This window comes from Drosophila nasuta, unplaced genomic scaffold, assembly GCF_023558535.2.
Source record: "Drosophila nasuta strain 15112-1781.00 unplaced genomic scaffold, ASM2355853v1 ctg16_pilon, whole genome shotgun sequence".
NCBI lineage: Eukaryota > Metazoa > Arthropoda > Insecta > Diptera > Drosophilidae > Drosophila > Drosophila nasuta.
Genome location: NW_026869398.1, coordinates 436,107 through 702,503, shown reverse-complemented (window position 1 = coordinate 702,503; position 266,397 = coordinate 436,107). Strand labels below are relative to the sequence as shown.

General features: G+C 41.0%; 11 protein-coding genes and 1 long non-coding RNA gene across 13 annotated transcripts; 4 read left to right on the top strand and 8 right to left on the bottom strand.

Annotated features, from left to right (window-relative positions):
* Window positions 1–47,715: 47,715 nt before the first annotated feature.
* On the bottom strand, window positions 47,716–169,497 carry LOC132797666 (synaptosomal-associated protein 25-like). The gene is given in 9 exon segments (XM_060809419.1): window positions 47,716–48,793; window positions 63,973–64,117; window positions 111,743–111,871; window positions 113,697–113,752; window positions 113,754–113,815; window positions 149,992–150,040; window positions 166,233–166,274; window positions 166,339–166,432; window positions 169,387–169,497. Coding segments are annotated over 8 exon segments (639 nt in total). The 5' UTR covers window position 166,432; window positions 169,387–169,497; the 3' UTR covers window positions 47,716–48,730.
* Window positions 158,647–164,498, top strand: LOC132797667 (uncharacterized). Of its 2 annotated transcripts, XR_009633759.1 has the most exons (5): window positions 158,647–158,814; window positions 158,897–159,222; window positions 159,285–159,606; window positions 163,216–163,273; window positions 163,340–164,496. It is a non-coding gene; the product is annotated as an uncharacterized LOC132797667 (long non-coding RNA). The 2 variants fall into 2 exon arrangements; XR_009633760.1 differs by having other exon boundaries at window positions 158,647–159,222; window positions 163,340–164,498.
* A 43,667-nt stretch (window positions 169,498–213,164) lies between the features above and the next one.
* LOC132797652 (uncharacterized) lies at window positions 213,165–215,585 on the top strand. Its single transcript, XM_060809409.1, has one exon. It carries the CDS (start codon window positions 213,165–213,167, stop codon window positions 215,583–215,585), a length of 2,421 nt encoding a protein of 806 aa, XP_060665392.1.
* A 24-nt stretch (window positions 215,586–215,609) lies between these two features.
* LOC132797651 (uncharacterized) lies at window positions 215,610–216,759 on the top strand. The gene is made up of 2 exons (XM_060809408.1): window positions 215,610–216,570; window positions 216,623–216,759. The coding sequence occupies exons 1-2, from the start codon at window positions 215,610–215,612 to the stop codon at window positions 216,757–216,759; spliced, it is 1,098 nt and encodes a 365-aa protein (XP_060665391.1).
* A 2,827-nt stretch (window positions 216,760–219,586) lies between these two features.
* LOC132797681 (uncharacterized) lies at window positions 219,587–220,879 on the bottom strand. Its single transcript, XM_060809430.1, has 2 exons — window positions 220,724–220,879; window positions 219,587–219,948 (listed from the first exon to the last, which is right to left on the bottom strand). Exons 1-2 carry the CDS (start codon window positions 220,728–220,730, stop codon window positions 219,602–219,604), a joined length of 354 nt encoding a protein of 117 aa, XP_060665413.1. The 5' UTR covers window positions 220,731–220,879; the 3' UTR covers window positions 219,587–219,601.
* A 2,842-nt stretch (window positions 220,880–223,721) lies between these two features.
* Window positions 223,722–225,085, bottom strand: LOC132797682 (uncharacterized). Its single transcript, XM_060809431.1, has 2 exons — window positions 224,930–225,085; window positions 223,722–224,072 (listed from the first exon to the last, which is right to left on the bottom strand). The coding sequence occupies exons 1-2, from the start codon at window positions 224,934–224,936 to the stop codon at window positions 223,726–223,728; spliced, it is 354 nt and encodes a 117-aa protein (XP_060665414.1). The 5' UTR covers window positions 224,937–225,085; the 3' UTR covers window positions 223,722–223,725.
* Window positions 225,086–230,591: 5,506 nt separating this feature from the next.
* LOC132797648 (uncharacterized) lies at window positions 230,592–232,009 on the bottom strand. Its single transcript, XM_060809406.1, has 2 exons — window positions 231,816–232,009; window positions 230,592–230,953 (listed from the first exon to the last, which is right to left on the bottom strand). Exons 1-2 carry the CDS (start codon window positions 231,820–231,822, stop codon window positions 230,607–230,609), a joined length of 354 nt encoding a protein of 117 aa, XP_060665389.1. The 5' UTR covers window positions 231,823–232,009; the 3' UTR covers window positions 230,592–230,606.
* A 3,731-nt stretch (window positions 232,010–235,740) lies between these two features.
* On the bottom strand, window positions 235,741–236,972 carry LOC132797679 (uncharacterized). The gene is made up of 2 exons (XM_060809428.1): window positions 236,780–236,972; window positions 235,741–236,109 (listed from the first exon to the last, which is right to left on the bottom strand). The coding sequence occupies exons 1-2, from the start codon at window positions 236,784–236,786 to the stop codon at window positions 235,763–235,765; spliced, it is 354 nt and encodes a 117-aa protein (XP_060665411.1). The 5' UTR covers window positions 236,787–236,972; the 3' UTR covers window positions 235,741–235,762.
* Window positions 236,973–240,528: 3,556 nt separating this feature from the next.
* LOC132797683 (uncharacterized) lies at window positions 240,529–241,736 on the bottom strand. Its single transcript, XM_060809432.1, has 2 exons — window positions 241,581–241,736; window positions 240,529–240,879 (listed from the first exon to the last, which is right to left on the bottom strand). The coding sequence occupies exons 1-2, from the start codon at window positions 241,585–241,587 to the stop codon at window positions 240,533–240,535; spliced, it is 354 nt and encodes a 117-aa protein (XP_060665415.1). The 5' UTR covers window positions 241,588–241,736; the 3' UTR covers window positions 240,529–240,532.
* Window positions 241,737–246,418: 4,682 nt separating this feature from the next.
* Window positions 246,419–252,547, bottom strand: LOC132797639 (uncharacterized). Its single transcript, XM_060809394.1, has 2 exons — window positions 252,513–252,547; window positions 246,419–246,757 (listed from the first exon to the last, which is right to left on the bottom strand). The coding sequence occupies exons 1-2, from the start codon at window positions 252,517–252,519 to the stop codon at window positions 246,441–246,443; spliced, it is 324 nt and encodes a 107-aa protein (XP_060665377.1). The 5' UTR covers window positions 252,520–252,547; the 3' UTR covers window positions 246,419–246,440.
* On the top strand, window positions 252,530–254,003 carry LOC132797650 (uncharacterized). Its single transcript, XM_060809407.1, has 2 exons — window positions 252,530–252,598; window positions 252,687–254,003. Exon 2 carries the CDS (start codon window positions 253,602–253,604, stop codon window positions 254,001–254,003), a length of 402 nt encoding a protein of 133 aa, XP_060665390.1. The 5' UTR covers window positions 252,530–252,598; window positions 252,687–253,601.
* Window positions 254,004–264,180: 10,177 nt separating this feature from the next.
* On the bottom strand, window positions 264,181–266,162 carry LOC132797668 (uncharacterized). The gene is made up of 2 exons (XM_060809420.1): window positions 265,811–266,162; window positions 264,181–264,700 (listed from the first exon to the last, which is right to left on the bottom strand). The coding sequence occupies exons 1-2, from the start codon at window positions 265,959–265,961 to the stop codon at window positions 264,198–264,200; spliced, it is 654 nt and encodes a 217-aa protein (XP_060665403.1). The 5' UTR covers window positions 265,962–266,162; the 3' UTR covers window positions 264,181–264,197.
* Window positions 266,163–266,397: the final 235 nt, after the last annotated feature.

Below are 266,397 nucleotides of genomic sequence, written 5' to 3'. Positions count from 1 at the left end.
ACTCCAACCGCTGCTGCATCTGTGATTGACACTACCCATGCTTCTGCGCCATATAAGAGCACGGGTAGAATAAGTGTCTTGTAGAGTGCTAATTTGGTTCGGCGAGAGAGGTCTCTATTGCACATTTGCCTACTCAGACCAAAGTAGCACATATTGGCAAGTGTGATTCTTCTCCAGGCTTACGTCATTTTTCGTGTTAATGGCAGTGCCAAGGTACGTGAACTCCTTGACCACTTCGAACGTATAGCTGTCTGCTACCACATGGGAGTCTAGGCGCCGCGCCTCCCTGCTTGTCGACAGCACATACTTCGTCTTGCCATCGTTTACCGCCAAACCCACTTTTGCTGACTCTTTTTCGATAGCGGAAAATGCAGCAGTGACATCACGCTTGCTGCGGCCAATGATGTCAATATCATCAGCGTAAGCAAGGAGCTGGACACTTTTATAAAAAATAGTGCCAGCTCGATGTACACCGGCTTTCCGCAAGACCCCTTCCATCACGAAGTTGAAGAGGTTGCACGACAGGGGGTCGCCTTGTCTGAAACCTCGAACGGTATTCAAAGGTTTGGAGAGGTTCGTTCCTACCTTGACAGAGCTGATGGTGCTGCTCAATGTCATCCTGCAAAGACGTATCAGCTTTGCAGGAATACCGAACTCAGACATGGTGGCATATAGGCGTTCTCTTGTCGGGCTATCGAATGCAGCTTTGTAATCGACAAAGAGATGGTGTGCGTCAATTCCATTTTCGTGGGTTTTCTCCAGGATTTGGCGCAATGTGAAGATCTGGTCTATGGTGGATTTACCAGGTCTGAAGCCGCACTGATAAGGTCCGATCAGTGTGCTGGTATACGGCTTCAGTCGTTCACATATTAAGCTCGATAGGACCTTATACGAGATGGCAATCAGGCTAATTCCCCGGTAGTTGGTGCATATCGTCGGGTCTCCCTTCTTCAGCACAGGACAAAGGACGCTGAGATTCCAATCGTTGGGCATGCTTTCTTCTAGCCATATTTTGCAGAAGAGCTGATGCATGCACCTTATCAGCTCTTCGCCGCCGGACTTAAACAACTCTGCAGGCAGTCCATCAGCACCGGCTGCTTTATTGTTTTTGAGTCGCATAATAGCAACTCGGACCTCGTCATGGCTAGGTAGTGGTATATCCACATTGTCGTCGATTGGTGGTATCGGGCTGCTTCCTTCAATGGCGGGATTGGTGCCGTCATCGCCTGCTAGCAGCTTGGAGAAATGCGCCCTCCATAACCTCAGCGTGAACTGCGTATCTGTAACTAGATTCCCATTTTCATCTCGACAGTTAGATGCTCCGGTCTTGAAACCTTGTGACTTGTTGACTTGTTGGTAAAATTTTCGAGCATCATTTCTGTCCTGCAACACCTCGAGTTCCTCGCACTCTCGCTTTTCTTGCTCCCGTTTTTTCCGTCTAAAAAGTCGCCTCTCTTCCTTCCTTTTCTCCCTGTAACGTTCACACGTAGCTCGCGTTGTCCCAGACGGCAGCGTTCTTCTGTAGGCGGCGTTTTTTGCCGCAGCTGCGACGCGACACTCCCCGTCATACCATTGGTTCCGTGTGGGTGGGCGCTTGAACCCAATGGCTGTTTCAGCGGCAGCTCGCATGGAGTGGGATATGTGCGCCTAGAGTCCGCGACAAGATAGTGGTCCGAGTCTATGTTGACTCCACGAAACGTACGCACGTCCATCACGCTTGAGGCATGCCTTCCGTCAATCACAACATGATCAATCTGGTTGCGCGTTTTTTGATCAGGGGACAGCCATGTGGCCTTGTGGATGTCGAGGTGCCGAAATCTGGTGCTACTCACTACCATGTTTCGCGCCGCGGCGAAGTCAATCAGCCTGAAACCGTTGTTCGAGGTGGTCTCATTGAGGCTGAATTGACCGACGGTGCGGTCAACCTTTGCGTTGAAGTCCCCGAGGATGATCTTCACGTCGTGGTTTGGGCAGCGGTCGTATGTGTCCTCGAGTCTCGCGTAGAATGCATCCTTAGCAGCATCGTCCTTTTCCTCCATCGGGGCGTGCGCGCAAATTAAGCTAAGATTGAGAAATCTAGATTTGACGTGGATTGTAGCCACCCGTTTACTCACTGGGGTGAAATTGAAGATGTGGTGGCGAAGTCTCCGGCTTACTACAAATCCGCATCCAAATTCGCGCCTCTCCGCATGGCAGCTGTAGTAAATATCGCAGTTTGCTCGCTTGAAGCAACTACTGGAGGCTTTTTGGTTTGCTTTTCTTCTTGTCTTTTTGAATGTGTACCACTCATATACACACAGCTCTAACGGTGCTTTTTGCCAGAATTACACAAACACTTGCAATTTACTTCTAGGCTTTTTAGTTATGTTGTTTTGGGGCTGGCAAAAATCCTCTACTGAACCCTCCTCGAGGGTGCTGGCTGGGTAGGATTTGTGTTACCTCATTGTCAACGGGTAGCAGATCTCTACTATACGTCGATGTTTCAGGTACTGCAGATCCTAGCTGAGGACTCTGCACCTTATCTTTCGGGCATTTGTCTGGAGATAAGTAGCAGAATCCATGGTACGAGGTGTATGGCGGTCAGACTGAAAACGCTATGGGGGGGCTCCCATGAATAAAATTAGCCAAATTATGTCTCAGAATAGAGCATATAACCAAATCAACTCGAGCTGGGATGTCAGCTCAAACGTCTGTGGAAGGCGTGACTGCTACCACCGGCGGGCACGGGGCGAGAGATCCTCTCTGCGTGTCGCCAGCGGTCACACCTCTGATGCGGTGGGAGCAGGCCGTATCAGTTGTAACAACACTGCCACCAACAAAAACTCGAGGTTGGTGCGCGCGGGTGCTGTGGTCTTAACCGACTCAGACCTAAAGAGCGCCGGCCAATCTCTACGGTGGAGGGGGAACGTCTTCCTCTTCAGTCACCTCGGCCTATCGCCAGCACCTCCAAGGTTGCGCAGCGGGGCACGGGGGGCTGAAGGAGAAGGCCCAAAAATAAGGCGGCCAACCCGTATTCACGCAACACGTGGATGCGTGAAAACTAAATTAGCCCCCTTCCAAAAGACATTAAAGTGCAGACCGGTTCTACTGGCTCTGCAATCAAGAAGGTGGAGTCCATGGCAAGCAAGCGCCAACTGTCCGCTGAGAGTCGCAAGCAAGGGGCCCCAGAGAGCAAGAAGCTGCGAGCATCTGGCTCCACCAACACGGACTCGAACAAGACGAGACAGAGAGTAAGCTGGTCGACGCACTGTTTGTCACGATGGAGAATGTCAGACAGTCCAATGCCTACTTTCGAAGGCACTGGCTGGATGAATGGTGTCAAGATCTTGACATGCAAGGGCGACCCCACATTGCTGTGGCTGCAAGCGACCGTACCCAAACTGGACGGACTGTGGGAGGGGGCCAAGCTGGACGTGGTGGACAAGAATAATATTCCGTCCATGCCGAAGGCGAAAGTCCTTTTCCCCTATAGTTGTGCAGGGCGAGCGGGCGCTGCAGCTGCTTAAAAAGCAGAAACCGTGCTGAAGGTTGATGAACCTTTAACCAGTGGTGGGCAGCACGTGATCATTCAGATCATTAAGGAGGCGTGGGGCTTAGGGAGCGTGTACCTTCGCCTTAAAAAACGTCATCCCAACGACCAGGACACACACACTATGTGGTCAGGGGAGGTTGAGGCAGATCTCGGTCTTGACAGCGTGACCGACGTCACCCAGCACCTCAGCTTGACTGATGAGACGGAGGAGGTGTCATGCTGACGGGCCCCCCCCCCCACCAGTTTGCTAACCTCTAATGAGTGTGCTGCAACTCAACCTCCATAAGTCCAAAACGGCTTCGGCGGAGCTACTCCTTGCTCTGGAGGAAGTGTCCGCCTACGCGGCTTTGGTCCAAGCGTCGGGCAACACGGTTGCTGAAGTCGCCTAACTACGATTTATACGTCCCGACATTGGTAAGTGGATCGAGAACTGCCATCCTTGTAAAAATGGGGCTAAGAGCTCATCTACTACCTAATTACAATGACGAGAACCGTGGTGGTGCTGGAGAGCCGTGAAGGATGTTTGCTGCTGGCATCCTGCTAAATGGCCCACGACATGCCGGTTCCACCTGACGAGCTGCGGAGGCTGGTGGACATGGTCTGCTCCTCCACCAAACATCTTATAATCGGAAGGGACGCCAACGCCCACCATAGCGTCTGGGGAAGTCCCGACATTAACGACAGGGGTGAGTCAGTTCTTGATTTTATCCTAAACTATAAGCTTAGATTAGCCAACAGAGGTGAGGAATCAACCTATGTAGGTCCCACCTCTAGTAATGTGTTGGACTTAACTATTGCGACTGAGTGTATCAATGTAGAAGAGTGGAGGTTCCATTCAATTTACCATTCCTTTAAACAGCAGTTCAGAAATCCCCGTAATACGAACTGGGCGAAATTCTCTAGCCTTGTTTCCAAGTCTCTTGGTCCGCCGTGTAACATCAACTCGGTACAGGACCTAGAAACAACAGTCAATGTCCTCTCAGCAGGACTACTTTCCGCGTTTCGCCAATCCTGTAGGCTCTCAAGACAGACGAAAAGATCGAAGCCACCCTGGTGGAACCCAGATCTCTCATCGCTACGTAGGGAGCTTACTAGCATGTTTCAACTTGCTAAGAAGGCAGACAACGAATATGTCTGGGACGAGTACAGGTCTCTCCTGAAGACCTACAAGAAGATGATCCGATCATCCAAAAGGTCTTCATGGAGAACATTTTGCTCAGACCTGGACAATATCAAAGACACCTCCAGACTGAGGAAGCTGCTGTCCAAGCAGGCTTCCAGTCCTAGTCTACTCAAGTCGGGCGATGGAGTGTGGACGGAAAGTAGTGCTGAAACTCTTGAAGCACTGCTCTCAACTCATTTCCCGGGATGTATTGGAATAGAGAACAGCGACTGGCAGCTCTTTCCTAGTCTCCCAGTTATGAGACCCCTTGCCGGTCTAATTACAGATAATAAAATAATTTGGGCTATGGACTCCTTCGCAAAGGTCAGGTCGCCCGGTCTCGATGGACTTTCGCCAGCAATGCTGCAAGCCGCAAGCCCACGATTGTTCCGTGGCTATGGGGTATCTATTCGGCGTGCCTTGCATGGGGTCATATCCCCACTCTTTGGAGGACCTCGAAAGTCATTTTCCTGCCCAAGGCGGGCAAATGCAGTCATGTGGTTCCAAATGACTTCCGGCCTATCAGCCTAACCTCTTTTCTGCTAAAAACATTGGAAAAGCTACTTGATTTGCACATCAGAAGCAACTCAATGCATCTGTTGTCCCCAAATCAGCATGCGTACACAAAGGGCAAGTCCATTGAGACAGCTCTCCATGCTCTAGTAGCCTCCATTGAAAAAGCAGACCATTATAAAGAATATGCCTTGGGTGCATTTCTTGACATTTCTGGCGCCTTCAACAACGTCACTACTGACGCTATTATGAAGGGCCTTACCTCAGTTAACACGGCTCCAGCGATCCACAGGTGGGTCAACCGCCTTCTTTGCGATAGGCGGGTGGTGGCTACGTGGATCGATGCGGCCATTACAAAGGAAGTGCGAGGGGGCACTCCTCAGGGTGGGGTTCTCTCGCCTCTCCTTTAAAATTTAGTCGTAAATAGCCTACTTCAAAAATTCACTAGACGGGCCCCCAAGTTAATTGCCTATGCCGATGACATAAGCATTTTGATGACTGGGAAATGCCCAACCACCCTTAGTTCCGTAATGGAACTTACTTTAGGGGAAGTTAAAGCATGGGCCGAATCAGCCGGGCTCAGCATTAACGCGGACAAAACGGACCTTATCTCCTTCACGAAGAGGTATAAGGTACCTGCGTGGTCCCCCCCCAAAAATAGGCTGAACTATGCTAAAGCCGAGCCTAGCAGCAAAATACCTAGGTATGGTCCTGGAAAGCAAACTGTCATGGAAGCTCAATGTGTTAGAAAGGGTGAAGAAGGCCACCGGAGCCTTGTACATTGCGAAAAATATACTTAGTTGCACTTGGGGCCTCTCTCCTAATCTAATGCGGTGGATATACATCTCAGTTGTTCGCCCTATCCTCACCTATGGTGTTCTAGTGTGGCAGGCCACGGAAAAAAGGACGTACCTATCCATCATGGATAGGGCACAGCGTCAAGCGCTATTGTGTATCACAGGCGCTATCAGGTCGACGCCTACTAAAGCCCTCGAGGTAATCCATTGCCGCAAAATCGTCCCTAAGGATTGCCGAAACAGGCAATCTGGGTCTGCTAGGCTATGGTTACAGCGCCATTGCACTGGTCGCTGACATAGGCCAACACTAAAAAAAATGATTTTGAGTTATTCTAGCGAAAACCAGTTTTACTATCAGCTGATTGTCCAAAGTTTACTATGCGAAATAGTCTACTTGGCATTTCTAACGGCACTTTCTAAAAATAGAATGACAAAAGCGAACTCATATTTATGCACTTTCAATTTGTCCGCAGTGAAGTGCACACACAAAATTAAAAATTCTTAAATATATTATAAAACACTGTTAAACCAAAAACGATTGGAATGGATATTGTAAATAATGGTATATAGTTTATTTGTACAGATAAATATATAAATAATTTGTGCTGTGTTTCGTGTAAATCTTTGTTAAAAAAGTGCGTCTTTTTAGTTCGTATATGTTGGACGTTACAAGGTTTATGTAAGGGTTTAAGTATTTCCCCCGATTGCCCCCAAATGAAATATATGTGACGTTATTTACTAATATTTAAAGATTATAAAAATGTTTACCTTAGCTGCGAAAGCCCGCGGATGCGCATTTGCCATTACAAAATGCAACCTAACCTCATTTTCCAGTAGCTCTATCTAGGAGGGAAGCACATTTTTGTTCTGTGTCTGTTATGTTGTTGTTGTTGTGATTTTATTTTTTTGTACTTTCGTTTTTGGTTTTTCGCTTTGTGTTTTATGTTTTAAGATTATTTTTTCGTTTAATTAGTTAATTCTTTTCCAAGGTACCCATTGTCAATGCGAGTATTCTCGAAAGCATATTTTTAACATTTGGTTTAAAGAATGCGGTACACTTGCCCAAAGATCTAGAAATATGTTGGATGCCTTAATTAAGGACATAAAAAATAAGGGATATGAGCCGGATTTGGAAAAATTCCAAAAACAAGTAAATTATGTTTGTAAAAAGCTTGCATCATTTTGCCAAATCGTCCAGCGGAAACAAGGATAATTTTTTTAAAAATATTCTAATTGGCTTAAGTGCAAAGAAGTTTTTATTTTAAAATGCTGTTCGCCACCAAAAGTTTCTAATTTACATCGTGGACGTCCAAAGAAGGATTTCACTGAGGTTTCAAATAGGACGAAACGCCGACGCATAGTAGAGGTTGCGATTCGAGATGAGTCTGCTGCATTTTTTTTACGGATGTCTGATTTCCAAGGGAATAAATCAATTTCCGAAATAATTATTGAAGAAGTTTTAGCTGTTTTCATGGAATGCCAACTAACGAAACACCAATACTTAGTGCTACGTACATACATTCATTAACTGAAAAATATCATTTCCATTGCTGCCCAGCTTTGATAAAGTTTTGTGTGCTAAAAGAAAAAGCTATCCGAATAATATTACTGTCAGCGATTCTCAAGCAGAAGTTGAACTTCAAAGCCTAATAAATCACACTGCTGAACGCATATTGGAACTTCAAAAAGAGGTTATCTATGATATCAATGATGACCATCTGATTTTATTTGGAAAATGGGGATTCGATGGCAGCACTGGTCATGCTGAATATAAACAGACGATGATGGATAGCGACTTAGCAGACAGCAATATGTTTGTTATATCATATGTGCCCCTCAGAATGGTTACAAAATCGGACCATTCCAAGATTATTTGGAAGAATTGAAGGTAATAAAGTTTGTAATGCATTAAGTGAAACAACATCCACAAAATGCTACATATGTAATGCCAAGCCAACAGAAATTAATAACCTAGAAGTTTGTTTAAAAAAAGAAGTTCATGAGGAGCGATTTGAGTTTGGACTGTCACCACTTCATGCGTATATTCGATATTTTGAATATTTTCTTCATTTATCGTACAGATTGGAAGAAAAAGTATGCCAAATTCGATCCCAAGAGGCTAAAGATAAGATTTCATTGAGAAAAAATGTATTTAAGATGAGTTCAGGGATAAAATGGGTCTATTAGTAGATCAACCTAGAACTGGAGGAAGCGGTACATCGAATGATGGCAACACAGCCAGAAAATTCTTCAGTAATCCTGAAATATCTGCCGAGATAACGGGAATTTATAAGAATTTAATAATTAGAGCCGCAACTTTGTTGCAAGCGCTATCTTCGGGATACAAAATAAATTCAGAAAAATTTGGCGACTATTCTCTAGAAACCGCAAAGCAGCTGATTGATAACTTTTTTTTTTGATAAAGTTTTACTTCATGTTCCTGATATTATAAACCAGTCTTTATTATCGATTGGAGAGCTTTCTGAAGAAGCCGCTGAGGCGAAAATTAAAGATATTAAAAAATTTCGATTGCAACATACGCGCAAAATTTCACGAGTCGCTTCAAATACAGATTTATTTAACAGATTACCTTTAAGCTCTGACCCATTTATTAGTGGGCAAAGAAAAATTACTTATATCCAATAATCACCGCTTCTAGAAACAACCATTTCTTTACTAAATGAAACAATTTAACAATTATGTATATGATTTTGTAATATTGTTCGTTTTCTACTTAAATATATTATTATTTTTTTGTTATCATAACTTTTTTGAGGAGGTTGGCGTGGGAGTGGAGTTGGGCAATCACTTCAATATTTTTGTATTATACTTCTATGTTTGTAAATAACTTACAGTAGAAATATAAGCTTGATCTGACCATTAGAAGTGCTTTTATGACTGCTCTCTCATGAAAGCGCCACCACTGATGCAATCGTTCCTATGGAAGCTATAGGATATAGTGGTAGGATTTGGTACATTTTTTTATAATAGATTTATAATACTTTTCTAGATTTGGGGTGAAAGTTTCATAGCGATAGCACACCTAAAAGTATTTATGGCCGCGGTTCCATAGAAGCCCGACCACTGTGCATTGGTAGGGAGGCTAGTAGAGACTTGGACTATACTATCCCCCTTACCAGTACTGATCATATAAAAACAATATTCTTGGAACCGGACTGCTGGCGGGAAGGGTTATGCATTCCCGAAGCCCTCAACCTCTTCACCGACGGGTCGAAGATGGATGATGGTGTCGGAGCGGCCGTATACTGCCCAGACCCGGTCTTCAAACACTTCTATAAACTCCCAGACCATTGCAGCATCTTCCAGGCGGAAGTTTTCGCCATTGGCAAGGCTGCCGAATTGGCTCGGGGTTTACAGCGTAATCACAACTCAATTAACATCTTTGTTGACAGCCAGGCTGCAATAAGATCAATGCACTCTGATGTGGTCAAGTCCAAAGTTGTCCTGGACAGCAGAAGACCAGTAGAGTCGCTGAACGCATCTGCGGTCGTGCGTATCTATTGGATCCCAAGCCACCAGGGCATCGATGGCAACGAGATCGCAGACACTCTCGCCAAAGAGGAAGTGGGGCTCGATGTCGGTAACATGTGCAATGTTCCGATATCCCTGCGAACTCTAGGCAGGGAAATTGAGGTGCGCTCTAGACTTCAATGGGACGCGAGCTGGCGCAATGCCAACTCGTGCAAAACTGCAAGGCTGATGTGTGCCTCTACTAACAAAATGTTAACCAAATGCGTCTTGCAGCTTTCAAGGAAAGACTGCAGGCTAATGCTAGGCATTTTAACTGGTCACTGTCACGAACAGTGATCAGTGCAGGAAATGCAACGAGCCCGGGGTTAAGGAAACACTTGAGCATCTTCTCTGTAGATGCCCAGCGTTATCCCGACTCCGGCTGAAATGCCTTAATTCGTCGTGCCACAACGATCTTCGGAACGTCTCACAGCTACCTCCTAGGATGCTGCTGGCTTTTGCCAAAAATGTATCCATACTGTGCGACTTCTGAGGCGAAGATACGCTCTACCGGTAAGCTACGGACCTCCACTGGTCTATGCTTTGCCCCGTACAAAGGCAGCCGGTCCCACCTAACCCAACCTATGTTGTTTTGGACGAGCCCCCAAATATAAGGCTAGCTGCCTTAGTTTTATTATAATATAGTTTTATATAAGATAAGTTTAAGATAATTGATAATTTTATACTGCTGAAAACGATGACACGCACGGCTGTTCTGCTTTTACTGCTGATCACGACTCTTCCGCTGATACTTTTTCTTCCTGCCGACTCCGATTTCTGCTCACGCCGGCTACTCGATACTTTCTCACGCCGACCAATCGATATCCGCTCACACTAATATATCGATGTCCGTTCACACCGACTAATCGCGCTTTCCATCTTACATATATATTATCAAAACATCACATCACCTCTAATATGAAAACAGTACAATTATGTTTCTCGCGTTACACGAAGGGTAAATAAAAAATAAAACAAACCATTTTATTTTAATTTACTTTTAGACGAACTTTATTGGAATTGCAAGAAAGTGGGCTACGCGTCTTGTCTGAGAAAAGTGTCTTTAAAAACTAACAATGTGGTGGCGCTGAAAATCCCGACAAAAGCTCTTCCCGTTAAGAAATAAAAACACTCGCGTTTATATCACAAATATATATTTAAACTTTCGGGATATTATTGTATAATGAAAAATGCACAGGGCGTTGATGAAGTGACCGTTATTCAACAAACGAAACTTGACACTGACCTAGCAAAATGCCGACGGCATTTCGCTGATCTAGTGCCGAGACGCGCTCTGCGGTGGAAAGTTGTGGGAGAGAGAGAAGTTGAGAGCACTGGAACTTAAGTGCTTTCAAAGCATTTAGCAAAAGCATTTAGTGCTTTAGTGCAATATGTTAAGTTTGAACAAAAACTTTTTATTGCGACTTAGAGCTAACATACATATGTGTAATGTTTTGTGTTTGTGCTAGTGTTTTAATCAGCGTTTAAAAAACTGCGGCAAGTTTCAGTTCATATGATTTTGCTTCTGCTACTGCTTCTGAAAAAATCAGAAGTCGCAGTCGAAGCATAGACAAAAACCAAACAGCTACGAAAATCAGAAAGCAGCATAAGTCGCCGTTTTCGTTTTTCTGCTTTCTGCTTTCCTGTTGCTTTCGATGGTATACATACATACATATGTACATAAGTTGCCGCAGCAGCTATCGATACAGCCGTCGGCAGTCACAGTCGCGAAAAGTAATGCATTCGGCTTTTTGCTACTTTTGATTTTTGTCAGTGTTGCTTTTGATCAGCAGCGTAGGTCGAAAAAAGCAAGAAGCGTTCGATTCGTGGAAGTCGGCCGTTGCGACCGTTTCTGATTAGCTACGACTTTAAAGATATGTTTGGCAATTACTTACATATAGTGTACTTGAATTTTTTTTATTTTTCTGTTCATTTTTAAATTTTTTAATTTTCTTAAGTTTACAAAAATAAAAAACTAAATCAAAATTCGTTGGAATAAAATAACATAAAAACATAACAGTAAATGAATTTTTCATTCCTTTCATTACATTCCATACTCATTTTTTGATTATTCATTACAAAGTTCCTCTTGTTCAAAAAGCGGCAACGTATCAATGGCCATGTCCAGAAAACTGGGATTTAATTTTACGAGCAATATGATTATTCGATTGTTTTAATTTGTGGGGCGGAAGTGGGCATGGCAAAAATTTGAAACAAACTTGATCTGCGTGCAAGCATAAAATTATAGCTCTATCTCTTATAGTCTCTGAGATCCAGATCATACGGACGGACAGACAGACTATCTTGGCTAGATCGTCTCGGCAGTAATCGCGACTGCGACATGTAGCGACTTGCAGAATGGAAAGCAGCAGCAAAGAAAAATCAAAAATTTTCAAACGGCGACTGCTGCTGCTGATTCGTTATTCGTCGGCGATCGTTTTCTACTTTTGCTTCGACTGCGACTTCTGATTTTTCCAGAAGCAGAAGCAACTGTTCATTTTAAGAAGTCACTCTCAGTCGAAGCAGTGAAAAGACGTTTATAGTTTGGACTTTAATTGGATTTTTATTGATTTTAAAATTGAAAATATTTTCTTTGATGAGATTTATAGATGAACCTGTATCAACGATACATTTTAAATTTTTTTTCGTTCATTTTATTTTTTATAAAAGGGGTATTTATTCTGCATTTGGGTCCGAGGCATTTTGATGAAAATTTTCACCTGTCTCCATTTTAAATTGACCACTTTGGCTTTCTCTTTGTCTTTTTACAGGTGGGTTTGGCCCACGACTATTTGAAGTATTTCCTGAATAATTATTAGGATTCTGGCTTTGAGCTTCTTTTAGCTTCTGTTTGAATTGCTGATGAAGGTTTCAAAATTTTTGAGTTTTGATTCGAAAAATAATTTTGAGGTTTAGAACTGGACTGATCATTCGAATAAGAATTGTTAGGTGCATAGTTTGCATAAGATCTGTTATTATTTCTTTTATTATTGTTTTCACTTTGGGAGTTATTATGATTTTCATAACATTCATAAATTCCCTCTTGTTGTGCAATTGCTTTTAGTCTACTTATTGTAGTAATGTCATGCCTTGCTAAGGTCATGAATATCCTATCAGGTAATTTTTTCGTTATAACATTTTTAACTGTTTTTTTTAAAGCAACTGAATACAATATTGTGTTATTAGGGTCGTTATCTAATGCTAATTTGTTAGTGACAATATAGGACTTGCGCTCAAGTTATTCTGTGAACTTACGTAGATTTCTATTCCAGTTGGTATTTGGACTTTGAATTCCTCGATTAGTGTTTTTCTTATTGCTGTCCAGTTGTTTGATTGCGTGACTTGGGCTGTCTTCAGAGCCTCTCCTTCCAGCTCTGAAATATTATACTGTTTTGTCTAACGCATCTCGTTTGGTATAATGATAGGATACAATTTATCCTTTCGATAAATGCTGATAGGTTTTCAGTTCCGTTATCAAAAGCAGGCACATGTTTGAGTTGATTAAGGCAATGATTTAAGTGCGCTTCGGAGAGTTCAACTGCCATGATTATTGTTATGTGTTTTTATTTACACACGTGGGTTTTTTTAGTACGGGTAATTGCGGTTTGTTATTCAGATACACAAATGTATTGGATTTTCCGATTTCTCACTGCACTTCAGTGCAGTTTTTTAGCGGATATGTATTTAATAAGACACAACGTTATACGCGTTGACCTTGAATAATGTTAGAATCCTTTAGCGGTCACGACTGTTTGTTGATTAATTCTTTTAGAACATATCCTACCGGCCGCGTCAATTATGTTTTTCGCGTTACACAAAGGGTAAATAAAGAATAAAACAAACGATTTTATTTTAATTTACTTTTGACGAACTTTATTGGAATTGCAAGAAAGTGGGCTACGCGTCTTGTCTGAGAAAAGTGTCTTTAAAAACTAACTTTACAATATGTTGAGTTTGAACAAGAAACTTCTTTGGTATTTAGAGCTGACATATACATATGAGCAATGTTTTGTGTTAGTGTTAGTGTGTTAGTGTTCTAATGCTGAGCCCTCAAATTGCCATTGAAAATTTGAATTGATCTTTAGACTTCGAAAGTGGCGTGAAGTGGATCTTTTTGTCTGTGACGATTGGTCGCCGTCGCGACGAGTTTATGTTGAGAACATGATCTGTATGTGAATGCAATAGGATCTTTTGGAAGATAGGGGAATAATTACAAGAAGTGTCACTCTATAGTGTATATGTATGTAGTGGATGTATGTAGTGTATATACTAGAGGTCTGCATGAATGCACACAACATTTTTGATTATTTGAATACAATAAGCTTAATTCGCAATTCAGCGTGCCAAAACGGTTTCAACAAAGTGAAGTGCGCATTGGTGAGCGTTGTTTTCGTTGTATGCGAAAGGAGTGAATTTTAAACCAAAGCGTAATGTATAGAGTGAGTGAATGCAGTAAATGTTTCGAGTACTCGGATGAAAATTTGGCATTCTCCCCGTTCATGGCTTGCAGAGCAGAAGCAGCAGAGCAGCAAATGATTTTAATTGCCTTGAATGGTGTCACATAAACAAAAATATTTTTCCTTTATTATATAAAACTAGCTGCACAATTTTTTGTATTCCTGCAAGCAGCTCGGCATCTGAAAGAGCATTTTCAGATGCTAGAAATTTAATTTTAGAAAAACGATGTATTATTGCTACTAACAATTCAGATACAATAAACAAAATTATGTTTCTGCATTCAGTCATTGAAAAATAAAATAAATAAATTACATACATATATTATTTATTATTAGGTGGCACTTCAACCCATTTCAATACCCAGTAGATTGAGGTCCTGCTCTACTTGGTCCTTCCATCGCAGATTTGGTCGTCCCCTTCATCGTCGCCCATAGTCGACTCTCGCGCATTTGCCCTAAATGGCTGTGCACTTGTTGTGAATTTGAGCCAACACCAACCTCACAACATGTTGTATCACACCAACTGTCGACACATGTTCGCCCTGAACCTGCGTCAGACCGTATCGGATCCAAACAAGAAGTTTGATTCGAACATTTGCACTAAATGATCAAACCAAATTGTTGGCACAACGTTCGTGTGGCGGCTAATGCTTCGGCTCACTCACAATTTTCTCGATTGACGTTACATACATACATATACAACTTTTGTTTCACTACTTTTTGTTTAGAGTTCACTGTTTGGCAATTATTACAACTTTGATATTCCCGTACTCACTGTCAAACATTTTTAATTCATTATTATGTTATGTATACATTTTTCTTTTTGCACATAGTTTCTTTTCTTTCTTTCTTTTTTTTTTTTACATACATTATGTTAACAACTATCTTACATTAGAAATAATATTGGTATCCTCATCCTCCGGGAGAAGTTCGAAATGCGGCTGCGCCAGTTATGGTATTTGAGTCCCAAGTTATGGTATTTGAGTCCCAATGTTGGTGAATTAATGATGAAATAAAAGCTTGAGTTTTCAAATAAGAATAAACCCTCTTGGTTGAGTTGCCTTTTTAGAATAATTCTTTATTATACAGTCGCTTAGCTTCTAGGGTACATGGGTACATGGAATAAATGGAATCGGAATCTGCATAGTCGGCAGATTTCGAAAGGCAGCTGGCTTGATCGCTGCCGTTGGGCTATTCCGCTTAGTCGGCAAAATAGTCCAGACGTGGATCAGCATATCCAGCGGATGTCAACAATGTTGCAATAATGTTAACATACCGAGTGACCCATATGGGTCGCTCGTGGCGGTTTGTTGGGCGGTGGAGAGACAGAAGTAGGGGAAGAAGCAGTGGTGGTAACTCGCGCAGCTGTTGATACCACCATACAATTTAAATTCAAATTGCAAATTAACGGACAATGCTCACCCCTACAAGTTGCGAGGAATTGTGCGCGTTTCTAAGTTATCCAGTCTTTCCACTATCCTTGTCTTAATAAAGTTATATACTAATATTCCTTCTTTCGTTATTAAAGTTGAATTTAATTTATTCATTGTATTATGAAACTCGGTAATAACAGGAATGATCAGCGACACAGAAACTTGTGTCGCTTCCTGAAAAGGTGACAGCAAATCTGACAGGTCACTTAAAATGTCGATTTCTTCAACTAAAAACAGTAAAGGGCATATCGCAATTTTACCAATGTAATTGTAACATATTCATGTATTTTTAACATTCTGATCCACATAGTAGTTACTTCTTTAATTAAAATAAACGGCTCATTTGTATCCTGTGCTTATTTTAGCTTTGCTGCACAGTGGGCGATTTGGTCTCGCTAGCGGCATTTAATTCAAATTTAAAAAACCGTTAATATTTTTTCACATATCGATAGCAGATGCTTTGATTAGATTTTAAAAAGCTTTATAAAAGCTCTACGATCAACTGAGCATTAGCTGTGAACGATCAAACACACAATATGATTTTGCAAAGAGCTCTAGAAAATTCTTTCTTTTTTCGCGCATTGATTTCGGATTCCTCGGAAATTTACAATTTTTATGGAATTTGTTAGAAGTTTGGTTTTTTATTATATTCAAGGTATGTATTTAAAAAAAATCAATGTTTGTGACCGGTCTATAAATGTGTAGCTCATAAAACGTAGTGGTAATTCAGTGTATTAACAACGAGTCCGAATTAGCGTACACCTGTCTTTCGTGGAGTCGAACTTACTTTATTCAAGTGGATTCAGTCTAACTCTTTTATTAGCCTAAAGTGTGAATCAGTGGCGTCCAAAATGTGTAATATTAACTGCTAGTACCTGCTAGCCTTCAAACTATGGTACTTTTTAGACACAGTGTTAGTACCAAAAAGGGATCTTTTTTTAGTATTGCACTCAGAAGTCATCCCATTTTTTTCCATCATCCCATCATTTTTTAGATAAAGTTTATATATGAAATATGTTAATTGAATTTCAAATAAAATAAAAGTACAACAAAATTTTAAATTTAAAAAAATAAATTTAAATAAAAAAAATAAAAAAAAAAATTTAAAAAAAATTTTTGTAACTTAAAAAATTCTATGATTTTTTTATGATCAGTGAAAAAAAACCGACTGAAGATATCTATTTTAGTTTAGAAGTTATTAATTAAATGCCGCTAGCGGGACCAAATCGCCCACTGTGAAATGGTTTGAGCTACTCGATGTCGTGTGTTGGAGTTGCTACTGCAGGTTCAGGGCGAACATGTATTACGCCGCTCTAACGCAATGACTGCGGAAAAGTTATTCAGTGCGAATATGCTAATTCTGTATGATGTTGCATGTTCAGTGCGAACATGAGGGAACACAAGGTTCAACACAAAAGATAGGAAAACACGATCGATGTGTAACACGTATGTAGATTTGTTCTAACCCGATACTCGACATGTTTGAAGCCAGATGGTCTGTAGGCAAATCAAACATGCCCGCAGGTCTATCGCTGGTACATGACAGCGTTGTTTGTATGCTGTGAATCATGTTTGATTAGCAATGTACACACATATGCACTTACGCGTTGGCGATAGATGAGCGGCTATAAAAAAAAATTTTTGTAAAACCAAATCAAAGACAATCCAACTACAAAATGTAAAAGACGAATCAATGTGCATCAAATGCGATCATTTAAATGCCGAAGAAGACTCTGCTCTAAGGAAGCTTTGCAAAAAATTTGCTAACCTCTTCCATATTGAAAACCAAAAACTTTCTTTTACAAACCACATTAAACACCAAATCAAAACCACAGACGACATTCCTATCTACAACAGACCGTTTAGATACAGTAGAGTCGAAAGTCAGAAAATCCAAACCCAACTAAACAAACTACTCGACCAAGACATAATTAAGCATAGCCATAGCCCCTGGAGCGCTCCTATATTTCTGGTGCCCAAAAAAATCAAATGACCCTACAAAGAAGAAATGGAGATTGGTCATAGACTATAGAAAACTTAAGAGAAGACCATAAAGGATAAATATCCAATGCCCAATATTAACGAAACGCTAGACAAGATTGGTCGAGCAAAATATTTCACGGCTCTTGATTTAGCAAGTGGTTATCACCAAATTGAAATGGAGCCAAAAGACTCACCTAAAACAGCCTTCACGGCAGAAGGAGGTCACTACGAGTTCATTAGAATGCCATTTGGGCTATCTTTCAACGAATTATGGATAATATTCTAGCCGATCTCAAGGGCAAATATTGTTTAGTATATTTAGACGATATAATTGGCCTCTCATCATCATTGCAAGAACACGTAAACGATTTACACAAAGTACTCTCGAAATTAGCTGAGGCAAGTCTTAAACTTCAACCGGACAAATCCGATTTTTTTCCGTAAGGAAATCGAATATTTGGGACACGTAGTCACGAATGAGGAGATAAAACCTAACCCAAAGAAAATTCACGCGATTAAAGCGTTTCCAATTCCCAAAACCAAGAAGGAAATTAAATCATTCTTAGGCCTCTTAGGTTATTATAGGAAATTCATTAGAGACTTTGCTTCAATCACCAAACCTTTGACACAGCAACTAAAAGAAAAGACAATGGTCAAGATAGATGAAGAATACATCTGACCCTTTGAAAAATGCAAAATCTTACTTCGCAATGACCCAATCTTACGATACCCTGATTTTACAAAACCATTTGTAATAACAACAGATGCCAGCAACGTGGCAATCGGGGCAGTACTATCGCAGGGCCAAACAGGAACAGAACGACCCGTATTATTTGCTAGTAGAACACTGCCCGACACAGAGAGAAATTACTCTACAGTGGAAAAAGAAATGTTAGCCATCATCTGGGCGACAAAATACTTCAGACCATACCTGTTCGGCAATAAATTCAAAATCAAGACGGACCACCGACCCTTGACATGGTTAATGAACTTTAAAGAACCATGTTCCAAGTTAGTTCGTTGGAAACTCCAACTTTTAGAATATGACTATGAAGTGGAATACAAAAAGGAAGCTGTAAACGTAGTGGCTGACGCGTTAAGTCGCATCGAAACTAACGTCCACGACGTGACGCCCACAAACAACCAGGACATTAAAAGCTCCAATTCCCCCTTGAACGAATTCAATTTCCAAATTATACTCAAAATTGGACCCAAACCAAACAAACTCACACAGGCATAAGACCTACGCTATCATGACGAATAACGACATATTCCACATTTTCAATCAAACATATACAAAATATTTTGCGAATTCAGGGTTATACAGAATAGTTAGGTGTAACGTACTACTAAACGATTTAACTACGACAGAGGAGCAAGACACTCTTATCAAAGAATATCACTCTCGCACAAACCACAGAGGTGTAGATGAAGCACATAACCAACTTAAACGACAAGCGTACTTCCCATATATGAAACAGAAAATTGCCAAAATTATAAATGACTGTGACATTTGCCAGTCACTTAAAATACGACAGACAGCTCCAGAAAAACAAATTCCAGGTGACCCAAACACCGGAACTACCATTATTCATTGTCCATATCGACTTGTATACCATAAACGGAAAGACAATTTTAACCATAATCGACAAATTCTTTAGACTCGCTAGTGGATATACAGTGCCAGCTAGGGGTTGTCTAAATATTGTAAAGGCTCTTACCAACTTTTTGAATACATTCGGTATACCCAAAAAAATAGTACACGACCAAGGAGCCGAATTTTCTGGGAAGATTTTTAAAGACTTCTGTTCTCAATACAACATAGATACACACATTACTTCTGTCCAACAGTCTTCAAGCAACGCTCCAGTCGAAAGACTCCATTCCACGTTAACAGAAATTTACCGAATTATATATGAGGGTAAAAAGAGGGAAAACCTAGAAATCAATCATGATGATATTTTGAACGAAACCTTTATAACTTATAACAACAGCATACACTCGGCTACGAAACTGACACCTCACTAGCTCTTTACTGGAAGAACACACACATTCCTAAGGGAAATATAATTCAACAACGAACATGACTTTTTAAAGGAATTAAACGAATTTAGGGCCAAACTATACCCAGAAATAGCACTAAAGGCCCAAGAAAGGGTCAACATTAGGACAGACAAACTCAACTTGGACAGGGAAGACCCTATTCCTGTAGAAAAAGATGACATAATATTTAGGAAAGAAAACAGAAGGAACAAACTAACACCTAGGTTTTCCCAACATAAAGTGTTAGAAGACAATGGGGCAACAATTACTACCACTAAAGGGTAAAAATTACACAAAGACAAGATTAAGAGAAAAACTAAGAAGAAACGTGACTAATTTAATCCCCCCATTTCCTCAAACTAACTTTTCAGGATGAGCCTGTTTTCGGCCCAAGAATCCAGATTCGACATCCTGCACCTTAATCCCCTTTCTTAAAAATCGATCTAGGAGAGGCAAAGGTAATACGTTCCTTCCGAACTATAGCGCACACAATAGATTTAAACAATTTCATCAAAAATATTAAAAAAAAATTGAAGAAAATATTAAGATTACAATGGATATGACTTTTCCAAAGAATTAATTGCATCCTTACAAATAAAAGTTAAACAATTATACGATAGGATTCATTCTATTCAACCGAATATCAGGAAGAAACGAGGAGCCATAAATGGTCTCGGTAGTTTAGTTAAGATCATTACGGGCAATATGGATGCCATGGATGAAATTAAAATCAACAACAAATTCCATGAAATTGAAGGAATAGAATATAATTTGAGTAATACCATTAAGAATCAACTTATTATTAATAACAATATAATCGATAGATTTAAGAATATTACTGAACATATAAACAATGAACAAAACACCATCAACACATTTGTAAACAATTTTAAAGATAACGTATATACTAAGTTAACACAAGAACACAGAGAAATACACATGTTACAATACTTTAATCGCATGGGCTATAGTATAGACGTTTTAAGTAATCATCTGAATAATATTGCCGAAAGTCTCCTCTTAGCTAAATAACAGATCGTTCCTAAATTTATTTTGAGTCCATTCGAAGTTCAAATAATTAAAGACATGAAAATGAGGAGCACATTTACAGGCTCATAAACTTGGAAACAACTAATGAAAACAATAAAATCATTTTTAAAATTAAAGTACCGATATTCGAAAAAGAAGTCTATACCCTAGCTCACATGGTCCCATTACCCTTAAATATTACACAATCTGTAATACTTCCTAAGTTTTTATTGTTCAATCCAAAATTTAAATTTATGTACTTAGAATCTAAATGTCCTAAAATTCATAATTTGTACTTTTGTAATAATGCGAAGTTTGGGCGCACGAGCAATGGAGACTGCATCAGGAAAATTTTGGAGGGGTGGCATGCTACCTGCGACATGAAAGAATCTGGAAACGACGAAAATATAATTGAGCGGAAATTGGACACATTATCATTATGAACGCCATGAACGTCAACATCAACTCTTCGTGCGGCCCTTATACCACTATCAACGGCACAGCGATTATTAGCTACAAAAACTGCACTGTAGAGATAAATAATATCACCTATGACGATTCCGAAGTTAATATCCTTGAGGATGTGAAGATCTCTTTACTCAACCCAAGCCTAATACTGGTTAAGAATAACACAAGAAAACTTAATCTACGTCACTTAGAGCTGCAAAATCTGAACAACATTCAAGAAATTTTAGAAGTCAAGGAGGCAACAACAAGTCATCTAATCGCTCTATACACATGGCTAGGAATAGCTAGTGTACTGCTAATCATCATATGTCTGCTAAAAAAGAAGAACCATAATTTTCACTCCAAGCGAGACACAACAACACGTCGTTCCGACCGTTCCTTCGTTCTGGCCGTCACTATATTCCAGGGGGGGAGGAGTTACCACCACTGCTTCTTCCCCTACTTCTGTCTTGCCTCCGCCCAACAAACCGCCACGAGCGACCCATATGGGTCACTCGGTATGTTAACATTATTGCAACATTGTTGACATCCGCTGGATATGCTGATGCTGATGATATGCTGGACTATTTTGCCGACTAAGCGGAATAGCCCAACGGCAGCGATCAAGCCAGCTGCCTTTCGAAATCTGCCGACGATGCAGATTCCGATTCCATTTATTCCATGTACCCATGTACCCTAGAAGCTAAGCGACTGTATAATAAAGAATTATTCTAAAAAAGGCAACTCAACCAAGAGGGTTTATTCTTATTTGAAAACTCAAGCTTTTATTTCATCATTAATTCACCAATATTGGGACTCAAATACCATAACTTGGGACTCAAATACCATAACTCGCGCGATAACATCTGCATTCGATGATAGATGCACTCGCCAACAGATGTTAGTATATTATTAATCTATTAATCGAATATTTGCGGTGAGTTGGCAGGATCACTTTTGCCATTCACATTGCTATCGTATTAAACAATATCGATACCAAACTTAGATTACTCAAACAATATCGATACCCACGCTTAATCTAGGCTAGTCCAAATAAATCTGACGACATCCGTCATAATATTATCTATACTTATTATTGGTGTTGTCGGGAGTGCGCACTATTCAAAGTGCATTTTTCTGACATTCTTTGGCCTTCTCGTTGGTTTTACAAGGCACATTGGGATGAAGTGCCCTCATTTTGGCCAAAACCTAAAAAGTTCATGTTAATATATCAACAATGTTACAATTATTTCAAGCTTAGAAAAGTCCCCTAGACTTCGAAAATATTTAATTGGTATTTTATTGTGCAGCCCTCGACTTGCACCAGCCGTTGAAAGTCAGCTGTTCTTGCCACGTGGTGCGCGCAAGCTTGCTGACTAGTCAAGTTTCTTAATTTTGGCGCTGTCGTATTTTTAAACAGTTTGACCAATTAGAATACCTTAAATTGGAAAATGTTCCGCATAGTATGTAGAAAATATTTGTATAAGTGTTTAATTATATGTGCTTTTGTGTTGTCATGTTTTTAATGAAATACGTAAGCAGTAGTTTTGTTGGTTCTAACCCTAAAATATTTGTGTTTCGTGGAGCATATCTGGCAAGATACAACAGGATTCAAATAACAACTTATGTGGTAGTATGAGTTATTATGTGTATATTCAGGTAGCATTTAAATAATTTGCGGGAATTTGAGGGGGGGGGTTAAATATTTCAATAGATACAAGCAAGGTTTCTCTTCGTCGGGGTGACTAACTTAAAATTTGGCTGGATACAAATCGCAATGTCAAGGCCTCTTTTGACTGGGTAATTCCAAATGATTTTCCGGAAAACGATTTAGAGGTGATTAAAAACAAAGAAAAACATAAACTAAAAAAAAATAAAAAATAAGAAAATCCGAAATTCACAAATAATATAAGCAGCAAATTCTCCAAGTTTCAACTTTCTACTTTCAACTTACGGTTATTGCCAAAATAAAGGCATTTCATCCCAATGTGCAAGGTATGTACATACATACATAGCGAGAAAACCAAATTTCTTAATTTTCATGAGTACCCTTTTCTTGATTTTCTTATGGAGTGTGTTAAATCACCTGGCGACGGCCACTGTTGTTTCTTTTTTTATGTAATTTTTCATTACCTTATAAATTGTTCAATAATATAACGTGAATTCAAATGAATAATCGTATTGAAATGTAATTTATATTTAAATTTAAATTTGAGCTTTATAGATAGCATTTTAAGTTAGATATAAATGAAGAGTAAGTCCTCATATTTGAAATGGATATGGTATGTACATATATAAAATTATATAAAAGCTGTTAATTCATTTGTAAATTGTATATGACAGCTATTATGATTATGATTATGATTCTGATTATGATTATGATTATGATTATGATTATGATTATGATTATGATTATGATTATGATTATGATTATGATTATGATTATGATTATGATTATGATTATGATTATGATTATGATTATGATTATGATTATGATTATGATTATGATTATGATTATGATTATGATTATGATTATGATTATGATTATGATTATGATTATGATTATGATTATGATTATGATTATGATTATGATTATGATTATGATTATGATTATGATTATGATTATGATTATGATTATGATTATGATTATGATTATGATTATGATTATGATTATTATTATTATTATTATTATTATTATTATTATTATTATTATTATTATTATTATTATTATTATTATTATTATGGGGTCGGAGGCATTGTTTTTATGGCAAAGCGTCTGATCGGCTTTAACTTGGCAAAGTCCAGCGTGATCCATACTAACGTGTCTCAAGCATCTCACCGTCTCCTCGCGGCGACCCTGGCAAATAAGCAGCTATCATCCGATAGCTTCTTAGCTAAGGTGAGAAGGCGTAAAAAATCCAGCGCGCGTCTGTTCCCGAGTCGGGCGGCACGCTGGTTAGCGTCTGCTCCACATTGGACGGCTATCAAACATGTCTTTCTCCGGATCGGGTGACACAAAAGAAGATTCGCTCGCTGATAACCAAGGCAATCCTTCACTTCAGTACCCAGCTTGAACCCCTGGCGAAATGGCTGATGGGCAAATGCCAAGGTTACCTCCGCCCTATTAAAACGTAGCGAGTCTTTAGGTACGTTCGACTCGTGATCATCGTTGATTTTATGGTACAGGTGCAGTTGAGTTTCACTCCTGCTTAATGCCGTCCTGGCTCTGAATACGAGTTCCATAAGAGCTCGCATCAACCCATCGCATGGACCTCACTGCTTGCAAAGGGACCCATGGGGACGAAACAAGGTAACTGTACATACGCGAGGAGATAGCGGCCTAAAGTTTGGACCCATATAGCATGAACATACAAACAACAAAAACCACACAAACAAAAGAGAAAGAGATGGAAGAAAATATCTTCAACAAAAACACGAAAACAGCGAGAACACCACCTAAGCAGGCTGACACCATGGAAGCAAACAAAGCTGACTCCCTGAGCACGAGCATGCCCAAACTACAACAAAACGATGATAGCACACCTAGAAATGTTCTACTCTCGAGGGTAGGTGACATAGAAACACCAAGGATTCCACACGATGTAGCATCACTCACAGCGCAAAAAGCAAACACAAATCCAGCGCAACAAACAAGGATCAACTCTTCCCCACGGCAAGAATTCATACAAAAGATGCGACGGGAAGAAGAAAATGCACTGCAAGAGTGCCGGCGGGTTTTGCGGAACATGAAAGCCGCAATGAAGATCCAAAAAAACATTTCTAGAGATGTTAAGCAAGGAGTCGGCGAACTCGATGAAATCCTCGACCAAGTGGAAACATACCGACGAAACTGGCTAAGCCAGGAGGCTGAACGTAAACGCATAAGTGACATAAGGAAAAACAATGTGGATGAATCGACTACACCGAAAACCTCTGCCGCTCCGCAGTCAAAACGGCTCCTCCCAAGCCCAGTGGACGTCGACACACCAAACACAAAGCACAGGCGCAAACTGGCAGGTTGTGCAGTCAAAGGCTGATAAAGCACAGAAGCAAAAATCCAGCGCTCCCAAACAAACAACTGGCGGCGAACAAAATAAACCCTCAGGAGTCAAGCCAAACTCAGAGAAAGGGGGCACTCAAAAAAGACGGCCAAAAAATGAAGCCCTTCTTGTGAAACCAAACGAAGGACACACCTATGCAGACATACTTAAAAGCCTTAAGGAAACTGTGGACCCAAACGACGCTGACATTAAAATTCATGCAGTTCGAAAAACAATGTCTGGAGCGCTACTACTAGAAATGAAAAAAGGCACCCAAGTGAGCACCGATTTCATTAACAAAATCAAAGGTGCCCTACAAAAAACAGCGGAAGTAAAGGAACTCAAACCGACGAGCACGCTGGAAATCTGGGATCTAGACGCACTCACTACAGCCAACGAAGTCGAGGAAGCCATACAGAAGATCCTCCCGGACATAGGGGACCGACTAAAAGTAGTGGTGACAAAACCAAATAGTCGGGAACAAGTGAGAGCATATGTCACACTCCAAACTGAAGCTGCAGAGACGCTTCTCAAAGCTGATAGAATAACTGTTGGCTGGATTCGCGCCAGAATGCGCATGCAAACAATTCCCACGCGCTGCTTTAGATGTTTCGAGTCGGGTCACACCCAAAGAGAGTGCAAAGGCCCAGACAGAAGAAACCTTTGCATCCGGTGCGGCGAAATTGGACACAAGCACAAGGAATGCAAAAATCCCCCAAAATGCTGCGTGTGCGTCACTGCCGGACTGAAACGAGTTGACCACATCCCTGCCTCCAGCAAATGTGCATCGGTAAGAGCCCAAACATGAAGATCCTCCAAGCAAACATGCACCGGAGCAAAACAGCCGACTCGCTTCTCTCTCAGCTCGTGCTAGAGAAGGCGGTTGATGTTGTCATCATCAGTGAGCAGTACAAGACTCCCAACAATGGTACATTCCTAACTGACAACACCGGGACGGCAGCCATCTGGCTGCCAAACATAAACAACTTCACCGTCACAAGAAGTGGTGCCGGACAAGGCTTCGTATGGGCACAAACTAAAATCTGTACAATCATGAGCTGCTACCTGACGCCTAGTGACAGTATAAATGAATTTAAGACGAAGCTAGACGCAATAGAAGACCAAGCACAGCAGCTTGGCGGAGACTTGATCATCGCGGGTGATTTCAACTCTAGAGCCATCGAGTGGGGCATGCCGACAACAAACCCCCGGGGCAGACGGGTACTTGACATGGCTGCCAGGCTCGGGCTAGTGGTCGCAAATGAAGGGTCCACACCCACTTTTTGCAGACCAGGATGCGAGGGCACAATCCCAGACATCACTCTGGCGGCAGAAAGAGCAGCGAACAGACTACAGGAGTGGGGTGTCTTGAAGGACTACACGGGCAGTGACCACCAGTGTATCTGCTTCTCCATAAACTCAAACCATAGACGTCGGCCCGATCATGATAAGAAAACCACCCGAAGGTGGAACGCGAAAAAACTGGACACCGAGAAACTCATCGAAGTACTCGACGCAAGGATGGAAACAGGCGTAGACCCTAGAGACGCAAGAAGCATAGTACGCCACACCATGCGCGCCATAGAGCATTCTTGCGCCGCAGCGATGCCCAAAACGACGAGCTTCCTTAAAAGGAAAGCTGCCTACTGGTGGAACGAGCAGATCGCGGAGCTCCGAAGAGCCTGCCTACGCGCGAGAAAGAAAATGACTAGAGCCAGATCTCGAAGCAGTGCTACGGCGGAAATCGAGGACCACAAAGAAGCTAGAAAGCGCCTTAAACTTGCCATTGTCCACAGCAAAAAGAGCAAATGGGAAGAGCTGCGAAACGACATAAATACCAACCCGTGGGGTCTCGGCTACAAAATCGTAACGCGCAAGCTAGGAGCGCAAAGGCCGACTCCGGAGCTCAACGAAAACGTCATGGCCAATATAGTCAACACGCTCTTCCCACAGCACGAACGACGCACCGACCCAGAGATGCCCGCCCTCGAAGAGCCTCCTTTCTTTACAGAGAACGAACTCAGATCGGCAGCAAAATCTTTGAAAAACAACAAGGCACCCGGACCCGTTGGGATTCCATCCGAAGCACTGAAAGCCATAGCAGACGCACGCCCGAAAATCCTGCTAAACATGTATAATGCTTGTTTGATGGAAGGAATTTTCCAGAGGTGTGGAAGCGACAGCACCTAATGCTAATAGATAAAGGGAAAGGAGACCCAGCTACCCCAAGTGCATATCGCCCGCTATGCATGCTCGACACAGCGGGGAAACTGCTAGAAAGATTATTAAAACCTCGGCTATCTACAGCCATAGAAAGAGCAGGTGGCCTATCAAATAGACAGCATGGCTTTCGACCAGGTAGATCGACAGCTGGAGCGCTGCAGTGCGTCATAGAAGCGGTAAACGATGCACAGAGAGGAACCGCCTACTCCAAGAAAATAGTGCTCCTGGCCGTTCTTGACGTTAGAAACGCCTTCAACAGTCTGCGATGGACTGACGTCATCGACGCGCTAGAAAATCGCTTCGGAACACCAGCCTACCTGATGCGCATGGTCCGCAGCTACCTAAGCAAACGAGAGCTGATATACCAGACGGAAAGTGGGACCAGGCGAAAGAGTGTCACTTCGGGTGCAGCACAGGGCTCTATCCTCGGCCCGGACCAGTGGAACGCTAGCTATGACAGCATCTTTTCAATAGAAATGCCAGACGACTGCAACCTGGTCGGGTTCGCCGACGACATCGCCGCCATCATTAAGGCACGCGACATGACGGAAGCGCAGCGGAAGCTAAACCAAGTCATGATGCGAGCAATGGCTTGGTTCGAAACCCATGGTCTAAAGCTCGCCACAGAGAAGACTGAACTAATAATTTTAACAAAACGGCACATCCCTCTCGAAGTGAACATGCACGTAAGCGACGACATAATAAAAACCAAATTATCACTCAACTACTTAGGCATCCGTATCGACCCAAGAATGACTTTCTGGACCCAAATACACCATACAGTGGAAAAAGCGTCAAGGGCAGTGGCATCACTCAGTAAGCTGATGGCAAACGTTGGTGGCCCAACTGAGGGTAAGCGTAAACTGCTGATGTCAACAGTAAACTCAATACTGCATTACGGGTCTGAAGCATGGGCAGACACCCTGACCATAAAACAAAAATGCAAAACACTGTTGGCCGTTCAGAGGACGGCGGCACTTAGAGTAACGTCCGCATACCGGACAGTGTCGACAGCAGCAGTCTTGGTGATTAGCAGCGAAATCCCTATAGATCTGAAGGCCAGAGAGCGACGGCGCACCTGGCTAAAGCGCCAAAGAGAGGAAACTATGCAACAGTGGCAAGATCGCTGGACAAACGAAGAAACCGGTAGGTGGACTGCCAAGCAAATACCTGACGTAAGAATATGGAGCAACCGAGACTTCGGCGAAGTAAACTACTATTTGACGCAGCTGCTTTCTGGGCACGGATACTTCGGAAAGTACCTGCACCAAAGAGGACTACGCCAACAGCCAAGCTGCGTGTATGGCGATGCCGATATAGATGACGCAGAACATACTTTTTTCTCATGCACTCAGTGGCAAACAGAAAGAGAGCTGCTTGAATCGCAGATCGATGGAATCTGGAGGCCACAAAATGTTGCCAAACTGCTCGTAAGTAACGAGCAAAACTGGAAAATAATAACGATATACGTCGAGAGAATCCTCCGACGCAAAAAGAGGCGCCTGGACGCAGGTGAAACGATGAGCTAAGAACACCAGAGCGCCCAGCCTGAAGTTATGCGCACTCAAATGCGGTTCCGGGCTGGGAAATTCCGCCCTGAAACAGCGAAAGGGGAGTTTTTAGCGGGTCAGCATGCATATGCGATCCCCGCACAGCCATAGTTTGAGACGTCGCTATGGTGGTGTGTAGACATTTTCTTCCCTACCTCAAAAAAAAAAAATTATTATTATTATTATTATTATTATTGTTATTATTATTATATTCATACTTATCCTATTAAGAAATACTAGGCAAAGTAGTAAATTATACAGTAATGGGCACCTGATATTACTTATAGTTGCTTAATTTGGTTAAAGGCATAGCGCCAGAAGCTTTTACAGGTTGGGAGGGTAAAGAAGAAGAACATAACCGTCTTCGTTCTTCAATGCATATTTTTCTTAGCAGGTCTATCGGTTGATAGCCTATCCTCTCTGTTCCCGTCTTAACTCTGTCTACCTTCTTCAAACTGTGTGGCACGGTGGCTTACTAGGTGGCAAAAGACCTACCCCACTTTCCCTGAGCTTTAGTTGACAATGTAGTCAGAGTATGCTTCCAGTTTGCTGCCCACTTAACGGGTCGTCACATAACAAAATGACGCCCAAAACGTGTTCGTCACAAACTTCCATCACTACTTTTATCGATCCTCGCTTCAAATAAGAGGGGTTTCTCAGATGCTCAAATACAGACCACGCAGCCAAAGCATTGGAGCAGGGATTGCTTTCGGTAAAGTCCGCAATTCCACGGCGTCATTAAACACCACCAGTACCAACGTCAAATAAGCCACAATCCAAATTTTAATTTTTGCAAAGCAAAAGAAGACATTCTCGATTACTGCGACCCCCTGAAGTATTGAGACGTATGATTTTAAAATAAAATTAAAGTTAAAACAAATATTTTTTACTGATGACAACACCCTAAAATTGGTTGTCAAAAAATATTTCTCTATACAAGCCTCATCTTGCGAATCGGAAAGAGTGTTCAGCAAAACTGTACAAACTATTTCTGATCTCAGGACGAGGCTTAAACCGGAAGTTGTTAATAAACTTCTTTTTATAAACCAAACTAGTCGACCCGGCGAACTTGTTCCGCTTTTATGACAATAAATAAGCAGATTGTGTTTTTTTTTTTATTATTTCGTTCATTACTATTTCTGTTTCTTAGTAGATTGGTTGCTCTTCACCTAAGTACCTTGTGATAGACCACATTTTTTGTTTTATTATCAGGCGCAAAAACAAACAACGCAGATGGTCTTCCGACCCATGAAAATGCCACGTATAATTGACCATAGGAAATTTTCTAGATTTAAACCACAAACTTTTAAGGATTGGCCTTGTGATTTGTTGATGGTCATGACAAATGCAAGACGTATCGGAAATTGAATTCTTTTAAATTCAAACGGCATATCGGTTGTGATTATCGGGATCCTCGGAATAAGAACTTCCTAACCTTTGAATTTTCCTATCATTGTTCATCAATTTTCTAACCACGAAACGCGTACCGTTGCACAGTTTTGGTTGGTTTAATTTTCGAAGCATGATTACTACGGAGCCAACCTATAGACATAAATTGTGTGGTGGTAAGCCAGGCACATCCAAAGAGTTTAAAAATTGAATTGGAAACAAAATTGCAGAAATTATTTGGAAATAATATTAATCCGCTCGATTCATTGACAGGTACTTGACCATTACCGATAGTTAGCAATTGCTCCGAAAAATCTTTAGCAGATGTATCAATAAGTAATGTAACTCTCATGTTTGTTGTCAGCTGTAGTTTCTTCACATAGCGCCATAGACTTGGCGATTTGAGGCAAGCGTTTATTTCGTCGGAATTACTGGCAGTATTTGGAATTACTGGCAGTATATGGCAGAAATCGCCAGACAGTAAAATCTGTGCTCCTCCAAAACATCTCGAGTCATTGCGTAAATCTTTTAATGTTCTAAAGCTCGTTTATGCGCCATTGTGCATTCGTCCCAGATGATGATTTTCCATGCTGTTAAAACTTTGGCCATTGCTGAGTGTTTTGCAATATTACACGTTGGTTCTACAATAGTGTGAAGTAATGTAATGTAATGTAGTAACGCTGAATGACAATGTGGCTGCTATTCCAGAAGAAACAACTGCAACTATGTTTGATCTCGCGAAAACTAATGACATGATAAATGTCTTGCCAGTACCAACAGGGGCATCTGGGAAATATAAACACCATTTTCATCATCGATTGCCTTCATTAAATTATCATAAACTTGCTTTTGTTGGTAATTTAACAGGGGTACATTCGCTTGAACTACTAAATCTAATGCTTGGTGATCATATTGACGTTCCCGTTCCAATTCTCAATTAAATGTCACTCATTTCACGATATGGCGCTGGCATTCCAAACCTGATCAATAAATTACCGCACACATATCTTCGATCAAGAGTAAAGCTCGATTATGTATCTCCTCACTCATCTCAATATATTGATTTCTGGAACTGACACGAATTCGATGTAAAATATCCTCTGACATATTATTCTTGTATTTGTGCCACAGGTTACATGGGTTTGTTGGAAAACATGTCGAAATTATGATAGCGAATATTGTGCGTATCTGACTTGGAAGATGCAGAGATAATGGCTTTAGCGATTGTCGTATCCCAACGGGTATCGTTTTCTAATAAGTTCAATTCTTCACATGCGATATGTTGAGAATATTACACCATTAACAGTTCGTAGTGTCTCAAATGACGTTGGCCCGCGCACATTTACCAACAACAACCGCAAATAGAAACATTCTTCATTTTTTTGGATGAATTGTATACATACGACCAAAAGCTTCTGTAGAACGAACACCTGCGTACTTAGGAACCTCATCGCCTTGCTTCCGTCTTTTAAAATTCTTCGATAAAGCATTCCAAGTATCTTTTTTGCAGATTGCAAAAAAATGGTCAATGTAGTAGAGGTGTTTCAGCACGTTGCATAGCATTCGAAGCCGTGAAATATACTCGTTGACCATTCTCCAGATGCACCGCCAAATGCATAACAGTAGGATGACGTTCGTGAACGGGAAATGCGAATATACGCCAAATCGCTTCATTACAGTTCACATAACGACCAACTTGATAGCGTGAAATTTCATCGTTGGTATTCGAGGATTGCAATCCAAAAACCGCCATATCACTGCCTTTCGTGACATATTTGAAAATATATTTTATTGACTTAACTGAATTGCAGTATTCAACGTTGCAATGTGTCTTCAACATTTCAGAAATAAGCGGCGAATATGGAACAATCCAACTGTTGTCGACAACGAAATCCATTCTTTTCACTTTCGTTGTGACAGTTCGACCGTTCATTTGTTGATCGACGCCGATACAGCGGATAACCATCGTTGCCAGTGATAGTCTCCACCGTTATATTCCGTGAATATCGTTTAGAGCACTTCCCATACCTACTGGAAGGCGTAAAAAGAGCATCGGCGTTGCCATATGCTGCTGTGGCACGATATTGAATATCAAAGGTGTATGCCATAAGAAGCCCAACGTTGCAAAGTTTTTACATTTTTTCAATTTTCAAAACAGACTCATATATGTATATAGATTTTTTTTTTATATTTATTTTTTTTCGATCGTCTTGCTCGCGGCATTGCTGACTGCAATATAAATGTAAATGTATAAATACATAATATCGTAATATCGTGTATGATACGTTACGCTCACGGCCTACTTACTGTTATTCATTACAATAAGTGCAGCCATGTCGGTGGAGCAAAATTCGCGCTGTCGAACGGGATAAAAATAGTATCCTATAGCAGTCTCCTGGCTACCTCCCTACCAATTTTCACTCAAATCTGTTCTGCCGTTCTTGATTTCTAAGTGGTGAAACTTTATAGACTTTCTATTATATATTAGATTAGTTATTTTAACGATCTTAAATAAACTTTATTGTTATTGTTTGAACTGATTCTGTTCTTTCTGCTGTTTCTTTCTTATTTTTTTTTTAAAATACCGATGTTTCATTCGTTTTTTTTTAACATCGATAACATCGATGGACACACACATCGATGTTTCTGAAAATGTACGCAAGGCTGTAGCAGTAGATTCATGTCAAACTGTTCGACGCACTGTTTCTCACGATGGAGAACGACCCAGACATACCAAGGCGTGGGTTGATTGTCTGTGGTCAAGGGGGGAGGAATTTTTCATGGAAACAAATTACAACACCGTCTCCGGACTGAAGTCGTCTAACTTCAATCGCTTCATCCTGACAATGGTAAGTAGATCGAGAATAGCTATTCTTTTCAGGAAGGAGTTAGAATCTCATATATGTACAACCTAATTTTAGCAAAACTCATCATAATCAACGTATATAGGTCCCACCTCATACTTATATTTAAAATTGAATTAAACTAGGATTCCATTGCTAAGCCTTCCGAAAACACTTACAATACCGACTGGGTGAAGTTCTCCTAAAGTCTTATAAGAATTCCTAATTGTGTTTCGTGTCATGCCTTACCCGTGACTGACAGACAGTACAGTACAGTCAACATGACAGGTATACGCGCACTCTTAACGCAACGCGTAATTCCTAACGCCTTTCTCAAATTTACGTAAACTTGACCAATTCCTGCTAGAAGTCTGGTCCTAAACTCGGGATTTGTACAGATTTTGTTTACTCGTGTCTGTCCGTAGGAAATTTTTTTCTCGAACATGCCCAATTTTGTGTATCAGGCGTCATTTGTTCTGTGAGTGTTGTACGAAAAAGTTGATTGTACCTGCTACCCATAGGGTCGTCAACAGCCGAGACGATCTAGCCATGTCCGTCTGTTTGTCCGTCCGTCCGTATGAACACCTAGATCTCAGAGACTATAAGAGATAGAGCTATAATTTTTTTCCGACAGCATTTGTTATGCTTACACGCAGATCAAATTTTTGCTACGCCCCCTTCCGCCCCCGCCAATCAAAAAAATCGAATAACAAGCGTAATTTTAAAGCTAGAGCCGAATTTTGGTATATATGTTACAATAATAACTATAGTATTTATCAGTCCTGAAAATTTGATTGCGATCAGATAAAAATTGTGGAAGGTTTTAAAGAAATACTTTTGTATGGCCAAAACGCCTACTTACTGGGGGTCTTAGTTGCTTTGACCGACAATCTGGTACATTGTGCCGTCTATGGTATATTTTGAATATGGTACTAAATCGATATACCAAATATATCATTTGACATATTTTTAGTATTTTGTAGTATTTTCGGTATATTTTGAAAATAATACCGCAATATTTTGATTTCATTCAAAATGAGTAGCGGGTATCTCACAGTCGAGCACACTAGACTGTAGCTTTCTAACTTGTTTTTTTTCTGCGCGTCTTTTATAAAACAATCAAAGGTAAGTTGTTAATATTTTAAAACTACTGTTAATATTTTAAAACGACTATTCTAATCTGATTTAAATTAAGAAATATGTTTGCATTTATATTTACAGTTTTGAGGACCACGAAAGAGCTGTGTGGAAAATAGAAAACGGCGAAATAAATTAATTTTTTATTTTACTTATTAGATTATTTAGATAAAACTGTTTAGGGTCTTGTAGAATATCAGTTCCGCGTATACTGCAAAACAAAGGGAAAATGTTCAATGAGTCCCTGTGTCTACACATGACATGACTGGTGGATAACCGCTATGTTGTCTGCTACTAAAACACAATTGGGAAGATGATTCGTTCATTCATGCCGAGCCTTCTCATTTCTGAACAACGCCGAAGACGCTCAAGACTCTTGGGACGCTGCTCAAATTTTATTTTCCAGGATGTTGCGGAACATAGAATAGGTTTTGAAACCTCTTTTCAAAACTTTCGGTTATGAAACCATCTTCAGGTCTAATAACTCACGGTAAAATAAATTGGCAATTGACTACGTTGCGAGTTCGCCCAGACTCAATGGTCTGTCGCCAACAATGCATTCAATCTACCAAATCTGCGCTAACTATGGCTTTCCATGATATACTCAGGGTTTCTCGATTGGTGCTATATCCCCACATTCTAGGGGAACTCCAAAATCATTTTTCCGTCGAAAACGGGAAAATACATTATTGTGGGTATCAAAGATATTAGGCCAATCTTACGTCCTTCCTCTTAAAAGCTTCTTGATCTACAATTCAAAAGCAAGGCAGTGCATGTGATTGCGCTTAACCAACATGCAAGTACAAAGGGCAAGCTATCGAAACTGGCTTTCATGCTTTCAGGCGCCTTTAATAATGTGTCTCCTGACGCCATTATGAAGGGACTTATCCATCGATAAGTCAACTGCTTTCTTAGCGACAGGCTAAGTGGGGTGATTCAACAATCACTAAGGTACCGGGAGTTGATATTTCACAGGGTGAGTTTCTCTTGCCCTTCCTTTTGAATCGTACTATGAATAACCTGCATTATTGCACTTAAGCATTTTGATAACAGGAAGGTGCGCAATAGGGTGTCCCAAGGTAAAAGGTAGGATTTTTTTTAAATTAAATCGCATACCCTCTATTTTCTTTCCAAATGACTTTATGAACATAGAACGCTTTACTTTTGACTGATACGAAGTAGTGAAACTTACCAAGCAATGAACCACAGAGTTCTTCTTTAGAAGGTATGTAGCGTTTCTCACGGGCTGATGGATTCTTATTGGTTAAATTTTCAACCATTTTTATTTTCATTTCTTGCTCCACATCGTCATCAAATAATGATAAGAAGGTGCATTGGAGCCATGGCTTAACATAGGATGTCACGATGAACAAGCAAACATCAAACAATGCCTCCTTATTCTTGTTTGTTTGAACAACGGACAACTTAGCCAGTGTTCGTAAGCCCTGAGTTGTTATCGCGATATTTGCTAAAATACTTAAATATCGATAATCAACACGAGTAGTTGTAAGCACGCACTCGAGCAAGAAGCAAGTTACCGGAAAATATTATAATTTTAAAATGTTAAAACACATCAACTCAAATATCCAAATAAACCTACAAATACACTCGAAGGCCTATTAATTCCTCTAAACCCCCTCTCACAGTTCAGAAGTGGGATTCTTGAGGTTGGATGTGTGACACGAAGGAGTGGTGCTGAAAACTCACAAAAAGCAGGAAGAATTGTCGGCGTGGAAAGTTTGTAATGGGATGTGTTCCCAAAGGTCTATGTGACAACGTATATTGCAAATTACGGATGTGTTCCTTTTCCACGTGGCGGACGAATTCAAAATAGAGAGATCAAGAATCTTAGTGAACCTGTGGAAGCAAGAGATGATTTCAGGATTCTGTGTGAACTTGAAGACATATGTATGTACATACAAAAGGCTTGTGTGTATACGAAAAGTTGTGGTGAAATTCGCAAACAGACACCAACGTTGTGAAATACTTAGCAGTTGTCTCGCTTGCACACATGCAACGGGAATTGCGCAAATAGTAAAGGCAAAGTCAGAGAGACGATCGAATTTGGAAAAATGACGAAAATAGATGGACTCAAAGTAGACGAGTTAAGGTACCTGCTACGAGCTAGAAATTTGTCATGCTTAGGCACCCGAGCTGGATTAATGCTAAGATTAATGGAATTTGAGCAGTCGGAAGAAGTAGAGATGCCAGTAACGGCTGGGCTTTCTACGCAGCAAGAAGAAGCGATGACGTCACAATCAGTGGCAATTTCACAATTGCAAAATGAAATGGAAGCATTGAAGCATATGATGGGTCAGCTAGTCGCAATGCAAAGGCAAAATGCAGAAGCATCAATGGCAAACAATCAACAGCAGCAAATCATTGCAGTGGAACCCGAAAATATCAACAATGATAACAGACATATTGGACAGGTCATGAGACAAGCATCGGTGAAAGAAATTGCAAACACATTACCGGAGTTTGATCCAAATGATGAGAACGCCATTTCCGTAAACCAGTTCATTGATCGAGTCAACAAAGTGATTGATGCTTATCAATGGGACGAGAAATTTGTGTTACTCGCAATATACACACGACTAAAGGGACCAGCCAAGATGTGGCTCGATTCCACACGACATGGAATAGTTTTGCGGAAGCTATACAGGATGAGTTCGGAGCAAACCCAGACGAAGCAGAAGTGCATTTTATGGCAAATGCAACCAGACGATCAAAGGAGACGGTCAAGGAGTACTGTTTCAGGATGTCCGCCCTTGGGGTGCGGTACCAGCTAAGCGAAGCCGCTATTATAAGATATGTAAGATCAGGATTACAGCACCGAGAACTTCAAAACAGTAGTGCAGCGATTGACTTCTCGTCAATGAACCAATTTCGTGATGCAGCTGAATCTTATTTTGTAAACAGAGGTCGACCGAGCACAAATAAAAAAGAATTCTTACCAAAAGGCAGCAACTTCCAGCAAAAGCAGGACAGCGATGTAAGGTCATCAAAATCAAGGGAAACCCTGAAGTGTTACAACTGCGGAGAGTTGGGACACTTCGCTAATTCGTGCACAAAGGAAAAGAAAAAGCTGCGCTGTAATAAATGTAACAAATTTCATGAGCCAAACGGAGCTTGTCAATCCGCGAATACAATGCGTTTAGGAGCCACCAACCATGACAAACTTTTCATCAGAAAAATCTTGATAAATTCACATGAGTATAGCGCCTTCATTGATACAGGTAGCCAGGCTAGTATCATCCGCCAATCTGTTGCCAAGAAAATGAACGCTGAACGCCACAAATGTTCTATGCAAATAAGATTAATTTGCGGGTTTTCATGTATCCTCACAGAAGCGATCATTGTGGATATGGACATCGAAGGAATAGTGGTCACAGCCAAAGTATATGTAGCAGACGACGACCTGTTACAGGAGGATTTCCTATTGGGACAAGATGTTATCATTAGCGCTCATCTCACGCTAAGCTTTGAGCCACATGTCACAGAAGTTAAACGAACAGTTCATCAGCAGTTAAGTCCAATCGACAATGCTATAGACAAACTTTTGGTCAATTTTCAGAATGATCAGGAGAGAGGCAAAATACGTAATTTGCTGGAAAGATTCCCCAACGTTTTCTCTACAGGATTGCAAGACATAGGCAAAACAAATTTAGTCCAAGCCCATATAATTGTTGAGAGCGGTCAGACAGTTTCTCAAGCGCCTTATCGAGTTTCCGAGCCAAAGAAGGAAGTTGTTTGCAAAATGGTCGACGAGTTGTTGGAGCAGGATATTCTAACGTTATCCACATCAGAGTACGCCAGCCCGATAGTGCTCATCAAAAAGCCGAATGGTAGTGATCGAATGTGTGTCGATTACAGACGTCTGAACAAGTTGATCAAGAAGGAAAATTTCCCAGTACCGAACATTGAAGAGCGCCTGCAGGAGGAAAAACGATATAAATACTTTTCATCCCTGGACCTTAACAGTGGCTATTACCAGATTGAAATAGCACCAGTGAGCAGAAAATTCACAGCATTTATCACCACCGATGGATTATATGAACTCAAGCGACTTCCATTTGGATTAAAAAACGCACCTGCTGTTTTTAATCGACTTATGGTAGAATTACAGAGGAGAGTGTACAAAGGCGATATGATACACTACATGGATGACATCCTTATTGGTAGCCATACTTTTAGCGAAATGTATGAGAAGCTAGAGCGAGTCCTTAAAGTTTTGCATGAGTGTGGATTGTCTTTAAATATGGATAAATGTGAACTATACAAGCAGTCAATCACATTCCTTGGTCACCAAATACACGCAGACGGCATTAGCCCTGGGGATATTAAGACGAATGCCATTAGAATGTTTCCGAAGCCCACCAATGTAACCGATGTGAGAAAGTTCCTGGATCTCACTGGTTATTTTCGCAAATTCGTAGCTGGATATGCTATCATCTCAGAGCCATTGCGTTTCCTATTGCGCAAGGAACAGCAATTCATGTGGAAGCCAGCCCAACAAGATGCATTTGACGAGTTGAAGAGATGCCTAATATCAAACCCAGTAATCACTAGTTACCGTTTAGATGCTGATTGTATTACCCCGGTAATTGTACCAATAATAAACAAATCACTAATCACTTTTCAATATATATTTCTGCGCGGTAGTCTATTCACTCCGGCTCAACGAATTAGACTAAATAGAGTACAAGAATACAAGAATACGAGAGAGAGTCAGAGTGTAGTAGTATTGAGAGTACTAATGACTCTCGCTCTCAGAGATCATTGGAGGTACAGGCTCCCACATCCCTCCCTTATTGACGAGCTTCAGCTTCAGTCCTCCGGGCGTCGATGTCGTCTCAGTCGTCGATTCCTCAGGTGTCCTGAAAGTAGAAGGCTGCCGAACGCCACCTGTGCTTTGGGAGTGTGAAGAGTGATCGCTGGTCTCAGGTGAAAATGGTGTTTGTGGAATCTTTTTTACATGGCTCACATTTCTTGTCAACGTCTTCCCTCCGCTTGTTATTTTTATGATGTCTCCCTCTCTCTCTTCTACTACGTTTTCGGTGGTGTCAAAGTTGGGTGTAAGTTTGTGAGGAAAAATTACATTTTTGAAAAAACCTTGTCTCCCACTTCCACATTGATTTCTTTCGCTCCTCTCCTCTTGTCTGCATGTTCCTTGCCTTTCTGTTTGTTTGCCAAATCACGATCTCTTTCTGTCGAATCACTGTATTCTCCCATTAAATCTTGAATACCCGGAATCTTGTCCCTTATTATTCGATTATACATTAATTCCGTTGGTGCAGATCCTGTGGTTCCATGGGGAGTGACATTATACATTATGACGAATGATTGAATTTCTTCTTTGAAGTTCTTTTTGTTCGTGTATGCAATTTTGAGCCTTTTCACTAACTACCTGTTCATATTCTCTACTTCCCCATTGGCTTGAGGCCAGTAGGGTGGCGATGTTACTTGCTCTATTCCGCATTGTTTGCAGTATTCCTTAAATTCCGTACTAATGTATTGCCTTCCGTTGTCCGTTTTCAGCTTTTTAGGATAGCCTACTCTGGTGAAAATCTCTTTCATGGCACTGATTATCGACATTGAAGATATAGATTTTAGAAACTTGTACTCCATGTACCTCGAATAGTAGTCGATGAGGACCAAGATGTGTTCGTTGTTCGGTAGCGGTCCCAATAGATCTGTAGCTACAAAAATCCATGGTCCTTCTGGAAATGTAGTTCGCTTCATAGGCGTGGGGTTTGATGCTTGCGATACCATTATGCAATCTCTGCATGATTTGACGAACTTCTCCGCGTCTCGATCTATTTGTGGCCACCATACCTTGGACCGCAATCGTCGCTTCATAGCCGACTCTCCTGGATGGCCCTCGTGTGCCAACGTTAGAATTTCCTGTCTTAGCGCCGATGGAATAACTATGCGGGTTCCTCGTAACAATATAGATCCAATAAGTGAGAGTTCATGTCTGAACGGGAACAGGCTGTTTGACGATGAAGTGTTCCACGATTCGTCCTGCAGACACGACATTGCATCGACGATCTCCTCGTCGTGAATGCTTTTCTCCGCAATTTCAGTGATCGTCATGGACGACGGTTTCGATTACGTGCAGGATGCTATGTTCGCCTTTCATGTCATAACAATATCCTGGGCTTAATCTGCACAGTCGAGAGAAGGTATCCGCAATGTTCTCCTTTCCGGTTTTGTATTTAACTACGAATTTGAAAGCTTGGAGACGGAGGAGCCATCTTTCGATTCTCGCTGGAGGCTTCGACGATGGTTTAAAAATGGTCTCAAGTGGCTTATGATCCGTTATTAGTTCGAATTCTAATCCAGCTAGATAGTAGAAGAATTTTTCCACTGTCCACACTAATGAAAGACTCTCCTTCTCGGTCTGTGAATAACGCTTTTCGACATCTGTCAGGCTTCGACTTGCAAAAGATATTATTTTCGGTTCATCGTCTCCATGAAATTGCAACAAAACAGCTCCTAATGCGGCCGGACTGGCGTCTGCATTGCAGACTCTGCAATTAACTGTGTTTTGTGCTTTGGATTGAAATACTGCAAGTTCGGAATTTTCGTCAGACAAGATTTGAGTTTATCAAACGCATCCTGTTCCTTAGCACCCCAGATAAACTTCTCATCCTTTCTGAGCAGCCGTCGCAATGGGTCTTTTTTATTTGCTAACTCTGGAATAAATTTTCCTACATAAGTTACAAGGCCCAGAAAACTCCGAGTCTCCTCCTTGTTCTTCGGAGATCGAAAAGATGTAATGGTGTTAATTTTCTCTGGATCTGCCTCGATGCCATGATTCGATAATATGTGACCTAAAAAATGTAATTTGGGGGCTTTGTAGACGCATTTCTTTTCATTTAATACTGCATTGTTTTCATTTAGAATGCCACGAACTCTTTTCAACGCTTCATCGTGCTCGTCCTCAGTTTTTCCAAAAACGATGATGTCATCTATGTAATTTAGAACATTTGAGGAACCCGACAATAATTGCTCAAGCCTCCTTTGGAATATTTCTGGTGCCGAGTTGACTCCAAACATCAATCGCTTATACCGAAATAATCCTAACGGAGTTATAAACGTTGTTATTTCTCGGCTTTGTTCATGTAGCTCGAGTTGGTGGTATGCATCCTTGAGGTCTAGTCTGGAGAAATATTTAGCATCTCTGAGTTGAGTCATGAACGCTTCAAATGTCGGTAAAAGGTGATTTTCCATCAAAATGTCTTGATTTGCTCGCCGCATATCCAGGCATAATCGAATCTCTCCATTTTCTTTGAAAACTAGAACCATTGGTGAAATCCAAGCACTCGGTCCATTTACCGGCTCAATAATATCTCGCCTTAGAGCATCCTGAATTTTTTCGCGCACCTTTTCTTCTAATTTATGTCTGGATTTATTGCCAATTTGACACTGTCCCCCTTCCACTTCGGAAAAACTGATACCTCCTCAATGTGATTCACCTGTAGTCCAAGCCGTAGCACATCCAATTTAATGGCAGTTTCTCGTCCCAGCAATGACTGTTTTCAATGACGAAAAAGGAGGCAATCATTTCAGCCTGTTCACCCACAGAAATTGGTGCTTCAAATACGCAAATTACATTCAAAATTTGGTCTGAAGCGTATCCTTTGAACTGGTTCTGTGAGTTGGGGCGAACATTGAACACTGTAGCCTTATTCCTTTTTTAGCGTGGATCAGTCGTCGTAACAGATGAGATTATAGCGAGACCCAGAATCGATGATCAGTGATGTATCTGTCCCCCCGATTTTGCATTTAATCCATTCTTCTTGCTCATCGCAATTAATTATGAAACAATCTTCCGTTTTTGGCTTTTTAGCATAAGAGCCCGTCTCATCTTGATTAGAAAATCTTGATTGGAAATGTTGTCTTTTTAACTTCGTCCTACATTTTCGTCCAAAATGGCCAAGGCGCCCGCACCGATTACATTTTGACTGTCGAGCTGGACATGTAGAACAGTCATCTTTGTGGCCAGTACGTCCGCATCTCCCGCATTCGAAATTTCGCCTATTTTCTTTCGGTTTACTCGCCATGACCCTGTTTACCGGCTCTTCTGTACCCTTTGTCATCATCTCTGATTGTTTTCTTATTTCCTCGTCCACTTGACAAGCCTCGAGTATCTCATCCAATGAATGTTCCTTTTCCAATAGTTTCCTTTTTAGATCTCCCGACGCCCATGCGTCGATTACTTTATCTTTGAGACAAATCTCTTCGATGTCAGCTTTCGTTGATCCAAAATCGCACCTTTTTATTTGTTGCCTTAGGCTCAAAACAAATTTGGCAAGCTTTCGTCGCCAGCTGGAATCAAACTCCGGAACATGTGTCTTTCAAATGACGAATTTTGTTTAGGTGAAAAGAACGCTGTTAACTTGTCCACCAATACCTGGAATACATCGTTTTGTTCATCTTCGTTGAAATCGACTATGGCATCGGGCAGTGAATACGCTACTGATTGCAGTTGTGTTCCACCTAAATGGAGTAATTTAGTCCTCTTTTGCTTGTTCGCAACGATCTCCTCTGACTCGGCATAGATCTGAAATGCTCTCAGCCATTTCTCCCACTCACAACGAAGTAGTGCCTTGTCAATGCTTTCGCACAAGAATGGTTTAATGGTTTCCGCGTTCATCTGTAATGAATTTGAATATCTCTATATATATGTGTACATATACATATATATCATTTATTTAGTGAAACTGAGTTTCACTTCACTGACAATTATGTCCCTGACTTTAGCCAGCTCGTATTCTGTACTATGTATGTATGTACATACTTTGCTAAACGTATGTACATACATACGTACGTACTTTTTTTCTTTTACTGTCTCTGACATTTGTCAGCTTAGTACATACATATATGGCTAACTGCCTCTGAAACTCCTTTTCAGATTACTTCTTTTCTTTTTTTTTTATTATTATTATTATTACTGTCTCTGATCTTTGTCAGCTTAGTTTTTCACTTTCACACCTTTTATATTTGCATACATATGTACATATATACATATCTCGTGTGTAATATGTCTATCTCCTTTTTTTTTACATATATATATGCGTGTATATGCATATATGCGTACATACGTACATACACATATGTATGTATGCCGGTGTGGCAACACCAGTTCTATGCCTACGGACAAACAGTGTGCGAAAAAGGATAGTGCAATTGAAAATTTGATGCTTGTTATACGTATTTATTTTTTTTTTTATATTATGCGCTTATTTATTATTATTTTTTTTTTTACTTTCACTATTTGGTTTTATTTACCTCGTCGCCAATGTATTGCCCTGGTAATTGTACCAATAATAAACAAATCACTAATCACTTTTCAATATATATTTCTGCGCGGTAGTCTATTCACTCCGGCTCAACGAATTAGACTAAATAGAGTACAAGAGAGAGAGTCAGAGATCATTGGAGGTACAGGCTCCCACACTGATTATGAACTTCATACAGATGCCAGTGCCATTGCACTATGGGGCATTTTCCATTTTAGCTGGCATTTAGGCGTTTTTCAAAAGTGTTCCAATTAGAAAAATGTTAAAGTCAATGCATTAACAGAACATCAGACTGTTATGGCTCATACTGAGAACATGTATATCTAACAGCTCTTTTGAGCATAACAGCTGTAAAGTCAGCTGTTGCCTACGAAAGCACGCGCGCTAAGTTTGCATATTTTTTTTCGGTGAACTTTGTTTTTCATTTATTCATGTTGAAAGTTATTAATAAAAAAAAGAAGTCATGGATAACAATTTCACAGGTTTGTACTATATGTTAAATGTAAAAAAATTAATCAAATTGTGTATGTTTCTACTAATATGTTGTAATTTTTTAAAAGCCTTTTAAGCTGGATTTTAAAGAACAATTTTCAACTTTGGAAAGGATTTTGAAAATGAAGCTAGCAAAAGTTAGCAAAAACTTCAAATGTATGTTGTAGTGTTGTCAATTCTTAATCCATCAATAGTTGTCTTATGCTGCACAATTCCGCACAATTGGCACAATTTGCTTTTTTCTCAGGGAACCTCACGTTTTCCAACACCGATTTGTGCTCTACAGAGCTCTGTAGGAAATAGAGAGAAGGGCCGTCTGAAGCAATGTTTTGTGAATAACTTCCTTGTTTTTGATCCGATCGGCACAAAATTTGCAGTGCACATCCGGGATAGGATTTACATTATGTCTACCAAGAATGGGGTCTTTTGCTCTAAAACTGCTCAAAATATTTAATTTTTTCAAAATTTTGTGGGCGGAAGAGGCGGAGAAAAATTTTAAGGGGCGTGTCGATTTCTGAAGGGTAAGTACATAGTGGTGTACAAATTTTATAATACTGACTCCATAGGTGTCCGTAATATTCAATTTTTTTCGATTTTTGTGGGCGGTAGAGGTGTTGCCTCGCCTACTTTTCTATGATACTTTCCTTGGGAATAAAGTAACATAATAACGAAAACTGCAGTAAAAAATCTTTAATGGTTTTCTCGTAATATTAAATGCCAGCTAAAATGGAAAATGTCCCATAGTGCATTGGTTTGGCCGGAGTATTGCTACAACATGAAGAGAACCAGTTAAAGCCAATTGCCCATTTTAGCCGAGCTTGAAGCTATAGCTGTTGTGGAATCGTTGGAGCGATTTAAATACTACGTATATGGTAAAAAAGCTGAAAGTTGTTACAGATTGTAATGCACTGAAAACGTCAATGGAGAAACGAGAGCTTATACCCCGGATTGCTAGATGGTGGTTGCGCATTCAAGAATTTGACATAGACATTGTTCATCGCGCTGGAACACAGATGAGCCATGTGGATGCACTAAGTCGAGCACCATTCGAAGATCATCATGAGATGGAAACAGCATGCTTAAAGATTTCAAAAGCCATAATTGACGAAGCTGATTGGTTATTTTCTATACAGCTGCAGGACGAGAAAATCAAAAAAATTTTTGCCGATATGAAATCAGAGAAGAAATCGGAGACGACGACGACGATGAGGATTTGGAGTATGAACCACCCCCCGAATCTTGCGAGGACGCGTCGATTTTTCAGGAGAGGCCGACTGTGAACAACGGACAACTTAGCCAGTGTTCGTAAGCCCTGAGTTATCGGTATCGATACTGCATGCAGTATTGGTATCGCGATATTTGCTAAAATACTTAAATATCGATAATCAACACGAGTATTTGTAAGCACGCACTCGAGCAAGAAGCAAGTTACCGAAAAATATTATAATTTTAAAATGTTAAAACACATCAACTCAAATATCCAAATAAACCTACAAATACACTCGAAGGCCTATTAAGTCCTCTCAACCCCCTCTCACATTTGTCATTTTCAGTTGAGCGCTAAAAAGTGATATTTTCAGTGCATAAATCGCCCTCGTCATCCATCGGGCTTGGTGCATGGCACCGGGAGGTCGAATTTTGGATTTTCGATTCTTATCTCCGCCTAAAAATATCACTGAGAGCTCAATTAGTTCTCGATAGTCATCTCGGACTGTATCTTTGGTCAATTCAGATTGGTAAAACTTGATCATGTTTTCTATTTCGGAAACAGCCAGATGCAGATCTAGTTTATCTTTATAGCACTGCATTTTATTCAGGTCGAGACTCTTCCAGTTGTGTCAGAACTTATGGAAAAGCGGAATATCTGGGCTTGTTGTCACTTGACTGATTTTTGCTTCAAAAACCCTTTTTAATATTAATTCATAGATATGATGGCGGCAGGCAAAAATTAGTAATTCTCTATCGAGTTTCTCTTCAAGGAGTACACAAGCGCCATTAATACGACCTGTGTTTGAAGCTGTAGTATCACAGCTAAGAATTTGTACCTTATCTTCTAGGTTCTAGTCTGCAAGGGCGTACTAAACGGCCTTTCCTGATGAGTTTTCTAATCTTGGCACAGCTATCAATTGTTCCTTATTTCCATATGAAATAACTACCGGAAGTCGTTCTTCTTTTGATTTATGAACATCTAAAGCAGGCAATAATTTCCCATCAAAATGAACAGTTATAAACTCTGGCATCTCGTTTTGAAAATCATTTTTAATGAATTCCGCGCGCTCTTTGCGTTTTACGGTGCGAATCTTTGAATTGAGGACTTGCTTATTGGAAACTCATCAGTATTATATCCAAGTGCCTTAATAGTAGCTTCAAGAATATATACATAATCTCTGATACTTAAGTGACACCTGTCTAGTGCCGCTACTAATTTTGGAGTGATAAAGTCTTTTTGCCCTGATATTTTTGTTTTTCTTGGGTTGCGCGCTCTCGATATGAGTTGCCCAATTTTTTGGAACGATATAATCTCTTCGTCCGAATAAGATAAGTCTTCTTGAAAAGGATCACATGATGATGTTGATGGGGTTGACTCTGCGATATATTTAGATCGCCGTTTCTCTTCCTCAATAATTCTCAGGCGCGCCCTTTCCTCTTTATCGGTCGCTTTTTTGTCTACTCCACCTAAGTGACCCGGACGACCTGGCTCCCGTTGTCGTTGCAAAAAGGACTTATCTTCATTTGTTTTCAACAATTGAAGCGCATCGGCGTGGGCAATATCAAATAAAATGTCCAAGTTACTGACAAATTCTTGTCGACGCTGTTTAAATACGTCTTGTGTTTTCTGTGCATCTTTTTGCAAGTCCCTCCAAACTTGATATAAACTCACAAGTTTTTTATCACAATTGGGAAAAGATTTCGAAGGTTTTCGAGATTTTTTCCAATATATAATGCACTCGCGAATACTGAGATTTGCACTTCTCAATTTCATTATGGAACATACTCTTCTAGGTACTGCTGATCTAACCTAACCTATATTTTAACACCTCTATATTTCACCTGGCTTTCCGATACTTAAATCAGTGGGGGTATTGAGTCCCCATTAAGATAGAATGGAATCAGTCCACAAACAATTATTGCTCTTCGCCCATCTCTCTTTCTCTTTGATCGTGGAGCTATGCTTGAAATAATGTTTTATTACAACTTGATTAATGAAGGAATCTATTCCTCATAATTGACTAGCCAAATTAGTTTTAAAATTACTAGAATACAGCGAAAATATGTGGAAATTCTTGCTCACTATGTAATATTTTTTTCAATTACAAGTAGTAACGCCTAGTCTATTTCATCCCTTCGTACTTGAATTTAATGTTATTTGCCTAGTGAATAGCTTCATAATACATCTAGATAAATATAGATAGATTTTAGATACATATACAGGTGTCTGTGATCTTCCGACACCGCACACTATGAGGTTCACCCCTCGGTCTGGTGGGCGGTAGATGTAAAGTACATCATCATAGGTCCGCGCGGTAATAAGGTGACGTTGTCAAAAGTCCAAGTAAAGTAAATAAATAAATAAATATAAAATTTAATAATAGTTGTTAGCATATCAAAAATACATAAGATCAATGTAATATAACATGTCCTGTAATCCTAATTTGACAATCAGGCGTGCGTTAGGTAAAGCAGAGAAATAGTAGTTAAGAGTATAAAAGTCAGTTGCTGACTGTCTGCTATTCCTCTTTATCGTTCAGGTATCGCTAGATGATCTTTGCGTAATAAAAATAAAAAAAATTTGTTTTGAACGATAATTTATTTTAATTTAGAAAATAACACGGAATGTATTTGTAATTGTTACCTATACATACTTGAGACTCTTTTAGTAACATTTTCAAGTGAGCAAAAAATATTACTTATATCGTCTCGTATTATTACTAATAATATTGTTAATTAAAATTAATTTAATTTAACTTATCTTACAAAAAAAAGAAATGTACTACAAATTTGTAGTATATTTTTAATAGAAACATGTGAGAGTAAATTATTTATTACATTCTTAAAAACATTTTTTTCTATTTTACAGCCTTAAATATTTTTTGTTAAATATGTATGGATAGACAATTTATTATTTTAATCTTCTGAATGATGTAGGATTTTGTTATTTTACATTAAAAATTTGTTCAGAAGTAAATTAATGAATTAAAAAAGTTTTTGAATATCTTCTGTCAACAAAGAATACGCGTATTTTTCGTAATAATGCATACAAGAAAAGCGTTGCTTACATATATATGGTAGATATCGTTTTAAAATAAAAAACATCATAAGCAATGTAGGTATGTGGCAACAAAACAAACATGGTTTTTAAAGATACATTTACTGTGTTGGAGGCATTGCGCAACTCATATTTATGTATTACAGACTAGTTTACTGTTTTTTTGTCATACCATTAAATATTTCAGATACCAAAATTGCTTAATAAGTTTAGAAATTGATCGATTATTGTAATTTCAGAAATAAGAAATGGAGTGAAGAAAAAAGTGGGTAAATAAACATTTACGTAATATTTTTGAGTATTGTATGTCGACAGTAGTGAGAGTCCTTATAAATTTGAGCATTGTATCGTGTATATATGTATACTGAATTAACTTTTGACATTGCCGTATTGTAATTTTACAAAAGTATTTTCGAAAAAGTTCTTGTGTAATTTATTTATTTGCTGGAGCACTAATCATTTACACAAAACCATGAAATTGAAAAAAGGTTAAATCGAAGATCATATACAAAAATCTGTTTATATGTACATTTCATCTCCCTGAGATCACTTTATTTTAAAAGCTGGTGTGCTCTTTGATTAGCGACTGCTATTCTTGCTTCGTTTGATTCGCCCTGAAATAAAGAAAATATATATTAGGGTAATTATGAAATCAGATTTTGGATCAATATTTATGTGCATGTATCATATAACGAATATAATACTATGCTACATTTGAAAAATACAATTACAATTTACATATTGTTACAGCTCTTTATATAGCCTGGTACTCGTCATACCATCTCCGTATAGAGATATCCACTTCGTATAACTTTAAATTAATTTTGAAAAATGTCCTGTATTTACCATTCGTACTCATAACAATATGAACCCTACATAGGTAGAAATATAAATAAAACCATGGTATGGTGTAAAAAGTACAAGCCATAAACCCAAGCCGCTATTATGCAATTAGCGATGTTGAGCCCTATTTCAACGTATTTTAACGTATTCTATTCGTGGAGAATCCGGCCAATAAGTTCATCTGCTGGTACCAGTCGAGTCCGCGACTCTAAGTTTATAAACTTAAGCTAGTATGTTTTCCACAAACCACATGGTCAGTCCTGTACCAAAGCTGGAGGAAGCAGCGAAGAGCATTTCCTCTGCATTCTAGCGATAGTAATTTTATCATTTTATCAATACCCTGATATGATTCCGTTTAAATAATTGCGAGAAATCATCTGCGTACGAACGAATTGCGTTATTTAACATGATGATAATCTTACCAAATATGACTAATGTCCCTTTTGTGACATTTAGGAAAACTGCTAATAATTTTTATCGTGCCTTTTCGAAAATTTCTTCTCACCCACCTAATTTTACGCCTGAAAATAAATCATAAAATTTCATCTCTTTAATTTTTATTTCGGGAGAAGCGTGGAAGTCTTGCGCAGGTCGAGCTATATCGAAATTATCCGAATAATTAATAATAAAATAATAACATCCACTACAATACAGCTATTCTTAGGTGCGCTTAAGATGCCCAGTCCATTTGGTCTTCGTCTGACCTGCTACCCATTTTGAATGAAAGCAAAATTGTGTGATATTAATTGCAAAATATACCAAATTAATATATACCACAAATACTAAACCGGCTATTTTAGGTATATTGATAAAGTACTAGATTCAAAGGAGCCCAGTTAAATTTTGGGAATTATCACTGGGGTATTGGAAACGAAATATACAGAAAGATCTTAATATTTAACCTGTAAGAGATGTAATAGCCGAACACAAGAAAATATCCAAAACCAAAACCATCTCGCGTGGAAACTCCGAAGGCTGCGCAGATACTCTGGTCTGCATCCCAATTAAAGTGCAAGAGTACTGTTAATTAATATTAAGTGTATGATTTAATTACTTATTGTTAGTCTTAGCCAAAAAGAAGATTCAATAAAAAAAAAATAAAGTTAAATAATAGGCATCTGCGCCATAATCTTAGAACCTCTATTAAAGTTCATTTAAATCGAGAAGTCGATAATCTGCTCTTGATGAGATCGGTTGTGTTGCGGATAAGCAAACACAAAGCAAAGCAAGTGTAATTCCCGTTTGTTTTTTTATACCCGCTACCACATGGGTAGAAGGGTATTATAACATTGTGCCGGCAGGAAATGTATGTAACAGGTAGGAGGCATCTCCGACCCTACATATAAAGTATATATATTCTTGATCAGCGTCAACAGCCGAGACGATATAGCCATGTCCGTCTGTGTGTCTGTCCGTCCGACCGTATGAAACACTGGATCTCAGAGACTATAAGAGATAGAGCTATAATTTTTTCTCGACAGCATTTATTTTTTTTTTCACGCAGATCAAGTTTGTTTCAAATTTTTGTCACGCCCACTTCCGCCCCCGCAAATCAAAAAAATCGAATAACAAGCGTAATTTTAAAGCTAGAATTTTTGTATATATACTAATTACTATAGTAGTAATGATTCCGGAAAATTTGGTTGCGAACAGATAAAAATTGTGGAAGTTATTAAAGAAATACTACGACTACTTACTAGGGGTCTTAGTTGCTTTGGATGACAATCTAGTATGTTGTGCCGTCTATAGTATATTTTGAGTGTAGTACTATATCGATATACTACATATACCATTTGGTATATTTTTAGTATTTTTCAGTATCTTCGGTATATTTTAAGAAAAATACCGCAAAATATATTTCTTTTATTCAAAATGGGTAACGGGTATCTCTCGAGTGTACTCCACTGTAGCTTTCTTATTTGTTTTTTTTTTTAGTTTCTCTTTTGCACACTCTTCGTATGACAATTGTAAAATTTCGGACGCTGGCTTCAGCAATCCCGGCAGCTGAACAACAACAAAAACATATGTAACTGTAGTGCGATAAGACTTGGGTAGTACCCCTCACTCTGTGCACAGCCGCACAAGAGGGGTAATATGTTAAAATCTGCGTTTATCTGTCCAGCGATCTGACTTTTGTTCTTGACAAAACTAAACTGAAACTTTTGCTGTTCGAAGCCAAACTGCAACTAATAAGTAATATTTACTTAGTTAAATATTTGGTAATGGAATATGAAATATTTTTTCTAACTCTCAGCTTTGCAATAAACAGTTTGAATATGAAAAAATGCACCAGGTTGCTGGTTAATCACATTTGGAGGTGCGGTCAGAAATCATTAGTGATTCTGTAACTCAGAACATTAGTACCATAACCACAACGCTTACATTTGCTAGTGCTACTAGGAATACAGTTTTCACTATGGCAACTGCAAAAATTTCGGCAATCAGCAGTGTTTGATCTACCGCGAGCATGGATAAGAATTATGCGCACTTCACGCAATGCGCACCTGGTATTGCTTCCAACGCGATACCCATATGTACCTAGACACACAGCTACTTGCATTGATTTCGCATTATATCATGGAATACTGGATTCTCAAATAGATATCTGCCAATGCTGTAACCTGGAATCTGATCACATAGCCCTTGTTGTTAATCTGCTAACATATGGTACTAATGTCAGACCAAGTCCTCGGTTAATCACAAGTCATACTGCTCTCACTTTTAAACAAATTCTTTATAACTCTTTTTTTTAACAAAATTCAATTCTGGACTCCAAAGAAGACATAGAGCATGTAGACGAAACTCTAACTGATAATATAAAGGGTGATCCATTAAGAACTTTTTTTTAATTGTAAATAAAACACACAAATTGAAATTGGATGGCCGAATCTTTATTATGTGCAGAAAGAACATCCATTGTCATTTACTTTTTGAAAATAATTTCATTCAAATGTTGGCCGCGACTGCGCCTTATGTACTCCATCCGGAAGGTCCAATTTTGGATCACTCTTTCCGGCATTTCGGCCGGAATCTCCCTAATTCCGCGAGTGATGTTGTCTTCCAAGTCCTGAATTGAAGCTGGTTTATCGGCAAAGACTTTTGACTTCACGTAGCCCCAAAGACAAAAGTCTAAAGGTGTGATATCACACGATCTAGGCGGCCAACCGACAGGTCCAAAACGTAAAATTAAGTGCTCGCCGAAATGATTCCGCAATAATCCCATTGTTTCGCGCACTGTGTGGGGAGTGGCTCCGTCGTGTTGAAACCAAATGTCGTCGAGACCATGGGCTGCAATTTCAGGCAGCAAAAATTCCGTTATCATGGCTAGATAGCGCGCAACATTGACGGTAACGTTCTGTCTGGCCTCATTTTTGATGAAGTACGGACCGATGATTCCACAACACCAAACGGTGTATTTTTGTGGATGTAACGAAAGTTGAAGAGTCTCTTCAGGTTGCTCATCAGTCCATATGCGGCAATTTTGCTTATTCACGTAACCATTGAGCCAGAAATGTGCCTCATCACTGAACAAAATTCGGCGTGAAAACTGAGTTTTCGTTAAGGTGATCCAGAGCCCATCGACTGAAATTAAATCGCAAATTCAAGTCTGCTGGCTTTAATTCTTGCACGAGTTGGATTTTGTAAGCCTGCAAACCAAGATCCTTGTGCAAAAGTTGTTCCGTACTATAAGCCCAAACGTTGAGATCGGGCCCGAATCGATTCTTCGCGGTCTTCAGCCACATTTTCGACTACAGCCGCAATATTTTCCTCACTTCGGTCTGAATGTGCTCTATTCGGTCGCCTATCATCCAATTACGTATGTATATTGCGAATTTGCGGATGGTATTGGCAGTGGTTCGGAAGGCTGATTGTGCGTACCATATGTTGCACAAATTACGCGAAAAACTTTTTTCGCAGAAAACTGATTTTCGTAATAATAATTGAATAATTTGGAGCCGTTGTTGCGGTGTGAGTCTTTCCATGATGATTTGCCAAACATTACTGAATAGAAATGTCATGATAGCTTGACACGAGTCACTCGTGAAACGCACGAAAAAGTCTATTGAAAAAAAGGTCTTAATGGATCACTCTTTATATGTTTTCTGATTATACTTTAGCTGTTTCTGATTATACACCACCTGATCTTAATTTTCGTCCTATAAGCTATGGCATTGTTCTCACAAGGGAAGGTAGAAAGTTACTAAAAAGTAAAAGGCGCCTTCGAACAAGAGCTATTCGTTACACTGGACAAGCGCCTTACCTTTGGGCCACATTCAAAAGCCACAGTTAAGAAATGTAACCTAAGGATACAAAACTGCACTGGATTATGCATAAGCGAAGCACTTTGGCGCTGAGATGCAAAACCAGTATATGCGCATTACATCCTACTAATTTGGCTTTATGGTATTCAGATCTGGGAGATCGCAGCCAAATCCAACTATAAACGGATTCAGGTGTTGCAGAATCGGTTACTACGAAACATAACAGACTGCCCTGGCTCGCGGACACACAAGCCGTTATAGTGATCAACTTCAAAGACATCGCAGCCTACTAGCTTGGAAGTTACTTTCAGCGAGACCATTGAGGTGTCTTAAAGGGCAAGGCTTGCCAAACCAATTAATTTGTATGTAATCCTCATATTTGTGTTGAGGATTGGTTTTTTTTTTTTTTTGTTATATTTGCTTCGCCTGTGTTGTTAAAGTACTTTAAATATGCTGTGCAGATTCTCCACTTAATAAAGAAATAAACAAAAAATTTAAACCGAGAACATCTGAGTTTCAAGTTTTTTTGAGTTTTCTCGAAGAATAGCTTGAGCAAATGCCTTTTACTAGAGTTCGTCGAGTTGTGTTGGGCTATCAAGTAAATTATCGTCATGCGGTCACTAGTAGTGTAGTGCTGATTTTCTGAATTAGTGGTTGAAGTTTATCTGAAGGACTCACTCATACACTTAACTATTGGCGCTTCAGACACATTTTGCTAGATTAGTTCCAGTTTTACCTATAGCAAAAACTTAATTGCTCACAAGTTGAATTGAATGCTAAATCTCTTGACCAAGTCATTCAGATCTCTGATGGACAATTGAGTAATCTGTTCATATTCAGATCTTGAAGCACCTCTTGAACTTTATTCTTCATGTCTTATCTGTACGACGCTTCTCCCTTTCCATATTCTTTCTGCGGGCCTCCGTCATGGTCCAGTCTTTGGAATTTGCTTGCTCAACTTAGCTGCACTTGGGTGGGGTTCGTCTCTCGACGGCATATTTGTCTTCCTTCTTACCCATAGGTTAGGAAAATATTATAACAGATCGTATAGATCGTATCGGCTGTTGACGCTGATCAAGAATAAATACACTTTATGGGGTTGGAAATGCCTCCTTCTACCTGTTGCATACATTTCCTGCCGGCACAAAGTTATAATACCCTTCTACTCTATGGGTAACGGGTATAAAAACGGTTTCGCTCTAAGCGCGAGCAAACTCATTCAAGAACCCATAAATCGGTTTCTCTCTGAAGCTTTTCGTAAAGAGTCAGAAAAGGTATTTTTATTGATCTTTTTATCAATATGTTTGTATGTCATAACAATAAATGCCGAGTGCTTGCTCTTGCCAAAATAGGATTCGTTTGTTTCTGTACGACATCGTACACCGGCGTGCAGCCGCGCTTGCTCTCGCTCTCTCACCACACACACACTCTTGTGCACCCGCTCTTGTCCGCAACGGCTGGCAGCCGCGCTTGCTCTCGCTCTCTTGTTTTACATACCAACATACGTGCACTTCGACTGCTTAGCCAGTGCACTATGTTGAATTTGACCCGTTTTTGTGGGCAAAATTAAAATTTTTGAAACTAACAAGATTTTTGAATGCAGGTTTCTTGTATAATGAAGGTTATTACTATAGAAAGGTATTTTAAAAAAGTGGGCGTGTCAACGCCCACAGAAATCGAAAAAAAGCGAATACCTAAAGCAAGTTTTCAAGTTAGAGACCCCAATTTTGGAACACAGCATGAATGTCCTATTTCAAATGCGTCCTGCAAATTTGGTCCAGATCGGACAAAAAATATGAAAGTTATTCAAGAAAAAAAAAATCGCAAAGGCTTGATCAAGGGCTTGTTTATCATTTTGCGAAAAGTGACGGTTTTTCAGGGTTTAACGCAAGTAATCTTAATAGGGCTGCAAGATCAACAAGTTATGAAGGTGTATATGGAATTTTGTTTCTCGCAAAAGTTCCTTGCTTACGCCACACTTCTAGCAGTTCTGCAATTCAGATCAAAATGTTGCTCCCTAATAATTAAAATTACACAAAAAACCGCAAAAAACGCAATGAGCTTACATATTATGAATTCAGAATTGACAAATCTACAACATGTATATGGACACTCACTGAACAAATTTGAACATTTTAGTTAAAACCTTTTGGAAAGTTCAACTTTCTTTCGAAAAGTGACAAGGGGACAACACTTGCTAAATATACAAATTGTTAGAAAAATACGAACAAAACACGCAACATATTAGTATCAACACATAGTAATAACCTGAAGAAGTAATATTCCTTTTGAATTTAAATATTTAATGATTTTTTGTGGGAGATATGCCAATTTGAAATTGCACCTCAAATTTAACATTTAACACAGCACGTGGTGTCTGCTTGCAACAGCTTACTTTAACAGCTGTTACTTTAACAGTAAACTGTTAAGTTAACATTTTATGTATTCAATATCGCGATTTGATCATTTCTCAACATGGTAACATTAAAAAAACGGAAATTTGAATACTTGCGAAAAATGAGTTTTGGCCACGTTTGTGCACTCTTTTTTTTTGTTCTTGCCTTTTTCGACGAACATTTGTTTTGATTGTCGCGGGAAATTTCCACCGCCGCATCCCTTTGCTTTCGTCGTCTGTGTCCGCAATCCGTACTCATTTGGGTGTAAAATACCTCAGCACTGCCTGTGGTATTTTCTAGTATTTTTTGGTATAATTTATTTACTAGTTGCTACATTCTTTCCGTCTCGTTTCTACCATCTGGGTCGTTTTCCTGCTAGAAAAAACCAAGTTCCATTTGGTATTTTTTTGGTATATTTTGTTGATTTTCTGGTTTTCAAAAGAATATAGTATACTGTCCGTGTCCTTGTTGGACTGTAAAAGCGCCCAGTTACTTTCACATCTTCCGTGCGTAGCATGTCATCGGGCAAACCCGATAAGACTAAAGCTAAATTGTCCGTGCCTTCTACTAGCGCCGCTAGAACTTGAATTAAACCCCCTTTGCCAAGATCCAAGAAGGAGTCGGCTCTTCGTGCATCCAGCACATCGCCGGTTCACACGAAAAGGGAGGTCCCCGCACGGTCAGCTAGTGTTTCGCCCACTTCCAGTACCAAGCCTCTGATCCTCGTTACGAAACCTCCGTCTGATCCAAAGACCAAGGTTGCTTCCGTCCCAATCCCTCGGCTGCCAATTGTTACTCGTTCGCAAAGAAAAATGGCACTCAATGTAGTAGACTCACCATTGACCAAGTTCATCGCCGCAACGGACCGTATCAGTCACTTTGCGACGAGTCAACAAGCCTTCTACTGACAGCCCGTCCCTGTACACGTGCCAGGTCCGGAGGGACCAGATGCGTGCCTTGTGGGACAAGGTCGAGAAGGAGTACGAGGCTTGCTCCTGCGTCATGTCGGATGAAATGACGACAGACGAGTTGCCTACTATTCAGGCAAAATATGATTACTGCTACTTTCTCTATGAGCTCAGTTCCGCTCAGTTAAGTGAGCAAATAGCTGATGCCACCCAGGCACTCACTCCCCGTACACCCGTACAACCGCAAGCCGTGCAGTTCATGTCCACATGGTGTCGCTTACCTCCGTGCGACACCGAAGTTTTCGGAGGCGATTACACTCGCTGGCCCACTATATATATATCCAAAACCCAAGACTGTCGGAAGTTCAGAAACTTTTCCATCTCAACTCCAAGATCAGCGGTGAAGCCCATGCCATTGTGTTAAAATCTCCTTTGACCAATGAAGGGTTTCAGTCGGCGTGGTCCAGCTTGACTGAGCGTTTCGAGAACAAACGGTTGCCGTAAACAGTCAGCTGCGGATCCTTTTCAATTTGCGCGCCATTGGGCAAGAGTCGGGTGCAGCCATTCAGGAGTTGCAGAGCACCATTCAAGGGTGCCTGACGGCCTTAGAGCACTCAAGGATCAACACGGAGAATTGGAATTGCATCCTGGTTTTCTTGTGTTCGTCGAGGCTCCCCAAATTGACCCTTTCTCTTTGGGAACAGTCCATACAAAATAAGAGCGACATTCCAACGTGGGTTGACATGAACGCTTTCCTTCTAGAGCGGTATCGCACCCTAGAAGCGATAGCGGAAGTGTCAGCCAGCACGAGCGCTCCGACGGTTTCACGGGCCTCACGCAAGGAGGCCCCCGTCGCCAAGCAGGTCAACTCCTTTGAGAGTCGCGTGACTTCAAAAACTCAGTCCTGCAAATTGTGTTCCCGGGAGAATCACCCGATTCGCTTGTGCCCTCGTTTCCTCCAGATGGGTATCAACGATAGGGTCAATTATATAAAGCAACAGAAGCTGTGTCTAAATTGTTTTGCAAGAGGCCATATCCTGGCCGAGTGCACAAGTGCGCACAGCTGTTTTACTTGCAAGGGTCGTCATCATACACTCTTGCATCGAGTGAACCCGGCTCCGACAGTCACAACCTCGATTCCATCTCCAATACAGTCCACTTCCACCCAGTCAGCTAACGTCCAATCATTCATGGCAGTTAACACGCAAGGTGTTCTGCTCAGCACAGCTGTCATTCACGTATGCCATCTCGGCGTCCGCTATACAGCTCGGGCTCTGATTGATTCCGGATCAGAAGCCACCTTCCTCTCAGAAAAGTTGTTCAAGCGCTTGAGGATGCCGTATACATCCGTGCAAGCCCGCGTCTCTGGGCTGAGTCAAGCTGTGGCAGCCCAGCCCCGAAAGTATTGCCAATTCTTAATTGGCTCCCCGGTCAGACCCGATTTGCAGATTAAGGCGTCGGCGTACGTCCTCCGCCAGTTAGCGGGGAATTTGCCCTCATGTACAGTCCCACAAACACTCCTCGAAAATCTGCCAAGCATCCAGTTGGCAGACCCCAAGTTCTTTGAGAGTTCGCAGATTGATGTGCTACTAGGCGCTGATATCCTGATATCCCATCCATTCTGCTCGGCGGCTCTCATCCTAACATTTGTGGGACACTCCTCGGTCAAGAGACCATTTTCGGTTGGATCCTGACTGGCCCTGTGTCGGGATCCACTTCTAAGTCCATTTCGTCCTTTTCGGCTCGACTGTCCGTCGAGCGAACTCCGCCATTGGAGGAACACCTCTCCAAATTTTGGGAGGTGGAGGACCTTCCGGCTAGCCAATCGAAAGAGTCTGACCTTGTCTGTGAAGCTAATTTCAACGCCACGACCATGCGAGCCTCAACTGGTGGTTATATAGACACGCTCCCATTCCGCAATCCTGGTCACGTTGACCTGGGTCACTCGAGGGCTACCGCTCTCGCTCAGTTCCTGAGAAACGAGTGCCGTTTAAAGAGAAGGAACAATATGACTCCGTTATTCAGGAGTATCTGGATTTGAGTCATATGACTCAAGTCCCCCCATCCAGTTCCGGCAACTATTATTTGCCGCATCACGCTGTTTTCAAGCCTGACAGCACCACCACAAAGCTTCGCGTTGTATTCAACGCCTCCAGCTCGACTTCAAACGGAAATAGTCTGAACGACATCCTCCACACTGGGCCAATCCTTCAATCTGACCTAACCATTCAAAACCTGAAATAGAGGTTTTTCCAATTTGTTTTCAACGCCGACATCACCAAGATGTATCGGCAAATCCTTGTGGACCCCAAACACACCCGGTTTCAAAGGTTGCTTTTCCGTACTCGAGACGAGAAGTTGTGCGACTTTGAACTCAACACAGTCATCTTTGGAGTGAACTGTGCTCCGCGTCCTGCATCAACTTGCGAGTGATGTTCGCGACCGGTACTCCCTAGCTAGTGACATCATCGCCAATTATATGTACTTTGATGACGTCCTAGCAGGAGCTCACACTAAGCAGGCTGCGGTGTCTGCTATAGATGAGCTTTGAACAGCGCTCGAGAGTGCTGGGTTCCCTTTGCGTAAGTGGACCTCGAACTCGAAAGTTGTGCTGCAAGGAATCCCTAAGGAACACTTGCTCTGTGCAGACTTCCTCGAGATCGACGAAGCTAGTGTCGCAAAGACGCTAGGTAATCGATGGCGGGCCACGTCCGACGAGTTCTTTTTCGTCACCGCCGAGATGGTGTCCAAACCATCTTTCACCAGCTGTCACAGATCGCCAAGTTGTTCAACCCAGCAGGTTGGGTTGCTGCCGTTGTTATTTGGGCCATGATTTTTTGCTGGAAATCTGGAAGCAAGAAATCGGCTGGGACGACTGCTTACCGGCGGATCTCACAGAGCAGTGGACCACTTTTTTGCAGAATTATTCGTCCTTGCAGGACATCCGCATTCCCAGATGGACCAAGTTCACTGCCGGCGCAAAAATCCAATTCCACAATCCAGCCGATCTGGCGAGCCGTGGTGTCTCGCCGCAAGAGCTATTGGCCTTTGGTGGCAGGGGCCTGAATGTCTGACGCACGCAGTGGCCTTCACCAGTCATTGGGCTCGATACTGAATTGGAGTGTCGAGCGGTGAAGGTCCATGCAGCGCAAGTCCTGTGTGAGGAATTCCTCGACCGTTTCTCCAGGTTCGATCGGGCGCTTAGAGGGTTTGCGTATGTGCGAAGGTTTGCCCAGCGTTGCCGCCATCCCAAGGTCTCGTTTCTAGAGACTCTCAGCTCTCAAGAGCTTGCAGAAGCTCAGGAGAAGCTTATAGTACAGGCTCGAAATCGGGTATACACGAAAGAGTGTGCTTCCCTCCGGTCCCATAACCGTTTAAACGGGTCAAGTGATATTCTAAGCATGAATCCGTTCTTGACAAGTAAGGGGTCCTGCGTTCCTGTGGACGCGTAAGAGCGTCCACCTCCTTATCTTACGACGAACGGCATCCAATCATACCCCCGTTCAACTGCGTGTTTTCACGCCTCCTGGTTTCGTTCACGCATCAAGTCTCCCTCCATGGAGGCAACCAATTGGCGATGCGGCTGGTCCGAACCAAGTTCTGGATTCCCAAGCTAAGGAACTTGGTAAAGACACTAATTGGGGCATGCAAGACCTGTGTGATACATCGCCGCAAGCTCCAGTCGCAGCTGATGGGCGATCTCCCAATCGCTCGGTCGACCTTTTCGCGACCATTCACTAACACCGGAGTAGACTTCGCCGGTCCCTTCGACGTCAAGAGATACGTCGGACGGGGCTGCAAGATTACGAAGGGTTATATATGTGTCTTTGTGTGCTTCAGCACGAAGGCAATTCATCTTGAGGCGACCACGGATCTGACAGCGGAGAAGTTCTTGGAAGCTTTTTCCCGATTCGTGGCACGGCGTGGGTGCCCTCTTCACATGTACTCTGACAACGAGAAAACGTACGTCGGAGCCTCCGAAATTCTGTCCAAAGGTCTTGTGGAGAGCACCCGCAACCTGATTCTCACCACTCACAGCCATCAAGGTCTTGCATGGCTTTTCAACCTATCTGGTGCCCCTTACATGGGGGGTCTCTGGGAAGCAGGCGTCAAGAGTTTCAAGACGCATTTCTACAAAACGGTTTCCTCCGTTAAACATACGTTCGAGGAACTTTCCACCCTCCTGTCGAAGATCGAAGCGTGCCTCAATTCGCGGCCTCTGTCTCCTATGTTGGAGGATCTGAGCGACTTGGTGGCCCTTACTCTCGGTCCTGATCGGGAGTCCGCTACTCTCCATGGCGGAGCCAGAGTCCAGACAGGATGTGGAGTCCATCCGCAATCGCTGGCAACGGCTCAAGGCTCTCAGCACTTCTGTGTGCGATGGAAAAATTAGTATTTGAAGGAGTTGCATAAGTGGAATAAGTGGCAGTCACCCTCACGCGACCTCCAGATCGGTGACATGGTGATTATCAGAGAGGAGAATATACCACCACAAGAATGGCGCCTTGGGCGTGTGCTGACCGCTTGCCCGGGTGCAGATGAAAGGGTCCGTGTGGTGGACGTCCAGACGAGTCGTGGTGTTTTCCGCCGACCAGTTGCAAAGCTGGTCCTCCTTCCAACGGGACCCACGCTCTGAATCTCCCATTCTTCTCTCTACTGCCATCCACTATCCTGTGGTTTTCTCTTCCGGCTTACGCAACTCATACCGCGCCATTTTTCATTTAATCCATAATTTCTTTTCTTTTTCTCTTCGATTTGTTTTTCTTTTTTCTGTTCTTCTTCTTCATCCCATTACAGTTCACCATGGCGTCCTCCAGAAGTTCATCGTGCTCCGTCTCCGACGAGGTGTGCCTGAGAAGGCTCTTCACACCAGCGCGCCCCATTTCGCTTCCGACAGCCGTCTCTCCGCCGAGACAAGTCGCCCCGATGGAGACGGAGCCCTCTCCTGTACCGGTGGCACCGGTTACTCCGCGTGGGGTTTCCGTGCCTCGCCGGGTCACCCCCCAGCGGGGTGGGTATGTGCCTCCCGGCACAAACTCGTTCCGCTGTAGGGTGTGCCGCGGTGTCCTCGCACTGCGCAAGTGTCCGAGTTTTGCCCAGCTGACGCCAGAGAAGCGGCTCCGGGCAGTACTTGTCAATAAGTACTGTCCCAACTGCTTGGCTCATCAGCACTCCGGGGGCACTTGCCGCAGCGGTGGACGGTGCAGGCATTGTGGTGAGGACCACCACACCATGCTGCACATGCGGGACCTCAGTTCCAAGCGGCTGTTGGCACGACAACCGAGGGGCCGACGCGACCAACCGGCACCCTCCCGAGGAGAACCATCAGGCTCATCCCGGATTAACCGGCCCACTGCCCCACACACCAGGCCCGTGCCTAGCCCCGCTATGACATTGACGGCACTACTCCAGTGCAAGGGAGTGAGCATTCTCCCCACCGCGGCGGTCTGGCTAGACACGGGGAAGACGGCCTTCGAAGCGCGAGTGCTCTTGCATCCGTGCTGTCCAGTAAGCCGCATCAGCGAGTCGATGGCAGTGGCCATGGGCCTCTCAGTCAATCGCCTGGGCGCAGAAGGCGTTTGCTCAGCGACGTTGCGCTCCAAGACGTCACCCTTGAGCAGGGAGGTCGTCTTCAAAACGGATCCGCAGCTCCAAACAACGACGCCCACCAGGACTGTCACACCAGCCGGGCCCAGTTTTTTCAGCAACCTTGTGTTGGCTGACAAGGACTGGTTCCGCTCGGCATCGGTCTCGGCAGTCTTGGGGGCTGATGTGTACCCGGACGTAGTGCTGTCGGGTATCCTCCCCAGCCAAGGCGGACTGCCTATGGCACAGAACTCCACCCTGGGCTGGATTCTGTCAGGCACGTGCTACTGACTGGTCTTTTGCAATCCCAATATTGCAATGGGGGGGGAGAATGTTGATGCGAGCGCATTGTTAAGTGAGTGGCACACCTCCGCTCCGCCGACCGAAAAGCACTCAAAGCTTTTCGCTCACTAGCAATGCGCTCACGCGTAAGAATGCACTCAAGCTCCAGTGCTCTCAGCTTCTCTCTCCCACAACTCTCCACCGCTGAGCGCGGCTCGGCGCAATAGATCGACGAAATGCCGTCGGCATTTTTTTTAAGTTCAGTTCAAAACCACGTCTCTTTAGCCACGGTTGAAAAACACCCCAAAATTTGTTCGTTTAATAACCCGAACAGTTTGCAAATATTCATATATACTATTAGTAAGAAAAAAACCGCGAGTGTTTTTATTTCAACGGGAACTTGGGACTTTTCAGCGCCCCCACATAAACACTAGCTAACTAAATGGCATTTGTAGAAAACTTACTAACCTATATTTAAAAAAGGATATATTTTCCATGCTTTCACTGAAACATGGATAAAGTGATACTGAAATTCTTTCTAGTCGATTTTCCTTAAACATACGTGATCGCTGCGTCGTGATTGTAGATGCTCAAATTCCATTAGAACTGATCGATATTGAGCTAGTGGCTGAAACATTATGCTTTGGTAGTTTTATAATTTTTCATTCTTCCTCATATATCCATCCTGTTTTTGATGACGCTTTGTATTTCGTTTATTTTTGTATAGCATTTCTAGCAAGCTTTCTGATCGTGATTACTTTATAGTTCTTGGTGATTTTAAAAATTGTGTTTGGCACTCCACCAAGAAATTTAATGAGCTAAGCCCCTCCACAACACATGTTTTTTATTGCTAGCCTTATCGTTCTATCATTGTCTGAGGTTAATGAAATTCCAAATTGTCTTAACAGGTATGTGCTTAAACTGCCATCAAATGTGCCAAAGTCTAGTATACGTTGAGGGATGAGCTGTCATTGATTTCGGAAATCCGATTTTGAGAAACTTGCCTTGCTTGTATCTCAGTCTGGTCGAAACTTTCATTGTGTACGAGCATGATTACAGCGGTTGAATTATATTTTCGAGAAAGTTATTCCCGCAAAAGTGGCATCAAATTTGCAGAGTCGATGTATACTGCGTTTGCGAAGAACAAAAAAACTTTTAAAGAAAATAGTGACATTACAATGTACACCGAAATAACGCAAAATTAATTGAGCCACAAGGTTATGGTTGTGATCTTGCGTCCGATAGTCATATGCTATAAGTAATCGCTTATAAGGCTACCTAATGTAGCCGTGTAATAGACAAAGATATGATTTTCTTCAGGATTAAGGAGTTGTCAAAGGCTTTAATTTTCCAGACATTACGAGATATACTCATTTCCTGAATAAGTTACAAAAATCATTTATATTAGTGATGAACGACATTAAATAAGCGGTTGTAAACTAAGTTTTATGCAATACACATTTGTAAAATGAATAAAATAAACTAATAAGCTCTAAATTAGTCTTAATGTACATACCTTGCGATTAATTCTATCTATTTGGCGATTCTGATTTTCAAGTTCTGAACCCATATCCAATGCCATATTGCGAAGATTACCAATCATGGTATTAACTTGCCCCATATTTTCCTCCATTTCGTCCTCCCTTGCATCATTTGTAATTCTAAAAATATTAAAAAAGGGTAATATTTATTTTAATTAGGTAATAATGATATACATAAAACTTATTATTAATATTTTATTAGCTCACAGCTATGGCCGCACTTTTTATTTTTATTTATTTATTTTTATCTTAATTTAGTTATCTTTAATAATAATACAGATCTGCTTTGTTGTTATTGAAAATTGACAGCGGGTATCTCACAGTCAGGGAAACACTTTAATGTAGATTTCTTGTTTTTAACTCTATGTAGATAGAAAGTATCAATAAATATTTTTGTTAAAAATGCAACCTTGCAATTTTTATAGATTTTTAAAGTCAGTTGATTGAACAGCTAATTTTTGTGACAAAATTGGTGGGAAGCGTTTGGTGACTTTGTGCGATTGGCAAGTCCAAACCAAAGAAAAATTTTATATTTTGTAAAATGGATATTGAAGTTTGAGGAATGTAAATTAAGAATAATAAACACAGTTTGTGTGATAATTTGTTAAGCGTTATTTACATATGTGTACTGTTTTTGTGTTGTCCAAAGAAAACAAAAAGCTAACAAAAGTGGTCGCCTTCTGTAGAGAAAAAAAGGTGTTCTGTGTATTTCTGCGGTGTGTAATGTATATTAATCAATAGTAGACACCTTATATTAAATTTTAATAGCAGTCCGGTTTGCGGCTTTTTCAATGCTTTAATTTTTTAGATGTGCTTGAGTTCTGTCATGCCACGTTGCTGGACGTGTGGATCGACAGCGGGCGCCACTCTTCCGCGCTGGCTAAATTTATATTTGGTCAAATAGATGAATGTACACTGAGCGACGAAAAAAGGAGTGCAATAAATAAAAAATAAAATGTTTCGAGTTTCGATTATCACGTATACGTCATGATGTCTATATGGGCAGTTGGAGTAGACGTGGTCAAACCTACTTGGAAGTTTGCTTAAATATTTAAAGTGGTTTATTATTGAAGTATGCCAAGTTTCAGCTCGATAAATGCAATACTCGATTTAATACCACCAAATCGGCAATCCGGCCCACAATGGATTGGTTAGAAATGTAAAAAATTCTCCCGGGACGTTAACAATAAATAAATAAGGAGCATTATATAAAAATTGTTATTAAAATATTTTGTAAACACATTTAAAATGTAAAATTTGCCGTGACTATAGTTGCATGCAATTCATTGAGTCTTGACAGATAGATATACATTTTCAACTAACACATAGAGACAAGGACTTCAGCCATGATTTAATTAAGTAAAAATAATAACCTCCAGCACTTCTAATATTGCGCAACGGTGCACTGCAGGCCTGAAGAAGTCCAAAAATAAGCCGCGGCACGGTAACGTAGCTAACCTGTCTACTCAAGAAAGGAGAAGTTCGTCTGTGACAACGCTTGACTGCATGACCACCACCTTAACCCACTCTTAATACGCTTCTAAGATGCAGTTCATTTCTACCGTTGTTGTCAACCCAAAACTTGGAGTACGTAGCACGCAAGCGACAGCGGTCCGCGGAGACTCCCAAGCAAGGGGCTCCACTTAGTAAGAGACACACCAAAAACACACAGAAAACGAACATTTATATTTATACCCGCTACCCATAGGGTAAAAGGGTATTATAACTTTGTGTCGGAAGGAAATGTATGTAACAGGTAGAAGGAGGCATCTACGACCCTATAAAGTATATAAACCTGGCCCTCGCTTAACTCGGACTCTTTTAGCACGAACTCGGTCTTACACGGTTACAAATTTGCTCCCATCCCCCTTTTAACACGCTAAAAACCTCTTTCTTACACGATTGCAAAATATCGATATACATTTTTTTGCTGTTAATTAACGCGATAGTGCCTTTCTGCTTGTGTCTTACGAATGGGGTGATTGTCGAAAAAGGGGAATCCCACGTTTGATCTGCTAGATGTAAGCGTGTTTTAGTAGGTGCGAATATCTTATACGCTGGATTTTGGATACAACTGAAACCAACTCCATCGATGTAATCAGTGCTTGGAAGATGTTTTCTATTAAAGATAGCCTTGAGTTGGTAAACTTATCTTTAAAAGAGATTAAGGTGTCAACATTAAATAGATGCTGGAGGTAGTTAAAAGTTCTGAAATAAATGTGGATTCCAGGATATATTGGACCTTGCTCACTTGATTGAAGTTGAAGATTTTGACGACATGGCAAATGAAGATTTGCAAGAATTGCTTGAAGATGAAAAAGTTGATGACGAATTATTGCTTGAGATTGTTATGAATGAAGCAAACAATTCGAAATCAGATGACAGCAGCTCTGATGAAACCGATCAGAGAAAAACTCCAAGAAGGATTCGCATATGCTAGCAGCTTGGAATCGTGCCTTTTAAATTCAGATCTGGTCATCGAACGACGACTTAAGTTTAAGAGAGCGTTGGAAAGAATACTTTTGCTTTATAAGGAGTGCTATAAAGAAGCTTTGAAAGCCACCAAACAATCGAAAATTACTGATTTTTTTTTATAAAGAGCCACTAAAAAAGAAAACATGTAAATAATAAATAAAACTGTAATAAAACATTAATAATAACATACCAAATTTGAACAATAAAAAAATTTGTTTGCTGCCAATTTTGAATTTTGCGAACGTAGCCCCTTATTTTGTACTGAGTCCATGTTTCGCTTAACACGAAGATTTCTATGAACGTAACCCCCATGTTAAGCGAGGGCCAGGTGTATATTATTGATCAGCGTCAACAGCCGAGACGATCTAGCCAAATTTTTGCCACGCCCACTCCCGCTCTTGCAATCAATAATAACAAGAGTAATATTAAAGCTAGACGTGTGAATTTTGGTATATACAATAATAACAATGGTGGTGGTGGTGATTCCTGAAAATTTGATTGCGATGAGATAAAAATTGTTTAAATTATTATAGAAATAGTTTTGTATGGGCAAAAACTTCTTCTATGTATGTATTGTATGTATGCGTATAGAGGCACTGCTATAGCTCTATTGGTAGAGTGCAATCATGTGTATGTTGTGGTACTCGGGGTATTCGGGGTCGAGCCCGCTCGGGGAACAAACTTTTGTTTTTGGTTTTTAATCGTATTTACAATAATAATAAATAACAATTGGGGATGTTATTAAAGAAATACTTTTGTATGTAGAAAAACTCCTGCTATGTATGTATTGTATGTATGCGTATACGTATATATCATATGTATGTACATGGTCGCCTATATTAGTATATTAGTATGCATAGAGGCTTCATAAGCAATGCGATAGCTCTGGTGGTAGAGTGCAAGCCGAGCACGTTGTGGTGCTCCGGCTCGAGTCCGCTCGGGGTACAAACTTTTTTTTTTAACCACCCTGTCGGTGGTGCTCGACTTTAAATCCCGATCGAGAATACACGCATATTTCTTTTTAATATTTTGAGAGTATTACCTCAATATTTGCTTTTATTCAAAAGGGGTAGCGGGTATCTCACAGTAGAGCACACTCGACTGTAGCTTTCTTACTTTTTTTTATACTAAAGGAGGACTGGTAAAATCCTCTACTGAACCCTCCCCGAGGGTGCTGGCTGGGTAGGATCTGTATTACCTCATTGTCAACGGGTAGCAGATCTCTACTATACGTCGATGTTTCAGGTACCGCAGATCCTAGCTGAGGACTCCGCTCCTTATCTTTCGGGCATCTGTCTGGAGATAAGTAGCAGAATCCATGGTGCGAGGTGTCTGGCGGTCAGACTGAAAACGCTATGGGGGCTCCCATGAAAAAAATTAACCAAATTATGTCTCAGAATGGAGCACGGGGGGGAGAGATCCTCTCTGCGTGCCGCCAGCGGTCACACCTCTGATGCGGTGGGAGCAGGCTGAATCAGTTGTAACAAAACTGCCACCAACAAAAACTCGAGGTTGGTGCGCGCGGGTGCTGTGGTCTTAACCGACTCAGACCAAAAGAGCGCTGCGCCAATCTCTACGGTGGAGGGAGAACGTCTTCCTCTTGAGTCACCTCGGCCTATCGCCGGCACCTCCAAGGTTGCGCAGTGGGGCACGGGGGGCTGAAGGAGAAGGCCAAAAATAAGGCGGCGACCCGTATTCACGCAAGACTCAGTGGCATAGCAAACCTGTCCGTCAAGGATCAGGAGAGGCTTGCCTGGGCCAACACGTGGATGCGGGAAAACCAACTTAGCCCCCTTCCAAAAGACACTAAAGTGCAGACCGTTTCTACCGGCCCTGCCAACAATAAGGTGGAGTCCATGGCAAGCAAGCGCCAACGGTCCGCTGAGAGTCCCAAGCAAGGGGCCCCAGTAAGCAAGAGGCTGCGAACACCTGGCTCCACCAACACGGACTCGAACAAGACGAGACAGAGAGCAACGGTTGCTGAAACTGCCAGGCGGCATCTCGCCGTTGCTCTCATAGACAGAGGGGACCCTAACGGGAAAATGCCTGCAGAGCGGTGTCGGTTGACCCATAGTAAGCTGGTCGACGCACTGTTTGTCAGGATGGAGACAGTCCAATGCCTACTTTCGAAGGCACTGGCTGGATGAATGGCGTCAGGATCCCAACATGCAAGGACGACCCAAGATTGCTTTGATTGAAGGCGACCGTCACCAAACTGGACGGCTTGTGGGAGGGTGCCAAGCTGAACGTGGTGGATAGGAACAACATTCCGTTCATACTGAAGGCTATGGTCCTGTTCCCTATAGCCGTGCAGGGCGAGCGAGCGCTTCAACTACTTAGGACGACGAGGTATTGGTCCGTGCTGAAGGTTGATGAACCTTTACCCAGTGGTGGACAGCATGTGATCATTCAGATCAATAACGAGGCCGACGATCTGCTTTATAAGCGCGACAGTAAGTCAAAAAACGCCATCCAAATGTCAACGACTCACACACATTGAGATCAGGGCAGGTTGAGGCGGAGTTTGCAATCCTCTAATGAGTGTGCTGCAACTCAACCTCCATAAGTCTAAAACGGCTTCAGCGGAGCTACTCCTTGCCCTGGAGGAAGAGTCCGCCTACGCGGCTTTGGTCCAAGATCCATGGATAGCGTCGGGCAACACGGTCGCTGGGCTGAAGTCGCCTAATTACAATTTATAAGTCCTGACATTGGAAAGTAGATTTAGAACTGCCATCCTTGTAAGTAAGAGGCTAAAAGCCCATCTACTACCTAATTTTAACAATGACGATCTAACCGTGGTGGTGCTGGAGAGCTGTGAAGGATGTATGCTGCTAGATGGCCCATGACGCACCGGCTCCACCTGAAGAGCTGAGGAGACTGGTGGACATAGTCTGCTCCTCCAATAAACAATTAATAATCGGAACGGACGCTAACGCCCACCATAGCGTTTGGGGAAGTCCCGACATAAACGAACGGGGTGAGTCAGTTCTTGATTTTATCTTAAATAATAAGCTGAAACTACCCAGGAATCTACCTTTGTAGGTCCCACCTCTCGTAATGTGCTGGACTTATACATTGAAACTGATTATACTGATGTAGGTGAGTGGAAAGTCCTGGATAGACCCTCCTTCTCTGATCATAAGTACATCCAGTTTAACATTCCATTAAACAGGGTAACTACGGCTTAGCCGTTCAGAAATCCCCGTAACACGAACTGGGTGAACTTCTCCAGTCGCGTTTCCAATTCTCTTGGACCGCCGAGCACTATCAACTCGGTACAGGACCTAGAAACATCTGTTAATGTCCGCTCAAAATGACTACTTTCCGCGTTTCGCCAATCCTGTACGCTCTCAAGACCGACGAGAAGATCGAAGCTACAATGGTGGAACCCAGATCTCTCATCGCTACGTGGGGAGCTTACTAGCATGTTTCAACTTGCTAAGAAGGCGGATAACGAATATGTCTGGGACGAGTACAGGTCTCTCCTGAAGTCCTACAAGAAGATGATCCGATCATCCAAAAGGTCTCCATGGAGAACCTTTGCTCGGACCTGGATAATATTAAAGACACCACCAGACTGAGGAAGCTGCTGTCCAAGCAGGCTTCCAGTCCTAGTCTGCTCAAGTCGGGCGATGGAGTGTGGACAGAGAGTAGTACTGAAACTCTTGAAGCACTGCTCTCAACTCATTTCCCGGGATGTATTGGAATAGAGAACAGTGACTGGCAGCTCTTTCCTAGTCTCCCAGTAAATAAATAATTTGGGCTATCGACTTCTTTGCGAAGGTCAGGTCGCCCGGTCTCGATGGACTCTCGCCAGCAATGCTGCAAGCCAGCAAGCCCACGATTGTTCCGTGGCTATCGGGTATCTATTCGGCATGCCTCGCATGGGGTCATATCCCCACTCTTTGGGAGGACCTCGAAAGTCATTTTCCTGCCCAAGGCGGGTAAATGCAGTCATGTGGTTCCAAATGACTTCCGGCCTATCAGCCTAACCTCTTTCCTGCTAAAACCATTGGAAAAGCTACTTGATTTGCACATCAGAAGCAACTCAATGCATCTGTTGTCCCCAAATCTGCATGCGTATACTAAGGGCAAGTCCATTAAGACAGCTCTTCATGATCTAGTAGCATCCATCGAAAAAGCAGACCATTACAAAGAATATGCTTTGGGTGCATTTCTTGATATTTCAGGCGCCTTCAATAACGTCACTACTGACGCTATTATGAAGGGCCTTACCTCAGTTAACACGGCTCCAGCGATCCACAGATGGGTCAACCGCCTTCTTAACGACAGGCGGGTGGTGGCTACGTGGGGCGATGCGGCCATTACAAGGAAGTGCGAGGTGGCACTCCCAGGGTGGGGTTCTCTCGCCTCTCCTTTGAAATTTGGTCGTAAATAGCCTACTTCAAAAATTTACTAGACGGGCCCCCAAGTTAATTGCCTATGCCGATGACATAAGCATTTTGATAACTGGGGCATGCCCAACCACCCTTAGTTCCGTAATGGAACTTACTTTGCGGGAAGTTAAAGCATGGGCCGAATCAGCCGGGCTCAGCATTAACGCGGACAAAACGGACCTTATCCTCTTCTCGAGGAGGTATAAGGTACCTGTGTAGTCCCCCCCCCAAAAATAGGCTGCACTATGCTAAAGCCGAGCCCAGCAGCAAAATACCTAGGTGTGGTCCTGGAAAGCAAACTGGCATGGAAGCTCAACGTGTTAGAAAGGGTGAAGAAGGCCACCGGAGCCTTGTACATGGCGAAAAAGATGCTTAGTTGAACTTGGGGCCTCTCTCTAATCTAATGCGGTGGATATACATCTCAGGCTAATGCTAGGCATTTTAACTGGTTACTGTATGTCAGCTGTCCATACTGTAAAGCTGGGTGTCACGAACAGTGATCAGTGCAGGAAATGCAATGAGCCCGGGGTTAAGGAAACACTTGAGCATCTTCTCTGTAGATGCCCAGCGTTATCCCGACTCCGGCTGAAATGCCTTAATTCGCCGTGCCACAACGATCTTCTGGACGTTTCACAACTACCTCCTAGGATCCTGCTGGCTTTTGCCAAAAATGCATCCATACTGTGTGACTTCTGAGACGAAGATACGCTACCGGTACAGCTACGGACCCCCGTACAGGGGCAGCCGGTTCCACCTAACCTAATCTATGCTAAAGGAGAAAAACAGAGAGCAGCGGTTGCTGAAGTCGCCAGCGATTTAACTGCTTAAGAAACAGAACGACGCCATTTCGACGAATGAAGTTCGATGAACCTTTGCCCAATTACGGTGCGTCTAACTATGCCTTAAAAATGTCATTAAGGTCAGGGTAGGTATAAGCTGATTTCGGTCTGGACAGTGTTACCGATGCCACCCTGCATCTCAATTTCACTGACAAGGTGGAGGCGAAACTGTCCATGTGAACAGACCCCTACGCAGGTCAGCCTGCATAATCTCAACCTACATGAGTCGAAAATGGCAACCACAGAGCTACTCCTTCGTGGTGCTCGAAAGCTGTGGATGTATGGATGGATGTGCTGCTAGCATCCTGCTACATTTCTCAAGACGAAACCGTCACTTTGATAAATCCCAGATCTGTCGTCACTCCGTAGTAAGCTTACTAGCATGTTTCAATTTGCTAAGCAGGCGGAAACCTAAGTCTTTGGAAAGATGATTCGCTGCTCATCCAAAAGGCCTTTATTTCCAGCTATCTGCTTGTGCCTAAACAACGATAAGAAATAAAGGAATTTTAGTCCTAGTCTACTTAGGACGAGTTATGGACTGTGGGACTATTGCAGTGCTGAAGCTTTTGAGCCGCAGATTATCGAATAACGATAATGAGGAATAACAATAAATAAATTAAAGTGAGATATTATTAGGTTATCCGGCCTCGATGGACTGTCGATAGCTAATGAAGATTTATTCGGCGTGTATTTCTTGGTGTCATATCTCTACTCTTTGGAGTACCTTTCATACCTTTTTATTGCCGAAGGCAGTTATCCAAACGACTTCTAGCCAATCAGCATAACGAATTTCTTGCTAAGAACTTTGGAGAAGCTACTTGCACATTGCACATTGCACATTAGAAGCAATGCAATACATCTGATGCCTCACAACTAGCATACGAAGAGCAAATCCATCGAGATGGCTTTCCATGCTCTCGTGGCTTTTTAAGGCTTTTCTTGACATTTTAGGTGCCTTCCATTATGTTTAATTCAGTCATCACGGCTGCGTCGTAAGGTCAACTGTCTTCTACGTGGGGTGACTTAACCATTAAAACCGAAGTTCGAGGTGGCTGTTGGCACCGTATCCATGCCGTGGTTGGTGAGCAGTCCACTACTCGAAAACAACAATTCGTAGTGGGTCAAAATCTGCAGCAATCTTTATTTCCTTCATTTAATTTTGTACATTTCATTGTTTATCATATTTTTACTTACATTACACACCTTCAAATCCCTATAATATTGTATACAATAATTTACCTCTACTAGGGCTAACATTCAAATCAAATGTAAATTACGCTTCGAAATTTGCAGATTCATTACTACGTTTAGCAGACATAACGGTAAAATTCCCTTGCATAAAAGAGAATCGCCGATTACAAACACCCAGTAGTAAATGCACTTGCAAAGCCACAGTAGTTTTAATTCGCCGCCAACAGTGGTACTTCCTAGGCTAGGGCTGTTCTCGCCTTTCAATGGAATCACTAGACAGGCTCCAAAGTTAATTTCCTGTGCCCATGACATAGGCATTCTGAAAACGAAAAAATGCACAACCACCCTCAGTTCCGTTTTGGAACATTGCCGGAAATAAAAGCATGGGCCTAAGCCGGGTTCAGCGTGAATGTGGACAAAACGGACCTTATCCCGCCGAAGATAGGCAGGACTACGTTAAAGCTGAGCTGTACGAGCTGTAAAATATCTGGGTGAGGTCCTGGACATCAAACTGTCATTTAAGCTCAACGTGTTAGAAAAAGTGAAGAAGGCCACGCGAGTTTTGTACATAACAAAAAATATGCTTAATTGCACTTGGGGGCTCTTACCCTCTCACATGCGGTGGGTATACACCTCTGCTGTACATCTAATCTTCACCTATGGTATTTTAGTGTGGCACGTGGCACGCCACGGAAAAAGAATAATTATACATCATGGAAAGGATATAACGGCAATGGTTACTGTGTATCACATGCGCTATCAGGTGGCTACCAACTAAAGCTCTGGAAGTAATAGTTGGCATCGAACTTTAGGACATATACGTGTAAACCATTACCATCAAATCGGCTTAAAGGATAGCCGCCAAAGACAACCTGACACTAATAGGTTATTGTCACATCACTATAGGTAAGGAGGCTGTACAGACACGGACAATACTATTCCCCTTAGCCCTACTGACCATATTAATGCGCTTTACGATGAGCTGCTGGCAAGAAGGGCTATACATTCTCGAAGACCTCAATAGCTCGAAGAAGGCTGAATGATAATAATATGCACACTGATGTGGTCAAGTTCAAGGTTGTCCTGGAGAGCAGAAGAGCAATAGAGTCGCTGAACGCATATACGGTCGTTTGTATCTGTTAAATCCCAACCCACCAGGGCATCGAAGACTATGAGATCACAGACGGTAGGGCTCGATATCAGCAACAAGCATATTGTTGCAATATCACTTAAATCTCTTGGCAGAGAAATTGAAGTAGACGGTAAGTTTTGGAGGGATGCGAGCTAGTGCTCTACTACACGTAAAACCGCAAGTCTAATGTGAGCTTCAATCAACATCAAGTTAACCAAGTATGTCATGCACCTGTCAAGAAAGACTGCAGGCTTATGCTCGGCATTTAACTATTTGTGGTGTAAGGGTAGTCAGAATCACCAACATTTTTGTTGGTGATCAAGGCAGGACTACGACTCCGTAGTTACGAAAACAGTGGAACAACTCTTCTGTGTATGCCCGGCGTTATCCCGAGTTCGGCTAAAACTCATTGAATGGTGCGACTTATGAGACGAAGCTAACATATACCGGTACAGCAATTGACCTCTACTGGTCTATGATCCGCCCTCCAAGGGACAGCCTGCTGTACCTACCTAACAGAGCTTGGAAAGTAACGATGTTGGTGACATCGATGTTTTCTATGTTCTGAGCAAAGAAAACATTGACACTTCTGAAGTCGTCAACTATTATTTTACTCTCGCTTTTAAGAGATATAGTTTTTTACTGTTCAAAGAAAAATTAATTAGTTATTAGATCGTAGTTACTGTGTGAAAATAATAATTTGTCAACCAAGGCCAGTTTCAGCGAGAATCGACTATCCGATAGGAGTTGTCCTGCTTTACATTGAAATTGCATTCTGAGTCACAAGATGTCGCGGAAAGACACATATATTTTTGGAATAAATATATGATACCGTTCCTTATTATTCTCAACAAAAAAAATAACACAAATGAAATCTTTTTAGATTTATATTTAGTAGTAGCGTTGCACTGACTTATTTGCCTCCTTTTTGGATAGTGCACGACACTGGGCAGACACATCGATTTCTTTTTTTTTTTTTTCGGAACATCGAATTATCGTCAAGGCCCTACCTACCTGCCTACCTTTTATTTGGTATTAGGATGGCCAAAACCATTTCTATCATTGAGATGTCGGTCCTCCGAAATGAATGTGAGAAATTGAAAGCGTTCACCATCTCAAGGCTGAACAGATAGAGTGACAAAATATAAAGAGAAGCAAACTACTTCATAAAGGCGGAGTACAATTTCAGAGTGTGTAGCCTAAGAAAATTTATATTGAGAAACTGAAAATATTGCCAGGAAATTTCGAAATGTAGTTTACTCTCTTAAAAATTATTATTATTATTATTATTATTATTATTATTATTATTATTATTATTATTATTATTATTATTATTATTATTATTATTATTATTATTATTATTATTATTATTATTATTATTATTATTATTATTATTATTATTATTATTATTATTATTATTATTATTATTATTATTATTATTATTATTATTATTATTATTATTATTATTATTATTATTATTATTATTATTATTATTATTATTATTATTATTATTATCATTATTATTATGGGGTCGGAGCCATTGTTTTTACGGCAAAGCGTCTGATCGGCTTTAACTTGGCAAAGTCCAGCGTGATCCATACTAACGTGTCTCAAGCATCTCACCGCCTCCTCGCGGCGACCCTGGCAAATAAGCAGCTATCATCCGATAGCTTCTTAGCTAAGGTGAGAAGGCGTAAAAAATCCAGCACGCGTCTGTTCCCGAGTCGGGCGGCACGCTGGTTAGCGTCTGCTCCACATTGGACGGCTATCAAACATGTCTTTCTCCGGATCGGGAGACACAAAAGAAGATTCGCTCGCTGATAACCAAGGCAATCCTTCACTTCAGTACCCAGCTTGAACCCCTGGCGAAATGGCTGATGGGCAAATGCCAAGGTTACCTCCGCCCTATTAAAACGTAGCGAGTCTTTAGGTACGTTCGACTCGTGATCATCGTTGATTTGATGGTACAGGTGCAGTTGAGTTTCACTCCTGCTTAACGCCGTCCTGGCTCTGAATACGAGTTCCATAAGAGCTCGTATCAACCCATCGCATGGACCTCACTGCTTGCAAAGGGACCCATGGGGACGAAACAAGGTAACTGTACATACGCGAGGAGATAGCGGCCTAAAGTTTGGACCCATATAGCATGAACATACAAACAACAAAAACCACACAAACAAAAGAGAAAGAGATGGAAGAAAATATCTTCAACAAAAACACGAAAACAGCGAGAACACCACCTAAGCAGGCTGACACCATGGAAGCAAACAAAGCTGACTCCCTGAGCACGAGCATGCCCAAACTACAACAAAACGATGATAGCACACCTAGAAATGATCTACTCTCGAGGGTAGGTGTCATAGAAACACCAAGGATTCCACACGATGTAGCACCACTCACAGCGCAAAAAACAAACACAAATCCAGCGCAACAAACAAGGATCAACTCTTCCCCACGGCAAGAATTCATACAAAAGATGCGACGGGAAGAAGAAAATGCACTGCAAGAGTGCCGGCGGGTTTTGCGGAACATGAAAGCCGCAATGAAGATCCAAAAAAACATTTCTAGAGATGTTAAGCAAGGAGTCGGCGAACTTGATGAAATCCTCGACCAAGTGGAAACATACCGACGAAACTGGCTAAGTCAGGAGGCTGAAGGTAAACGCATAAGTGACATTAAGAAAAACAATGTGGATGAATCGACTACACCGAAAACCTCTGCCGCTCCGCAGTCAAAACGGCCCCTCCCAAGCCCAGTGGACGTCGACACACCAAACACAAAGAAACCATGCGCCACAAGCACAGGCGCAAACTGGCAGGTTGTGCATTCAAAGACTGATAAAGCACACAAGCAAAAATCCATCGCTCCCAAACAAACAACTGGCGGCGAACAAAATAAACCCTCAGGAGTCAAGCCAAACTCAGAGAAAGGCAGCACTCAGAAAAGACGGCCAAAAAATGAAGCCCTTCTCGTGAAACCAAACGATGGACACACCTATGCAGACATACTTAAAAGCCTTAAGGAAACTGTGGACCCAAACGACGCTGACATTAAAATTCATGCAGTTCGGAAAACAATGTCTGGAGCGCTACTACTAGAAATGAAAAAGGCACTCAAGTGAGCACCGATTTCATTAACAAAATCAAAGGTGCCCTACAAAAAACAGCGGAAGTAAAGGAACTCATGCCGACGAGCACGCTGGAAATCCGGGATCTAGACGCACTCACTACAGCCAACGAAGTCGAGGAAGCCATACAGAAGATCCTCCCGGACATAGGGGACCGACTAAAAGTAGTGGTGACAAAACCAAATAGTCGGGAACAAGTGAGAGCATTTGTCACACTCCAAACTGAAGCTGCAGAGACGCTTCTCAAAGCAGAAAGAATAACTGTTGGCTGGATTCGCGCCAGAATGCGCATGCAAACAATTCCCACGCGCTGCTTTAGATGCTTCGAGTCGGGTCACACCCAAAGAGAGTGCAAAGGCCCAGACAGAAGAAACCTTTGCATCCGGTGCGGCGAAATTGGACACAAGCACAAGGAATGCAAAATCCCCAAAATGCTGCGTGTGCGTCACTGCCGGACTGAAACCAGTTGACCACATCCCTGCCTCCAGCAAATGTGCATCGGTAAGAGCCCAAACATGAAGATCCTCCAAGCAAACATGCACCGGAGCAAAACAGCCGACTCGCTTCTCTCTCAGCTCGTGCTAGAGAAGGCGGTTGATGTTGTCATCATCAGTGAGCAGTACAAGACTCCCAACAATGGTACATTCCTAACTGACAACACCGGGACGGCAGCCAGATGGCTGCCAAACATAAACAACTTCACCGTCACAAGAAGTGGTGCCGGACAAGGCTTCGTATGGGCACAAACTAAAATCTGTACAATCATGAGCTGCTACCTGACGCCTAGTGACAGTATAAATGAATTTAAGACGAAGCTAGACGCAATAGAAGACCAAGCACAGCAGCTTGGCGGAAACTTGATCATCGCGGGTGATTTCAACTCTAGAGCCATCGAGTGGGGCATGCCGACAACAAACCCCCGGGGCAGACGGGTACTTGACATGGCTGCCAGGCTCGGGCTAGTGGTCGCAAATGAAGGGTCCACACCCACTTTTTGCAGACCAGGATGCGAGGGCACAATCCCAGACATCACTCTGGCGACAGAAAGAGCAGCGAACAGACTACAGGAGTGGGGTGTCTTGGAGGACTACACGGGCAGTGACCACCAGTATATCTGCTTCTCCATAAACTCAAACCATAGACGTCGGCCAGATCATGATAAGAAAACCACCCGAAGGTGGAACGCGAAAAAACTGGACACCGAGAAACTCATCGAAGTACTCGACGCAAGGATGGAAACAGCCGTAGACCCTAGAGACGCAAGAAGCATAGTACGCCACACCATGCGCGCCATAGAGCATTCTTGCGCCGCAGCGATGCCCAAAACGACGAGCTTCCTTAAAAGGAAAGCTGCCTACTGGTGGAACGAGCAGATTGCGGAGCTCCGAAGAGCCTGCCTACGCGCGAGAAGGAAAATGACTAGAGCCAGATCTCGAAGCAGTGCTGCGGCGGAAATCGAGGAGCACAAAGAAGCTAGAAAGCGCCTTAAACTTGCCATTGTCCACAGCAAAAAAGAGCAAATGGGAAGAGCTGCGAAACGACATAAATACCAACCCGTGGGGTCTCGGCTACAAAATCGTAACGCGCAAGCTAGGAGCGCAAAGGCCGACTCCGGAGCTCAACGAAAACGTCATGGCCAATATAGTCAACACGCTCTTCCCACAGCACGATCGACGCACCGACCCAGAGATGCCCGCCCTCGAAGAGCCTCCTTTCTTTACAGAGGATGAACTCAGATCGGCAGCAACATCTTTAAAAAACAACAAGGCACCCGGACCCGATGGGATTCCATCCGAAGCACTAAAAGCCATAGCAGACGCACGCCCGAAAATCCTGCTAAACATGTATAATGCTTGCTTGATGGAAGGAATTTTTCCAGAGGTGTGGAAGCGACAGCACCTAATGCTAATAGATAAAGGGAAAGGAGACCCAGCTACCCCAAGTGCATATCGACCGCTATGCATGCTCGACACAGCGGGGAAACTGCTAGAAAGGTTATTAAAACCTCGGCTATCTACAGCCATAGAAATGGCAGGTGGCCTATCAAATAGACAGCATGGCTTTCGACCAGGTAGATCGACAGCTGGAGCACTGCAGTGCGTCATAGAAGCGGTAAGCGATGCACAGAGAGGAAATGCCTACTCCAAAAAAAATAGTGCTCCTGGCCGCCCTTGACGTTAGAAACGCCTTCAACAGTCTGCGATGGACTGACGTCATCGACGCGCTAGAAAATCGCTTCGGAACACCAGCCTACCTGATGCGCATGGTCCGCAGCTACCTAAGCAACCGAGAGCTGATATACCAGACGCAAAGTGGGACCAGGCGAAAGACCGTCACTTCGGGTGCAGCACAGGGCTCTATCCTCGGCCCGGACCTGTGGAACGCTAGCTATGACAGCATCTTCTCAATAGAAATGCCAGACGACTGCAACCTGGTCGGGTTCGCTGACGACATCGCCGCCATCATTAAGGCACGTGACATGTCGGAAGCGCAGCGGAAGCTAAACCAAGTCATGATGCGAGCAATGGCTTGGTTTGAAACCCATGGTCTAAAGCTCGCCACAGAGAAGACTGAACTAATAATTTTAACAAAACGGCACATCCCTCTCGAAGTGAACATGCACGTGAGCGACGACATAATAAAAACGAAACTATCACTAAACTACTTAAGCATCCGTATCGACCCCAGAATGACTTTCTGGACCCAAATACACCATACAGTGGAAAAAGCGTCAAGGGCAGTGGCATCACTCAGTAAGCTGATGGCAAACGTTGGTGGCCCAACTGAGGGTAAGCGTAAACTGTTGATGTCAACAGTAAACTCAATACTGCTTTACGGCTCTGAAGCATGGGCAGACACCCTGACCATAACACAAAAATGCAAAACACTGTTGGCCGTTCAGAGGACGGCGGCACTTAGAGTAACGTCCGCATACCGGACAGTGTCGACAGCAGCAGTCTTGGTGATTAGCAGCGAAATCCCCATAGATCTGAAGGCCAGAGAGCGACGGCGCACCTGGCTAAAGCGCCAAAATAACCAAGAATCTGACACCGACCCCAGAGAGGAAACTATGCAACAGTGGCAAGATCGCTGGACAAACGACGAAACCGGTAGGTGGACTGCCAAACAAATACCTGACGTAAAATATGGAGCAACCGAGATTTCGGTGAAGTAAACTACTATTTGACACAGCTGCTTTCTGGGCACGGATACTTCGGAAAGTACCTGCACCAAAGAGGACTACGCCAACAGCCAAGCTGCGTATATGGCGATGTAGATGACGCAGAGCATACTTTTTTCTCATGCACTCAGTGGCAAACAGAAAGAGAGCTACTTGAATCGCAGATCGATGGAATCTGGAGACCTCAAAACGTTGCCAATCTGCTCGTAAGTAACGAGCAAAACTGGAAATTAATAACGAGACACGTCGAGAGAATCCTCCGACGCAAAAGAGGCGCCTGGACGCAGGCGAAACGATGAGCTAAAAAACACCAGAGCGCCCAGCCTGAAGTTATGCGCATTCAATGCGGTTCCGGGCTGGGAAATTCCGCCCTGAAACAGCGAAAGGGGAGTTTTAGCGGGTCAGCATGCATATGCGATCCCCGCACAGCCATAGTTTGAGACGTCGCTATGGTGGTGTGTAGACATTTTCTTCCCTACCTCAAAAAAAAAATTATTATTATTATTATTATTATTATGGGGGTCGGAGGCATTGTTTTTATGGCAAAGCGTCTGATCGGCTTTAACTTGGCGAAGTCCAGCGTGATCCATACACACGTGTCTCAAGCATCTCACCGCCTCCTCGCGGCGACCCTGGCAAATAAGCAGCTATCATCCGATAGCTTCTTAGCTAAGGTGAGAAGGCGTAAAAAAATCCAGCATGCGTCTGTTCCCGAATCGGGCGGCAAACTGGTTAGCGTCTGTTCCACATTGGACGGCTATCAAACATGTCTTTCTCCGGATCGGGAGACACAAAAGAAGATTCGCTCGCTGATAACCAAGGCAATCCTTCACTTCAGTACCCAGCTTGAACCCCTGGCGAAATGGCTGATGGGCAAATGCCAAGGTTACCTCCGCCCTATTAAAACGTAGCGAGTCTTTAGGTACGTTCGACTCGTGATCATCGTTGATTTGATGGTACAGGTGCAGTTGAGTTTCACTCCTGCTTAACGCCGTCCTGGCTCTGAATACGAGTTCCATAAGAGCTCGTATCAACCCATCGCATGGACCTCACTGCTTGCAAAGGGACCCATGGAGACGAAACAAGGTAACAAGGTACATACGCGAGGAGATAGCGGCCTAAAGTTTGGACCCATATAGCATGAACATACAAACAACAAAAACCACACAAACAAAAGAGAAAGAGATGGAAGAAAATATCTTCAACAAAAACACGAAAACAGCGAGAACACCACCTAAGCAGGCTGACACCATGGAAGCAAACAAAGCTGACTCCCTGAGCACGAGCATGCCCAAACTACAACAAAACGATGATAGCACACCTAGAAATGTTCTACTCTCGAGGGTAGGTGTCATAGAAACACCAAGGATTCCACACGATATAGCACCACTCACAGCGCAAAAAACAAACACAAATCCAGCGCAACAAACAAGGATCAACTCTTCCCCACGGCAAGAATTCATACAAAAGATGCGACGGGAAGAAGAAAATGCACTGCAAGAGTGCCGGCGGGTTTTGCGGAACATGAAAGCCGCAATGAAGATCCAAAAAAACATTTCTAGAGATGTTAAGCAAGGAGTCGGCGAACTTGATGAAATCCTCGACCAAGTGGAAACATACCGACGAAACTGGCTAAGTCAGGAGGCTGAAGGTAAACGCATAAGTGACATTAAGAAAAACAATGTGGATGAATCGACTACACCGAAAACCTCTGCCGCTCCGCAGTCAAAACGGCCCCTCCCAAGCCCAGTGGACGTCGACACACCAAACACAAAGAAACCATGCGCCACAAGCACAGGCGCAAACTGGCAGTTTGTGCATTCAAAGACTGATAAAGCACACAAGCAAAAATCCATCGCTCCCAAACAAACAACTGGCGGCGAACAAAATAAACCCTCAGGAGTCAAGCCAAACTCAGAGAAAGGCAGCACTCAAAAAAGACGGCCAAAAAATGAAGCCCTTCTCGTGAAACCAAACGATGGACACACCTATGCAGACATACTTAAAAGCCTTAAGGAAACTGTGGACCCAAACGACGCTGACATTAAAATTCATGCAGTTCGGAAAACAATGTCTGGAGCGCTACTACTAGAAATGAAAAAAGGCACTCAAGTGAGCACCGATTTCATTAACAAAATCAAAGGTGCCCTACAAAAAACAGCGGAAGTAAAGGAACTCAAGCCGACGAGCACGCTGGAAGTCCGGGATCTAGACGCACTCACTACAGCCAACGAAGTCGAGGAAGCCATACAGAAGATCCTCCCGGACATAGGGACCGACTAAAAGTAGTGGTGACAAAACCAAATAGTCGGGAACAAGTGAGAGCATTTGTCACACTCCAAACTGAAGCTGCAGAGACGCTTCTCAAAGCAGAAAGAATAACTGTTGGCTGGATTCGCGCCAGAATGCGCATGCAAACAATTCCCACGCGCTGCTTTAGATGCTTCGAGTCGGGTCACACCCAAAGAGAGTGCAAAGGCCCAGACAGAAGAAACCTTTGCATCCGGTGCGGCGAAATTGGACACAAGCACAAGGAATGCAAAAATCCCCCAAAATGCTGCGTGTGCGTCACTGCCGGACTGAAACCAGTTGACCACATCCCTGCCTCCAGCAAATGTGCATCGGTAAGAGCCCAAACATGAAGATCCTCCAAGCAAACATGCACCGGAGCAAAACAGCCGACTCGCTTCTCTCTCAGCTCGTGCTAGAGAAGGCGGTTGATGTTGTCATCATCAGTGAGCAGTACAAGACTCCCAACAATGGTACATTCCTAACTGACAACACCGGGACGGCAGCCATCTGGCTGCCAAACATAAACAACTTCACCGTCACAAGAAGTGGTGCCGGACAAGGCTTCGTATGGGCACAAACTAAAATCTGTACAATCATGAGCTGCTACCTGACGCCTAGTGACAGTATAAATGAATTTAAGACGAAGCTAGACGCAATAGAAGACCAAGCACAGCAGCTTGGCGGAAACTTGATCATCGCGGGTGATTTCAACTCTAGAGCCATCGAGTGGGGCGTGCCGACAACAAACCCCCGGGGCAGACGGGTACTTGACATGGCTGCCAGGCTCGGGCTAGTGGTCGCAAATGAAGGGTCCACACCCACTTTTTGCAGACCAGGATGCGAGGGCACAATCCCAGACATCACTCTGGCGACAGAAAGAGCAGCGAACAGACTACAGGAGTGGGGTGTCTTGGAGGACTACACGGGCAGTGACCACCAGTATATCTGCTTCTCCATAAACTCAAACCATAGACGTCGGCCAGATCATGATAAGAAAACCACCCGAAGGTGGAACGCGAAAAAACTGGACACCGAGAAACTCATCGAAGTACTCGACGCAAGGATGGAAACAGCCGTAGACCCTAGAGACGCAAGAAGCATAGTACGCCACACCATGCGCGCCATAGAGCATTCTTGCGCCGCAGCGATGCCCAAAACGACGAGCTTCCTTAAAAGGAAAGCTGCCTACTGGTGGAACGAGCAGATCGCGGAGCTCCGAAGAGCCTGCCTACGCGAGTTATATATGTTTGACATATATATTTATATGAGTTGTATTTTCAATAAATGAGAATTTACACAGTACTGTAGTGCTGAACTGCTTTATTCAAAGAATTGATACAAACTGAAGTTAAGCTTTGCAAGAAGTGTTATTTTATACTGTGATGTTGGCGGCAGCCAAACCGTCTGAGTTGTTTATAATATTCTGACTTTGGAGTTGTGGTTAGTGTTTATATTGGGACTTGGGTTGAGATTCGTTATTAGTTTCAGTTGCAAGAGATTGTTTATGTTTACGTTAAAGAAGCTAGCAGTCCCAGTTTGGGTTATTAGTTTATAGTGGAAGCTTGAATGTTTATGTTTACATAATTGACGATCGCAATCCCGATCTAATGGAATGCTTTGTATGTGTTAGTGTTGGGTAAGTGGTAAGTGGTGACAAATGAGATGGGGAAGTGGTAAGTGGTGACAAATGTATAACTCCTCCATCGCCAGAATTTGAATTCTCCTGAATTCTTTTAAAATTAACATGAATATTATTAGGTCTTAATTTTATACACAAGTAAAATATTAATATTAATATAATAATTGCAAATGTAATTGAAATGCCATAACTTATTTTTTATGAAATTTTAACTCTGTGATTTCTTTTAAGTTTTCAAAGTTCTGTATTGAGAAGTGTTCAAAGTTTATTGTGTTTTTATAAGATTGGTTCAATAGGTTTGTTGGGTAAAAAAATCTATCATAAAATTCTATTTGTTCATTTGCAAAGTTTTCAGATAATATTTGAATTTTACAGTTAACAAATTGTATTAAGTAGTTTCCATTTAATGTAATATTTCTTTGATCGCAATTTTGTTTTAATTTTTCGTTTTTACTGTTTCTTACAATTATTGTTTCATCATCTATTTGTTCTATGCTGGATTTATTGTTGAATTTGAATTTACAATTGTTGTTTATTGTGCAGCTTTTACTTAATGTTAGTTCCCTTAAAATTACATTTTCTTTATAATCATATATTTTATTACCAATTTGAGTAATTAGTAAATTTTCTTGATCAATTTGAATATTGTTGCTGTTAGGTATTGCAGTTATGAGTTTGATGTCTGTTTTTACAAAGTTTTTGGGTAGCTTGATTGCCATGACAATTGCGTTGTTTTTGTATTTTAATATGCCCATTCTGATTAATTTAATTTTGTAAAAATCTATTTTAAATTTATTTATTTCGTCTTTTGATAATATTTCTGGTAAAAATATATTGTGTTTTGCTGATGCAATGGTTTCTTGAATATAATTTAATTTTTCTTCAATATTTTTTAAAGTTCTCATTTGATCATTGAATAATATGTTTTTTATTGTTTCTTTTGTTTGGTTATTCATTTTGGCTGAAAGAAGTTCTATCATATTTCTGTCTTGATGGATTATGCCTGCTAGTGTGTTAATAGTATTATTAAAATGGTTGTTAATGTGAATTTGTTGGTTTAAGTTAGTGATTGCATTGTGATTATTTTGATCTATTATATTTAAGTGTTCTATAATTTCTTCCCTGTCCTCATTGTTCATAACGCCAAATAGCCATTTATGTACGGTGCCTATTCCATTAAAAATACCTCTTTCTGTTCGTGTTGATGGAGTGATAGAACTTACTTTTGCCCTTAGTAATTCTATTTCATCAATTAATGTTTCCTTATTTGCTATTTCGATATTCTTTATATTGTCGTATATTTTATTGATTATTATAGTGATTTGATTAATGTCAATAATGTGCAAAATTATAATAGTTTCATTTACAATTTCTGTAGAATACATATGTATAGGGACATATCCTGCCTCCTCTTGAATTGGGACCACATGCAGTCTAGCATGTGTCATTGATAAAATCATTAAAGTGATTAATAAAATATTCTGAAAGTGCGAGTAAAAGAAAAAAATGTATATATATATATATATGTATTTATTACTAAAACTGTTAATGTATATGTGCATGTATTTAATTTAGTTCCATTTTTAATGGTCTTATGATATTACATGGATGAATATCTTCTAGTTTGGCGTATCTAAAATACGGCTCATCTTTATGTCTTAATCTTTTGTAATTTTTAATTGGTCCTTCCTCTCTTTTTTCTTCATACTGTTCTCTTTCTTCATTTAGTTTTGTTATGATTTTTTCTTTGTTAGCGCTTATTATTTCTTTAAGGTCTTGTGAGTTCTTTGTATTTTTAGCTTCGTTTGGGGAGCATTTTATGGTTGTGTGATACCTATTATTGTAAGTGTTAACAGCAATTTGAATTTTTGATTCTATCGAGATGTCTTCATCTATGCTATTGACAATTTCTATTAACGTGGAGTGAAGTCTTTCAATGTCTGCGTTACCTGTGTGCGAGTTTGGTTTTGTTAAATGTAACTCGACTTTTCTTTATTTAAGAAACTTTGAATCTGTTCTGATCTGAATTCATTATCCATAATAATTTTGTTGGGCTTGCCAAATTTTGTGAATTGCTCTATTATAATTTGCAATTTTGCCCTCCAATTCCTATCTTTTATATTGTATGCAGCTACGAATTTTGTAAGTTTATCTATGATTGTAACAAATGATCGGTGTTTGATATGGAAAATGTCTATATGAATTATTTCATTTTTCTCTTGAGGAGTTTCTGTGATATTGAATTTTGCTTTGATCGGTTTCCTGTCATACTTAATTTCTCTACATTTTGTGCAGTTGGATATAACTAAGTTAATGTGCTCTCTAAGTTTTGGATAATAAATTTTGTCTTTCAAACTATAAAATGTCTCATTCATGCCACTATGTAGGGATTCTTTTGTGTGATATAAAGCTATTTGTTTGTGGAGTTCCTGTTCGTCATTTATGTCTACTGCTCGTTTTGTACATTTTAAGAATTTTATATTTTTCGTGTCTTTAAAACTGTCTATTATAATACATTGTACTTTATAGTAAATGGAATCTGGTACTTCTGAATATATGCCAATAGTTCCCCTATTAATATTGTTTAAGAGTTTCTGTTCTATTTCTAAATTGTCGTCTGCTGGATTAATTTCAATAATTGTTCTGCCTTTATTTTTAATTATACTGTCTGTTGCTAAATATGTGATAATGATTTGAGTTTTGAATTTATTAACTATATCATCTGTTATATAAAAATCTATTGGTTCGTTCTCGTTTGCTGAGTGAATTGTGTCTGTCAATGCTAAATTTGATTCATTAATATTTTCTTTGTCTATAAGCGGGGCTGTTTCCTGCCTACTGAGGAAATCCGCCACTTTGTTATTTTTCCTTTTAAATATTTGATATCACAATCAAATTCTTGTAGTTTCAATATCCACCTTTGATGTTTGTCCTTGAGGTCTTTCCCTTTGTATTTTTTATTTAGATACATAATTGGTTGGTGATCAGTTATAATTTTAAACTGTGTGCCCCATAGGTAATGCCTAAAGTAGTCTACGGCATACACAATTGCCAGAAATTCTTTATCTGTCGCGCTGAATTGCTTTTCGTGTTTGTTTAGGGTCCTAGATACGAATGCTATTGGCTGAGTTTGCTGTGATAACACTGCTCCTATTGCAAAATCACTCGCATCTGTCGTTAATGTAAAAGGTTTATCGAATTCTGGGAATTTCAAAATTGGATGTGAGCTTATAAGTTCTTTTAAATTTTCAAAAGAATCTATAAATTCTGGGTCATTTTATTAATATTATTTCCTTTTTGTAAATATTTGATCATAGGGTATGCAATTTTTGAGTAATCTTTTATGAACTTTCTATAAAAACCAGTCATGCCTAAAAACCTTTTAGTTGTTTTCTGTTTTGGGATTGGAATAGCTAAAATATCTTGTATTTTTTTTGGATTTGGTCGAATTCCGTCTTTACTGAGTACATGTCCTAAAAATTCTGTATCTTGTTTCATAAATGAGCATTTATTTACTTGTATTTTTAATCTGTGTTCTTGGAGTTTTTAAAAATTTTTCTAAAGCATGTTTGTGTTCTTCGAGCGTTGTTGAGAATATTAAAATGTCGTCTAAGTAGACTACACATATTTTGTTTATGTAATCTCTTAAAACATCATTCATTAATCTTTGAAAAGTTGCTGGTGCGTTTTTAGTCCGAATGGCATTCTAACGTATTCATAAAGTCCTAATGGTGAAACAAATGCTGTCTTCTCTATGTCTTCTTCAGCCATCAAGATTTGATGATAGCCTTTTGCTAAGTCAATGTACTGAAATATTGAGCCCTACCTAGTTTGTCTAATATTGAGTCCATGAGAGGTAACGGATATTTGTCTGGTATTGTTACATGATTTAATCGACGATAGTCTACACATAATCTATATTTTTGTACTCCTGAATTATCTATTTTCTTTGGCACCATGCATATAGGTGAGCTGTATTTACTTCTGCTTTTTCTTATTATGCCGTTTCTTTCCATTTCTAAAATTTGTTTCGAATTTCTTCTTCATATTTTGGAGAACACCTGTAAATTTTCAATTGATCGGTTGGTCCGTTATTGTTCTTATATTGTGTACCACTGTATTTGTATTTGTCAATTGGTCGCCTTCTTTATAGTATAACTTGTTAAATCTTTTGTTTAGATTGGTAATAATTTCCTTTTCTTCTAAATTTAAATCTGTTAAATTAAAGCTTTCAATTTCACTTACTTCCAAAACACAAGCCTCTTCAGGATACTTGGAATGGAATGGAATTTCAGCATCATTTATCAGTTTAATTGTTTTCTTCTTGAAATCAATAAATTGAACGTTTCTTTGGATGAAGTCCATACCCAATAGAAAATCATATGATTTATCCAGGGGTAAAAGCCACCCATCTTGAACGAACTTGTGGAGAATATTGAAATTCTCTTGGTGCTTCTGTCATAACTAAGTAATTATTAGTTTCAAACTTTGCATTAATTGTATGAATTGTTTTTGAATATTATTTGAAAATTTTCCTGCACTCTATTTGTGTTTAATATACTAATTGTGGATCCAGTATCTAACAAAAAAGTAAATTTACAATCTTCAATTGTTCCTTCTATTAAAATTTTTCTTTCATCCGAGGCTACTGGGTAAAAAAATCTTTAGGGATTTCACTTGTTGTACTTTTATTATCGTCATCAATTATATTATCAACACTCATTGCCTCTGGGGGATTCTGTCTAACATTTTGACTTTCATTTTTATTGTAATTATTATTTGGATATTGATGTGGATTATTGTTAGTATTCTGATTTTGTTGATTATTGTTATAGTTATGATTGTATTGTGGATTAGTGTTGTTATTCCTATTTTGTTGTTGATTGTTATATTGTCTCCTAGTATTTTGACTTTTTGGAAAATTGCCATTATTATTGTTGTTTTTATTATTATTATTGTTGTTATTATTATTATTATTGTTGTTATTATTATTTCTTTGATCAATATTGTTACCTGAGTCATTCTCGGTATTTTTACGAATTAACAATCTTTTGATTTAAATTTCCAAAATTTAGACCGATATATTTAGCAATTTCATTTCTAACCATTTGCACTGTTGTTAATGGCATTAGCGAGACTGCCATGGAGCCTGCTGCTAATTCTTTTATTCGTTGAATCAATAGTGAACTTAATATATTTACTAAGCTTTCATTATTTTCAAATACAGCAAAGTCTGTTATTTCTTCCACTATGTACCTTACCTTAATATCTAAATCTTTAATAGATGTCACTCTGAGATTGTTGATCTTCCTAGTCAAACCCATTTGGTCCATTCTTGGCCGGTAATGATGTCGCAATTTCTCCTTACATTCTTCCCACGTTGTCGGTGTGTTGATGGTGAGAACTGTTCTTGCCTGTCCTTGAATCTTCGTGTTGAATATAACGCTGAAAACCTGATCCGCATCATCTGCATATTCCTGCATAATCTTTTCCACTGAAGCAATGAATCCATGGAGAGTACCATCTTGTCCAGTAAATGTTGGAAGATATCGAGTTTCCTTTTCAATCTGGTTTCTAGCTCTTGTTCTTGAGTTCGCATTTGGTAGTTGCATTTGTTGAACAACAATTTGAGTGAGAGCCTGAATGCAATTCTGCATTTCGTTTATATTTTCGTTTGCCATTTTAAAGTTTATATATTTTTTTTTATCTTTGATTGTTAAATTGCCACTGGATTGTTTAGTTTTTAGTTTAGTTGCACAATTATGACTTTGTCCTTTTTTATGCCACTATTGTTTTACACTTTTTCACTTTTGGTGATAATTGTTATGCCTTTTCAGCTAAGTTCAAATATCACTTCTTAGTGTGTGTTTTGTTTTAACTTTTTCACTTTCGATAACACTTGTTATGCCTTTTCAGCTAGTTCAAATGTTACTTCTTAGTGTGTTATTAATTTATCCGTCCGTTCAGACCGGCTGCGCCAGTTATATATGTTTGACATATATATACATGAGTTGTATTTCAATAAATAAGAATGTACACAGTGTCGTAGATTTGAACTGGTTTATTCAGAGAATTGATACAAACTGAAGTTAAGCTGTGCAAGAAGTGCTATTTTATACTTGGATGTTGGCGGCAGCCAAACCGTCTGAGTTGTTTATAATTACGTTAGCATATTCTGACTTTAGAGTGCAAGCTTGGTTGTTTATGTTTACGTTAAAGAAGCTAGCAGTCCCAGTTTGGGTTATTAGTTTATAGTGGAAGCTTGAATGTTTATGTTTACATAATTGACGATCGCAATCCCGATCTAATGGAATGCTTTGTATGTGTTAGTGTTGGGTAAGTGGTAAGTGGTGACAAAATGAGATGGGGAAGTGGTAAGTGGTGACAAATGTATAACCTCCATCGCCAGAATTTGAATTCTCCTGAATTCTTTTAAAATTAACATGAATATTATTAGGTCTTAATTTTATACACAAGTAAAATATTAATATTAATATAATAATTGCAAAATGTAATTGAAATGCCATAACTTATTTTTTATGAAATTTTAACTCTGTGATTTCTTGTAAGTTTTCAAAGTTCTGTATTGAGAAGTGTTCAAAGTTTATTGTGTTTTTATAAGATTGGTTCAACAAGTTTGTTGGGTAAAAAATCTATCATAAAATTCTATTTGTTCATTTGCAAAGTTTTCAGATAATATTTGAATTTTACAGTTAACAAATTGTATTAAGTAGTTTCCATTTAATGTAATATTTCTTTGATCGCAATTTTGTTTTAATTTTTCGTTTTACTACTTACAATTATTGTTTCATCACCTATTTGTTCTATACTGGATTTATTGTTGAATTTGAATTTACAATTGTTGTTTATTGTGCAGCTTTTACTTAATGTTAGTTCCCTTAAAATTACATTTTCTTTATAATCGTATATTTTATTACAAATTTGAGTAATTAGTAAATTTTCTTGATCAATTTGAATATTGTTGCTGTTAGGTATTGCAGTTATGAGTTTGATGTCTGTTTTTATAAAGTTTTTGGGTAGCTTGATTGCCATGACAATTGCGTTGTTTTTGTATTTTAATATGCCCATTCTGATTAATTTAATTTTATAAAAATCTATTTTAAATTTATTTATTTCGTCTTTTGATAATATTTCTGGTAAAAATATATTGTTTTTGCTGATGCAATGGTTTCTTGAATATAATTTAATTTTTTCTTCAATATTTTTAAAGTTCTCATTTGATCATTGAATAATATGTTTTTATTGTTTCTTTTGTTTGGTTATTCATTTTGGCTGAAAGAAGTTCTATCATATTTCTGTCTTGATGGATTATGCCTGCTAGTGTGTTAATAGTATTATTAAAATGGTTGTTAATGTGAATTTGTTGGTTTAAGTTAGTGATTGCATTGTGATTATTTTGATCTATTATATTTAAGTGTTCTATAATTTCTTCCCTGTCCTCATTGTTCATAATGCCAAATAGCCATTTATGTACGGTGCCTATTCCATTAAAAATACCTCTTTCTGTTCGTGTTGATGGAGTGATAGAACTTACTTTTGCCCTTAGTAATTCTATTTCATCAATTAATGTTTCCTTATTTGCTATTTCGATATTCTTTATATTGTCGTATATTTTATTGATTATTATTGTGATTTGATTAATGTCAATAATGTGCAAAATTATAATAGTTTCATTTACAATTTCTGTAGAATACATATGTATAGGGACATATCCTGCCTCCTCTTGAATTGGGACCACATGCAGTCTAGCATGTGTCATTGATAAAATCATTAAAGTGATTAATAAAATATTCTGAAAGTGCGAGTAAAAAGAAAAAATGTATATATATATATATGTATTTATTACTAAAACTGTTAATGTATATGTGCATGTATTTTAATTTTGTTCCATTTTTAATGGTCTTTTGATATTACATGGATGAATATCTTCTAGTTTGGCGTATCTAAAATACGGCTCATCTTTATGTCTTAATCTTTTGTAATTTTTAATTGGTCCTTCCTCTCTTTTTTTCTTCATACTGTTCTCTTTCTTCATTTAGTTTTGTTATGATTTTTTCTTTGTTAGCGCTTATTATTTCTTTAAGGTCTTGTGAGTTCTTTTGTATTTTTAGCTTCGTTTGGGGAGCATTTTATAGTTGTGTGATACCTATTATTGTAAGTGTTAACAGCAATTTGAATTTTTGATTCTATCGAGATGTCTTCATCTATGCTATTGACAATTTCTATTAACGTGGAGTGAAGTCTTTCAATGTCTGCGTTACCTGTGTGCGAGTTTGGTTTTGTTAAATGTAACTCGACTTTTTCTTTTATTTAAGAAACTTTGAATCTGTTCTGATCTAAATTCATTATCCATAATAATTTTGTTGGGCTTGCCAAATTTTGTGAATTGCTCTATTATAATTTGCAATTTTGCCCTCAATTCCTATCTTTTTATATTGCAGCTACAAATTTTGTAAGTTTATCTATGATTGTAACAAATGATCGGTGTTTGATATGGAAAATGTCTATATGAATTATTTCATTTTTTCTTGAGGAGTTTCTGTGATATTGAATTTTGCTTTGATCGGTTTCCTGTCATACTTAATTTCTCTACATTTTGTGCAGTTGGATATAACTAAGTTAATGTGCTCTCTAAGTTTTGGATAATAAATTTTGTCTTTCAAACTATAAAATGTCTCATTCATGCCACTATGTAGGGATTCTTTTGTGTGATATAAAGCTATTTGTTTGTGGAGTTCCTGTTCGTCATTTATGTCTACTGCTCGTTTTGTACATTTTAAGAATTTTATATTTTTCGTGTCTTTAAAACTGTCTATTATAATACATTGTACTTTATAGTAAATGGAATCTGGTACTTCTGAATATATGCCAATAGTTCCCCTATTAATATTGTTTAAGAGTTTCTGTTCTATTTCTAAATTGTCGTCTGCTGGATTAATTTCAATAATTTTTCTGCCTTTATTTTTAATTATACTGTCTGTTGCTAAATATGTGATAATGATTTGAGTTTTGAATTTATTAACTATATCATCTGTTATATAAAAATCTATTGGTTCGTTCTCGTTTGCTGAGTGAATTGTGTCTGTCAATGCTAAATTTGATTCATTAATATTTTCTTTGTCTATAAGCGGGCTGTTTCCTGCCTACTGAGGAAATCCGCCACTTCGTTATTTTTCCTTTTTAAATATTTGATATCACAATCAAATTCTTGTAGTTTCAATATCCATCTTTGATGTTTGTCCTTGAGGTCTTTCCTTTGTATTTTTATTTAGATACATAATTGGTTGGTGATCAGTTATAATTGTAAATTGTGTGCCATATAGGTAATGCCTAAAGTAGTCTACGGCATACACAATTGCCAGAAATTCTTTATCTGTCGCGCTGTATTGCTTTTCGTGTTTGTTTAGGGTCCTAGATACGAATGCTATTGGCTGAGTTTGCTGTGATAACACTGCTCCTATTGCAAAATCACTCGCATCTGTCGTTAATGTAAAAGGTTTATCGAATTCTGGGAATTTCAAAATTGGATGTGAGCTTATAAGTTCTTTTAAATTTTCAAAAGAATCTATAAATTCTGGGTCATTTTATTAATATTATTTCCTTTTTGTAAATATTTGATCATAGGGTATGCAATTTTGAGTAATCTTTTATGAACTTTCTATAAAAACCAGTCATGCCTAAAAAACCTTTTAGTTGTTTTTCTGTTTTGGGATTGGAATAGCTAAAATATCTTGTATCTTTTTGGATTTGGTCGAATTCCGTCTTTACTGAGTACATGTCCTAAAAATTCTGTATCTTGTTTCATAAATGAGCATTTATTTACTTGTATTTTTGATCTGTGTTCTTGGAGTTTTTAAAAATTTTTTCTAAAGCATGTTTGTGTTCTTCGAGCGTTGTTGAGAATATTAAAATGTCGTCTAAGTAGACTACACATATTTTGTTTATGTAATCTCTTAAAACATCATTCATTAATCTTTGAAAAGTTGCTGGTGCGTTTTTAGTCCGAATGGCATTCTAACGTATTCATAAAGTTCTAATGGTGAAACAAACGCTGTCTTCTCTATGTCTTCTTCAGCCATCAAGATTTGATGATAACCTTTTGCTAAGTCCAATGTACTGAAATATTGAGCCCTACCAAGTTTGTCTAATATTGAGTCCATGAGAGGTAACGGATATTTGTCTGGTATTGTTACATGATTTAATCGACGATAGTCTACACATAATCTATATTTTTGTACTCCTGAATTATCTATTTTCTTTTGGCACCATGCATATAGGTGAGCTGTATTTACTTCTGCTTTTTCTTATTATGCCGTTTCTTTCCATTTCTAAAATTTGTTTTCGAATTTCTTCTTCATATTTTGGAGAACACCTGTAAATTTTCGAATTGATCGGTTGGTCCGTTATTGTTCTTATATTGTGTACCACTGTATTTGTATTTGTCAATTGGTCGCCTTCTTTATAGTATAACTTGTTAAATCTTTTGTTTAGATTGGTAATAATTTCCTTTTCTTCTAAATTTAAATCTGTTAAATTAAAGCTTTCAATTTCACTTACTTCCAAAACACAAGCCTCTTCAGGATGCTTGGAATGGAATGGAATTTCAGCATCATTTATCAGTTTAATTGTTTTCTTCTTGAAATCAATAAATTGAACGTTTCTTTGGATGAAGTCCATACCCAATAGAAAATCGTATGATTTATCCAGGGTAAAGCCACCCATCTTGAACGAACTTGTGGAGAATATTGAAATTCTCTTGGTGCTTCTGTCATAACTAAGTAATTATTAGTTTCAAACTTTGCATTAATTGTATGAATTGTTTTTGAATATTTTTCAATTATTTTGTAAAAATTTTCCTGCACTCTATTTGTGTTTAATATACTAATTGTGGATCCAGTATCTAACAAAAAAGTAAATTTACAATCTTCAATTGTTCCTTCTATTAAAATTTTTCTTTCATCCGAGGCTACTGGGTAAAAAAATCTTTAGGGATTTCACTTGTTGTACTTTTATTATCCTCATCAATTATATTATCAACACTCATTGCCTCTGGGGATTCTGTCTAACATTTTGACTTTCATTTTTATTGTAATTATTATTTGGATATTGAGGTGGATTATTGTTAGTATTCTGATTTTGTTGATTATTGTTATAGTTATGATTGTATTGTGGATTAGTATTGTTATTCCTATTTTGTTGTTGATTGTTATATTGTCTCCTAGTATTTTGACTTTTTGGAAAATTGCCATTATTATTGTTGTTTTATTATTATTGTTGTTGTTATTATTATTATTATTGTTGTTATTATTATTATTTCTTTGATCAATATTGTTACCTGAGTCATTCTCGGTATTTTTACGAATTAACAATCTTTGATTTAAATTTCCAAAATTTAGACCGATATATTTAGCAATTTCATTTCTAACCATTTGCACTGTTGTTAATGGCATTAGCGAGACTGCCATGGAGCCTGCAGCTAATTCTTTTATTCGTTGAATCAATAGTGAACTTAATATATTTACTAAGCTTTCATTATTTTCAAATACAGCAAAGTCTGTTATTTCTTCCACTATGTACCTTACCTTAATATCTAAATCTTTAATAGATGTCACTCTGAGATTGTTGGTCTTCCTAGTCAAACCCATTTGGTCCATTCTTGGCCGGTAATGATGTCGCAATTTCTCCTTACATTCCTCCCACGTTGTCGGTGTATTGATGGTGAGAACTGTTCTTGCCTGTCCTTGAATCTTCGTGTTGAATATAACGCTGAAAACCTGATCCGCATCATCTGCATATTCCTGCATAATCTGGTCCACTGAAGCAATGAATCCATGGAGAGTACCATCTTGTCCAGTAAATGTTGGAAGATATCGAGTTTCCTTTTCAATCTGGTTTCTAGCTCTTGTTCTTGAGTTCGCATTTGGTAGTTGCATTTGTTGAACAACAATTTGAGTGAGAGCCTGAATGCAATTCTGCATTTCGTTTATATTTTCGTTTTCCATTTTAAAGTTTATATATTTTTTATCTTTGATTGTTAAATTGCCACTGGATTGTTTAGTTTTAGTTTAGTTGCACAATTATGACTTTGTCCCTTTTATGCCACTATTGTTTTACACTTTTTCACTTTTGGCGATAATTGTTATGCCTTTTCAGCTAAGTTCAAATATCACTTTAGTGTGTGTATTGTTTTTTGTTTTAACTTTTCACTTTCGATAACACTTGTTATGCCTTTTCAGCTAGTTCAAATGTTACTTAGTGTGTTATTAATTTATCCGTCCGTTCAGACTGGCTGCGCCAGTTATATATATGTTTGACATATATATACATGAGTTGTATTTCAATAAATAAGAATGTACACAGTGTCTTAGATTTGAACTGGTTTATTCAGAGAATTGATACAAACTGAAGTTAAGCTGTGCAAGAAGTGCTATTTTATACTTGGATGTTGGCGGCAGCCAAACCGTCTGAGTTGTTTATAATTACGTTAGCATATTCTGACTTTAGAGTGCAAGCTTGGTTGTTTATGTTTACGTTAAAGAAGCTAGCAGTCCCAGTTTGGGTTATTAGTTTATAGTGGAAGCTTGAATGTTTATGTTTACATAATTGACGATCGCAATCCCGATCTAATGGAATGCTTTGTATGTGTTAGTGTTGGGTAAGTGGTAAGTGGTGACAAATGAGATGGGGAAGTGGTAAGTGGTGACAAATGTATAACTCGCGCGAGAAGGAAAATGACTAGAGCCAGATCTCGAAGCAGTGCTACGGCGGAAATCGAGGAGCACAAAGAAGCTAGAAAGCGCCTTAAACTTGCCATTGTCCACAGCAAAAAGAGCAAATGGGAAGAGCTGCGAAACGACATAAATACCAACCCGTGGGTCTCGGCTACAAAATCGTAACGCGCAAGCTAGGAGCGCAAAGGCCGACTCCGGAGCTCAACGAAAACGTCATGGCCAATATAGTCAACACGCTTTCCCACAGCACGAACGACGCACCGACCCAGAGATGCCCGCCCTCGAAGAGCCTCCTTTCTTTACAGAGAACGAACTCAGATCGGCAGCAAAATCTTTGAAAACAACAAGGCACCCGGACCCGATGGGGAGCACCAGCCTACCTGATGCGCATGGTCCGCAGCTACCTAAGCAAACGAAAGCTGATATACCAGACGGAAAGTGGGACCAGGCGAAAAAGTGTCACCTCGGGTGCAGCACAGGGCCTCTATCCTCGGCCCGGACCTGTGGAACGCTAGCTATGACAGCATCTTTTCAATAGAAATGCCAGACGACTGCAACCTCGGATACTTCGGAAAGTACCCGCACCAAAGAGGACTACGCCAACAGCCAAGCTGCGTGTATGGCGATGCCGATATAGATGACGCAGAACATACTTTTTCTCATGCACTCAGTGGCAAACAGAAAGAGAGCTGCTTGAATCGCAGATCGATGGAACCTGGAGGCCACAAAAACGTTACCAAACTGCTCGTAAGTAACGAGCAAAACTGGAAACAAATAACGAGACACGTCGAGAGAATCCTCCGACGCAAAAAAAGAGGCGCCTGGACGCAGGTGAAACGATGAGCTAAGAACACCAGAGCGCCCAGCCTGAAGTTATGCGCATTCAATGCGGTTCCGGGCTGGGAAATTCCGCCCTGAAACAGAGAAAGGGGAGTTTTTAGCGGGTCAGCATGCATATGCGATCCCCGCACAGCCATAGTTTGAGGCGTCGCTATGGTGGTGTGTAGACATTTTCTTCCCTACCTATTATTATTATTATTATTATATATATATTATTATATATATTATTATTATTATTATTATATACATATTATTATTATTATTATTATTATTATTATTATTATTATTATTATTATTATTATTATTATTATTATTATTATATATTATTATTATTATTATTATTATTATTATTATTATTATTATTATTATTATCCCAGACATCACTCTGGCGTCAGAAAGAGCAGCGAACAGACTACAGGAGTGGGGTGTCTTGGAGGACTACACGGGCAGTGACCACCAGTATATCTGCTTCTCCATAAACTCAAACCATAGACGTCGGCCAGATCATGATAAGAAAACCACCCGAAGGTGGAACGCGAAAAAACTGGACACCGAGAAACTCATCGAAGTACTCGACGCAAGGATGGAAACAGCCGTAGACCCTAGAGACGCAAGAAGCATAGTACGCCACACCATGCGCGCCATAGAGCATTCTTGCGCCGCAGCGATGCCCAAAACGACGAGCTTCCTTAAAAGGAAAGCTGCCTACTGGTGGAACGAGCAGATCGCGGAGCTCCGAAGAGCCTGCCTACGCGCGAGAAGGAAAATGACTAGAGCCAGATCTCGGAGCAGTGCTACGGCGGAAATCGAGGAGCACAAAGAAGCTAGAAAGCGCCTTAAACTTGCCATTGTCCACAGCAAAAAGAGCAAATGGGAAGAGCTGCGAAACGACATAAATACCAACCCGTGGGTCTCGGCTACAAAATCGTAACGCGCAAGCTAGGAGCGCAAAGGCCGACCCGGAGCTCAACGAAAGCGTCATGGCCAATATAGTCAACACGCTCTTCCCACAGCACGAACGACGCACCGACCCAGAGATGCCCGCCCCTCGAAGAGCCTCCTTTCTTTACAGAGAACGAACTCAGATCGGCAGCAAAATCTTTGAAAACAACAAGGCACCCGGACCCGATGGGATTCCATCCGAAGCACTAAAGCCATAGTAGACGCACGCCCGAAAATCCTGCTAAACATGTATAATGCTTGCTTGATGGAAGGAATTTTTCCAGAGGTGTGGAAGCGACAGCACCTAATCCTAATAGATAAAGGAAAGGAGACCCAGCTACCCGGCTGCATATCGCCCGCTATGCATGCTCGACACAGCGGGAAACTGCTAGAAAGATTATTAAAACCTCGGCTATCTACAGCCATAGTAAGAGCAGGTGGCCTATCAAATAGACAGCATGGCTTTCGACCAGGTAGATCGACAGCTGGAGCGCTGCAGTGCATCATAGAAGCGGTAAGCGATGCACAGAGAGGAAACGCCTACTCCAAGAAAAATAGTGCTCCTGGCCGCTCTTGACGTTCGAAACGCCTTCAACAGTCTGCGATGGACTGACGTCATCGACGCGCTAGAAAATCGCTTCGGAACACCAGCCTACCTGATGCGCATGGTCCGCAGCTACCTAAGCAAACGAGAGCTGATATACCAGACGGAAAGTGGGACCAGGCGAAAGAGTGACACTTCGGGTGCAGCACAGGGCTCTATCCTCGGCCCGGACCTGTGGAACGCTAGCTATGACAGTATATTTTCAATAGAAATGCCAGACGACTGCAACCTCGGATACTTCGGAAAGTACCTGCACCAAAGAGGACTACGCCAACAGCCAAGCTGCGTGTATGGCGATGCCGATATAGATGACGCAGAACATACTTTTTCTCATGCACTCAGTGGCAAACGCTAGACAGCATGGCTTTCGACCAGGTAGATCGACAGCTGGAGCACTGCAGTGCGTCATAGAAGCGGTAAGCGATGCACAGAGAGGAAATGCCTACTCCAAAAAAATAGTGCTCCTGGCCGCCCTTGACGTTAGAAACGCCTTCAACAGTCTGCGATGGACTGACGTCATCGACGCGCTAGAAAATCGCTTCGGAACACCAGCCTACCTGATGCGCATGGTCCGCAGCTACCTAAGCAACCGAGAGCTGATATACCAGACGCAAAGTGGGACCAGGCGAAAGACCGTCACTTCGGGTGCAGCACAGGGCTCTATCCTCGGCCCGGACCTGTGGAACGCTAGCTATGACAGCATCTTCTCAATAGAAATGCCAGACGACTGCAACCTGGTCGGGTTCGCTGACGACATCGCCGCCATCATTAAGGCACGTGACATGTCGGAAGCGCAGCGGAAGCTAAACCAAGTCATGATGCGAGCAATGGCTTGGTTTGAAACCCATGGTCTAAAGCTCGCCACAGAGAAGACTGAACTAATAATTTTAACAAAACGGCACATCCCTCTCGAAGTGAACATGCACGTGAGCGACGACATAATAAAAACGAAACTATCACTAAACTACTTAGGCATCCGTATCGACCCCAGAATGACTTTCTGGACCCAAATACACCATACAGTGGAAAAAGCGTCAAGGGCAGTGGCATCACTCAGTAAGCTGATGGCAAACGTTGGTGGCCCAACTGAGGGTAAGCGTAAACTGTTGATGTCAACAGTAAACTCAATACTGCTTTACGGCTCTGAAGCATGGGCAGACACCCTGACCATAACACAAAAATGCAAAACACTGTTGGCCGTTCAGAGGACGGCGGCACTTAGAGTAACGTCCGCATACCGGACAGTGTCGACAGCAGCAGTCTTGGTGATTAGCAGCGAAATCCCCATAGATCTGAAGGCCAGAGAGCGACGGCGCACCTGGCTAAAGCGCCAAAATAACCAAGAATCTGACACCGACCCCAGAGAGGAAACTATGCAACAGTGGCAAGATCGCTGGACAAACGACGAAACCGGTAGGTGGACTGCCAAACAAATACCTGACGTAAAAATATGGAGCAACCGAGATTTCGGTGAAGTAAACTACTATTTGACACAGCTGCTTTCTGGGCACGGATACTTCGGAAAGTACCTGCACCAAAGAGGACTACGCCAACAGCCAAGCTGCGTGTATGGCGATGCCGATGTAGATGACGCAGAGCATACTTTTTTCTCATGCACTCAGTGGCAAACAGAAAGAGAGCTACTTGAATCGCAGATCGATGGAATCTGGAGACCTCAAAACGTTGCCAATCTGCTCGTAAGTAACGAGCAAAACTGGAAATTAATAACGAGACACGTCGAGAGAATCCTCCGACGCAAAAAGAGGCGCCTGGACGCAGGCGAAACGATGAGCTAAAAAACACCAGAGCGCCCAGCCTGAAGTTATGCGCATTCAATGCGGTTCCGGGCTGGGAAATTCCGCCCTGAAACAGCGAAAGGGGAGTTTTTAGCGGGTCAGCATGCATATGCGATCCCCGCACAGCCATAGTTTGAGACGTCGCTATGGTGGTGTGTAGACATTTTCTTCCCTACCTCAAAAAAAAAATTATTATTATTATTATTATTATTATGGGGGTCGGAGGCATTGTTTTTATGGCAAAGCGTCTGATCGGCTTTAACTTGGCGAAGTCCAGCGTGATCCATACACACGTGTCTCAAGCATCTCACCGCCTCCTCGCGGCGACCCTGGCAAATAAGCAGCTATCATCCGATAGCTTCTTAGCTAAGGTGAGAAGGCGTAAAAAAATCCAGCATGCGTCTGTTCCCGAATCGGGCGGCAAACTGGTTAGCGTCTGTTCCACATTGGACGGCTATCAAACATGTCTTTCTCCGGATCGGGAGACACAAAGAAGATTCGCTCGCTGATAACCAAGGCAATCCTTCACTTCAGTACCCAGCTTGAACCCCTGGCGAAATGGCTGATGGGCAAATGCCAAGGTTACCTCCGCCCTATTAAAACGTAGCGAGTCTTTAGGTACGTTCGACTCGTGATCATCGTTGATTTGATGGTACAGGTGCAGTTGAGTTTCACTCCTGCTTAACGCCGTCCTGGCTCTGAATACGAGTTCCATAAGAGCTCGTATCAACCCATCGCATGGACCTCACTGCTTGCAAAGGGACCCATGGGGACGAAACAAGGTAACAAGGTACATACGCGAGGAGATAGCGGCCTAAAGTTTGGACCCATATAGCATGAACATACAAACAACAAAACCACACAAACAAAAGAGAAAGAGATGGAAGAAAATATCTTCAACAAAAACACGAAAACAGCGAGAACACCACCTAAGCAGGCTGACACCATGGAAGCAAACAAAGCTGACTCCCTGAGCACGAGCATGCCCAAACTACAACAAAACGATGATAGCACACCTAGAAATGTTCTACTCTCGAGGCTAGGTGACATAGAAACACCAAGGATTCCACACGATGCAGCACCACTCACATCGCAAAAAACCAACGCAAATCCAGCGCAACAAACAAGGATCAACTCTTCCCCACGGCAAGAATTCATACAAAAGATGCGACGGGAAGAAGAAAATGCACTGCAAGAGTGCCGGCGGGTTTTGCGGAACATGAAAGCTGCAATGAAGATCCAAAAAAACATTTCTAGAGATGTTAAGCAAGGAGTCGGCGAACTTGATGAAATCCTCGACCAAGTGGAAACATACCGACGAAACTGGCTAAGTCAGGAGGCTGAAGGTAAACGCATAAGTGACATTAAGAAAAACAATGTGGATGAATCGACTACACCGAAAACCTCTGCCGCTCCGCAGTCAAAACGGCCCCTCCCAAGCCCAGTGGACGTCGACACACCAAACACAAAGAAACCATGCGCCACAAGCACAGGCGCAAACTGGCAGGTTGTGCATTCAAAGACTGATAAAGCACACAAGCAAAAATCCATCGCTCCCAAACAAACAACTGGCGGCGAACAAAATAAACCCTCAGGAGTCAAGCCAAACTCAGAGAAAGGCAGCACTCAAAAAGACGGCCAAAAATGAAGCCCTTCTCGTGAAACCAAACGATGGACACACCTATGCAGACATACTTAAAAGCCTTAAGGAAACTGTGGACCCAAACGACGCTGACATTAAAATTCATGCAGTTCGGAAAACAATGTCTGGAGCGCTACTACTAGAAATGAAAAAGGCACTCAAGTGAGCACCGATTTCATTAACAAAATCAAAGGTGCCCTACAAAAAACAGCGGAAGTAAAGGAACTCAAGCCGACGAGCACGCTGGAAATCCGGGATCTAGACGCACTCACTACAGCCAACGAAGTCGAGGAAGCCATACAGAAGATCCTCCCGGACATAGGGGACCGACTAAAAGTAGTCGTGACAAAACCAAATAGTCGGGAACAAGTGAGAGCATTTGTCACACTCCAAACTGAAGCTGCAGAGACGCTTCTCAAAGCAGAAAGAATAACTGTTGGCTGGATTCGCGCCAGAATGCGCATGCAAACAATTCCCACGCGCTGCTTTAGATGCTTCGAGTCGGGTCACACCCAAAGAGAGTGCAAAGGCCCAGACAGAAGAAACCTTTGCATCCGGTGCGGCGAAATTGGACACAAACACAAGGAATGCAAAAATCCCCCAAAATGCTGCGTGTGCGTCACTGCCGGACTGAAACCAGTTGACCACATCCCTGCCTCCAGCAAATGTGCATCGGTAAGAGCCCAAACATGAAGATCCTCCAAGCAAACATGCACCGGAGCAAAACAGCCGACTCGCTTCTCTCTCAGCTCGTGCTAGAGAAGGCGGTTGATGTTGTCATCATCAGTGAGCAGTACAAGACTCCCAACAATGGAGACTTGATCATCGCGGGTGATTTCAACTCTAGAGCCATCGAGTGGGGCATGCCGACAACAAACCCCCGGGGCAGACGGGTACTTGACATGGCTGCCAGGCTCGGGCTAGTGGTCGCAAATGAAGTGTCCACACCCACTTTTTGCAGACCAGGATGCGAGGATGCCTACGCGCGAGAAGGAAAATGACTAGAGCCAGATCTTGAAGCAGTGCTGCGGCGGAAATCGAGGAGCACAAAGAAGCTAGAAAGCGCCTTAAACTTGCCATTGTCCACAGCAAAAAGAGCAAATGGGAAGAGCTGCGAAACGACATAAATACCAACCCGTGGGGTCTCGGCTACAAAATCGTAACGCGCAAGCTAGGAGCGCAAAGGCCGACTCCGGAGCTCAACGAAAACGTCATGGCCAATATAGTCAACACGCTCTTCCCACAGCACGATCGACGCACCGACCCAGAGATGCCCGCCCTCGAAGAGCCTCCTTTCTTTACAGAGGATGAACTCAGATCGGCAGCAACATCTTTAAAAAAAACAACAAGGCACCCGGACCCGATGGGATTCCATCCGAAGCACTAAAAGCCATAGCAGACGCACGCCCGAAAATCCTGCTAAACATGTATAATGCTTGCTTGATGGAAGGAATTTTTCCAGAGGTGTGGAAGCGACAGCACCTAATGCTAATAGATAAAGGGAAAGGAGACCCAGCTACCCCAAGTGCATATCGACCGCTATGCATGCTCGACACAGCGGGAAACTGCTAGAAAGGTTATTAAAACCTCGGCTATCTACAGCCATAGAAATGGCAGGTGGCCTATCAAATAGACAGCATGGCTTTCGACCAGGTAGATCGACAGCTGGAGCACTGCAGTGCGTCATAGAAGCGGTAAGCGATGCACAGAGAGGAAATGCCTACTCCAAAAAAATAGTGCTCCTGGCCGCCCTTGACGTTAGAAACGCCTTCAACAGTCTGCGATGGACTGACGTCATCGACGCGCTAGAAAATCGCTTCGGAACACCAGCCTACCTGATGCGCATGGTCCGCAGCTACCTAAGCAACCGAGAGCTGATATACCAGACGCAAAGTGGGACCAGGCGAAAGACCGTCACTTCGGGTGCAGCACAGGGCTCTATCCTCGGCCCGGACCTGTGGAACGCTAGCTATGACAGCATCTTCTCAATAGAAATGCCAGACGACTGCAACCTGGTCGGGTTCGCTGACGACATCGCCGCCATCATTAAGGCACGTGACATGTCGGAAGCGCAGCGGAAGCTAAACCAAGTCATGATGCGAGCAATGGCTTGGTTTGAAACCCATGGTCTAAAGCTCGCCACAGAGAAGACTGAACTAATAATTTTAACAAAACGGCACATCCCTCTCGAAGTGAACATGCACGTGAGCGACGACATAATAAAAACGAAACTATCACTAAACTACTTAGGCATCCGTATCGACCCCAGAATGACTTTCTGGACCCAAATACACCATACAGTGGAAAAAGCGTCAAGGGCAGTGGCATCACTCAGTAAGCTGATGGCAAACGTTGGTGGCCCAACTGAGGGTAAGCGTAAACTGTTGATGTCAACAGTAAACTCAATACTGCTTTACGGCTCTGAAGCATGGGCAGACACCCTGACCATAACACAAAAATGCAAAACACTGTTGGCCGTTCAGAGGACGGCGGCACTTAGAGTAACGTCCGCATACCGGACAGTGTCGACAGCAGCAGTCTTGGTGATTAGCAGCGAAATCCCCATAGACCTGAAGGCCAGAGAGCGACGGCGCACCTGGCTAAAGCGCCAAAATAACCAAGAATCTGACACCGACCCCAGAGAGGAAACTATGCAACAGTGGCAAGATCGCTGGACAAACGACGAAACCGGTAGGTGGACTGCCAAACAAATACCTGACGTAAAATATGGAGCAACCGAGACTTCGGCGAAGTAAACTACTATTTGACGCAGCTGCTTTCTGGGCACGGATACTTCGGAAAGTACCTGCACCAAAGAGGACTACGCCAACAGCCAAGCTGCGTGTATGGCGATGCCGATATAGATGACGCAGAACATACTTTTTTCTCATGCACTCAGTGGCAAACAGAAAGAGAGCTGCTTGAATCGCAGATCGATGGAATCTGGAGGCCACAAAACGTTGCCAAACTGCTCGTAAGCAACGAGCAAAACTGGAAAATAATAACGATATACGTCGAGAGAATCCTCCGACGCAAAAAGAGGCGCCTGGACGCAGGTGAAACGATGAGCTAAGAACACCAGAGCGCCCAGCCTGAAGTTATGCGCATTCAATGCGGTTCCGGGCTGGGAAATTCCGCCCTGAAACAGCGAAAGGGGAGTTTTTAGCGGGTCAGCATGCATATGCGATCCCCGCACAGCCATAGTTTGAGACGTCGCTATGGTGGTGTGTAGACATTTTCTTCCCTACCTCAAAAAAAAAATTATTATTATTATTATTATTATTATGGGGGTCGGAGGCATTGTTTTTATGGCAAAGCGTCTGATCGGCTTTAACTTGGCGAAGTCCAGCGTGATCCATACACACGTGTCTCAAGCATCTCACCGCCTCCTCGCGGCGACCCTGGCAAATAAGCAGCTATCATCCGATAGCTTCTTAGCTAAGGTGAGAAGGCGTAAAAAAATCCAGCATGCGTCTGTTCCCGAATCGGGCGGCAAACTGGTTAGCGTCTGTTCCACATTGGACGGCTATCAAACATGTCTTTCTCCGGATCGGGAGACACAAAAGAAGATTCGCTCGCTGATAACCAAGGCAATCCTTCACTTCAGTACCCAGCTTGAACCCCTGGCGAAATGGCTGATGGGCAAATGCCAAGGTTACCTCCGCCCTATTAAAACGTAGCGAGTCTTTAGGTACGTTCGACTCGTGATCATCGTTGATTTGATGGTACAGGTGCAGTTGAGTTTCACTCCTGCTTAACGCCGTCCTGGCTCTGAATACGAGTTCCATAAGAGCTCGTATCAACCCATCGCATGGACCTCACTGCTTGCAAAGGGACCCATGGGGACGAAACAAGGTAACAAGGTACATACGCGAGGAGATAGCGGCCTAAAGTTTGGACCCATATAGCATGAACATACAAACAACAAAAACCACACAAACAAAAGAGAAAGAGATGGAAGAAAATATCTTCAACAAAAACACGAAAACAGCGAGAACACCACCTAAGCAGGCTGACACCATGGAAGCAAACAAAGCTGACTCCCTGAGCACGAGCATGCCCAAACTATAACAAAACGATGATAGCACACCTAGAAATGTTCTACTCTCGAGGCTAGGTGACATAGAAACACCAAGGATTCCACACGATGCAGCACCACTCACATCGCAAAAAAACCAACGCAAATCCAGCGCAACAAACAAGGATCAACTCTTCCCCACGGCAAGAATTCATACAAAAGATGCGACGGGAAGAAGAAAATGCACTGCAAGAGTGCCGGCGGATTTTGCGGAACATGAAAGCTGCAATGAAGATCCAAAAAAACATTTCTAGAGATGTTAAGCAAGGAGTCGGCGAACTTGATGAAATCCTCGACCAAGTGGAAACATACCGACGAAACTGGCTAAGTCAGGAGGCTGAAGGTAAACGCATAAGTGACATTAAGAAAAACAATGTGGATGAATCGACTACACCGAAAACCTCTGCCGCTCCGCAGTCAAAACGGCCCCTCCCAAGCCCAGTGGACGTCGACACACCAAACACAAAGAAACCATGCGCCACAAGCACAGGCGCAAACTGGCAGGTTGTGCATTCAAAGACTGATAAAGCACACAAGCAAAAATCCATCGCTCCCAAACAAACAACTGGCGGCGAACAAAATAAACCCTCAGGAGTCAAGCCAAACTCAGAGAAAGGCAGCACTCAAAAAAGACGGCCAAAAAATGAAGCCCTTCTCGTGAAACCAAACGATGGACACACCTATGCAGACATACTTAAAAGCCTTAAGGAAACTGTGGACCCAAACGACGCTGACATTAAAATTCATGCAGTTTGGAAAACAATGTCTGGAGCGCTACTACTAGAAATGAAAAAAGGCACTCAAGTGAGCACCGATTTCATTAACAAAATCAAAGGTGCCCTACAAAAAACAGCGGAAGTAAAGGAACTCAAGCCGACGAGCACGCTGGAAATCCGGGATCTAGACGCACTCACTACAGCCAACGAAGTCGAGGAAGCCATACAGAAGATCCTCCCGGACATAGGGGACCGACTAAAAGTAGTCGTGACAAAACCAAATAGTCGGGAACAAGTGAGAGCATTTGTCACACTCCAAACTGAAGCTGCAGAGACGCTTCTCAAAGCAGAAAGAATAACTGTTGGCTGGATTCGCGCCAGAATGCGCATGCAAACAATTCCCACGCGCTGCTTTAGATGCTTCGAGTCGGGTCACACCCAAAGAGAGTGCAAAGGCCCAGACAGAAGAAACCTTTGCATCCGGTGCGGCGAAATTGGACACAAACACAAGGAATGCAAAAATCCCCCCAAAATGCTGCGTGTGCGTCACTGCCGGACTGAAACCAGTTGACCACATCCCTGCCTCCAGCAAATGTGCATCGGTAAGAGCCCAAACATGAAGATCCTCCAAGCAAACATGCACCGGAGCAAAACAGCCGACTCGCTTCTCTCTCAGCTCGTGCTAGAGAAGGCGGTTGATGTTGTCATCATCAGTGAGCAGTACAAGACTCCCAACAATGGTACATTCCTAACTGACAACACCGGGACGGCGGCCATCTGGCTGCCAAACATAAACAACTTCACCGTCACAAGAAGTGGTGCCGGACAAGGCTTCGTATGGGCACAAACTAAAATCTGTACAATCATGAGCTGCTACCTGACGCCTAGTGACAGTATAAATGAATTTAAGACGAAGCTAGACGCAATAGAAGACCAAGCACAGCAGCTTGGCGGAGACTTGATCATCGCGGGTGATTTCAACTCTAGAGCCATCGAGTGGGGCATGCCGACAACAAACCCCCGGGGCAGACGGGTACTTGACATGGCTGCCAGGCTCGGGCTAGTGGTCGCAAATGAAGGGTCCACACCCACTTTTTGCAGACCAGGATGCGAGGGCACAATCCCAGACATCACTCTGGCGACAGAAAGAGCAGCGAACAGACTACAGGAGTGGGGTGTCTTGGAGGACTACACGGGCAGTGACCACCAGTATATCTGCTTCTCCATAAACTCAAACCATAGACGTCGGCCAGATCATGATAAGAAAACCACCCGAAGGTGGAACGCGAAAAAACTGGACACCGAGAAACTCATCGAAGTACTCGACGCAAGGATGGAAACAGCCGTAGACCCTAGAGACGCAAGAAGCATAGTACGCCACACCATGCGCGCCATAGAGCATTCTTGCGCCGCAGCGATGCCCAAAACGACGAGCTTCCTTAAAAGGAAAGCTGCCTACTGGTGGAACGAGCAGATCGCGGAGCTCCGAAGAGCCTGCCTACGCGCGAGAAGGAAAATGACTAGAGCCAGATCTCGAAGCAGTGCTGCGGCGGAAATCGAGGAGCACAAAGAAGCTAGAAAGCGCCTTAAACTTGCCATTGTCCACAGCAAAAAGAGCAAATGGGAAGAGCTGCGAAACGACATAAATACCAACCCGTGGGGTCTCGGCTACAAAATCGTAACGCGCAAGCTAGGAGCGCAAAGGCCGACTCCGGAGCTCAACGAAAACGTCATGGCCAATATAGTCAACACGCTCTTCCCACAGCACGAACGACGCACCGACCCAGAGATGCCCGCCCTCGAAGAGCCTCCTTTCTTTACAGAGGATGAACTCAGATCGGCAGCAACATCTTTAAAAAAAACAACAAGGCACCCGGACCCGATGGGATTCCATCCGAAGCACTAAAAGCCATAGCAGACGCACGCCCGAAAATCCTGCTAAACATGTATAATGCTTGCTTGATGGTAGGAATTTTTCCAGAGGTGTGGAAGCGACAGCACCTAATGCTAATAGATAAAGGGAAGGGAGACCCAGCTACCCCAAGTGCATATCGACCGCTATGCATGCTCGACACAGCGGGGAAACTGCTAGAAAGGTTATTAAAACCTCGGCTATCTACAGCCATAGAAATGGCAGGTGGCCTATCAAATAGACAGCATGGCTTTCGACCAGGTAGATCGACAGCTGGAGCACTGCAGTGCGTCATAGAAGCGGTAAGCGATGCACAGAGAGGAAATGCCTACTCCAAAAAAAATAGTGCTCCTGGCCGCCCTTGACGTTAGAAACGCCTTCAACAGTCTGCGATGGACTGACGTCATCGACGCGCTAGAAAATCGCTTCGGAACACCAGCCTACCTGATGCGCATGGTCCGCAGCTACCTAAGCAACCGAGAGCTGATATACCAGACGCAAAGTGGGACCAGGCGAAAGACCGTCACTTCGGGTGCAGCACAGGGCTCTATCCTCGGCCCGGACCTGTGGAACGCTAGCTATGACAGCATCTTCTCAATAGAAATGCCAGACGACTGCAACCTGGTCGGGTTCGCTGACGACATCGCCGCCATCATTAAGGCACGTGACATGTCGGAAGCGCAGCGGAAGCTAAACCAAGTCATGATGCGAGCAATGGCTTGGTTTGAAACCCATGGTCTAAAGCTCGCCACAGAGAAGACTGAACTAATAATTTTAACAAAACGGCACATCCCTCTCGAAGTGAACATGCACGTGAGCGACGACATAATAAAACGAAACTATCACTAAACTACTTAGGCATCCGTATCGACCCCAGAATGACTTTCTGGACCCAAATACACCATACAGTGGAAAAAGCGTCAAGGGCAGTGGCATCACTCAGTAAGCTGATGGCAAACGTTGGTGGCCCAACTGAGGGTAAGCGTAAACTGTTGATGTCAACAGTAAACTCAATACTGCTTTACGGCTCTGAAGCATGGGCAGACACCCTGACCATAACACAAAAATGCAAAACACTGTTGGCCGTTCAGAGGACGGCGGCACTTAGAGTAACGTCCGCATACCGGACAGTGTCGACAGCAGCAGTCTTGGTGATTAGCAGCGAAATCCCCATAGACCTGAAGGCCAGAGAGCGACGGCGCACCTGGCTAAAGCGCCAAAATAACCAAGAATCTGACACCGACCCCAGAGAGGAAACTATGCAACAGTGGCAAGATCGCTGGACAAACGACGAAACCGGTAGGTGGACTGCCAAGCAAATACCTGACGTAAAAATATGGAGCAACCGAGACTTCGGCGAAGTAAACTACTATTTGACGCAGCTGCTTTCTGGGCACGGATACTTCGGAAAGTACCTGCACCAAAGAGGACTACGCCAACAGCCAAGCTGCGTGTATGGCGATGCCGATATAGATGACGCAGAACATACTTTTTTTCTCATGCACTCAGTGGCAAACAGAAAGAGAGCTGCTTGAATCGCAGATCGATGGAATCTGGAAGCCACAAAACGTTGCCAAACTGCTCGTAAGCAACGAGCAAAACTGGAAAATAATAACGATATACGTCGAGAGAATCCTCCGACGCAAAAAGAGGCGCCTGGACGCAGGTGAAACGATGAGCTAAGAACACCAGAGCGCCCAGCCTGAAGTTATGCGCATTCAATGCGGTTCCGGGCTGGGAAATTCCGCCCTGAAACAGCGAAAGGGGAGTCTTTAGCGGGTCAGCATGCATATGCGATCCCCGCACAGCCATAGTTTGAGACGTCGCTATGGTGGTGTGTAGACATTTTCTTCCCTACCTCAAAAAAAAAAAAAATTATTATTATTACTATTAAATGAATTATATATTTGAGTTAAGCTACATCTCTTCGAAAAGACAATTATTGTTACCACGAGGTCAAACTTAGGATCGAAAGGGTTAAAGTAAAATTACTTTTTCTTTGTACATGGAGTGAGAAATTCTTAGCGAGGCGATTCCGTGCTCAACTTCTGCTAGCGATAGTTAATCGTGCATTGTTACAAAATTAAATTGCATAATATATCAATATAAAACGACCTATGGTAAGTTAATCAAATATGGTGATTACTCGTATTTTAATATTTCTATAATATGTATGTTTTTTTTAATTACCTGCCAATATATCCAGCTTGAGCCATCATTCCATTCCTATCATCCATTACTCGTTGGGGTTGATTATTGACAACCTTTCCATCATCATTTCCTTTCCACGTTCCATCATCTTCTTTAAACGACTGACTTCTATGAATATACAAAATTTATGTTTAATCACTATCAATGTTTTATGATTTTCTTACTAGATGTAGACAAATCTCACCACCAAGTTAAGAAATACATATATTGATAGTACCGACAAGACCATTTCAAGGGTGACAAGTTTCGGAAATTTGTTTGGCGGTGTTACTGACTACTTGCAAGCAAAGTAATCGATACACACACACAATCGTGTCTTTATTGAGAGTATAGCAAAAATTTGAAACAAACTTAATCTGCGTGCAAACATAATAAAAGCTGTGGAAAAATTATAAAATTATAGCTCTATAGTCTCTGAGATCCAGCGTTTCATACGCACAGACAGACAGACGGACATAGCTAGATCGTTTCAGCTGATCAACAATATATATACTTTATAGGATCGGATATGTCTCCTTCTGCCTGTTACATACATTTCCTACCTGCACAAAATTATAATACCCTTCTACACTATGTGTAGTGGGTATAAATAGTTTATTCCTATATTTTGAAACTTTAATGAGCTTTCTAGAACATTAATTTTATTTATACGAGGGTTGCTATTTATATTTCTGGCCTAATAATGAAAATGCAAATATTTATCATCAAATATGGATTTATTGTTTTTTACAGTATTCTCCAGCAAGACTTATACACTTTTGAATGCACTCAACCCAATTGTCGAAGCACTTTTTCCACTCATGGTTCAGAATGATCCATCTTTTCTTGTTTGTTTTTTCGAATTTCTACTTCAGGCAAACAAATTGTAGAGTACCACTCAGAATTGACCTCCTACATTGCTCAAGTGGAACAATCGTTACATGCCAGATTTACCAAAGAAACAGGCTCTTCCACGAATAACTTTCGTTATATTTGGCTCGTCGCAAACGACCCACATGGTCGATTGATGTTTTATTTCGGGCTCATTAGCATAAATCCTTGCTTCCTGTGACGATCTTATAAATGTCTTTTGAAGCACCGCGAATGTATTTTTATGTATTTTTTCAAAATTTCTTTGAACCAATCCACACAAGCCTTTTTTTTTTAGCAATTGTCAAATTGTGCGGGATCCAACGAGAACAAACCTTTTTTACGACCAGGTGCTAATGCAATATCGAATGTATTCTGGTGGAAAAAATCTCCAAGGATGTCTCTATCTCACGATAAGTCACATGACGATTTTGCATTATCAGTTCACGCACGTCATCAATGTTTTCTGGCACAATGACTGTTTTTGGATGACCTTCACTACCTTCGTCTTCGAGCGAGACCACGATAGAATTCATAAAACCAGTTTTTCACAGGGCTATAGGATGGCGTTTCAAGGCCATACAGAGATTTAAGTTCATCGATGCACTCCTGTCGTGATAATCCACGTCTAAAGTTGTGAAAAATTATTGCTCCAAATTGTTCACGAGTTAATTCCTTTTTCTGGTGAGTTTTTGATTAATCGCTTATCGATATCAAACATGAAAAAAGTTGTATGGAGCTTTTATCGATAAAAGTCCAAACCTATTTTTGGGAAATAGCCAATTGGTCCTAATATGGCTACAAGTGACCTAGGCCAGAAACTTAAATAGCAACTCTAGTATGCTTACATATATCAAAACAATTTGGTTGGTTTTGATTTCTTTTGTATCACCGATAAAAAAATGGAAGCAAACAAAGATTTTCATAATTATATTATATTATATTATATTATAATTTTGTTTTTTTTTGTTTTGTATTGTATTATTGTATGCGTTGTATAATTTATTAAAAACAAAAACCTCGTGCGCTTAGAAAAAACATAAGTGTAGTAAAATAAAGGATTTAAATAAATAGAAATATTTACTTATTGCAGGGTAAAACACAAATGCCGCAACATTTTTCCATCCCACTCAAGTTTTTTTTCAGCTTCTCGCATGTCTGCATTGATCTGATCCATTCCTTCCTCGATTCGGTCAAGTTGTTCTAAAAATATTCAAGAAAAATATAATTGTCAATCGTATTTGTCCGTTCACTGGCAGAATAAAAATCAACGCATAGCCTGAACGACCAATGCTAAAAAATTAATGTTTTCATTAAAAAATCAAAGTTATTCATACTTAAGTATAGAACAAACAAGTGAAATACGAGTATACAACGTTTTATTCGACCAACGTTTTATGCTATCCCGTTAGATATCTAATTAATTTGGTATACATTTCCATTTGAAATACCTCAATTACCAAAGATATTAACTCAAGTATGTCAGTGATAGTAAATCTAAATTTAATAAAACCACGTTAATATGGGAAGATAATAAATCAACAAAAATATTGTAATTTAACTGTTATTCATTTTTAAAAATGTTCACAGTGGGCGATTTGGTCCCGCTAGCGGCATTTAATTAATAACTTCTAAACTAAAATAGATATCTTCAGTCGGTTTTTTTCACTGATCAGAAAAAAATCATAGAATTTTTTAAGTTAAAAAATTTTTTTTTTAATTTAAAATTTTTTTTTTTTTTAATTTAAAATTTTGTTGTACTTTTATTTTATTTGAACTTCAATTAACATATTTCATATATAAACTTTATCTAAAAAATGATGGGATGATGGAAAAAAATGGGATGACTTCTGAGTGCAATACTAAAAAAAGATTTATTTTTGGTACTAACACTGTTTCTAAAAAGTACCATAGTTTCAAGGCTAGCAGATAATAGCAGTTGATATTACACATTTTGAACGCCACTGATTCACACTTTCGGCTAATAAAGGAGTTAGACTGAATTAAGTTGAATAAATTAAGTTCTACTCCACGAAAGACAGGTGTACGCTAATCCGGGCTAGTTGTTAATACACTGAATTACCACTACGTTTTATGAGCTACACATTTATAGACCGATCACAAATTCCATGCGCGCAAAGAGAAAAAATTTTGTAAAGCTCTTTGCGAAATCATATGGTGTGTTTGACCGATCACAGCTGATGATCAGCTGATCGTAGAGCTTTCAAAAAGCTTTTGAAAATCTAATCAAAGCATCTGCTATCGATATGTGAAAAAATATTAACGGATTTTTAAATTTGAAAATTTGAATTAAATGCCGCTAGCGGGACCAAATCGCCCACTGTGCTGCTGCGTGAAGTTGTGTTTTCGCAGCTAACCAGCTTCGACGGAATATCCTCCGCCTCCCAAACTTTGGAGCTTAATCTGTCGAGTTGATCGTCTGCTTGGATAGCGACTCTTGTCGAGAACGCAGAGACAGTTGTCGACACATTCTGGGAGACGGGGCCGGTGAGAATCCAACCAAACACGGTTTGTTGGCCAAGGAGTGAGCCACAAATGTTTGGCCGGGAACCGCTCAGAATGACTGACGGAAGGATATCCGCGCCAATTAAGATGTCCATCTGAGCACTTTTGTAGAAGTTTGGATCTGCCAGTTCAATCGCTGGTAGATCCTTTAGGAAGCCTTTCAGCACACGGAATGATGGCACCTTGTCTGCCAGTTGTGGAATAACGAACGCTGAGGTCTCGATATGGAGCCTCGGCTTCGTTGGACAACCAATGCTGAAGTTGCATAACTTCTGCGGTTGGGCCGCAATTGCATGATTCAGCCCAGATACTTGGGCTTGCACGGATTGGAATGGCAACTTTATGCGCTGGAATAAACGCTCAGAAATGAAAGTCGCTTCGGACCCCGAGTCGATTAGTGCTCGTGCGGTGTAGGTATTACCTAGATGGCATACATTGACAACCACCGTGCCGAGAAGGATGTTCTGAGCGTTAATGGCAAAGTAATTTTGCACATTTGATGCCGATTGATTCGGAGTGGACTGTATGTTGGAAAGTGTGGCTGAAGTGTAAGAGGAAGAGGCACCATTGTGGGCACTGTCGCCCCGATGAAGAAGAGTGTGGTGCCGCCCCTTGCATGTGAAGCAATTGTTCGCACTCGTACACTCTCGGAGTTGGTGATCTCTTGCAAAACAGTTTAAACAGAGACTTTTCTGTTTGATGTAGCTCATCCGATCATTGACCGACATTTCAAGGAAGCTTGGACAAACCCGGACAGGGTGATTCTCTTTTGAGCACAAGTCACACGATTTGCCTCTCTGAGCGACTCGAGCCTTGAAAGAGTTAATTCGCTTTGAACTCTGCTGTGGACGGGATGGTCCAGCGGTAGAGTTCTGCGAGTTGTTTTGCTTCACGTCCTCAACAGCCTCGAGCGTACGATAACGCTCGTTGAGGAATGTGCTCATGTCCTGCTATGCGGGAATCTTGGACTTGTCCACCAATGATTCTTCCGATAGTGAGAGTGTAAGTTTGGGGAGCTTGGATGAGCAAAGAAAGACCAGGATGCAGTCGGCGAAAGGACTAGAGACTGAAATGTCTGAGTGGTCAAGAGCGGTCAAGCACCGCTGAATTGTGCCATGCAGCTCCTTAATCGCTGCTCCAGACTCTTGCGAAACCGTGGACAGGTTGAAGAGAATTTTTAACTGGCTCGTTATTAACAAGCGCTTGTTTTCGAATCGCTCGCAGAGAGCACTCCAAGCCGACGCGAAACCATCGTTCGTCAGCGGAAATTTGGCTACGATCTCATTGGCCTCATCTGCGGTTTTTGAATTGAGATGGAATAGTTTCTCAACCGGAGTCAACCTCGGATTGTTGACGTAGATGGCCGTGAAAAGATCACGGAAGGTCGGCCACCGCACCGGAATACTTCGGTGTCGACTGGAGGGAGCCGGCAGCCACTGGAGTACACAGGAGGAGCGGATGCTTCTCTCCTGGTTGATTCGGAAACTTGTGTAATTTGCCCCTTTACATGGGCGAGACACCGCTCATACACTGCATAGCAGTGGTCAAATTTCGCCTCCATGGCCCGTATGCCTTCGTTGTCGCCGTCTCGATGCAGTGCATCAGCGCACGTGGCATAAGCGGTCTCTACACTGTACCAGAGGACTTGCAGGCGGTCACGACGGATCTCGTACGTGTGTACATTGTCGTCTTCGGCTGCAGGCTTTCTGACCCGACTCTCAAAGTGCACCAGTCTGACAGAGACGGCGACGAAGTTGCTGAGAGCCATCGCACGGGTGTTGCTAAGTTTAGCCTGGACGGATCGTGTAGTTGCAGAAGAAGCAGACGGCGACGGACGATCAACTTAGACTCGGAGTTGAGCGGCAGGAGTGGCGGATTTGAATCCCGAAGGAGCGGGCGAAGCGGACGACAGGCGACGAGCTGTGGTCGGAAGCTTTAAGGAAAGTTTAGAGTCCTTTTCACTCTTTTGGCTTCGGCAGCCGAGAGCAAGCACAAAAAATGGACAGGAACTTCGGCTATCACAGGATAGTGAACAAAGCCGACACAACTATATACGGAGTGTATATGTAATATACTTATACGGAGTGTATATGGAATGTATACGGAGTGTATATGGAATATATACGGAGTGTATATGTGTGTAAGTGTCGTGTATGGAAGCGTTCGTGTATGTATGTGTGTCGTATGTGGATGTATATGTGTCGTATGTATATGTATATATATATGTATATATATATATATATATATGGAGTGTAGTGGATCTACGCGCGTTTGTTTTTAATAGAGTGCAACTTCCTTGTTAATTAGAGTAAAATAACACGAAGAGGTTGCATACACTGGAGTGTGTCAAAAAAGCAGACAAACGCGAAGCGACAGAAATGTAACAAAGTACATACAACAGCGGCCAAATCGTAAAATATAAGCGAACTCTTTTAAACTGTATAGATACTTACACATACATATACATATAAGGACATACATATATATATATATACTGTGCAAAGTATACACAAAGTAGAAAAGATAGGGGAAAGAAAGCCGGTAGAACGCTTATGTACTTATATATGTGTATGTTGTGTCACATATATATGTATAAGGTACAAGGGAAAAGAATATGGCGCGAACACGACACTTGCACAAAATGTATGGAGAAAAAAATGTATTACTTATCTTGACAACCAATTGCTTGCTGGGGTCGAGCGATATCCAAATATCCGGCTCGAAGGACCAAAATGTGTAGGGGGGCGTCTTTAGATAAATAAACAACCCTTTAACTTTTGAAACTTTACAATTATTTTATTGCACTTGGAAATGCACTTGTTGTGCCGAGAATAGAAACATATGTTGTAGGAAAAAGCACTAAAAGAGGGCAGGGGGACCAACGTGAGGATAAACTAGATAAGTGTGTCAAGGTCACACGCACAGTATACTAGCTTTGTCACTATCGATATCAATTGATCGCGACCACACTGTCAGCTGTTTTGAGTGGTCACACCTGCCATCATCTGGCATCGACATACATGTAGATGGCGTTTGCAAACCTATGCTGAACAAGCCTGTTGAGCTATAGAGCTTTTTCTACAGCGATGAAATATAAACAAGTAAGAAAGCTACAGTCGAGTGTACTCGACTGTGAGATACCCGCTGCCCATTTCGAATAAAAGATATATATTTTGCGATATTTTTCTCAAAATTTACCAAATATACTGTAAAACAAGTAAGAAAGCTACAGTCGAGTGTAGTCGACTGTGAGATACCCGCTACCCATTTTGAATAAAAGAAATGTATTTTGCGGTAGTTTTCTCAAAATATACCGAATATACTGCAAAATACTGAAAATATACCAAATGGTATATTTGGTATATCGATATAGTACCGCATTCAAAATATACCATAGACGTCACAATATACCAGATTGTCAGCCAAAGCAACTAAGACCCCTAGTATGTAGGCGTCTTTGCCCATACAAAAGTATTTCTTTAATAACTTCGACAATTTTTATCTGATCGCAACCAAATTTTTCAGGGGTCATAACTACTGTAGTAATTATAGTATATACCAAAATAGCTTTAAATTTACGCTTGTTATTCGATTTTTTTGATTTGCAGAGGCGGAAGGGGGCGTGGCAAAAAATTGAAACAAACTTGATCTGCGTGCAAACATAACAAATGCTGTCGAAAAAAAATTATAGCTCTATCTCTTATAGTCTCTGAGATCTAGGTGTTCATACGGACGGACGGACAGACGGACATGGCTAGATCGTCTCGGCTGTTGACGCTGATCAAGAATATATATACTTTATAGGGTCGGAGATGCCTCGTTCTACCTGTTACATACATTTTCTGCCGTCACAAAGTTATAATACCCTTCTACCCTATGGGTAGCGGGTATAAAAATACCAAAAATATGTCAAATGGTATATTTATTTTTGGGCGTGGTAAAAATTTGAAACAATCTTGATTTGCGTGCAAACATGACAAATGCTGTCGAAAAAAAGTATAGCTCTATCTCTTATAGTCTCTGAGATCTAGTGTTTCATACTGACGGACGGACAGACGGACATGGCTAGATCGTCTCGGCTGTTGACGCTGATCAAGAATATATATACTTTATAGGGTCGGAGATGCCTCGTTCTACCTGTTACATACATTTTCTACCGTCACAAAGTTATAATACCCTTCTACCCTATGGGTAGCGGGTATAATAAAATAAAAACACCACGAATTTCTCTTCAAATAGTATTTTCTATATTGTTTAAAACGTTATAATCTTGCTAGTCACAACACAAGTTCTTATAGTTACAGCGGCACGACCGGTACGAACGAAAAATGGGCTGATAAATTAAAAGCGGCGTGAGCTTTACAATCTCTTTACATTTACGTTGTCTCATATTTGTTTTGTTTTTTTGCTACTGCTTAACCAAGGAAAGCCTTTTATTGACTTCATGGTCATAAGTCGATCGAAAAGAACATCCATTGCACTTCAAAACCTACATATATATGCATATTTAAAACAAATTGCTTTAACCCTAAATAAAAAAAAAAAAAAAACACAAGTGGGGCTTTTGCCTTTAACTCTGTAAGTCCTGTGGATTTGGATTACCTTTACATATTGCTTTGAATTTGGCTTAAAACATTCGGGATTTTATAATTTTAAGCTATTTTTTAATCAGTTACCCTAATGAAAGCAGGGGGAGAGGGGCATCATCAAATGAAAAACAGTTAGCTGGCAAAAGAAGGGGATCTTTTCACATAATGGTCGAAGCATCTTATAACTTCATCTCATGTAAAAAGAAAAGAAAGGTTAAAATACCTCGTCCAGCTTTGTAGATTGGTATAATAAAAACAAGAGTGGTGTTGATCTATCAGAATTATAAAGAATTGATACAGGGCGCACACATAGCCGCTAATAATAATAGCGCCACGTACTCGGCATCAGTTCTGCTTAGTGCGACTATACATAGCTTCTTTGATTCTTATGTGAGCGCAGCTCCCGTTGCAAAGAAAGCCCAACGGCTATACTTGCAGTCCCGTTTGTCGCCTGGAAACTTAATTCCGCAGTGCTCTTCAAGTATCGTAGTATTCACTTAGCTCCAGCTTCGTGCTCATGATATGGATTAACATTCCTTTGGGCTAATTTGGTGATAGAATGCATAATTTTAGTAGGTATTATAAATACCAAAGTACTTCAGCTTATACACAACAATTATGCTGAATAGTTGGTCATCTTGAAGAGTGAACACACAAGATTCCCTTGCTTATGAAATAAACCCAATCTCCTGTGGAATGGTATTAAGCGGCCACTTTGCTTAAAGCCATACCAAGCATTAAATAGTTTTAATCAGGATGGCCCTCATCGACGAATCCCTCCCTATCGCATACGTTAATTAAGTCGGCCAAGCTCGTTGACCGTTCCCACATTTCGACTCCACGTGCCACAAAGTCAGCGTTTCTCACGAAAGGTAAACACGGGCAAAAATTCGACCACTGCACTCAGACATAATCTGAGATAGTTGCACCGCATCGATAATTGGAAAATTGGCATAAGCCACGAGAAATTCCAACATTAGCACTGTGGGACTGCCAATCAGACAAAAGCCATGCAGCGTCGACTTAGATTTATTTAGATTATTTCAACATTGTAAATTTTATTTCTAATCAAGCCTTCGAGCATTAAGCTTTTGAGTTCTATTTTTTTTTTAAGACAATTTATTGAGGTTAATAAATTGTTTTTAAAAAAAATAGAACTTAAAAGCTTAATTCATATACATGTGAAGCATGATACAATTATAGAAGGTAGTCTCGTCGGAAAAAGCTTTCGTCAGTGCGTTTTCGTTTTTCGACGCAAGAGGTTGTCTGCGGACGAATTTTTTTCTGCAATTAACCCTTGTGCAAAATGACATTTTGCAATGTATGCCGTAGACACGGATAGAATTAAAACATTTAGAGAATTAGAGAATTCTCATATATATTATTAATATTGTTCATAAACAATTTACATTTAAAAAATAAGTCAAGGAGACATTAATATTAGCTTCAAAATATGTAAATATTAATATCATCGTCTAAGGGTTAATGCGCATTTCATTGTCGTCTCGCTCACACTGCTGTGCTGAGACTCTTTCACTCGCACTCATTGGTATGATTATGGAGGGAGTGCTTTTTCCGACGAGACTACCTTGTATAATTGTATCATGCATGTGAAGTATGGCACTACTGGTTGCTGGCAACGAGTGGCAACGCGAGCTTTGGGAAAAGATATTGCAGCGCTGATCACGAAAGCAAGATCGACGAGAAGTCAGTTGGTGTGTCGGCGTTGACAGGAACAGTTGTCCTCTAATTGTGCAGATCATTATTGTCTTTATTTCATCATTATTCTGTTTATATCATCATTACTTCATTATATATTCATATATTATACTTCATATCAATAAACTACTTTGTTACATTTGGGGGGCTCAACCGCCTGAAGTTCGGTATTATAAAACAGAATTAATTGTGTTGAAACGGCGTTGAAAACCAAATCGAGTGTACATATTGTCGAGTCGCGATGAATGTGTGTGTGCATGTGTGTGCATGTGAACAATGAGAAAAACAGCCGCAATAGAAAAAGCTAAAGTTGAAAGAGGACAGACTTATATGTTGCGAAGCAGAGAAACAGTGAAGACAGAAGAAGTGAAAATCAAATCGGTGGAACTAGCGAGAAATAGCGCAACAAACAGAGTGAAGAAAGAAGAAGGAAAAAAATGAATTATTGGAAGTTGCAAGCAATAGCACAAAGAAAAAAAGTGAAATTAAACTGGCGAAAATGGAGCAGAGATTGAATAAAATCAAGTGAATTTGCAACAAATAATGCAATTATTAAACTTAAAAATTCAAGCCGATGAGATAGACCGGCAAGAGCCAAAAGTGTCGGTAGAAGGTTTTTCCAAAGTTGTGCCAGATTTTGATGGAGAGTCAGTCAGTGCCAGTGGAATATTGGTTTAATAACTTCGAGCTAAACGCAGACGCATACGGGTTAAACGAGAAACAAAAATACGTAAATGCGCGATCGAAAATGACAAAAACGGCTCAGTTGTTTCTTGAATCTGAATTTGTATGTAATTACGGAGAACTAAAAAACAAGCTGTTAAAGGAGTTCAAAAGAGAAAATGAAAGTGCAGAGATACATACAAAACTGAACGAGAGGAAGAAACAAGATGTTGAAAGTTTCCAAGAAAATGTGCTGCAGATGAGAAAAATTGCTGCTTTGCGTAACGTCGAAGCAAAGTCAATTATTCACTACATAGTAAATGGCTTAAATATTGCAAAAGAGTTTAAATATAGCATGTACGGTTGCAAAACTTTTGAGGAGAAAGAAAAATACTGCGATTATGAGTGTGTAAAAGAAGTTGCAAGCCAAAGGGACGATAAGGAAGAAGGAAAGCATAACCAGATCTGCGAGAACTCTAAAAGAACATCTCATTGCTTTAATTGTGGTTCAGTCGATCATGTGCGTAAAGACTGTGTAGCTAAAACGAAGTGCTTCAAGTGTCAAGAAGATGGAAATATTTCGTTAAATTGTCCTAACGCAGACTAAAAACTAACTAAAAATTATAAAACTAAACAACGTTGAGGTATCATGCCTGGTTGATACAGGGGCTGATGTATCTATTATGAAATACTCAGTTTATAAACGCTTGCCTGCAGTGGAGCTCAATAAATGTATATCTGTTCTGCGTGGTATGGGAAAAGTCAGTACAATTCCATTGGGCGAATTCCCTTCGAACTGTAGAGGATGTTCAGTCGATTCAAAAGTTCGTTGTGGTACCAGACAGCAAAATTGAATTTGATGCGCTGGTTGGATACGATTTTGTGTCAAAGTTTCATTTTGCTCTGAATGAGAATGGATTTAACTTTTCATCGTCGTCAGCTCAGGAGGATCACGCTGACCTTAATCAGATGAGTATTTATAATATCGTTTAAACAAAAGTTGATATAAATGCTCCCCTGCAGTACAAGCCGAGCATTGAGTCGCTGAAGCAGGAGCGGAGCAGCGTACGTGGCGATGCGAGCAGCAAGGAACTCTTGCAGTTGGAGCGTGAGCTGCAGGAGGCGCGTCAACAGCTTCAAACAAGTAATGCAAACATGAGCGAGGCGCAAAGGCGTGAGAAAAAGTAGCAGAAAGACTTAGACAACTAGGTGGCCATGAAGGAGCTGAAAGAGCGACTGGAGATCACAAACACCGAGCTGCAGCACAAGGAGCAGTTGGCACGAGAATATACACAAAAGATCGCCGACTTGAAGACGCTAGTCGAGGCCATTGAGGTGGCCAATGCCAATTTATCGGCCAAAAATGCAGAGCTTTCGACAGTGCTGGAAGTGTTTTAGGCAGAGAAGAACAAAACGATGCAAAGCTTTGAGTTGTTCGAGATGGAGGCGGACATGAATGCCGGAAGACTTATTGAGAAGCTGCACGGCATGAAGCAGGAGCTGCAGCAAACGCACAGCGCACTTAAGTTGCAGAAGAGCAGCAACAAGCAATTGCAGGAGCAACTGCAGGAGTTGCAACAAACCGATCAGAACTTGCAAGGCACCGCTGTCGACAAAAAGCGTAAACAGGTGTATGGCTACAAAGAAGGTGACTTTGTTGCTGTGAAGCGGACACAATTCCTTGCTGGGAGGAAATTACACAATAATTACCTTGGTCCATATGAGGTAATAGAAGTGAAACGCAATGGGTGTTTTGAAGCTGCACAGATCGAGGGGCCCAATATTACTAACACAAGTTCTGACAATATGAAGCTGTGGCAGTACGTCGGGTACAACGATGATTGTTTGTCGTCTGGGACAGACGATGCTTATCAGGATGGCCGAATGTGAAGTATGGCACTACTGGTTGCTGGCAACGAGTGGCAACGCGAGCTTTGGGAAAAGATATGGCAGCGCTGATCACGAAAGCAAGATCGACGAGAAGTCAGTTGGCGTTGACAGGAACAGTTGTCCTCTAATCGTGCAGATCATTATTGTGTTTATTTCATCATTATTCTGTTTATATCATCATTACTTCATTATATATTCATATATTATATTTCATATCAATAAACTACTTTGTTACATACATGTCTTCATTGGATTCGCTGTTGAGGTAAGTTGTTGACACGTCCATCTGATACATGTACAATCCATGCTACACGACCACTAGTCGGATTGACGAGTATTTTGCTTCTGGTGAAAAAATCTCAAAATAATTAATCCCGTAACGCTGAATGCAGCTCTTGCAATCAGTCGAGACTTGAATCGCTTAATGTTGCCAAGGTTATTGGATTTTATAGCATAGTCCTATTTGCAGCCATTACAAATTTCACCCCTTGGTAATTCAACCAATAGCCAGAACTAATGAGTTCGCAAGCTATCAATGTAATTCTGCATTATAGATTTCCATTTTTTTTTTTTGCATAGTTCATCTCAAGATACGTAGATTACATAAACGTTTCGACTTCGCAGTTCCGCAAAGATCCTGTCAACACGCTCCGCCACGCTGTTTTGCTGCGGAGTGTACGGGACTGTCAGCTGCCTTATGATGCCGTTACGCTTCAGGTAGTTTTGAAACACTTCGCTTAAATATTCGTGTACATTGCCGCTCCTCAAAGTTTTTACCATCTATCAGCTTGACTTTCTGCATATGCCTTAAACTCCCACAATTTCTTATTTATTTTATCCTTATCTTCAGAAAGCAATCAAACACAAATCTAGTCTTATCGTCGATAAATGATAGCACATCAATTTTCTAAAACCTTTAAAAGCTTTTTCACACATATTTGGCACTTTGCACAGGCTATATAGGCACGATCTTTCATTTCACATAAACTAGTCTTCAATCCGTGTACCATATTGATCTTTATAATTTTCTGCAGAGTTCGCAAGACTATCAAATGGCTTGTTGCTTTATTTGTTGTATCGCTGACTTGTTGATATACGTAGCCTTTATGCATAGTCTATTATTTATTTTATTATTATTTAGACTAGTCTACTTAGTTCTATACTAAAAGATATTATATAAGATTCCACGATGGAACTACTTGAAAATTCACAATACAGTATAGTATTATAGTATATATTCTAATATGCAATGATTATGCTTCTCAAGATATTTGAATTTGGGATCTTTTGCATGATGTCTACTGAAGTCGAGAAAAGGAAGCCAAAGCCTCGGCCTATTTATATACGAGAAAAAAGTTCCAATGTTCTCGTCAACAAAATTATTGAGCTTATTGGCAAGGATAACTTCCACAAACAACATTCAAGGATAATATGCAGGAAACAAAAAGTCAAAAGAAGTCTGAAGACAATTACAGAATATTATCGAAATATCTTACCGATAATAAAAATAACTTTTACTCGTATCAGCTTAAAAGCAGCAAGGGCTTGCAAGTCGTACTTAAGGGTATAGAATCCGAAGTAATGCCTGCAGAGATAACAAAGGCACTACAAGAGAAGGGACTTAGCGCAAAGACAGTCTTCAATATTCTTAACAGGGATAGAAAGCAGCAACCACTCTTTAAGGTTGAGCTTGAGCCAGAAAATAAGCCCCTGAAGAAATACGAAGTGCATCCTATATACAGTCTTCAGTTTCTGCTGCATCGCCGAATTACAGTTGAGGAACCGCATAAACGCAATGGTCCGGTACAATGTGCGAACTGCTAAGAATATGGCCATACAAGGTCATACTGTAAACTGCGCCCGTTGTGTGTAGTTTGTGGAGAGCTTCATGACTCCGCACACTGCCCAGCCAGCAAAGATGACTGCAACTCGAAAAAGTGCGGCAACTGCGGTGGCAATCACACTGCTAACTATAGAGGTTGCCCAGTTTATAAGAATCTGAAAAGTCGCATCCATCAAAAAGGAATTACTGCCCGCACCCAAAATAAAACATTGAAAGTCTCCAGATCAAACCCTGAAGTCTTCTTCTCGACTGCAGCCAGATTCTCACTAGGACCCATAAACTCTGACAAAAGTGTGACATACGCAAGCGCTTTAAAATCAGGACCGGCTACCCCTGCCTCAAAAAGTTCATTTCTGCAATCAGCATACCCAGAACCGAACACGGCTCAGCAGCATCAATCGCCGGAGCATCCAAAAAACAACTTCGAAGCTATGATATGCAGTCTACAACAAAGCCTAACAGATTTTATGTCATTTATGCGCAAAACTATGCAAGATTTAATGCGAAACCAAAATCTATTGATTCAAATGCTGGTTTCACAGCAATCCAAATAATGATTCCCCTACGGATCTCTACGTGGAACGCTAACGGCGTTTCGCAGCATAAACTTGAGTTAGCTCAATTCCTACTCGACAATCAAATCGACGTAATGCTGCTTTCAGAAACACACCTTACAAACAAATACAATTTTTAACTACGAGGATATACTTTCTACGGAACAAATCATCCAGACGGTAAAGGATGATGGTGGGACTGGAATTCGAATCAGAAGCCGTATTAAGCACCACTATCATAACAAATTGGCTGAAAACTACCTATATATCTATATATACAAATACTGGCAATCAACTTTAACTAGCCGCTGTATACTGCCCCCCTCGCTTCACTATAGCTGAAGATGAGTTTATGCAGTTTTTCAACTCACTAGGAGACCACTTCATAGCAGCAGGAGACTACAATGCCAAGCACACACACTGGGGATCTCGTCTCGTGACTCCAAAAGGAAAGCAGCTCTACAATGCTATTATCAACGTCAAGAACAAGCTCGAGTATGTTTTTCCTGACACACCAACATTCTGGCCGGCAGACCCAAAGAATCTTCCCGATTTAATAGCCTTTGCGATTACCAAAAACATTCCAAAAAATCTGATAAGTGCCGAATGCCTTTCGGATCTTTCATCAGATCACTCGCCTATACTGTTTATTCTACTCCGTCCTCCAGGAACATTGGAACAATCACTAAAATTGACCTCACAGAAAACCAATTGGATTAAGTACAGAAAGTATATTAGCTCACACATTGAGTTCCCAACAATGAAGCCGACGTAGACAGCTTTGTTAATTCACTGGAGTCTGTACTTATCTCTGCAGCCCAAGCTTCACCACCTCAAACCATAAATACACAAAGCAATCGAAAGAAGACAAATCTACAAATCGAGCAGCTCGTCCTCGAAAAGCGACGCTTACGTCGAGAGTGGCAATTCCACAGATCGCCATCTGCTAAACAAAATTTAAGACATGCCTCACGTGAACTTACTAAAGCTCGACAGCAAGAAGAAGCATATGTCCACCGCCCCTACATAGAGTAATTGTGTACTTCTAGTACACTCACTATGGAGAGCTCACCCAACTCTGAGCTCACCGAAAGAAACCGTGACGCCTATTAGAAATTCCACAGGAGGCTGGTCGCCCAGCAATGCAGACAGAGCCAGCACGTTTGCCAACCACCTTAAAGATGTCTTCCAACCAAATCGTGCCACGAGTGCGTTTACTTTGCCGACTTTCCCATATGAGTCTCAGCTTCAACATGAGCCAATCGAATTTCGCCCAAATGAAATCGTTAGCATCATCAAAAATCAACTGAATCCGAAAAAATCTCCGGGCTGCGACCACATAACTCCCAAAATGATCATCGATCTCCCATATTGCGCCCTTTGCACTATCACCCAGCTTTTCAATGCCATCGCAAAACTTGGTTACTATCCAGTGACATGGAAAAAATCATAATAATGATAGCAAAGCCGGGAAAAGACCACACAATCCCCACGTCGCCTACTTTCATGCTTATCTAAACTCTTTGAAAAATGCGTTTTGACTCGGATAAAAACATACAGTATGTCAAGAAACTCTTTACACACTGAAAAAAAACATATTTTTTGACTTTGCATGCAAAAATAACGCCTTTGGTTATTATTTTTCAATATTTTTTTAATGCAGATCTATTATTTGGCAAATTTTAAATTAGTATGTACAAAAATAAAAACAATACAACGAAAGGGAACATTTTAAATCAACAAAATATGAGTTTACACATTTTTGACACTGTCAAGAAAGTGTTTACACACTTTAGTTTTCGATTCTGTTTTGTTCTATTTTTCGAAAAAAACTGTACTTTATTGTTATCTATGCTTCTGCACTATTCGCTATTTTTACATTCCTTTTCATTTCATTGCGAAATCTTGCTACGCACTTGTCAAAAAGCTGATTTTTAAATTATTTAACATGCTTGGAGCTAGATTGGCTTATGAAGTTACCCAATTGACTTATTATAGTCTCCAAATTGAAAAATCTGTAGCTTAGCTAGTGGAGCTAATTAGGGTATCGCGAAAAATAATTTATAATGCTCCAAATCGATCCGAAAATGAAGACAAACTGCAAGCAAAGTGTGGAAATGGTCGCCTTATTATGGGCAAGGTCCGTCAAAACCCCCAAATTTTAACCAGAACCCTTGCCAAGGAGTTGGAAGAAGGGTGTGACACGGTCAATTCACATGAAACCATCCGCCAACTGATTCTGCGGAATATTTATGCACTTTCAATTTGTACGCAGTGGAGTACATACACAAAATTAAAAACTCTTAAATATATTATAAAACGCTGTTAAACCAAAAACGATTATATTGTGAATAATGGTATATAGTTTATTTGTACAGGTAAATATATAAATAATTTGTGCTGTGTTTCGCGTAAATTTTTGTTAAAAAAGTGCGTCTTTTTAGTTCGTATATGTTGGACGTTACAAGGTTTGTGTAAGGGTTTAAGTATTTCCCCCCGGTTGCCCCCAAATGAAATATACGTGCCGTTATTTAAAGATTATAAAAATATTTATTTCAGCTGCGGAAGCCTGCGGATGGGCATTTGCCATTACAAAATGCAACCTAACCCCATTTTCCAGTAGGTCTATCTAGGAGGGAAGCACGTTTTTGTTCTGTGTCTGTTATATGTGTCTGTTAAATGTGTTGGATGCCTTAATTAAGGACATAAGAAAGAATTCCAAAAACAAGTAAACTATGTTTGTAAAAAGCTTGCATTATTTTGGCAAATCGTCCATCGGAAACAAGGAATATTTTTTAAAAAATATTCTGATTGGCTTGAGTGCAAAGAAATTATTATTTTAAAATGCTGTTCGCCACCAAAAGTTTCTAATTCACATTGTGAACGTCCAAAGAAGGATTTCACTAAGGTTTCAAATAGGACGAAACGCCGACGCATAGCAGAGGTTGCTATTCGAGATGAGTCTGCTGCATCTCTTTTATCTGTCTGATTTCCATGGGAATAAATCAATTTCCGAAATAAGCATTGAAGAAGTTTTAGCTGTTTTCATGAAAGTTTTGTGTGCTAAAAGAAAAAGCTATCCGAATAATATTACTGTCAGCGATTCTCAAACAGAAGTTCAACTTCAAAGTTTATTAAATCACACTGCTGAACGCATATTGGAACTTCAAAAAAAAGGTTATCTATGATATCAATGATGACCATCACACACAAAATCGGACCATTCCAAGATTATTTGAAAGAATCCAAGGCCATCATCGACTCGATATTGCAGACCAATCCGGTTCCAATTTAAAAAGGAGACGACTCAGCTTTGCCTAGATAAAGAAGCGTATTTCAAATACAAGATTGATAACCTTAAAACTAGCAAAGTTGAAATACAAAATCGAAAAATTAATGGTATATATATATATATATATATATTCATAAAGTTTTACTTCATGCTCCTGATATTATAAACCATTCTTTATTATCGAGAACTTTCTGAACAAGCCGCTGAGGCGAGAATTAAAGATATTAAAAAATTTCGATTGCAACATACGCGCAAAATTTCACGAGTCGCCTCAAATACAGATTTATTTAACAGATGGCTTTTAAGCGGTGACCCATTTATTAGTGGGCAAAGAAGAATTACTTATATCCAAAAATCACCGCTACTAGAAACAACAGTTTCTTTACTAAATGAAACAATTTAACGATTACGTATATGATTTTGTAATATTGTTCGTTTTCTACTTAAATATATTATTATTTTTTTGTTATCATAACCTTTTTGAGGAGGTTGGCGTGGGAGTGGACTTGAGCAATCACTCCAATATTTTTGTATTATAGTTCTATGTTATTAAATAACTTACAGTAGAAATATAAGCCTGATCTGACCATTAGAAGTGCTTTTATGACTGCTCTCTCATGAAAGCGCCATCACTAATGCAATCGTTCCTATAGAAGCTATAGGATATAGTGGTACGATCCGGTACATTTTTTTATAATAATTTTCTAAATTTGTGGTGAAAGTTTCATAGCGATAGCACAGCTAGAAGTATTTATGGCCGCGGTTCCATACAAGCCTGACCACTGTGCTATGTTATTGTGGTATGGTGCAGACCGTTAAAACACGAACGAACCTATTCATCATGGAAGGGACATAATGTCGATCGTTCATGTGCATTACAGGGTCTATGAGATCGACGCCAACTAAAGCTCTCGAAGTTATTGTTGGTATAGGCACGAAAATACCCAAAAAAATCGTTCGAAGGACTGCCGCTATGCACTCTATTAACACGATATATGTAGAACCGGGCTGTTGGCGGGAAGAACTTTGCATTCACAAACGCACAGTGGTCGATTTGCTCTCGCTAGCGGCATTTAATTCAAATTTTGAAATTTAAAAAGCTTTGATATTTTTTCACAAGTCGACAACAGATGCTTTGATTAGATTTATCAAAGCGTTTTAAAAGCTCTACGATCAACTGATCATCAGCTGTGAACGGACAAACACACCATATGATTTTGCGCGCATTCATTTCGAGTTCCTCGGAAATTTAAAATGTTTATTGAATTTATTAAAAGTTTGGCTTTTTATTTTCTTCAAGGTATGTCTTACAAAAAAAATTAAAGTTTGTGACCGGTCTATAAATGTGTAGCTCACAAAACGTAGTGGCAATTCAGTGCATTAACAACGAGCCCGGATTAGCGTACACCTATCTATCGTGAAGTCGAACTTAACGGATTCAAGTGGATTCAGTCTAATTCTTTTATTAGCCGAAAGTGTGAATCAGTGGCGTCCAAAATGTGTAATATGAACTGCTATTACCTGCTAGCCTTGAAACTATGGTACTCTTTAAGCACATTGTCAGTAGCAAAAATGTATCTTTTTTTAGTATGGCACTCAGAAGTCATCCCAATTTTTTCCATCATCCCATCATTTTTTAGATAATGTTTATATATGAAATTTGTTAATTTAGTTTTATTAGTTTAAAAAAATAAAAGTAAAACAAAATTTTATATTTAAACAATTTTTTTTTTAATTAAAAAAAATAATAAAAAATATTAAAAAAAAATTTGTTTATAACTTAAAAAATCTATGATTTTTCTCTAATCAGTGATAAAACCGACTGAAGACATCTATTTTAGTATAGAAGCTATTAATTAAATGCCGCTAACAACTTAACAACTTAACTGATACCTGGAGGAGTGGGTGCGGCTGCCCTGAGATCTTTTGACAGTGAAATTGAAGCACATTCTTATCTTCGGTCGGACTTGAGGATGATGACGTAATTAAGTATTTCATACATATATCAAGAAAAGACTGCAGGAAAATGCTTGGCATTTTAACTGACCAATGTTTGTTGAATCAATGATCAGTGAAGGAAATGCAACGAGTCCAGAGTCAAGGAAAGATTGGAACCTCTACTCTGCAAATGTCCTGTACTATCCAGTCTCCGGCTAAGATTTAGAACTCACGGCTATCCGCTAGGACGCTGTGGCCTAAAATGCATCCATACCGTGCGACTTCTGAGAAGAAATTATCAAATTGACCATAATTTCTGAATTATAATACTTCAAGAACACTAAAACCCATTTTTAAAAATTTTTGGTCTTCGTTGGTATTTTGTTGTCAATACTTAAAGTCTACAAGTATGACACTCAAAAAATACAATTGGCGCGAAAGCTTGTGATTTTTTCTGTGAGTTCTAGCTTAAAATAGTAAATCAAACAAAAAAGATTGAACATGGAATTTAATGGTCAAGGTATTTACAAATATATTATTAGCACTAAATGTTTAGTACATGTGATAAATTGTCCAATCGAACAATTCAACCTTTATTTTTTAAGTATATGAAAAAAGTTTCAGGTTTCTATCTTCAAAAGTCTCTTCTTCAATTAAGATTTGACGATAGCCTTTTGCAAGGCCTAACGTAGTGAATTATTGAGCTTTGCAAAACTTGTCTAATATAGAGTTCATTATAGGCAATGGATATTTGAGATGATTTTATAGTCTATAATCTACACACGATCTGTATATTTGTACTCCCGAATTATCTATTTTTTATACTCTTAACCCATATTTATACTCGTTATCCATCTGTCTGTCTATCCGTTATTATTAAACCTAAATCTCACAGACTCTTAGAGAACAAGATATATTATAATTATTTCGAAAGCACCTTTTTTTGCACGCATATCAAATTTGTTTCAAATATTTTCCACGCCCAGTTTCGTACCCGTTAATAGAAAAATTTAGAATTTCGTGATTTTTTGTATATACAATAATAACAGCAGTATTGATGATTCCTATATATTGTACTCAATGATTTTTTTATGTAATACTACATCGATTTAATATTGTGTTATTTGGTCGCCGTCTCTGTAATATAACTATTCAAATTTTTGGTTAAGCATTTTCAGAATATTATTTATTCTGAGTTTAATTCTGTTATATAAGAGTCTTTTTATAATCAATACATGACACTTTTCTTTGGATAAAGTCCATTCTCAACAAAATCATATGATTTATTTTAAACGTACTTTTTCGGAATATTTAAATTTAATTAGCTATTAAATATTTTGAATTAATATTTATATTATTTTTAAAATTCCTGACAATTATATTGATAGTACATATATATTGATATTGTTTAATATTATTTTCTTGATGAGTTTGTTGTTGATAGTTATTGTTATAATTATTACATTTTGATATCTCATTCCTAATTATTGGTACTGTAGTACTATATGTGCATTATTGCGACTGCCGTGGAACCATGACATAGTACGATTTAAAATACACAATACAGTGCAAAATATACCAGATTATCAGTCAAAGCACCTAAGACTTGTAGTAAGTAATCGTTTAGTGCCATACAAAAGCATTTCTTAAATAAATTCTACACTTTTAATTTAGCCAAACTTACAGTATGTTATTGTATGTACCAAATCGTGCCTCTAGCCTCAAAATTGCGCTTGTTCCTTGATTTGTTTATTGCTTTGCTGGGACAGAAGTAGGTGTGACACAATTTTGAAGCAAACTTGGTTTGCGAGCAAACAAAACAAGCGCTCTTGAAAAAAAATGATATTTTTAAATCTAAGCCTCCTTCTACCATTTACATACATTTCCTGGAGGCACATAGTTATAATACACTTCTTCAGTATAAGTTCGAAAATTCGAAATTCGAACGTCAACGAGTGCGGACGTGTTTTTTATTTCACTTTGTGCTCCGGAAGACAACCAATTATAAAAAAAAAACCCGATATCAATCAAGACAAACGGCGAAAAGACGCTTAGTGCGATGAAAAGTCGCAACTTACTTTTATTTTGTGTTTAAAACTAGTGCACTTTTGTAACTAATAATAATAAACATATAAAATCAACATAAAGTAAATAAGGTGATGAACCAAAGCGAGCTTCGGTCGCAGCGCCAACGTCAGCTAGACGAGCGTCGGCGCTCTCTTAGCAATGCATACTTCTCTTTCGTGTCGACAGATGCAGACGAATCAGCAAAAACAAAAGCTTCTGCCGATCAACCGCGAGCGTTAACCCCAACACCGAAAAACGAACTCAAGCCTACTCTCAACGAAAGGGCGCACTCTTTCTCTCCGTCTGCGTTACCGACAGCGCAAAGCGAGGTAAGCGATAAATGTGTTTCCCCCCTTCCTTGCTTTGCCTCGCCCCAACTGCACACATGTCTGGCCACGGTAACTAGCACAGTGACGTCAGTTGCAACTGTAAATGCAATGACGACAACAACAACATCAGTTTCGTCTGTATACCCGATACCGTCGATCGTTCCACCTGCTGTGTCAGCTGAGTTTGCACTGACAAACGCACCAAGTAAAAAGCAAGGTTCGACCATACAGACTGGCATGGATCGCTACGTAAACATTAAAAGAAAACAAAGTCCACAGGGCTCGAAAATGGGTAACGTTGCAAAAATCAATCGGGCTTCCTCCGATCAAGGAACTATGCAGAACCCTAATACAGCAAATAGATTTGAAATTTTGGCTGACATCTCCAACAAAATGCCTTCTACAGTCACGGATGCGGACAAAAGCAAAGCGAAGCCGCCTCCGCTATACATCCGAGAGAAAAATTCTAACAACCTTGTGAACACAATTATCGATCTTATTGGTAAAGATAGGTTAGGTTAGGTAGGACCGGCTGCCCCAGTACGGGGCAAAGCATAGACCAGTGGAGGTCCGTAGCTGAACCGGTAGCTTATCTACGTCTCAGAAATCGCGCAGTATGGATGCATTTTTGGCAAAAGCCAGCAGCATCCTAGGAGATAGCCGTGAGACGTCCCGAAGATCGTTGTGGCACGGCGAATTAAGGTATTTCAACCGGAGTCGGGATAACGCTGGGCATCTACAGAGAAGATGCTCAAGTGTTTCCTTAACCCCGGTTCGTTGCATTTCCTGCACTGATCACTGTTCGTGATGCCCATCTTTACAGCATGGACAGCTGACATACAGTGGCCAGTTAAAATGCCTAGCATTAGCCTGCAGTCTTTCCTTGAAAGCTGCATGACGAATTTGGTTAAGTTTTTGTTAGTAGAGGCACACATCAGCCTTGCAGTTTTGCACGAGTTGGCATTACGCCAGCTCGCGTCCCACTGAAGTCTAGAGCGCACCTCAATTTCACTGCCTAGAGTTCGCAGGGATATCGGAACATTGCACATGTTGCCAACATCGAGCCCCACTCCCTCTTTGGCGAGAGTGTCTGCGATCTCGTTGCCATCGATGCCCTGGTGGCTTGGGATCCAATAGATTCGCACGACCGCAGATGCGTTCAGCGACTCTATTGCTCTTCTGCTGTCCAGGACAACTTTGGACTTGACCACATCAGAGTGCATTGATCTTATTGCAGCCTGGCTGTCAACAAAGATGTTAATAGAGGTGTGATCACGCTGTAAACCCCGAGCCAATTCGGCAGCCTTGCCAATGGCAAAAACTTCCGCCTGGAAGATGCTGCAATGGTCTGGGAGTTTATAGGATTGCTTGGAGACCGGGTCCGGGCAGTATACGGCCGCTCCGACACCATCATCCATCTTCGAACCGTCGGTGAAGAGGTTGAGGGCTTCGGGAATGCATAACCCTTCCCGCCAGCACTCCGGTTCCAAGAATATAGTGTTAATATGGTCAGTACTGGTAAGGGGGATAGTATAGTCCAAGTCTCTACTAGTCTCCCTACCAATGGCGCTGTGACCATAGCCTAGCAGACCCAAATTGCCAGTTGCGGCAATCCGTAGGGACGATTTTGCGGCTATGGATTGCGCGTATAGGTGTAATGGTTCCACACCAGCTATTACCTCGAGGGCTTTAGTTGGCGTCGACCTGAGAGCGCCTGTGATACACAGTAGCGCTTGACGCTGTGTCCTTTCCATGATGGATAGGTACGTCCTTTTTTCAGTGGCCTGCCACCACACTAGAACACCGTAGGTGAGGATAGGGCGAACAACTGAGATGTATATCCACCGCATTAGATTAGAGAGAGGCCCCAAGTGCAACTAAGCATCTTTTTCGCCATGTACAAGGCTCCGGTGGCCTTCTTCCCCCTTTCTAACACATTGAGCTTCCATGTCAGTTTGCTGTCCAGGACCACACCAAGGTATTTTACTGCTAGGCTCGGCTTTAGCATAGTGCAGCCTATTTTTGGGGGGGACCACGCAGGTACCTTATACCTCTTCGTGAAGAGGATAAGGTCCGTTTTATCCGCGTTAATGCTGAGCCCGGCTGATTCGGCCCATGCTTTAACTTCCCGCAAAGTAAGTTCCATTACGGAACTAAGGGTGGTTGGGCATTTCCCAGTTATCAAAATGCTTATGTCGTCAGCATAGGCAATTAACTTGGGGGCCCGTCTAGTAAATTTTAGAAGTAGGCTATTTACGACCAAATTCCAAAGGAGAGGCGAGAGAACCCCACCCTGGGGAGTGCCACCTCGCACTTCCTTTGTAATGGCCGCATCGCCCCACGTAGCCACCACCCGCCTGTCGTTAAGAAGGCGGTTGACCCATCTGTGGATCGCTGGAGCCGTGTTAACTGAGGTAAGGCCCTTCATAATAGCGTCAGTAGTGACGTTATTGAAGGCGCCTGAAATATCAAGAAATGCACCCAAAGCATATTCTTTGTAATGGTCTGCTTTTTCGATGGATGCTACTAGATCATGAAGAGCTGTCTTAATGGACTTGCCCTTAGTATACGCATGCAGATTTGGGGACAACAGATGCATTGAGTTGCTTCTGATGTGCAAATCAAGTAGCTTTTCCAATGGTTTTAGCAGGAAAGAGGTTAGGGTGATAGGCCGGAAGTCATTTGGAACCACATGACTGCATTTGCCCGCCTTGGGCAGGAAAATGACTTTCGAGGTCCTCCAAAGAGTGGGGATATGACCCCATGCGAGGCACGCCGAATAGATACCCGATAGCCACGGAACAATCGTGGGCTTGCTGGCTTGCAGCATTGCTGGCGAAAGTCCATCGAGACCGGGCGACCTGACCTTCGCAAAGGAGTCGATAGCCCAAATTATTTTGTTATCTGTAATTAGACTGGCAGGGAGTCTCATAACTGGGAGACTAGGAAAGAGCTGCCAGTCACTATTCTCTATTCCAATACATCCCGGGAAATGAGTTGAGAGCAGTGCTTCAAGAGTTTCAGCACTGCTCTCCGTCCACGCTCCATCGCCCGACTTGAGCAGACTAGGACTGGAAGCCTGCTTGGACAGCAGCTTCCTCAGTCTGGAGGTGTCTTTGATGTTATCCAGGTCCGAGCAGAAGGTTCTCCATGAAGACCTTTTGGATGATCGGATCATCTTCTTGTACGACTTCAGGAGAGACCTATACTCGTCCCAGACATATTCGTTGTCCGCCTTCTTAGCAAGTTGAAACATGCTAGTAAGCTCTCCACGTAGCGATGAGAGATCTGGGTTCCACCAGGGTGGCTTCGATCTTCTCGTCGGTCTTGAGAGTCTACAAGATTGGCGAAACGCTGAAAGTAGTCCTGCAGAAAGGACATTGACATTAGTTTCTAGGTCCTGCACCGAGTTGATGTTACCCGGCGAACCAAGAGACTTGGAAACAAGGCTAGAGAATTTCGCCCAGTTCGTGTTACGGGGATTTCTGAACGGCTGAGCCGCAGGTACCCTGTTAAAAGGAATGGTGAATTGAATGTACTTATGGTCCGAGAAGGAGGGTCTGTCCAGGACCCTCCACTCTTCAACATTGGTACACTCAGTTGAAATCGTTAAGTCCAGCACATTACTGGAGGTGGGACCTACATAGGTAGATACCTCACCCCTGTTGGCTAGTCTAAGCTTATGGTTAAGGATAAAATCAAGAACTGACTCACCCCTGTCGTTGATGTCGGGACTTCCCCAGACGCTATGGTGGGCGTTGGCGTCCGTTCCGATAATAATATGCTTATTGGAGGAGCAGACCATGTCCACCAGCCTCCGCAGCTCGTCAGGTGGAGCCGGCTTGTCGTGGGCCATATAACAGGATGCCAGCAGCAAACATCCTTCACGGCTCTCCAGCACCACCACGGTTAGATCGTCGTTGCTGTAATTAGGTAGTAGATGAGCTTTTAGCCCCTTCTTTACAAGGATGGCAGTTCTCGATCTGCTTACCAATGTCGGGACGTATAAATCATAGTTGGGCGACTTCAGTCCAGCCACCGTGTTGCCCGACGCTATCCACGGTTCTTGGACCAAAGCCGCGTAGGCGGACACTTCCTCCAGGGCAAGGAGTAGCTCCGCCGAAGCCGTTTTGGATTTATGGAGGTTGAGTTGCAGCACACTCATTAGAGGTTAGCAAACTCGCGGGGGGGCCCGTCTCCATGGACAGTTCCTCCCCACCTCCTCCGTCTTGTCAGTCAGGCTGAGGTGCTGGGTGGCGTCGGTCACGCTCTCGAGACCGAGATCTGCCTCAACCTCCCCAGACCTCAGCGTGTGTGTGTCCTTGTCGTTCGGATGACGTTTCTTGAGGCGAAGGTACACGCTCCCTAAGCCCCACGCCATCTTCCCATTGCGTTTATATAGCAGATCCTCGGCCTCCTTGTTGATCTGAATGATCACGTGCTGCCCACCACTGGGTAAAGGTTCATCAACCTTCAGCACGGACCAATCACTCGTCGGTATGGCCGGGTTCTGCTTTTAAGCAGCTGAAGCGCCCGCTCTCCCTGGACGACTATTGGGAAAAGGACTTTCGCCTTCGGCATGGACGGAATATTATTCCTGTCCACCACGTCCAGCTTGGCCCCTCCCACAGCCCGTCCAGTTTGGGTACGGTCGCTTGCAGCCACTGCAATGTTGGGTCGTCCTTGCATGTCAGGATCTTGACACCATTCAGCCAGCCAGTGCCTTCGAATGTAGGCATTGGACTGTCTGGGACATTCTCCATCCTGACAAACAGTGCGTCGACCAGCTTACTATGGGTCAACCGCCACCGCTCTGCAGACATTTTCCCGTTAGGTCCCTCTGTCTATGAGAGCAACGGCGAGATGCCGCCTGGCAGTTTCAGCAACCGTTGCTCTCTGTTTCGTCCTGTTCGAGTCCGTGTTGGTGGAGCCAGGTGCTCGCAGCATCTTGCTCACTGGAGCCCCTTGCTTGGGACTCTCAGCGGACCGTTGGCGCTTGCTTGCCATGGACTCCACCTTGTTGTTGGCAGGGCCGGTAGAACCGGTCTGCACTTTATTGTCTTTGGAAGGGGGCTAAGTTGGTTTTCCCGCATCCACGTGTTGGCCCAGGCAAGCCTCTCCTGGTCCTTGACGGACAGGTTAGCTACGCCACTAAGCCTTGCGTGAATACGGGTCGCCGCCCTATTTTTGGCCTTCTCCTTCAGCCCCCCCGTGCCCCGCTGCGCAACCTTGGAGGTGCTGGCGATAGGCAGGGGTGACTGAAGAGGAAGACGTTCCCCTCCACCGTAGAAGTTGGCGCAGCGCTCTTTTGGTCCGTGTCGGTTAAGACCACAGCACCCGCGCGCACCAACCTCGAATTTTGGTGGCAGTGTTGTTACAACTGATACGGCCTGCTCCCGCCGCCTCAGAGGTGTGACCGCTGGCGACACGCAGAGAGGATCTCTCCCCCCCGTGCCCGCCGGTGGTAGCAGTCACGCCTTCCACCGACGTTTGGGCTGACATCCCAGCCCGAGTTGAATAGTTTAATGAGTCCATTCCGAGACCATAGTTGGCTAATTTTGTTCTTGGGAGCCCCCCATAGCGTTTTCAGTCTGACCGCCAGACACCTCGTACCATGGATTCTGCTACTTATCTTCAGGCAGATGCCCGAAAGATAAGGAACAGAGTCCTCAGCTAGGATCTGCAGTTCCTGAAATATCGACGTATAGTAGAGATCTGCTACCCGTTGACACTGAGGTAATACAGATCCTACCCAGCCAGCACCCTCGGGGAGGGTTCAGCAGAGGATTTTTGCCTGGTAAGGATAGCTTCCATGTAATCCCCTTGACTAAAGGAGACATTCATGAAACCAAGGTCCAAGTGAAAAGCGAAGAAAACTTCAGAAAATTGACGGAGCTCCTAAACGCCAAGAAAAAAAGTTACTACACTTATCAGCTAAAAAGTAGCAAAGGACAACAAGTGGTCATAAAAGGCATCGAACCAGATGTTAACACTACTGAAGTAGAACAGGCACTAAAAGATAAAGGTTTCAACGTAAAAACCGTTATAAATATCCGCAATAGAAACAAGCAACCGCAACCTCTCTTCAAAGTGGAACTCGTTCCTGACTCCAAGGCCCTCAAGAAAAACGAAGTACATCCCATCTACAAAATTCAGTTCTTACTGCATCGCAGAATTACAGTCGAAGAGCCGCACAAACGTAATGGCCCGGTCCAGTGCGCAAATTGCCAAGAATACGGACACACTAAATCTTACTGCACACTCCGCTCTGTATGCGTAGCTTGCGGAGGACTGCATACATCTGCTGAATGTAAAGCACAAAAGGACCCAACCACTAAAAAATGTAGTAACTGTGGAGGAAACCACACCGCAAACTATAGAGGCTGTCCAGTATACAAGGAGTTAAAAAGTCGTATCAACCATAAAGTCTTAACAACGCGATCCCACAACGCACCATTAATACCCTCCAAACTCACGCCTGAAGTTTTCTTTTCGTCAGCAGCCAGGTCATCACTCGGTAGTTCCAACGTAACAAAAAACGTAAGCTTTGCAAGCGTTATAAAATCGAATCAGGCGAGCCCCGCTTGCAATGACCAATCACCACCTACAGTCCCTTACCAACCCGTAGAGCACAAAGAATATAAAATGGAAACGATGATACTCAGACTGCAACAAAGCATGGAGGAATTCATTGCTTTTATGAGAACAACCATGCAAAGTCTGATGACAAATCAATATATTTTGATTCAGTTGCTCCAAAGCACTCTATCAAAATAATCAATGGCTCCCCTACGCATTGCACTGTGGAATGCCAACGGCGTTCCACGGCACAAAATTGAGTTAGCACAATTCATGAATGACAATGAAATCGACGTAATGCTACTAGCAGAAACCCACCTTACCAACAAATACAATTTCCAAATCCGAGGGTATTTGTTCTACAGTACAAATCATCCTGATGGAAAGGCCCATGGAGGCACTGGAATACTGATTAAAAACCGCATTAAGCACCACTTCCACAATGCGTTTGCAACTAGCTATCTGCAAGCCACATCTATCATTATACAGTTGGATTGTCACAATATAACACTAGCCGCGGTATACTGTCCTCCTCGCTTTACGATATCCGAATCCCAATTTATTGACTACTTCAACTCGCTAGGCAACTACTTTATAGCAGCAGGAGACTATAACGCTAAGCACACGCACTGGGGATCTCGCCTCGTGTCCCCGAAAGGAAGACAGCTGTATCAAGCAATTATAAAACCTAGCAACAAGCTTGACTACGTTTCCCCTGGTTCACCAACTCACTGGCCTAGTGATCCAAGAAAATTGCCAGACTTGATTGACTTCGCAGTTACAAAAAACATCCCACGTAATCTGATTAGCGCTTGTTCTCTACCGGATCTATCATCAGACCATTCGCCTGTACTCTTTGGCCTAAACCAACAGCCAGTTAGTAATGACAACCCCGTCATGCTAACCTCTAACAGCACAAACTGGCTCAAATTCAAGAAATACATAAGTTCACACATTGAACTTACACCACGGCTAACCGACGAAGATGACATCAACAGAACCGTAAACAATATCGAAACAGTTCTGGTTTCAGCGGCTCGAATCGCAACACCACGTAGGCAAAATATAACACATAACACCAAGCACACGAATGCAGAAATAGAGCAGTTAGTTCTGGCAAAGCGTCGCTCCCGGCGCGAATGGCAATTATCTCGATCGCCATCTGCAAAACAACAGTTAAAAGAAGCTTCACGTCGACTCACCCAGGCTCTACGACAAGAAGAAGACAGATCCATACAGCGCTATATAGAGCAACTATCTCCAACCAGCTCAAAATTTCCACTTTGAAAGCTCACTCAACACTGAGCGCACCAACAGCAACGGTTACGCCATTACGGACCCCTGCAGGTTGCTGGGCCCGAAGCGACAAAGACCGAGCCGACACATTCGCTGCCCACCTTCAAAATGTTTTCCAGCCAAATCCAGTAACAAACCTGCCTAATATACGTTTACAAACAGAAGTAGACTTCCCTATTGCCGAACCAATTGTATTTCGAGTATGCGAAGTCATAAAAATTATAAAAGAGCAGCTGCAACCGCGAAAATCTCCGGGCTGCGATCTAATAACACCAAAAATGCTTATTGAACTCCCACTATGTGCTGTTGGTACCATATGCCAACTCTTCAACGCGATGACAAGAATCGGCTGCTTCCCGAAGAGGTGGAAAAAGTCAATCATCATAATGATACCAAAGCCAGGAAAAGACCACACTCTCACCTCCTCATACAGACCAATAAGCCTACTTTCGTGTTTATCAAAACTCTTTGAGAAATGCCTTTTAACCCGTATCATACCATACTTAAGAAGACATAATAGTATCCCAGCACATCAATTCGGTTTTCGCGAAAAGCATGGAACTATCGAACAGGTGAACCGCATAACATCAGAAATTCGAACAGCATTCGAGAATAGGGAGTACTGCACTGCGGTATTTTTGGACGTCTCTCAAGCATTCGACAGAGTATGGCTTGACGGCCTATTGCACAAAATCAAAATAATGCTCCCTAATAGCACGCATAAACTCTTGAAGTCATATCTTTACAACAGGATATTTGTAGTGAGATGCAATACCGTCATGTCAGCTGAACATAATATCGAAGCTGGTGTTCCTCAAGGCAGCGTTCTCGGGCCGACTCTATATCTACTCTACACTTCTGATATCCCTACGAGTAGACAACTGACTATGTCTACGTTTGCCGACGACACCGCGATCCTTAGCCGATCTAAATTTCCACAACAAGCTTCAGCGCAACTTGCGACCCATCTAGACGCTGTAGAGAAATGGCTCTCAGACTGGCGTATAAAAGTAAATGAGCAAAAATGTAAACACGTAACTTTTACCTTAAATAGACGAAATTGCCCCAACCTTACACTAAACAACACCGTGCTTCCCCAATCAGATGAAGTAACGTATCTTGGCGTACATCTCGACAGACGGCTCACCTGGCGCACGCACATTGAAGCTAAAAGAACTCACCTAAGGCTGAAGGCAAACAGTCTGCATTGGCTTATAAACTCCCGCTCCCCCCTTAGTCTGGATTACAAGGTCCTGCTCTATAACTCCGTTCTGAAACCAATCTGGACTTATGGCTCTCAGTTGTGGGGGAGCGCCAGCAACAGCAACGTAGAGATCGTGCAGAGAGCCCAAGCAAAGATCCTTAGAACTATCACCGGGGCACCGTGGTACGTTCGGAGTGAAAACATTCAGAGAGACTTGAATATACTTCCCGTCCGAGATGAAATAGCACAACACATGGAAAATTACTACATCAAGCTGTCGAACCATCCAAATCACCTTGCTAGAGCACTAACATTAGTATGCAGCCGTTCCCGCCTTCGTCGTAACGACCGTCCCATCCAGCGACAATTACTAGGACCGCCTACCATAAATACAGTTTAAGAAACTGTTAGAATAATGTAGTATTTTTAAGATTTAAACACATTTTGTTAGTCTCGTAAGAGAAGATTCAAAATATAAACATACAGTAATAAAAAAAAAAAAAAAGTATAAGTAGCAGATATAAAAACAAATGTTCGCAATAGTGTGGTCTCTTCAAAATTTACGCAAAGTCTACCATAGTACCGCCATCCTACCATCAACCACTCACTCACCTTTGTATTGAAAAAGCTCAACTCTAGAAATCATTAAGATATACAAATTAATGGTACTTACTAATGAGACCCAGTTACATGTTTTGCTGCTGACTTTACAGTAATACAGTCATACTGGTTTACAGTCAAGTCAAATACAGTCAAGTACGTCAAAATTAAGTATGGAAAATCATAAGCAAACATGTTACCAACTGATTCCAACCATCTGGTTCCCATGAAGATATGGATTCCAATTGGGAGATTTCACCAGTACCACTAGCTAACCATTTCTTGTCCTGTTGGACAGCTAGCTTGAGTTAGCCAAATGGAATTACTACCTATCAAGGCTCCGAATTCGAGACCAGTTAGCTTGCAAGCATATACACAATAAATACACATAGACATACAATACATAAAAAACATACTAATTTTTCTATCAAAGAATCATTTAGAATTTATAATTTTTAAAATACAGTACTAATACCCTGATTTGAACCCGAAGGCATATATGAGAATATTTTTCGAACATTTTGATTTGGGACAACATTTTTGCTGCCGTTCCCCCAACCAATAACATTTTTCTCTATAGAAATTAACAAATATTGAAATCTGTGGATCTTAAATTATTTTGGCAGGTTTGCAAATTTCACTTAATTGAAATCACTAGACATTTCTATCTTCGAATTTTTGTAGTAGTACCTTGCAGCACCGGCGGCTGGGATAGCAGATCTCTACGACGTTTCAGGTACTGCCGATCCTAGCTAAGGGCTCTGTTCCTCATCTTTCGGGCATCTGTCTGTAGATAAGCAGCAGAATCCATGGTACGAGGTGTCTGGCGGTCAGACTGAAAACGCTATGTGGGGCTCCCAAGAACAAAATTAGCCAAAATGCCTCGGATGGAGCATTTTAACAAATTAACTCGGACTGGGATGTCAGCCTAAACGTCGGGGAAAGCGTGACTGCTACTACCGGCGGGCACGGGGGAAGAGATCCCCTCTGCGTATCGCCAGCGGTCATACCTCTGATGCGACGGGTGCAGGCCAAGTCAGTTGTAACAATACTGTTACAACCAACAACTCGAGGTTGATTCGCGCGGGTGCCCCTGTCTTAGCCGACTCGGACCAACCTCTGCGGTGGAGGAGAAACGTCGTCTTCTTCAGTCACCTCGGCCTTTCGGCAGCACCTCCAAGGTAGCGCAGCGTAGCACGGGGGCTGAAGGAGAAGGAAAAATAAGGCGGCAACCCGCATTCACATAGTGACGTAACAAACTTGTCTCTCCAAGACAAGGAGAAGCTTGACTGGGCCAATGCGTGGATGCGAGAAAACCAACTAAGCCCCCTCACAAAAGGCAATAAGGTGCAGACCGGTTCTGCCAACCCGAAGGTGGAGTCCACGGCAAGCAAGCGCCAACGGTCTGCTGAGAGTCCCAAGCAAGGGGCTCCAGTGAGCAAGAGGCTGTGAGTACCTGGCGGGGGAGGGGAGAGGGGACCCTAACGGGAAAATGTCTGCAAAGGGTGGCGGTTGACCCATAGCAAACTGGTCGATGCACTGTTTGTTAGGATGAAGAGTGCCCCAGCCAGCCGAATGCCTACTTTTGAAGGCACGGGCTGAATGAATGGCGTCAAGATCCTAACATGCAAGGACGGCCCAAGATTGCTTTGGTTGAAGACGACCGTCACCAAACTGAACGGCTTGTGGGAGGGTGCCAAGCTGAACGTGGTGGATAGGAACAACATTCCGTTCATACCGAAGGCTAAGGTCCTGTTCCCTATAGTCGTGCAGGGCGAGCGAGCGCTTCAACTGCTTAAGATTGATTGGTCCGTGCTGAAGGTTGATGAACCTTTACCCCCAATAGGCAGAGTGTACCTTCGCCTCAAAAAACACCATCCAACTGACAACGACTCACACAAATTGAGGACAGGGCAGGTTGAGGCGGATCTCGGTCTTGAGAGCATGACCGACGCCACCCTGCACTTCAGCCTGACTGACGAGACGGAGGAGGTGGGGCAGGAACATGTCCTCGCGAGTTTGCAACCCTCTAAGGAGTGTTTTGCAACTCAACCTCCATAAGTTTAAAACGGCTTCAGCGGAGCTACTCCTTGCCCTGGAGGATGAGTCCGCCTACGCGGCTTTGGTCCAAGAACCGTGGATAGCGTCGGGCAACACGGTCGCTGGGCTGAAGTCGCCTAATTACAATTTATAAGTCCTGACATTGGTAAGTAGATTGAGAACTGCCATCCTTGTAAGTAAGAGCCTAAAAGCTCATCTACTACCTAATGGTGCTGGAAAGCTGTGAAGGATGTAAGCTGCTAGCATCCTGCTAGATGGCCCACGACGTACCGGCTCCATCTGAAGAGCTGCGGAGTCTGGTGGACATGGTCTGCTCCTCCAACAAACAATTAATAATCGGAACGGACGCCAACGCCCACAATAGCGTTTGAGGATGTCCCGACATAAACGAAAGGGGTGAGTCAGCTCTTGATTTTATCCTAAATTATAAGCTGAGATTAGCCAACAGAGGTGAGGAATCTACCTATGTAGGTCCCACCTCTCGTAACGTGCTGGACTTAACTATTGCGACTGAGAGTACTAATGTAGGAGAGTGGAAAGTCCTGGATAGACCCTCATTCTCTGATCATAAGTACATCCAGTTTAACATTCCATTAAACAGGGTATCTACGGCTTAGCCGTTTAGAAATCCCCGTAACACGAACTGGGTGAACTTCTCCAGTCGCGTTTCCAATTCTCTTGGTCCGCCGAGCACTATCAACTCGGTACAGGACCTAGAAACATCTGTTAATGTCCGCTCAAATTGGCTACTTTCTGCGTTTCGCCAATTCTGTAGATTCTCAAGACCGACGAGAAGATCGAAGCCACCCTGGTGGAACCCAGATCTCTCATCGCTACGTGGTGAGCTTACTAGCATGTTTAAACTTGCTAAAAAGGCGGACAACGTCTATGTCTGAGGTGAGTACAGGTCTATCCTATTCTAGTCCTAGTCTCCTCAAGTCTGGCGATGGAGTGTGGACGGAGAGCAGTGCTGAAACTCTTAAGGCACTGCTCTCAACTCATTTCCCGGGATGTCTGGGAATAGAGAACAGGGACTGGTAGCGCTTTCCTAGTATCCCAGTTTTGACACCCTCTGCAGGTCTAATCATTGACAATAAAATAATTTGGGCTATCGACTCCTTTGCGAAGGTCAGGTCGCCCGGTCTCGATGGACTTTCGCCAGCAATGCTGCAAGCCAGCAAACCTACGATTGTTCCTTGGCTATCGGGAATCCTTTCGGCGTGTCCCGCATGGTGTTATATCCCCACTCTTTGGAGGACCTCATAGGTCATTTTCCTGCCCAAAGCGGGCAAATGCTGTCATGTGGTCTCATATGACTTCCGGCCAATCAGCCTAACCTCTTTCCTGCTAAAAACTTTGGAGAAGCTACTTGATTTGCACATCAGAAGCAACTTAATGCATCTGTTGTCCCCAAATCAGAATGCGTACACTAAGGACAAGTCCAATGAGACGGCTCTCCATGCTCTAGTAGCCTCCATTGGAAAAGCAGACCACTTTAAAGAATATGCCTTGGGTGCATTTCTAGATATTTCAGGTACCTTCAACAACGTCACCACTGACGCTATTATGAAGTGCCTTACCTCAGTAAAGACGGGTCCAGCGATCCACAGGTGGGTCAATCGCCTTCTTAGCGACAGGCGGGTAGTGGCTACGTGGGGCGATTCGGCCATTACAAAGGAAGAGCGAGTTGGCACTCTGGTTGTGAATTCATTAGACGGGCCCCAAGTAAATGACCTATGCCGATGACATAAGCATAAGCTCAGCATTAACGCGGACAAAACGGACCTTATCCTCTTCACGAAGAGATATAAGGTATCCTTATAGTCCCCCTCAAAATTGGTTGTACCACGCTAAGGTCATGCAGTAAAATACACGGGTGTGGTTCTGGACAGCAAATTGACATGAAAGCTCAACGCGTTAGAAAGGGTTGAGAAGGCCACCGGTGCCTTGTATATGGTGAAAACGATGCTTAGTTGCATTTGGGGACTCTCCCCTCATATCTCTCCATTATGGAAAGGACACAGCGTCAAGCGCTTATGTGCATTATAGCTAAAGCTCTCGAGGTAATAGCTGGTGTCGAACTCTTAAAACAATCCTTAGCATCAAAATCGGGCCTTAGGATTGCTGCAACAGGCAATCCTGGTCTATTGGGCTACGGCCACAGCGCCATTGGTAGGGAGACTAGCATAGACTTGGACTATACTATCCCCCTTACCTGTACTAACCATTTTAATACGATATACATGGAACCGGGCTGCTGGCGGGAAGGATTATGCATTCCCGAAGCTCTCAACTTCTTCACCGATGGGTCGAAGATCGACGACGGGGTAGGACTTGATGTCGTTAACATGTGCAATGTGCCGATATCCCTGAGATCTCTGGGCAGGGAAATTGAAGTACGTTCTAGACTTCAGTGGGACGCGAGCTGGAGCAATACCAACTCGTGCAAAACTGCAAGGCTCTTGTGTGCTTCAATTAATACCAATTTAACCAAATTCCTCATGCAGATTTCAAGGAAAGACTCCAGACTAATGCTCGGCATTTTAACTGGCCACTGTCTGTCGGCTGTCCAGGCTGTAAAGATAATCATGACGAACAGTGACCAGTGCAGGAAATGCAACGAGTCCGGAGTCAACGAAACACTTGAGCATCTTCTTTGTAGATGTCCAGCGTTCTCCCGGCTCCGGATGAAATACCTTGGTTCGCCGTGTCATAACGAACTTCGTGATGTTTCTCGGCTACCACCTAGGATGCTGCTGGCTTTTGTCAAAAATTCCTCCGTACTGCTCCACTTCTGAGACGAAGACACCCTCCACCGTTACAGCTACGGACCTCTACTGGTCTATGTTTCTCCCCAAGCAGGGGCGGCCGACCGAACCTATCCTAACCTAACCTCCCAGCACCAATGTTGTTTTTGAATATTTTGCTAAATATATTTAAATGGCGTTTTGATAAAAATTTTGTTTCACATATGCATTTTGTTAATTTATAATAGATGTTGTATGTATACACCCAGTCCTTTTTTTACGCGATTTCTTTTTACGCGATTTCACTTTAACGCGGTTATTTTTGCAGCGCAAATTTCTTTTTTTACGCGGACTTTTCACTTTAACGCGATTTAGCACGCACCGCGGGTGGAGAAATTTTTGCAGATATGACAAGAGAAGATATAGACGAGATTCTTCTAGACCGAGAGCTCGATGATGACGATTTGTTTGAAGTAGCTACGGAAGTAATCGAATCGGAAAATGGCAGCGACACTGAGATAGACGAGCATCCAATTAAAGCAGAGACGATTAAGCAAGGTCTTAAACTTGCAGCAGAATTGGAAAATTATTTTGTAGCAAATGATACTGATGCCGAACGTGTACGAATTTTTCAAAAAGAATTGCATGTTAAGATATAAAGAACTACATCGGAATTTATTGGGTCCAAAAAAAGCATTCGAACAAAATTAACTGAATTTATGGTGCAAACTAAGTCGGATCAATCAGAGCATCAATCCATAGTTCTTACTATTGATTCTGATACAAATTCTAATGATATCAGTGCCGGCCATCAAAATAAGCGGCAAAGAATAATTTCCACTTCGGATAATGACAGTGATTAAACGATTTCAACGATTTTTTCAATAAATCTACCTATGTTTTTTTTTGTTTTCTTCTCTTTTATATATGGTTTCTGTTTTGTATTTTTTATTTTGTTATGAATGAATAAATCATAAGTCTGAAATTTGAAACTTATTGTATTGTTTTTGATTTTTTTGCGCGTATATTTTGTTATACGCGATATTTTTTATATTCGGAACCAATTCGTTAGTTTATATTGGAAAACTAACCATTTTTTCGCGATTAGTGGCAGAACCAACAATCGCGTAAAAAAAAAGGACTGAGTGTATTACAAATTTTACTCCAAAGTGTTAATTAAGCAACTGTCTACGTTCAGAGTATGTATATTGCTTTAAAGTTAACGTATGTGGGAATTTGTGTTATAATTACAATTTACAATTCAATGGGTACAGAGCATCATGTATTTAAGCATTCTCCATTAAAGACTTTATTTCATTAACTTTAAATATGTTCAACTCAAAATATCCCTCATTAGATTTTTCTCAAAATGTGTAAAGTGAATGTTGAAACCTCATAAACTCACCGATTATTTAAGACGCGACCATACATTAATAACATATTGCTAGATTTTAAAAGCTTCCTTTACCATGAATGCCTTACCTCCTTGCTCGTCCAACATAACGATGCTTCGCATCCCAACTTCCGCGCTCTAAATAAAAATACATGTTCATTTATTAATTAGTACCAATATGGGAGATTTTCTACGATTTTTTTCAAACAATATTATTCGCAACATGTGTGTAATGCAATCGGGGTTACTTCATTAGGTTAAAATAATATCCACAATACAAGAAGTAATAATTGAATCATAAATTCATTCCTAGGTGTAGAAGCTATGTTAAACTCATTATCCTAATTTCCCTGAGTGTGCATTTATGATAATAGTAAGTAATAGTGAAATCATAACATTTTATTACCTAAGCACATCAAATCGATTTCAAAGTACTTGATCTTTTGAATGTTGTACAAAATTGTTTTTAATAAAGCTTTTTGTCCAATTGCATGTAGTGACTCCCTGATTAAGCATGAACGCACAGGTCAAATAGCAAATGTTCATTCCTTCACTTGGGTTGATCATCTCCAAACAGTCCTGCCAATCTTCAACTTCATGTTTTTTTTTGGGTCAAAAGTGATCAAGGAGTGGCCGCGAGCACAGTTTCTCATATGCAAATATGATATGATGTACATGTTCTGTTGAAGTTGTTGAGTGCCTGCCTATAAGTTACAAGGGTTTTACTTAAATATATACGATATACAATTTTTTAGACAGCAATTTTGATTGTTGCACGCAAATGTAAAACGCATGCGCAATTTTAAAAACACGATTTTCGAAATATACAAAAATAAAAAACAGATATGATTTTTTAAAATTTCTTTGTGATCAGATAAACAATGTAAGCTTTTCTTTTTGGAATAGAATTGAATTGAGAGCCGTTTGTTTCTGCTTCCAATTAATTTATTCGTTGATGCATGTGGTTTCCCTGCAACTAAAATATAGTAGAATGCGCAATTAAGTTTTGAATGAATGATGATTGATTTTCGGTCAAGATCTGACAGTACTGGATTGTACACTCATATCGAAAGTCCCAAAAAAAAAAAAAGAAACGTTCGATAGTGACGATGACTATCGATACATGGCTGCACATGCACGGAAAAGTCGTAAATTCGTTGTTGCAACTCGCAAGGGTCTTTCAAAGTTTTCTTTGCCAATGCTCATTAGCTTTTTGAGACTCTATATTGACCCTTAGATCTGTGGAAATGTAGCATCACATTGGATGCAAAAACAGTATATATATGTATATTATCGAAACATCTCATCATCACTAATATTAAAAAAGTATATTTTAAATATTTATGTATATCTAGATATCGTATATCGATTGTTCTTTGGCCTTATATGTAGTCCTCAAAGAATAAAGACGTGTCCGCTAGTTGCTGAGTAAAATATAACAGTATAACAGTGTTTTATTTCATAAACTACATTGAAATACATATATGAAACTGATAAAGCGATACAATATAAGGATTAATGAACGAGAAGTCGACGTGCTCAACTGAACATTATCTGTGCGGATTAACAAGGAATAATTGGATTTTCAACAAGATCATTTAATATCGTGTCTTTCTGCTGAAAGTTGCAGTAGCATGAGGAGAGAGTACGACAATGACTTTCTGATTTTTATTGAAAATATAAGAACTTTTGTCCATTTTACAAAAATTTCGCATCTTTCCCGTCTTATGAAATTTCAGTGAAACTTTAATAATATTATATGAACACTAACATGTGCAGTTGTTGGTTAAACGATGTCTAATCCACCTGACTATTGTCATTCGATTTTTATACCCGCTACCCATAGGGCATAAAAGTATTTATAATTTTGGGCAAAAACGCCTACTTACTGGGGGTCTTAGTTGCTTTGGCTGACAATCTGGAATAATTTGCACTTAAATCATATATCTTAAATGAAGTGTCATATCCATATACCAAATATGCCGTTTGACATATAGTTTTAGTATTTTTATGGTATATTTAATAATATCGCAATATTTTACTTTAATTGAAAGTGGGTAGCAGGTATCTCACAGTCGGGCACATTCGACGATTCTATACAAATCTACGATACAAAATATAGTGAAATGCACCTATGACCTAGGACCATACCATTGGAGTTAAAGTTCCATAAGGCAGCGTGCTTGAACCAACATTATATACTTACATATACACATGTATGTACACATGTTTTCTACTCAGCACACATAGTAACAAGTAGTCTTCTATTTTTTGCAATAGGCAATACTTGTATTCTCAGTCGGATGTCTAAAGCAACGCAATAAGCTCTCCATTTGTTCAAATTAGAAATATGTGACTAGTCAGCAAAATTGCTCACCTCTTACATTAAACAATAGCGCATACCCGGAAGTAAACAGAGTAATTTATCCTAAAAAATTACACAATTGTAAATACATCAACCAAAAGCAAAAATTACACGATCCTGCTCTACAATATTGAACATTGATCCCTAAGCTAGCAAAATAAATAATAATATCAAAGATCTTATGAACTAAATCAGGGGCACCGTATATTCGAAACGATAATAAAATGAGAGATTTTAATAATCGTCGATGTAAACGGCGAGCATTTATAAAGTTGTGCAGCCATTCTTCTTGTCCGTCATAATGAATAAGCGACGTAGCGCTTAATTAGCCCTTTCATGCCCAAATTAAAATGGGGACACATAGAAAATATTATTTCCATAAATGATTAAAAGGAGCCTTAAGTATGTTTCATTCCAATTTTCGATACTCTAAGACCCTTGCAATACTGCAATATTGCCTTTTAGGCAACATTTGTCCATTATGGATTATATTAAATATAAATAAATACGAAAATGTAAATGATAAATGTAAAGTCAATGTTGCATATATATATGCAACAGTGGCCAAAAAAGGATTGCTCAATCATATTTATATCAGTACAAGAGAAATGTCACGTAATGTTAATTAGTATTCCTATTTATTAAATTCAAAATTCACTTGGTTTTACGTTTAGCGTCAGGCTAGGTATGAATGTAGTTGTATTGATATACGAGATATATCTTTAGACATAATTTTGTTTTTTTTTTCGGTACATTAATTTGATATTTTTTAACAAAATACCATTTTTACACTGTCTTGCATTTGTTGAAAATGGTAAGCGGTATGCCTTAGTTAAACACACTGGTGTAGTTCTCTTGTTTTCCTCAAAGTGTTGAAAACGTTTTATTTATTTGAACAGTTTTTGTATTCTATGAAAGAAACCGTAATAGCATTAACAATTAACAAAAATTGATCCTCTCTGCCTGTCGCCAGCGGTCACACCTCTGATGCGGTGGGTGCAGGCCAAGTCAGTTGTAACAATACTGTTACAACCAACAACTCGAGGTTGATGCGCGCGGGTGCCGTTGTCTTAGCCGACTCGGACCAAGAGAGCGCTTCGTCAACCTCTACGGTGGAGAAGGTACGCCGTCCTCTTCAGTCACCTCGGCCTATCGCCAGCACCTCCAACGTTGCGCAGCGTAGCACGGGCGCTGAAGGAGAAGGCCAAAAATAATGCGGCGAACCGCATTCACGCTATGCTCAGTGGCGTAGCTAACTTGTCTGTCCAGGACAAGGAGAGGCTTGCCTGGGCTAATGCGTGGATGCGTGAAAACCAACTTAGCCCCCTCCCAAAGGCAATAAGGTGCAGACCGGTTCTGCCAACTCGAATGTGGAGCCCACGACAAGCAAGCGCCAACGGTCTGCTGAGAGTCCCAAGCAAGGGGCTCCAGTGAGCAAGAGGCTGCGAGTACCTGGCGGGGGAGGGGAGAGGGGACCCTAACGGGAAAATGTCTGCAAAGGGTGGCGGATGACCCTTAGCAAACTGGTCGACGCACTGTTTGTTAGGATGAAGAGTGCCCCAGCCAGCCGAATGCCTACTTTTGAAGACACGGGCTGAATGAATGGCGTCAAGATCCTAACATGCAAGGACGGCCCAAGATTGCCTTGGTTGAAGGCGACCGTCACCAAACTGAACGGCTTGTGGGAGGGTGCCAAGCAGAACGTGGTGGATAGGAACAACATTCCGTTCATACCGAAGGCTAAGGTCCTGTTCCCTATAGCCGTGCAGGGCGAGCGAGCGCTTCAACTACTTAGGACGACGAGTGATTGGTCCGTGCTGAAGGTTGATGAACCTTTACCCAGTGGTGGACAGCACGTGATCATTCAGATCAATAACGAGGCCGACGATCTGCTTTATAAGCGCAACAGTAAGTCAAAAAACGCCATCCAAATGTCAACGACTCACACACATTGAGATCAGGGCAGGTTGAGGCGGAGTTTGCAACCTTCCAATGAGTGTGCTGCAACTCAACCTCCATAAGTCTAAAACGGCTTCAGCGGAGCTACTCCTTGCCCTGGAGGAAGAGTCCGCCTACGCGGCTTTGGTCCAAGATCCATGGATAGCGTCGGGCAACACGGTCGCTGGGCTGAAGTCGCCTAATTACAATTTATAAGTCCTGACATTGGAAAGTAGATTTAGAACTGCCATCCTTGTAAGTAAGAGGCTAAAAGCTCATCTACTACCTAATTTTAACAATGACGATCTAACCGTGGTGGTGCTGGAGAGCTGTGAAGGATGTATGCTGCTAGATGGCCCATGACGCACCGGCTCCACCTGAAGAGCTGAGGAGACTGGTGGACATGGTCTGCTCCTCCAATAAACAATTAATAAGCGTTTGGGGAAGTCCCGACATAAACGAACGGGGTGAGTCAGTTCTTGATTTTATCTTAAATAATAAGCTGAAACTACCCAGGAATCTACCTTTGTAGGTCCCACCTCTCGTAATGTGCTGGACTTATACATTGAAACTGATTATACTGATGTAGGTGAGTTAAAAGTCCTGGATAGACCCTCCTTCTCTGATCATAAGTACATCCAGTTTAACATTCCATTAAACAGGGTAACTACGGCTTAGTCGTTCAGAAATTCCCGTAACACGAACTGGGTGAACTTCTCCAGTCGCGTTTCCAATTCTCTTGGTCCGCCGAGCACTATCAACTCGGTACAGGACCTAGAAACATCTGTTAATGTCCGCTCAAATTGGCTACTTTCCGCGTTTCGCCAATTCTGTAGACTCTCAAGACCGACGAGAAGATCGAAGCCACCCTGGTGGAACCCAGATCTCTCATCGCTGCAGGTCTAATCATTGACAATAAAATAATTTGGGCTATCGACTCCTTTGCGAAGGTCAGGTCGCCCGGTCTCGATGGACTTTCGCCAGCAATGCTGCAAGCCAGCAAACCTACGAATGATCCTTGGCTATCGGGAATCCTTTCGGCGTGTCTCGCATGGGGTTATATCTCCACTCTTTGGAGGACCTCAAAAGTCGTTTTCCTGCCCAAAGCGGGCAAATGCTGTCATGTGGTCTCAAATGACTTCCGGCCAATCAGCCTAACCTCTTTCCTGCTAAAAACTTTGGAAAAGCTACTTGATTTGCTCATCAGAATGCACATCTCAATGCATCTGTTGTCCCCAAATCAGAATGCGTACACTAAGGGCAAGTCCAATGAGACGGCTCTCCATGCTCTAGTAGCCTCCATTGGAAAAGCAGACCACTTTAAAGAATATGCCTTGGGTGCATTTCTAGATATTTCAGGTGCCTTCAACAACGTATGTATGAAATGCCTTACCTCAGTAAAGACGGCTCCAGCGATCCACAGGTGGGTCAACCGCCTTCTTAACGACAGGCGGGTGGTGGCTACGTGGGGCGATTCGGCCATTACAAAGGAAGAGCGAGTTGGCACTCCCCAGGATGGGGTTCTCTCGCCTCTCCTTTGGAATCTGGTTGTGAATAGCCTACTTCAAAAATTCATTAGACGGGCCCGAAGTAAATGACCTATGCCGATGACATAAGCATAAGCTCAGCATTAACGCGGACAAAACGGACCTTATCCTCTTCACGAAGAGATATAAGGTATCCTTATAGTCCCCCTCAAAATTGGTTGTACCACGCTAAGGTCATGCAGTAAAATACATGGATATGGTTCTGGACAGCAAATTGACATGGAAGCACAACGTGTCAGAAAGGGTTAAGAAGACCACCGAAGCCTTGTATATGGCGAAAACGATGTCTCTCTTCATTATGGAAAGGACACAGCGTCAAGCGCTTCTGTGCATTACAGGCACCATCAGGTCGACGCCTACTAAAGATCTCAAGGTAATAGCTGGTGTCGAACCTTTAAACTTATACGCGCAGTCCATAGCATCTAAATCGGCTCTCAGGATTGCTGCAACAGGCAATCCTGGTCTATTGGGCTACGGCCACAGCGCCATTGGTAGGGAGACTAGCATAGACTTGGACTATACTATTCCCCTTACCTGCACTGACCATATTATTACGATTTACATGGAAACGGTTATGCATTCCCGACGCCCTCAACCTCTTCACCGTCGGGTCGAAGATGGACGACGGAGTCGGCGCAGCCGTATACTGCCCCAACCCGGTTTCCAAACACTCCTTCAAACTCCCTGACTACTGCAGCATCTTCCAGGCGGTAGTCTTTGACATAGGTAAGGCTGCAGAGGTGGCTCGGAGTATACAGAACAATTACAACTCTATTAACATCTTTGTTGATAGCCAGGCTGCAATAAGATCAATGTCGTCAGATGTGGTCAAGTCCAAAGTTGTCCTGGAAAGCAGAAGGGCAGTAGAGTCCCTGAACGCATCTGCGGTAGTACGCATCTACTGGATCCCAAGCCAAGCAATGTGCCGATATCCCTGAGATCTCTAGGCAGGGAAATAAGTACGCTCCAGACTTCAGTGGGACGCGAGGTGGCGCAATACCAACTCGTGCAAAACTGCAAGGCTGATGTGTGCTTCAATTATTACCAATTTAACCAATTTCGTGATGCAGCTTTCAAGGAAAGACTGCAGACTAATGCTCGGCATTTTAACTGGCCACTGTCTGAAATACCTTGATTCGCCGTGCCACAACGATCTTCGTGACGTTTCTCGGCTCCTACCTAGGATGCTGCTGGCCTTTGCCACAAATGCATCGATCCAGCTACGGACCTCTACTTGTCTATGCTTTGCCCTAGCAGGGGCGGCCGGTCCAACTTAAACCTAAACCTAATGTGAGCCCTTGAAGTCATTGAGGATGAACTTCATGCAGAAGTATGGACGGATAGTGTTTTTGAATCAGACTTACAGGCCTAAAAAGCGAAAATATTTAATTTATTGTGATTGAATTTTAGTAGTTTCAAAATTTTTGGTTATACACCACAGAATTAATCATGTTTCTATAGAAATACCGAGTAGCTGGAGTTTCGAGAAAACTGACTCTTTACTTCTATAATTAAAGACAAAGAAACTGTGCTAACAAAATAAAATCCAAGTAATAACGTATTTTTATATATATACTTTCCTGCCCAAACTTTTTGTTACTTACACGTCTTATTGGCACAAAGTACATTGCCACTCGAAAAAGAGACATTCAAGTTTTTTCTTGCAATTTTGTGACTGATCATGTACGCTTTCTTTGTAAACAAGTTCGTTTTTTTTTGTAATTTTTAATTTCCACACAAAAACTAATAAAGTCATATGCACATTTATAATTGGCATGTGCTTTATTTATATTAGTAATGCGGAGTCTAAATTAAAATATTTTTATACATATGTACGTATGTATTTATGTACGTTTTCATATTTGTTTTCATAAATGTTGTGCTTTGATTAATGTTGTGCTGTAAATTATTTATATACAAAAAATGTAATATATGTTATAAGGTATATATATGTCTTAAAAAAAAGTGATAGATTGTTGTGTTAATAGTGGACTCACCTCCTTGATCATCAAGGGCTACAAGTGTACGTATTCCTGCCTCCTTGCTCTGGTGTGCAGCAAATTGGAATGTAAATAGTTTGTAAAAGTGTTTAGATGGTGTTAATATTGTAATGGAAAAAGTAAATTTTGTATGTTGTAATTTGTTAATATTTCTATGGACATTAAGTAAAATAATTAAAAATCTATACAGTTTTTTAATTAACTTTGAAAGTTCCTGTATATTTCTGTAATAAATAAATAAAAGTGTTAAGTATAATTTGAACCTGAACTAAGACTAAAGTATCACGAATTGCGTTATTATTTTTGTAATCGTAAAGTGATTTTGATTTATGTATGTGTGAAGAAAAGTTCGCTAAATACCATAGAGAACGAATTTAAAAACGATCATTTGGCAGACAAAAAATTAAGTAATGTATGCGAATCGGGGAAATCAAATATTACCTTAGGGTACGTACATTCAAGTGTAAGCAGGACTTGCACACATTTGTTTATTTTGAAGAAAATACAAACTCTTGTTTGTCAAAAAGTTTGAAAACACTTTAATCGCCAATATACAAAAAAAAAAAAATACCAATATAAAAAATACCATCGAATACATAATATGTAGAAGGGATTTGTCTATCCACGAAGTGCAATTGCACCTGATTTTTGAAATTATATTCGATAATCATTTTGCTTTTATTATGTTTTGATATTCGGACTACAATATTGCTAAAAGCAAAATATTGCGGTATTATTATCAAAATATACTAAAATAATATACCACATAAATACTAAAACTGGATATGGCACTTCATTCAAGATATGTATATACAAGTAATATTACAGAGTGCAAAGTATACCAGATTGTCATCAAATAGTAAGTAGGCGTTCTTGCCCATACAAAAGTATTTCTTCAATAACTTCGTTGATTTTTATCTGATCGCAACCAAATTTTCAGGAATCAAAAAGTCTATAGGGTTTATTGTGTATTCCAAAATTCGGGCGGAAGTGTGCGTGGCACATTTAATATAGACATTTAATATATAAAATTCTTCAATAAACAATGGATTAGTTACTACTGTGAGAGGACATTATTGAAACTATAGCTAACATATATCATATATACATAATTTTGTCCTTGTCATTGTCCTTGTTGACTCAGACAAAGGGAGGAGAAGCAGATCTTGGTTTTTGTTCATAAGACGAAAATGACTTCGTTGGAGCTTCTTTTTGCACTAGTTGGGTCCACCTACGCGGCTTTGATCCAGGAACTTTGGATAGCGTCGGGCAACATGGTCGGCGGGCTGAAGTCTCAAAATTACAACCTCTACGTCCAGATAATGGTAACCAGACCAAGAACTGTTATTCTTTTAAAGAGGGTAGAACTAATAATCGAACTGCTAACTACTGGAAAGCTGTAATGAATTATTGGAACGGACGCCAACGCCCAGCATAGCGTTTGGGGAAATACAGAAACCAATAAAATGGGTGAGTCAGTAATCGAATTCATATTAAACGATAAGTTGAAGGTAGCCAACATATGTATATAGGTCGTACTTTACGCACTATGCTAGACATGACTTTCACTACTCTAGATACCCATTGAGGAGAAGGGAGAGTCCAGACTTTTCTATTCTGATCATAGGTACATTCGGTTTAAAATTGAATTCAACAAGGTTTCCTTGGCTAAGCAATACGGACTGAGTGACGTTGTTCAGTATCGTTACAAACACTAGATCCGGCGAGTACAATTAATTCGTTACAGGATATAGAAACATCTGTGAATGTTCTATCAAAATGACTACTTTTCACGCTGCGACAAGAAGCCATTAATGCCACCTTGGTGGAACCCAGATGTGTCATCGCTCCGTGGTAAGCTGACTAGCATGTTTCGATATAGATATATATATATCAAGAAGAAGAATGGTTATCATAGTTCATAATTAATTATTTTTATTGTAAAGCGTAGCGAGTCACGTTGTGTCTCGTGTCTCATCTTCTTTTTTACTGACTCTTTCTTTCCTCCTAGTTTTCTTGCTCGGGCCTTTACCAAGTTTACCAACACTCTATTCATTAGCTTCTAATACTGCAAAGGTCATGTTAATTTAAAGATCGTATGAATTTAAACACATAACATATTAACATACATACACATATTAACGTTAGCTAATTCAAACATCAGGTGTGGCATCATATATTGGATAATTTATCATATTTAAATTCGTTTTCTCTATACTTCTTTTTCATCGTGACCTTTCGCTGTACATACAATTAACTATATATTCCTTTAACTTTTGAAATGCCATATTCGATAGAAACTCGTTCATTTGGCTACAAATTTTATTTGTCATTTATCAAAATGACTACTTTTCACGCTGCGACGAGAAGCCATCAATGCCACCTTGGTGGAACCCAGATCTGTCATCGCTCCGTGGTAAGCTGACTAGCATGTTTCGAACTTGCTAAGCAGGAAAGATATTTCGATTCTTTCAAGGCTAACGAAGATTTATTTGGCTTATATTTCTTAGTGCCATATTTCTACTCTATGAAGTTCCTCTCAGATTTTTTCCTGCCGAAGGCGTAAGAATGCAGCCGTGTAGTCACCAAAGACTTCCGGCCAATCAGCCTAATGTCTTTCTAAAGAGAAGCTACTTGACTTGCACATTAGAAGCAATGCAGTGCATCTGATGGCTCACAACTAGCATGCATATATGAAGAGCAAATCCATCGAGATGGCTTTTCATGCTCTGGTGGCCTTCATCGAAAAAGCGGTCTACTTTAAACTACTTTTCTTGATATTTTAGGTGCCTTCTATAATGATGCCATTTTAAAAGGGCCTTACCTCAGTCAACACGGCTCACCTCAGTCAACACGGCTCCAGCTATCTTATCGATGGGTTAACCGCTTTTTTAGTGACATGCAGGTGGTAGCTACGTAGGGCGATGCAGGTATCCGAAATGCAGGTATTCATACAAGTTAATTCGCTTTGCATAAGCATTCTGACAAATGGGAAATGCTTAACCATTATCAGTTCCGTTATGAAACTTACTATGCGGGAAATTAAAACATGCGGACAAAACAGACCAAGCCGCGCCAAGCAGTAAAATATCTGATTTGGTCCTGGACAGAAAAACTGGCCACCGGAGCCTTGTACATAGCGAAGAAGATGCTTAGTTGCACTTGAGACCTCTCACCCTCTCACATGCGGTGGGCACACATCTCTGTTGTACGTCGAATCTTCCCCTATGGTATTATAGTGTGATGGCAAGCCACGGATGCACAGTGCATCACAGGCACTATCAGGTTGCCTACTGAAGCTCTGGAGGTGATAATTGGCATCGAACCATTGAATTAAAAAATTGAATTGGCTATAGTTGCATTGGTAAAGATAGGGAGGCTTGTACAGACACGGAGTTTACTATTCCCTCACGTATACTGACCACATTAATACAGCCTACAAGGAACCGTGCTTATGGCAACAAGGGCTCAGCATTTCCGAAGCCCTTAAGATCTTCATCGATTTGTCGAAGATAGCTGAAGGAATCGCTGCGGTTTTCTACAGTTCCAACTCGATTTCCACACTTTTACAAACTTTCTGATTATTGCAAAAGAAGAAAGAAAGAAGAAAGAAATGTTCATGAGTGCACCGGAATCCTGGTGAGAGATCGCATCAAGCAATCCTTTTAAAACGACTTTGCCGCACATCTTGAAACTAAGGCTATACATGTACAAATAGAACATCGTTCATAATGATCGCCGGTTTTCAACATTGGAATCCCAATTTATGGGCTCACTTGCTGCCCACCTCTAAGTTGTTTAAAACCCTACCCATTTACAAATGGAACAACAGTCGACGAGCTATCTACGTATAAACCAATTGCTTTTAGGTAACATGATATTCATAAAATCATAAAGAAACGTCCTATTTAAAGTACATCTCCAGTAAGCGACCTAATCTCACCAAAAATGAATATATATACCATCAAGTGGTCCAGCGATACCAAGCAAGGGCTTGTTGACGCGTGGACAAAACAAAATATATTTTTTTGAACAGCATGCATTAATTGAAAACCGCGAACAAATATTAAAAGACCTTGGACAGCTAATGAATTAAACTAGTAATACTATATTAATAGGGGAAGTCAAATATGTTAGTATATACATATGTATGTATATGAGAGAGATTTCCTTCCGGCACAAAGTTGCAATACCCTTCTACGCTATAGGTAACGGGTGATGCAATCAGCTGTTTACTGTATTCAAATTAGGCCGATGTAAATATTTTCATTGAAAATGCCTATTGCGCAATGGATGGCAATTAAATATTTGGAAATTATCTACCTTCCCGTGATTTTATGTACATATGCCAATGGTGTTAAGCTTAACTTGATAATCAACGAGTCCGACTGATGGACAGTCCGACAGAAAGACGGACATGGCTATATCATCTCGGCTGTTGATGCTGATCAAGTATATACATACATACATATATACCTTATAAGGAGATGACTCCTTCTACCTTTTACATTCGTAGCTGAAAGTACAAAATTATAATGAATTCTACACTATGGAAAGCGGGTATAAAATATGTTTAACCATTTATGAAATAAATATCATCACAGCATATGCCTTGAATGATATTAAGATATTGTGGCAAATTATAATTTCTTCAATGTACTCATAAAGTTATATACTTTGTGAATATATAGATATATATATATATATCAAGAAGAAAAATAGTTATCATAGTTCATAATTAATTATTTTTATTGTAAAGCGTAGCGAGTCACGTTGTGTCTCGTGTCTCATCTTCTTTTTTACTGACTCTTTCTTTCCTAGTAGTTTTCTTGCTCGGGCCTTTACCAAGTTTACCAACACTCTATTCATTAGCTTCTAATACTGCAAAGGTCATGTTAATTTAAAGATCGTATGAAGTTAAACACAACATATTAACATACATACACATATTAACGTTAGCTAATTCAAACATCAGGTGTGGCATCATATATTGGATAATTTATCATATTTAAATTCGTTTTCTCTATACTTCTTTTTCGTCGTGACCTTTCGGTGTACATACAATTAACTATATATTCCTTTAACTTTTGAAATGCCATATTCGATAGAAACTCGTTCATTTGGCTACAAATTTTATTTCTACGTAACCTTGCCTGACCTATCATAGGAATGATATTTGGTACTAAATGATACTGTAGTACTCTATCACCCTGCCCTTGCGTTGCTATGTTACAACGCTGTAAAGTGACAAATGCAAATACACCATTTGGTGAATTTCGCTCTTACTTGAGCTTGGTAACATCTCCAGCAACAGGGTTAAATCTTTTCTATCAAAACCGTCCATGGGAGCAGACGTATAATTGGATTATTTTTTTTTTTAAATAAGAAAAAAATAAGATGTCCAAAAATCTTAAGGCCTCGTCGCCAAGAGAATAAAAAAAAATAATTTTCTTTAACCTTTAGAAATCTGGTCCATCAACTACTCCTGGTATCAACTACTGCACAGCGCTGTCTCGGCGAGGTAATTGTTATAAAATAATAAAAATGAATTAGCTGCCAATATTTTTATTTTTTTAATTTAAATCAGGTGATCCTATTGAAACAATAATTTTTGCTATTGGCCAACTGGCTTACGTAGAGTGAGAGGCAGCAGCAGCACCACATGAGAAAAAAAATAAAACAATAATGTATTAGGAGTGCAACTAAGTGCGCCCTGTTTTTCGAAAAAAAAACCCAATTGTATCATCGCCAACGCATACAATCGCTTGGAAACGGCTTGACGGGTAACTCAAGTAATTATAAAGCAAGCTCTTCTTGAGTTTGGCACGTATCCTCTTCGAGCAAGGCCTCCAATTTAGCGCCTTCGTAGGTTTTGGGCCTTCCTTCACGAGGACGGCCGTCAACATAAGAATCACAGTATTTGAAGAGACGAAACCAAACACGGCATGTTTCGCTCAGCGCACCATTTCCGTACATTTTTTGGAGCACTCGACGCGCTCGAGCTGCCTTTTTTCAAATGGAAGAAGAAAATCAACACTTCCCGCAAAAGACGATTGATTGACATTTTTACTTAACCAGAAGTATATAATGCGAACACGAAATCACTCATGTGTCGCAGCAGTTTGTTTACCAAATGTCTAAGCTTGGTTCGTGACGTTTTAAATATGTCAAAATCGACAAACTCTTTCTGCTAAAGCCATCTACTGACAAACAGCGAGAACTTAGTTTCGCACCTAGTATAACAAAGCTAACAAAGCTACAGTTGAATGTGCTCGACTGTGAGATACTCGCTACCCAATTTAAATAAAAGCAAAATATTGCGATATTCTCAAAATATACCGAAATACTACAAAAATAATAAATATATAACAACGGAAGTGGGCGTAGAAAAAATTGTAAACAAACTTGATCTGGGTGCAAACATAACAAATACTATCGAAAATTATTAGAATTAGAGCTGTATCTCTTATAGTCTCTGAGATCCTGTGTTTCATACGGACGGACGGACATGGCTAGATCGTCTCGGCTGTTGATACTGATGAAGAATATATATATTTTATAGGTCTGAAATGCCTCCTTTCACCTGTTACATATATTTCCTGTACGCAAAAAGTTATAATACCCTTCTAGCCTATGGGTAACGGGTATAAAAACTGGAGTCCTTACTTTAACTCCTTGTTTAAACATTTTACTTTATATTTAAGTAAATTACATACGCTATTATTAAAAAGGGACCAATGGCAATAGAAATTAATACTAATAATAATAATAATAATAATATAATAATAATAATTATAATTAATTATACTTTCTTGAATTGTCAAAATTTACAAAAGATATTTGCCTAAACCGAAATTCATTTTATAACTGTAAGCTAAATATTTAAAAAAAAATATGATTTACGTAATTTGTGTAAACAAAAAGTGTAGTGAAAATTTAAATTTTGGACAATCATCTACATTATTAGATAGCTAAAACGAAGCACAAATAGACTTAAAGTATTTTTTAATGTTCGTGTTTAGATAATGAATAAAATTTGTAATAAATAAATCATTTGTTAGTCGTATATTGCACGCTTTGGGCTGCGTGAAAAATTATTATTAATATTCTAATATTTTCATTTAATAGCGTCTTATATTGGGAAAAAAATTAAGTTTCGTTTCTGAAGCTGAAGCCACGAATATTTCCATATTTTTCTCATTCCTTCAATTTAATTCAAAGAAAAGCTTCTCCAGTAAAATTTGATTTTTCAACAACATTCGCGAAGACGCTGCACCTCCAATTTCAGTAATTGAAAAGGGACAAGAACAGCAACGAATCAGCACCTCCAATTGCACAGACAGCAATTGCAGCGGAAAAGTGAGCAATAACAAAAGTAGCGATGGGAGCGACGGAGCTGCACCACCAGAACAATATGGACTATTATTGTTATAGATTGAAGCATAGATGAAGCTTAGTTTTTAATATGCAAATATGTAAGGAATAAAGTTGACCTTCGCTCGCGAACAATTTTGTTTTTTTTTTTAACTCAAAAAGAAAGCACAACCATCGCAATAGCTCCGTGGTTAACGTTTTGCATGCGCTTTGCGACTAAACTAACATAACGTTCGTTTCGTAAGGTTCCCGGATAGGCTGTGAATTTGCGATCGCAGCGCTCACACTTTCTTGGGTGGTGTATATTGGTATTGTAAGTGAACTGATTTAGCTTCAAGATAATATGGTAAGTATTTATATGTTCTATCCTTAATCATATAAACGGAATTTCAATGCAATAATTTATTGAGAAAATTTTTTTAAATTTAGGGAACAGTTAAGCTGAAATAGGGCGATTTAGTAAATCTGAGAACAGTTATAAAGTTAAAGTGTTTGCTATGACTAAGTTTTAAAGCCTAAAGGTTAATCAAATATTAGCCCGCTTAAGTTCTAAATGAATGGCTTTTATTTGTGAACAAATCCAGTGAGTCAGTAAATACCCGACAGGATAGAAAGTATTGGAAATCATTTGTGAAATTAGATGTATTGATTTTAACCAAATCTGAGCGGAATTTAAAAACAGGGACGGTAGTTTGCAGAAATGTTGTGGGATAGTACAGACCCGATTCTGAAGTTTAATTATAAATAAGCTAAATATGTTATTAACTTAAAATCTGATGATGCAACAATGAATGATGCAACGTCATGGAATATAATAAAATTGTATTTGCATGTAGTTATCGCAAAGATTTTTAAACAATTAATTTTCACCAAATGCTAGGCGGAAGGTTTCCGTGAGAAATTTTCAGAAATCAACAGAGGAAACTAAGATTCCATGAGCATTTTTCAGAAGTGAAAATTATAACTAGTCTGGAAAGCTTGAATTCGTGGTATTCTTTCGGAAATAAAAATTGGATCATGGTCTTAAGTGTTACATTAGTTAAAAAGTGTCGCGAATACTATTTTGATAATTTTTTTAATTAGTAGTTATTATTATTTAATCTTACCTCTTCACAAAGGGCAAGCATTCGCCGAGTGCTTTCCAAGGACTGCAATTGAAAATATTTAATTTAAATTATTGTTCATTTTTTACAATCCACAACAATTATTTACCTCATCTGCGGTACCCTGAGCCTTAATCTGCAACTCCTCCAGTTCGGTCTTGGGAACTTGAGGAGGTGCTTCGTCGGTAGGATCAGCTGGCATTCTGAAAAAATTATATTTTTTTGCATTCAACTGGTGTGACTTGATTTAATATAATGTTCAAATATTGGCATATCGACATCACGATGCACCGTGTGGAATATAAAATTACTCCAAGATAGGGTCTCAAATTGCTTCTCATGTGTCACATTAATTTGACCATTGGTAAGAGACTCGGAAAATAAACAAGTAAGAAAGCTACAGTCGAGTGTGCTCGACTGTGAGATACCTGCAACCCATTTTGAAAAAAATCGAAATATTGCGCTAATATTCTCAAAATTTACCATATCGATATTCCACAAAATATTAAAAAATAATAAAAATATAAATCACAGAAATATATAAATCGCATAAAAAAAAAATGTGTATGTATTCCCGACCTGGACTCGAACTCGCACATCGACATATGTTTGGCTTGCACATTACCAGCACAGTCATTGCAGTCGTTACGCAGCCGCTATTTAACTCTAAACATCTAAGACACGAGCAATTGTTGTCGTGTTCGCCTTCGTTGCAAAACTACACATGCATGCACATACAATATAGGCGATCATGTAGAAACATATACATACGCATACCTACAAACGAAAGTATAGCAGGCGTTTTTGCCCATACAAAAGTATTTCTTTAATAACTTCCACAATTTTTATCTGATCGCAACCAAATTTTCAGGAATGACAATTGAGTTGTTAGAGTATATACCAAATTTCGCTATAGCTCTAAAATTAGGCTTGTTATTCGATTTTTATAGATTTGCGGGAACAAACTTGATCTGCGTCAAACATAACAATTGCTGTCGATAGATACGAGTATACATAGCTCTATCTATTATATGTTAGTCTCTGAGGTCTAGCTGTTCATGTTGACAGACGGACATGGCTAGTTCGTCTCGGCTGTTGACGCTGATCAATAATATGGGGTCAGATATGCCACCTATTTAAATATTAGTTACTCGTCGATTTTAAATAAGGCAGTTTAATAAATAAAAATGGGTAAGAAAGTTAAAGCCTAACGAGCAAGACTGTCAGTTTCGATTGTGTTTAGAATCGTGTGAAGTGTCAAAATGTACACAAAAAGGTGCCTGTTCACTTGTTGTAAATAAATTTGTTATACATACATGAAGCATTAAACCTGGCAGATGTCTCTTTTACTAAAAGAGTATTGGGCGGTAAAGCAGCTGAGGTCTGTCTGGTACCACTTTATAGACAGGTAGGCTTCCAAAACTCAGCTTAAACAAGCTAGCGGTAATGAAATGGCAGACATATTCAAGTTGACAAAGGCGCAATGCAAATATTCTGTCATAAAATGTTAGTGTTTAGTATAAAATATATGTATTCTGCTTTACTGTAAATGTAAATATGAATAACAGACCACGCTTCGGTAAAATAGTAAATTACTTGAAAGGTAACGCCTATTGGGACTATGTGTCGACATGTGCCACTTATCGTTTTTACCTATGACGAAGTCGATAATTTCAGAAAGGTTGTTTCCATTATTAAATGGTTCAAAATTTGAGTCATGGTATTGAAAAACTTTTTTAAATGTGGGCGCGCTTAAATTAGCGCTTAAACAGGCTGAAGTTGGTATGGTATGGAATTGTATGTCTGGTTGTTAATGTAAATGAGATCAGAGATGTACTGAGAGCAATTATTTATAGCTATGTATGTTACCTTAGGTACGGTTGCCATTCCAAAAAGATTTTTTATACCAAAATTTTGAAAAAATTGACCAATTTTAGCAAAAATGTACCACAAATTTCTTTCGGTTTTTTTTAAATTATCTTTTATTATTTCATATTTCATTTTTTTCTTCAAATTATAGTATAGTATATAGTATAAAAAGAAAACCAAAAACAGAACTTCCATTTAATCAATTATACTTTTCGATTTCCTACTGATACAAAATTTGTGTCTGGTGGAGCACAGCCATTTGTTAAAATAATAATATATAATTATTTGTTAAAATAATAAATATACTTCAAAGTGTCGGAGTCGACTCATTATGGTTGCTACATACATTTGCACAAAGTTATAATCATGGTTGCCACTTTTGGTACAACTGTATATTTTTTATGCGTTGGTACATTGGATCACATTTTATACCCGCTACCCATAGGGTAGAAGAGTATTATAACTTTGTGCCGGCAGGAAATGTATGTAACAGGTAGAAGGACGCATCTCCGACCCTATAAAGTATATATATTCTTGATCAGCGTCAACAGCCGAACAAACGTAAATTTAAAGCTAGAGAATTTTGGTATATACAATAACTACTATAGTAGTTATAAGTCCTGAAAATTTGATTGCGATCAGATAAAAATTGTGGAAGTTTTTAAAGAAATACTTTTGTATGGGAAAAAACGCCTACTTACTAGGGGTCTGAGTTGTGCCGTCTATGGTATATTTTGAATGGTGTGCTGTATCGATATACCAAACATACCATTTGGTATATTCTTAGCATTTTCGGTATATTTTGAAAATAATACCGCAATATTTTGCCCTTATTAAAAATGGGTAGCGGGTATCTCACAGCCGAGCACACTCGACTGTAACTTTCTTACGTGTTATAAATATTTTAAGATGCCCAATTCTGCATTATACCTATTCCCATACTTTATATATTTTGAGATGCCCACATCTGCATTATACCACAAAGACGGATATAATACGAGTAATTTACCCGTGTAGTCACATGATTTTATTTTCGATTCTGCGCACTTCGATAGGTAAAATCAATAAACAATATTTCTTTGAATTTCCTTTGAGTTTATTTATGCAAACATATTTTTCAGTTATCCAAATCATTTAGTATATGTTTATGTTCATATACGTATGTAAATAGACACTGGGTTGAATATGGATGATTTTATTTAATATAATTTATATTTAATTTTTTCATGTATTTTTAAAAAAATGTTTATCATAAAATAAGTAAATTTAAAAATTGGATATTACATACTTGATTTTGTTTGTTTTCAATTAATCTTAAATTTATCTCAGAAATTATTTTTGACAAGATATTCGTTCACGCACTGATATTAAACTAGCAAGATTTCCAACATTTCTGTACTCGAGTTAATATTATACCCTGCACTTGACCAGCTCTTGCCTCACAGAATTGAGGATGATACATTGAAATATTTTCTTTATACAAATCTTCTTAAAAGAACAAATGGATTTTAGATATATTATACATATATATATATATATATATATATACCTTTATTATATATATGAATGTGATTATGATTAATTTAATTTAATTTAATAAATAAATTAATAAATTTATATATGTAACACAAAATGTCCGATAATACAGAGTATCATGTAGAGGCATAACAAAATTTCTTAAATTATCTGAAAAGCTTTTGCGCGCGCATTTAGTTGTCCATATGAGCTTTGTCCTCAAGCCAGGCAACACCTAAAAGGAAAAAGAAAAAAAGTAGTCGAGTGTGTTTGACTATGAGATACTTCACATTTTGGAATGTAGTAATATTTCAATATACCAAATGCCAATGAATACGGAAGGTAAATCTTCGTGCTTTTTCAATTAAAAAATCTATTCAGGAATAATGAAAACTGTTGTCATAGTATTATTGCTCTGGCTAAAGAGTAATGCTTACTTCTGCCTGTTACATACATTTAGTAAACTTCTACTCTATGAATATCGCATAGACTAGTATGCAAGCTCAAAAGTGCTTTAGTTATTGGCAAAACTGCAGTTTTGAGTAGGAATTAGTATCGGTACTTATTCTTGCAGCGGTCGATTTGAATGGTTGGAAAAAACAATATATATAACTAATATACCACAATAATACTAAAAATATATATATTTTAGGTATATTATAAAGAATCAAAATATAGAAGATTGTCAGTCACAGCAACTAAGATCCCTAATAAGTAGGCGGTTTTAAGTATACAAAAGTAATTCTTTAATAACTTCGACAATTTTTATAAGAATACAACCAAATTTTTAGGAATCACAAATACTATAGCTATTATTATATATACCTGTTAAATACATTTTCTGCCTGTACAAATTATAATATATAAACCCTATGGGTAGCAAGTATAAAAAGAATATTGAAATGTCTTCTGGCTGATTTTGTATTTAGTCTATATTATTCACGAATTATGATTCATTCAATTTAATCAATTAATGTATTTATAACTCATTATTTCCGATAATACAGAGTAACATGCAGGGGCATAACAAATTTTCTTAAATTAAATGAAAAGCTCTTGCGCGCGCATTTAGTTATCCATATGGCGTCAAAAGCTTTTTTATGGAGTGAAAGCTTTGTCCTCAAGCCAGGCAATACCAAAAACAACGGAACTAGAAAAAGTAATCGAGTGTTTTTGACTGTGACTACACATTTTGGAATGTAGTAATATATCGATATACCAAATGCTAAGTGTTTCTTTAAAAAGTTCGACAATTTTAATCTGATTGCAACCAATTTTCAGCAATTCAAAATTGCAGTTGTATTTACATTTTGTCATTCAACGTTGCTTGATTTGGAGCAACAACTGTCAACAAGTCAGTCTGCTGGATACCATATAGAGAGTTTTGAATTTGAACTTTTTTTATTCAATTTTACAGGGGTCCAAATAAACTTTAAAATGCCAATTTTCTAAAAATACATTAATTAAATACATTTAGTACACATTTATTAAATACGTTACCTTTAAATATTTTAAAACATTATTGTAAAATAAATTCGAAAATTTTAACCTTATGGAAAGGAAAACTGGAACAACTGGAAAAACAAATAAATCCGAAATTCTATATTTTTTTTGTAGGTAAATGTACAAAGTTTCATGTTTCTATCTTCAAATATGTTAATAATGTCAAAAAAACTGTCTTTTTGCCCATATTAGAGTGGCTAGTTCATAGTCTTTAAATTGTGACGAATAACAAAAACCAACGAAGTCCAAAAAATTTTAAAAATATGTTTTAGTAGTCATAAAGTATTTTAATTCAGAAAATAAGGTCCATTTGATAACTCGGATCACCAAAAAAATGTAAATCGACAAAATTTGTATTTTTTGCCTATAGTGCAATGGCAGACCGGATTTTTGTAGAATTTTAACGAGACGTTTTAAAAATAGCATCGAACGTATTCATTTTTGCAACGCTGCACCGCTTTGTAAGTTTTTGTTCAAATGCAAATCGCTTTTATAAGAGAACAAACTTTGGCTAAGCTGCTTAATTTTTTAAAAAACATTTTTACTTAAAATCAACTTAATTATTAACTTTTATGTCAACGTTTTTTTGCAAAACTAATATTATTGACTAAATCTCTTGTGTATTTTGTGAGCGTTTTTATACCAATAGGGTAGAAGAGTATTATAACTTTGCGCCGGCAGGAAATGTATGTAACAGGTATAGGAGGCATTTCCGACCCGAGACCCATTACTGATCAACGTCAACAGTCGAGACGATCTAACCATGTCCGTCCGTCAGTCTGTCCATTTGAACACCTAGATCTCAGAGATTATAAGAAATAGGAGCTATAATTTCGACAGCTTTTCTTATGCTTGCACGCAGATCAAGTTTGATTCAAATTTTTGCCACGTCCACTTGCGTCCCAGCAAATTGACAAAAATCGAATAACAAGCGTAATTTTGAAGCTAGAGCTGTGCGAAATTTTGGCATATGGGCAATTCCCAAAAAAAGGTAAACCACGACCGAAAAAAAAAATCTTCACATTCATCGTATTTTTTTGTATAATGTCATAAAGAAATATCTAAATTTTCATAATACAATGGATCCGTAGCATATCTCCGTTGTTTTTATAAAAAAAATTTGCCTGCAAACTGAAAAAATGTAATTTTTTCACTTTTAGCTCCTTTTGTATGCATTTTGATGTTTAATTATTTCACAAGGAAAACATAAGATATGTTTGCATTTTTTCTACCAAATCTCTTAAAAGCAATCCAATAATAAGATAAAAAATGCAAAGTGAGCGAAAAAAGTTCAATTAACTTTTAATTTTTATTTTGCTTCTTATCTATGTTCAAATCGTACGTTCGCGACCGAAAACATCATTTTATTGTAATTGCTCCGCAATAAGTGCAAGCAGGTGAATGAAACTTCGCGTGTTAAGTGATTTTGGTATATATATTTGAAATATAAAAAATCGTTGGGGTTACTCAAACCAATCTTTTTTTTATTGATTGTCAAAGTAGCGTACGTTCGCGATCTTACCTATAAGCATATGTCGATTTTTAGTAGCGTCGCATGGATTTAAAAAAAATAAATTTTTTTGTTTTTGTTTTTGAAAACTATGTCGTTTGCAATTACTTATTACTTGTTAGTTATTACTTATTATTTGTTACATATTTTTCTTGCTATTAATAAATTTCAGTACATATTTCATATTTAATAAAAATTTATTTTTTTTTGCTTTTAAATGTTATTAGACACATTAAATTGAGTTAAATCCGTTTGTTTTTATGAAATATAAAGTTATTAATAAAAAAAAGTTGTGGTAAAAATAAAAATTTAATAAATAAAACAACATGGAAAAATCGTACGTTCGCGACCGTACGTTCGCGGCCGGAACTTAATTAAATTAAAAATAAATAAATGGAGATATTTTCTTGGGAGTAGACTTAATAGAAAGCAACATGATTCTCCTTTAAAAGTAAAGTTATTTCTTTAAAATATTCCGTCTCAATTCGCAGAGTTTTGTATTTTACTGTATTAAGCCAAAGTCGACTTCCATTTTGCGTACGTTCGCGACCGCATGTTTTTTGACAATATTATGAAAATTAAAAATCGATAAGCCCCATAATTTACAGTAACCCAAGAGCTAAACAAATGCTATCGAAGAGTAAAAAAAAAGTTTCAGGAAACGTTTGTTTTCGATTTTATTTTTTTAATTTATCTCGTACGAACGTACGTTCGCGACTTTGGGAAATGCCCATATACAATAATGACTAAAGTCTTCGGGATTTCTTTGGTTGCGATTAGATAAAAATTGTCGAAGTTTTTTTTTTTTTTTTATTTACTGTTTGTTTTATATTTTGAATCTTCTCTTACGAGACTAACAAAATGTGTTTAAATCTTAAAAATACTACAGTATTCTAACAGTTTCTTAAACTGTATTTATGGTAGGCGGTCCTAGTAATTGTCGCTGGATGGGACGGTCGTTACGACGAAGGCGGGAACGGCTGCATACTAATGTTAGTTAGTACTCTAGCGAGATGATTTGGATGGTTCGACAGCTTGATGTAGTAATTTTCCATGTGTTGTGCTATTTCATCTCGGACGGGAAGTATATTCAAGTCTCTCTGAATGTTTTCACTCCGAACGTACCACGGTGCCCCGGTGATAGTTCTCAGGATCTTTGCTTGGGCTCTCTGCACGATCTCTACGTTGCTGTTGCTGGCGCTCCCCCACATCTGAGAGCCATAAGTCCAGATTGGTTTCAAAACGGAGTTGTAGAGTAGGACCTTGTAATCCAGACTAAGGGGGAGCGGGAGTTTATAAGCCAATGTAGACTGTTTGCCTTCAGCCTTAGGTGAGTTCGTTTAGCTTCAATATGCGTGCGCCAGGAGAGTCGTCTGTCCATGTGTACGCCAAGATACGTTACTTCATCTGATTGACGTGTTGTTTAGTGTAAGGTTGGTTCAATTTCGTCTATTTAAGGTAAAAGTTACGTGTTTACATTTTTGCTCATTTACTTTTATACGACAGTCTGAGAGCCATTTCTCTACAGCGTCTAGATGGGTCGCAAGTTGCGCTGAAGCTTGTTGTGTAATTTAGATCGACTAAGTATCGCGGTGTCGTCGGCAAACGTAGACATAGTCGGTTGTCTACTCATAGGGATATCAGAAGAGTAGAGTAGATATAAAGTCGGCCCGAGAACGCTGCCTTGAGGAACACCAGCTTCGATATAATGTTCAGCTGGTAATGATATGACTTCAAGAGTTTATGCATGCTATGAGGGAGCATTATTTTGATTTTGTTCATTAGGCCGTCAAGCCATACTCTTTCAAATGCTTGAGAGATGTCCAAAAATACCGCAGTGCAGAACTCCCTAATCTCGAATGCTGTTCGAATTTCTGATGTTATGCGGCCCACCTGTTCGATAGTTCCATGTTTTTCGCGAAAACCGAATTGATGTGCTGGGATACGATTGTGTCTTCTTAAGTATGGTATAATACGAGTTAAAAGACATTTCTCAAAGAGTTTTGATAGACACGAAAGTAGGCTTATTGGTATTTTTATTGTAGAGGTGAAGGACATAGACGAAGTGACATCAGAGGAGGAACTTCTGGAGGCACTGATAACACAGCTCGGAGAGGTAAGGATCACAAAATCCTGCATTGTCTCATTCAGGAAGGCCTACGGAGGAACGCAGACAGCAACGCTGAGGCTCCCAGTCGATTCGGCCAATAATATGGTAGAGGCTGGCAAAGTGCGAGTAGGCTGGGTTATCTGTCGCATAAGAAGGAAGGTCCAGCTAGTCCGCTGCTTTAAATGCATGGACTTCGGTCACGTAGCAAGTAGATGCACAGAAAAAGTAGAGTACAAGGACACATACTTCAGTTGTGGGGAAACAGACCACAGGGCGAAGCTATGCGACAAGGCCCCAAAATGCATACTCTGCAGCAGGAAAGGAGAGAAGGCAGTAGACCACCCGGCGAATAGCAGTAGGTGCCCATACCTCAAAAAAGCGCTCAGCAAAACAAGCGGAAGATGACACGGTTCTATCAACTGAACCTGAACCACTGCGAGGCAGCACAGGACCTGCTCACCCAAAAAGTTAGAGAATCAAGGACAGACGTGGCTATATTGAGCGAACCCTATCGCATTAAATCCTCCAACACTTGGGTTGGAGATAAATCGCGTAAGGCAGCCATCTGGAGTTGTGGGCAGCAGGCCCCACCAGCTACCGAGGTCATGGCCCAAAACGGCTTTATCCGTGCCAAAGTACATGGTCTGTACATCTACCTATCTACCTTTCTATCTATCTTGCCCCGTCACTCAGCCAGGCGGACTACAACAGCATACTCGACAAGCTGCTCAATGATGCGAGAAGTAAACCCCGTGCCTCATTGCTGGAGACTTCAACACTTGGGCGACCGAATGGGGAAGCAATCCTGGACTCTGTTGCTCTACTAGATGTAGTACTCCTAAATCGGGTGGGTGCAGACAAATTTAGTAGAGGAACGGCAGGTTCAGTGATTGATCTGACTTTTGTGAGTAGCTCACTAGCCCCGAGAGCCTCCTGGAGTGTTAGCAGTGAATACACTTATAGTGACCACCAAGCTATAGTTACGGAAATCCACAGACGCTCCTACCCCTCGGTACCCAACAGGCCAATCCGATACAGAGCAGAGTCATTCGATAAAGATATTTTCGAATCCATGCTCCATGGACTGGAGATCAACGGCTCGGCAGCAAGCAGCACGAGGCAGCTCATGTCCAGGCTAACCTAGGCATGCGTAAAGCAGGATGAGGAACAAAGCACCAACCCATATACTGGTGGAACCAGGATATCGCCAAGCCCGCAAGGATTGCTTTCAGGCACGACGAAGGTACCAGAGGACCCTTACACTTGGATCCCACAGAGCAGACGCCCATCACCAGACACTGAGGGAAAAAAGGCGCGTATTGAAAATTTCAATTTAGAACGTGGTCAAGCTTTATTTGACTTAGCTAAGAATGCGCTAGAGGAGATCGATTATAATGAAATGGGGAGTGAAACGTGGGAAAATTTCGATGAGCGTTTTGTTGAAGAGAAATCGCGTGCCCGAGCGCATTTTGACAGTCGTGAGAGGCAATTGATTCGGTCATGAGACCATCGATCCTTCGTCTAATGGGCTCGGTGCCCGTGCTAATAAACGTCGTCTTCCCGAGCTCAGACTTCCACGTTTAGTGTAGATAACACGGAATATTCGATAATGACTTAGATGATGTTGAAAAGTTCCAGCATCTACTATCGTGTTTAACTGGTCCAGCGTTGATTGCAGTTAGGTCGTTGGAGATATTGAGGCTCAATTATCGTATGGCTCTGGATATATTGGATAATCGGTTTAACAACAACCGACTTATGTTCCAGTCACACATCAAGGATCTTTTGGGTACGAAGAAGGTGGAGGCAGGAGCATCCGTGGCCACAAAACTTCGTGAGTTTAGTGATAAAATTAATGTTCACATGGGGGCATTATAGACTCTGGGCCGTCCAGAGGAAATTGCAAACAGCATTCTCATTTACGTGCTGCTGCAAAGGCTGGATGTGGAAACTCAGGCGGCGTGGGAGGATAGCAGGGCATTGGACAACCCTGTCGCCGATAAAGTGCCGACTGCTTCTGAGTTTTTCACGGGTCTGGACGAAAGATGTAGGAAGCTGGAAAGTCTGCAGGCTCACAGGTGGGAAGGTCTAACTTTAGCCATAATGGCAGCAGGAAGGCGGTTGTGGTCCAAACTAGCTCCAGCAGGGCAAATGTTTGTATGTTTTGTGACGCGCCTGGTCACGGCATATATTCCTGCCCTGTCTTTGGAAATTTGTCTCCTTTCTTGAGGCAGAAAGAAGTGAAGAAGCTCGCTCTCTGCTTTAATTGTTTAAAATAAGGACACCAAACTCGATCCTGCACATCTGGCGCTTGTCGTAACTGTGGTGCTTAAGAGTCGTGCTGGGTCGTTCGTTCCTTGTCGTGCTCTGCTTGATTATGGTTCGCAAATCCACATGATGACGTCCCATTTAGCCCAACAGCTAGAGTTAAAGCGGACACGATCACATGCTATGGTTTCTGGCCTCGGGGATACAGACGTTTCTGTTGAAGGATGCACAGTAAATGTTTGTATGCGTTCTTGCATCTCCGAATACTCTGTCAGTCTCCAAGCTGTTGTGACGTCAACAATCACTAACAGCCATCCGAATTTTGCCATTGATATCGACGGTTGGATGATTCCATCCAACATTCAGTTAGGTGATCCAGCCATCAATCGTCCGCAGCGCGTGGACCTACTGATTGGTGCAAGCCTATTCTACGGCTTGTTATGTGACGGACAAATTGACCTTTGGAGATGGATTGCCGATTCTTCAGACGACCCGCCTTGGTTGGATAGTTGCTGGTGGTGGAGACGGTACAATGCACACAGCATTGTTGGCAGCGAAAAAGGTTTCTGATGATAACGAACAGCAGCAATGCCAACGGATGGGACTCGCCAGTGTTGTCCAAGCATATGGACAGGTTGAGCTGTCAGAAGAAGTCACAGACAACGCTGGCCGAGACAAAACCCGTGCTGCAGCAGACGCAGCGCAATTGCGAAGAGCTGCAACAGTAGTTGCACGACAGGGATGTGGAATGGACGCAGCGTCAGCAGGAGTTGGAGCATCTGCAACCCAGCAAACCGCAAGAAACACACGACAAAATGCAGGAAGTGCAGCTGCTGGCCAAGGAGCGTTTCCTTGAGTTCGAATCCCAGCTGCAGACTAAAGATGAGGAGAAGAAACAGGCGCTGCAAGCGTATCACCACGAAATGGATCAGCTGAATGCCGCCAAGTAGCAAGTGCTGCAGCTGCAGACACGCATTCGCGATCAGGAGGCGCTGGAGCGGGTCAAGGAGCTAGGCAAGGAGCTGCAATCGCTGCGCGCCAGCACAGAGGTGAAGGAGCGTGATCTGCTCGATCGTCTGGCGTTGTTCTAGGATGAGATCAGCGCGATGCGCACTTCATCGCAGCGTCGCAGTCCCAGCAACCACGGTAATAGCAATGGCAGCCACAGCAACAGTCTCAACGATAGCAGCGAGAATCTTGACGATTTGGATGTGCTGACTCAAGCTCATCTACTGTTTGGTGGTCCTCCAACCGTGATTCTTGAGCCCGACCTAACTACACTGGACTACAATCGGTTGGATGGTTGGCAGCGTGTCACTAGCTGCAGCAGGTCTTCTGGACTAGATGGCGGGAGGAGTATCTGACTCTTCTCCAGCAAAGATCCAAGTGGCGCACTCATGATCGTCGTCTTCAAGTCAACGACGTGGTCTTGGTGAAGGACGAAAATTACCTCCTCTTGCCCCTGAAGAATGAGGGTGAAAGATAGGCTTTCAACGGCGGGAGTAGTCGGGAGTAGCAGACAGCGCTGCTTCTGCCGGCAGCGCTGCATGCTCTCTGTTAGTTCGTTCGGCTAATTGCCTTTACTTTTGAATTGTAATCTGTTGTAATCGTGTCGATAGCGGAGCTGGACCCTTGCTCCAGTCACAGCCAAAGAATATTAACCATGTAACCACTTAATATTCTTTGGCTGTGACTGGAGCAAGGGTCCAGCTCCGCTATCGACACGATTACAACAGATTACAATTCAAAAGTAAAGGCAATTAGCCGAACGAACTAACAGAGAGCATGCAGCGCTGCCGGCAGAAGCAGCATATATATATATTATTATTTAATAAACAATTAATTGAAATTCGCGTGGTTCATTTATAAACAATATTCGTGCAAAAATAAAGCTACTAAAAAAGCTTAGTGGCTCAACAGTCACATTGCAACAGTGAGCTCGCATTAAATGTCAGGCAAAGCTTAACGTCATCAGATCATTTATAAACAAAGTAAACAATAGAGGAGCCAAATGAATACCCTGGGGCACACCAGAAGTAACTTGGACAGATTTAGATCCAAAGCCATTTTAATAAACATATCGGATTCTGTTGGAAGGCTATGAGGTGATGCACTCAATTAGGCTATTAGGAAACCCTAAGGATTAAGTTTATGGAGTAAGAAATGATGATTCACCGAGTCAAAAGCCTTACTAACATCGTTTGTATTTTATTCTCAAATTATTTAATTAGCATAGAAGAGAACTCCAATAAGTTAGTAGATGTAGACCTAGATTTCTCAATCCCATGTTGGTAAGGTGAAAATATAGATTTATACAGATGTTGCAGTCGAAAAGTTATAATTTTTTTAAATGCTTTGGGAATCGCAGACAATTTAGATATACCGTTATAATTTTGAACATTAGAATTGTTGCCTCTTTTTAGGATAGGTATAATATATTTTTTCCAGATTTTTGGTAAAGAGCATGAGTTAAGGGATAATTTTAACAATTTAATAAAAGGTTTACATCTACTTCCAGCGCAATACCTTAGAATAACTAGGCACTCCATCCGGACCTGCCGAAAAATCACGTTTCATACACAATAGTTCAGTTAAAATAGAGCTTTCGGTAATTAATGGACCAAAAATACAATTATATCAATTTACCTGATGAGGATAAGAAGAGAAATTTTGAAAACATAGAACACAATATGTCGTTTGGAAAAAGTCAGCAAATAAATCTGCGATACCAGGACCATCAGATACTGTGATATTCTCCAAAGACATAAATGTTACCAACGACGTGGATCTACGTTTCGAGTTAACGATGTCATGAAATCGTTTTGGATCACGCTGAAAACTTATTCTCTGCACTTACTCAAATAATCATTATAACACTTATTGTTATGAGTGCGGAAAGCTGTTTGAGCAACAGAATAGCGAAGAAAATCAAGAGAAGAGCCAGTTTCCTTGAATTTTTTTGTAAAGTCTCGATTTACGATTTTTTAAGTTCGATAAATTTGTAGTAAACCCTAAGAACTTTTCCGCCATATGTGGAATTCTTGATGGAACACAAGTATCAAATAGCGAGTTAAAGTAGAATAAAACAAGTAAGAAAGCTACGGTCGAGTGTGCTCGACTGTGAGATACCTGGACCCATTTTGAATAAAAGAAATAAAATTTGCGGTATTATTCTCAAAATATATCAAATATACTACAAAAATATTAAAAATATACCAAATGGTATATTGGTATATCGATATAGTACCACATTCAAAATATGCCATAGTCCTGCCAATATACGAGATTGTCAGCCAAACTAAGATCCCCAGCAAGTAGGCGTTTTTGCCCATACAAAAGTATTTCTTTAATAACTTCGACAATTTTTATCTGATCGCAACCAAATGTTCAGGAATCATAACTACCATATTATTGTATATACCAAAATTCTCTATCTCTAGCATTAAAATTACGCTTGTTATTCGATTTTTTAGATTTATTTTAGCTCTATCTCTTATAGTCTCTGAGATCTAGGTGTTCATATGGACAGGCTGACAGACGGACATGGCTAGATCGTCTCGGCTGTTGACGCTGGTCAAGATTATATATACTTTATGGGGTCGGAGATGCCTCCCTCTACATGTTACATACATTTCCTGCCGACACAATGTTATAATACCCTTCTACCATATGGGTAGGTTAGGTTAGGTTAGACCGGCCCCTGCTAGGGGCAAAGCATAGACCAGTAGAGGTCCATAGCTGTACCGGTGGAGGGTGTCTTCGTCTCAGAAGTCGCACAGTATGGATGCGCTTTTGGCAAAGGCCAGCAGCATCCTAGGTGGTAGCCGAGAAACATCATGAAACGGCGAAACAAGGTATTTCATCCGGAGTCTGGATAACGCTGGACATCTACCGAGAAGACGCTCAAGTGTTTCCTTGACTCCGGACTCGTTGCATTTCCTACGCTGGTCATTGTTCGCGATGGCCATCTTGATAGCATGGACAGCCGACAGACAGTGGCCAGTTAAAATGCCGAGCATTAGTCTGCAGTCTTTTCTTGAAACTGCATGACGAAATTGGTTAGGTTATTGTTTATTGAAGCTGATGCCTTGCAGTTTTACACGAGTTGGTATTGCGTCAGCTCGCGTCCCACGGAAGTCTTAAGCGCACTTAAATTTCTCGGCCTAGAGTTTGCAGGGATATCGGAACATTGAGCCGACATCGAGCCAACCCCCTCTTTGGCGAGAGTGTCTGTGATCTTGTTGCCATCGATGGCTTGGAATCCAATAGATACGCACGACCACAGATGCGTTCAGCGACTCTAATGCTCTTCTGCTGTACAGGACAACGCTGGACTTGACCACGTGCATTGATCTTATTACAGCCTGGCTGTCAACAAAGATATTAATCGAATTGAAATTGTGATGTATACCCCGAGCCACTTCTGCAGTCTTGACAATGGCAAAGACTTCCGCCTGGAAGATGCTGCAATGCTCCGGGAGTTTATAGGAGTGTTGGAGACCGGATCTTCGACCCGTCGGTGAAGAGGATGAGGGCTTCGTGAATGCATAACCCTTCCCGCCAGCAGTCCGGTTCCATATATATTGTGTTTATGTGGTCAGTACTGGTAAGGGGGATAGTATAGTCCAAGTCTGCACTAATCGCCCTACTAATGGCGCTATGACCATAGTCTAGTAGACCCAGATTGCCTGTTGCAGCAATCCTAAGGGCCGATTTTGCGGCTATAGAATGCGCATATGTGTTTAGCGGTTCAACGCCAGCTATTACCTCGAGGACTTTAGTAGGCGTCGACCTGAGTGCGCCTGTGGTACATGATGATTCAATGATGGATAGGTACGTCCTTTTTCCGTAGCCTGCCACCACACTAGAATACCATAGGTGAGGATAGGGCGAACAACAGAGATATACCGATACACCGATGGCCTTCTTCACCCTTTCTAACACGTTGAGCTTCCAGGACAGTTTGCTGTCCTAGGTATTTTACGGCTAGCATAATGCAGCCTATTTTTGAAGCGGGACCACGCAGGTACCTCATACCTCTTCGTGAAGAGGATAAGGTCTGTTTTATTCGCGTTAATGCTGAGCCCGGCTGGTTCGGCTCATGCCCGTAAAGTAAGTTCCATTACAGAACTGAGGGTGGTTGGGCATTTCCCAGTTATCAAAATGCTTATATCATCGGCATAGGCAATTAACTTAGGGGCCCGTTTAATGAATTTTTTTAATGAAATTCCAAAGGAGAGACGAAAGAACCCCACCCTGGGGAGTGCCACCTCGCACTACCTTTGTAATAGCCGCATCGCCCCACGTAGCCTGTCGCAAAGAAGGCGGTTGACCCACCTGTGGATCGCTGGTGCCGTGTTGACTGAGGTAAGGCCCTTCATAATAGCGTCAGTAGTGACGTTGTTGAAGGCGCCTGAAATGTCACGAAATGCACCCAAGGCATATTCTTTATAGTGGTCTGCTTTTTCGATGGAGGCTACTAGAGCATGGAGAGCTGTCTCGATGGACTTGCCCTTAGTGTACGCATGATAATTTGGGGACAACAGATGCATTGAGTTGGTTCTGATGTGCAAGTTAAGTAGCTTCTCCTTTGTTCTTAGCAGGAAAGAAGTTAGGCTGATTGGCCGGAAGTCATTTGGGATCACATGACTGCATTTGGGCAGGAAAATGACTTTTGAGGTCCTCCCAAAGAGTGGGGATATGACCCCATGCGAGGCACGCCGAATAGATACCCGATAGCCACGGAACAATTGTGGGCTTGCTGGCTTGCAGCATTGCTGGCGAAAGTCCATCAAGACCGGGCGATCTGACCTTCGCAAAGGAGTCGATAGCCCAAATTATTTTGTTATCTGTAATTAGACCGGTAGGGGGTCTCATAACTGGGAGATTAGGAAAGAGCTGCCAGTCACTATTCTCTATTCCAATACATCCCGGGAAATGAGTTGAGAGCAGTGCTTCAAGAGTTTCAGCACTACTCTCCGTCCACGCTCCATCGCCCGACTTGAGCAGACTAGGACTGAAAGCCTGCTGGGACAGCAGCTTCCTCAGTCTGGAGGTGTCTTTAATATTATCCAGGTCCGAGCAAAAGGTTCTCCATGAAGACCTTTTGGATGATCGGATCATCTTCTTGTAGGACTTCAGGAGAGACCTATACTCGTCCCAGACATATTCGTTATCCGCCTTCTTAGCAAGTTGAAACATGCTAGTAAGCTCCCCACGTAGCGATGAGAGATCTGGGTTCCAACAGGGTGGCTTCGATCTTCTCGTCGGTCTTGAGAGCCTACAAGATTGGCGAAACGCTGAAAGTAGTCCTGCTGAGAGGACATTGACATTTGTTTCTAGGTCCCGTACCGAGTTGATGTTACCCGGCGGACCAAGAGACTTGGAAACAAGGCTAGAGAATTTTGCCCAGTTCGTGTTACGGGGATTTCTGAACGGCTGAGCCGCAGGTACCCTGTTAAAAGGAATGGTGAATTGAATGTACTTGTGATCCGAGATGGAGGGTCTATCCAGTACTCTCCACTCTTCTACATTGGTACACTCAGTCGCAATCGTTAAGTCCAGCACATTACTAGAGGTGCGACCTACATAGGTAGATACCTCACCTCTGTTGGCTAGTCTAAGCTTATAGTTAAGGATAAAATCAAGAATTGACTCACCCCTGTCGTTAATGTCGGGACTTCCCCAGACGCTATGGTGGGCGTTGGCGTCCGTTCCGATTATAATATGTTTATTGGAGGAGCAGACCACTCCTCTACATTAGTGCACTCAGTCGCAATGGTTAAGTCCAGCACGTTACGAGAGGTAGGACCTACATAGGTAGATTCCTCACCTCTGTTGGCTAGTCTCAGCTTATAATTTAGGATAAAATCAAGAACTGACTCACCCCTTTTGTTTATGTCGGGACTTCCCCAAACGCTATGGTGGGCGTTGGCGTCCGTTCCGATTATTAGTTGTTTGTTGGAGGAGTAGACCATATCCACCAGTCTCCGCAGCTCTTCAGGTGGAGCCGGTACGTCGTGGGCCATGTAGCAGGATGCCAGCAGCATACATCCTTCACAGCTCTCCAGCACCACCACGAATAGATCGTCATTGCTGTAATTAGGTAGTATATAAGCTTTTAGCTCGAAAACTTTCACCACAACGAACACTAGACTCTGACGCGTTAAATGGGAGCTCCAACAAAATCTCTAAAGTGGGATGGTAATGGTAATCTTCAGGAGAGGATTTTGGAGAAGTTTTCCGAAAAGACTATCAATGGAAACATGGGATGTAGAGGGGCACAGTCCATTAATTTTCTTGTCTGAATGCCATGAGATACCTGCAATATTAAAGTCCCCAACTGCTATAAAATAACCACGATCAGAAAGAATGTTAGTAATGTCATTAATTATATAAAAATGAGCGTTTCTGAGACTCGGTCAACAGCTTCATATCCTTAAACCCAGAATCCAAACCAGAGAAGCTATCAGAAAGTTTTTCAAAGTCCGCCAATACCAGTTCGCTTTTGCGCAGTGATATCGCGTTCGGAATTCCTGTAGTGTTCACAGGTCCATCTTAATCTAGACTTAGCTGAAATTAATTCTACAATACGGCCGTTAAAGCGGGCACATTTTTCAAGCATGTTAGTAATGTCATTAATTATATAAAAATGAGCTACATACAAAGCATCATCTAAAGCGGCGGGATATATAAACAAGAAATAAAAATGTTACAACTACCAAAAGATAATTTCACAGCCACCAGCTCAATATCAGAAGTATGATCAATCAATTCTGAAGCAAATTGAGTATCTACTGTAATCAAAACCCCTTAACCACGACGTAGCTTGCGATCACATCTATATAAGGAAAATCTACTAGGAAAAATTTCAATATCAAGAATGTCATGTTTAACCATGAATGGAAAATATAGACTATTTAAACATAGGTTGGTAAGTTTATTGCAAATACCTCTTAAATTCTGGTAGCAAAAAAGTAAAGAGGATATTAGTTTTTCAACTGGCAGACATAGAAGAGTGCTTTAAACTAGAATTATTAATACTACTACTACCCGAAGACCGATTTTCTTTTATCAACAGGGACAGAGGCAATCGACAGACGCGTATTGGCCTTTTTACGTTTCTGAGACTCGGTCAACAGCTTCATATCCTTAAACCCAGAATCCAAAGCGGAGAAGCTATCAGAGAGTTTTTCAAAGTCCGCCAATACCAGTTCGCTTTTGCGCAGTGATATCGCGTTCGGAATTCCTGTAGTGTTCACAGGTCCATCTTAATCCAGACTTAGCTGAAATTAATTCTACAATACGGCCGTTAAAGCGGGCACATTTGTCATGCACTACGTTATCGCACAACCAGCGACAAATAAAACCCATTTTGGCACCAACTGGCAACCGGCATTTTTGATATAGCAGACAGACATCGTCAAGGGTGGCAAATTTCGACACTTAACTCACACCCAACAGGTAATAAAATTTCGGATTTTCCGGCTATTGATGAATGTCAAAATCCCAAAAACTCATAAAACAGGTAAAATTACACCTAAATCAAGTAAGAAAGTTACAGTCGAGTGTGCTCGATTGTGAGATACCCGCTACCCATTTTGAAAAAAAGGAAAATATTGCGATATTTTTGAAATATATCAAAAATTTGAAAATACTAAAAATACCAAATGTTATATTAGTTATATCGATATAATACCACATTCAAAATATACCATAGATGGCATAATATACAAGATTGTCAGCCAAAGCAACTAAAACCCCTAGTAAGTAAGCGTTTTTGCCATGCAAAAGTCTTTCTGTATTTCTGTTCGCAACCAAATTTTCAGGAATCATAATTACTATAGTTATTATTGCATATACCAAAATTCGCTCTAGCGGGGGGGCGGAAGTGGGCGTGGCAAAAATTTGAAACAAACTTGATCTGCGTGCAAACATAACATAACTTGTTTTTGTTCCTTACCAAAATATAAAAATTCTTTAAAATTTAATTTTTATTAATTATATACATAAGTCATCAAATAAATACACTAGACAAAGCCAAAAAAAATTGTTTTCTAATTTAAATTTTCTAGACATATGTTACGTTGTTAGATATCGTTTGTGCCAGCAGTGTTGGGGGGTTATCGATATATCGCGTGCCGATAATAGGGGGTATGAGATGGCAATTCCAGGGATGGGAGGGAGTTTTTAACTGCTCCTCTTGTTAAAGAGGAGATTAAAAAAAAACGTCAATTTTTTTCGATGGAGGTTGGCATGTGGATTTTGTTCGATCGAGGAGTAAAATAGAGATCGAGGTTGGAGACGGTCCACCGAAACAAAAAAAAACTGCTGTTCGAAGTAGTTGGCTGATCGAGCTTTTTTTACTGTTCGCATTCGAGTTCGTTTACGGGAAGTTGGTCCGCTTATAGCAGTATGTTAAAATCGAAATATAATGCCCAAAACATTAACGGCGCGCGACAACAACAGCAACAATCACCGCTGGAACAAGGCCAAAGGCACCACAGTGACAACAAGCCACGAAAGACAGATGCTACTCACCACCAGCTGAAGCGACACCGACGACGTGAAGCAGCGGACGCGAAACAACGCATCCAGCACCGAGCAACTGGAGGAGCCTGCCCGAGTGAGTCAGTGCGGCGACACCAGGCCGTTCCCTGTCCAATTTTAGTGCGACACCGCCAGCTGTCGATCGACAGCGACCATGTAGTGGTCGCTTGGACCGCTAACATTTATTGGATGTGCCTAAAAGTAGGCAAAGTTTTTTTCCAAGTGGAAAAAAACAAAACTCCAGCACCACGGAACTATGTGTAGAAAAAGTATTCAATTTTTTTTCTCTTCATACATATTTATACCTATTATTTATTATATTATTTATTTATATGTTTATTGTCCTAGTTAATTATATTATTTAATTTGTTTAGTTGTAGTAAATTATTTTTGTAGTCTGAGAAAATGGTACTAAATGTATTGTCATGTTTTGTATTGAGAAGTGGAGCTTTAGTATCCATGAGTCTGAAAGCTCCAACAATAGCGCCATCTATTGGGGGACTACAATACTTGCAAACATGAATTACTAGATCAGCTGATCGTGTTAAGTTCAGACCAAAATGGACAAGCGATTACCTTTTTGAGTAGGATTATTTGTCAAAATTCCGAAAAAAGGTTTTTGTTGTTGGTTTTGTTTTTTTGCAAGAAAATTAGCAGGTTATGTGCAGAACCTGATTAAAAAATAGTGGAAAAGTGCATGTGCTTTAATAAAAATGTACATCAGTGAAGTGGTATAACGTACTTGTGAGTATACAAAGATACTTCAATATATAATTGTTATACTGAGTCGTTAATTATGTAATTTTTCTTTACAAAAGTGCACCTTGCCGTCCACTTGTAGCTGGTTGTCCACTACAGGAATTTGCCAACTGGCGTAAATAAACCAAGTGCCGTTTTCCAGAATAAGGTAAATATTTGTTATATGTATATTTAGTTTTTATACCCGCTACCCTTAGGGTAGAAGGGTATTATAACTTTGTGCCGACAGGAAATGTATGTAACAGGTAGAAGGAGGCATCTCCGACCCTATAAAGTATATATATTCTTGATCAGCGTCAACAGCCGAGACGATATAGCCATGTCCGTCTGTCCGTATGAAGACCTAGATCTCAGAGAGATAAGAGATAGAGCTATAATTTTTTTTCGACAGCATTTGTTATGTTTGCACGCAGATCAAGTTTATTTCAAATTTTTGTCACGCCCACTTCCGCCACCGAAAATCAGAATAACAAGCGTAATTTAAAAGCTAGAGTTGCGAATTTGGTATATACAATAATTACTGCAGTAGTTATGATTCCTGAAAATTTAGTTGCGATCAGATAAAAATTGTGGAAGTTATTAAAGAAATACTTTTGTATGGGCAAAAACGCCTACTTACTAGGGCTCTTAGTTGCTTTGGCCGACAATCTGGCACATTGTGCCGTCTATGGTATATTTTGGATGGTGTACTATATCGATATACCAAACATACTATTTGGTATATTCTTAGTATTTTCGGTATATTTTGAAAATGATACCGCAAAATTTTGCCTTTATTAAAAATTGGTAGCGGGTATCTCACAGCACACTCGACTGTAACTTTCTTACTTGTTTTTTGTTGTTCTAAGTTTAATTTTGTGTATTTATTTTCAGATTCGGCACCCAGTGTGTAAATTGTATGTAGGGGTGAGTATTGCCCGTTAATTTGCAATTTGAATTTAATTTGTATGGCGGTATCAATATTTGCGACGCGACTGTTGTGCAAGCTAACAGCTGCTCGCGATAACATCTGCATTCGATGATTGATGCACTCGCCAACAGATGTTAGAATATTATTAATTATCAATCGAATATTTGCGGTGAGTTGGCAGTATCACTTTTGCCATTCACATTAGTATCGTATTAAATAATATCGATATCGAACTTAGATTAATCAAACAATATCGATATCCACGCTTAATCTAGGCTGGACAATCTCTTTTTAATTCAAAAGCTACAGAAATAAAGTGTGCCTCAGCAAAACTATTAAAATAAATCTGACGACATCCGTCACAATATTAAATATAATTATTATTGGTGTTGTTCGGGAGTGCGTACTATTCAAAGTGCATTGTGAAATTCTTTAGCCTTCTCGTTGGTTTAACAAGGTACGTAGCGAGAAAACCAAACTTCATAATTTTCATTAGTACCTTTTTCCTGGCGTGGCAACAACTTTGCAAAGGGAGTTGCCACCAAACGCCTAGATATTTGCACTTGAGTCACCAGTTTAGTGACGCCCAAGACAGAAGGAGGCTGTAGAAGCGACGCCATGCGTTGCTAAAGCGGTTCCAGAAGGAACGCAAGCTTCGGATAAACCTTTTGAGAGAGAACGGATCGGCATAGTAGAGCTGATCGTTGCTACTTCTCGTTATCACTGTGGAAGTGCGCCATGCGCTGCTGAGGCTGCGCGTTTTTGGCGCAGACTCGTTGCTACGACTCGCTGCTATGTGTTGCCGAGCCTGCACCACTCGTCGGCATTGAGATCTTTGCCGCCACTCGTCGTCGCATCTCTTATTGGATGTTGTGTTGACAGTGCGATTGTCACTGGAGGCCACTGCCGATTTTCGTCGCTGCTTCTGACGCCGCTGATAGTGCTATTGCACTCGCTGCCGCCTTTGTTGCTGTTGTTTCTTTTCTCGTATATAATTTTTCATTGCCTCATAAATTGTTCGACAATATAACGTAAATTCAATTAAAAATCGTATTAAAATGTAATTCATATTTAAATTTAAATTTGAGTTTTATAGTTAATATTATATTTTAAGTTAGATATAATCGAATAGTAAGTCCTCATATGGGTATTGTCGGGAGCAGCAGACAGCGCATGTTAATGCAATGCTGTGACAGCGTCTGCCAGCAGCGCTGCATCTGCTGGCAGCGCTGTATGCTCTCTGTTAGCGATCGCTTGCTGTTCGATCGGCTAATTGCTTAATCTTGGTTTGACTCTTCAATTGTAAATTGCTTGTAATCGTGTCGGTGGCGAAGCTTGAAAGTGTTCAAGTCACAGCCAAATAATCCAAAGTGGTGGTTACATATACGAACATATGTACCATTTAATAAACATTTAATTTGAATTCGCGTGTTTTATTTATAAACAATAGACGTGCGAATAAAAGCTACTAAAAAAGCTTAGTGGCTCAACAGGTATGGTATGTATATAATATTATATCAAAGCTGTTATATATTCTAATCCCTTTTGAAGTTCCACCCAGTTCATCAATCATCACAGGCCTGTCGATATTGATGCAGTAAGAAAAAACAGCGTATAAAGAGTATCTGTAAGTACGGCATAGCCGCACCGAAATCATTTGTAAATCGTATATGACAGCTATTATTATGGTTATTATTCTTATTAGTATTATATTCATATCCATCCTATTAGGAAATACTAGGCAAAAGTAATAAAGTAGGCAAACAATGCATAAAATGCAATTGTGTACATGCATTAAAGTATTTTTGAAGTCTTTTGGTCTTAACATCGTTGAATAATCATGAAGTCGAAATAAATTATAAAGTAATGGGCACCTGATATTACTTGTTGTTGCTTAATTTGGGTAAAGGCCAGAAGCTTTTACAGGTTGGGAGGGATATTTATATATTGAATGCATATACTTTTTAACCGGTCTAACGGTTGATAGCCTATCCTGTCTGTTCCCGTCTTAACTCTGTCTACCTTCTTTTATCTGTGTGGCACGGTAGCTTACTAGGTGGCAAAAGACCCACCCCACTTTCCCTGAGCTTTAGTGGACAATGTAGGCAGAGTATGCTTCCAGTTTACTGCCCACTTAACGGGTCGTCTTACAATAAGATGGCATCCTAAACGTGTTCGTTACATAAATAAAATGGCGCCCAGACGTGGAGCCGGAGATCGTAATACAACAAAATGCCGTTCTAAACGGAGTCGCCATTTAATAAAATGGTGCCCGAACGTTGAGCTAGAGTTGTGTTAGAATAAAATATCCCAGGCGTGGGGCATGAAAGCTATTACGCAACCAATTAGCGATCCAGAATCTAGGTATCGCATACGCGCTTCCGATTACCTTTTTCATATTCCCATTTCCTTCCTCAACCGCCATCCAAATCTTTATTAGTTCAGTGTGTCAGCTGTTTGATTATTCGGAAGTGTAGGTATTCTGCTAATTTTCGAGGAGCCTAACCAATAGTCAATCAAGTTGGCCAATACAATACTAACCATAGTTAGTAGTCTCTAAAGCTTATTCGAACTTGTCATCTCATCACTCTGGAATGTAAGAATTAACCTCAGGTTGATCTAAACCAAGTGATAGATTTCAGTTTCAGTAAGTTTTGTTTTTCTGTTTGAATGAGTGAGAAAATTGAGATCGCTCTTGTTGGATTATTTCGACAAGTTCCTCTTTTCCTTCATCAAATAATCAAAGAAGTTTATAGATTCAGTTCATTTGCTAAGAAGTTTTTCAGGATATATATATTTGTTATTGTGCAACAAGTAATAAAAGGATAAGTCCCAATTAAAAGATTTTTGAGAGAAAATAAATAATATTGTTGAATATTATCTTCCGAATTTAAAAATTATTGTTGAATATTATAATATTGTTGTTGTTATGTAATATTGTTGAATATTATTTTCTGAATAAAAATTATATAGAGAAAACAAATTTCACTATGGCAGTAATGCGTAGTACAGAGGATTTAGTTTCGTTAAGCAACGTGGCCCAAGAATCTATTGTCTGCACTATTTGCAACGACGTCAATTCTGAAACAGCTTATACCGAAACACGGTGTAAGCATAAATTTCATAGATCTTGTTTGTCAGAGTGGTTAAATGGTAACACCACTTGTCCAAATTGTAGGCAGCCATGTACTCTTACACATAGTTCCGAGAATTTGTCACGTATGGTAGGTGCCAATCCACGAACCACATTGGGTAGACCTCGAGGTGCGAGTAATAATCCCGCCGGAGCTATTCCAAGAAATCGTCCAGTAACTAGGTCGATCAATAGAAACACCCAAAATACACGCCAATCAGTTGGTTCTGCAACTAGGCGAGACTCGGGTAGATTCGTTCCTATTAGCAATGTGAGTAATGAGGATCACATTCAACAAATGATCTCAAGTTCTTCAGAAGCTCATAGAACAAGTATTGCTGCAGCAGTGTCTGAGCAAATTAACACGGCTTTACGTAACTTGAATCTTTCTTCCTTTCGAAGAGGATCTCGAGACGAGTCACAGCTCGAATGGGATAACGAGATTCCCGACAATGTGCCAAGAGCAAATGATTCTAATTCGAGAAACAGAGCCTCAGATGGACGTACGAACATGAGTGACTACTCCACTGATAGGCCTGACCGAATTTCCAATATTATTTCTAATTGGAAAATTAACTTTTCTGGTTCAGCCAATGATCTCCCTACCGAAGATTTTATATATCGTATTAATTGTCTTACGACACAATATTTCAATGGCAACTTCGACGTATTGTATCAATTGCCAATTTACTCTTTTCCGGTTCTGCTCTTTCCTTTTATTGGCGAGTTCACAAGACAGCAGGTCATATGAATTGGTTTGAGCTATGTAATAAGTTAAGAGAACGTTATCAAGATCAAAGATCGGATCGAGATATTGCAGGCTATGAGACACCGAAAGCAATTAACCAATGAGACTTTTGATGACTTTCTGGATGCGATGGTGGCTATCGCAGATTCTCTCAAAAACCCGTTCTCGGAGTTTAATATCATAACAGAAGTCAGACATAATCTGAGATCTGATCTGAAGCATGAGTTACTACATATAGATACACCTAGTCTAGCTATATTGCGAAGAGAATGCCATAGACACGAAGATTTCTTTAGAAACACGCGTTCGAGACAGCGTGAGAATATTTATAGGAGAGTTGTCAATGCCATTTCTCATGATGGAGATTCTGATAATCAATCTGTATCAAAACCTGAATCGAATGAAGAAATCTGTGCATTAGGTTTAGGTAGGACCGGCTGCCCCTGTACGGGGCAAAGCCTAGTCCAGTGGAGGTCCGTAGCTGTACCGGTAGCTTATCTACGTCTCAGAAATCGCGCAGAATGGATGCATTTTTGGCAAAAACCAGCAGCATCCTAGGAGGTAGCCGTGAAACGTCCCGAAGATTGTTGTGGCACGGCGAATTAAGGTATTTCAGCCGGAGTCGGGATAACGCTGGGCATCTACAGAGAAGATGCTCAAGTGTTTCCTTAACACCGGGTTCGTTGCATTTCCTGCACTGATCACTGTTCGTGATGCCCAGCTTTACAGCATGGACAGCTGACATACAGTGACCAGTTAAAATGCCTAGCATTAGCCTTCAGTCTTTCCTTGAAAGCTGCATGACGAATTTGGTTAAGTTTTTGTTAGTAGAGGCACACATCAGCCTTGCAGTTTTGCACGAGTTGGCATTACGCCAGCTCGCTTCCGCCTGGAAGATGCTGCAATGCTCCGGGAGTTTATAGGATTGTTTGGAGACCGGGTCTGGGCAGTATACGGCCGCTCCGACACCATCATCCATCTTCGACCCGTCGGTGAAGAGGTTGAGGGCTTCGGGAATGCATAACCCTTCCCGCCAGCACTCCGGTTCCAAGAATATTGTTTTAATATGGTCAGTACTGGTAAGGGGGATAGTATAGTCCAAGTCTCTACTAGTCTCCCTACCAATGGCGCTGTGACCATAGCCTAGCAGACCCAGATTGCCAGTTGCGGCAATCCTGAGAGCCGATTTAGATGCTATGGACTGCGCGTATAAGTTTAAAGGTTCGACACCAGCTATTACCTTGAGAGCTTTAGTAGGCGTCGACCTGATTTTGCCTGTAATGCACAGAAGCGCTTGACGCTGTGTCCTTTCCATGATGGATAGGTACGTCCTTTTTTCCGTGGCCTGCCACCATACTAGAACACCGTAGGTGAGGATAGGGCGAACAACTGAGATGTATATCAACCGCATTAGATTAGGAGAGAGGCCCCAAGTGCAACTAAGCATCTTTTTCGCCATGTACAAGCCTCCGGTGGCCTTCTTCACCCTTTCTAACACATTGAGCTTCCATGACAGTTTGCTGTCCAGGACCACACCTAGGTATTTTACTGCTAGGCTCGGCTATAGCATAGTGCAGCCTATTTTTGGGGGGGACCACGCAGGTACCTTATACCTCTTCGTGAAAAGGAAAAGGTCCGTTTTGTCCGCGTTAATGCTGAGCCCGGCTGATTCGGCCCTTGCTTTAACTTCCCGCAAAGTAAGTTCCATTATGGAACTAAGGGTGGTTGGGCATTTCCCAGTTATTAAAATGCTTATGTCGTCAGCATAGGCAATTAACTTGGGGGCCCGTCTAGTAAATTTTAGAAGTAGGCTATTTACGACCAAATTCCAAAGGAGAGGCGAGAGAACCCCACCCTGGGGAGTGCCACCTCGCACTACCTTTGTAATGGCCGCATCGCCCCACGTAGCCACCATCCCCCTGTCGCAAAGAAGGCGGTTGACCCACCTGTGGATCGCTGGTGCCGGGTTAACTGAGGTAAGGCCCTTCATAATAGCGTCAGTGGTGACGTTATTGAAGACGCCCGAAATGTCACGAAATGCACCCAAGGCTTATTCTTTATAGTGGTCTGCTTTTTCGATGGAGGCTACTAGAGCATGGAGAGCAGTCTCAACGGACTTTCCCTTTGTGTACGCATGCTGATTTGGGGACAACAGATGCATTGAGTTGCTTCTGATGTGCAAATCAAGTAGCTTTTTCAATGTTTTTAGCAGGAAAGAGGTTAGGGTGATAGGCCGGAAGTCATTTGGGACCACATGACTGCATTTGCCCGCCTTGGGCAGGAAAATGACTTTCGAGGCCCTCCCAAAGAGTGGGGATATGACCCCATGCGAGGCACGCCGAATAGATACCCGATAGCCACGGAACAATTGTGGGCTTGCTGGCTTGCAGCATTGCTGGCGAAAGTCCATCGAGACCGAGCGACCTGACCTTCGCAAAGGAGTCGATTGCCCAAATTATTTTGTTATCTGTAATTAGACCGGTAGGGGGTCTCATAACTGAGAGACTAGGAAAGAGCTGCCAGTCACTGTTCTCTATTCCAATACATCCTGGGAAATGAGTTGAGAGCAGTGCTTCAAGAGTTTCAGCACTGCTCTCCGTCCACGCTCCATCGCCCGACTTGAGCAGACTAGGACTGGAAGCCTGCTTGGACAGCAGCTTCCTCAGTCTGGAGGTGTCTTTGATATTATCCAGGTCCGAGCAAAAGGTTCTCCATGAAGACCTTTTGGATGATCGGATCATCTTCTTGTACGACTTCAGGAGAGACCTATACTCGTCCCAGACATATTCGTTATCCGCCTTCTTAGCAAGTTGAAACATGCTAGTAAGCTCCCCACGAAGCGAAGAGAGATCTGGGTTCCACCAGGGTGGCTTCGATCTTCTCGTCGGTCTAGAGAGCCTACATGATTGGCGAAATGCGGAAAGTAGTCCTGCTGAGAGGACATTGACTGTTGTTTCTAGGTCCTGTACCGAGTTGATGTTAGCCGGCGGACCAAGAGACTTAGAAACAAGGCTAGAGAATTTCGCCCAGTTAGTATTTCGGGGATTTCTGAACGGCTGAGCCGCAGGTACCCTGTGAAAAGGAATGGTAAATTGAATGTGCTTATGATCCGAGGAGGGTCTTTCCCTCCACTCTTCTACATTGGTACACTCAGTTGCAATCGTTAAATTCAGCACATTACAAGAGGTGGGACCTACATAGCTAGATACCTCACCTCTGTTGGCTAGTCTAAGCTTATAGATAAGGATAAAATCAAGAACTGACTCACCCCTGTCGTTAATGTCGGGACTTCCCCAGACGCTATGGTGGGCGTTGGCATCCGTTCCGATTATTAGATGTTTGTTGGAGGAGCAGACCATGTCCACCAGCCTCCGCAGCTCGTCAGGTGGAGCCGGCATGTCGTGGGCAATGTAGCAGGATGCCAGCAGCAAACATCCCTTACGGCTCTCCAGCACCACCACGGTAAGATCGTCATTGCTGTAATTAGGTAGTAGATGAGCTTTTAGCCCCTTTTTTAAAAGGATGGCAGTTCTCGATCTACTTACCAATGTCGGGACGTACAGATCGTACGTACCAAAGCCGCGTAGGCGGACACTTCCTCCAGGGCAAGGAGTAGCTCCGCCGAAGCCGTTTTGGATTTATGGAGGTTGAGTTGCAGCACACTCATTAGAGGTTAGCAAACTCGCGGGGGGCCCGTCTGCATGGACAGTTCCTCCCCCACCTCCTCCGTCTTGTCAGTCAAGCTGAGGTGCTGGGTGGCGTCGGTCACGCTCTCAAGACCGAGATCTGCCTCAACCTCCCCTGACCTCAGCGTGTGTGTGTCCTGGTCGTTGGGATGACGTTTTTTGAGGCGAAGGTACACGCTCCCTAAGCGCCACGCCATCTTCCCATTGCGCTTGTATAGCAGATCCTCGGCCTCCTTGTTGATCTGAATGATCACTTGCTGCCCACCACTGGGTAAAGGTTCATCAACCTTCAGCACGGACCAATCACTCGTCGGTATGGCCGGGTTCTGCTTTTTAAGCAGCTGAAGCGCCCGCTCTCCCTATTGGGAAAAGGACTTTCGCCTTCGGCATAGACGGAATATTATTCCTGTCCACCACGTCCAGCTTGGCCCCCTCCCACAGTCCGTCCAGTTTGGGTACGCTCGCTTGCAGCCATTGCAATGTTGGGTCGTCCTTGCATGTCAGGATCTTGACACCATTCATCCAGCCAGTGCCTTCGAATGTAGGCAATAGACTGTCTGGGACATTCTCCATCCTGACAAATAGTGCGTCGACCAGCTTACTATGGGTCAACCGCCAACCGCTCTGCAGACATTTTCCCGTTAGGGTCCCCTCTGTCTATGAGAGCAACGGTGAGATGCCGCCTAGCAGTTTCAGCAACCGTTGCTCTCTGTCTCGTCTTGTTCGAGTCCGTGTTGGTGGAGCCAGGTGCTCGCAGCTTCTTCCTCACTGGGGCCCCTTGCTTGGGACTCTCAGCGGACCGTTGGCGCTTGCTTGCCATGAACTCCACCTTGTTGTTGGCAGGGCCGGTAGAACCGGTCTGCACTTTAGTGTCTTTTGGAAGGGGGCTAAGATGGTTTTCCCGCATCCACGTGTTGGCCCAGGCAAGCCTCTCCTGGTCCTAGACGGACAGGTTAGCTACGCCACTAAGCCTTGCGTGAATACGGGTCGCCGCCTTATTTTTGGCCTTCTCCTTCAGCCCCCCCGTGCCCCGCTGCGCAACCTTGGAGGTGCTGGCGATAGGCAGGGGTGACTCAAGAGGAAGACGTTCCCCCTCCACCGTAGAAGTTGGCGCAGCGCTCTTTTGGTCCGTGTCGGTTTAGACCACAGCACCCGCGCGCACCAACCTCGAATTTTTGGTGGCAGTGTTGTTACAACTGATACGGCCTGCTCCCGCCGCCTCAGAGGTGTGACCGCTGGCGACACGCAGAGAGGATCTCTCCCCCCCGTGCCCGCCGGTGGTAGCAGTTACGCGTTCCACCGACGTTTGGGCTGACATCCCAGCCCGGGTTGAATTGTTTAATGAGTCCATTCTGAGACCATTTTTAGCTAATTTTGTTCTTGGGAGCCCCCCTTAGCGTTTTCAGTCTAACCGCCAGACACCTCGTACCATGGATTCTGCTACTTATCTTCAGACAGATGCCCGAAAGATAAGGAACAGAGTCCTCAGCTAGGATCTGCAGTTTCTGAAATATCGACGTTTAGTAGAGATCTGCTACCCGTTGACAATGAGGTAATACAGATCCTACCCAGCCAGCGTCGAGCAGAAATTTTTAATGCCAACGCATTGTTCGTCAAAAGAAGCCGTTCTTCTCAACGACTGAAAGCATTTTGAGAAAATAGTCGAAGATTAAAATGCTCTACTATTTCCACTATAGTGCACAAGAAAAATGATACTCGTCCGTTTACAGACATTTTCGACAAATCTTATTTAGCTCTCCTCGATAGTGGCGCTAATAAAAGTGTGATTGGACATGCTCTTGCAGAACACATTATCTCTATGAAACACAAATTTAAGAAAATTAAAGGTTTTGTTCATACTGCCGATGGTTTAAAGCAAACTGTTGCTGGTACAGTTAGCATTCCCATCACTTTTAATTCTAAGATTAAGGATTTCGAATTTTTGCTCGTACCGTCCATTAAACAAGATGTGATTTGTGGTATGGATTTCTGGAAGGCCTTTGACATCTCTATTACGCCTTCGTTCACTATTAATAAGATCAAAGCAGAGTCGTCATTTGATTCATCTGGCCTTGATCTTTCTGTGTCGCAGAGAGCTAAATTGAATTCCGTAATCGGATATTTTCCTTCATCAGAACGTGACGGCCTAGGTTAAACCTCACTCATAGAGCATAATATTGATACAGGCAATATCAAACCCATTAAGCAAAGATTCTACTCTTTGTCGCCAGCTAAAGAGAAGTTGCTGTGCGAAGAAGTAGATCGAATGATTAAGATAGGCGTAATCGAAGAAGCTCCCACTTCGCCGTGGTCTTCTCCTGTCACGTTAGTCGTTAAACCAGGAAAGGTTCGATTATGTTTAGATGCTCGCAAATTCAACGCGGCGACAGTAAAAGATGCCTATCCCATGCCTATGTTGGATGGTCTCTTAAGTCGACTTCCTTCGGTGCAATGCATATCGAAGATTGACTTAAAAGACGCATTTTGGCAAATACGTTTGGATTCGGATTCTCGTCCGAAAACTGCTTTTACAATACCCAACCGACCTCTATATCAATTTAAACGTATGCCTTTTGGTCTTACCAATGCTCCTCAGACTATGCGCAGATTGATGGATCAAGTTATACCGTATCAGTTAAAATCGCATATATTTGTATATCTTGATGATCTGCTAGTCATGTCAGCAAGTTTTAATGAGCACTTGGAGCATTTGTTTACAGTTGCTACACAATTGCATAAAGCGGGACTGACGATAAATTTCGGAAAAAGTCAGTTTGGTTTACGCCAAGTAGATTATCTTGGATATATTGTAGGAGAAGGTACTCTCCAAATAAACCCTAACAAAATACAAGCCGTGGATGACTTCCCAGCTCCAAAAACGCGGAACAACTAAGAAGATTTTTAGGTATGATTGGATGGTATCAGCGATTCATTTCTCAATATTCTAGTCATATTTAGGGAACTGAATTATTAAAAGGAAAATCGTATGAATGGAATGACGTAGCTCAAGTGGCCTTTGATGAAATCAAACGCAAGCTGTGTACTGCTCCATTTCTATTTCATCCGAATTATTCAAAGCCATTCGTTGTACAATGCGACGCTTCGTCTTATGGAGTAGGCGCTGTATTAGCTCAAATGGATGAAACAGGAAGCGAGAGACCCATCGCTTATATGTCCAAAAGAGATAGCTATCAAGAAGCTGCTTTACCTGATTTTCAAGTAATCGACCAATTCATTTATCATCGTTGCGTATTTAATCAGGATTGTAGGAAGTTATTCGTTCCAGGCGAATTACGACAATCAGTGATCAGAGCTGCTCATGATCAGCCAACTTCTAGTCACTGTGGCATAGCTAAATGCTTAGAACGACTGAGAAGGATATTCTTTTGGCCCAAGATGGTTGTCGATGTTCGCAACTATATTAAAAATTGCGATATATGTAGAATCACTAAATATCCAACGTGCAACTTAAAACCGCCGATGGGAAATAAAGTATCGAGTGACAGACCTTTTCAGAGGTTATATGTACATCGATTTTATTGGTCCTTTTCCGCGCACTAAACAAGGCAACGTAGGAATTTTCATCATCCTTGACCATTTTTCTAAGTTTAACTTTATAAAACCAGTAAAGAAATTTACATCGCAAGTTATTATCAATTATTTAAGAGATGATATCTTTCCATGTTTTGGAGTACCGGAAGTTATAGTTAGCGACAATGGCACTCAATTTAAAAGCCATGAGTTTACTAACTTTTTTTTTCCAAATACGGAGTTCAGCATATAAAAACAGGTGCGTATGCTCTGCAATCAAATGCAGCCGAAAGAGTTAATCGCTCTATTAACGCAGCCTTAAGAGCTTATATACGGAGTGATCAGCGAGTGTGGGACATTTATTTGCCAAGTATCAATGCGGCTTTAAGAAATTCCATACACCAGTCGATTGGTATATCTCCATATTTTGTAGTATTCGGACAACATATGACCACACATGGTCAAGATTTTAAATTGCTTAGAAATCTTGACTTGCTTAGCGATGGAACGGAAGGTTTAAACAGAATTGATCAATTTCAGAAGATTCGTGCAGACATTGAAAAACATCTCACAATGGCTTATCAGAAAAATCAACAGATGTATAATTTGCGTTGTAGACCACGTTCTTTTGAAGTTGGACAACAACTGGTCAAACGGAATTTTGCATTAAGCAATGCAGCAAAAAATTTTAATGCCAAGTTAGCTCCTGTTGGAATGAACGCTCGCATTAAAAAGAAAATTGGCAATTCTTTGTACTTATTGGAAGATCTAACAGGGAAAGAAATAGGTACGTTCTCGTTCACCCTTTTTCAAATTCAATCTTCGTCGTAAAGACTCACATTGAACTTGTGGTGTAGGGGTGAGTATTGTCCATTAATTTGCAATTTGAATTTAAATTGTATGGCGGTATCAATATTTGCGACGCGACTGTTGTGCAAGCTAACAGCTGCTCGCGATAACATCTGCATTCGATGATTGATGCACTCGCCAACAGATGTTAGAATATTATTAATTATCAATCGAATATTTGCGGTGAGTTGGCAGGATCACTTTTGCCATTCACATTAGTATCGTATTAAATAATATCGATATCGAACTTAGATTAATCAAACAATATCGATATCCACGCTTAATCTAGGCTAGACCATCTCTTTTTAATTCAAAAGCTACAGATATAAAGTGTGCCGCAGCAAAACAATTAAAATAAATCTGACGACATCCGTCACAATATTAAATATAATTATTATTGGTGTTGTTCGGGAGTGCGTACTATTCAAAGTGCACTGTTCTGAAATTATTTGGCCTTCTCGTTGGTTTAACAAGGTACGTTGCGAGAAAACCAAACTTCATAATTTTCATACCTTTCCTTACCTTTTTCCTGGTGTAGGATATTGTGTTTGTAATCACGTGACGACGACCACTGTACAGCACACACCAACTGATCTGCAACTGCAGAGGTCCCGCGCCAAAAAGGCGTGGCAACAACTTTGCAAAGGGAGTTGCCAATAAACGCCTAGAGTTTGCACTTGAGTCACCAGTTTAGTGACGCCCAAGACAGAAGGAGGCTGTAGAAGCGACGCCATGCGTTGCTAAAGCGGTTCCAGAAGGAACGCAAGCTTCGGATAAACCTTTTGAGTGAGAACGGATGGGCATAGTAGAGCTGATCGTTGCCACTTCTCGTTATCACTGTGGAAGTGCGTCATGCGCTGCTGAGGCTGCGCGTTTCTGACGCAGACTCGTTGCTACGACTCGCTGCTATGTGTTGCCGAGCCTGCACCACTCGTCGGCATTGAGATCTTTGCCGCCACTCGTCGTCGCATCTCTTATTGGATGTTGTATTGTCAGTGCGATTATCACTGGAGGCCACTGCCGATTTTCGTTGCTGCTTCTGACGCCGCCGATAGTGCTATTGCACTCGCTGCCGCCTTTGTTGCTGTTGTTTCTTTTCTCGTATATAATTCCGCTTTATTCGCGAACACAAAGAATAGACCTAATTGTTGTTGGTACAACGAAATGAAACGAAAAGGTAGAGAGTGATGACGAGCTGATGAGTTCTTGATTTCAACTGTCTTTATAATTTTATGCTAAGTTACATTAAGCCTAACTTAACTAGAGCGGCGAAGCGAGGCGAATTCGCTCAGAGAGCAACAAACGAATGCTTTATTGCGCTCTCGCTTCGCCCTAATTCTAACAACTTCATTTGGTACTTCATGCTCTTAACTAATATTACTCAAATGCGCCAACACCGGCCCCGATGAACGGCTGTGCCTTCATACGATTGGCAGAGGCGCCAATTTGTGAATTGGCCGTTTGTATAGCCCTCCTGCGCTAGTTTGCACGTCTGCGACGCGCACCGCCCCGTCCGCTCCTGGGTACACCGCCTCGACTCGACCCACCAACCACTGCATCAGCGGCTGTTTGTCCTCTGCGACGACGACGAGCTCTCCGATTCGCAGATTTGGCTGCAACCGGTCCCACTTGGCCCGTGCCTGCAGGCCCAGTACATACTCCCGGAACCATCGCTGCCAGAACGCTCGCTTGAGCGACGAGACAGCTCGCCATCGCCTTAAGCAACTCAGACCCTCCTGGTCCGGGGTCCGCGATGCTGCCGGTGCCACCAGTGGACCGCCCACCAGTAGATGCCCTGGGGTTAGCGCCTCGCCGTCGTTGGGGCCGTTGCTTACGGCTCCTAGCGGGCGGGAGTTGAGCACCGCCTCGACCGCCACGACCACTGTCTGCAGCTCCTCGGCCGTGAGCAGGGCGTTGCCCACCGTCCGTAGGAGTAGGTGCTTTGCAGACTTCACACCTGCCTCCCATAGTCCTCCGAAGTGAGGAGCCCTCGGCGGTATGAACGCAAATTCGTATCCGCTTCTTGATGCGAAGTCGCGAACTGCGTTCTCCTCGGCCTCGACTCGCCTCCTTAGCTCCTCCAGATGGCGACTTGCTCCGACGAAGTTCGTCGCATTGTCGCCATGGACTCGGCTCGGGCATCCTCTTCGACCAAGCCATTAGAAATGCATTAGTTGACAGATCGGATACAATTTCTAAGTGAACCGCTTTTGACGCAAAACAGACGAACAAAGCTATGTACGACTTGTACGGCGGCTTTCCTATAGGTAGGCTCAACTGGGCCACAAAAATCTACGCCACATTTTGAAAATGGGCGGAGCGCTCGGAGTCGATCAGCAGGCAAATTTCCCATTATTTGCGTAAGCAGCCGAAGTTTGCATTTAAAGCAACGGTTGCATGATCGTACTGTCTGACGACAAAGCTCTTGAGCATTGACTAACCAAAGTCGTTCTCTGAGAATGCTCGCGAGCGCTCTTGGGCCAGCGTGACAGTTGGTCAAGTGAAGGTACTTCTTTATAGATGCGAGCAAATTGTGAGCGCTTCGACAAGAGGAGTGTAAACTTAGCATCATACGAAATAAGAGCATTTACCAGTCGTCCCCCGACTCGCAACAACGAGAACGAACACCAAGATCCTTCATAATCATGTATGAAAGGATTGAGTCGTTGTAGACTCGAGCTCACACGTGTACTCTTACGAAACCTTTCTATATCGTCTCTGAATTCGAAATCCTGCATTACTTCTACTATTTTACTGAATGCTTCTTTCAGTTCTGATGCCGTTGGAACCAGTTCAAATTGAACTGTTTTGTCTTTGCATCTTCGAATGAAGCGGAACACATAAGCGAACACTCTCAACAGACTTGTGTGCGACGAAAAACTTTCGATCCATCAAGAATGACGGACCACTAAACCTCATTGACGCGCACAGTTCAGTCACATCGCAGCCTCTCGATACAATGTCTGCGGGGTTCTGCTTAGTTGGAACATGACGCCATTCCACGCTCTCTGACCACTCTTGAATCTCGGCCACTCGATTCGACACGAATGTCGCGAGAGTGGAGGGATGTGACCGGATCCAATGAATAGTGACTTCCGAATCTGACCAAAGAACCGTTCGTTCAATTGGTGATCGGATCAGCCTTCGTATGCGGTGGCAGAGTTCTGCAAGAAGGTGAGTTGCACAAAACTCAAGTCTAGGAAGAGTCTTAGTCTTGAGGGGAGCTACTTTTGATTTTGAGGTTAGTAATGATACTTTACAACCTTCTGCAGTATGCGTACGAACGTAAATACACGCCCCATACGCTTTTATTGAGGCGTCGGCGAAGCCATGTATCTCTATCGGTGACGTAGGCTCTGTGAACAAATATCGTGGCACTTTTATGTTTTGCAATTGTGTCAAATTTGACTTCAATTGCTACCACGATATATCCAAACTCAATGGTATGGATTCGTCCCACTCCAACTTTTGAAGCCAGAGCTCTTGAAGCAGTATCTTTGCTTTTATAATTAAGGGACTCAATAGGCCAAGCGGATCGAATAACCGCGATGTCACCGAGAGAATGTTCCGTTTTGTCGCTTTAAGACCCATGAATGAATCGTCGATCCGGAATTGGAACACGTCAGTCTCGGAGATCGTTATCGGCTTTGGTGTACTGTCTGATGCGGAGAACCCAGGAGCATTCGAGAACCACTTCGCAAGTTCAAAACCTGCTTCTAGCAGTATCTGCGACACTTCAGACTTAATTGTCTTCAGGTCCTCGACGCATGCGGCACCAGTCAACATATCGTCAACGTAGAAGTCTTGCCTGATAACCTCAGCTGCCATGGGGTGCGAGGATTTCGCAATCTCGCTCAGCTGGATCAAACACCGTATGGCCAAGAATGGCGCTGGCGCAGTGCCATATGTTACAGTATTTAATCTGAATAATCTCAACAAGTCTGATGGATCTTTTCTCCACACTATGAGCTGATAGTTTCGATCTGCCTCGTGCACCATAACTTGGCGGTACATCTTTTTGATGTCGGCCGTTAATGCATATTTATGCAATCGAAAACGAAGCAGAGTCGAAAACAGCTCTTCTTGAATGGTCGGCCCGACCATCAGAATGTCATTCAACGCCTTATGTGTCGAAGTGCGACACGAAGCATCAAATACGACCCTCAGCTTTGTCGAAGTGCTTTGGGGCCGTAATACACATTGGTGCGGAATAACATAGTGTGGTGTACTTGGAAGGATGTGACTCACTTCGGACATGTGGCCCATCTCTACATATTCTTCCATAAATTCCAAGTACATTCGCTTTAACTCGGGATCTCGAGTTAAGCGTTTTTCAAGCGACAAAAACCGCCGTTTAGCAACTTCAAATGAGCACCCGAATCTGATTTGAACGGCAGTCTTACTTCGAAACGACCAGACGGCAATCTTCTCACATTATTTGTGAAATGATCTTCACAACTTTGTTGTTCAGCGGAAAGGACTTTGGAGGGAGAGCGCACATCTTCGACAGTCCAAAACTTCAGCAAGGTCTTGTCAATCGAGCTCAAGCTTTCTTCCTGATAGCTCAGAGTGACAGTCATCTTCTGGTGAGATTTTTCACCAGGAGTGTACCGCCCCGAGACAATCCACCCAAGGTTTGTCTTTTGGAGGATTGGACACTCTGGACCTTGCTTGCCAACGGACAATAGGTCAAAGAATGTTTCAGCGCCGATAAGAAGATCAATTTTCTGCGGTTTGAAGAAATAGGGATCCGCTAGCTGAATATTGTCAGGTATCTTCCAGCCACTGACATTTACAGTGTGATCTGGCTGATAACCTGAGATCGATTTGAGGATCCATAAATCGATCGCGTATTCATTGCAGCCAACTCGCGATTTCACCACAGTGTGTATCTTTTTCTTAACTTGAGAATTGGATTCACCAATGCCAAGCAAGCTGATGCACGAGTCTTCTCTACGCAAATGCAGCCGCTGAGCTAGTTCCTCAGTCACAAAATTAATTTGTGACCCAGAGTCCAGCAAAGCTCGTGCTAAGACGAAATCGCCTGAATTCGTCGTTATTTTGATGACTGCTGTGGCCAGGATCACTTTATCCGACACGGTCGCATGCATCGCATGCGAAGTGGATGGACGATCAGGCTCAACAGCGGAGAGACTCGGGGGTGGTAACGCTCTACTATTTGTAGTCGCAGAATATATGTGCAGCAGCGTATGATGTGAACGGCTGCACACACGACACTTTTTTGCCTTACATTTGGCGAGAGTGTGACCCTTCCGAAGACAATTTATGCATAATGCAGTTGTTTTTGCGTAGTCGAATCTCTGTTTAACTGCCAAGGCAGCAAACATCGAGCAACTCACGATGGAATGATTTTCGGAATTGCAATATACGCATATTTGGGTCTTTTGATCAATCTTATTTTTGAGCGTCGTACACGAAAACGAGCTTTTATTAAGCTGTTTAGCGGAAACGGCTTGGATTTCGGACTTTGTCGAATTCTCAGCTGACAAGTGCTGATATCGACGATTAAGCACAGTTTCACACTCACTCCATAATGGAATTTTCGTGTAATCTAGCTGCTCATCCCACTTCTTCTTTGTCATTGCATCAACTTTGTGCATGACCAGGTGAATAAGGATTGCATTTGCAATCTTCTTATCATCACCTATCGACAACAAAGATCCGTATATCGCAGAGACAGTGTCAATCAAGTTTCGCAACGCTGAAGCGGAGGGCTGCGAAATCTTTGGAAAATTGAAAAGAGCAGTGATATTTTCATTAAATATCATTGTCATATTCTATTTTCAAACTCGCCATTGCTTTCTCATAGTTGTCTTCGGTGACTTGAAACGCTCACACCGTTCCAAGAGCCTCACCAGAGAGACAAGAAATGACATGATTGAATTTCTCAATGCGCGGAATTGAATGGTCATTGTCAACAAGAGTCTCAAACAAACTTATGAAATTTTTAAATTCGGAATACTTTCCGCTGAACTTTGGCAATGAGAGTTTAGGCAGACGGGTACGAGGAGCGGCAATCGGCTGAATCGATATATTGCCGGATGAAGTATCGGTCAACGATTTCACCATCGCCTTCAGCCTTGCCTTTGCAGTAATGCAAATCTCTTCTAACTCGCACCGGTATTCGTCATATTCGTCAAATGTCTCAATTCTGCTTTGATATTTGAGAGCATTTTCAATATGCGACGACACCATCTAAAGCCTGCACTCTAGCTCTGTCAAATCTCGACCGATAGTGTCATCGAGAATTTGATCATTAATTCTGCTAATGCTCTTCACGCAAATAGTAAGTTTTTTTTTTTAGAGCCTTCAAGAGTTTCTTTCGAATTCATTTTTTATTTAGGTTATTAAAAGAGACGAAAAAAAATAAAATATAAAAATAAAATACAAAATAAATCTTGTTGCTTCCAACAACAACAACAAAAAAGAAAATTTAAAAAAAAATTTATTATTTTTTTTTTTTTAAATTATTTTTTTTTTATATATATATATATTATTATTTTTGAATTGTCCTAGCAACCACTAAGCTATCTCGGACAATAATAGGGGAGTACACAATTCGAGGGAGCAAACGAGATATCGCACTGATATGCTCAACCACCGAATGTAGGGGAGCGAGTTCTGAGCGCTGCAAAGCGCGCGACAACGAAAAGTGCAAGCAACAACACAGACTGCAGAGCGCAATGCACTGTGCAGATGCTGGCTTGCTAACGTATGTATGTGTGTATGTGCGCTGTTCCTAAGCGCGCGAAACGAAAACGAAAATGCAAGCAACAACAACACGGAGCCGAAATGCACCGGTGCAGTGTTGGCTTGCTGGTATATATGTATGTATATATGTACGTATGTATGTGCGCTTAGCAACAGCACACAACTTACAGCGGCTACGAATCTGGTGACAAGGGGGGCGACGAAAGCGAAAATTGCAACGAACTAAGAGAAGAAGTTCGATGCAATGGAAATAAAAATTTTCCCTAGTCACTTTCACTTAGAAAACAAAAACAAAGTTCTGCCTAAGCGGTTCACTTTTTAATTTAAAAATATAAAATTTAAAAGCAAATGCTCTACTATTACGTATGTGCCAAGAATTGAAATCGTCACTGGAATTTTGCAACTTGGCAACCAATTCAGTTTCAATTTTTCGCACAGTACCTGGAATTGGCGATCTTTAATGATCCCAGCCACTTTCCTCTGTGTGATTTCTGCAGTTGCAGGGTATCCTCCAGCGATGATGCAAAGAGTCCAGCGATGACACCAACACAAGTAGAATCACAGCACTGGCACAGTTAATAGTTTGTTTATATTTTTATTATATTTTATAACCGACCGGCGCGAATTTGTTTTGTTTTTGTTTTCTATTTTTCAATCAATCACTCGCGTTCAACAACAATTAGAGTCCACCCGGGGGCGCCATGAAAAATCACAAGAGTTTTTATGATTATAAATTCCGCTTTATTCGCGAACACAAAGAATAGACCTAATTGTTGTTGGTATAACGAAATGAAGCGAAAAGGTAGAGAGCGATGACGCGCTGATGAGTTCTTGATTTCAACTGTCTTTATAATTTTATGCTAAGTTACATTAAGCCTAACTTAACTAGAGCGGCGAAGCGAGGCGAATTCGTTCAGAGAGCAACAAACGAAAGCTTTATTGCGCTCTCGCTTCGCCCTAATTCTAACAACTTCATTTGGTACTTCATGCTCTTAACTAATATTACTCAAATGCGCCAACACATTGCCTCATAAATTGTTCGACAATATAATGTAAATTCAATTAAAAATCGTATTGAAATGTAATTCATATTTAAATTTAAATTTGAGTTTTATAGTTAGTATTATATTTTAAGTTAGATATAATCGAATAGTAAGTCCTCATATGGGTATGGTATGTATATAATATTATATCAAAGTTGTTATATATTCTAATCCCTTTTGAAGTTCCACCCAGCTCATCAATCATCACAGGCCTGTCGATATCGATGCAGTAAGAAACAAGTAAGAAAGTTACAGTCGAGTGTGCTCGACTGTGAGATACCCGCTACCCATTTTTAATAAAGGCAAAATATTGCGGTATCATTTTCAAAAGATACCGAAAATATTAAAAAAAAAACACTAAAAATATACTAAATGGTATGTTTGGTATATCGATACAGTACACCATTCAAAATATACCATAAACGGCACAATGTTCCAGATTGTCGGCCAAAGCAACTCAGACCCCTAGTAAGTAGGCGTTTTTGCCCATACAAAAGTATTTCTTTAATAACTTCCACAATTTTTATCTGATCGCAACCAAATTTTGAAGAATCATAAATACTACAGTAATTGTTGTATATACCAAAATTCGTAGCTCTAGCTTTAAAATTACACTTGTTATTCGATTTTTTTGATTTGCGGGGGCGGAAGTGGCGTGGCAAAAATTTGAAACAAACTTGATCTGCGTGCAAACAACAAATGCTGTTGAAAAAAAATTACAGCTCTATCTCTTATAGTCTCTGAGATCTAGGTGTTCATACGGACAGACGGACATGGCTATATCGTCTCGGCTGTTGACGCTGATCAAGAATATATATACTTTATGGGGTCGGAGATGCCTCCTTCTACCTGTTACATACATTTTCTGCCGGCACAAAGTTATAATACCCTTCTACCCTATGGGTAGCGGGTATAAAAACAGCGTATAAAGAGTATCTGTAAGTACGGCATAGCCGCACCGAAATCATTTGTAAATCGTATATGACAGCTATTATTATGGTTATTATTATTCTTATTAGTATTAAAGTATTTTTGAAGTCTTTTGGTCTTAACATCGATAAATAATCATGAAGTCGAAATAAATTATAAAGTAATGGGAACCTGATATTACTTTTTGTTGCTTAATTTGGGTAAAGGCATAGAGCCAGAAGCTTTTACAGGTTGGGAGGGTATAGAAGAAGAACATAACCATCTTGGTTCTTCATATTTATATATTTAATGCATATACTTCTTAACCGGTCTATCGGTTGATAGCCTATAATGTGTGTTCCCGTCTTAAGTCTGTCTACCTTCTTTTATCTGTGTGGCACGGTAGCTTACTAGACCCAAAAGACCCACTGTAGGCAGAGTATGCTTCCAGTTTGCTGCCCACTTAACGGGTCGTCTCATAATAAGATGGCACCCTAAACGTGTTCGTTACAAGTATTAATCTAAATAAAATGCAGTCATAATCTATCAAAACACCGAAATAACTTATATAAACCCAAAAAACCTAAAAATTCACCACTGTAATGAGTGATTAACGGCCAACAACAAAAGCTTCACGGCGCAACTGTGCTGGCCACATCAGCTGTCGGTACACCACAAACAGATGGTCTACATAAACGACGGTAGCCAGAGATAGTTGCAGACTCGCACTGCGAAACGGAGAACTGCTTCCAAGCAGGTTGGCTTCGTCTGCTGTCGAAGAACAACTTACGGCTGGTAGCCTCGCCGCAATCTCTAGCTACGGATTGCGTCGTTCCTTATTGTGACATCGAGTCTGAAGGCGATTAGCTGAATGTCAGCCTATGTTTGTTTAGTTCAAATGTGCATTTTTAAGTGAATGTTTATAAGTGTTGTAAGTGTATTATGATGTGGCGAGAAAATTGAAAACAACAACTTTTCTTGGGCCCGCATAGTACAAGTACCACTGGTTAATTGTACAAGATCACAATGGCAAACATTTAAGAATGCATATGAGGCACCATATATAGGCGAAATATCATTCAAAAATTGTATTTAATTATTAAATTTAATGTTTCTGTATTGCCTGCAAAGTAGATACACTCATACCTACATACCTTTGTATGTACATATGTATGTTTGTGTGGAATTGCACTAGCCGATCATAGCAGCCAGCTTTTACGCATGCGCAAAAGCTTTCTTGTTACTCTTTATCCACAGTGTTGATGCCAGATGACTGCAGGTGTGACCACTCAGGCCAGCTGACAGTGTGGTCGCGATCGAAAGTTATCGATAGCGACAAAGCTAGTATACTGTGCGTGTGACCGTGTCATACGCACAGACACACTGTTCTTGGTTTTCCTCTGAAGATGGTCACCCTGCCCCTTTTAGTGCTTTTCTGCTATTCCGCCTTCTATCATATGTTCAAATTTCTACGCACAAACCACATGTACTTTTTTTCAAGTGAAAATAAAATACCACAAAGTTCAAGTTTCTAATAATTAGAAAAAGTGAAAGTGTTATTATTTATTCCAACGACGCCCCCCTACACATTTTGGTCCTTCGAGCCGGATAGGATATCGCTCGACCCCAGCAAGCAATTGGTTGACAAGATAAGTAATACACTTTTTTTTCCCCATACATTTGTGCAAGTGTCGTGTTCGCGCCATATTTTTTTCCTTGTAAATTATTTATATGTGACACAGCATATATATAAGTACATAACCGTTCGACCGGCATTTTCTCAGCCATCTTTTCTACTTTGTGTATACTTGGCACAGTTTATATATATATATATCCTTATATGTATATGTATGTGTAAGTATCTATACAGTTTAAAAGAGTTCGCTAATATTTTCCGTTTTTGGCCGCGGTTGTGTGCACTTTGCTAATTCTTTATCTGTCGTATCGAGTTTGTCTGTTTTCTTTTAACACACTCCTGTGTAGGCAAGCTCTCTTCTATTGGTTATATTCAAATAACAAGAGAGTTGCTCCTCTCATAGCAAACGCGCGTAGATCCACTACACTCCATATATATATATATATACACACATATACATACGACATATATACATCCACACACAACACACATACACACACGTATTTTTTCCATACACGACACTTACACACATATACACTCCGTATATGTTCCGCAAATATTGAAACTATACAGTATTTACAAATCCATTGTTGCATATAATATATATATATTATCCATTATTACACATATATATATACACATATATACACACATATATACACATATATTATCCATTTCCGTATACGTATATAAACAGCAGCAATCACACCGAGAAATAAAGATTCACGCTGCTGTTTGTGTTTTACTTAAACATTTTTGGTTTTTTCCAACAGCGATTTTGTTCCTCGTCTGTTTTCTTGTGTCGGCTTTGCTCACTATCCTGTGACAGCCGAAGTTCTTTTCCATTTGTGCTTGCTTTCGGCTGTCCGCTTTACCGTGAGTCTTTGTTGAGAAAAGACTCTAAAGTGACTGCCGAAGCATAGTATGTCCAAGAGCCAAAAGAGCGAAAAGGACTCAAAACACTCGTTAAAGCTTCCGACCACATCTCGTCGCCTGTCGTCCGCTTCGCCCGCTCCTTCGGGGTCCAAATCCGCCACACCTGCCGCTCAACTCCGAGTAAAGGTCGATCGTCCGTCGCCGTCTGCTTCTGCAAAGACTCCGCTGTTGCGTACATCTTCGACTGCTCTACGTAGTCAGGCAACTACCCGTTCCGTCCAAGCTAAATTTAGCAAAACCCGTGCAATGGCTCTCAGCACCTTCGTCGCCGTCTCTGACAGACTGGTGCACTTCAAGAGTCGGGTCAGAGGGCCTGCAGCCGAAGATGACAATGTACACACGTACGAAATCCGTCGGGACCGGCTGCAAGTCCTCTGGGACAATGTCGAAGCCGCACATGCCACATGCGCTGATGCACTGCATCAAGACGGCGACAGTGAAGGCACACAGGCGATGGAGGCAAAATACGATCACTGCTATGCAGTGTACGAGCGGTGTCTCGCCCGTGTTAAGGGGCAAATTACCCAGGTTTCCGGGTCCAGCAGGAGTGAAGCATCCGTTCCTCCTGTATACTCCAGTGGCTGCCGGCTCCCTCCAGTCGACACCGAAGTGTTCCGTGGGGATTACTTGCGGTGGCCGACTTTCCGTGACCTTTTCACGGCCATCTATGTCAACAATCCAAGGTTGACTCCGGTCGAGAAACTTTTCCATCTGAATTCGAAGACCGCAGATGAGGCCAATGAAATAGTAGCCAAATTTCCGCTGACGAACGATGGTTTCGCGTCGGCTTGGGGTGCTCTCTGCGAACGTTTTGAGAACAAGCGCTTGTTAATAACAAGCCAGTTGAAGATCCTGTTTAACCTGTCCACGGTTACCCAAGAGTCGGGAGCAGCTATCAAGGAGCTGCAGAGCACGATTCAGCGTTGCTTGACCGCTCTAGAACATTCAGACATTTCCGTCTGTAGCCCGTTCGCAGATTGCATCCTCGTTTTCCTCTGCTCCTCCAAACTCCCCAAGCTCACACTCTCGTTGTGGGAGCAATCGTTGGTGGACAAAGCGAAAATTCCCGCATGGCAGGATATGAGCACGTTCCTCAATGAGCGCTACCGTACGCTCGAAGCGATTGAGGACGTGAAACAGACTGCCAACTCATAGATCGCGACTGCAGGACCATCCCGTCCGCAGAATTCGAAGCGAGTCAACTCCTTTGAGGCCCGAGTCACTCCGAAAGGCAAATCGTGTGATTTGTGCTCAAAGGAGAATCACCCTGTCCGGGTGTGTCCGCGTTTTTTGCAAATGTCGGTCAACGAGAGAATGACATACATCAAACAGAAAAGTCTCTGTTTAAACTGTTTCGCAAGAGGTCACCAACTCCGAGAGTGTACGAGTGCGCACAATTGCTTTACATGCAAAGGGCGGCACAACACTCTTCTCCATCGGGGTGACGGTGCCCACAATGGTGCCTCTTCATCGTCCAATATACAGTCCACTCCAAATCCAACGGCAACAAATGTGCAGAATTTCTTTGCCAATAATGCTCAGAATGTCCTTCTCGGCACGGCGGTCATCAATGTTTGCCACTTGGGCACTACATATACCGCACGTGCGCTAATTGATTCCGGGTCCGAAGCGACCTTCATTTCTGAGCGTTTGTTCCAACGCATTAAGTTGCCTTTCCAGTCCGTGCGAGCCCAGGTATCCGGGCTAAATCACGCAGTTGCGGCCCAATCGCAGAAGTTATGTCACTTCAGCATTGGTTCTCCGACGAAGCCGAGGCTCCATATCGAGACTTCGGCATTCGTAATCCCACAGTTGGCAGGCAAACTGCCCTCCTTCGATATGCCGCGAACTTTCCTAAAGGATCTACCAGCGATAGAACTGGCAGATCCACACTTCTACAAGAGCGCTCAGATCGTCGTCCTTCCGTCGGTCATCTTGAGCGGCTCCCGGCCAAACATTTGTGGCTCACTCCTTGGGCAGGAAACCGTGTTTGGCTGGATTCTTACCGGCCCCGTCTCCCAGAGTATGTCGACAACTGTTTCTGCGTTTTCGACAAGAGTCGCCCTCAAGCAGACGAACAGCTCGACAGCCTACTTTCCAAATTTTGGGAGGTGGAGGATATTCCAGCGAAGCTGATAAAGGAGTCAGACTTCGTTTGCGAAGAAAACTTCGTTAAGACTACTTCTCGTAGCAAATGTGGCAGATATCGGGTGACTCTTCCATTCCGGAAGCCCGATGGCATTGAACTGGGTCATTCCAGATCTATAGCGCTGGCTCAATTCCTCAAGAACGAGAATCGGTTGTCAAGAAACGATTCTCTAAAGGAACAGTACAATGCCGTTCTCCAGGAGTACGTGGACTTGGGTCATATGACACCCATATCGCCTCAGGCGATTGGCACGACTCCTAATTTCTACCTGCCTCACCACGCCGTGTTCAAACCAGATAGCACCACAACGAAGGTGCGGGTCGTTTTCAACGCATCTTGTCCATCCTCAAATGGCAAGAGTCTGAATGATATCCTTCATTCAGGGCCCATTCTCCAATCGGATCTCACATGGCGATACTATCGATATGTGTTCAATGCGGACATAACGAAGATGTATCGCCAAATCCTCATGGACTCAAAGCACACACCGTTCCAACGAATTCTGTTCCGCACGTCGGACGGTGTGATCCGTGACTTTGAGTTGAACACGGTGACATTCGGTGTCAACTGTGCGCCTTTCCTGGCCCTACGAGTCCTTCAGCAACTTGCTGATGACATACGCTTGGAGTATCCTCTCGCAAGCCGTGTCATTTCCAACAACATGTACGTGGACGACGTCCTAGCGGGGACACACACAAGAGAAGAGGCCATCCGGACCATTACGGAAGTGTGTGCAGCCCTGGATAGTGCTGGCTTCCCGCTGAGGAAGTGGACGTCGAACCATAAGAGCGTGCTGAAGGACATTCCAAAGGACCATCTACTTCGAGAAGATTTCCTCGAACTCGAAGACTCTAGTACGGCGAAAACTCTGGGCATCAGGTGGCAAGCTCACGATGACGAGTTCTTCTTCATGCCACCAGAAGTTGCCCATCAAGACTCCTACACGAAGAGGGAAGTGCTCTCGCAAATCGCTAAGCTTTTCGACCCAGCCGGGTGGCTGGCCCTTTTCGTTATCCGAGCCAAGATCTTCATGCAGGAGATCTGGCTGAGAACGCTCGAATGGGACGAGCACCTACCCACGGATCTTTCACTCCAATGGAAGGAGTACCTCCAGAGCTATCCTGCTCTGGGAAAGATCCGGATTCCAAGATGGGTCCAATTCCAGACGCGGGTGAAGCTCCAGTACCACGGATTCTGTGATGCATCAGAAAGGGCGTACGGAGCAGCGATCTATGTCCGTGTGGAGACGGCGAACAAGGTTTCCACACATCTCCTTACTGCGAAGACAAAGGTGGCTCCTGTCAAGTCTCTCTCAGTGCCACGTCTGGAGCTTTGCGGCGCAGTCCTGTTGGCTGAGTTATCTGCAGCCCTCCTCCTGAATCTGCCAGCAGAAAGTTTCCAGACTTTCTTTTGTCCTGATTCAACAATTGTTCTCGCCTGGTTGAACAAGCCACCCTGCAGATGGACAACCTTTGTGGCCAATCGCGTGGCCAAGATCGTCCAAGCCAGCGACGCCAAGAACTGGTCGCATGTGCGATCCGAGCACAATCCGGCAGATCTCGCAAGCCGAGGTGTCCTGCCACAAGAATTGATGTGTAATCCTTTGTGGTGGCATGGACCAGAGTGGCTTCATCTCCCGTCGGATCAATGGCCAACATCTCCAAGTCCCATTCCGGAGACTCTGCTGGAGCAACGGGTGAAGTGCAACGTCGCTAAGTTACCTCCTACTCCTGACTTCCTAAATAAGTTCTCTGAGTTTGGCAAGGCATTGCGCACGTCCGCCTATGTCCTCAGATTCATCGATAGGAGTCGGAAGTTGGCAGTTCCAAGCTCTACCGTGGTCCAAGCGGATGAGCTGTCACGGATCCAAGAGCGGCTAATCGTCATGGCTCAACGACAAACTTTCCAACAGGAATACCAATGTCTGCAGTCCAAGCAGCAGGTTCCTTCCTCAAGTTCAATCCGAAACTTGAACCCTTTCCTCGATGGCAAGGGGATTCTACGGGCCTGAGGGCGTCCCACTCGCTGCGTTACGATGAGAGTCATCCAATCATCCTCTCGTATTCCTCGTCCTTTGCACGACTACTGGTTCGTTTCACCCATCGTATATCCTTACATGGGGGTAACCAAGTTGTCATGCTGGATTCCAAAGTTGAAGGTCCTCGTTAAATCCACCATCAACTCCTGCAAGGTTTGCGTCATCTACAAGAAGAGATTGCAGACCCAAATGATGGGGGACTTGCCCAAGGAAAGGGCGTCCTACTCGAGACCTTTCACGGACACTGGAGTCGACTTCGCCGGCCCATTCGAAATAAAGAATTACACTGGCCGAGCCTGCCTCATCACCAAAGGGTACGTCTGCGTCTTCGTGTGCTTCAGCACGAAGGCGATCCACTTGGAGGCAACATCGGATCTCACGACGGAGAAATTCCTGGCCGCATTCTCCCGTTTCATCGCACGGCGCGGGTGTCCACACCAAATGTACTCGGACAACGGAAAAACCTTCGTTGGAGCTGACAAGGTGATCTCCAACGACTTCTTGGAAGCGACGAGGGAGTGCATCATCGCACAACATGCCCACAAGAGCCTATCCTGGCACTTCAACCCGCCGGGCGCCCCGCATATGGGTGGTTTATGGGAAGCCGGCGTAAAGAGTTTTAAGGCACTCTTTTACAAGGCGACCTCGAAATATACGTTCGAAGAGTTGTCCACTCTTCTCGCTAAGATCAAAGCCTGCCTGAACTCGAGGCCGATTTCCCCTATGTCCGAGGATCCTGCGGACTTACTAGCGCTCACTCCTGGCCATTTCCTCATAGGTGGCCCTCTTATTTCGGTGTTGGAACCACCAATTAACCAACCGGCCACCTCCATCCTCAATCGATGGCAGCGACTAAAGGCTCTTCACCAACAATTTTGTTTCCGTTGGAAAGATGAGTACCTGAAGGAGCTGCACAAACGGACGAAATGGCAATCCCCTACCCGGAACCTTCGGATCGGTGACATGGTCGTCATAAAGGAAGACAACCTCCCCTCTAACGACGTGTCCAGGCACCGACGCCAAGGTCCGAGTGGTAGATGTGCTCACGGCGCGGGGTACCATCCGAAGACCCGTTGCCAAACTTATTCTACTCCCGATGGACAGCAAGACTGACCCCTCCAAGTCAGAAGGACTGAAGGACGAATAACATCCTATCCTGTACTCTTATTCGTCGTCCTGTGTTGTCCTATGCTGTCCTGTTCCGTGTGTCATTGACACTGCAAAGAGGCTATTACAATAATCGTTTGTTTCTTTTTTGTTTTCGTTTCATGTAGTATGCCGTCACACACATCCACCCACCAGAACGGCCCCGCTGGCACCAACTCGTTCCGGTGTCGCGTGTGCCGTGGGATCCACCCACTCCGGAAGTGTCAGCGATTCCTGAGGCTGACAGCGGAGAAACGGTTGAGAGCAGTACTCATCAACAAGTACTGCTCTAACTGTCTGGCCCACCAGCACTCCGGGCAATCCTGCCGCAGCACGGGAAGGTGCAGGGTGTGTCGGGGGGATCACCACACACTGCTGCACTTCAAGGAGGCACGCAGCGCTCACCCCAACCGTCAGCGACGAGGCGAAGACCAACCGGTCTCCACCCGGTCCCGAACCCCAACAAGGCCACGCTCGCCAAGGCCGCTCTCGCCAAGGCCGCGCTCGCCACGGCCATGCTCGCCAGAGTCACGCTCCCGCTCGCCGTCACCCCATCGACCGGCCTCGCCGACGTCCGAGGAGGCCTTTCCGACGTCGCTCGCATCCTTGCTGCAGGACAAGGCTGTGAGCATACTTCCGACGGCCAACATCCTGATCGACACCGGATGCAAGACATTTGAGATGCGAGCGCTGATCGACCCGTGCGCGGCGACCAGCCGTATCAGCGCATCTTTGGCAACAGCCTACCGGCTATCCGTCACCCGCGTTGGTACGGAAGGCGTCTGCACGGCGATCATCCGCTCACGGACATCCGAGTTCCGTCGAAAGGTGCTGCTGCAGGTGGACTCGCAACTCTGCAGCCGCACCCCCCTCCGACCCATCGATGGCGAGAACTTGGAGCAATTCCGCAGCATCACGCTCGCCAACGAACGCTGGTTCCAGCCATCGACGGTGTCCCTGGTGCTCGGCACTGATGTGTATCCTCACATCATCCTACCTGGCCTCCTGCCGAGCACCAACGGTTTGCCAATGGCCCAGAATTCCACCTTGGGTTGGATTCTGTCCGGTCCATTTGGACAATGATACCGTTTTGCAACTCATTGCAAGGGGGGGAGGATGTTGATGCCAGATGACAGCAGGTGTGACCACTCAGGCCAGCTGACAGTGTGGTCGCGACCGTGGCATACGCACAGACACACTGTTCTTGGTTTTCCTCTGAAGATGGTCACCCTGCCCTTTTAGTGCTTTTCTGCTATTCCGCCTTCTATCATATGTTCAAATTTCTACGCACAAACCACATGTACTTTTTTTCAAGTGAAAATAAAATACCACAAAGTTCAAGTTTCTAATAATTAGAAAAAGTGAAAGTGTTATTATTTATTCCAACGACGCCCCCCTACACACACAGCTTCACCACAGACAGTCACTAACACAAGGAAAGATCTTTCTGCGTGGGAGTCGCCGAATGTATGTAAGTCTGTTTCCTCCGACTAATTGATTATATACATATGAGTTAGAGCTTTTGGTGCATCTCACCATAGCGCTGCTAAAGCTGCTACTGCAGTTCCAGCGGTCAATGACCTTATAAGGCTACCCATATACAGGCCTGTATTGAGTGACAGTCATCAGCTGATCCTCCTACAATTGCTTGCGCAGCTTTTCTCGTTAAAAGATAGATCATGTTTGCCTATATTCATTGTGCTTTCCATCATTCTCAATGAAGTCATTTTAATTGCAAAATTCTTAAATTATTAGTAATTTTCAAAACCAAAAATAATTATTTATATAATATTTATGCTAGAACATATTTTATATTTATAGGTTAATTATTTTTAGTCTTTATTTATTTATTTTTTTCCTTTTTTGCCTTATCTGTTCACTTTCTGCCTCATGTTAGTTCGTTAAATTATTTATTTCTTTATTTTTCTTGTCATTTCATAATGTTGTTAATATTGAAGTTACTGTTGTCATATGTTAATAAATTAAGTATGTCCGCTTAATTGTTTAATTTTTTGTATGAGGATAGTTGAGTGACGAGGAGCTTCTCTGATCCTGTTATTTAAATTGATTTTTACGATGGCATTGCAGGATCATAGTAGGGTCGTCTGCACCAATGAGTGCACCGTAAAGGAGAAGTGCTCCAAATGTTAGTGCTCTTTCATAATTGTTTATTGAAGTTACTGTTGTCATATGTTAATAAATTAAGTATGTCCGCTTAATTGTTTAATTTTTTTGTATGAGGATAGTTGAGTGACGAGGAGCTTCTCTGAGGGATCCTGTTATTTAAATTGATTTTTACGATGGCATTGCAGGATCATAGTAGGGTGGGCGTCTGCACCAATGAGTGCACCGTAAAGGAGAAGTGCTCCAAGTCGAAGGTAGATCCCTAACTTATCTTTTCTCCAGTTTTTCTTTCAACTCTTTTGTTTACTGTCCTTGTATGTCCATATTACTTTTTTCCCCCTCCAACTTAAGTACGCGAATTTTTTTTAATAATATAGTTAATCCATGGAAGCACGTAGCGGAAAGGATAATTTTTTTTTCCACACCCATCCGACCAGACAACAGCCGTAGCGATCGCGTACGCCTTTCATGGCGCTACATTTACACCAGCTTCCTTCAGCGAACTAGCTTCGTTGTACGCTACAGTTTAATTATATTAATTGGCGCCCAAACGTGAGGACAGGTTAGCTTTATTGTTTTATTGTATTGTTGTATGTTAGCTAGCGTGTTTCGATTGATTATAGCACATGTGCATCAAAAGCGCAATCCCTAAATAAATTGAATTTCAAAACAAAATCTAAACATGTTTTTTAATTTTTTTTTATTTTTAAACTGACTGTTTAATTTCTGTGTAACAAGTATGTTTTAACGCCGGAAATTTCTACCGCTTTCACACTATTTTCGATGTGAACAGGGTCACTTCCAGTCATCGCATATACAAGGGTTGTTTCCTTCGGCTGCTGCTGAGCATCATTGCTATTATTTGTTAGCAGGAGTGTTACCAACGTATTCAATTTATCATCTATTTGTTCCATGAGTGAATCGCTTGCACTCCCTAAGTTTTGAACCAACCAATCAAGCGTTCGGTTAACGCGCGCTTGAATAATTATACGTTTCAACTCTTTTAAAAATATTTGACGTTGCTCCAGTGCATCCGGTGGCTGCTGCGACACTGTCTCATTATTGTCTGCGATGTAAAATTAAGAATAATAATAATTAATAATAATAATAATAATAATAATAATAATAATAATAATAATAATAATAATAATAATAATAATAATAATAATAATAATAATAATAATAATAATAATAATAATAATAATAATAATAATAATAATAATAATAATAATAATAATAATAATAATAATAATAATAATAATAATAATAATAATAATAATAATAATAATAATAATAATAATAATAATAATAATAATCTAAATTGAAATTAATAGAACATCAAAGCCTGCCTGAACTTAACCTCACATTTCATACTATTTCTGCAGTGTCGATATATATATGTAATACAAATATACATATTATGTATTTACATATGTACGTGTATTAATGTGCATACACACATATAATTCGTACCCTCAATTCGAGTTTTTTGTTGGGATCGTTAATGGCAAATCAAAACTTTGAACGCGTTTTATTCGAAACACAGTTTTTGTTTCACACTTTACGCATACAATAAGCACTTTACGTGACGGCCATTTTGTTTTCTTAATTTTTTTACAAGTCATTTCTACAGCATGAAAATGCATTAAAATTAATCACACACACACACTCATACTGCTCACTCACGCACACAGCTCACACACTCAGCGGACCTATTCTTTTTTCTTGCGCATGCAAATATCTATGTAAGTGTGCTCGCGGTACACTTGCGCAGCTTGCACAAAATTTTTATTTTATTACACAACTTTTATTATAATATTCACACAGTTAGCAAAACTCACCTGACATGTTGATGCGTCGATTCTCCAACAACCAATGACGTTTACATATATCCTCGAAATGACCAAATTCAGTGTTGCCTTACTCTGTGAGTGCCTTTGTCGTTACTTTACCGATTGACATGTACTAGTTTCTGATCTGACATTTGTCTGCCAATCGACAAATTCCGATGCTTTTCCCATCAATAGGAAATCAAATTTTTGTTTGTGGCCACAACTAAAAGTAAACAAAAAACTTTGAAAAACTGGCGAACTAAATTCACCAGACGCAATGGAAGCAGTTACATACTTTGAATGGTTTTGGTCGGCGATCGGGTCAGCGCACGAGTGCAGCCGAAGGCGCAAAGCCGAAGCACCAAAATTGTCATCAGCAGCAGCGTTAAGCGCAAATACAAAAACAAAAGCTTCAGCAAAATCAAATCAAAATGGCGGTCAAGCAGAATGTAAACAAAGGGAAAAGCAGAACAACTGCTGCGCAAGCGTCAACATCGACGTCGACGTCGACATCGACATCGCATTCGCCATTGGAATTACTTGTGGTGGGCCATCAACTACACATACACCCCTTGCAAGTGACTTCCCCGTCAGTACGCTGTAATTTGAATACGCATGTGCAGCATTTTGGTAATGCAGCTGAAAACTTGCACTTTTTGCAAGATGGCGAATTTGTATACATCTATGAAAATTGTATGACGGCAGCGCCGTGGCCAACGCAAGGCAAGTCCAACTCCCAGATGCCGTTATTGACCTTGGCCCAGCAAGTGGTTGACCGCCGATTCCTGGCCGAACTTATGGATGAGTTATTCATACGCGACACCTAAGCTATCTTTTGACAAACACACACACATGCAAAGCATTGTACATTCTAAGCTAACTAAGTAGTATCTCTAAAAAAAACTTTGGTTTCACTGTCAACAGCGTTATAAATTGTGTATTTCGCCAAAGTCACGCTCCCGCTCGCCGTCACCCCATCGACCGGCCTCGCCGACGTCCGAGGAGGCCTTTCCGACGTCGCTCGCATCCTTGCTGCAGGACAAGGCTGTGAGCATACTTCCGACGGCCAACATCCTGATCGACACCGGATGCAAGACATTTGAGATGCGAGCGCTGATCGACCCGTGCGCGGCGACCAGCCGTATCAGCGCATCTTTGGCAACAGCCTACCGGCTATCCGTCACCCGCGTTGGTACGGAAGGCGTCTGCACGGCGATCATCCGCTCACGGACATCCGAGTTCCGTCGAAAGGTGCTGCTGCAGGTAGACTCGCAACTCTGCAGCCGCACCCCCCTCCGACCCGTCGATGGCGAGAACGCTCGCCAACGAACGCTGGTTCCAGCCATCGACGGTGTCCCTGGTGCTCGGCACTGATGTGTATCCTCACATCATCCTACCTGGCCTCCTGCCGAGCACCAACGGTTTGCCAATGGCCCAGAATTCCACCTTGGGTTGGATTCTGTCCGGTCCATTTGGACAATGATACCGTTTTGCAACTCATTGCAAGGGGGGGAGGATGTTGATGCCAGATGACTGCAGGTGTGACCACTCAGGCCAGCTGACAGTGTGGTCGCGACCGTGGCATACGCACAGACACACTGTTCTTGGTTTTCCTCTGAAGATGGTCACCCTGCCCCTTTTAGTGCTTTTCTGCTATTCCGCCTTCTATCATATGTTCAAATTTCTACGCACAAACCACATGTACTTTTTTCAAGTGAAAATAAAATACCACAAAGTTCAAGTTTCTAATAATTAGAAAAAGTGAAAGTGTTATTATTTATTCCAACGACGCCCCCCTACACACACAGCTTCACCACAGACAGTCACTAACACAAGGAAAGATCTTTCTGCGTGGGAGTCGCCGAATGTATGTAAGTCTGTTTCCCTCCGACTAATTGATTATATACATATGAGTTAGAGCTTTTGGTGCATCTCACCATAGCGCTGCTAAAGCTGCTACTGCAGTTCCAGCGGTCAATGACCTTATAAGGCTAGCCATATACAGGCCTGCATTGAGTGACAGTCATCAGCTGATCCTCCTACAATTGCTTGCGCAGCTTTTCTCGTTAAAAGATAGATCATGTTTGCCTATATTCATTGTGCTTTCCATCATTCTCAATGAAGTCATTTTAATTGCAAAATTCTTAAATTATTAGTAATTTTCAAAACCAAAAATAATTATTTATATAATATTTATGCTAGAACATATTTTATATTTATAGGTTAATTATTTTTAGTCTTTATTTATTTATTTTTTTCTTTTTGCCTTATCTGTTCACTTTCTGCCTCATGTTAGTTCGTTAAATTATTTATTTCTTTATTTTTCTTGTCATTTCATGATGTTGTTAATATTGAAGTTACTGTTGTCATATGTTAATAAATTAAGTATGTCCGCTTAATTGTTTAATTTTTTGTATGAGGATAGTTGAGTGTCGAGGAGCTTCTCTGAGGGATCCTGTTATTTAAATTGATTTTACGATGGCATTGCAGGATCATAGTAGGGTGGGCGTCTGCACCAATGAGTGCACCGTAAAGGAGAAGTGCTCCAAGTCGAAGGTAGATCCCTAACTTATCTTTTCTCCAGTTTTTCTTTCAACTCTTTTGTTTACTGTCCTTGTATGTCCATATTACTTTTTCCCCTCCAACTTAAGTACGCGAATTTTTTAATAATATAGTTAATCCATGGAAGCACGTAGCGGAAAGGATAATTTTTTCCACACCCATCCGACCAGACAACAGCCGTAGCGATCGCGTACGCCTTTCATGGCGCTACATTTACACCAGCTTCCTTCAGCGAACTAGCTTCGTTGTACGCTACAGTTTAATTATATTAATTGGCGCCCAAACGTGAGGACAGGTTAGCTTTATTGTTTTATTGTATTGTTGTATGTTAGCTAGCGTGTTTCGATTGATTATAGCACATGTGCATCAAAAGCGCAATCCCTAAATAAATTGAATTTCAAAACAAAATCTAAACATGTTTTTTATTTTTTTATTTTTAAACTGACTGTTTAATTTCTGTGTAACAAGTATGTTTTAACGCCGGAAATTTCTACCGCTTTCACACTATTTTCGATGTGAACAGGGTCACTTCCAGTCATCGCATATACAAGGGTTGTTTCCTTCGGCTGCTGCTGAGCATCATTGCTATTATTTGTTAGCAGGAGTGTTACCAACGTATTCAATTTATCATCTATTTGTTCCATGAGTGAATCGCTTGCACTCCCTAAGTTTTGAACCAACCAATCAAGCGTTCGGTTAACGCGCGCTTGAATAATTATACGTTTCAACTCTTTTAAAAATATTTGACGTTGCTCCAGTGCATCCGGTGGCTGCTGCGACACTGTCTCATTATTGTCTGCGATGTAAAATTAAGAATAATAATAATTAATAATAATAATAATAATAATAATAATAATAATAATAATAATAATAATAATAATAATAATAATAATAATAATAATAATAATAATAATAATAATAATAATAATAATAATAATAATAATAATAATAATAATAATAATATAATAATAATAATAATAATAATAATAATAATAATAATAATAATAATAATAATAATAATAATAATAATAATAATAATAATAATAATAATAATAATAATAATAATAATAATAATAATAATAATAATAATAATAATAATAATAATAATAATAATAATAATAATAATAATCTAAATTGAAATTAATAGAACATCAAAGCCTGCCTGAACTTAACCTCACATTTCATACTATTTCTGCAGTGTCGATATATATATGTAATACAAATATACATATTATGTATTTACATATGTACGTGTATTAATGTGCATACACACATATAATTCGTACCCTCAATTCGAGTTTTTTGTTGGGATCGTTAATGGCAAATCAAAACTTTGAACGCGTTTTATTCGAAACACAGTTTTTGTTTCACACTTTACGCATACAATAAGCACTTTACGTGACGGCCATTTTGTTTTCTTAATTTTTTACAAGTCATTTCTACAGCATGAAAATGCATTAAAATTAATCACACACACACACTCATACTGCTCACTCACGCACACAGCTCACACACTCAGCGGACCTATTCTTTTTTCTTGCGCATGCAAATATCTATGTAAGTGTGCTCGCGGTACACTTGCGCAGCTTGCACAAAATTTTTATTTTATTACACAACTTTTATTATAATATTCACACAGTTAGCAAAACTCACCTGACATGTTGATGCGTCGATTCTCCAACAACCAATGACGTTTACATATATCCTCGAAATGACCAAATTCAGTGTTGCCTTACTCTGTGAGTGCCTTTGTCGTTACTTTACCGATTGACATGTACTAGTTTCTGATCTGACATTTGTCTGCCAATCGACAAATTCCGATGCTTTTCCCATCAATAGGAAATCAAATTTTTGTTTGTGGCCACAACTAAAAGTAAACAAAAAACTTTGAAAAACTGGCGAACTAAATTCACCAGACGCAATGGAAGCAGTTACATACTTTGAATGGTTTTGGTCGGCGATCGGGTCAGCGCACGAGTGCAGCCGAAGGCGCAAAGCCGAAGCACCAAAATTGTCATCAGCAGCAGCGTTAAGCGCAAATACAAAAACAAAAGCTTCAGCAAAATCAAATCAAAATGGCGGTCAAGCAGAATGTAAACAAAGGGAAAAGCAGAACAACTGCTGCGCAAGCGTCAACATCGACGTCGACGTCGACATCGACATCGCATTCGCCATTGGAATTACTTGTGGTGGGCCATCAACTACACATACACCCCTTGCAAGTGACTTCCCCGTCAGTACGCTGTAATTTGAATACGCATGTGCAGCATTTTGGTAATGCAGCTGAAAACTTGCACTTTTTGCAAGATGGCGAATTTGTATACATCTATGAAAATTGTATGACGGCAGCGCCGTGGCCAACGCAAGGCAAGTCCAACTCCCAGATGCCGTTATTGACCTTGGCCCAGCAAGTGGTTGACCGCCGATTCCTGGCCGAACTTATGGATGAGTTATTCATACGCGACACCTAAGCTATCTTTTGACAAACACACACACATGCAAAGCATTGTACATTCTAAGCTAACTAAGTAGTATCTCTAAAAAAAACTTTGGTTTCACTGTCAACAGCGTTATAAATTGTGTATTTCGCCAAAGTCACGCTCCCGCTCGCCGTCACCCCATCGACCGGCCTCGCCGACGTCCGAGGAGGCCTTTCCGACGTCGCTCGCATCCTTGCTGCAGGACAAGGCTGTGAGCATACTTCCGACGGCCAACATCCTGATCGACACCGGATGCAAGACATTTGAGATGCGAGCGCTGATCGACCCGTGCGCGGCGACCAGCCGTATCAGCGCATCTTTGGCAACAGCCTACCGGCTATCCGTCACCCGCGTTGGTACGGAAGGCGTCTGCACGGCGATCATCCGCTCACGGACATCCGAGTTCCGTCGAAGGTGCTGCTGCAGGTAGACTCGCAACTCTGCAGCCGCACCCTCCGACCGTCGATGGCGAGAACGCTCGCCAACGAACGCTGGTTCCAGCCATCGACGGTGTCCCTGGTGCTCGGCACTGATGTGTATCCTCACATCATCCTACCTGGCCTCCTGCCGAGCACCAACGGTTTGCCAATGGCCCAGAATTCCACCTTGGGTTGGATTCTGTCCGGTCCATTTGGACAATGATACCGTTTTGCAACTCATTGCAAGGGGAGGATGTTGATGCCAGATGACTGCAGGTGTGACCACTCAGGCCAGCTGACAGTGTGGTCGCGACCGTGGCATACGCACAGACACACTGTTCTTGGTTTTCCTCTGAAGATGGTCACCCTGCCCCTTTTAGTGCTTTTCTGCTATTCCGCCTTCTATCATATGTTCAAATTTCTACGCACAAACCACATGTACTTTTTTCAAGTGAAAATAAAATACCACAAAGTTCAAGTTTCTAATAATTAGAAAAAGTGAAAGTGTTATTATTTATTCCAACGACGCCCCCCTACACACACAGCTTCACCACAGACAGTCACTAACACAAGGAAAGATCTTTCTGCGTGGGAGTCGCCGAATGTATGTAAGTCTGTTTCCCTCCGACTAATTGATTATATACATATGAGTTAGAGCTTTTGGTGCATCTCACCATAGCGCTGCTAAAGCTGCTACTGCAGTTCCAGCGGTCAATGACCTTATAAGGCTAGCCATATACAGGCCTGCATTGAGTGACAGTCATCAGCTGATCCTCCTACAATTGCTTGCGCAGCTTTTCTCGTTAAAAGATAGATCATGTTTGCCTATATTCATTGTGCTTTCCATCATTCTCAATGAAGTCATTTTAATTGCAAAATTCTTAAATTATTAGTAATTTTCAAAACCAAAAATAATTATTTATATAATATTTATGCTAGAACATATTTTATATTTATAGGTTAATTATTTTTAGTCTTTATTTATTTATTTTTTTTCTTTTTTGCCTTATCTGTTCACTTTCTGCCTCATGTTAGTTCGTTAAATTATTTATTTCTTTATTTTTCTTGTCATTTCATGATGTTGTTAATATTGAAGTTACTGTTGTCATATGTTAATAAATTAAGTATGTCCGCTTAATTGTTTAATTTTTTTGTATGAGGATAGTTGAGTGTCGAGGAGCTTCTCTGAGGGATCCTGTTATTTAAATTGATTTTTACGATGGCATTGCAGGATCATGGTAGGGTGGGCGTCTGCACCAATGAGTGCACCGTAAAGGAGAAGTGCTCCAAGTCACCCTGCCCCTTTTAGTGCTTTTCTGCTATTCCGCCTTCTATCATATGTTCAAATTTCTACGCACAAACCACATGTACTTTTTTTCAAGTGAAAATAAAATACCACAAAGTTCAAGTTTCTAATAATTAGAAAAAGTGAAAGTGTTATTATTTATTCCAACGACGCCCCCCTACACACACAGCTTCACCACAGACAGTCACTAACACAAGGAAAGATCTTTCTGCGTGGGAGTCGCCGAATGTATGTAAGTCTGTTTCCCTCCGACTAATTGATTATATACATATGAGTTAGAGCTTTTGGTGCATCTCACCATAGCGCTGCTAAAGCTGCTACTGCAGTTCCAGCGGTCAATGACCTTATAAGGCTAGCCATATACAGGCCTGCATTGGTGACAGTCATCAGCTGATCCTCCTACAATTGCTTGCGCAGCTTTTCTCGTTAAAAGATAGATCATGTTTGCCTATATTCATTGTGCTTTCCATCATTCTCAATGAAGTCATTTTAATTGCAAAATTCTTAAATTATTAGTAATTTTCAAAACCAAAAATAATTATTTATATAATATTTATGCTAGAACATATTTTATATTTATAGGTTAATTATTTTTAGTCTTTATTTATTTATTTTTTTTCTTTTTTGCCTTATCTGTTCACTTTCTGCCTCATGTTAGTTCGTTAAATTATTTATTTCTTTATTTTTCTTGTCATTTCATAATGTTGTTAATATTGAAGTTACTGTTGTCATATGTTAATAAATTAAGTATGTCCGCTTAATTGTTTAATTTTTTGTATGAGGATAGTTGAGTGACGAGGAGCTTCTCTGAGGGATCCTGTTATTTAAATTGATTTTTACGATGGCATTGCAGGATCATAGTAGGGTGGGCGTCTGCACCAATGAGTGCACCGTAAAGGAGAAGTGCTCCAAGTCGAAGGTAGATCCCTAACTTATCTTTTCTCCAGTTTTCTTTCAACTCTTTTGTTTACTGTCCTTGTATGTCCATATTACTTTTCCCCCCTCAACTTAAGTACGCGAATTTTTTAATAAGATAGTTAATCCATGGAAGCACGTAGCGGAAAGGACAATTTTTTCCACACCCATCCGACCAGACAACAGCCGTAGCGATCGCGTACGCCTTTCATGGCGCTACATTTACACCAGCTTCCTTCAGCGAACTAGCTTCGTTGTACGCTACAGTTTAATTATATTAATTGGCGCCCAAACGTGAGGACAGGTTAGCTTTATTGTTTTATTGTATTGTTGTATGTTAGCTAGCGTGTTTCGATTGATTATAGCACATGTGCATCAAAAGCGCAATCCCTAAATAAATTGAATTTCAAAACAAAATCTAAACATGTTTTTATTTTTTTATTTTTAAACTGACTGTTTAATTTCTGTGTAACAAGTATGTTTTAACGCCGGAAATTTCTACCGCTTTCACACTATTTTCGATGTGAACAGGGTCACTTCCAGTCATCGCATATACAAGGGTTGTTTCCTTCGGCTGCTGCTGAGCATCATTGCTATTATTTGTTAGCAGGAGTGTTACCAACGTATTCAATTTATCATCTATTTGTTCCATGAGTGAATCGCTTGCACTCCCTAAGTTTTGAACCAACCAATCAAGCGTTCGGTTAACGCGCGCTTGAATAATTATACGTTTCAACTCTTTTAAAAATATTTGACGTTGCTCCAGTGCATCCGGTGGCTGCTGCGACACTGTCTCATTATTGTCTGCGATGTAAAATTAAGAATAATAATAATTAATAATAATAATAATAATAATAATAATAATAATAATAATAATAATAATAATAATAATAATAATAATAATAATAATAATAATAATAATAATAATAATAATAATAATAATAATAATCTAAATTGAAATTAATAGAACATCAAAGCCTGCCTGAACTTAACCTCACATTTCATACTATTTCTGCTAACACAAGGAAAGATCTTTCTGCGTGGGAGTCGCCGAATGTATGTAAGTCTGTTTCCTCCGACTAATTGATTATATACATATGAGTTAGAGCTTTTGGTGCATCTCACCATAGCGCTGCTAAAGCTGCTACTGCAGTTCCAGCGGTCAATGACCTTATAAGGCTAGCCATATACAGGCCTGCATTGAGTGACAGTCATCAGCTGATCCTCCTACAATTGCTTGCGCAGCTTTTCTCGTTAAAAGATAGATCATGTTTGCCTATATTCATTGTGCTTTCCATCATTCTCAATGAAGTCATTTTAATTGCAAAATTCTTAAATTATTAGTAATTTTCAAAACCAAAATAATTATTTATATAATATTTATGCTAGAACATATTTTATATTTATAGGTTAATTATTTTTAGTCTTTATTTATTTATTTTTTTTTTTTTGCCTTATCTGTTCACTTTCTGCCTCATGTTAGTTCGTTAAATTATTTATTTCTTTATTTTTCTTGTCATTTCATGATGTTGTTAATATTGAAGTTACTGTTGTCATATGTTAATAAATTAAGTATGTCCGCTTAATTGTTTAATTTTTTTGTATGAGGATAGTTGAGTGTCGAGGAGCTTCTCTGAGGGATCCTGTTATTTAAATTGATTTTTACGATGGCATTGCAGGATCATAGTAGGGTGGGCGTCTGCACCAATGAGTGCACCGTAAAGGAGAAGTGCTCCAAGTCGAAGGTAGATCCCTAACTTATCTTTTCTCCAGTTTTTCTTTCAACTCTTTTGTTTACTGTCCTTGTATGTCCATATTACTTTTTTCCCCCTCCAACTTAAGTACGCGAATTTTTTTTAATAATATAGTTAATCCATGGAAGCACGTAGCGGAAAGGATAATTTTTTTTTCCACACCCATCCGACCAGACAACAGCCGTAGCGATCGCGTACGCCTTTCATGGCGCTACATTTACACCAGCTTCCTTCAGCGAACTAGCTTCGTTGTACGCTACAGTTTAATTATATTAATTGGCGCCCAAACGTGAGGACAGGTTAGCTTTATTGTTTTATTGTATTGTTGTATGTTAGCTAGCGTGTTTCGATTGATTATAGCACATGTGCATCAAAAGCGCAATCCCTAAATAAATTGAATTTCAAAACAAAATCTAAACATGTTTTTTAATTTTTTTTTATTTTTAAACTGACTGTTTAATTTCTGTGTAACAAGTATGTTTTAACGCCGGAAATTTCTACCGCTTTCACACTATTTTCGATGTGAACAGGGTCACTTCCAGTCATCGCATATACAAGGGTTGTTTCCTTCGGCTGCTGCTGAGCATCATTGCTATTATTTGTTAGCAGGAGTGTTACCAACGTATTCAATTTATCATCTATTTGTTCCATGAGTGAATCGCTTGCACTCCCTAAGTTTTGAACCAACCAATCAAGCGTTCGGTTAACGCGCGCTTGAATAATTATACGTTTCAACTCTTTTAAAAATATTTGACGTTGCTCCAGTGCATCCGGTGGCTGCTGCGACACTGTCTCATTATTGTCTGCGATGTAAAATTAAGAATAATAATAATTAATAATAATAATAATAATAATAATAATAATAATAATAATAATAATAATAATAATAATAATAATAATAATAATAATAATAATAATAATAATAATAATAATAATAATAATAATAATAATAATAATAATAATAATAATAATAATAATAATAATAATAATAATAATAATAATAATAATAATAATAATAATAATAATAATAATAATAATAATAATAATAATAATAATAATAATAATAATAATAATAATAATAATATAATAATAATAATAATAATAATAATAATAATAATAATAATAATAATAATAATCTAAATTGAAATTAATAGAACATCAAAGCCTGCCTGAACTTAACCTCACATTTCATACTATTTCTGCAGTGTCGATATATATATGTAATACAAATATACATATTATGTATTTACATATGTACGTGTATTAATGTGCATACACACATATAATTCGTACCCTCAATTCGAGTTTTTTGTTGGGATCGTTAATGGCAAATCAAAACTTTGAACGCGTTTTATTCGAAACACAGTTTTTGTTTCACACTTTACGCATACAATAAGCACTTTACGTGACGGCCATTTTGTTTTCTTAATTTTTTTTTACAAGTCATTTCTACAGCATGAAAATGCATTAAAAATTAATCACACACACACACTCATACTGCTCACTCACGCACACAGCTCACACACTCAGCGGACCTATTCTTTTTTCTTGCGCATGCAAATATCTATGTAAGTGTGCTCGCGGTACACTTGCGCAGCTTGCACAAAATTTTTTATTTTATTACACAACTTTTATTATAATATTCACACAGTTAGCAAAACTCACCTGACATGTTGATGCGTCGATTCTCCAACAACCAATGACGTTTACATATATCCTCGAAATGACCAAATTCAGTGTTGCCTTACTCTGTGAGTGCCTTTGTCGTTACTTTACCGATTGACATGTACTAGTTTCTGATCTGACATTTGTCTGCCAATCGACAAATTCCGATGCTTTTCCCATCAATAGGAAATCAAATTTTTTGTTTGTGGCCACAACTAAAAGTAAACAAAAAAAAAACTTTGAAAAACTGGCGAACTAAATTCACCAGACGCAATGGAAGCAGTTACATACTTTGAATGGTTTTGGTCGGCGATCGGGTCAGCGCACGAGTGCAGCCGAAGGCGCAAAGCCGAAGCACCAAAATTGTCATCAGCAGCAGCGTTAAGCGCAAATACAAAAACAAAAGCTTCAGCAAAATCAAATCAAAATGGCGGTCAAGCAGAATGTAAACAAAGGGAAAAGCAGAACAACTGCTGCGCAAGCGTCAACATCGACGTCGACGTCGACATCGACATCGCATTCGCCATTGGAATTACTTGTGGTGGGCCATCAACTACACATACACCCCTTGCAAGTGACTTCCCCGTCAGTACGCTGTAATTTGAATACGCATGTGCAGCATTTTGGTAATGCAGCTGAAAACTTGCACTTTTTGCAAGATGGCGAATTTGTATACATCTATGAAAATTGTATGACGGCAGCGCCGTGGCCAACGCAAGGCAAGTCCAACTCCCAGATGCCGTTATTGACCTTGGCCCAGCAAGTGGTTGACCGCCGATTCCTGGCCGAACTTATGGATGAGTTATTCATACGCGACACCTAAGCTATCTTTTGACAAACACACACACATGCAAAGCATTGTACATTCTAAGCTAACTAAGTAGTATCTCTAAAAAAAACTTTGGTTTCACTGTCAACAGCGTTATAAATTGTGTATTTCGCCAAAGTCACGCTCCCGCTCGCCGTCACCCCATCGACCGGCCTCGCCGACGTCCGAGGAGGCCTTTCCGACGTCGCTCGCATCCTTGCTGCAGGACAAGGCTGTGAGCATACTTCCGACGGCCAACATCCTGATCGACACCGGATGCAAGACATTTGAGATGCGAGCGCTGATCGACCCGTGCGCGGCGACCAGCCGTATCAGCGCATCTTTGGCAACAGCCTACCGGCTATCCGTCACCCGCGTTGGTACGGAAGGCGTCTGCACGGCGATCATCCGCTCACGGACATCCGAGTTCCGTCGAAGGTGCTGCTGCAGGTAGACTCGCAACTCTGCAGCCGCACCCCCCTCCGACCCGTCGATGGCGAGAACGCTCGCCAACGAACGCTGGTTCCAGCCATCGACGGTGTCCCTGGTGCTCGGCACTGATGTGTATCCTCACATCATCCTACCTGGCCTCCTGCCGAGCACCAACGGTTTGCCAATGGCCCAGAATTCCACCTTGGGTTGGATTCTGTCCGGTCCATTTGGACAATGATACCGTTTTGCAACTCATTGCAAGGGGGGGAGGATGTTGATGCCAGATGACTGCAGGTGTGACCACTCAGGCCAGCTGACAGTGTGGTCGCGACCGTGGCATACGCACAGACACACTGTTCTTGGTTTTCCTCTGAAGATGGTCACCCTGCCCCTTTTAGTGCTTTTCTGCTATTCCGCCTTCTATCATATGTTCAAATTTCTACGCACAAACCACATGTACTTTTTTTCAAGTGAAAATAAAATACCACAAAGTTCAAGTTTCTAATAATTAGAAAAAGTGAAAGTGTTATTATTTATTCCAACGACGCCCCCCTACACACACAGCTTCACCACAGACAGTCACTAACACAAGGAAAGATCTTTCTGCGTGGGAGTCGCCGAATGTATGTAAGTCTGTTTCCCTCCGACTAATTGATTATATACATATGAGTTAGAGCTTTTGGTGCATCTCACCATAGCGCTGCTAAAGCTGCTACTGCAGTTCCAGCGGTCAATGACCTTATAAGGCTAGCCATATACAGGCCTGCATTGAGTGACAGTCATCAGCTGATCCTCCTACAATTGCTTGCGCAGCTTTTCTCGTTAAAAGATAGATCATGTTTGCCTATATTCATTGTGCTTTCCATCATTCTCAATGAAGTCATTTTAATTGCAAAATTCTTAAATTATTAGTAATTTTCAAAACCAAAAATAATTATTTATATAATATTTATGCTAGAACATATTTTATATTTATAGGTTAATTATTTTTAGTCTTTATTTATTTATTTTTTTCTTTTTTGCCTTATCTGTTCACTTTCTGCCTCATGTTAGTTCGTTAAATTATTTATTTCTTTATTTTTCTTGTCATTTCATGATGTTGTTAATATTGAAGTTACTGTTGTCATATGTTAATAAATTAAGTATGTCCGCTTAATTGTTTAATTTTTTGTATGAGGATAGTTGAGTGTCGAGGAGCTTCTCTGAGGGATCCTGTTATTTAAATTGATTTTACGATGGCATTGCAGGATCATGGTAGGGTGGGCGTCTGCACCAATGAGTGCACCGTAAAGGAGAAGTGCTCCAAGTCACCCTGCCCCTTTTAGTGCTTTTCTGCTATTCCGCCTTCTATCATATGTTCAAATTTCTACGCACAAACCACATGTACTTTTTTTCAAGTGAAAATAAAATACCACAAAGTTCAAGTTTCTAATAATTAGAAAAAGTGAAAGTGTTATTATTTATTCCAACGACGCCCCCCTACACACACAGCTTCACCACAGACAGTCACTAACACAAGGAAAGATCTTTCTGCGTGGGAGTCGCCGAATGTATGTAAGTCTGTTTCCCTCCGACTAATTGATTATATACATATGAGTTAGAGCTTTTGGTGCATCTCACCATAGCGCTGCTAAAGCTGCTACTGCAGTTCCAGCGGTCAATGACCTTATAAGGCTAGCCATATACAGGCCTGCATTGAGTGACAGTCATCAGCTGATCCTCCTACAATTGCTTGCGCAGCTTTTCTCGTTAAAAGATAGATCATGTTTGCCTATATTCATTGTGCTTTCCATCATTCTCAATGAAGTCATTTTAATTGCAAAATTCTTAAATTATTAGTAATTTTCAAAACCAAAAATAATTATTTATATAATATTTATGCTAGAACATATTTTATATTTATAGGTTAATTATTTTTAGTCTTTATTTATTTATTTTTTTTCTTTTTTGCCTTATCTGTTCACTTTCTGCCTCATGTTAGTTCGTTAAATTATTTATTTCTTTATTTTTCTTGTCATTTCATAATGTTGTTAATATTGAAGTTACTGTTGTCATATGTTAATAAATTAAGTATGTCCGCTTAATTGTTTAATTTTTTTGTATGAGGATAGTTGAGTGACGAGGAGCTTCTCTGAGGGATCCTGTTATTTAAATTGATTTTACGATGGCATTGCAGGATCATAGTAGGGTGGGCGTCTGCACCAATGAGTGCACCGTAAAGGAGAAGTGCTCCAAGTCGAAGGTAGATCCCTAACTTATCTTTTCTCCAGTTTTTCTTTCAACTCTTTTGTTTACTGTCCTTGTATGTCCATATTACTTTTTTCCCCCTCCAACTTAAGTACGCGAATTTTTTTTAATAAGATAGTTAATCCATGGAAGCACGTAGCGGAAAGGACAATTTTTTTTTCCACACCCATCCGACCAGACAACAGCCGTAGCGATCGCGTACGCCTTTCATGGCGCTACATTTACACCAGCTTCCTTCAGCGAACTAGCTTCGTTGTACGCTACAGTTTAATTATATTAATTGGCGCCCAAACGTGAGGACAGGTTAGCTTTATTGTTTTATTGTATTGTTGTATGTTAGCTAGCGTGTTTCGATTGATTATAGCACATGTGCATCAAAAGCGCAATCCCTAAATAAATTGAATTTCAAAACAAAATCTAAACATGTTTTTTTATTTTTTTTTATTTTTAAACTGACTGTTTAATTTCTGTGTAACAAGTATGTTTTAACGCCGGAAATTTCTACCGCTTTCACACTATTTTCGATGTGAACAGGGTCACTTCCAGTCATCGCATATACAAGGGTTGTTTCCTTCGGCTGCTGCTGAGCATCATTGCTATTATTTGTTAGCAGGAGTGTTACCAACGTATTCAATTTATCATCTATTTGTTCCATGAGTGAATCGCTTGCACTCCCTAAGTTTTGAACCAACCAATCAAGCGTTCGGTTAACGCGCGCTTGAATAATTATACGTTTCAACTCTTTTAAAAATATTTGACGTTGCTCCAGTGCATCCGGTGGCTGCTGCGACACTGTCTCATTATTGTCTGCGATGTAAAATTAAGAATAATAATAATTAATAATAATAATAATAATAATAATAATAATAATAATAATAATAATAATAATAATAATAATAATAATAATAATAATAATAATAATAATAATAATAATAATAATAATAATCTAAATTGAAATTAATAGAACATCAAAGCCTGCCTGAACTTAACCTCACATTTCATACTATTTCTGCAGTGTCGATATATATATGTAATACATATATACATATTATGTATTTACATATGTACGTGTATTAATGTGCATACACACACATATAATTCGTACCCTCAATTCGAGTTTTTTGTTGGGATCGTTAATGGCAAATCAAAACTTTGAACGCGTTTTATTCGAAACACAGTTTTTGTTTCACACTTTACGCATACAATAAGCACTTTACGTGACGGCCATTTTGTTTTCTTAATTTTTTTTTACAAGTCATTTCTACAGCATGAAAATGCATTAAAAATTAATCACACACACACACTCATACTGCTCACTCACGCACACAGCTCACACACTCAGCGGACCTATTCTTTTTTCTTGCGCATGCAAATATCTATGTAAGTGTGCTCGCGGTACACTTGCGCAGCTTGCACAAAATTTTTTATTTTATTACACAACTTTTATTATAATATTCACACAGTTAGCAAAACTCACCTGACATGTTGATGCGTCGATTCTCCAACAACCAATGACGTTTACATATATCCTCGAAATGACCAAATTCAGTGTTGCCTTACTCTGTGAGTGCCTTTGTCGTTACTTTACCGATTGACATGTACTAGTTTCTGATCTGACATTTGTCTGCCAATCGACAAATTCCGATGCTTTTCCCATCAATAGGAAATCAAATTTTTTGTTTGTGGCCACAACTAAAAGTAAACAAAAAACTTTTGAAAAACTGGCGAACTAAATTCACCAGACGCAATGGAAGCAGTTACATACTTTGAATGGTTTTGGTCGGCGATCGGGTCAGCGCACGAGTGCAGCCGAAGGCGCAAAGCCGAAGCACCAAAAATTGTCATCAGCAGCAGCGTTAAGCGCAAATACAAAAACAAAAGCTTCAGCAAAATCAAATCAAAATGGCGGTCAAGCAGAATGTAAACAAAGGGAAAAGCAGAACAACTGCTGCGCAAGCGTCAACATCGACGTCGACGTCGACATCGACATCGCATTCGCCATTGGAATTACTTGTGGTGGGCCATCAACTACACATACACCCCTTGCAAGTGACTTCCCCGTCAGTACGCTGTAATTTGAATACGCATGTGCAGCATTTTGGTAATGCAGCTGAAAACTTGCACTTTTTGCAAGATGGCGAATTTGTATACATCTATGAAAATTGTATGACGGCAGCGCCGTGGCCAACGCAAGGCAAGTCCAACTCCCAGATGCCGTTATTGACCTTGGCCCAGCAAGTGGTTGACCGCCGATTCCTGGCCGAACTTATGGATGAGTTATTCATACGCGACACCTAAGCTATCTTTTGACAAACACACACACATGCAAAGCATTGTACATTCTAAGCTAACTAAGTAGTATCTCTAAAAAAAACTTTGGTTTCACTGTCAACAGCGTTATAAATTGTGTATTTCGCCAAAGTCACGCTCCCGCTCGCCGTCACCCCATCGACCGGCCTCGCCGACGTCCGAGGAGGCCTTTCCGACGTCGCTCGCATCCTTGCTGCAGGACAAGGCTGTGAGCATACTTCCGACGGCCAACATCCTGATCGACACCGGATGCAAGACATTTGAGATGCGAGCGCTGATCGACCCGTGCGCGGCGACCAGCCGTATCAGCGCATCTTTGGCAACAGCCTACCGGCTATCCGTCACCCGCGTTGGTACGGAAGGCGTCTGCACGGCGATCATCCGCTCACGGACATCCGAGTTCCGTCGAAGGTGCTGCTGCAGGTAGACTCGCAACTCTGCAGCCGCACCCTCCGACCCGTCGATGGCGAGAACGCTCGCCAACGAACGCTGGTTCCAGCCATCGACGGTGTCCCTGGTGCTCGGCACTGATGTGTATCCTCACATCATCCTACCTGGCCTCCTGCCGAGCACCAACGGTTTGCCAATGGCCCAGAATTCCACCTTGGGTTGGATTCTGTCCGGTCCATTTGGACAATGATACCGTTTTGCAACTCATTGCAAGGGGGGGAGGATGTTGATGCCAGATGACTGCAGGTGTGACCACTCAGGCCAGCTGACAGTGTGGTCGCGACCGTGGCATACGCACAGACACACTGTTCTTGGTTTTCCTCTGAAGATGGTCACCCTGCCCCTTTTAGTGCTTTTCTGCTATTCCGCCTTCTATCATATGTTCAAATTTCTACGCACAAACCACATGTACTTTTTTCAAGTGAAAATAAAATACCACAAAGTTCAAGTTTCTAATAATTAGAAAAAGTGAAAGTGTTATTATTTATTCCAACGACGCCCCCCTACACACACAGCTTCACCACAGACAGTCACTAACACAAGGAAAGATCTTTCTGCGTGGGAGTCGCCGAATGTATGTAAGTCTGTTTCCCTCCGACTAATTGATTATATACATATGAGTTAGAGCTTTTGGTGCATCTCACCATAGCGCTGCTAAAGCTGCTACTGCAGTTCCAGCGGTCAATGACCTTATAAGGCTAGCCATATACAGGCCTGCATTGAGTGACAGTCATCAGCTGATCCTCCTACAATTGCTTGCGCAGCTTTTCTCGTTAAAAGATAGATCATGTTTGCCTATATTCATTGTGCTTTCCATCATTCTCAATGAAGTCATTTTAATTGCAAAATTCTTAAATTATTAGTAATTTTTCAAAACCAAAAATAATTATTTATATTATATTTATGCTAGAACATATTTTATATTTATAGGTTAATTATTTTTAGTCTTTATTTATTTATTTTTTTTTTTTGTCTTATCTGTTCACTTTCTGCCTCATGTTAGTTCGTTAAATTATTTATTTCTTTATTTTTCTTGTCATTTCATGATGTTGTTAATATTGAAGTTACTGTTGTCATATGTTAATAAATTAAGTATGTCCGCTTAATTGTTTAATTTTTTTGTATGAGGATAGTTGAGTGACGAGGAGCTTCTCTGAGGGATCCTGTTATTTAAATTGATTTTTACGATGGCATTGCAGGATCATGGTAGGGTGGGCGTCTGCACCAATGAGTGCACCGTAAAGGAGAAGTGCTCCAAGTCACCCTGCCCCTTTTAGTGCTTTTCTGCTATTCCGCCTTCTATCATATGTTCAAATTTCTACGCACAAACCACATGTACTTTTTTTCAAGTGAAAATAAAATACCACAAAGTTCAAGTTTCTAATAATTAGAAAAAGTGAAAGTGTTATTATTTATTCCAACGACGCCCCCCTACACACACAGCTTCACCACAGACAGTCACTAACACAAGGAAAGATCTTTCTGCGTGGGAGTCGCCGAATGTATGTAAGTCTGTTTCCCTCCGACTAATTGATTATATACATATGAGTTAGAGCTTTTGGTGCATCTCACCATAGCGCTGCTAAAGCTGCTACTGCAGTTCCAGCGGTCAATGACCTTATAAGGCTAGCCATATACAGGCCTGCATTGGTGACAGTCATCAGCTGATCCTCCTACAATTGCTTGCGCAGCTTTTCTCGTTAAAAGATAGATCATGTTTGCCTATATTCATTGTGCTTTCCATCATTCTCAATGAAGTCATTTTAATTGCAAAATTCTTAAATTATTAGTAATTTTCAAAACCAAAAATAATTATTTATATAATATTTATGCTAGAACATATTTTATATTTATAGGTTAATTATTTTTAGTCTTTATTTATTTATTTTTTTTCTTTTTTGCCTTATCTGTTCACTTTCTGCCTCATGTTAGTTCGTTAAATTATTTATTTCTTTATTTTTCTTGTCATTTCATAATGTTGTTAATATTGAAGTTACTGTTGTCATATGTTAATAAATTAAGTATGTCCGCTTAATTGTTTAATTTTTTTGTATGAGGATAGTTGAGTGACGAGGAGCTTCTCCTTTTTTCCCCCTCCAACTTAAGTACGCGAATTTTTTTTAATAATATAGTTAATCCATGGAAGCACGTAGCGGAAAGGATAATTTTTTTTTCCACACCCATCCGACCAGACAACAGCCGTAGCGATCGCGTACGCCTTTCATGGCGCTACATTTACACCAGCTTCCTTCAGCGAACTAGCTTCGTTGTACGCTACAGTTTAATTATATTAATTGGCGCCCAAACGTGAGGACAGGTTAGCTTTATTGTTTTATTGTATTGTTGTATGTTAGCTAGCGTGTTTCGATTGATTATAGCACATGTGCATCAAAAGCGCAATCCCTAAATAAATTGAATTTCAAAACAAAATCTAAACATGTTTTTATTTTTTTATTTTTAAACTGACTGTTTAATTTCTGTGTAACAAGTATGTTTTAACGCCGGAAATTTCTACCGCTTTCACACTATTTTCGATGTGAACAGGGTCACTTCCAGTCATCGCATATACAAGGGTTGTTTCCTTCGGCTGCTGCTGAGCATCATTGCTATTATTTGTTAGCAGGAGTGTTACCAACGTATTCAATTTATCATCTATTTGTTCCATGAGTGAATCGCTTGCACTCCCTAAGTTTTGAACCAACCAATCAAGCGTTCGGTTAACGCGCGCTTGAATAATTATACGTTTCAACTCTTTTAAAAATATTTGACGTTGCTCCAGTGCATCCGGTGGCTGCTGCGACACTGTCTCATTATTGTCTGCGATGTAAAATTAAGAATAATAATAATTAATAATAATAATAATAATAATAATAATAATAATAATAATAATAATAATAATAATAATAATAATAATAATAATAATAATAATAATAATAATAATAATAATAATAATAATAATAATAATAATAATAATAATAATCTTATAAATTAAATTGAAATTAATAGAACATCAAAGCCTGCCTGAACTTAACCTCACATTTCATACTATTTCTGCAGTGTCGCCATATATATGTAATACATATATACATATTATGTATTTACATATGTACGTGTATTAATGTGCATACACACACATATAATTCGTACCCTCAATTCGAGTTTTTTGTTGGGATCGTTAATGGCAAATCAAAACTTTGAACGCGTTTTATTCGAAACACAGTTTTTGTTTCACACTTTACGCATACAATAAGCACTTTACGTGACGGCCATTTTGTTTTCTTAATTTTTTTTTACAAGTCATTTCTACAGCATGAAAATGCATTAAAATTAATCACACACACACACTCATACTGCTCACTCACGCACACAGCTCACACACTCAGCGGACCTATTCTTTTTTCTTGCGCATGCAAATATCTATGTAAGTGTGCTCGCGGTACACTTGCGCAGCTTGCACAAAATTTTTTATTTTATTACACAACTTTTATTATAATATTCACACAGTTAGCAAAACTCACCTGACATGTTGATGCGTCGATTCTCCAACAACCAATGACGTTTACATATATCCTCGAAATGACCAAATTCAGTGTTGCCTTACTCTGTGAGTGCCTTTGTCGTTACTTTACCGATTGACATGTACTAGTTTCTGATCTGACATTTGTCTGCCAATCGACAAATTCCGATGCTTTTCCCATCAATAGGAAATCAAATTTTTGTTTGTGGCCACAACTAAAAGTAAACAAAAAACTTTGAAAAACTGGCGAACTAAATTCACCAGACGCAATGGAAGCAGTTACATACTTTGAATGGTTTTGGTCGGCGATCGGGTCAGCGCACGAGTGCAGCCGAAGGCGCAAAGCCGAAGCACCAAAATTGTCATCAGCAGCAGCGTTAAGCGCAAATACAAAAACAAAAGCTTCAGCAAAATCAAATCAAAATGGCGGTCAAGCAGAATGTAAACAAAGGGAAAAGCAGAACAACTGCTGCGCAAGCGTCAACATCGACGTCGACGTCGACATCGACATCGCATTCGCCATTGGAATTACTTGTGGTGGGCCATCAACTACACATACACCCCTTGCAAGTGACTTCCCCGTCAGTACGCTGTAATTTGAATACGCATGTGCAGCATTTTGGTAATGCAGCTGAAAACTTGCACTTTTTGCAAGATGGCGAATTTGTATACATCTATGAAAATTGTATGACGGCAGCGCCGTGGCCAACGCAAGGCAAGTCCAACTCCCAGATGCCGTTATTGACCTTGGCCCAGCAAGTGGTTGACCGCCGATTCCTGGCCGAACTTATGGATGAGTTATTCATACGCGACACCTAAGCTATCTTTTGACAAACACACACACATGCAAAGCATTGTACATTCTAAGCTAACTAAGTAGTATCTCTAAAAAAAAAACTTTGGTTTCACTGTCAACAGCGTTATAAATTGTGTATTTCGCCAAAGTCACGCTCCCGCTCGCCGTCACCCCATCGACCCGCCTCGCCGACGTCCGAGGAGGCCTTTCCGACGTCGCTCGCATCCTTGCTGCAGGACAAGGCTGTGAGCATACTTCCGACGGCCAACATCCTGATCGACACCGGATGCAAGACATTTGAGATGCGAGCGCTGATCGACCCGTGCGCGGCGACCAGCCGTATCAGCGCATCTTTGGCAACAGCCTACCGGCTATCCGTCACCCGCGTTGGTACGGAAGGCGTCTGCACGGCGATCATCCGCTCACGGACATCCGAGTTCCGTCGAAAGGTGCTGCTGCAGGTGGACTCGCAACTCTGCAGCCGCACCCCCCCCCCCCTCCGACCCGTCGATGGCGAGAACTTGGAGCAATTCCGCAGCATCACGCTCGCCAACGAACGCTGGTTCCAGCCATCGACGGTGTCCCTGGTGCTCGGCACTGATGTGTATCCTCACATCATCCTACCTGGCCTCCTGCCGAGCACCAACGGTTTGCCAATGGCCCAGAATTCCACCTTGGGTTGGATTCTGTCCGGTCCATTTGGACAATGATACCGTTTTGCAACTCATTGCAAGGGGGGGGGAGGATGTTGATGCCAGATGACTGCAGGTGTGACCACTCAGGCCAGCTGACAGTGTGGTCGCGACCGTGGCATACGCACAGACACACTGTTCTTGGTTTTCCTCTGAAGATGGTCACCCTGCCCCTTTTAGTGCTTTTCTGCTATTCCGCCTTCTATCATATGTTCAAATTTCTACGCACAAACCACATGTAATTTTTTTCAAGTGAAAATAAAATACCACAAAGTTCAAGTTTCTAATAATTAGAAAAAGTGAAAGTGTTATTATTTATTCCAACGACGCCCCCCTACACACACAGCTTCACCACAGACAGTCACTAACACAAGGAAAGATCTTTCTGCGTGGGAGTCGCCGAATGTATGTAAGTCTGTTTCCTCCGACTAATTGATTATATACATATGAGTTAGAGCTTTTGGTGCATCTCACCATAGCGCTGCTAAAGCTGCTACTGCAGTTCCAGCGGTCAATGACCTTATAAGGCTAGCCATATACAGGCCTGCATTGAGTGACAGTCATCAGCTGATCCTCCTACAATTGCTTGCGCAGCTTTTCTCGTTAAAAAGATAGATCATGTTTGCCTATATTCATTGTGCTTTCCATCATTCTCAATGAAGTCATTTTAATTCCAAAATTCTTAAATTATTAGTAATTTTCAAAACCAAAAATAATTATTTATATAATATTTATGCTAGAACATATTTTATATTTATAGGTTAATTATTTTTAGTCTTTATTTATTTATTTTTTCTTTTTTTGCCTTATCTGTTCACTTTCTGCCTCATGTTAGTTCGTTAAATTATTTATTTCTTTATTTTTCTTGTCATTTCATAATGTTGTTAATATTGAAGTTACTGTTGTCATATGTTAATAAATTAAGTATGTCCGCTTAATTGTTTAATTTTTTGTATGAGGATAGTTGAGTGACGAGGAGCTTCTCTGAGGGATCCTGTTATTTAAATTGATTTTACGATGGCATTGCAGGATCATGGTAGGGTGGGCGTCTGCACCAATGAGTGCACCGTAAAGGAGAAGTGCTCCAAGTCGAAGGTAGATCCCTAACTTATCTTTTCTCCAGTTTTTCTTTCAACTCTTTTGTTTACTGTCCTTGTATGTCCATATTCCTTTTTTCCCTCCAACTTAAGTACGCGAATTTTTTAATAATATAGTTAATCCATGGAAGCACGTAGCGGAAAGGATAATTTTTTCCACACCCATCCGACCAGACAACAGCCGTAGCGATCGCGTACGCCTTTCATGGCGCTACATTTACACCAGCTTCCTTCAGCGAACTAGCTTCGTTGTACGCTACAGTTTAATTATATTAATTGGCGCCCAAACGTGAGGACAGGTTAGCTTTATTGTTTTATTGTATTGTTGTATGTTAGCTAGCGTGTTTCGATTGATTATAGCACATGTGCATCAAAAGCGCAATCCCTAAATAAATTGAATTTCAAAACAAAATCTAAACATGTTTTTTTATTTTTTTTTTTTTAAACTGACTGTTTAATTTCTGTGTAACAAGTATGTTTTAACGCCGGAAATTTCTACCGCTTTCACACTATTTTCGATGTGAACAGGGTCACTTCCAGTCATCGCATATACAAGGGTTGTTTCCTTCGGCTGCTGCTGAGCATCATTGCTATTATTTGTTAGCAGGAGTGTTACCAACGTATTCAATTTATCATCTATTTGTTCCATGAGTGAATCGCTTGCACTCCCTAAGTTTTGAACCAACCAATCAATACGTTTCAACTCTTTTAAAAATATTTGACGTTGCTCCAGTGCATCCGGTGGCTGCTGCGACACTGTCTCATTATTGTCTGCGATGTAAAATTAAGAATAATAATTAATAATAATAATAATAATAATAATAATAATAATAATAATAATAATAATAATAATAATAATAATAATAATAATAATAATAATAATAATAATAATAATAATAATAATAATAATAATAATAATAATAATAATAATAATCTTATAAATTAAATTGAAATTAATAGAACATCAAAGCCTGCCTGAACTTAACCTCACATTTCATACTATTTCTGCAGTGTCGCCATTTTGCATGCACTTATTTATTCCAACGACGCCCCCTACACACACAGCTTCACCACAGACAGTCACTAACACAAGGAAAGATCTTTCTGCGTGGGAGTCGCCGAATGTATGTAAGTCTGTTTCCTCCGACTAATTGATTATATACATATGAGTTAGAGCTTTTGGTGCATCTCACCATAGCGCTGCTAAAGCTGCTACTGCAGTTCCAGCGGTCAATGACCTTATAAGGCTAGCCATATACAGGCCTGCATTGAGTGACAGTCATCAGCTGATCCTCCTACAATTGCTTGCGCAGCTTTTCTCGTTAAAAGATAGATCATGTTTGCCTATATTCATTGTGCTTTCCATCATTCTCAATGAAGTCATTTTAATTCCAAAATTCTTAAATTATTAGTAATTTTCAAAACCAAAAATAATTATTTATATAATATTTATGCTAGAACATATTTTATATTTATAGGTTAATTATTTTTAGTCTTTATTTATTTATTTTTTTCTTTTTTGCCTTATCTGTTCACTTTCTGCCTCATGTTAGTTCGTTAAATTATTTATTTCTTTATTTTTCTTGTCATTTCATAATGTTGTTAATATTGAAGTTACTGTTGTCATATGTTAATAAATTAAGTATGTCCGCTTAATTGTTTAATTTTTTTGTATGAGGATAGTTGAGTGACGAGGAGCTTCTCTGAGGGATCCTGTTATTTAAATTGATTTTTACGATGGCATTGCAGGATCATGGTAGGGTGGGCGTCTGCACCAATGAGTGCACCGTAAAGGAGAAGTGCTCCAAGTCGAAGGTAGATCCCTAACTTATCTTTTCTCCAGTTTTTCTTTCAACTCTTTTGTTTACTGTCCTTGTATGTCCATATTCCTTTTTTCCCCCTCCAACTTAAGTACGCGAATTTTTTAATAATATAGTTAATCCATGGAAGCACGTAGCGGAAAGGATAATTTTTTTCCACACCCATCCGACCAGACAACAGCCGTAGCGATCGCGTACGCCTTTCATGGCGCTACATTTACACCAGCTTCCTTCAGCGAACTAGCTTCGTTGTACGCTACAGTTTAATTATATTAATTGGCGCCCAAACGTGAGGACAGGTTAGCTTTATTGTTTTATTGTATTGTTGTATGTTAGCTAGCGTGTTTCGATTGATTATAGCACATGTGCATCAAAAGCGCAATCCCTAAATAAATTGAATTTCAAAACAAAATCTAAACATGTTTTTTTATTTTTTTTTATTTTTAAACTGACTGTTTAATTTCTGTGTAACAAGTATGTTTTAACGCCGGAAATTTCTACCGCTTTCACACTATTTTCGATGTGAACAGGGTCACTTCCAGTCATCGCATATACAAGGGTTGTTTCCTTCGGCTGCTGCTGAGCATCATTGCTATTATTTGTTAGCAGGAGTGTTACCAACGTATTCAATTTATCATCTATTTGTTCCATGAGTGAATCGCTTGCACTCCCTAAGTTTTGAACCAACCAATCAATACGTTTCAACTCTTTTAAAAATATTTGACGTTGCTCCAGTGCATCCGGTGGCTGCTGCGACACTGTCTCATTATTGTCTGCGATGTAAAATTAAGAATAATAATTAATAATAATAATAATAATAATAATAATAATAATAATAATAATAATAATAATAATAATAATAATAATAATAATAATAATAATAATAATAATAATAATAATAATAATAATAATAATAATAATAATAATAATAATAATCTTATAAATTAAATTGAAATTAATAGAACATCAAAGCCTGCCTGAACTTAACCTCACATTTCATACTATTTCTGCAGTGTCGCCATTTTGCATGCACACATGGGCTACATATTGTATTTAAGTATGTATATAAGGCTTGTTGCCTTAGTTTTATTATAATATTGTAAGTTATAACGTAAGTTTAGGATAATTGATTATTGATAATTGAATACTGCTGAATACGATGACACGCACGGCTGTTCTGCTTCACTGCTGATCACGGTTCTGCTTGTACTTCTGCTGCTCTCGTACTCCTGCTGTTCTCGTACTACCGCTCTACTCGTACTGCCGCCTATTCTCGTACTGCTTGTTCCTTTCTGTCGACTCCGATTTCTGCTCACGCCGGCTACTCGATATTTTTCTACGTCGACCAATCGATATCTGCTCATACCGATATATCGATGTCCATTCACACCGACTCATCGCCCTTGCCATCTTACATTCGGCCACCCTGATTCAGTCATCAGCCTCTGATGACCAGGCTTCTTCGTTGACCTCAGCATAACGCCATAGCTTCATGTTGTCGACGCTTGTAGCGGTATTAATAGGCCCTTCTGTGTTACCAACTTTACGCACCTCATATCGCCCGCTACGCTTTATTTTCGTGACCTCATATGGCCCCAGATATTCGCTAGCTAGCTTCCTACCAGCCACGAACTGCGTACGGCGAATGGCCATGAGATCTCCAAGCTTATAGCCATGTTCGTTCTTCCTGTTTTTATCGAACGCTTTTTTGTAGTTATCCTGTGCATGCTGTATTTCATCTTTCGCTTCTTGCCGAGTCTTCTGTCGCTCCTCGTCGAAACTGTTGTACATTTCGTCATCTAGCATCTGTAGAATTCTGCAATCGGCATCATTTTTCATCTTAACGCCAAACATAAGCTCGAATGGTGAGCGCTTCGTCGACTTGTGTGTGGTACCATTGATGACTCGCTGCATCTTTGGTACAAACTTAAACCATTTGTCGGGCTTATCTGCAGACAGCTTTGAGATTATGGCCAAAATTGAGCGATTAACGCGTTCGACTTGGCCGTTTCCTCTTGGGACTCCGGTGGTGCTCCAAATGTGTTCGATTCCATTCTCCTTAACATACGACTCAAATGCAGCTGAAGTGAATGCCGATCCACGATCGCTAATGATTCGGCAAGGATTTCCGAAAACGTCGGACCAATTCCTCAGCTTCTGCAGAACTTCCTCACTGCTCGTGGTTTTAGTTGGATACAACCAGACAAATTTTGTGAAGCCATCCACAATTGCAAAAATGTGTTTATACTGCTTGGTCGTTACATCCATTACTCCCAGATGGTCAACATGTACGGTATACAACGGTTCCGCTCCTTTGTCGATCTTATAAAGAAATCCCTCCTTCTTGCCTAATTTTTTGTTGTATATGATGCATTTGACGCAGTTACTGATGACCTTGGATACCTTTCCCTCCAAATGTGGAATCCAATAGTTTTGTTGTATGGAATGCATAGTCTTCTGGGTACCGAAATGGCCAGCTTTGTGTGCTTCTGTTATGATCTCCTTTTCCATAACTTTTGGGACCACCAGCACATCCGTTCCTTCGACAGCTTTGTACAATAGGCATCCCTTAATTTTGAAGTCTTCATATGGGCGGCTGGACAAGATCTCCAAAATCGCTTTTACCATGGCATCACCTTCCTGTGCTTTCTTCAATCTGGCAGAAATTTCAGTCGAAATAACCATTATTTGGGGTGGGTAGCGACTTAAACAATCGACGTGTTTCAATCGATTTCCAGGCCTATGTTCTACTTCGAAATCGAACTGCTCCATGTACACCACCCATTCTGCCACGTCGCGAGGTACATCCTGCTTCTTAAGGGTTTGCTTGAAGGCGGCGCAGTCGATAATCAACTTGAATGAAATACCCAACAGGTATTGGCGAAACTTTTTTAAGCGCCAAATAAACGGCCTTTGCCTCCAATATATAACTGTGCTTTCTCGACTCGGCTTCTGTAGTCTTCTTACTCCAGTAGCAGACAGGATACAGTTGATCATCGTACCACTGCAGCAGTGTGGCACCAAACCCATCTTTCGAGGCATCTGTGTGGAGCTCTGTGCTGGCATCTCTATCATAGATTCTCAATACTGGCTCCGAGGTTAGTGCGTCTTTCAACTTTTGCAGCGACTGTAACTCAGCAGATCCCATTCGGAAACTCTCATCCTTCCGTAAAAGATCTGTTAACGGCTTTGCTATCTGAGAATATCCTCGTATGAACTTCCGAAAAAAATCCAGTGAGACCCAAGAAAGACTGCAGGGCTTTAATATTCTGTGGTGCTGGAAATTTTCCGATAGCTTTCGTCTTCTCTATTCCTGGCTTGATTTTCCCGTCTTCAATTATATGGCCGAGAAAATGGATTTTCGTCTGGAGAAAATGACACTTTTTCCATTTAATTTTCAGCCCAAACTCTGCTGACTTGTTAAACACGCGCTCCATTTTCCTCAGGCATTCGTCTGCTGTGACTGCATGTATGATTATGTCATCCATATAAAGATCTAAAACATCTTCGTTTATCAGCTTTTGGAAAACATGGTTGACAAATCGAATAAAAATCGCTGGCGAATTACGAAATCCAAATGGTGCTTGGTTGAACTCGAAAAGGCCTTCCTTCGTAATAAAAGCTGTGAACTTCTTGCTGTTTTCTTCCACCGGCACGTGGAAAAAACCATTTTCCAAATCCATAACGGTGAAAAACTTGGCCTTCTGCAGTTTTTCCAACACGTCGTCAATCACCGGTACTGGGAAGCAGTCTTTGAGAACCATTTTGTTGAGCTGGCGATAATCGACACAAATGCGGTTGCTTCCATCCTTCTTTTTGACAACAACTAGGCGGCTAGCAAAATTAGATGTGGACTGCCGAATTACGCCTGTATCCAGCCACTCGTTGATTTGATGTTTTACTGCTTCAGCCTCGCTAACAGCAATTCGACTGGGTGCCTGCCGAAAAGGCATAATGTTGGTATCCGGCACGATCTTGAGTTGAATTGGGCACTCAGCTGTTTTCTTCATCGCATTGAACTTGTCAATCATTGTTTCCACTGCTCCTTTATATTGCGGAGAGGTATCAATATCAGTGTTGGTTTCTAAAATATTGAGAATACTTAACTGATTTGATTCTACAGTTTCCTCCCCCAGCAGGGGGAGAAAACCCGTAGCCGGCTGCTGTCATCTGCACTCGAAACTTTGCCACGAAGTCGTATCCCAGTAAAGCATCACAGGCGATGGCATCTTGCGGAACAACTAGAAACCTGTGTGTCAGCTGCATTTCGTCGATCTTCACCTCTGCATTGAATTGACCCAGAGGGCGAGTCATACCTCTTCCAAGACCTCGTAGTGTTGAAACGCTCTGCTGTAATTTGACGCCACTAATTTTATTGACCACTGCCTCTTTAATTATTGAGACGTCAGCTCCAGTATCCACTAGCGCCTCTACCACAACGTCAGCGATTCGCAGCTTTTTTTAGACGACGATCCTCGTAGACAACTTTCATGTTAGGTGCAGCCTTGCAGTTTCTTGACATGTGCCCGTTTTCGTTGCACCGAAAACACTTAACCTCACTCTGGCAATCTTTTCGAAGGTGGTCGTTTGCGCCACAATTAAAACAATGCTGCTTCTTCTCAGTTTTAGGCTGTGCGCTGTATTTGTTTTTGCTTGGCTGATTTTGTCGTTTCTCTTCTTTCTCATTCGTTTGGTTACTTTCATAGACTTCATACTTTTCTCTCAATTCTTTAAATGACGAACATCCGTACAAAGTGAATTTAAAGTCGCTTTTAAGATTCAAACCATCCACAACGTACTTTATCACTGACTGTATGTCTATAACTCCACGCGCAGCAATACATTTCATTTGCAGCAGGTAATCGTGAAAACTTTCGTCTTTGTGTTTCACACGCTCAGCTAATTTTCTATTAATTTCGGCGCTTGACACATTTCCCTTAGCAAATTCTTCAATCAACTTTGTTCGCAATGTATTATATTCGAACACTGCAGTTGACTCCAGAAATAGTGCCGCTGTACGAGTCATCTTGGCGCGCGCTTGGACATATTTCTGCTTGTCACTGAGTCCGTATGCGTCTGCGTTCAACTCAAAGTTTTGAAACCATGCCACCACTTGTATACTATTTCCATCAAACTCGGGTATAATTTTTGCAAAATTTTCCACTACCAGCTTTCCTTCATCTTTTTGTTTTTCGTCAGCTCGGATTTTCAGCGTTAACAGCTGTACTAGCTGCTGCAGCATTTCATTATTTTCGGTCATTATACTCATTTCTGCATGTGTGGTTTTGCTCTCTTTCTTCTCAGCTTCATTCTCCATCGTCTTTACGCTTTTTCCAGCTTCTTTTTCTTCTGCTATCCTCTGGCGCGATCGCAGCGAGTATTGTTGTCTCGCTTGCACTACTGCCGGCTTTTTAGTTTGCTTCTGCTCTGTTTTTTTCGAATTTGTTCCACTCATATACACACATACAGCTCTAACGGTGCTTTTTTCAAGAATTTCACAACCGCTTGCAATTCACTTTTAGGCTTTTAATTTTGTTGTTGTTCTTTTTTTTGAACGAGCTTGTCAATTCCGCTGCTGCTGCTTTGGACGAGCCTTTTTATTCTGTTGTTGTTGTTTTTTGGACGAGCCTGTCAATTCCGCTGCTGCTGCTTTGGACGAGCCTTTCAATTCTGTTGTTGTTGTTTTTTGGACGAGCCCCCAAATATAAGGCTAGTTGCCTTAGTTTTATTATAATATTGTAAGTTATAACGTAAGTTTAGGATAATTGATTATTGATAATTGAATACTGCTGAATACGATGACACGCACGGCTGTTCTGCTTCACTGCTGATCACGGTTCTGCTTGTACTTCTGCTGCTCTCGTACTCCTGCTGTTCTCGTACTACCGCTCTACTCGTACTGCCGCCTATTCTCGTACTGCTTGTTCCTTTCTGTCGACTCCGATTTCTGCTCACGCCGGCTACTCGATATTTTTCTACGTCGACCAATCGATATCTGCTCATACCGATATATCGATGTCCATTCACACCGACTCATCGCCCTTGCCATCTTACATGTATGTATATATGTAATACATATATATGTAATACATATATACATATTATGTATTTACATATGTACGTGTATTAATGTGCATACACACACATATAATTCGTACCCTCAATTCGAGTTTTTTGTTGGGATCGTTAATGGCAAATCAAAACTTTGAACGCGTTTTATTCGAAACACAGTTTTTGTTTCACACTTTACGCATACAATAAGCACTTTACGTGACGGCCATTTTGTTTTCTTAATTTTTTTACAAGTCATTTCTACAGCATGAAAATGCATTAAAAATTAATCACACACACACACTCATACTGCTCACTCACGCACACAGCTCACACACTCAGCGGACCTATTCTTTTTTCTTGCGCATGCAAATATCTATGTAAGTGTGCTCGCGGTACACTTGCGCAGCTTGCACAAAATTTTTTATTTTATTACACAACTTTTATTATAATATTCACACAGTTAGCAAAACTCACCTGACATGTTGATGCGTCGATTCTCCAACAACCAATGACGTTTACATATATCCTCGAAATGACCAAATTCAGTGTTGCCTTACTCTGTGAGTGCCTTTGTCGTTACTTTACCGATTGACATGTACTAGTTTCTGATCTGACATTTGTCTGCCAATCGACAATTCCGATCAATAGGAAATCAAATTTTTTGTTTGTGGCCACAACTAAAAGTAAACAAAAAAAAAACTTTGAAAAACTGGCGAACTAAATTCACCAGACGCAATGGAAGCAGTTACATACTTTGAATGGTTTTGGTCGGCGATCGGGTCAGCGCACGAGTGCAGCCGAAGGCGCAAAGCCGAAGCACCAAAAATTGTCATCAGCAGCAGCGTTAAGCGCAAATACAAAAACAAAAGCTTCAGCAAAATCAAATCAAAATGGCGGTCAAGCAGAATGTAAACAAAGGGAAAAGCAGAACAACTGCTGCGCAAGCGTCAACATCGACGTCGACATCGACATCGACATCGCATTCGCCATTGGAATTACTTGTGGTGGGCCATCAACTACACATACACCCCTTGCAAGTGACTTCCCCGTCAGTACGCTGTAATTTGAATACGCATGTGCAGCATTTTGGTAATGCAGCTGAAAACTTGCACTTTTTGCAAGATGGCGAATTTGTATACATCTATGAAAATTGTATGACGGCAGCGCCGTGGCCAACGCAAGGCAAGTCCAACTCCCAGATGCCGTTATTGACCTTGGCCCAGCAAGTGGTTGACCGCCGATTCCTGGCCGAACTTATGGATGAGTTATTCATACGCGACACCTAAGCTATCTTTTGACAAACACACACACATGCAAAGCATTGTACATTCTAAGCTAACTAAGTAGTATCTCTAAAAAAAACTTTGGTTTCACTGTCAACAGCGTTATAAATTGTGTATTTCGCCAAAGTCACGCTCCCGCTCGCCGTCACCCCATCGACCGGCCTCGCCGACGTCCGAGGAGGCCTTTCCGACGTCGCTCGCATCCTTGCTGCAGGACAAGGCTGTGAGCATACTTCCGACGGCCAACATCCTGATCGACACCGGATGCAAGACATTTGAGATGCGAGCGCTGATCGACCCGTGCGCGGCGACCAGCCGTATCAGCGCATCTTTGGCAACAGCCTACCGGCTATCCGTCACCCGCGTTGGTACGGAAGGCGTCTGCACGGCGATCATCCGCTCACGGACATCCGAGTTCCGTCGAAAGGTGCTGCTGCAGGTGGACTCGCAACTCTGCAGCCGCACCCCCCTCCGACCCGTCGATGGCGAGAACTTGGAGCAATTCCGCAGCATCACGCTCGCCAACGAACGCTGGTTCCAGCCATCGACGGTGTCCCTGGTGCTCGGCACTGATGTGTATCCTCACATCATCCTACCTGGCCTCCTGCCGAGCACCAACGGTTTGCCAATGGCCCAGAATTCCACCTTGGGTTGGATTCTGTCCGGTCCATTTGGACAATGATACCGTTTTGCAACTCATTGCAAGGGGAGGATGTTGATGCCAGATGACTGCAGGTGTGACCACTCAGGCCAGCTGACAGTGTGGTCGCGACCGTGGCATACGCACAGACACACTGTTCTTGGTTTTCCTCTGAAGATGGTCACCCTGCCCCTTTTAGTGCTTTTCTGCTATTCCGCCTTCTATCATATGTTCAAATTTCTACGCACAAACCACATGTACTTTTTTTCAAGTGAAAATAAAATACCACAAAGTTCAAGTTTCTAATAATTAGAAAAAGTGAAAGTGTTATTATTTATTCCAACGACGCCCCCCTACACACACAGCTTCACCACAGACAGTCACTAACACAAGGAAAGATCTTTCTGCGTGGGAGTCGCCGAATGTATGTAAGTCTGTTTCCCTCCGACTAATTGATTATATACATATGAGTTAGAGCTTTTGGTGCATCTCACCATAGCGCTGCTAAAGCTGCTACTGCAGTTCCAGCGGTCAATGACCTTATAAGGCTAGCCATATACAGGCCTGCATTGAGTGACAGTCATCAGCTGATCCTCCTACAATTGCTTGCGCAGCTTTTCTCGTTAAAAGATAGATCATGTTTGCCTATATTCATTGTGCTTTCCATCATTCTCAATGAAGTCATTTTAATTGCAAAATTTTAAATTATTAGTAATTTTCAAAACCAAAAATAATTATTTATATAATATTTATGCTAGAACATATTTTATATTTATAGGTTAATTATTTTTAGTCTTTATTTATTTATTTTTTTCTTTTTTGCCTTATCTGTTCACTTTCTGCCTCATGTTAGTTCGTTAAATTATTTATTTCTTTATTTTTCTTGTCATTTCATAATGTTGTTAATATTGAAGTTACTGTTGTCATATGTTAATAAATTAAGTATGTCCGCTTAATTGTTTAATTTTTTTGTATGAGGATAGTTGAGTGACGAGGAGCTTCTCTGAGGGATCCTGTTATTTAAATTGATTTTACGATGGCATTGCAGGATCATGGTAGGGTGGGCGTCTGCACCAATGAGTGCACCGTAAAGGAGAAGTGCTCCAAGTCGAAGGTAGATCCCTAACTTATCTTTTCTCCAGTTTTTCTTTCAACTCTTTTGTTTACTGTCCTTGTATGTCCATATTCCTTTTTTCCCCCTCCAACTTAAGTACGCGAATTTTTTTTAATAATATAGTTAATCCATGGAAGCACGTAGCGGAAAGGATAATTTTTTTTTCCACACCCATCCGACCAGACAACAGCCGTAGCGATCGCGTACGCCTTTCATGGCGCTACATTTACACCAGCTTCCTTCAGCGAACTAGCTTCGTTGTACGCTACAGTTTAATTATATTAATTGGCGCCCAAACGTGAGGACAGGTTAGCTTTATTGTTTTATTGTATTGTTGTATGTTAGCTAGCGTGTTTCGATTGATTATAGCACATGTGCATCAAAAGCGCAATCCCTAAATAAATTGAATTTCAAAACAAAATCTAAACATGTTTTTTAATTTTTTTTTATTTTTAAACTGACTGTTTAATTTCTGTGTAACAAGTATGTTTTAACGCCGGAAATTTCTACCGCTTTCACACTATTTTCGATGTGAACAGGGTCACTTCCAGTCATCGCATATACAAGGGTTGTTTCCTTCGGCTGCTGCTGAGCATCATTGCTATTATTTGTTAGCAGGAGTGTTACCAACGTATTCAATTTATCATCTATTTGTTCCATGAGTGAATCGCTTGCACTCCCTAAGTTTTGAACCAACCAATCAATACGTTTCAACTCTTTTTAAAAATATTTGACGTTGCTCCAGTGCATCCGGTGGCTGCTGCGACACTGTCTCATTATTGTCTGCGATGTAAAATTAAGAATAATAATTAATAATAATAATAATAATAATAATAATAATAATAATAATAATAATAATAATAATAATAATAATAATAATAATAATAATAATAATAATAATAATAATAATAATAATAATAATAATCTTATAAATTAAATTGAAATTAATAGAACATCAAAGCCTGCCTGAACTTAACCTCACATTTCATACTATTTCTGCAGTGTCGCCATTTTGCATGCACACATGGGCTACATCATGATACAATTATACAAGGTAGTCCCGTCGTCAAAAAGCTGTCCGTAATCGACACCGTACATAAGTGCGAGTGAAACGACTGCGCCTAGTGAGTGCGAAAGAATCGACAGTAGAGCTTTGTGATTAACCCTTCAATGGCGCATAGGGTTTAATTGTTCCACTATATTAAAAACAGTTGAAATGTTTTTTATAATTTAATTTTTAATAGTTTGGAATTGGATAGTAATCGTTGTTTTTGTTTTTGATTACCAATTATTTAGTTCAGGTTCTTAATTCTATCATAAAGTTCATATTTATATATAACATAATTGCAATCTGACATTTTTGTCTTGCACAAGGGTTAATATTTAGGGAAAAAATCGTCCGCATACAACCTTTCGCTTCAACAAGCACGAGCGCACTGAGCGATAACACTCTGTAGCCGAACGAAAAAGCGTACGACGGCACTACCTTGTATAATTGTATCATGGGCTACATATTGTATTTAAGTATGTATGTATATATGTAATACATATATATGTAATACATATATACATATTATGTATTTACATATGTACGTGTATTAATGTGCATACACACACATATAATTCGTACCCTCAATTCGAGTTTTTTGTTGGGATCGTTAATGGCAAATCAAAACTTTGAACGCGTTTTATTCGAAACACAGTTATTGTTTCACACTTTACGCATACAATAAGCACTTTACGTGACGGCCATTTTGTTTTCTTAATTTTTTTTTACAAGTCATTTCTACAGCATGAAAATGCATTAAAAATTAATCACACACACACTCATACTGCTCACTCACGCACACAGCTCACACACTCAGCGGACCTATTCTTTTTTTCTTGCGCATGCAAATATCTATGTAAGTGTGCTCGCGGTACACTTGCGCAGCTTGCACAAAATTTTTTATTTTATTACACAACTTTTATTATAATATTCACACAGTTAGCAAAACTCACCTGACATGTTGATGCGTCGATTCTCCAACAACCAATGACGTTTACATATATCCTCGAAATGACCAAATTCAGTGTTGCCTTACTCTGTGAGTGCCTTTGTCGTTACTTTACCGATTGACATGTACTAGTTTCTGATCTGACATTTGTCTGCCAATCGACAAATTCCGATGCTTTTCCCGTCAATAGGAAATCAAATTATTTGTTTGTGGCCACAACTAAAAGTAAACAAAAAAAAAACTTTGAAAAACTGGCGAACTAAATTCACCAGACGCAATGGAAGCAGTTACATACTTTGAATGGTTTTGGTCGGCGATCGGGTCAGCGCACGAGTGCAGCCGAAGGCGCAAAGCCGAAGCACCAAAAATTGTCATCAGCAGCAGCGTTAAGCGCAAATACAAAAACAAAAGCTTCAGCAAAATCAAATCAAAATGGCGGTCAAGCAGATGTAAACAAAGGGAAAAGCAGAACAACTGCTGCGCAAGCGTCAACATCGACGTCGACGTCGACATCGACATCGCATTCGCCATTGGAATTACTTGTGGTGGGCCATCAACTGCACATACACCCCTTGCAAGTGACCTTCCCGCCAGTACGCTGTAATTTGAATACGCATGTGCAGCATTTTGGTAATGCAGCTGAAAACTTGCACTTTTTTGCAAGATGGCGAATTTGTATACATCTATGAAAATTGTATGACGGCAGCGCCGTGGCCAACGCAAGGCAAGTCCAACTCCCAGATGCCGTTATTGACCTTGGCCCAGCAAGTGGTTGACCGCCGATTCCTGGCCGAACTTATGGATGAGTTATTCATACGCGACACCTAAGCTATCTTTTGACAAACACACACACATGCAAAGCATTGTACATTCTAAGCTAACTAAGTAGTATCTCTAAAAAAACTTTGGTTTCACTGTCAACAGCGTTATAAATTGTGTATTTCTTTTGTTTTGTTCCAATTTCATGCCATCCTGTGGAAAAGAAAAACAAATTGAAAGGGAGCACTTCGACATGCCAAAAGTAAGCAGAGCGAAGTAAGAGCAAGGAGTTTATTCAAGCAGTTTTTTTTAGGCGCCATCTATGTTCGTAGTTTTAAATACGATTAAATTAGCGCGGCCTAAAGTAATGTACATCAAACGGCAACGGTAGTGTTGTGTTATCGATAGCAAGCATAGTACGAAGTACATTGATTTTCACAAGCATATGTAATACAATTGGTAAATATAATATTTAAAATAAACTTATTTTGAGCTAATTCGATTTTTATACCACACATTTCGAACTGCAGTCAGCTATCGATTGCAATCCCGTCGAATTATCGATAGCGTGCACTTTGCCGGCCAAAGCCAATGCACTTTGCGTTGTCAGTTTATCAGTGTTACAAATTTGTGTCAACAAATACAGTGCGAGAGATAACATAAAAGAGCGCTTACAAACACCAACAATGCAGTCAGAGCAACGTGCGTCAAATTATTGCCTTACATCGTGTCTGACACATCGCGCAACGCTCATCTCTAATAGAATACCGGCAAAAAAAAAGAGAGAAAAAGAGAAAGAAACGTACGTTTCTAGTCGCAATTGTTTTGCTCACTTGCAAATTACAAAAGCGTAGGCAAATGTTGCCAAAATCAAAGAAGCACAAGAACTGTCTGTGGCAACATTTCCGACTAACAGCATTCAAGCCACTGCAATGGCAAATAATAAGCAACATAATCGAACCACGAGGCGAAGGCGAACGCAATGATGTGTGCGCGGTTATTGCGACCGGGTATGGTAAATCGTTGAGCTATCAATACCCGGCATTCTATCTGAATAAAGTGGTGTTGGTCATCTCGCCCCTTATTGCACTGATGGAGGATCAGGTGGCGGCGCTGAATGAGCGATCGCAGCCCAACGATTGCGCCTGCTTGTTGGGCACAGCGCAAGAGGATCGTGGCATCAAGCAGCGCATCCTGCGATGCCAGTACAAACTGGTGTATGCCACACCCGAGTACATAACACACGTCTTCGAAAAAAAAAAAGCAATATTTGAAATATCTTTACACCTATCCTTTTCCATTCATTCCTTTTCCTTGTTGTGAATATTTTGTATTGGTGCTTATGTGGAGTCTTAGCTGGAGCCAAGTTTTCTTGCGGATAAAACTGCAACTTGCCGCTAGGCAGTCAGTACAAAGTAAACAATGGAGTTCGGCCGCTTTTTGATTCTGTGTTGATCACTACACGCGAACATGGTCGTTATCTTTTGCGTGGATACGAGTATAAGTGGTGGTGATGCAACCAAAATCTATCGGTGGTTGGACATTGTTTCTAGATATTCGCTTGGAACAAGTAAGTGGTTTCGAACTACTTAACTTGCCGCTATATTTGGAACAATGTTTCGAATTTCCTATCTTTATTGTTTCCAATATCTACTTTTTGATTCTGTGTTGATCACTATACACGAGCATGGTCGTTATCTTTTGCGTGGATACGAGTGTAAGTGGTACTGATGCAACCAAAATCTATCTGTGTTTGGAACAATGTTTCGAATTTCCTTTTTTTTTCAATATCTACCTTTTTTATTCAGTTTTGATCACTACAAACGAGCATGGTCTTTATCTTTTGCGTGGATACGAGTGTAAGTGGTAGTGATGCAACCAAAGCCTATCTATGTTTTCGAATTTCCTATTTTCTTTGTTTTCAATATCTATTTTTTTATTCTGTGTTAATCAATACACACGAACATGGTCGTTATCTTTTGCGTGGATACGAGTGTAAGTGGTAGCGATGCAACAAACCCTATCTGTATTTGGACTTTGTTTCTAGATATTCGCTTGGAACGAGTAAGTGGTTTCGAACTACTTAACTTGCCGCTATATCTAGAGCAACTCTTCCTTCGATAAGCGTTGCATGGTTCCAAATTTATTCATGTTATATTGGTTTATATTTTTTGAGTTTGATTTGTATGCCCGAACTAGTTCAGCCGAATTTAGATCCAGCCCCAGGTGTGCAACCAATGGTTAGTTTGCAGCAAAGTATTGCTGATGCGGTAGCAGCCACGCTAACCCAACATACGCAGGTCTTGTCGAAAGCGAGCGAAGATGGCTTCCACAGGTTGTTAGTTAATTCAGTGGCTCAAGTTGGAAGCTATAGAGTTAACTCTGCTCCTAGGCAATTGTCTTCAGCCAGGCAACGGCAGCATCAATCTATTGAGCAGCTTATGTGTGCGTTACGGTCCAGCAAGCAGTCAGCAGAAAATGTCAGTCCATATTGTGTTGCATTTGGACAACCCATGATTCTTAATGGTAATTCCTATCCGCTTTTAAGAAATGTAGAGCTTCTAGAAAACCGTACAGCTAGTTTTCATCGAGCAGATTCCGTTGATAGAATAAGGCAAACGGCTCAACAGAGTATACAACGGCAGCACGAAGAAAAAGAAGAACAGTACAGTCTTAGAAGTCGGGAAGTAGATTTTAGAATTGGTCCAGAAGTTGATAGACGAAGGGTTCAACAAGATAAATTTGAAAAAGGCTTTAATGCGAACCTAGCTCCAACACTTGTGAAATCTCACATTAAGCAATAGCAATAGCTATTATGAGTTAGGAGATACCCAAAGGTGATTCATTTTAAAATATCATGCTGAAGATTTAAAAGCAATAAAAGTAGGCAGTTTTTTTCCAAGTGGAAAAAAACAAAACTCCAGCACCACGGCACTATGTGTAGAAAAAGTATTCAATTTTTTTTCTCTTCATACATATTTATACCTATTATTTATTATATCATTTATTTATATGTTTATTGTCCTAGTTAATTTAGATTATTTAATTTGTTTAGTTGTAGAAAATTATTTTTTTAGTCTGAAAAAATGGTACTAAATGTATTGTCATGTTTTGGATTGAGAAGTGGAGCTTTAGTATCCATGAGTCTGAAAGCTCCAACAATAACGCCATCTATTGGTGGACTACAATACTTGCAAGCATGAATTACTAGATCAGCCGATCGTGTTAAGTCCAGACCAAAATAGACAAGCGATTACCTGTTTGAGTAGGATTATTTGTCAAAATTCCGAAAAAAGGTTTTTGTTGTTGGTTTTGTTTTTTTGCAAGAAAATTGTTGGCAGGTTAATAATGTTAGCTTTAATAAAAATGTACATCAGTGAAGTGGTTGGTGTAGTCAGATGCATATAACGTACTTGTGAGTATACAAAGATACATACTTCAATGTATAATTGTTAAACTGAGTCGTTAATTTTGTCATATTTTTTTACAAAAGTGCACCTTGACGTCCACTTGTAGCTGGTTGTCCACTACAGGAATTTGCCAACTGGCGCAAATAAACCAAGTGCCGTTTTCCAGAATAGGGTAAATATTTGTGATATGTATATTTAGTTTTTTTTTGTTGTTCTAAGTTTAGTGTTGTGTTTTTATTTTTAGATTCAGCACCCAGTGTGTAAATTGTAATGACGCAGTATTAATCTAAATAAAACGCTGTCATAATCTATCAAAACACCGAATAACACCGAAATATAAACCCAAAATTTTGAACTTGATTTCGCCTGAAAATTCACCACACTGTAATGATTAACGGCCAACAACAAAAGCTTCACGGCACAGCTGTGCTGGCCACATCAGCTGTCGGTACACCACAAACAGATGGTCTACATAAACGACGGTAGCCAAAGATAGTTACAGACTCGCACTGCGATACGGAGAACTGCTTCCAAGCAGGTTGGCTTCGTCTGCTGTCGAAGAACAACTTACGGCTGGTAGCCTCGCCGCTATCTCTAGCTACGGATTGCGTCGTTCCTTATTGTGACATCGAGTCTGAAGGCGATTAGCTGAATGTCAGCCTATGTTTGTTTAGTTCAAATGTGCATTTTTAAGTGAATGTTTATAAGTGTTGTAAGTGTATTATGATGTGGCGAGAAAATTGAAAACAACAACTTTTCTTGGACCCGCATAGTACAAGTACCACTGGTTAATTATACAAGATCACAATGGCAAACATTTAAGAATGCATATGAGGCACTATATATAGGCGAAATATCATTCAAAAATTGTATTTAATTATTAAATTTAATGTTTCTGTATTGCCTGCAAAGTAGGTACACTCATACCTACATACCTTTGTATGTACATATGTATGTTTGTGTGGAATTGCACTAGCAGATCATAGCAGCCAGCTTTTACGCATGCGCAAAAGCTTTCTTGTTACTCTTTATCCACAGCTTCACCACAGACAGTCACTAACACAAGGAAAGATCTTTCTGCGTGGGAGTCGCCGAATGCATGTAAGTCTGTTTCACTCTTACTAATTGATTATATACATATGAGTTAGAGCTTTTGGTACATCTCACCATAGCGCTGCTACAGCTGCTACTGCAGTTCCAGCGGTCAATGACCTTGTAAGGCTAGCCATATACAGGCCTGCATTGAGTGACAGTCATCAGCTGATCCTCCTACAATTGCTTGCGCAGAGCTTTTCTCGTTAAAAGATAGATCATGTTTGCCTATATTCATTGTGCTTTCCATCATTCTCAATGAAGTCATTTTAATTGCAAAATTCTTAAATTATTAGTAATTTTCAAAACCAAAAATAATTATTTATATTATATTTATGCTAGAACATATTTTATATTTATAGGTTAATTATTTTTAGTCTTTATTTATTTATTTTTTTTTTTTCTTTTTTGCCTTATCTGTTCACTTTCTGCCTCATAAACACTTACCATGTTAGTCCGTTAAATTATTTATTTCTTTATTTTTCTTGTCATTTTTTCTTGTCATTTCATAATGTTGTTAATATTGAAGTTACTGTTGTCATATGTTAATAAATTAAGTATGTCCGCTTAATTGTTTAATTTTATTTGGAACCATGCAGCGTTTGTATGAGGATAGTTGAGTGACGAGAAGCTTCTCTGAGGGATCCTGTTGTTTAAATTGATTTTTACGATGGCTTTGCAGGATCATGGTAGGGTGGGCGTCTGCACCAATGAGTGCACCGTAAAGGAGAAGTGCTCCAAGTCGAAGGTAGATCCCTAACTTGTCTTTTCTCCAGTTTTTCTTTCAACTCTTTTATTTACTGTCCTTGTATGTCCATATTCCTTTTTCCCCCCTCCAACTTAAGTACGCGAATTTTTTTTAATAATATAGTTAATCTATGGAAGCACGTAGCGGAAAGGATAATTTTTTTACCCACACTCAGCCGACCAGACAACAGCCGTAGCGATCGCGTACGCCTTTCATGGCGCTACATTTACACCAGCTTCCTTCAGCGAACTAGCTTCGTTGTACGCTACAACCAATCGTAACAAACAAAAAGGTCCTATTGCATTCAAATAAAGATCATATTCTAAACATAAATTTGTCGCGGCGGCGACTAACGTCAAACAAAAAGATCCATTTCACACCACTTAAAATTTTCCAGTGCAATTTGCATTAAAACACTAACACATACATAAAACATTACACATATGTTAGCTCTAAGTCGCAATAAGAAGTTTCTTGTTCAAACGAGTAAAGTCAGTTTTTAAAGACAGACGCGTAGCCCGCTAATCTTACAATACCAATAAAGTTCGTCTACAAGTTATTTAAAAATTAAATCGTTGTTTTATTTTTTTAACCTTCGCGTTAGGCTTCGGCCACGCATTGAGCGATGAGCGACTGAGCGACGTTAATGAGCGATCGCTTTGAGTGAGGTGGCCACGCACTGAGCGACATCATTTGAGTTGATTAGTTGTAAAAATGCCTTATTCTAGAGAGGTTCTACGAAATCTGTTTGAAAGCCGTTATGGTAAATATAGGCAATTAAAAAGAATACAAAGGCGTAGGTTTGGCGTTCATCCCATAAATCGATTGAGAAATGAGTATGGCGAGTTTCATCACTTATACAGAAATCTACGAAACCATCCAGATCGATTTTGGCAATACTTACGCATGTCAATCGATTCATTTGACTTGCTGTTAAGTACAATTGGAAATGAAATAAGTAAACCGAGATCAACAATTTCTGCTGAAGAACGATTGGTTTTATTATTAAGGTAAGTGTATGTAAGTGTTTTTAAGTAAATAATTATATTATAATACTGATGATAACATAAGTTGTAGTTTAATGTAATATTTATTCCTTATTTTTAATCTTAACAATTAATATATTTTGTATTTCATTTCTAATCTCCAACTTTTCGATGTCAGTAAATTTTTGAAAAAAGGCAAAAGTGATTTAAAAAATAATAAATCTTCGTTTTTGTTTTCTTCATCTGTTTCTTTTTCTTTTCCGATTTGATTTCTCAACATTTCCAGTCGCTCTTTTTCTATCTCCAAGAATTCGGTTTCCATATTAATTTTTCTTTTTCTGGGCGTAGATTTTGCGACCATACTTGTAGATGATGTTGACATCATAGACATATTGCTTTCATCTTCATGAAGCATATCTGAAAGCATGTCATTCATGCTTTCATCGTCCTGCTGCAAATTGCCCTCAGTCGGATCTGGAGCAACTGTCTTTTTTAAAAAAGACATCAGCTCCAAGTATGGCCATTTAACATTAAATGTTTGAGCTTCGGATCCTGATGGTAGGCGTGGTAGTTTTTGCAATGTCCTTCTATATGTATCCTTTAAATTTTTCCATTTGGCCTTTGCTGCAGCTCCTAAAAATTAGATTTTATAAATATGCATATTGTTCATAACAATTAGTTTTTATTAATAATTATATTTTATTTTATATTAGTTTTATTTTGTTAAGCACATATTTTTATTTTTAGGTACCTTGCTACAGGTCATTCATTTCGTGACTTGGCATTTGCTTTTCGATTGGGAAGAAGCACTGTTAGCAACATTATATTCGAAACAAGCATTATAATTTGGAAATCACTCGTAAAGGAATATATGCCAACACCAACAACTGATACACTTCAAAAAGTTACGCAAGATTATTATAGGCGTTGGAAGTTTCCAAACTGTCTGGGTAGCATTGACGGAAAACATTGCCAAATTATACTGGATCACATTATTTCAATTATTTGCATTATTTTTCAATTGTTTTGCAAGGAGTAGCAGATGCTGACAAAAAATTTATAACAATTGAAGTGGGTGGCAGAGGAAAGCAAAGCGATGGTGGCACATTTTGTGGATCCACTTTGTTTAGATTGCTGGAAGCAGGCAAATTCAATGTTCCACCACCACAAGCACTACCAGGCTCAAATATCATTTTGCCAAACTTTTTAATTGGAGATGAAGCCTACCCACTGAAAAATTATTTAATGAGACCATATCCTCGAAAAAAGTTAAATGCCAAAACTGAAAACTACAATGAAAGATTATCAATCGCCAGAAAGTGCATTGAATGTGCTTTTGGTATTTTAACTAAGAAATGGCGAATTTTACAAAAAGATATTGAGACGAAACCTAGCACAGCAGTTCACATTATAAAATGTGCTTGCATTTTACATAATTATGTAAGAGAACGTGATGGGGACGGTGATCTGGACTACATAAATACGACAGCAGAAATTAATAACGGAATAGTTGCTTCAAGAAATGTGGATATTCTTGAAGAACATTCACATTGCAATAGAAGCAGTCAGTCAGCAATGAATGTTAGAAATTCTTTAACAGATTTTTTTTGGGATTTCTGATATTAAGTCATTTGATTAAATAATGACACTTTAAATAAATATATATATTCATATACACATATTAAATATAACTTTACTTACGTTGTTATTGTATATTATACATAACGTTAAATAAAAGCTTACCTGTACAGTTACAAATAACTCCTACTTCATTCCATTCCTTATCAGTAGTATTTCTATTTTTGTACTCTTTATGAATGTCGTTCCATAAAACGGTTCGGCTTTGAACAGCCGAAATTAAACTTTCCGCGCATATTTTTTGCATTGTTTGCATTTTGTCGCTGAGCGATGCACTAAAAATTAAAACCAATTCTAGCGCTGAGCGACGTCGCTCTGACGCTCAAGAACTTCGCTCGTCGCTCAGCGGCTACGTGGCCACTCCAATGCTCTCTCATAAGCTTTAATATTTTACGTCGCTCGAGAGAGCGTCGCTCAGTCGCTCAGTCGCTCATCGCTCAATGCGTGGCCGAAGCCTTACGCGAAAACATAATTGGCGCAGCCGGTAGGATATGTCATAAAAGAACGTTGTATCTTTTTGAATACATATCCGCCAAAAATATCTACGTGCGTGAAGTGCAGTGAAAAAAATCGGAAAAACCAAGACATTTGTATATACGAATGACAAACCGCAATAACCCGTACTAAAAACCCACGTGTGAAAACAAAACAAACAAAACAACAATCATGGCAGAATTTAAGACGCAAACACC

What these genes read in the sequence shown, in the direction of transcription:
- LOC132797652 (XM_060809409.1), top strand. Translation starts at nt 213,165, where the DNA reads ATGTCACTTCAGCATTGGTTCTCCGACGAAGCCGAGGCTCCATATCGA.
- LOC132797650 (XM_060809407.1), top strand. Translation starts at nt 253,602, where the DNA reads ATGCGAGCGCTGATCGACCCGTGCGCGGCGACCAGCCGTATCAGCGCA.
- LOC132797651 (XM_060809408.1), top strand. Translation starts at nt 215,610, where the DNA reads ATGAGAGTCATCCAATCATCCTCTCGTATTCCTCGTCCTTTGCACGAC. An exon ending in TACCCGGAACCTTCGGATCG is followed by an intron (nt 216,571 to 216,622) that starts GTGACATGGTCG and finishes CGACGTGTCCAG; the next exon opens with GCACCGACGCCAAGGTCCGA.
- LOC132797668 (XM_060809420.1), bottom strand. Translation starts at nt 265,961, where the DNA reads ATGCAAACAATGCAAAAAATATGCGCGGAAAGTTTAATTTCGGCTGTT. An exon ending in AGTTATTTGTAACTGTACAG is followed by an intron (nt 264,701 to 265,810) that starts GTAAGCTTTTAT and finishes TCTAATTTTTAG; the next exon opens with GAGCTGCAGCAAAGGCCAAA.